Here is a 284,584-nt window from a genome sequence, read left to right on the forward strand (position 1 = left end):
GACCACATTATATTTAATTATTAGTGGTGTACATTTAAGTGTGTAGAAAGAAATAACATGTGTAGACTCTAAGCTGAATTATTGATGTTTTATATTTTTTTAATTAAATAACATAGTAAACATAACATTTTAATCGACATATTGTACATACATGCATTTTTTTTTACGTTTGAGCACCCATGTAATGGACAATAAAATTAGGTTAGATACAGTGTTATTAAAAGTACATACTACACAATGTAAGTTTATCACATGGTAAGTGGTTGTTCATTTAGTAAATAGTAAATACATAAATAATTTAAAAAAAAAAAAACAATATTTGGCACGTATTTATATATGAATAAATAAAAAGGAAAAGTATATAAAAAAATACTTTTAAACGTAATGAGAAAAACATCAATACAAATAAAAATAAGACTAAATAGTCTAAATGATTAGGATATTTAGTGATCATTAGACCATATATATACATATATATGTATTGTACTATTGATATACAGTATACTACTTAGAGCTAATAGAACAAAATATGATATAGAAAAAATACCTCTTCAATTAATTGAGTAACAATAATAATAATATAACAAAGAGGTGTATACATGTAATTATTATATACTAACATGATTGATATACATATTTTTCTATCAATAAAAAAAAAATTGTAACCAGTTAACGATAGAAAAATAAATACCAATAAAAAAAAAATAACAATTTAAAAGTTTATTTTACTTTTTTACGTTTTGTGTCTTTGTTTGGTAATAAAAAAAATTGCATACCCTCAAAACACATGGCTTAAGTATTTATTTTATAATTCTGTTATAGTAGTGTAAGAAATAACTTATACTTTCGTTTACAACAATTTATTACTTTCAATAACTTCAATACACATACATAATAATTCAGTAAGTTAGGAACGACGTGCGTCCCACAAAGAGAATCTTTTCGTCACGATGGCAGTTCGCAATACGTTTTCGACTGTGTACATCTATAGCGAAGGCGCAAGTAGACTCGGGAGGGTTTCTGTTGTGAAGTTGGTAAATGATAAAATTGATGAGATTTTGTTTGATTTGAAAGAACGCGTTGAGTCTCGTGATGACATTGACCTTATCTATAAAAGTTTCCCCTCTGTTACGGTGTTGATGCAAGGCAAAGATTTTGTCTTACGAGTGGCTGATGATACGATACGGGTAGTGAGTGTAAAAAGATTGCAAGGTATGTCCTTCGAGATTGTAAGACCCAAAATGGTGAGGCTCGAAATATTCGACGGAGTTGATGCAAACATGTACATGGCGACACAATGTATAGGAAAAAGACATGATAACCCTGATATTAAGGTAGATCTGCCTGCGATCGCACAGTTATTGACGCCTGACCAAGTTGATGCGAAATTTAATGCGAGAAGACAAAGGAAAGAGGAACGGGAGAGGAATCTTAAAACTCCAGCTCGAACGTCTGCCACTGGCGAGCGTCGAGTGTTGCCTATAGCTCACTCATCGCAGACGCTTCGTGAGAGCAAGGGATCGGATGAGATACGTTTGAAAGTCATTAGCATGAATTTAAGTCCAGATCATAAAGTAAATACTCCCGATAATAGTATCAAGAAAGAGAAAGATGAGGATTGGTAGGGTTGCCATACGTCCCGGAAAACCGGGACTGTCACCGGTTTTTGACTTTGTGTCCCGGTGTCCCGAAAACATTTTTCGGGACGTCTATATGTCCCGGTTTTAGGAAAAAATTAAAATTGTTTAATTTCTACAATTTTATTTTTAAAAATAATAATTGAAATCGAGAGTCAACATGTTAATGTTAAAGATAACGAATAATTGATAAATCCATAGGCTAAATATAAAATAATAATACCGTAATATTCGAGAACAACAAACAAGTCATGTGCGCTGTGCACTATGCTGCAGTTTACATGTTTTATTTTTATATTTTATCGTCTTATCGATAATCGATATAGCCATACGGGTGATACAGAGACAGACTAATGACTTTTACATCAGTAGAACGTAGGTCGTAGTCACTAGTCACTCGTAGACCGTAGCCTAGATTGTTCGTATTTATTATTTTATTCGTTATTATGGCACCAAAAAGAAAATGTCACTTTCGTGATGAGTTTTCCGTTACTTGGAGTTTTATAAAAAAAGGTAGAAATGAATTTGAAGCATATTGCACTTTTTGCAAAAGCTATCTTCAAGTTGACCACGGTGGAAAATCTGACATAGTCGATCATATTAAATGTAACAAACATAAAAAAAATTCTCAAAGTGTAAATATTAGTGAAAAAGTGACCAAGTTTTTTGTAACTCCTGATACAAAAGAAGAAAAATTGGTAGCTGCTGCAGAGTTGGTTAATGTTTATAAGGTAATTTTTCACCATAATTCATTTAATTCACTGGACTGTACTACACCACTTTATTCAAAATTATTTCCCGACTCAAAAATTGCTTGTAAAATGTCAACCGCACGAACTAAAGGCACTGCAATAGTAAAATACATTTTAGCTCCACATACAGTTGATATATTTAAATCAGATTTAGAAAATACAATTTTCTTTAGTTTGGCGACGGACGCTAGTAATCATAAATCAGAAAAAATATTTCCAATTATAATTCAATATTTTACAAAGTCAGATGGTACAAAAAGTCAATTAATAAAAATGAGTTCTCTTAAAAACGAAACTTCAGAAACAATTTCGCAATATTGTATTGATACATTAAATAATTTGAAAATACCTTTAAAAAAATGCATTGCATTTTGTGCAGATAATGCAAACACAAACTTCGGAGGAATTCATAGAAAAGGACAAAATAATATTTTTTTTAAACTAAAAGAAGCCATTCAAAATGAACTGGAAGGTGTTGGCTGCTCTGCTCACATATTGCACAATACTATTTCTACAGCTGCAAATACGTTTAGTTTTGATGCTGAAATGATCATATTTAAAATATTTGGGTACTTTTCTATTTACACTGTAAGAACAGAAAAATTAAAAGATTTCTGTGAATTTGTGGATATCAACTACAGAACTATTTTAAATCATTCCAAAACTCGGTGGGTATCATTGCTACCAGCAGTAGAAAGAACGCTATCTATGTGGCCTGCACTAAAATCATTTTTTCAGTCCGAAGAGAAACCTCCAAAAATACTATTAGACACATTTAATAGTCCGATGAGTGAAACATATATGTGGTTTTTACATGCACAACTCGTTATTTTTAACAGGAACATTTTATTGATTGAAAAATCTAAAACGAGTATAATTGAACTAAGAAAAATATTAAGCACCATTTCAGATAACTTAAAAAATAGACAAATTAATAAATTTGTTGGTTTAAAAGTTCTAGAAATGTTGAGAAAAGAAGAAATATCTGATCAAGTAAAACATACATTTTATGAAGAAGTTGATGAGTTTTACAATACAGCAATTACGTATTTAACCAAATGGTCGGTCTCAACAAATCACTTTCATGTTTTTGACTGGATGTCTTTATTGGAGCCGATAGCATGGCGTGACGTAGAAGAAACAATAATTTATTTATCTGATAAAAACATACAGTTAGATGATTCTTTATTGTTTGATCAGCTAACATACTTAAAAAAAAAAATCGAAGAATTCAAAAACAGTATATTAGATTGGGATAATAAAATTGCTAGTGAAAAATGGCAATGTTTTTTTAGTGTGTCAATACACGATGAACAACACTCAGAACTTTTAAAAATTGCTCAGTATGTTTTTGCAATACCAGCCCACAATGCTAACGTCGAACGTGTATTTTCTTTAATGGAAATACAATGGACTGACGAACGAAATCGTCTTCAGCTTGATACCGTGGAAAGTATTATAATGTGCAAGTACAATTATAAAAAGACTTGTTCCGAATTTTACGAGTATGTTAAAACACAGCCATCTTTACTTACATCGGTTAAATCATCTAAGAAATATGAATGGTACAAAGAAAATGAGACAGAAGAGCCCAGCCACCCCGGCCCAAGTACAAGTAAATAAATAAAAAATGTTGTTATTTTATAATTATAGTATATTAATTTCATATTGTTAAATATTATAAAACAATAAATTTTAAAAAAAATTTTACATTGTCAATTTGTTATAGTAATAAAGTGTATAAGTTATAACACTATAACCTATTGTAGTATTGTGTCGTTATTTAATACATATCCAATGGCGAATATAGTTCAATAATATTTCTAAATTTATTTACTATTTTTCTGTCTGTCCCGGTTTTACTTGATGAAATTATGGCAACCCTAAGGATTGGTGTCATGAGGATGAGAGTTTAGATGTTGCTGAGAAGGACGATTCATTAACGAAAACAAATACTATAAATACTGGATGCATTAGACCGTCTTTCTGTTTCTGTAATAGGATCACTCCATAACCCAATGCACTAGCATCACAATGCACCTCGGTTTCAGCTGACGGAGAATATAATGCCAAAATCGGCATTTGCACCAACTTATTCTTTAACAACTCAAAGGCCTGTGACTCCTTCTCCCCAAACTTAAATTGAGCTCCCTTCCTTAACAGAGCATACAGTGGTGCTGCCAAAATGGAAAAGTTTTCAATAAATCTCCTAAAATAACTGACTAGTCCTACAAAGCTGTGTACATTGGCTATTGATTTAGGTATTGGGAATTGTGTCACTGCTGCTACATTAGCCGGATCAGGTCTCACTCCATCCTTATCCACCACATAACCCAAATATGTTATCCTCGACTGCAGAAAAAAACATTTATCTTCCCTCAATTCAAGTAAGTTATTATTACATGCTATTAATACCGATTCTATTATTTCCAAATTTTCTGCTATAGTTTCTGTGGCTATCAACAAATCATCTAAATAAACTAATAACTTTCCAGACCTTATTAATTCCCTAAATACTGTTTCAATATATCTCATGAATGCTGAGGGACTATTGCAGTACCCAAAAGGCAATCGGACATACTCATATTGCCCCAAAAATGTTGAAAAAGAGAGATATCTGGACGACTGTTCCGATACTTTCACATGGAAATAGGCATTCTTTAAATCTAACTTTGTAAAGAAGATCTTCCCTCTTAAATTATCTAATAGATCATCTATATGTGGAATCGGGTAATGTTCTTTCACAACTCTTTTATTTAATTCTCTCAAATCCGCACACATTCGATATGTATTATCTTTCTTTTTGACTAATACTATGGGCGAACAAAATTCAGATTTACTTTCCTTTATAATACCTTTATCTAATAACTCACAAATTATATCCTTCACTGCGTTCCTCTCTACATATGATAATCTTCGAGGTTGGTAATGAAAAGGAGTGTGGTCTTTCAAACTTATATTAACTTCGTAGTTTATCTCAGGAGTCTCTGGCTTTAACACCCTTGAGTAACAGTTATCATATATTTTTTTTAACTTACATCTATCACTAAATGATACCTCACCTATGTTCAACTCCACCTCATCTCCCAACTCATACTCTATTAACCCTAAGTCAACCAAGAAGTCATTACCATTACACTGTTCTTGCTTCGAATTCACCATAATCCTACCATCTTCACCAAACCAAATATTCATCCCCTTAATAAAATCTCTACCCAATAAACATTCGGATAACATAGTCTGATCATCTACCACATAAAATATTTGTTTCTTATTTAAATCATAATCAACTAATAAAACCGTAGCATCAGTAACAGCTTCAATACTCAATTGAGACCCGTTGATACCCGAAATAAAAATATCATTATTAAACGGTTTTCGTTCACTAGTCCGGATAAGATGAGACTTAATCAAAGAAATTGGGCTACCACTATCTACCAACGCATTAACAGTAACAGTCTCCTTACATAATATTATACTTACCCTTACATTATATGCTGGCTCTAACAGTCTGATCTCTCCTGCTGATCCACTATGTTGCCGCTCGTTCTGTCGCCGAGATTCTTCATTTGTGTCATTCCTATTTTTCTGATCACGTTCCGGACACGCTGATCGCTGATGTGCTGTTGAACCGCAACCGTAGCATGCTCCTTTTGGTCTTACTGGACTGGGACAACTTGGTGCAATGTGTGTTCTGGATCCACAGTTGTAACATATCCGGCTTGTTGCTGACTCAACACCCTTCTGACTCCTACTCGAACTTTCCGCTTTGGGCTTAGGACTTTCTCCTCTGGGCCACTGCTTCTCATTTGAATTGGACAAAACTATTTTATTTTGAAATCGAACATTTCTGTGCTCCACTAACCGCATGTAGTCCATAATGTCAAATAGTAACTCATTTTCGTCATTATGAGTACGGCTTAACAAATATTGAAATAATTCTTTCGACTGGATACCGTCTAATAACTGTTCCTTGGTATCAAACAAATCTAATTCCAAATCTCGACAAAGTCGAACCTTTTCGTGGAAGTAGTCTAGAATACTTTCGTTTTTACCTTGCACCCGCGCTGCCAATGCCTTCCATCGACTGCCCGTGTTAACCTTTCTGAAGAACGTTGCTTTAAACTGCTGTTCAAATTCTGCCCATGAATTGAATCTTCGCCCAATATACCATTGGCGGGCTGGACCATCCACGTTTACTCTCGCCGCCTCCAACTTGAGTGCATCCGACCAACGATGTAATGACGCCACTCCACATAGCGTGCTCAACCAATCCGCCGCTTCGTGGGGCTTACACTTACCATCAAACGTTGGTAGTATTTTTGACAAGTCCGGTGGCGCGTATACCTCCTCTGGCGGTTTCTCCTTTATCGCTAACATTCTCATTAGTAACTCATTCTGTTTGAGTAATGTCTGCATCAAAATCGCGTTCCCGTCTTCCTTTACATGGCTCTGAGTGTTCTGAGTACTCTGGCCGAAGATCACACGATTCACTTCATCAGTAGAGTACTGCGTCTCGCCGTCGACATTTTTATCCGCATTCATCTGACCATCCATAATTAACATTCGTTCTTTATCCCACTTCTGATGTAAGAAATAACTTATACTTTCGTTTACAACAATTTATTACTTTCAATAACTTCAATACACATACATAATAATTCAGTAAGTTAGGAACGACGTGCGTCCCACGTTCGCACACGACAACAACAACTACGAATATTAAACATAACCTCTAACATGAGTGGAAAAGTAATAATAATAATAATAATGATAAAAGTAATAGTAATAATAATAGTGATAATGTCACAGTAGGATATATTTAAATAAATATCCATAAAAATAAAATATTTTACGTAATATATATATTATATGTTTAAGCATAATGCCAAACAAAATTTAACACTAACCTTTCGGTGAAATATTTCAACAAAATTGATTATTCTAAAATTGTACTCAAAATAAACTATGCACATTTACTTAATCCTAATAATAACTTAAGCAAAATTAGTAATAAAAAACTTGACATATTGAAAACATTTTAATACTCCCGTGTGACATTGTAATATACTAGTACCACACATTATTATTACTATTAATTATATTTTTATTCAGTTACGTGCATGTATAATATATATAAATATAAATACATTCATATTTATTATTTTTACATATTAACTATGCGATAAATGTAATATAAATTAAAACATCTAGTGAACACATAAAAAATCAAAAGTGAGATCCATTAATACATCACTTTATCCCTTAAGCTAATAGACTTTGTAAATATAAATATAAAGGTTTTTCTCCAGGAAAAATGTTTTGTTTAAAAATCAAACGAATAAAAATACTTTTTAGTTATTTAGGAGTGAGAGTCAGTCCTGATATAAAAAAAAAATATAAACCTAGAAACATTTCATTTTACTTTTCTTTTTCTATATATATATATTGACGTCTTTCGTTTTAAAAAACTATTGAAACCCGTCTTGGATGATTTAAATTTTCTAAAGAAAACGATCATTCATTTGATGAACTAAACGCTGATTTTGATCTCCTGAAACCAAAAATAAATGGTGAATGTAAATTTGTTTACTATATAACCAAATATTTCTTATGGAATTACCTTGATCGTTAGTATTTGGTAAATCATTGTTGCCCATCATTGGGCAGCAAAACTGATTGTCATTGTAATGATTGTTATTGTTGATTGTAGTAATGGGTTTGTACTTGTCACCGAATGGCGGACACAATTCAGTAGGCATTGGCACTTGTGATGGATGAGGAGCTTGTGGTGAAGTACAGTTAATCAATGACATAGGACTCATATTGAATATGTTTGGATGTAACTTCAGATCAGGAAGTTTGACCACCACAGGTGTCTGAAAAACTTGAATGTTAGTACAACACAAAATATACACAAACATTTTTATTTGTTATTTCAATGACACACTAATTTATAAGTTCAGATACAATTAAATCGCTCCCGAGAGTTGATCACATGAATTGATTTTTGTCTACCAAGCAAGCTGCACTAAGAAGTCTGGAAGTTCAATAAGAACCTCGACAGACTTCTCGACATACTATGCAGAGTAATATCAAACATCAGCTCGGCCTATTGAAATATCATCATGTTCTATATAAATTATTACATTTAAGTATATTAACTTCTTCAGTCATAATTTAAAGTTGATCATATAAAAACAAGTTTAGTGAACAAAAAAAAAACCAAATTTTTCAAGTAAACATGTCACAACCAATTTCTATCACACAAGACAAAAAGCTCATCATAATATAATACTTTGTTTAGACAGTTAAATTAATACATTTTTTTAAATAAAATAGCTATAATATACTAATTAAGAATAAAACATGTAATTGATTTATTTGTACTTAATGTCTAACACAGATTTTATGAAAGCTAAGATCAAATATTAACTACTTTTTTTATTAAAATTATTATTCTTATTAAAACCTATCGGACATTTTTATTGTAACAAACTTTCAAATTTAAGTTGAATATCAGAAACTCATTGAGATTTTAAAGTTTTTATCGATCATTAAATAATCTATAACTTTAAAATCAAAAATATACACAAGCAATTATGTACGAGTACTATAAATAATAACTTTCGCAATTTTGATTTGTTTTCTACATTTAAATGTTGTCAACACACTAGAAGTTAACTGATATCGTAAAACCAACAAATATCAACCAACCGATAATTAATATAAATTTTAGTTCAGATATTATAAAATCGCTCCCGAGAGTTGATCACATGAATTGATATTTGCCTACCAAGCAAGCTGCACATGAACTCTGAAAGTTGATTCTGATTCTCGGCATACTATACACAGTAAGCAAATATCTATCATCAGCTCGGCCTATTGAAATATCATCATGTCTTTATTTTGATCAATAATATAAAAATATTCCCTAACAAATCACTTAAGTCATCAAATTGTTATTGTATATTTATTAGGATAAATAAAAATATAAAATGCATATTTAAAAAAAAATTAGTTTCCATAATGTAGGTTTCTCATTTAATAATATAAATAATTACTCATTAACATTTTGTACGTAAATAGTAGATAAATTGGTAAATAAATATATAAAAATCAGAATTTGGGATTAAGCATATAATAATAAGTTTGTTAAACAATGGAAAACTGGACAAAACAAGTCAACAGATCTACCATGTCACAACCCATTTTTATCATATGGCCCCCAGGCTCATCATATTTTCTACATTAGTTAGTTACATCTAACCATATAATTTCAACTGGTATGACATATTCTAATACTTGAATTGTTTAAGTAAATGTACAAATAATAAAGAACAAAAAGGTTAACTATTAAAACTTAAAAATTATTTTGTAGTGTTGGTCAGTTTACTAAATCGCTTCCGAGAATGATCACGCAAATAATGTTTTTAACAGATTAAATATAGCTCAATGTTGGGAAAATAATCTCAACCAACAGATTTACATAAAACCTTGTTTAATACATCAAGTCAGACTCGGCCTGGTATCATCATTTTCAACATTTATATACATTTATATTTGAATATTATGTTAAATAATAATAAAACTAATATGAATAACTATATATGCTTCACGCTTTATGTACTTAGTACAGTAAAATCTTGTTATGTCAAAAATCAAGGGAAACAGAAAAAAAAGTTTTGACATCAAAATGTTTGAAGTATTGGGGTTTATTGTGATGGTAATTATTTCAAGGGCATTTCAATTGAGTTTGGCATTACAAAAAATTGGAGATATTGATGTTCAACATAACAAGAATCTATACTCTGTCCAACAAGAGAATGAGCCGGTACAGTGTGCATCCCCCCACGTCACTTTGCTATTGAAACTGATTCCTCTATGGCAGGATGTTGCGTGGAGGAAACAGTTTTGGTCGGTGTGCGGTTCTCTTGCTGGACAGACCATTCTGTAGTTTCTTTTTAATATTGTAAACTGTGTATTCAAGAAGGACACGTTTACACATTACTATTTCTTTAAGATTAACTTAGAACAGTGCAAGTTATATTAATATTTCAATATCAACAAATAAAATATTTTATTTTAAACAACATTTTAAAATCTATTTTGTCTTTATACTTATTAAATTATATTTTACTGCATAATGAGAATAATATCAAAGCATTAATTAAGAATAATTTTAACTGCTACAACTTCCAAGATCTGACTATTATTAGGAAACAACATTTAATTATTAAGCTTATGGTAGTCAAGTTATACGAGTTAATAAGTTGTGCTACAGTTGTAATATTATTTTAAACTTTAGAAAAATAATGTACTTTATTTAGAATGCATTGATTCAACGAAGCATTACACATTTCGGGATTATGGCCTCATATGGCTTATGGTCCACAAATAGAAAAATAGTAAACCAAAACTAAAACTCAACTTTTCCACACATGTGATTATAAGATTATATAAGTTATTTTTAAAAACACTAACACTGTATTATTTTAATTCTGTTTTCTCTGTGTAGACCCAGCTTCAGAACACATAATTAAGGGATGCTATTTTTTCAACCAGACAAATTCAAATAATTTATGAATATACACAGTCGTTTTTGGTGTATAAGGTACATCAGAGTAAAACTATAGTATGATCATTACCTTATTCTCGTCTGGTAGCAAAACATTGTTTTCTCTTAAATTCTCATTGTGGTTCATTAAGCTCATATCAGGCTTACTATAATTATTCTTTGTCATTTGATCTGGCATGGGCGATTTAATTATACTGTTAGGCAAATGAATACCTACACCTGTTTGATAAGTGTTAAGTCAGGTTTTTAATCATTATCATAAAAATATATTTATTAAACAAATATAATATACATAAAATGTTCTTACTGGCAAGTTCTCTGTTGAGTATGATGTAACGTTTGGGCGGCTTGTTTTCAATGAGGACTGTGTGCGGAATACTGGTTATCAGTGCCATTACGGACTGATATCCGTAAACAGCTGGCTGAATGGCGGTGCCAAACAGACGCAAGTAAGCAGCTTCAAGGGATGTCAACAACAATCGACCATCTGAGATCATTAACAAACGATACATATCTTGGGCGAACAATTGCAAAGGAGTCAATTGTACATATTCTTCTCCAAATTTAGTCTTGACGATCTAAACACAAGTTTTGCTGTTGTAAAATATGTCTGAAAATATCACTGATCCCTCTCTGCTGTTACCTTTATAGTTTCACCAAGTTTCTCCTGCATAGTTTCAATGTTTATAGATTCGCCAAACATTGTTTGGTACACAGACTGAAACTGCAAAACAGACATCTTGTCATTGGACGAGTGTTCCATCAGTACACGGCGAACTTTTAGAGACAACCTTTGGGCTTCTTTACGGTCCACAGCTATCAAAAACAGCTCACCGTGATTGTCCACCACCTTTAGTAATGCAACAAATGTTTAACATGATTAGAAAAAAAATCATACCGTCTATACTCTGTACACGAGCCTGTACTAATTTGCACCAAAATAAATACAGATTGAACTACAAATTTTATGAACTAACTTACTATGTTTTATATTTTGTGCTAATCAACAGTTTAAAATTTTGCTTTTAAAAATAAAATAGTTAAAATAATTTTATTTAAAAAAAAAATGTTAAGAATATTGATTAGAACATAATATTATACTACATAGTAAGTTAGTTAATTACATTAGTCAGTTTTAATGTTGCAGTAAACCTAACCTGTGTATCATGCAATTGAAATCACCGTTGGTAATCCAAAAAGTAGTATTTAATTTGCAACAAAATGTAAACTGATTAGTCTAGATTGAACTAATGTTATTTCTAATTTGTTTAACTAATGTATTCACAAAAATCAACAATGTTCACAAATATTTATACCTGTCTACCCAAGAACAGCTGTAAGGAAGTGTTCTTAATACAACTATTATGGCATTGCCTATGCATTCATCAACATACAAGTTCAAATCTTCAGTATGAAGAGTATGACATTCATTGCGAGTTAATTCTCTAAATCAATCATCCGAAAGTATCTAACACCAAACAATTTATTGCTTTCCTACAATGATAGTTCTTTGTTTTTTAGTCTATTATTGATTAAAATATCATATTATATATCTTAACAATCGAAATTTAGATTAGTATTTTTGTGTTAGTAATTATCTTCTCATTATATGCAACATGGATATTTGGACATTATTAACTAATAAGTATATAATTAAATAGTATAATACCCAGTACCCACTAAATTGTAAGTACATGAATTTGTAGGCGGTGTTCAGCCGGAAATGTATTGCAAAAATATGACTAGCGTCAGCTTCGATATCATATCGTTATCCGTAAATTATTTTGAATAGTAAACATAATTTTCATATTGTGCAAATATATTTTAATTTTGTCATTTATGGAGCATACTACAAATCTTTTTTTCTTATTATTAAAATTACACACATGTAACAATCTGTAACACATGTCTTCAATCTCCTATGTTTTGATATTATATTTTATCTTACCTTGACAGCATCATCAAGCTTTTGTAACAGTTCGATGAGTGTCTCACATTCATATACGGAAGGTTTAAGAGCATAGCCATACTGCCACAAGAAGGCGTTTTGTAATTGACTAATTTGCAGTGGATAAACAGCCAATGCGGCCAACTGATCACCAAGCACATTTTGTTTCACATCAGTCGTCAATGACACGCGGCGCTCTCCTTCCAAATCGTCTTCGATCTATAATAAACATCATTGTTTAACAAATGCAAAATTAACATTGAACATATTATACTAATTTTCAACAAATATAGTATACAAATAGATAATCAAATTTTTTAAATAAAAACATAAAACAATTGTTCACAATATATTATGCAACTATAAATTTTTTTTGGGGGGGAGGGTACTGTAGGTTTTGAATACGTATGTTTGTTTTGGCAGAATGTTTAAGTGGGTACCCGTAAGTATCTGCCATGCCCGGGTGGGAGATGGCGGCCTCTCCCTCCGTACACCGAGACTGCCCGAAGAAAAATGCTGCCCGTGGCCGAGTTTGAACCGGTGATTAAGGCATCGCAACCTTAGTCCACTCAGCCACTTCGTCCCCCACTATAAAAATTATATTGATTATTGACTCCCTAATAAAAGAAAAATATTTAAATAGTTTTAGTTATCCTCTCAAATTATACGATTTGAATAATTATAAAAAAAAAAATTTTTTTAATAGATAAGTTAACTCATATTGGGTTTTAAAATTCAAACATTTTTTTCTGGAGTTAAAAGTTTTAAGTTGAACAAATAAACAAAATAATCCATGTAATATTTTAATAATAAACCTAAAGCATAACGATAGTTGGGAATTATAATAAATTAATGAGTTTATAGGAGGATCCTGTGTAATACACAGTATTTCTGAGGAACACGAAACACACATACATAACACAGAACGAAAAATGAACGCCACCCTCCGTTCAAAAGCCATAACATAAAAAAAAATTTAACACTCAACAGTTTGGAAATCCAAATGTTTCTTAGTATTTGCAACGTTGAACATTTTCTGTAAATCATTATGTGGTAACTTGAACAATTACAAGTATCACACAAACCAACACCGGAATACACAAAAAAAAAACCATCTGAAAATACCTTTACAATGTGCGGTATTGATTCGAACAGTTCGATCAATTTTGTGAATCCAAAATCAGCTACTTTACACTGATGACCAAAATGGTGATGGTAAGAAGGTATGAACTTATTAAATAACAGACAACACTGCGGGGCATGACTTAACAACTCTATTACCTAGATAAATGTTTATTATTATTGTTTCAAAATTTGATTGGGCCAAGTCTTGAGTCAAGAAATTCGTTGTCAAATCAAATCTCCCTGAAATTGTTACTGAAAACTCACTTCTTTAGCAAAGGCTTTGGTGCGTTCAATTTCTTCTGGAGTCTGTTCTCGTTTAGGGATTGCCACTGATTTTTGACCATCCAGATGACCGATGACGACGGTATTTTCTGATACTTGCGTTAATAGATCATCAAGAGAACACAAGCCATAATCGACTGGATCAAAAGCACGTCCCACTATGACAATTGGGTTGTTGAACAAGAACTTTTTTGGAACTTCGCTTTTATAAAATCGGTACTTCGCTTTTGTCCAAGTTTTCGGGAACTCAACTCTTTTGGAACTCAACTTTTTTAGGAACTTACCTTTTATAAAATCGGAACTTAACTTTTTAGGAACTTAACTTTTTTGGAACTCAACTTTTTTGGAACTTGCCTTTTATAAAATCGGAACTTAACTTTTTAGGAACTTAACTTTTTTGGAACTCAACTTTTTTGGAACTTACCTTTTATAAAATCGGAACTTAACTTTTTAGGAACTTAACTTTTCTGGAACAGCTTTTTTGGAACTCAACTTTTTTGGAACTCAACTTTTTTGAACTTAACTTTTATAAAATCGGTACTTAACTTTTTCGGAACTCCATTTTTCTAGAACAGCTTTTTGGAACTTAACTTTTTTGAAACTCAACTTTTCTGGAACAGCTTTTTTGGAACTCAACTTTTATAAAATCGGTACTTAACTTTTTCGGAACTCCATTTTTCTGGAACAGCTTTTTGGAACTCAACTTTTTTGGAACTTACCTTTTATAAAATCGGAACTTTGGAACTCAACTTTTTTGGAACTTAACTTTTATAAAATCGGAACTTAACTTTTTTGGAACTCAACTTTTTTGAACTTAACTTTTATAAAATCGGAACGAACTTTTTTTGGAACTCAACTTTTTTGAACTTAACTTTTCTAAAATCGGAACTTTTTTGGAACTCAACTTTTTTGAACTTAACTTTTATAAAATCGGAACTAACTATTTTGGAACTCAACTTTTTTTGAACTGAACTTTTCTAAAATCGGAACTAACTTTTTTGGAACTCAACTTTTTTGGAAATCAACTTTTTTTGGAACTTACCTTTTGTCCAAGTTTTTTGAAACTGACCTTTTTTGGAACTTAACTTTTATAAAATCGGAACTTAATATTTTTGATCCAACAAAGTTGTTAAAAATCTCCCTACCAAAATAATTGTTCATCATCTATCACATTTTTATAATGCTGCCCTTCGCCTATCTTACTTCCCAACTACTTGGAAATCATCATTCATTGTCACTGTACTCACACCTGGTAAGCCCCCAGAACAACCCTTCTCGTTCCGGCCTATTAGCCTTCTACCGGTTCTTGGAAAAATATTAGAAAAAGTCATCCTCAAGCGCATCACTACCATTGCGTAATTGAACAACAGTATTCCAAACTTCCAGTTTGGTTTCCACAACCCATCAACTTCACCGTGTAGTGGACACCATCTCAACAGCACTCGAAACCAAAAAATACTGCGCTGGAGTCTTTTTAGACGTTGCGAAAGCATTTGATACCGTCTGGCACGAAGGTCTTCTTTTTAAACTAAAAAAAATATTCCCTGCCTCTTTATACCTAATGCTTAAATCATATCTAGAAAATCGTTCATTTAATGTCCGCCACAACTTACAACACTAATCAATTTCCTATCTCTGCTGGTGTCCCTCAAGGATATAACATATACACGTCAGACCTGCCTACATCTGAAGATACTATATTTGGAACATATGCTGATGATACCGTTTTATTATCAGTTTCTTCCGACTATACCATTGCATCTCAACAAACTCACCTAAATAATCTTTCACAATGGTTCTACAATTGGAAGATAAAAATCAACGAATTTAAGTCTTCCTTTGTCACTTTTACACTTAGACCTCATAGCTGTCCAGTTGTATCAATAAACAACATTGACATCCCTCACTCGACCGAAGTTAATTACCTTGGGCTCATACTTGACAGACGCTTAACTTGGTCTCCTCATCTTAAGAATAAGCGAAAAAAGCTTAATTCCAGACTCCACCTTTTAAGACTCCTTCGTTCGAACTTAACTATACCTATCAAAATAATCCTATATAAAACTCTTCTTAAACCAATTTGGACGTATGGCATTGTAATCTGGGGCTTTGCAAAGAATTAAAATAAAAGAACTATTCAAGCCTTCCAAAACATACTTCAACGTGTAATCACTGGCACACCCCTGGTTTGTCTCAAATGAGTCATTAAATTACGACCTAAAATTACCATCCATCAATGAAACTGCCTCTATCTTCTACAAGCGCTTCCACTCCACAAACTACGAGAAAATCCTTATCAACTAATAAACGAATTAGCCTCACTTACACTCCCCGGCAATCCAGCTAGACGCCTCAAAAGAAACTGGTGCCGTGACCTGATAACTTAAGATTAAGTACTTAAAATATTCTGGGGTGTCACAAATGTGTGATTTCCCCTTCATGTATATAAATTAAACCTGTGAACTATCTGTAAAACATTTATATTACTTATTGTACTCGATGTATAGATTGTAATTTTTCATAATAAAGTCAAATATATTTATAAAAAAAAAAAAAAAGTACTTACATATAAGTCGATCAGAAACTATTTACATTGAATGTTAATAGTAAAAAGCTATTAAAATATTTATTATTTGTATATATTGTTAATAATAATCAAGACTTAAATATTAGCAGTAATCTTGTTCCTTTCACAAAATGTTGTTTACATTCATTATTGGAATTACAATAAACTACAGTTTCCAGCTTCTATATACTAAACAACATTACTTTTTTTTTTTAATTTTCAAAATGCAATCTGCACCTTGTGCCGGTGATTTATTTATACGTAATATAATAAAATTGATACTAGTGATGGGTACCCGATTGTTTAATTAAATTATCTACACGATTTCAATAAAAAAATATCTATGAAGTATAAACATCCGCATTTCTATTAACTACAAATTCTTAATTGTATGAGCATACATATTGCATATTATATTTTTCGAAAAATTATTTAAAAAAAACAAGAATAATTCCTATTATATGTCACACGGGTTGATCTAGCAAATTACTGCTACGACAAATGTGCAATTTTTTTAAGCATAATCTGTTTCGAAAACGTATAGAAAATAGTTTGTTTTAAGAATGTGTGTCTTGATAACAACTAATTTAATTTAAAGTGTATTGTTATATTATATTATAATGAAAAATAATAATTATAGTAAAATATATAATTGCAAAACATATAATACCTATATCTAGCCATCTGGGGTATCAACCACACAAAAAAAGGTGTAAGTATGCAGTATGCTAATAAAATACATGAGGTGTATAATGTATTTCTCGTGTATTTATGTATATAAAATATAAAGATTGATAACATTATATTGATTTAAAAACTTCGCGCAAACCTGGCGTATAGTTTATGCAAAAAGGTACATATTAAACTTGGCGAGGTGAAACGAAGACGGCCTTTGGACAGTTCGGTCTCGCGTATTGTATACATTGCGCTTTTAGGATTAAACTTATAAACGCTTCCACGTCAACCAGTTAACAGATTGTCCGTGACAATAAATATTTAATCTAAGTCTTAAAGTAAATGTAAATAGTAATAACACGAAAACAAACTTACGCGTAAACATCGACTCTTCCTAGCTAGAGTGCCGCCGTCGTCGCCGAAGAAACAGCTATCTTCATCAATCTTCATCTCGCTCCGAACTGAAACTTGAAAGTATCGAAATATTTTATGAAAATAACCTGATCATAATGAAATGTGCGAGTTTGTGTTAAAACTTATACATTATAATAATATATACAACTTAACGAACTGTCCGTTTATATTGATGGCATATTATTGTTTTGTTCACTGAAATTATTAGAATTATTATTAATCGTCGCCGACGAATGTCAACTATTGACGATTTCCATGGATATTATTATAAAATATATTAGTCACTATGATAAATCCATAGAACTTATATATTATACTCACTACCTATACGGTCTGTTGATAAATCGTATGCACCAATGTGTATTTGTATAAATACATGTATTAAATACGCCTTGGTATGCACTTTTACAGAAATCTTTGTGAACAGCAATGTATTTACTTTGGTTTTCTATTTCAGTTTTAGTTCGCATGCCAAATTTAACCATGCAAAACTGGTCCGCAATTTTATAGACATTCTATTATTCGAGAATGCATTATCCCGTCAGTTCCTCTAGACACAGTGTTTGAGAAATTATATTTTTTCGGTAACTATAATTAAATTACAATATGAATTTTTATAAGTTACCGCTATGTAGGTACTTGTGACCATGGGTGTAACTAGGATTGAATAGTTACAGGGGCTAGAGTCCTAGAAAACCAAAGTGTAAAATACACACCCCCACACCCCCTCTAATCAGCGTCAATTCAATAGTCACAAAAACTTTGCTAAAATCAAGTATCTATACTTCAAACACTCACAACAATTTAATTTGACTTTTTTGTAGACATTTTTTTTTTTTTAAAAGGAAGACAAACTTATGAGGAATCTTGTATTAAATTTTCAAATCTTAGATTTAAAAAGAACAATTTTTACGAATTTATAACTTAAAATAATTTTCACATTTTCGTCATTTTTACGTATTGTGTCAAAATACGAACTTTAAATGCTTATAAAAAAGAAAATTGTGACATATATTTTTAATATTTTTCAACTGCTATTGTAACAATATAATAGAAGCCTTGTATTATGTTTTTAACCAAAAGCATTTTATTGATATTTATAGAAAAAATTGAAAACTAAAAATGTCCGTCAACAGCTCAAAACAAGTTAAACATTTTGAAAATTGTATCGTGTAAGGAAAATGCTAATACAATGCTAAGGTATAAACATCCAGTGAAAATGCCATGTACTTCATTCTACAGCCATTATCGATTTTGCGTAGAAATGACCGCTTTTCCTAAATTTATTTTAGTTTTTCCCAGTGCTTTTGAAAACCACTGAGAATTTTTAACATTGATCACACAGTACGATGCAACTATAATATAACTATATTATAAGAATAGGTAGGTACGCCAATAAGTGTACCTATTTAAATATAATAAAACAACATATAATATTATGATGGGCCATAGCTTGAAGCTAATATGCAATAAGCAGATAAGCTATACACAACACGCACATTTCTCCCGCGAAAACTATGACCAATATTACGATAAATTCGTACTTGGTACATCCCCACGTATATTATATTTTATTTTAGATTCTGAGCGAAGCGATGAATGTATTGATTCTACAATGATGTGTGTTTTTTTTTTATTATTTTTTAAATTTTTTTATTTTTTTTTTTATTTTTGTGTCTGTCATCACCATTTAAGGACAGTAAAAGTGCTTGGATTTTCTTCAATAGTAACTTTTCTGATAGGAAAGTGAATCTAGTTGGTACTTTGGGGGGTCAAAAGTAAAAAACAAGCGACGTGAAAAACAAAAGAAAAATTAAGGAAAAACGGGAATTTTTACGCAAAATCTGTTTTCGAGAAAATCGATTTTGGTTTTTGGTGTAACTCTAAAACAAATGACCGTAGGGACATGAAATTTTGACTGAATGTTTATATTAGCATTTTCTATACACCATAAAATTTACAAAATATTTTGACTCTTTTTGAGCTGTTTACGGCCATTGTCAGTTTTCAATTTTTTTAGTTTTTTTTTCTATAAATATCAATAAAATTTTATCTGTTGAGTAAAAAAGCTTGAAAATTTAATAGAAGGCTCCTAGGTTATTGTTTCAAAGGCAGATGAAAAAAATTAAAAATCCTTAGTCACAGTTTTTAATTATAAGCATTTAAAGTTCAAATTTTGACAAAATACGGAAAAATCACGAAAAATTGCAAATTATTTTGATGAGAATTCATAAAAATTTTCTTTTTAAATCTAAGATTTGAAAATGTAATATAAGATTACTCATAAATTTGTCTACCTTTATCAAAAAAAAAATGTCTAGAAGAAACTTAAATTAAATTTTTATGAGCGTCTGAAATTTATATTTTTACAACATTTGATATTTACTCGATTTCTCATGTAACAATTTTCTTATTTTATTGTAATTAAAAAACGAATGACTGTAGATACTTGAAAATTTCACTGAATGTTTATATTAGCATTTTCTATACACCATAAAATGTTGAAAATATTTTGACTCTTTTTGAGCTGTTTACGGCCATTGTCAGTTTTCAATTTTTTAGTTTTTTTTTCTATAAATATCAATAAATTTTTATTTGTTGGGTAAAAAAGCGTGAAAATTTAATATAAGGCTCCTGATATATCGTTCTAATAGCAGTTGAAAAATATTAAAAATACATAGGCACAATTTTTTTTTATAAGCATTTAAAGTTCAAATTTCGACAACATTTATCAAATTTATAATTTATTAATTATTTTGTAGTTAAAAATTTATAAATTTTTAACTTTTATGGCTAAGGATTGAAAATTTAAAACAAGGCTCCACGTAAATAGGTTATATATAAATTACTTTATTCACAATAATATCATCAAATATACTTGGTAAAATCATAGGCTGACTGACCGTTTTCGCTCAGAATCGTTTTTCTTATACAATGATATTATATCATTGAATTCAAATTTAACACCATCCATTACAGTGACCCACTTGTAACCTACCGTACAGCAGAGCGACATCCACTTATCCACCTTTTTTATTATTATAATATAATAATCATTACCTATTAATTATTTTTTTTTCTTCGTAAGGATTTGGGTTTTAACTACGAGCCTATAAGGAGGGGCTGAAAAGTAAAACCTTTTGGCGGGGCTAAATGCTAATACGGGAGGGCTAAGCCCCCGTAGCTACGCCGATGCTTGTGACTTGCCCAAAACTCGACTACCGGGTTTTAAATAAAAAAATGTAATTTAGGTAACCTATTGGCTATAATTGATCTATTATAAAAAAAAAACTTAACCAACCAATAGCATCACTATATAAAATAATTAAATGTGATAATTTAAAGACAATTTCTTAAAACCCCTACAATATTTTTTAAATTTAGTGTTAAAATCTAGTTTAGCGCTCACGCAAATGTTTCAATTTTTTTTTTTCGGAAACCTATGTGTTTCAACCAGTTAAGAACTATATGATGCAAAAATTAATAGCCGGAAATCATTACCTAGTTTTTATAGTATAAAAACTATTTTTGTAATATAATATGTTGCAATCTATTTTTCCATATGTACCGTAATGCTTATCATCCATCAATTATAGGAATATGTAATCATTTATAACAAATTAACATAATAAACAAAATAGTTTTGATTTTTTTTGGTAAATATTTCATATTTAAAAAACATAAAATTAATCGTATAACATTATAATAATGATAGTTAGACCTAAAAATACGAGGGGTGCTAATAAAAACTTGGGAGTGCTTAAGATCCTCTTGCACCGCCCTAGTTGTGCCAATGTCCACATGACCACATTATATTTAATTATTAGTGGTGTACATTTAAGTGTGTAGAAAGAAATAACATGTGTAGACTCTAAGCTGAATTATTGATGTTTTATATTTTTTTAATTAAATAACATAGTAAACATAACATTTTAATCGACATATTGTACATACATGCATTTTTTTTTACGTTTGAGCACCCATGTAATGGACAATAAAATTAGGTTAGATACAGTGTTATTAAAAGTACATACTACACAATGTAAGTTTATCACATGGTAAGTGGTTGTTCATTTAGTAAATAGTAAATACATAAATAATTTAAAAAAAAAAAAAACAATATTTGGCACGTATTTATATATGAATAAATAAAAAGGAAAAGTATATAAAAAAATACTTTTAAACGTAATGAGAAAAACATCAATACAAATAAAAATAAGACTAAATAGTCTAAATGATTAGGATATTTAGTGATCATTAGACCATATATATACATATATATGTATTGTACTATTGATATACAGTATACTACTTAGAACTAATAGAACAAAATATGATATAGAAAAAATACCTCTTCAATTAATTGAGTAACAATAATAATAATATAACAAAGAGGTGTATACATGTAATTATTATATACTAACATGATTGATATACATATTTTTCTATCAATAAAAAAAAAATTGTAACCAGTTAACGATAGAAAAATAAATACCAATAAAAAAAAAATAACAATTTAAAAGTTTATTTTACTTTTTTACGTTTTGTGTCTTTGTTTGGTAATAAAAAAAATTGCATACCCTCAAAACACATGGCTTAAGTATTTATTTTATAATTCTGTTATAGTAGGATATATTTAAATAAATATCCATAAAAATAAAATATTTTACGTAATATATATATTATATGTTTAAGCATAATGCCAAACAAAATTTAACACTAACCTTTCGGTGAAATATTTCAACAAAATTGATTATTCTAAAATTGTACTCAAAATAAACTATGCACATTTACTTAATCCTAATAATAACTTAAGCAAAATTAGTAATAAAAAACTTGACATATTGAAAACATTTTAATACTCCCGTGTGACATTGTAATATACTAGTACCACACATTATTATTACTATTAATTATATTTTTATTCAGTTACGTGCATGTATAATATATATAAATATAAATACATTCATATTTATTATTTTTACATATTAACTATGCGATAAATGTAATATAAATTAAAACATCTAGTGAACACATAAAAAATCAAAAGTGAGATCCATTAATACATCACTTTATCCCTTAAGCTAATAGACTTTGTAAATATAAATATAAAGGTTTTTCTCCAGGAAAAATGTTTTGTTTAAAAATCAAACGAATAAAAATACTTTTTAGTTATTTAGGAGTGAGAGTCAGTCCTGATATAAAAAAAAAATATAAACCTAGAAACATTTCATTTTACTTTTCTTTTTCTATATATATATATTGACGTCTTTCGTTTTAAAAAACTATTGAAACCCGTCTTGGATGATTTAAATTTTCTAAAGAAAACGATCATTCATTTGATGAACTAAACGCTGATTTTGATCTCCTGAAACCAAAAATAAATGGTGAATGTAAATTTGTTTACTATATAACCAAATATTTCTTATGGAATTACCTTGATCGTTAGTATTTGGTAAATCATTGTTGCCCATCATTGGGCAGCAAAACTGATTGTCATTGTAATGATTGTTATTGTTGATTGTAGTAATGGGTTTGTACTTGTCACCGAATGGCGGACACAATTCAGTAGGCATTGGCACTTGTGATGGATGAGGAGCTTGTGGTGAAGTACAGTTAATCAATGACATAGGACTCATATTGAATATGTTTGGATGTAACTTCAGATCAGGAAGTTTGACCACCACAGGTGTCTGAAAAACTTGAATGTTAGTACAACACAAAATATACACAAACATTTTTATTTGTTATTTCAATGACACACTAATTTATAAGTTCAGATACAATTAAATCGCTCCCGAGAGTTGATCACATGAATTGATTTTTGTCTACCAAGCAAGCTGCACTAAGAAGTCTGGAAGTTCAATAAGAACCTCGACAGACTTCTCGACATACTATGCAGAGTAATATCAAACATCAGCTCGGCCTATTGAAATATCATCATGTTCTATATAAATTATTACATTTAAGTATATTAACTTCTTCAGTCATAATTTAAAGTTGATCATATAAAAACAAGTTTAGTGAACAAAAAAAAAACCAAATTTTTCAAGTAAACATGTCACAACCAATTTCTATCACACAAGACAAAAAGCTCATCATAATATAATACTTTGTTTAGACAGTTAAATTAATACATTTTTTTAAATAAAATAGCTATAATATACTAATTAAGAATAAAACATGTAATTGATTTATTTGTACTTAATGTCTAACACAGATTTTATGAAAGCTAAGATCAAATATTAACTACTTTTTTTATTAAAATTATTATTCTTATTAAAACCTATCGGACATTTTTATTGTAACAAACTTTCAAATTTAAGTTGAATATCAGAAACTCATTGAGATTTTAAAGTTTTTATCGATCATTAAATAATCTATAACTTTAAAATCAAAAATATACACAAGCAATTATGTACGAGTACTATAAATAATAACTTTCGCAATTTTGATTTGTTTTCTACATTTAAATGTTGTCAACACACTAGAAGTTAACTGATATCGTAAAACCAACAAATATCAACCAACCGATAATTAATATAAATTTTAGTTCAGATATTATAAAATCGCTCCCGAGAGTTGATCACATGAATTGATATTTGCCTACCAAGCAAGCTGCACATGAACTCTGAAAGTTGATTCTGATTCTCGGCATACTATACACAGTAAGCAAATATCTATCATCAGCTCGGCCTATTGAAATATCATCATGTCTTTATTTTGATCAATAATATAAAAATATTCCCTAACAAATCACTTAAGTCATCAAATTGTTATTGTATATTTATTAGGATAAATAAAAATATAAAATGCATATTTAAAAAAAAATTAGTTTCCATAATGTAGGTTTCTCATTTAATAATATAAATAATTACTCATTAACATTTTGTACGTAAATAGTAGATAAATTGGTAAATAAATATATAAAAATCAGAATTTGGGATTAAGCATATAATAATAAGTTTGTTAAACAATGGAAAACTGGACAAAACAAGTCAACAGATCTACCATGTCACAACCCATTTTTATCATATGGCCCCCAGGCTCATCATATTTTCTACATTAGTTAGTTACATCTAACCATATAATTTCAACTGGTATGACATATTCTAATACTTGAATTGTTTAAGTAAATGTACAAATAATAAAGAACAAAAAGGTTAACTATTAAAACTTAAAAATTATTTTGTAGTGTTGGTCAGTTTACTAAATCGCTTCCGAGAATGATCACGCAAATAATGTTTTTAACAGATTAAATATAGCTCAATGTTGGGAAAATAATCTCAACCAACAGATTTACATAAAACCTTGTTTAATACATCAAGTCAGACTCGGCCTGGTATCATCATTTTCAACATTTATATACATTTATATTTGAATATTATGTTAAATAATAATAAAACTAATATGAATAACTATATATGCTTCACGCTTTATGTACTTAGTACAGTAAAATCTTGTTATGTCAAAAATCAAGGGAAACAGAAAAAAAAGTTTTGACATCAAAATGTTTGAAGTATTGGGGTTTATTGTGATGGTAATTATTTCAAGGGCATTTCAATTGAGTTTGGCATTACAAAAAATTGGAGATATTGATGTTCAACATAACAAGAATCTATACTCTGTCCAACAAGAGAATGAGCCGGTACAGTGTGCATCCCCCCACGTCACTTTGCTATTGAAACTGATTCCTCTATGGCAGGATGTTGCGTGGAGGAAACAGTTTTGGTCGGTGTGCGGTTCTCTTGCTGGACAGACCATTCTGTAGTTTCTTTTTAATATTGTAAACTGTGTATTCAAGAAGGACACGTTTACACATTACTATTTCTTTAAGATTAACTTAGAACAGTGCAAGTTATATTAATATTTCAATATCAACAAATAAAATATTTTATTTTAAACAACATTTTAAAATCTATTTTGTCTTTATACTTATTAAATTATATTTTACTGCATAATGAGAATAATATCAAAGCATTAATTAAGAATAATTTTAACTGCTACAACTTCCAAGATCTGACTATTATTAGGAAACAACATTTAATTATTAAGCTTATGGTAGTCAAGTTATACGAGTTAATAAGTTGTGCTACAGTTGTAATATTATTTTAAACTTTAGAAAAATAATGTACTTTATTTAGAATGCATTGATTCAACGAAGCATTACACATTTCGGGATTATGGCCTCATATGGCTTATGGTCCACAAATAGAAAAATAGTAAACCAAAACTAAAACTCAACTTTTCCACACATGTGATTATAAGATTATATAAGTTATTTTTAAAAACACTAACACTGTATTATTTTAATTCTGTTTTCTCTGTGTAGACCCAGCTTCAGAACACATAATTAAGGGATGCTATTTTTTCAACCAGACAAATTCAAATAATTTATGAATATACACAGTCGTTTTTGGTGTATAAGGTACATCAGAGTAAAACTATAGTATGATCATTACCTTATTCTCGTCTGGTAGCAAAACATTGTTTTCTCTTAAATTCTCATTGTGGTTCATTAAGCTCATATCAGGCTTACTATAATTATTCTTTGTCATTTGATCTGGCATGGGCGATTTAATTATACTGTTAGGCAAATGAATACCTACACCTGTTTGATAAGTGTTAAGTCAGGTTTTTAATCATTATCATAAAAATATATTTATTAAACAAATATAATATACATAAAATGTTCTTACTGGCAAGTTCTCTGTTGAGTATGATGTAACGTTTGGGCGGCTTGTTTTCAATGAGGACTGTGTGCGGAATACTGGTTATCAGTGCCATTACGGACTGATATCCGTAAACAGCTGGCTGAATGGCGGTGCCAAACAGACGCAAGTAAGCAGCTTCAAGGGATGTCAACAACAATCGACCATCTGAGATCATTAACAAACGATACATATCTTGGGCGAACAATTGCAAAGGAGTCAATTGTACATATTCTTCTCCAAATTTAGTCTTGACGATCTAAACACAAGTTTTGCTGTTGTAAAATATGTCTGAAAATATCACTGATCCCTCTCTGCTGTTACCTTTATAGTTTCACCAAGTTTCTCCTGCATAGTTTCAATGTTTATAGATTCGCCAAACATTGTTTGGTACACAGACTGAAACTGCAAAACAGACATCTTGTCATTGGACGAGTGTTCCATCAGTACACGGCGAACTTTTAGAGACAACCTTTGGGCTTCTTTACGGTCCACAGCTATCAAAAACAGCTCACCGTGATTGTCCACCACCTTTAGTAATGCAACAAATGTTTAACATGATTAGAAAAAAAATCATACCGTCTATACTCTGTACACGAGCCTGTACTAATTTGCACCAAAATAAATACAGATTGAACTACAAATTTTATGAACTAACTTACTATGTTTTATATTTTGTGCTAATCAACAGTTTAAAATTTTGCTTTTAAAAATAAAATAGTTAAAATAATTTTATTTAAAAAAAAAATGTTAAGAATATTGATTAGAACATAATATTATACTACATAGTAAGTTAGTTAATTACATTAGTCAGTTTTAATGTTGCAGTAAACCTAACCTGTGTATCATGCAATTGAAATCACCGTTGGTAATCCAAAAAGTAGTATTTAATTTGCAACAAAATGTAAACTGATTAGTCTAGATTGAACTAATGTTATTTCTAATTTGTTTAACTAATGTATTCACAAAAATCAACAATGTTCACAAATATTTATACCTGTCTACCCAAGAACAGCTGTAAGGAAGTGTTCTTAATACAACTATTATGGCATTGCCTATGCATTCATCAACATACAAGTTCAAATCTTCAGTATGAAGAGTATGACATTCATTGCGAGTTAATTCTCTAAATCAATCATCCGAAAGTATCTAACACCAAACAATTTATTGCTTTCCTACAATGATAGTTCTTTGTTTTTTAGTCTATTATTGATTAAAATATCATATTATATATCTTAACAATCGAAATTTAGATTAGTATTTTTGTGTTAGTAATTATCTTCTCATTATATGCAACATGGATATTTGGACATTATTAACTAATAAGTATATAATTAAATAGTATAATACCCAGTACCCACTAAATTGTAAGTACATGAATTTGTAGGCGGTGTTCAGCCGGAAATGTATTGCAAAAATATGACTAGCGTCAGCTTCGATATCATATCGTTATCCGTAAATTATTTTGAATAGTAAACATAATTTTCATATTGTGCAAATATATTTTAATTTTGTCATTTATGGAGCATACTACAAATCTTTTTTTCTTATTATTAAAATTACACACATGTAACAATCTGTAACACATGTCTTCAATCTCCTATGTTTTGATATTATATTTTATCTTACCTTGACAGCATCATCAAGCTTTTGTAACAGTTCGATGAGTGTCTCACATTCATATACGGAAGGTTTAAGAGCATAGCCATACTGCCACAAGAAGGCGTTTTGTAATTGACTAATTTGCAGTGGATAAACAGCCAATGCGGCCAACTGATCACCAAGCACATTTTGTTTCACATCAGTCGTCAATGACACGCGGCGCTCTCCTTCCAAATCGTCTTCGATCTATAATAAACATCATTGTTTAACAAATGCAAAATTAACATTGAACATATTATACTAATTTTCAACAAATATAGTATACAAATAGATAATCAAATTTTTTAAATAAAAACATAAAACAATTGTTCACAATATATTATGCAACTATAAATTTTTTTTGGGGGGGAGGGTACTGTAGGTTTTGAATACGTATGTTTGTTTTGGCAGAATGTTTAAGTGGGTACCCGTAAGTATCTGCCATGCCCGGGTGGGAGATGGCGGCCTCTCCCTCCGTACACCGAGACTGCCCGAAGAAAAATGCTGCCCGTGGCCGAGTTTGAACCGGTGATTAAGGCATCGCAACCTTAGTCCACTCAGCCACTTCGTCCCCCACTATAAAAATTATATTGATTATTGACTCCCTAATAAAAGAAAAATATTTAAATAGTTTTAGTTATCCTCTCAAATTATACGATTTGAATAATTATAAAAAAAAAAATTTTTTTAATAGATAAGTTAACTCATATTGGGTTTTAAAATTCAAACATTTTTTTCTGGAGTTAAAAGTTTTAAGTTGAACAAATAAACAAAATAATCCATGTAATATTTTAATAATAAACCTAAAGCATAACGATAGTTGGGAATTATAATAAATTAATGAGTTTATAGGAGGATCCTGTGTAATACACAGTATTTCTGAGGAACACGAAACACACATACATAACACAGAACGAAAAATGAACGCCACCCTCCGTTCAAAAGCCATAACATAAAAAAAAATTTAACACTCAACAGTTTGGAAATCCAAATGTTTCTTAGTATTTGCAACGTTGAACATTTTCTGTAAATCATTATGTGGTAACTTGAACAATTACAAGTATCACACAAACCAACACCGGAATACACAAAAAAAAAAACCATCTGAAAATACCTTTACAATGTGCGGTATTGATTCGAACAGTTCGATCAATTTTGTGAATCCAAAATCAGCTACTTTACACTGATGACCAAAATGGTGATGGTAAGAAGGTATGAACTTATTAAATAACAGACAACACTGCGGGGCATGACTTAACAACTCTATTACCTAGATAAATGTTTATTATTATTGTTTCAAAATTTGATTGGGCCAAGTCTTGAGTCAAGAAATTCGTTGTCAAATCAAATCTCCCTGAAATTGTTACTGAAAACTCACTTCTTTAGCAAAGGCTTTGGTGCGTTCAATTTCTTCTGGAGTCTGTTCTCGTTTAGGGATTGCCACTGATTTTTGACCATCCAGATGACCGATGACGACGGTATTTTCTGATACTTGCGTTAATAGATCATCAAGAGAACACAAGCCATAATCGACTGGATCAAAAGCACGTCCCACTATGACAATTGGGTTGTTGAACAAGAACTTTTTTGGAACTTCGCTTTTATAAAATCGGTACTTCGCTTTTGTCCAAGTTTTCGGGAACTCAACTCTTTTGGAACTCAACTTTTTTAGGAACTTACCTTTTATAAAATCGGAACTTAACTTTTTAGGAACTTAACTTTTTTGGAACTCAACTTTTTTGGAACTTGCCTTTTATAAAATCGGAACTTAACTTTTTAGGAACTTAACTTTTTTGGAACTCAACTTTTTTGGAACTTACCTTTTATAAAATCGGAACTTAACTTTTTAGGAACTTAACTTTTCTGGAACAGCTTTTTTGGAACTCAACTTTTTTGGAACTCAACTTTTTTGAACTTAACTTTTATAAAATCGGTACTTAACTTTTTCGGAACTCCATTTTTCTAGAACAGCTTTTTGGAACTTAACTTTTTTGAAACTCAACTTTTCTGGAACAGCTTTTTTGGAACTCAACTTTTATAAAATCGGTACTTAACTTTTTCGGAACTCCATTTTTCTGGAACAGCTTTTTGGAACTCAACTTTTTTGGAACTTACCTTTTATAAAATCGGAACTTTGGAACTCAACTTTTTTGGAACTTAACTTTTATAAAATCGGAACTTAACTTTTTTGGAACTCAACTTTTTTGAACTTAACTTTTATAAAATCGGAACGAACTTTTTTTGGAACTCAACTTTTTTGAACTTAACTTTTCTAAAATCGGAACTTTTTTGGAACTCAACTTTTTTGAACTTAACTTTTATAAAATCGGAACTAACTATTTTGGAACTCAACTTTTTTTGAACTGAACTTTTCTAAAATCGGAACTAACTTTTTTGGAACTCAACTTTTTTGGAAATCAACTTTTTTTGGAACTTACCTTTTGTCCAAGTTTTTTGAAACTGACCTTATTTGGAACTTAACTTTTATAAAATCGGAACTTAATATTTTTGATCCAACAAAGTTGTTAAAAATCTCCCTACCAAAATAATTGTTCATCATCTATCACATTTTTATAATGCTGCCCTTCGCCTATCTTACTTCCCAACTACTTGGAAATCATCATTCATTGTCACTGTACTCACACCTGGTAAGCCCCCAGAACAACCCTTCTCGTTCCGGCCTATTAGCCTTCTACCGGTTCTTGGAAAAATATTAGAAAAAGTCATCCTCAAGCGCATCACTACCATTGCGTAATTGAACAACAGTATTCCAAACTTCCAGTTTGGTTTCCACAACCCATCAACTTCACCGTGTAGTGGACACCATCTCAACAGCACTCGAAACCAAAAAATACTGCGCTGGAGTCTTTTTAGACGTTGCGAAAGCATTTGATACCGTCTGGCACGAAGGTCTTCTTTTTAAACTAAAAAAAATATTCCCTGCCTCTTTATACCTAATGCTTAAATCATATCTAGAAAATCGTTCATTTAATGTCCGCCACAACTTACAACACTAATCAATTTCCTATCTCTGCTGGTGTCCCTCAAGGATATAACATATACACGTCAGACCTGCCTACATCTGAAGATACTATATTTGGAACATATGCTGATGATACCGTTTTATTATCAGTTTCTTCCGACTATACCATTGCATCTCAACAAACTCACCTAAATAATCTTTCACAATGGTTCTACAATTGGAAGATAAAAATCAACGAATTTAAGTCTTCCTTTGTCACTTTTACACTTAGACCTCATAGCTGTCCAGTTGTATCAATAAACAACATTGACATCCCTCACTCGACCGAAGTTAATTACCTTGGGCTCATACTTGACAGACGCTTAACTTGGTCTCCTCATCTTAAGAATAAGCGAAAAAAGCTTAATTCCAGACTCCACCTTTTAAGACTCCTTCGTTCGAACTTAACTATACCTATCAAAATAATCCTATATAAAACTCTTCTTAAACCAATTTGGACGTATGGCATTGTAATCTGGGGCTTTGCAAAGAATTAAAATAAAAGAACTATTCAAGCCTTCCAAAACATACTTCAACGTGTAATCACTGGCACACCCCTGGTTTGTCTCAAATGAGTCATTAAATTACGACCTAAAATTACCATCCATCAATGAAACTGCCTCTATCTTCTACAAGCGCTTCCACTCCACAAACTACGAGAAAATCCTTATCAACTAATAAACGAATTAGCCTCACTTACACTCCCCGGCAATCCAGCTAGACGCCTCAAAAGAAACTGGTGCCGTGACCTGATAACTTAAGATTAAGTACTTAAAATATTCTGGGGTGTCACAAATGTGTGATTTCCCCTTCATGTATATAAATTAAACCTGTGAACTATCTGTAAAACATTTATATTACTTATTGTACTCGATGTATAGATTGTAATTTTTCATAATAAAGTCAAATATATTTATAAAAAAAAAAAAAAAGTACTTACATATAAGTCGATCAGAAACTATTTACATTGAATGTTAATAGTAAAAAGCTATTAAAATATTTATTATTTGTATATATTGTTAATAATAATCAAGACTTAAATATTAGCAGTAATCTTGTTCCTTTCACAAAATGTTGTTTACATTCATTATTGGAATTACAATAAACTACAGTTTCCAGCTTCTATATACTAAACAACATTACTTTTTTTTTTTAATTTTCAAAATGCAATCTGCACCTTGTGCCGGTGATTTATTTATACGTAATATAATAAAATTGATACTAGTGATGGGTACCCGATTGTTTAATTAAATTATCTACACGATTTCAATAAAAAAATATCTATGAAGTATAAACATCCGCATTTCTATTAACTACAAATTCTTAATTGTATGAGCATACATATTGCATATTATATTTTTCGAAAAATTATTTAAAAAAAACAAGAATAATTCCTATTATATGTCACACGGGTTGATCTAGCAAATTACTGCTACGACAAATGTGCAATTTTTTTAAGCATAATCTGTTTCGAAAACGTATAGAAAATAGTTTGTTTTAAGAATGTGTGTCTTGATAACAACTAATTTAATTTAAAGTGTATTGTTATATTATATTATAATGAAAAATAATAATTATAGTAAAATATATAATTGCAAAACATATAATACCTATATCTAGCCATCTGGGGTATCAACCACACAAAAAAAGGTGTAAGTATGCAGTATGCTAATAAAATACATGAGGTGTATAATGTATTTCTCGTGTATTTATGTATATAAAATATAAAGATTGATAACATTATATTGATTTAAAAACTTCGCGCAAACCTGGCGTATAGTTTATGCAAAAAGGTACATATTAAACTTGGCGAGGTGAAACGAAGACGGCCTTTGGACAGTTCGGTCTCGCGTATTGTATACATTGCGCTTTTAGGATTAAACTTATAAACGCTTCCACGTCAACCAGTTAACAGATTGTCCGTGACAATAAATATTTAATCTAAGTCTTAAAGTAAATGTAAATAGTAATAACACGAAAACAAACTTACGCGTAAACATCGACTCTTCCTAGCTAGAGTGCCGCCGTCGTCGCCGAAGAAACAGCTATCTTCATCAATCTTCATCTCGCTCCGAACTGAAACTTGAAAGTATCGAAATATTTTATGAAAATAACCTGATCATAATGAAATGTGCGAGTTTGTGTTAAAACTTATACATTATAATAATATATACAACTTAACGAACTGTCCGTTTATATTGATGGCATATTATTGTTTTGTTCACTGAAATTATTAGAATTATTATTAATCGTCGCCGACGAATGTCAACTATTGACGATTTCCATGGATATTATTATAAAATATATTAGTCACTATGATAAATCCATAGAACTTATATATTATACTCACTACCTATACGGTCTGTTGATAAATCGTATGCACCAATGTGTATTTGTATAAATACATGTATTAAATACGCCTTGGTATGCACTTTTACAGAAATCTTTGTGAACAGCAATGTATTTACTTTGGTTTTCTATTTCAGTTTTAGTTCGCATGCCAAATTTAACCATGCAAAACTGGTCCGCAATTTTATAGACATTCTATTATTCGAGAATGCATTATCCCGTCAGTTCCTCTAGACACAGTGTTTGAGAAATTATATTTTTTCGGTAACTATAATTAAATTACAATATGAATTTTTATAAGTTACCGCTATGTAGGTACTTGTGACCATGGGTGTAACTAGGATTGAATAGTTACAGGGGCTAGAGTCCTAGAAAACCAAAGTGTAAAATACACACCCCCACACCCCCTCTAATCAGCGTCAATTCAATAGTCACAAAAACTTTGCTAAAATCAAGTATCTATACTTCAAACACTCACAACAATTTAATTTGACTTTTTTGTAGACATTTTTTTTTTTTTAAAAGGAAGACAAACTTATGAGGAATCTTGTATTAAATTTTCAAATCTTAGATTTAAAAAGAACAATTTTTACGAATTTATAACTTAAAATAATTTTCACATTTTCGTCATTTTTACGTATTGTGTCAAAATACGAACTTTAAATGCTTATAAAAAAGAAAATTGTGACATATATTTTTAATATTTTTCAACTGCTATTGTAACAATATAATAGAAGCCTTGTATTATGTTTTTAACCAAAAGCATTTTATTGATATTTATAGAAAAAATTGAAAACTAAAAATGTCCGTCAACAGCTCAAAACAAGTTAAACATTTTGAAAATTGTATCGTGTAAGGAAAATGCTAATACAATGCTAAGGTATAAACATCCAGTGAAAATGCCATGTACTTCATTCTACAGCCATTATCGATTTTGCGTAGAAATGACCGCTTTTCCTAAATTTATTTTAGTTTTTCCCAGTGCTTTTGAAAACCACTGAGAATTTTTAACATTGATCACACAGTACGATGCAACTATAATATAACTATATTATAAGAATAGGTAGGTACGCCAATAAGTGTACCTATTTAAATATAATAAAACAACATATAATATTATGATGGGCCATAGCTTGAAGCTAATATGCAATAAGCAGATAAGCTATACACAACACGCACATTTCTCCCGCGAAAACTATGACCAATATTACGATAAATTCGTACTTGGTACATCCCCACGTATATTATATTTTATTTTAGATTCTGAGCGAAGCGATGAATGTATTGATTCTACAATGATGTGTGTTTTTTTTTTATTATTTTTTAAATTTTTTTATTTTTTTTTTTATTTTTGTGTCTGTCATCACCATTTAAGGACAGTAAAAGTGCTTGGATTTTCTTCAATAGTAACTTTTCTGATAGGAAAGTGAATCTAGTTGGTACTTTGGGGGGTCAAAAGTAAAAAACAAGCGACGTGAAAAACAAAAGAAAAATTAAGGAAAAACGGGAATTTTTACGCAAAATCTGTTTTCGAGAAAATCGATTTTGGTTTTTGGTGTAACTCTAAAACAAATGACCGTAGGGACATGAAATTTTGACTGAATGTTTATATTAGCATTTTCTATACACCATAAAATTTACAAAATATTTTGACTCTTTTTGAGCTGTTTACGGCCATTGTCAGTTTTCAATTTTTTTAGTTTTTTTTTCTATAAATATCAATAAAATTTTATCTGTTGAGTAAAAAAGCTTGAAAATTTAATAGAAGGCTCCTAGGTTATTGTTTCAAAGGCAGATGAAAAAAATTAAAAATCCTTAGTCACAGTTTTTAATTATAAGCATTTAAAGTTCAAATTTTGACAAAATACGGAAAAATCACGAAAAATTGCAAATTATTTTGATGAGAATTCATAAAAATTTTCTTTTTAAATCTAAGATTTGAAAATGTAATATAAGATTACTCATAAATTTGTCTACCTTTATCAAAAAAAAAATGTCTAGAAGAAACTTAAATTAAATTTTTATGAGCGTCTGAAATTTATATTTTTACAACATTTGATATTTACTCGATTTCTCATGTAACAATTTTCTTATTTTATTGTAATTAAAAAACGAATGACTGTAGATACTTGAAAATTTCACTGAATGTTTATATTAGCATTTTCTATACACCATAAAATGTTGAAAATATTTTGACTCTTTTTGAGCTGTTTACGGCCATTGTCAGTTTTCAATTTTTTAGTTTTTTTTTCTATAAATATCAATAAATTTTTATTTGTTGGGTAAAAAAGCGTGAAAATTTAATATAAGGCTCCTGATATATCGTTCTAATAGCAGTTGAAAAATATTAAAAATACATAGGCACAATTTTTTTTTATAAGCATTTAAAGTTCAAATTTCGACAACATTTATCAAATTTATAATTTATTAATTATTTTGTAGTTAAAAATTTATAAATTTTTAACTTTTATGGCTAAGGATTGAAAATTTAAAACAAGGCTCCACGTAAATAGGTTATATATAAATTACTTTATTCACAATAATATCATCAAATATACTTGGTAAAATCATAGGCTGACTGACCGTTTTCGCTCAGAATCGTTTTTCTTATACAATGATATTATATCATTGAATTCAAATTTAACACCATCCATTACAGTGACCCACTTGTAACCTACCGTACAGCAGAGCGACATCCACTTATCCACCTTTTTTATTATTATAATATAATAATCATTACCTATTAATTATTTTTTTTTCTTCGTAAGGATTTGGGTTTTAACTACGAGCCTATAAGGAGGGGCTGAAAAGTAAAACCTTTTGGCGGGGCTAAATGCTAATACGGGAGGGCTAAGCCCCCGTAGCTACGCCGATGCTTGTGACTTGCCCAAAACTCGACTACCGGGTTTTAAATAAAAAAATGTAATTTAGGTAACCTATTGGCTATAATTGATCTATTATAAAAAAAAAACTTAACCAACCAATAGCATCACTATATAAAATAATTAAATGTGATAATTTAAAGACAATTTCTTAAAACCCCTACAATATTTTTTAAATTTAGTGTTAAAATCTAGTTTAGCGCTCACGCAAATGTTTCAATTTTTTTTTTTCGGAAACCTATGTGTTTCAACCAGTTAAGAACTATATGATGCAAAAATTAATAGCCGGAAATCATTACCTAGTTTTTATAGTATAAAAACTATTTTTGTAATATAATATGTTGCAATCTATTTTTCCATATGTACCGTAATGCTTATCATCCATCAATTATAGGAATATGTAATCATTTATAACAAATTAACATAATAAACAAAATAGTTTTGATTTTTTTTGGTAAATATTTCATATTTAAAAAACATAAAATTAATCGTATAACATTATAATAATGATAGTTAGACCTAAAAATACGAGGGGTGCTAATAAAAACTTGGGAGTGCTTAAGATCCTCTTGCACCGCCCTAGTTGTGCCAATGTCCACATGACCACATTATATTTAATTATTAGTGGTGTACATTTAAGTGTGTAGAAAGAAATAACATGTGTAGACTCTAAGCTGAATTATTGATGTTTTATATTTTTTTAATTAAATAACATAGTAAACATAACATTTTAATCGACATATTGTACATACATGCATTTTTTTTTACGTTTGAGCACCCATGTAATGGACAATAAAATTAGGTTAGATACAGTGTTATTAAAAGTACATACTACACAATGTAAGTTTATCACATGGTAAGTGGTTGTTCATTTAGTAAATAGTAAATACATAAATAATTTAAAAAAAAAAAAACAATATTTGGCACGTATTTATATATGAATAAATAAAAAGGAAAAGTATATAAAAAAATACTTTTAAACGTAATGAGAAAAACATCAATACAAATAAAAATAAGACTAAATAGTCTAAATGATTAGGATATTTAGTGATCATTAGACCATATATATACATATATATGTATTGTACTATTGATATACAGTATACTACTTAGAACTAATAGAACAAAATATGATATAGAAAAAATACCTCTTCAATTAATTGAGTAACAATAATAATAATATAACAAAGAGGTGTATACATGTAATTATTATATACTAACATGATTGATATACATATTTTTCTATCAATAAAAAAAAAATTGTAACCAGTTAACGATAGAAAAATAAATACCAATAAAAAAAAAATAACAATTTAAAAGTTTATTTTACTTTTTTACGTTTTGTGTCTTTGTTTGGTAATAAAAAAAATTGCATACCCTCAAAACACATGGCTTAAGTATTTATTTTATAATTCTGTTATAGTAGGATATATTTAAATAAATATCCATAAAAATAAAATATTTTACGTAATATATATATTATATGTTTAAGCATAATGCCAAACAAAATTTAACACTAACCTTTCGGTGAAATATTTCAACAAAATTGATTATTCTAAAATTGTACTCAAAATAAACTATGCACATTTACTTAATCCTAATAATAACTTAAGCAAAATTAGTAATAAAAAACTTGACATATTGAAAACATTTTAATACTCCCGTGTGACATTGTAATATACTAGTACCACACATTATTATTACTATTAATTATATTTTTATTCAGTTACGTGCATGTATAATATATATAAATATAAATACATTCATATTTATTATTTTTACATATTAACTATGCGATAAATGTAATATAAATTAAAACATCTAGTGAACACATAAAAAATCAAAAGTGAGATCCATTAATACATCACTTTATCCCTTAAGCTAATAGACTTTGTAAATATAAATATAAAGGTTTTTCTCCAGGAAAAATGTTTTGTTTAAAAATCAAACGAATAAAAATACTTTTTAGTTATTTAGGAGTGAGAGTCAGTCCTGATATAAAAAAAAAATATAAACCTAGAAACATTTCATTTTACTTTTCTTTTTCTATATATATATATTGACGTCTTTCGTTTTAAAAAACTATTGAAACCCGTCTTGGATGATTTAAATTTTCTAAAGAAAACGATCATTCATTTGATGAACTAAACGCTGATTTTGATCTCCTGAAACCAAAAATAAATGGTGAATGTAAATTTGTTTACTATATAACCAAATATTTCTTATGGAATTACCTTGATCGTTAGTATTTGGTAAATCATTGTTGCCCATCATTGGGCAGCAAAACTGATTGTCATTGTAATGATTGTTATTGTTGATTGTAGTAATGGGTTTGTACTTGTCACCGAATGGCGGACACAATTCAGTAGGCATTGGCACTTGTGATGGATGAGGAGCTTGTGGTGAAGTACAGTTAATCAATGACATAGGACTCATATTGAATATGTTTGGATGTAACTTCAGATCAGGAAGTTTGACCACCACAGGTGTCTGAAAAACTTGAATGTTAGTACAACACAAAATATACACAAACATTTTTATTTGTTATTTCAATGACACACTAATTTATAAGTTCAGATACAATTAAATCGCTCCCGAGAGTTGATCACATGAATTGATTTTTGTCTACCAAGCAAGCTGCACTAAGAAGTCTGGAAGTTCAATAAGAACCTCGACAGACTTCTCGACATACTATGCAGAGTAATATCAAACATCAGCTCGGCCTATTGAAATATCATCATGTTCTATATAAATTATTACATTTAAGTATATTAACTTCTTCAGTCATAATTTAAAGTTGATCATATAAAAACAAGTTTAGTGAACAAAAAAAAAACCAAATTTTTCAAGTAAACATGTCACAACCAATTTCTATCACACAAGACAAAAAGCTCATCATAATATAATACTTTGTTTAGACAGTTAAATTAATACATTTTTTTAAATAAAATAGCTATAATATACTAATTAAGAATAAAACATGTAATTGATTTATTTGTACTTAATGTCTAACACAGATTTTATGAAAGCTAAGATCAAATATTAACTACTTTTTTTATTAAAATTATTATTCTTATTAAAACCTATCGGACATTTTTATTGTAACAAACTTTCAAATTTAAGTTGAATATCAGAAACTCATTGAGATTTTAAAGTTTTTATCGATCATTAAATAATCTATAACTTTAAAATCAAAAATATACACAAGCAATTATGTACGAGTACTATAAATAATAACTTTCGCAATTTTGATTTGTTTTCTACATTTAAATGTTGTCAACACACTAGAAGTTAACTGATATCGTAAAACCAACAAATATCAACCAACCGATAATTAATATAAATTTTAGTTCAGATATTATAAAATCGCTCCCGAGAGTTGATCACATGAATTGATATTTGCCTACCAAGCAAGCTGCACATGAACTCTGAAAGTTGATTCTGATTCTCGGCATACTATACACAGTAAGCAAATATCTATCATCAGCTCGGCCTATTGAAATATCATCATGTCTTTATTTTGATCAATAATATAAAAATATTCCCTAACAAATCACTTAAGTCATCAAATTGTTATTGTATATTTATTAGGATAAATAAAAATATAAAATGCATATTTAAAAAAAAATTAGTTTCCATAATGTAGGTTTCTCATTTAATAATATAAATAATTACTCATTAACATTTTGTACGTAAATAGTAGATAAATTGGTAAATAAATATATAAAAATCAGAATTTGGGATTAAGCATATAATAATAAGTTTGTTAAACAATGGAAAACTGGACAAAACAAGTCAACAGATCTACCATGTCACAACCCATTTTTATCATATGGCCCCCAGGCTCATCATATTTTCTACATTAGTTAGTTACATCTAAACATATAATTTCAACTGGTATGACATATTCTAATACTTGAATTGTTTAAGTAAATGTACAAATAATAAAGAACAAAAAGGTTAACTATTAAAACTTAAAAATTATTTTGTAGTGTTGGTCAGTTTACTAAATCGCTTCCGAGAATGATCACGCAAATAATGTTTTTAACAGATTAAATATAGCTCAATGTTGGGAAAATAATCTCAACCAACAGATTTACATAAAACCTTGTTTAATACATCAAGTCAGACTCGGCCTGGTATCATCATTTTCAACATTTATATACATTTATATTTGAATATTATGTTAAATAATAATAAAACTAATATGAATAACTATATATGCTTCACGCTTTATGTACTTAGTACAGTAAAATCTTGTTATGTCAAAAATCAAGGGAAACAGAAAAAAAAGTTTTGACATCAAAATGTTTGAAGTATTGGGGTTTATTGTGATGGTAATTATTTCAAGGGCATTTCAATTGAGTTTGGCATTACAAAAAATTGGAGATATTGATGTTCAACATAACAAGAATCTATACTCTGTCCAACAAGAGAATGAGCCGGTACAGTGTGCATCCCCCCACGTCACTTTGCTATTGAAACTGATTCCTCTATGGCAGGATGTTGCGTGGAGGAAACAGTTTTGGTCGGTGTGCGGTTCTCTTGCTGGACAGACCATTCTGTAGTTTCTTTTTAATATTGTAAACTGTGTATTCAAGAAGGACACGTTTACACATTACTATTTCTTTAAGATTAACTTAGAACAGTGCAAGTTATATTAATATTTCAATATCAACAAATAAAATATTTTATTTTAAACAACATTTTAAAATCTATTTTGTCTTTATACTTATTAAATTATATTTTACTGCATAATGAGAATAATATCAAAGCATTAATTAAGAATAATTTTAACTGCTACAACTTCCAAGATCTGACTATTATTAGGAAACAACATTTAATTATTAAGCTTATGGTAGTTAAGTTATACGAGTTAATAAGTTGTGCTACAGTTGTAATATTATTTTAAACTTTAGAAAAATAATGTACTTTATTTAGAATGCATTGATTCAACGAAGCATTACACATTTCGGGATTATGGCCTCATATGGCTTATGGTCCACAAATAGAAAAATAGTAAACCAAAACTAAAACTCAACTTTTCCACACATGTGATTATAAGATTATATAAGTTATTTTTAAAAACACTAACACTGTATTATTTTAATTCTGTTTTCTCTGTGTAGACCCAGCTTCAGAACACATAATTAAGGGATGCTATTTTTTCAACCAGACAAATTCAAATAATTTATGAATATACACAGTCGTTTTTGGTGTATAAGGTACATCAGAGTAAAACTATAGTATGATCATTACCTTATTCTCGTCTGGTAGCAAAACATTGTTTTCTCTTAAATTCTCATTGTGGTTCATTAAGCTCATATCAGGCTTACTATAATTATTCTTTGTCATTTGATCTGGCATGGGCGATTTAATTATACTGTTAGGCAAATGAATACCTACACCTGTTTGATAAGTGTTAAGTCAGGTTTTTAATCATTATCATAAAAATATATTTATTAAACAAATATAATATACATAAAATGTTCTTACTGGCAAGTTCTCTGTTGAGTATGATGTAACGTTTGGGCGGCTTGTTTTCAATGAGGACTGTGTGCGGAATACTGGTTATCAGTGCCATTACGGACTGATATCCGTAAACAGCTGGCTGAATGGCGGTGCCAAACAGACGCAAGTAAGCAGCTTCAAGGGATGTCAACAACAATCGACCATCTGAGATCATTAACAAACGATACATATCTTGGGCGAACAATTGCAAAGGAGTCAATTGTACATATTCTTCTCCAAATTTAGTCTTGACGATCTAAACACAAGTTTTGCTGTTGTAAAATATGTCTGAAAATATCACTGATCCCTCTCTGCTGTTACCTTTATAGTTTCACCAAGTTTCTCCTGCATAGTTTCAATGTTTATAGATTCGCCAAACATTGTTTGGTACACAGACTGAAACTGCAAAACAGACATCTTGTCATTGGACGAGTGTTCCATCAGTACACGGCGAACTTTTAGAGACAACCTTTGGGCTTCTTTACGGTCCACAGCTATCAAAAACAGCTCACCGTGATTGTCCACCACCTTTAGTAATGCAACAAATGTTTAACATGATTAGAAAAAAAATCATACCGTCTATACTCTGTACACGAGCCTGTACTAATTTGCACCAAAATAAATACAGATTGAACTACAAATTTTATGAACTAACTTACTATGTTTTATATTTTGTGCTAATCAACAGTTTAAAATTTTGCTTTTAAAAATAAAATAGTTAAAATAATTTTATTTAAAAAAAAAATGTTTAGAATATTGATTAGAACATAATATTATACTACATAGTAAGTTAGTTAATTACATTAGTCAGTTTTAATGTTGCAGTAAACCTAACCTGTGTATCATGCAATTGAAATCACCGTTGGTAATCCAAAAAGTAGTATTTAATTTGCAACAAAATGTAAACTGATTAGTCTAGATTGAACTAATGTTATTTCTAATTTGTTTAACTAATGTATTCACAAAAATCAACAATGTTCACAAATATTTATACCTGTCTACCCAAGAACAGCTGTAAGGAAGTGTTCTTAATACAACTATTATGGCATTGCCTATGCATTCATCAACATACAAGTTCAAATCTTCAGTATGAAGAGTATGACATTCATTGCGAGTTAATTCTCTAAATCAATCATCCGAAAGTATCTAACACCAAACAATTTATTGCTTTCCTACAATGATAGTTCTTTGTTTTTTAGTCTATTATTGATTAAAATATCATATTATATATCTTAACAATCGAAATTTAGATTAGTATTTTTGTGTTAGTAATTATCTTCTCATTATATGCAACATGGATATTTGGACATTATTAACTAATAAGTATATAATTAAATAGTATAATACCCAGTACCCACTAAATTGTAAGTACATGAATTTGTAGGCGGTGTTCAGCCGGAAATGTATTGCAAAAATATGACTAGCGTCAGCTTCGATATCATATCGTTATCCGTAAATTATTTTGAATAGTAAACATAATTTTCATATTGTGCAAATATATTTTAATTTTGTCATTTATGGAGCATACTACAAATCTTTTTTTCTTATTATTAAAATTACACACATGTAACAATCTGTAACACATGTCTTCAATCTCCTATGTTTTGATATTATATTTTATCTTACCTTGACAGCATCATCAAGCTTTTGTAACAGTTCGATGAGTGTCTCACATTCATATACGGAAGGTTTAAGAGCATAGCCATACTGCCACAAGAAGGCGTTTTGTAATTGACTAATTTGCAGTGGATAAACAGCCAATGCGGCCAACTGATCACCAAGCACATTTTGTTTCACATCAGTCGTCAATGACACGCGGCGCTCTCCTTCCAAATCGTCTTCGATCTATAATAAACATCATTGTTTAACAAATGCAAAATTAACATTGAACATATTATACTAATTTTCAACAAATATAGTATACAAATAGATAATCAAATTTTTTAAATAAAAACATAAAACAATTGTTCACAATATATTATGCAACTATAAATTTTTTTTGGGGGGGAGGGTACTGTAGGTTTTGAATACGTATGTTTGTTTTGGCAGAATGTTTAAGTGGGTACCCGTAAGTATCTGCCATGCCCGGGTGGGAGATGGCGGCCTCTCCCTCCGTACACCGAGACTGCCCGAAGAAAAATGCTGCCCGTGGCCGAGTTTGAACCGGCGATTAAGGCATCGCAACCTTAGTCCACTCAGCCACTTCGTCCCCCACTATAAAAATTATATTGATTATTGACTCCCTAATAAAAGAAAAATATTTAAATAGTTTTAGTTATCCTCTCAAATTATACGATTTGAATAATTATAAAAAAAAAAATTTTTTTAATAGATAAGTTAACTCATATTGGGTTTTAAAATTCAAACATTTTTTTCTGGAGTTAAAAGTTTTAAGTTGAACAAATAAACAAAATAATCCATGTAATATTTTAATAATAAACCTAAAGCATAACGATAGTTGGGAATTATAATAAATTAATGAGTTTATAGGAGGATCCTGTGTAATACACAGTATTTCTGAGGAACACGAAACACACATACATAACACAGAACGAAAAATGAACGCCACCCTCCGTTCAAAAGCCATAACATAAAAAAAAATTTAACACTCAACAGTTTGGAAATCCAAATGTTTCTTAGTATTTGCAACGTTGAACATTTTCTGTAAATCATTATGTGGTAACTTGAACAATTACAAGTATCACACAAACCAACACCGGAATACACAAAAAAAAAACCATCTGAAAATACCTTTACAATGTGCGGTATTGATTCGAACAGTTCGATCAATTTTGTGAATCCAAAATCAGCTACTTTACACTGATGACCAAAATGGTGATGGTAAGAAGGTATGAACTTATTAAATAACAGACAACACTGCGGGGCATGACTTAACAACTCTATTACCTAGATAAATGTTTATTATTATTGTTTCAAAATTTGATTGGGCCAAGTCTTGAGTCAAGAAATTTGTTGTCAAATCAAATCTCCCTGAAATTGTTACTGAAAACTCACTTCTTTAGCAAAGGCTTTGGTGCGTTCAATTTCTTCTGGAGTCTGTTCTCGTTTAGGGATTGCCACTGATTTTTGACCATCCAGATGACCGATGACGACGGTATTTTCTGATACTTGCGTTAATAGATCATCAAGAGAACACAAGCCATAATCGACTGGATCAAAAGCACGTCCCAGGGTCTTCTCGAAAAGCGTACTGAAGTCAACAATGGGCACTTGTTTGCTGGCTACGGATTTAAGCACACGCAACAAATCAGAAGTAAATCTTCGTACCTGTGCTTTGTGCGACAACGTCATGAAACGTTTGTTACCCTCTCCAAATACCTGAAAAAATGTATAGCCAACATCAGTAGTGTTTCCTAGAACACACGAGGGGGAACTGATAATATAAGATGTAAATGTCTACATTTATTTTATAGTTATTGAAAAATAATTTTATCTAATCTCTGACCAATGATCAACATGGAAATTCTTTTGGGCAGACCAACCTCGTGCTGTTTGATTTTGTACTAGAAAGAATAATTTACTTAAGAGGACGCTACACCCGCATGCGTTGTCTCTGTCTTACAAACGTACAACATAACAAAAACTGTTTTGCGCGGGAAAGAACCGAGAATGCTATAGTTATAACTAAGAAACGAAATTTTCACACTGTAAAGATGAAAACATTTACTGTGCAACATCGTTTTTATTTTTCCGATATCACATACACCAAAAAAGTTATTATTGTTTAAAAATGCATTATTTCAACCTTGAATAACTTTTTTTGTATTTGTGATATCGGAAAAATAAAAACGATGTTGCACGGTAAATGTTCTCATCTTTACAGTGTGAAAATTTCGTTTCTTAGTTATAACTATAGCCTTCTCGGTTCTTTCCCGCGCAAAACAGTTTTTGTTATGTTGTACGTTTGTAAGACGGAGACAACACATGCGGGTGTAGCGTTCTCCTAATACAAAACTTAGAAGAGCATTAACTGTGTTCTTGCGTTGGATTTTTTTTTACAATATTTAAATTTTAAAACATATGAGCATTTTTAAATTGAAATATTGTCGAAAGGTCAACATAAGAATACAAATTATGTTCTAAACTTAAGGTTGATGATAGGTCAGGTCAATTGACAGTAATACTAAAGCTAACAACTCATTTGGGTCTGCTGACATCAAATATCCTTATAGGGCATGCGTAAGAGAGCAAAACTAAATAGTATGCCAACATTCCATCATCTCAAGAAGAAATATTCTGTCTTTTTTTTAAACAATTTTTCCATTTTAATCTAGGTAATAAATACAATACACACCTATAGGTTAAAATTATCATGAGCTTTAAAAAAAATATATTTATTTGAGAGTAAAAAGACTTCAAGCACTAATAATATTTGACAAGTTTTATTAATTATATTCAATTGCTACATACATTTTAGATAAGATAATTTTCATAAGATCCTTGATATTGGCTTAAATTCTTTGTTATAGTTGGGCTACTGAGTTATAAACAAGAATTTAAAAAACAAAACAATAACCATAAAGTCTAATGGGTATAGTAATAATGTACTAGTATTTATAAAGGCTTTATAAAATAATGTATCTTTTTAATATTATAAGAATGTCTTAGGGAATGTGGGGGGAAATAGGAACCAACATCATCCTAAAACTAAAATTTTTTCTGAAAAATATCAATAACTGCATAATAAGTAAATCACCTGTACAATGTTTGGCAGCGCTTCTAAGAGATCAATAAGTTTGGTAAAACCGTAGTCGGCAACGCGACACTGACGGCCGAAATGGTGATGGTATGCTGGTATGAAACGGTTAAACGACATAGTGCAATGAGTACAGGTCTTTAACAGATCAACCAGTTCACGACTCAACAAGGCCAAATTGTTTGCCAATGGTGGACTAATGCTCTTCAATCCACTCACACTGGCTGCGAAACATTTAAAATGTTGGATAGTATCAATAAAAATAATATAATAACAAATGACTGTCGTATGACTTTTACACGGAAATATTTTATAGATATTACAGACATAACATTACCTTCTGATTTAGTGTCGGACTCTTGAGTCGAAGATCTTACAGACATATTTCCAATGTCCGAAGCCGAAGACGTTGTTAGGTATTTGATGCCAATACTACAGCTCTGTAAGAGTTCGACACCACTGACAGCAGTAACAACATGTTCCAAAGGCACCCCGTCTTCATCTGTCTGTAACGGCTCATTGAACAAAGCTTCGTAGCAATCGCAAATACTAAAAATAAATTTTTTATTTAATTTGTTACACATGGTTTGTAGTAACAAGACGGCATCGTCTACTGAGTAGTAAAAAATTTATTATTTATGATTTACGTGGCGAGAATTAGATAATTGTTGTGAGATGATATCAGAGAATGTAAACGTTTAGAGAACTCGTTTAATGACACTTTAACATTAGGCAATGCAGGCATTTCCAATTCAGCCCAGCCCTTATCGTCGGTGGGTTTTGTAATTTTTGCATGAGTCGGACAGTACGAAACCGCATCGCTTTTGTCCTATACATATGATACAAATAAATTATAAACAATAACAAATAAAATACATGTTTTATTAAGAAGTATTCTGAACACAGCCAGATAAATGTGGTGACGTATAACTTACTAAATTAGACATGGGCATAGAAGATGAAGAAGAAGGTAAATGGTGAAGGGGCGATGGAGTGTTACGGTATTCTGGGTTTAAGCTAATGATTCTATGATTTGGTTCTTCGGTTATTAAGCACACGTCTTTCATTTTATACAAATCCGATACGGACACGGAACTCATGAAGCGGTTTTCAAACATTTCGCGGAACTTGAACAGAGGCAGACGCTGTCCGGGAACTTCCATTAGTATATATGCTATCTGAGACCTATAATAAAAAGCACACACATTACAACCCAGAAATTAGAATATAATAACTGTAAAACAAAGTTATAATTCACTGTCAGAACCATACATACCTCAGCAGCGTGGGATTTTGAGGGTAACCAGAATGAGCATAAGCAATCATAATTCTTTTGAACCCGATTTTGCGTCTGTGGAGCTTAGAAATGGCATACTGCGCATCCTGTGGGCTAGACACCCGAACGGCTGCTGCAAAGTTACCGTCTGACTGATAAAACACCGACACGTGTAACACCTGTATTTTACCAACATAATAAAAATATGAGTTCACATTTCAAAATCACAACATTTAATAAACATACCATAACATGTTCCCTGAACGTGTTAAATAATATATTTTTCATCTCAACAGAGTCGATGTTCTGGTCTAAATTTGTAACGTGCAAGTCTACTGGATTACTCTGTTGGGCTACAAGTACTGGTGGTGCTTGATTCGTTGCCAAATTGTTATAAGATGGAGATATGGGGTGAAAGTATCGCTGAAGAAATAATTTTAAAAATAAAATATGTACACGCTTTATAATTAAACAGTCTAAATATAGATAGAAAAAACCTTACATCTGGATTGGTATTCTCCATTAGATTTGGTGGACTAACTCTCCTAGGAACGTTGACTATTGGAGGAGGTGGAACTGAAGTATTGACACCAAACATCATGTATGGCGGTGGGCCATTCGAACTGATCATACTGGGGGTTGAACCGACCTAAATTTCAAACAATAAGTTAATATATAAAATTCAAAATCGCACTTGGGGTATGTAAAAAATGATTTCTTACTTGAGAATCTATTTGTGATGTTCCAGCCAATCCTCTTTTTAAAATCGTTATTGGTGTACCGTGACCCATTGCTGTAGAATAACCATGTCGCATCCAGGTTTCATTTTGATTTACTGCTGGAAAATTTTTTTTACAATACATTTAATACCAATAAAATTTTTAACATAATAATAAAATGCAATATTATATTACAAGTTATTTGTGGAGTTGATGGTTGAGAGTGACTGGTATCAGGCTGTTCCTGATTGTCCTTGGTCATCTGTTTTCCTTTGTAGTTAATTGGACCTTTTGCCCCGCTCTAGTCAAAAGTTGGTTTATAGTTAAAAAAAAATAATAACAACTATTAAATATATAATAATATAATTTGCTGTCTTTGGGTGGCTCTTATTTACACAATTTCAAATATACTCCTCCCTCTTTTGTTTCTAATACCAAAACAAAAATGTTGACAATTTGTACTTACTAACTTAATCCTAATTCCTAACCATATTCTGTGATGAGGAGATGACCATAATGTAATGACCATTATATGGTTGACCATACAAAAATAATGTATATGTTTAAGTAAACAGCACATTTCTGACCAAAAATTTAGAATTTTTAATTAATAAACAAGAATCAATTATGATTAAAAATTATTTTTGGCGGGAAAAAAATGTATGCGCTCATTTCTACAATGTTAAGTTGAGTTTTATTTTAATATTATAAGTTCACATTTTAAGTAAAAATGTTATTTTTTCATATCAATTCTACAGTAATTTTATAAGAATGAAATTCATATTTTTTTATTTTAATAATTCCTTTTATGAGACAAGTTCATCAATTGATATCAAATTATATCTATATATTCACAATAAAACAGAACAGTTAACAGTTTCTGCCAAAAACAGCTTATTTAGTATAAATATTAAAAAATAAATTTATTAATAAAAGAAACAAATCTTTGACACGAGCAACACCGAGCGGGACAACTAGTATTATATATTATTCACGATTGAAAGATGATGTTATGATAGAGCTGGAAGTTTACTATAAACACATGATAGTGGTGATATAAAATATTGTTTTATATGTTAAAAATAAACTAAAACACATGTTGTTTATTTTATATCATACACATAGGATATTCTATTTCTTTTCAATCGTAACTGATAAGTAACTACTAGTACTGTATACAATGTTTCAACATTCACGTTCTGTAGCTGATTAATATATTATATTTCTTGTACATTTGTTAATTTTGCACTTAAAAAACTTATTATATTTTTCTACAAACAATATTTTTAAATTCTCAAATATGAATGTATTTTTCTGTATTCATGATCAAATTATTCAGTTTTATATTTAAAAAAAAATTGCTGGATAACAATTTAGATTAAATAAAAAGGGGAAAGGAGATAACCACTCTGCTGTACAGTAGGCGTCGAGTGTACCTCGACTTATCACGAAGGAAGTCAATGTAATGTGTGTGTTAAATTAAGTTTAATGATAAATCATTTTATACAAAAAATGTCAGCCTATATACCTAAGTATATTTTATGATATATTTTTATTGCAATTATAGTATTAATAATACGACAAGTTAAATTTTTGTTTTTAGGGCATATTTTATGTTTTTATACTTTTTGAGACCTATTTAACTTAAATCAACCTTTTCCACAACAACATTTCTATTTCAAACAAATACAGTCATCATTTTTGGATGAAAATGTATTCGTTTTTAATTTTTGTCGTATAATATGGTTTTTGACATATTTCCTAGAAGCACTTGCGAATTGCAGATAAGCCAATAATATTAATTTGTTGTAATTAATTTTTTTAATAGATAGAAATAAATAAATAGAAAATTTAGAAAAATGTATTTTGTTTATTTGACAATGGTATAAAATATAATATTTAAATCACATTATAATTGTTTTGATTTATTTCATTAGCACTTATAATAAAATTGGTCAAAAAATTTTTGAAGTGCTTATTATAGGGTTTTGAAGTGCATAAGTACTTGCATATTTAGTGCTTTTTTAGAGCTACAAGTCCTCTACCCTACTTTTAACTCATTTGAAAGACAGAGACAACAAATGCAGATTAGGCTTCCTCTTAACTTAAGAAAAGGCACTATGGGAAAACTAGTTGAAAAAGTTTAGAAACCATTGACAGAGTATATCTGCCCTAGCAATCGTGACATCAACATCTAAGTATGATGATTTAAATAGCTAGTATTATAATAATGTAATATCAAAAGAAAATAATAAATTAATAAAAACTTTTATAGTAGATACCTCTTTACACTTAATATAAAAAAATATATTATATTTTTAATTAATGATCAATTTATTGGATTAATTTAAACCATTGAGATTTTTTTTTAAATTTTAACGAATGTTTTTAAAATAAGTGTTCCTTGCACTGGGAATAATAAAAATCCTGTAGATTTATTTAATGAAATAACACTTACTACAGGTATTTGAGGTCCATTTAACCAGGTTTGTATGCCAACAGAATTTGATGTCAACCAAGGATTATGGTTTCTCATTGAGTTATCGATGCTAGGATTCATTTGAGACATTCCAAAACCACCTTTGATTTGTTGACCGTACAAGCTAGACAAAACAGAATTTAAAATATAGCTACAGTACAAAATCTGAGCTAAATTAGAGTTAGAAATAGGTTTTTTTCAAAACTTACGCAAATTTTCGATTTTCAAAAGTGGCAGGAGGAGTAACAGGGGTTATATTGAACCGGGAATGCATATTGTTTGTTGAAGAATACTGAATGGTAGTTGCGATGTGCTGTATATTTTCTTCTCTAGTCTGCACTGGAGCAGGTTTACCTAAACAACGTTAAGTGTTCAATATAAGAACAAAATAAAAATTTGAATTTAATTATTGTACAAACTTATGAAACTAGTGGACGATGATTCTTCTTTTACAGCAAATGGTAAACTAACAACAATTTGACTATTAAACACGCGTTCCTTATTCATTCGTTTTTGAGCTCTAAACAAGAGTTATGTAAAGTAGAATTATTAAAACAAATTTAATTAAATTACAAAAAGATCATGTGTTAAATAAATACAATAATAATAATAAATAAATAAAATACCATGCTTTTAAAAATTTGTATGCAAAAAGGACTAGATAACATTAAAACAATGATAAATATAAATCACAAATTTAAATAAACTACAAAAATTAAATTAAGACACAAAATACGAAATTATTGAACAAATAATTAAAGCTCAATGTAGTAATTGAGTGCATGACTGCAAAGGAAGACTGCTCCAAAAATACTATTGAAAGTTCAATGCTAACAGAAACCAAATATGTACAGGGAATACCACAGGGAAAAATTGTATAAAAATAATCAAACAAGATTGTGAAAGCAATAAAAAGATATTTTATGAGATAAAACTGATAAACATGATAGCTATTAGCTATACAAAATTGCTTATCATTATTATTATTTACCTTGCAGCCATTTCTTTGGTAGGAAATCTAATTGTTGTTGAACAATTATTTATTACACCAACACGTCCACCACAATTTTCAGACAACCTCTTTAAACGATTTCTGATTTTTGCTGGATCAATGCCAACTGGTAGATTGGATACAATAACTTCAACGGGTGTGTTCCCACATTGCTAATAAAACAAATATCAAATAAAAGTTTTGTTCCAGTACATATTTATTAATGTTCAAATAATGTAACAATAAAAATCCAAATCCTAAGCACTATGATCTAAAAATAAGAAGAAACATTACTAGTAAATATTGTTTTAGTAATATATTATACCAGTTATTGGTAATGAAAAAAATCAAATATTTTAAATTTAATAAAATCACAAAGGTAATTAATAGTTAATAGTTATTATCATGCTAATATTTTTAATTTGTTATTAAACTTAATTTAAAAATAATTAATACATTTAATTACAAACATAAGTTATAACTGATAAATATGTATATTTTTGAGGAAAATTATAAACGACTTTTAATAAAAATAATTCTATACATTAAGTGGGAGTGAAAATAATCCAATAGTAATTTTACTTGTAAATTATAATTAATTATTAATAACAAATGAGTTAAGAATCACTAGTTAACAGATTTGTGTAAATAAATACAATCAATTTGTATACAATAGACAATATTATATGGTCCACTAAAATTGTCATTTTAATGTGTTTTGCGTATAGGAAAGTCTAGTTTTGATTAGCATAGCATAAGCCAAGAAAATCTACTAGCCTGAACAAATGCGGGTATATCGAGGTGTACATCTTATAAACTACATTTCTTTTAGAAATGGTTTTCTTCTAGGTTTTAATTAAGGCTCAAAGTTAGTGCACTTTTTAGAATGCTAGTAGGAAACTTTTAAGTTTGAAAATTAGCTTTTCAAAGGTGATAAAATTCAAAAATAGCAATTTTAAAGTTAACAATTTTGAACAGTTATAAATGTAGTTTTAAGCACTATCAATTATCTTAACAAAATACAGATTTAAAAAAAAAAAGGAATTGCTTGTTAGCGCTCCATCACTAAGCCATATAAAATTTATAACCCCCACCGGGTTACTGTACATTAAATTATGATATTAATTTTTATATACCATTACAAAACTTTTAAATAATGGTAAATACCAAAAAGTATAACAAATTTTTTACAATTATTTATTGCAGGCAGTAGTGTAGTCAATAATTACATATAGAAAAATACGACAGTATTCGATACATCCTTTTAGGAACCATAATGCCGATTATTTAAATATTCCGCAATTCCATAAAATATTAATATTATATTTTATATTTTAGTTTCCACCTTAGTTATAACTTATAACTTATAATACTTTTTGACTACTCGGCATCTACTGATTTAGAGGGAGTGGGAGTTGATATAATATATTATAACAAAAATTACTTCATAAGAAACTTTTAAGCTTTGTAGAATTGTCGGATTTCGATAACTATTTTTTTATCTGAACGAAGAAAACTTCTTACAGACTGCATCGTACTCCAATTTTTATTTTATTTCAAATAATGTTATAGAATACCTGATTTGTAAAAAAAAAAACTTAAGATTATCTTGTTTTATAAAGACATATTATGGTTTGAAATTTAAATATTGAAAAATAGAGGTATGCCGCCTGTAGAATAATACCCTCTATAAGTTGAAAATTAAAAATAATCAAATTTGGTTGATTCTACAGGACAGCATTATGGTCACCATAATTTTTTTTTTTTTGGAAACAAAATGACCTTGGCATTAGGCGCTTTAAATGCCACACATTTAAAAACTGAATGCCAGTACTAAATACTGCAGGAAATAACTCATTAAAATTAATTATTAACAATATTTTAAAATAAGCTTATAATGTTTATAAGATTGGTATATGCACTTTAAACTACACATACAATATAGCCACAAGCCAATAACATACCAACATGATTAAAATGTGATAAAATACAATTTCAAATATTATAAGAATAGTTATAATATTAGTTTTCCTTTTTCCATAAACAGATTACATACTATACTAACCTACATGTAAGATATATGGAGATAATCAGAGAAATATCAACCATGAATCAGAATATCAATATTTAATATTTATTTTTAAAACATAAAGCTAACTTAAGGTTGCCTAGGGCGTGATGAGATAAATTTTATACAGGTTAGTGGCAGAACAATAAAAAATCGGTACAGAAAATAAATCAACATTACCATTAAAAAACTCTTACTGGTTACATTAGGACCATAAATTAATTATAGAACCTAATAAATCTTTAAGAAAACTATTTTAATTTAACAGTAGAGCAAATAAAATTATGGGCATATTATTTGGTATTTTTAGTATGAATTCAAGTCAGATATTTATATGCACTTGCATCTTTTTATTGATGGGTCAACATGAAGTTAATGTATACCAAAATGTGATTCATGACTTAATGATTCTGAATATAAAATTTTATTTTGAGTTTTTTTTAAAATTATTTTAGTTCATATTTTAGGATTTTTCTAATTATTTAAGACATAGTTAAACTTTTTTTAAATATATAGTACTAAAATGCCATTTTTTATAAGTACACTAATCATGAAATGCAAAACGTTTATTAACCCATTAGCGCCGGAGTTTTTTTATTTACAATTTTAACCAAAATTTTGTTGAAAATGTATGTTATACCTCAAAAATGATTGTAAAAAAACTATGTTGCCATATGACAACGCACGGCGTTAATGGGTCAATAATTGTACACAATTCTATAAATATGAGCAGAGGCGCAATGGGCAGACTTTTAGTAAGCCCATCAGTTAAACAGTAAAAATTCAAAATTAATTAACTGGTTTCAAAAATACTCATTATCTCAATAAGACTGAGCACAGTATGTCTGACTCCTCCAATATTACTATGCTAATACTATAAAATAAATTATACTTACTCGAAGAGCATTTCTTAATGGTAACATTTCAACTAAATGAGTATAATTATAATGTTCATTGGCACACAAAATAAGACTTTCAGAACAAAGTTCATTATGCAATAATATTACATGCATTTTTTTCCTGGAAAATTAAAATTTGAATGAATTATATGTCTCAAAGCAAACAAAATTAATAGATATACCTATGTCTAATATCACAGAGATCGGATGCAAAATTCACATCACCAGAAACTAAAACTACAGCTGCAGGGGAACCATGTAAATCAGCAAATCTTCTCATTGAAAGGCGAAGTTTCTCGTCGGCTGCATTTTTACATACAGATGTAACATGAACTAAATTGACCTGATAGAAATTACATGAATCAAATTAGTAATTACAAGCACTTTAACAATTTATCACACAATATTAGAAATGACTTACTTGAGCATCATTTAGTTCTTGAACAACTTGTGCATTTTCTTTTTTAACATCACAGACGACGAGAAACTCAGCTTCTCTATAACCGATAAAAAATCTGTCTCTTATTGCTTGAGCCACGGCTACTGCAGATCTACCTTTGGGAACCTAAAGTAATTGTATTCATTGTACTATTTACTTTGATAATATTCACTGTTATATTGATGTCATGACTTACCTGACAGTTTTCAATATCCCAAAAAACACCAATTGGTGGCAAATAGTGAGCAAATGAATGCTTATGACTATAAGGTATTGAATTATTTGTATACCCACGCGAAGTATATGAAGAACGAAGTCTATTTACAGACTTCTTGTTTTTTTTGTAAGGTAACAACTGGTTATCATACCTAAGGCATTCTTGTTCATACACATCAGAATTTGAACACAATGAATCAGAGTCTGATGCAGAATCTGAATCAGTGTGAGAATATGAAGATGATGTAGTATTATTTTGAAGTACAGGTTCCTTTGGTGAAATATAATATCCATTTGTAAGATGTGGTGGTGATGGAAATTTAAAATTTGTTTCAATTTGACCATCACATGGATATGGTTCTATGTTTCCAAAGCAGCCAATATTCTCTTGACGGTTGAAAGACACTTAAAAATTAAATTATTATTTAATAATATTTAAATTTGTTAACTAAAACGTTTGTATAGTTAACTTAGGCATCAACCGAAGGTTTAAATTTTAATTTTTTATCAGATAGTTAAAGACTCAATGCATATTAGGTACCTAAACTAATATTTTTTTTGAACAGTCAAAAATTGTTTTTGATTTATAAATTTTGTAATTGTGCCAATAAAAACCAAGATAACATTATGTTATTAATTCAGTCAAACAAATATATTGAAACTTACATTTTCTTGTACAGACAATAAGATGATCCATAATAGGTCCAACAACTTATATATATTATACCTCGAGAAAAATATGAGGTATAAAGCTGCATTTACTAATGAAAAAATATGTTTTTAAATACTTGAAGTCTAAATTAAAATTTTGGTATCATTTATATACCAACTGAATAGACCTGAAAATAAAAAAAAATATTCAATTTTAATAATTAAGTTAGATCCAACTAACTTCTAACCTAACCATAAATAATGTTATTTTTATTACATACAACTTATCTTATTTTATCTTTTTTAAATAAATACAATAAACTTTAATCTTTGTTTATATTGTAAGAACAAATATTATTAATAATCAATAAATACTTAAATTATAAATATTAAATGTCAATACAAACAATTTATATTGTATTACATTTATCTAATATAGGTAGGTACGCTAAATATAATTAGGAATTAAGACTTTAAATTTGATTATAAATTACAGCCAATAGCAATATTTAAATTTAATCATTCAAATGAATCATTCAATACTAAATACATTAATAACTTTGAATAATCTGCTTGGTTTAACCACAACATAATTGTTCTCAAAATATATTAAAGTAATAAAATTATAAGTTTTAAACTGCCAAAAACAATTTGATAACATAAAAATGGTTTGAACATATTCTTGTATAGTTTATTTTTTCTTAAACTTGAACTATGGGTATAAAGAAAAAAACTAATTTTATACATTTTAATTGATAAAATTGTTGATCTCCAATTTTATGAAAATTTTACATGAGATTTGATATAACATATTAAATATTGAAGCAATAATGAAGCATATACTTTTTTTATAAAAATAATTATAAATTATTGACAATTTAACTGATCAATAAATTATATATTAAATATATAACATTATTTTGAATATGCTATCTATCTAATTTAGACTACACAATTAGTTAATATTTTTGTTCTGAATTAAAATAATTGAATTTACATTAGTACATTACCTTTTGTTTGCTAATTTATAATGGGCAATAAATGTACAAATGTTAATTTAGTTTAGTTGTTTTTAAAAATGATAGGTCGTACATGTGATAGGTAATACAAATGTTCAGTGGAAAAAACTGAATTAAGTTTTTAATTTATATTTTTATTAGGTATATAATTATTTACGAACAATAGAACTTTTTATAGTATATCGGTTACCTTTAATTTTGAAACTTTTAATTTTGTGTAGTTTTCCATACCAAGAATGATGATAGAAATTAAATTTGGCGTTGATTATAAGTTAGAAAGTTATAGCCATTTGTTCTATTAATTGCAATTTGTAAATAATATTTATCAATTTATAACTTATAACTAGGTAATTGCTAAATAAAAAGGCCCCCAAAGGGATGGTGAACATCTTTTAATTTACAGAAATTACAATAAATTATTATTTATTATGTTCTAAGCGCAATAAAAAACTAAGGTAGGTAACCCCCGAGGTTTAGAAAAAAAAAACAAAAATGACATACCTACGTAAAATGGCTATAACTTCATCAAATTTCTGTGCACCATCTTTCTGTTGAAAAGAACACAAGATCAAAAAAAATAAATCCAAAATTTAAGGTGTTTGGTAAACTAAACATATTATACAATGATTTACGAAATATAGCAAGATAGATATTTCTTTCTACACACACACTGTCAAAATATAAAGAAAACAATTTTTTTACCAATACAATTTATAAACGTAAACAAACACGATGACAGTCAAAGTTTGATCGCGATTACATGAGCCATTCGAGCAGCTTATTATTCAACAATCCCCTTCACTTAATCATTGACATTAAATAAAATATTATTAATTTAATTATGAGTTTAACAGACAAACGTTTCGATTGCAAACGCGGAGTCGCGGCAGTAGATCAATATAATATTATAAGAAGATAACAAGTCTACTTAGTATATTATTATACTTTACCTTTTCGGATGAAAAAAATAATATTCGTATATGTGTTATAGTTATCGAGTAAATCGAAAACAATATTGAAACGGAATTTTTCTTTTTAAAAATAAATTTGTTAACCCGACGAAAACAAAAACACGAATAGAGACTTTATAGTTTATGGAGCACAGATGCACGGTACTCAGGGGAAGCTAGTCTGAAGTAAATTGTAAATAGTAAATAGTTTCTTTTTGTTATGGTTTTATCTGCAACCGTGGTTTTTCAGTTTTTGTACATGACCGATAAGCGATAAGCCAGGTTCACACGAAACGCGTGACAGATAATAGATAGGTACCAATAATAAAATAACATTATTATTTATTTTTATTATTTATGGTATTTTACCGTGTGAGTATAGCGTTTCTATGACTTACTGGATATAAGTGAGTACCCTAGTTCGAGGAAACGTCTAGGCTTCTCGTGAAAAGAGTCATTGTTTAGTAATACTAAATTGGTATTTTGAATAGTCAAATGATTGTTTTCAACGTTTTCATGCCAGCTTACCCTTAATAAACAGGCATATCAGCTCTATAACACTGCGCATAAAATTGTGATAAAATGTTCCCCAGACTTGGAATAAACGCTAAAATATTGTACGCTATAATAATAATCTACACATTTAATATTATTCTTGACTGGCCGTCTGGGAAACATGCGCGACGAAAATGAAATTTTAGCTGACATGCCTGTTTATTTAGTCATGATTTTTTGTAACGATTTACTTATGAGGTACATTATTTGGTATATATTAGCATATATATTTATATATTATTTATTGTTCTATGATATTAGTCCGTGGTCGATACCCATGTCCATGATGTTGGTACCACTGATTTGTGGCGGTCTGATTTTGAAAGCAGAAAAGTTTTTGTTTTCGATTGTTTTGACTTTTGAGAGTGCGTAGAAAAAGAATTGAAAAAGAAACATGTTGGAATGTTTACTGTCTACACTAACTGTCTAGTTCTTATCCTATCTATATAGTCTTGAACTCGTGACTCGTCAGCAAGGAAAACATATACCGGAAATACTGCAGCGGTGGCCAAACGGTCGATCTCGGACGATTTCTAAGTCGATATCTCCCCATTTGTTAAACAATTCAGAGTTGGTGTATTTTTTGTTTTAAACAAAATAAACTGTTTGAGTTTCAAGCAGTATATTTAAAATAACTTCATTTAAATTTGATATGTCCATGAGCGCAACTACAGGGGGGTTTGGGAGTGCTCAGCACTCCCAATATCAAAATTAGCACTCCCAAAGTCCCAAATTGTCTGTGACGGTTTCTTACAATATTGGTAATAGTAAAACTTCTGATTTTATAAATAATAATTTATGATAAATTATCAAAATATATTGTTCTTCTAAGTTAATTTGTAATGGTCAATGGAAACATCAAATGCGTTTATTAAATTTGGTTTATCGCATTATATTAATCGTACTGTATACACAAATAAGTAGAATCAGTAAGTTTAATATTACCTATAGATTCCCGACCAATGTTCAATAATCGTCGTTAAGAGAACGCGAAACATTTCAAGTTTAGTGACCTATCGATTTTAAAAATTTTTTTTTTCCAAAATATGTATTTTAGGGTGCTTTATAACAATGTAATAAAAAAGCCCGGACAAACTTCGTTTTGAAGCTATTGATGAAAACTTCAAAAACCACATTTTTTTGGTAACGTGAATTTTTTTGAAAAAAAATACTTAGAATTGAATATTTAAATTTTTTTTTTCCAAAACGTGTATATTATCTATGCTAATATGACAGTCACAGTAAAGCAAATACTATAGATTAGAGTAAAGTTATTCCACAGATTATATGAAAATTATTATTATTTTCATATAATCTGTGGCTATTCGGTGCTAATATCACGGGCCAGAATCACAATCACAGAATAACTCCGCGTTACAATCATCAATATTACAATGAGCTGATAAAGTAAATGTGAGTGAGTGAGTGAGTGATAAATATTAAATATTAAACATTAATTATTCTGTGACAATAAGGTAATGGTTATTTTTTTTTGTCGTGGAATTTTGAATTTTTATTTTTGAAGGTTTCGGTACACAGAATATTGATTAGGTACCCATAATATATACGATATACCTACATTAATTGCTGTTGTAATTTTGACAATCAGATATTCAAATCAGATTTGGTAAATGTTATTTTTATTACCGTTCGTCTCATCATTGATTATAAATACTAGTACTATAGTCTATAGTCTATAGTAGTATTTATAATCAATGGTCTCGTACCCCCGTGTTTGGTCTCACCACGGAATAAAATTGATTAATAAATTTGATCTAATTTTGATCTAATGGAACTGGTTTTCGTTTAGGTACCTATTATAGTTCTTATTGGGGATGGCGGCGGCGTTTGAAGAGATGGGCGTTTTGCCCGAAATAGGTAAAGCCATCGAGGAAATGGACTGGCTGTTGCCTACGGACGTCCAAGCGGAAGCGATACCTCTAATTCTTGGCGGTGGTGATGTGTTGATGGCTGCGGAGACTGGTAGCGGTAAAACGGGAGCGTTTTGTTTACCGGTTATTCAAATAGTGTGGGAAACACTCAAACAATCTGGTAAACACCGGGATAGTTTACCGGGGAAGGTGTCTGGTGTCACAGAACCCTGGGCCATGAGTGTGTGGGATCGTTCGTCTGCTGTGGCCGTGACGCCAGACGGCAACAAATGTCAATCAAGAGAGCAAAAGGATTGGCACGGTTGTAGAGCTACCAAAGGCGTTAAAAATTCGGGAAAATATTATTTCGAAACAACTGTCACCGATGAAGGTCTGTGTCGAGTCGGCTGGTCTACGCCGGGAGCCGTGTTAGATTTGGGTACAGATAAATTTGGTTTTGGATTTGGTGGAACTGGCAAAAAGTCAAATAACAAACAGTTTGATTCTTACGGACAGAGTTTTGGTTTACAAGATACGATCGGCTGTTGGTTGGATCTAGACAATTGGACTATTGGATTCAGTAAAAACGGTACATATCTTGGTGATGCATTTAAAATACCTGCAAATTTAAAAACATCTGCATTTTATCCAGCTGTTGTTTTAAAAAACGCTGAAATAGCATTTAATTTTGGTGAATCATCATTTAAATATGATATTCCCAAAGACTTCTCTGCTGTAAGTAAAGCACCCAGCAAATGCATTGAATTATCTCAGTGTAATGCTCCAAAAATAGATTCAAATACAAAAAAGCCAAGTAACGCACCATATGCAATAATTATTGAACCTTCTAGAGAATTGGCTGAACAAACTTTTAATCAAATTAAAAAGTTTAAAAAATACCTTGAAGAACCACAAGTTAAAGATCTTCTAGTAGTTGGTGGTTTTAGTATTAAAGATCAAATTGCTGCCTTATCATCTGGTGTTGATATTATTGTTGCTACACCGGGCCGCTTGGAAGATCTTATATCCGGTGGCCATTTATCTTTATCTCAGTGTAGATTTTATATACTGGACGAAGCCGATGGATTATTAAAACAACGCTATACAAAGCTTATAGACAATCTTCATGAGAAGATGCCAAAAGTTTCAAATGATGGTAAGAGACTTCAAATGATTGTTTGCTCAGCTACACTTCACGATTTTGAAGTAAAAAAATTGGCGTCGCGTCTCATGCACTTTCCAACTTGGGTAGATCTTAAAGGTGAAGACGCTGTTCCTGAGACTGTACACCATGTCGTGGTTAATGTTGATTCCCAAAAGGATTCATCATGGACTTCATTGAAAAATCATATTCCAACTGATGGTGTACATGATAGAGATAATGTAAGAGCACTAAATACATCTGAAGCTTTATCTCATGGAGTCAAGCTTTTAAAGGGTGAATACTGTGTCAAAGCTATAAACAAACACAAAATGGACAAAGCTCTCATATTTTGCCGCACTAAACTTGACTGTGATAATTTAGAAAAATACTTCAAACAACTTGGTTCTTTTTATACTTGTTGTACTCTTCATGGATCACGTAATGTTAATGATCGTAGAATGAATTTAGAAAAGTTTAAAAATGGTGAAATTAAGTTCTTAATTTGTACTGATGTAGCAGCTCGTGGAATTGATGTTAATGGGTTACCTTTCATGATCAATATGACTTTACCCGATGATAAAACTAATTATGTACACAGAATTGGCCGTGTGGGTAGAGCAGAACGTATGGGGTTGGCCGTTTCATTTGTATCAACTATCCCAGAAAAAGTGTGGTATCACGGTGAATGGTGTCCATCCAGAGGACAGAGGTGTTCAAATACTAATTTAACTACCAGCAAAGGCTGTTGCATATGGTACAATGAACCCCAATATTTGGCTGAAATTGAAGATCATTTGAACATCACTATACCACAGGTTGATTCGAAACTGGATATTCCAATGAACGAATTTGATGGAAAAGTCATGTATGGCCAAAAAAAAACAAATAAAGGACCCACGTATAAAAATCATTACGACCAACTATTATCTACTATCAATGAACTCACACAATTAGAAACTAAGGCTCAATATTTGTATTTGCACATGCTTAATAATTAACTGTAACATTTTGTACAAAGTACTTATATTAAAAAAAAAACATACATTTTTTTATTGAACATTTGAAAATATAATTTTCTTCTCTAAATTCCTGACTGAGTTTTGTTTTCTAATTTTATACACTTCTGTATAATTATATACTGTGTGTTAAAAATCATTGATTACAAGCTATCTTTCTTCATTCCAGTTCCAACGGGTCCATGGCGTCTCTCCCATAACATGCGATTCAGTTGTTTTGCATAGCATCTCTCAGCAGTGACAGCAACGCCCAAATCGCCATCTACAAAACAAATTAATTTCAATTTTAATATTTCCATTTTAGTGTATTAAAAATTATGTTCTATACTGACATTTAATTGAGTAATTTTCTTCAGCTTCCTGGTAAATGTCAGCCAATGGTTTGCATTTCCTCATGCCATCTGGTGATTCATAAATCCGACAATCTTCATACCTCTGTCTTAAAATAGATAGAATATTGCTATCTACCAGCCTGTAAAATTTAAATTTTAAAAATGTTAAGCTCTCAACATATTTTAACATTTTTTGTTGTAAATAAGAAAAATGCCAATAATAATCTTCGTATCAGAAAACATTACTAATATTTTCCTATTTTAGATTCTGAGCAGAGATGTATTGGTATTGAATTTATATTTTATTTTTGACGTCATCTTTGGGAGCAGTACATTTTTTTTGATTTTCAACTTTGAGGGTGGTTTCATGTAGGAATTGGATCTAGTCGATACTTTTAGGTTTTTACTATACACAATGAAATTTGATAAATATTTAGATTAATTTTAAGCTATTTATATTATAAACCTATTCACTCTGTCTATAGTATTGACTTATAAAAAATTAGTTCAACCTGCCATATTAATAATACTAAAATAAATATACTATAAAATATCTTAAATATAGGCTAATACTGCCTAATAGACCGTCTCCTCAAATTTTTTTTATGGAAATTATGAAAGAATCAACATTTGACGACAAAAAAGGAAATCGTTTATAATCTATTTAAAATCTATTTTTTTTAACTGTGACATAAAAAAATAAAATATAACTAAAAATAAATGGATAATTCATTTTATACCAAAAATTGTTTATGATTTTCTTAAATAAGCATTTTTCAAGTGCATAATTTTAGATATTTAGTGCATATAAATGCATATGTTTTAACTTTTTAAGGCATATTTCAATGCATATTTTGCCAATTTTGAGTGCATAAATGCATGTTTATTTAGGCATTTTTTAAAGCATGAACTTACGAGCCCTGAATCTCACATGCCGGTGCATTATCCTCTTAATGAAGTTTAAATACCAATATATTTATTATTTTGACAAATTCAATTTGTTTTGGCTGTCTTATAGATGTACCAAGTATCCATGTATTTAATATTAAATTTTATAAATACTTATATTTTAATATGTTTTTATAAAAGCATCCCCATAGTTTAGATGATGTCTTACTCAATATTTTAAAACTTCAAGATGTATAAATTAAGTTTTAAATTTAAAAAAAAAACAATACCTATTTGTTAATAATCGCTCTATCTACTATAGAATATTTTTCGATTTGTCACACATACTTATCCCGAATCAACTGTTGATTGGCTTCCCATTTGCAAAGTCTATCATCGTCATAACATTGATCAACTGTGGGCACTCTTCGCAATTGTTCATGATAGTAGTTGTAGTCTTGCTGATTGGGCTTTACAATGGTTTCTACAAACAAATGGCAAGTAAACGAAAACAAAACTCAATATAGCTATTACTAACAAATACAGTACAGGAAACAACGAGTAAACAGTAACTGTGTTACCTCTAACCCATATTGCGGGTCCAAGGAATACGCCTTTTAGGACCTCTAAAAAGTCTTCGATCGAGTTCCGACCGGTATGCACTTGTTTTTCGTAACCAAAAATCCTCCCCGGCATGGTGTCTGAATCCGAAGACATTGTCGCGACGTTCCGATAGTATTTTAGTAACCGAAAGAAAACGAGAAAATCGTAGGAGTGAAAATTTTACGAACGTCGTCGTGCTATCAGCGGATTCTTATTTAGATAATCAGTCGGGACTCGGGAAGAACGACCTTTAGAAATAATTTGCCGGATAATGCGATAGCGAGACACACGGTATTTACGCGTACCACTGCTGGTGGCACTGTGTCTGTACTTATCAAGAAGTTAATATTTTGCTAAAAAAAATTGGGCGGATAGACTCATGAATCAAGATTACAATAATTATAAACCACTTTCAAGGTACACTCGATTGTGTCTCGAATTATTGTCGACATTATTTTATTTTATAGCATCAGATTTAAATTTGATTAAAAACTACAAAATCTCGCTCTTAAATCGAACGCAATGAAATTCTGCGGACCTAAATTGTCCCTGTGCGGGATCATTATCAGCATTTGGGGAATAATCCAATTGGTGAGTGAACAGTTTTTTGTCGGTCGGCTATATCCGATGTTAACATTATTTTTAAGTCTGTAACAATTGTATTTGCCCAGGTCATGATGGGATTCTTCTATTACATCCGGAGTGTAGCGCTCATTGAAGACTTGAACATCTCCGAGGAACACAAATTTACTAATGCACAAGATTTCTACAGCACCGCCGACAAAATGTATTCTCTGGTAAGGAGTAACAAGTCACTTATATAATAATGCTGTCATTAAAATATTTGATACTATGTAAAATCTGAAATTATTTTTATAGTTTGCATGTTGCACGCTGTTACCTACTGGGGCAGTGACTCTTATAGTGTCATAAACTAGACCACACCTGGTTTTAAAAATGGGTGGGTATTTGTCTACAATAGGTTTACACCTGCACCATAAATTTAAATAAATCTTTTTAATTAGCATACACTATAACAGATACATAATTACCTAAATAGTCTTAGGTAGAATTAAAAATTATTTAAATGTTTAAATAAAAGTTTTTGGTGTTTGGTTCTAGGTTGCTCCTCATGTAGGTTATTAGAACCCCGAAATTCCTCCAGTTATAAATGTTATATTTTTTTTGCTAAACATTTTTAGGTAAAAATGTAAAATAAATATAAAATTTTAATTTGAAGTACCTGTTTTATTAAATCATAATATATATTAAGTTTTTTGTGCCTTCATTAAAATATGTTTTAATATATTTTAACTCTGAATTAGAAAAAAATAATAAACACATAGAACTTTGGAATATTTGTACAGAAATAAATCTTACAAAATAAAATCACTTATAAAATACATGTGTATTTAAAAAAACGATATATTTAATCATAGTTTGGTTAGGTTATTAATTTATAATTGGGGATAGGATGATAGATTTATCAAAAAATGCATGCAAATATACTCTTAAGAGGACGATTTTTAAGTCAAATAAAGGCGGTAAACACATAAGTTAAAATACTTGTATAAGGGAAAAAATATTTTTCTTGGATATGTATGTTTATAAAATCTATTAATTGTAATTAAATACTATTGTATACCTACTAAATCTAATCTAAAAGAAATATTTTAATATATTTTTTTTTTTATTTTTTTTTCTGGGCTTCCTCAGTAAGCATGCACGAGAGTGGCTAAACTTAACTTGAATAGAATTGCTATTATAATATATTTAAATTTATAATGACCTTATTCACCATATTTTAACAAACTATTGAATTGTCTAAGTTTTTGTAATTGTTTTGTGATCAACGTACAATGTAAGCAGTTGATAACCTTTTCATTTTTTTTCAGAACGCATATAACTGTTGGATTGCTGCCTGCCTCTACATATTTACGCTTGTTGTATCAGGACATCAATTCTATATGAACAACCGCAACACAATGAGTTTGTAAAATATTATTTATAATTTATGTTACATTTTTATTATTTTTAAGAGGTTTTATTTTTTTGTTTTCTTCATTTTTTTTTTCTATTGCCTCCACGATCACATTTGAGTTATTCCACATTGTTAACAGATTGTAAGATTATTGGGTTTTCGCATTGTCATATTGTCAAAAAATGTCATAGGTTATAAGAAGTAAATATGGAATATATATAAAATAATTAAATATACATTTGGTATTTTATACTGTTATACCAAATATTGTAAATTATTTATCATCTGTAGATTTTACTTTAACAATATTTATAAATAGAAGGTAGTTCAAAATTGTGTTAAATAATGTAATAATAAAATATGATTATATATTAAAATTATATTCTCAACAATATATTTTTTACTATTGAGCAAATAGTTAAAATTAATTAAATTGCACTTAAATCCGTGGTTTTAACTGTAGGCGAATAAAAATATACAAGCAATATTGATTTAAGTAATACGTGCAATTTTGCAAGTACAATATACATTTAATGCTCATATTAATTTCTGATTGTATGCAGTGCGTATGAAAATTATATTATTCAAGTTGCACTTGTCAATAGCAGAGTGAAATTTGCTTCCGCCAATTAATGTCCTATAACGTCTTATCTACATGGTTATTCAACAGTTTATCGACTAAACTTACCAAGATTTGTTATTCCTAGTGTGTAAAAGACAATAATAAATATAAAACACATCAACATTCCTTGATAAGTTAATTTTTTTTTATCTTTGAATTTTCAACTAATACAAAAAAAGGTGTTGCATGTGCAAGTACCGCAGTCATAATTTTGTATTAACAAATAACTAAAATATTTGGGATACATTTATTAAGGTCTTATAAAATTCTATATTTGATATGTTCAACATTTAACAGTTATTCTTATTTATTAGTTCCAAAAATAATATAATGGTATTAAAGCTATAAACGATTGTATACTAAAGTAAAAAAAATAAAATAAATTAATAGCTGTACAATAATAGATCATTCAAGTATAAAATAACTTTAACATCATATTAAAACATTTCAAAATGTGAGAAGACATTTTTATAACATAACAATGTTTTTATAACTATGACTTGAACAGTACATTATTGGTTTTTCAAAAATATATTATTTCAATTTTTTAAAGTTTTAATAATAATGACAAAAATATCTTTGGGACAATAAATTATCAATTTAAAAAATAATAATAAGTTACACAAAATTACCCTTAAGTTTAACATGAAAATATATAATAACAATTTGTTTACTGATAAGCTAAAACTAATAAATAATAATAATTATATTATTTTATATACGTAAATGCCCATTTATGCATTTTGGTAAAAATTAAAAATTATTAGAGTGTTCTCTTGTAAATCTTTTCCAAGAATTTAAAAAACATGTCTTGTGACAAACCACGTGACAACTGTTGAATATGAGTACATATTAATTTATAACTTTCTTCTTCGTAGAGTTGAAATGTGTCTGGTAATTTCAACTGTGCATACAAATCTTTGATGACTGCAACATTGGCTGGATCGTCAATACCATAATTATCCTAATACAATACTCAATACGTTAAACATTCAAAGCATACAATAATTGAGTAATGTAATATTATGTTACCTCCATAATTTTCTTTTGTTCAGAATTAACTTTTTGCAAAGCCACTACAGCTAACCATGAACATTTACCATCTTCAATGTCTGTGCCAATTTTTCCCATGACATCTGGATCTCCATAACAGTCTAAAAAGTCATCCTAAAAAAATGTTATTTACTTAAATAATTTGTATTGATTAATATGATAATTTAATTATTAATATACTTGAACTTGGAAGAAGTGTCCCATTTCAAGCAATATGGTCTTTGCTTGTCGAAAGATTTCTGGGTCACTGATGTTTGTCTGCAATATTATTTTACTAAGTAAAATCCAATAGATCATAAATAATCATAAATATGTTGTGCTTACCATGCGCATCGCGAGACACACTGGAAGGAAAAATGAATAATAAGCAGTCTTATATTTCACAATAGCTGTGTAATTTTCCATGGTATATTTTTCAAGTTTTTTTGACTTGAAGCTATTTGCAGTTAACATATCAAGACACTGACCCATCGCAGTTTTCATAGTAACCTAATTATTGAATCGTATCAGAGCAATAGTCGAGGCAAGCTCTTGCCCTGAGATCTATGTTGGTTAAATTACATTTAAGGCCGCAATATAAATAGTAAAAAAAAAATTAAATATTTATATTGATTTAGTAACATAAATAAGACGTGTACACATTTTTCCCAGGACCCTTAAATTTCCTAAAAACGGCCTTAAATTGTGTAATTTAAGCAACATTGAAATTAATATAAATCATTGTTTTAATTATTTCATACGTCATAGAACAGCTCCAGAATATGTGTATAGTAAGGCTTATCCTTGAAGTACTTTTTAATCAACTGGTAAATGGCCTGCTCGAGGAGAACACCATCGTTCACTGCCATAAGACCAATATCGTTGTGCCGATACCAACACGGACGTCCTCGTCTGGTTATAGCATTATCCATTATGTCATCTAACACTAATTGATAGGCTTGCAGCTAAAAAAAAAATGAACATATTATTATACCTATGTAAGTGATTATTTATTGGTTTCTCATCTATACTGTATTGCACAAAAGTTCCTAATTAAGGTAATAATATACAATAAGGTAGTCCTAAGTACTTCAATAAATACAATTATATCCATAATACCACTAACAAACAATGAATAATTAAAATTAAGTTCACAAGTGATTAAAGTACTTTAAATTCCAAAAAAAAAAAAAATAGTGCAATGAAATATTTTTTAATTGACACAAATATCAATAGAAATTTTAACATCATAATATAGTTAATAATATACACCTATATTATAACTGTTGCATTTCATTGATAATGATCAAATAAATGGACTAACTATATTTTATAATATGAAATATTTACTCAGTCGTATGTCAACTAATGACACACGCAATTAAAAAAAACATTCATAGTATTATTTTAAATAAGTTATAGGATATTTAAAAATAAAATTATTACCAACGTATTATATTATGTTATATTATATTAATAAAAGTTAGTTCTATATAATATTATTAATTTTTAATTTTACTTTGCATGACCTTTATGGATAATAACAAATAATAGGTGTATTATTATAAAAAAAAAAATAACTAGCAATGTACCTAATTCAAATGTAATTTGTACACGGGTAAATCATCTGAATGTGGGGAATAAAAATGCATCAATCTTAATAAATAATCTACAGTTATAATTTAAAATATAATAGCTTACGATATAGGTAAACTGTTATTAATAATAATTATATTATTTATAAATTATAATGAACTTATATTATACAAAACTTTATTAAACCATTCATGAATTATGATTGTTACTATCATTAATTGCCAATTAATCAAATCAATTCATTTAAAAATTATAAAATTCAAGAAATTCCTACTTAATAAAAATAATTAGTAACAAGATTAAAAAATATTTATTAGGAGAAATGCCAAGACAAATCTTATATAATATAATAAAACATTGTTATCGTCTACCAGTCTACCAATTATTTTGTAAAATTTATCATTTTTATTTGGGATGAAGTTACATTATAATATTGAAACTTGAATTTAAGAAAACAGCATATTGAATTTTACTTTTTATAAATTTAAACAATATTATGTATCTTTAAAATAAGACTTATTATTGAAAAGTTATTTTTGAGATGACAGTATTTCAAATTTAATTTTCATAATTTCATAGCCATATAATTTACTTATTAATGAACTTTAAGTCTTAAATCAATTTGCAATTTTCAATCAACATTTATAAATTATATTTAATTTAAGAGTCTAAAAAAAAAAATATGAACCTATTTATTGGTTGGTCAGTAGTAGTGTTTCCCTCTAGTTACAACTCTAATTGACTTACAATTTCCACACACCATCCCAGTATATAAGACAATTTAAGATTTTCATCGGTCTGATCAGCAGGCGAGGATAGCATTTTGAATGACAACACCAACGCCAATCCTCGATTTTTCTTACCTCCGGGCACATTGTATTGCAACAGCTATAATAATACAGAAAGTTGAATACATAGCTGCTATACATAAAATCATAGTCACACACCTTGGCAAGCCACTTGGTAACATCGGGCACGTCCAAGTTACGGCCGGTGTCCGTCAGATCCCTGACAACGTCTGGGAACACTGCCATGAAATCCCTGGTCTCGTCCTTGCTGACGGCCGTACCAGTTATGACCGAAGGGACTGGCGGCGCGCGAACTGTACTCATAGACCTAAGACATGATTAAATTTTTTTTTAAATTTATTTAAATATATGGATTTTACGATCATTATATTATACAGATACCACAGGGCACGGACTTACCGAAAGCTATTTTCGCGAACGGCGGCCGAGTCTGAGAGCAAAAACGCGGTCCGGCGGCTTAGGGCCCTCGTAAAAGTCAGCATTTTGTTCATCTCTTACGATGTAAGTAGGTGCCTAAGTTGTGTGGATCGTTGGTCGATCGGTGCGAATATTGCTACGATTTATGTCGACGTGAGAAGAGTTCTGTATCGGAACCGGACGAACAACGAGCAATGTTCCGCGTACGACTACAGAAAGATTTCTATTCTAAAGAACGCAGTCGGCCGTAGCGGAACTAGAACTGCGGACGTGCGGACGTGCAGTCATCGTCGTCGGCGCGTCGCGGCACAGGTGAAATCTCGTAAAAATCGCGTTTTCGAATTCCAGAAAAAAATGTGCGTGCGGCCGCGGCGCTCTCTACACGGCAGATGGGCAACTATCACACTCGTCTTCACCGGTTGCGTCACGTCGAGTCACGGCCGGGCTTGAACTTTTCGATTTATGTTCCGCCGCCGAGCACAACCGGGCGCAGCCATAATGCCGTGACCTATAGTGACGACTACCTATTGTTGGCCATTATAATATTATTATATTATATACCTACTTTGACGGGTTATCCACTTGCACGTGCTGTTATATCGTCGAGTGAAAGTGGTCAAATGCGTCGCGATTTAAAACAATATTGAATTTTGGAATTGCTATATGATTAACCATTGTTTAATATTTATTAAAAAGTATTACATAATATTATTCCTATTGGCTATTACATTGCTGACTGCAGGTTAACGTCTTAGAGAAGTTAAGTTTATTTTATTAGTTAATAGGTACTGGGAAAAATCCAAATCCAAATTCATCTCAAAAAATATTTTCAAAATACTAGCCGAACAACATTTATCACGCTCCTAGAGAAATTACATTGTTAGAAGATAATATTATTATGTACATCTTACATTCTTATCGAACTAAGGACGATGATAGAATATGAAACTATTGCACATACTTCGTTTTGAAGCTACTGCAGATATATATTTGAAATTTACCGTTTCTACGGTACCTATACCTATTACTTACATATGATCCTATGTAGGTACAGGCGTACAGCTTGAATAGGCTATACTAAATATTGTATATAGGGAACTGTATAAGTTCGAACTATAATACACGTCATATATCAAATATGGCATTGCAGGCGCATTGCAGTTTATACTTCTTCGATTTTTGAAATTTTTTGATACGTAGATAAATAGAAATTTTTAAAGTGGACAAGTATAGCTCACTATTTAAAACCACTCTTCTGTAGATACAGCAGGGGTGCTTCATCAATTAGTATTAATGAGGATGTGTTAAATTTGAATTCAATGATAAATCATTGCATACGAAAAACGATTCTGTCAGCCAGCAGCCTATATATTATATTACTAAGTATAATTGATTATGCATTTATTTTACATTGCTATAATAGTACATTATTTTACTATTAATAATATCGTAGCCTTCGTAAGTTGAATTCATTTTTCTAAAAACGTATAGCATTTATTATAGCCATACATATAGGTATTATAAATTATAGGTATATCGTATATAAGTAGGTATATAATAATAATATATAATATGTATAATTATAAGTCATATATTATTGTTATTAACTTAGAGTCAATTAAGACTTACCGTATAATGGTGTAAAGAGGTCCATAGTATAATAATAGGCGAACTACCATAAAAATAATCTAAATATTGTAAAAATGGCAATGTGTAAATTTGTATATAGTAAAAATAGTAATATATTATGTAAATGTTTCAGATACCCACGAATAATATTTTTTAGTAAAATAAATAAAATCGTTAGTTAGGTAGGTACTCTGTATTTAAAATATCTAATTTCGTCAAAATTTGTACTTCAAATACCTATTAAAAAAATTGTGCTTATATATTTTTAAAATTGTTGGGAATCAGTAAGTACTACTTAGGAAAAACTTGTATTCAATTAAAGCCCTATTAAATAATTTGTACATTTTCATAATTTTGACGAATTTTGCCAACGTTAGAACTTCAACGCTAATAAAACAAATCGTATTAATACATGTGTTTCCAATATTTTTTAATTTCTATAAAATCAACTTATTTGAATAAGTTATAAATTTTTTAAAATATTATAAAATAATACCTACAATTACTTAACCTATACATGGCTAAATAACGTATCATCCCGCTAGGCCAAATGTCCTTTCTTAATAATAGTCATAAACTCATAACTGACTGCAGGGACGGAACGTCTGTTTTCCTATACTTTTCCTCCAGGCACAGAAATCTTTCACCAAATCTGTGCTTCAGCTATACGTGTACCAGTCAATGTCTGTATGGCTAATTATTTTCAATGTACCTTCGTCCTTCAATGTTTTTTATCTGTTAATTTTATCTTCTATGTACAATTAATATCATAACAATATATTATCAATAACTATTATAAGTTATGATATTATTAGTTATTGATCCAAAAAATGTGTATGAATAAACGAATAAAGTATTTTCAGTATTTCCTAACTGTTTATTATTTGTGTATTATATACACTCCATTTCTCCATATCTGTAGTATATTGTACAGTGTCTTCTAGTTTCTATAATACTAAAATACTTAATATAGTAAGTAGTTACCTTACCTAGGTACTTCATCTATAGTAGGTATAGTGTATACCTACATAATATGTTATTTTGATAATGATAATGTTTAATAGCGATAATAGGTACCACCTACCTTAGAATATTTTAACATACATAGTACATTACTTTAATTAATATTTAAAATAATATCAATGTTAATTTTTTTTCAACCACAGGTTTTGTATAGTCATCATAAATAAAGTACCTATATAATATTCTAATTATAATAATATAATTTATACAGTATTTTAATCAATGTTATAAAGGTACTAAATAGGTACCTACCTATAATTGGTAATTTGAACCAATAGACCAATAGACAAATATATATTATAGACTATAGGTGTATAGCTAAAGAATAAACAGTTTATTACTATTATATCATTATATTTATAAATCTATTCAAATATTTACATATATTAGATTTCATAATATATAGTTTCAAGTTTATGACTTGTGTATAGATAGGTAACCTGCTGTGTTCTATTTAGTATTTATAATACTTTTTTTATTTATTTATGTTGAAATGATTTATGTTTATAGGTCCAAATCTAAAAGGTTGAAAATAATGTAGGTACCTTATATATAAGGTTCCTCAGAAATTGGTTTTATAGCAATTTAAAAATAGTTTGGCAACTGTATATTGGCTATGTATTTTTAATATTTTTCAACTGCTATTGTAACAATATATCAGGACTTCAGGAGCCTTGCATTAAATTTTCACTTTTTTTACCCAACAAGTATCTACAGTTATACATTTTTTAATTACAACAAAAATAAGAAAATCGTTACATGAGAACTTGAGTGAATATCAAATGTTTTAAAAATATGAATTTCAAACGTTCATAAAAATTTAATTTTACTTTCTTGTAGAAATTTTTTTTTGATAAAAGTAGACCAGGGCCTAATATTAAAATATTTTGCACACCTAATTCCACACCAAAATATTTTTAAATAATGAACATATACCTATAGTACTTAGTAGTGTGCATGCCACATATAACTTCATTGCATAATTATTGTTTTTGCTATTCATAAATAATTGGTTTTAATACAATCTAAGACAATCTTTTATAAAATTCCTTGATACCTATAGGCTATAGGTATGCCTATATGACTCAATATATTAAAATTAAAAACGAAATAGCTTGGGTTAATATACATATTATATTATAAGCCGCCCAGAATATGGTGTAGTCGGTATTATTTTTAGGGTTAAGGATTTTAAACGAATACAATATGCTAATTAGTAATTTTCAATAATCAATATTGAATATTAATCAAATAAAAATTTATAAAAGCCGAAAATAAGTACTGCACACTTTTAAATTTGCTACTGCACATTTAATATTAGCTAACTGCACATAGTGTGTGCTACTGTACACAATTTTAGGCCCTGAGGTAGACAAACTTATGGATAATCTTGTATTACATTTAAAAAACTTAGATTTAAAAAGAAAATTTTTATGAATTCTCAACTAATTTGCTAATTTTCGTGATTTTTCCGTATTTTGTCAAGATTTGAACTTTAAATGCTTATAAATAAAAACTGTGACTAAAGATTTTTAATTTTTTTCATCTTCCTTTAAAATAATATACTAGGAGCCTTCAATTAAATTTTTAAGCTTTTTTAACCAACAAACAAAATTTAATCGATATTTAAAGAAAAAAAGGTGGGTAAGTGGATGTCGCTCTGCTGTACAGTAGGTTACAAGTGGGTCACTGTAATGGATGGTGTTAAATTTGAATTCAATGATATAATATCATTGTATAAGAAAAACGATTCTGAGCGAAAACGTTCAGTCAGCCTCTGATATTACCAAGTATATTTGATGATATTATTGTGAATAAAGTAATTTATATATAACCTATTTACGTGAAGCCTAAGAGCCTTGTTTTCAATTTTCAATCCTTAGCTATAAAAGTTGAACATTTTATAATTTTTTAACTACAAAATAATTATTAAATTATAAATTTAAAGAATTTTGTCAAAATTTGAAATTTAAATGCTTTAAAAAAAAATTGTACCTATGTATTTTTAATAATTTTAAACTGCGCTTATAACATTATATCAGGAGCTTTGCATTAAATTTTCACGCTTTTTTACCCAACAAAAACCATTTTATTTATATTTATAGAAAAAAAAACTAAAAAAATTGAAAACTGACAATGTCCGTAAAACAGCTCAAAATGAGACAAATTATTTTCAAAATTGTATCGTGTATAGAAAATGCTAATACAAACATTCAGTGAAATTTTCAAGTATCTACAGTCATTCGTTTTTTAATTACAATAAAATAAGAAAATTGTTACACAAGAAATCGAGTGAATATAAAATGTTGTAAAAATATGAATTTCAAACGTTAATAAAAATTTAATTTGACTTTCTTGTAGACATTTTATTTTTGATAAAGGTAGACAAACTTATGGATAATTTTGTATTACATTTTCAAATCTTAGATTAAAAAGAAAAATTTTTATGAATTCTCAACTCATAATCATTTGCTAATTTTCGTGATTTTTCCGTATTTTGTCAAAATTTGAACTTTAAATGCTTATAAATAAAAACTGTGACTAAGGATTTTTAATTTTTTTCATCTGCCTTTGAAACAATAACCTAGGAGCCTTCTATTAAATTTTCAAGCTTTTTTACTTAACAGATAAAATTTTATTGATATTTATAGAAAAAAAAAAACTAAAAAAAATGGAAATTGACAATGTCCGTAAACAGTTCAAAATATTTGGAAAATGTTATGGTGTATAGGAAATGCAATTATAAACATTCAGTCAAAATTTCATGTCCCTACGGTCATTTGTTTTAGAGATTTTCTCAAAAACAGATTTTTCGTAAAAATTCCCGTTTTTCCTTAATTTTTCCTTTGTTTTTCTTGGCGCTTTTGAAAACTACTGGAGATACTGTTGAAGAAAATCCAAGCACTTTTACTGTCCTATAAAATGTGATGACAGACACAAAAAATTTTTAAAAAAAACACGCATCATTGTAAAATCGATGCATTCATCGCTTCGCTCAGAATCTAAAAACAGATTTATATGATATATTTATTATCTCAGGAGATACCGCAATGGGAAAATCCTTGCGGAACACCCGTATATTAAAATATTATTCAGTGTTATAATATTATGTTGTATGTTTTACATGGAAACCAAAAAAATAAAAACAAATAACAATTAAAATGTTATGAGTTAGAAATAAAAGAATCATTTTGAATAAAACACAGACGGCGCGGGATTGGCAAGATCAAGGACAGCTTAGCGTTAGCAATAACGAGTCGGGGAGTTAATTATTATAATATTTATTTAAATAATTTTTGTATTATTTAAATTTTAAATTAGTTTGGAGGTATTCATCTCGTCTTCTTGTTATTTCTAGTTGTGAACCAAATATTATGCTTTACATTAAATAAAAGCGTTATTATTGAACATTGATACAATACATAAAAAGATGCAGATATTTTTAAGAATTCTCTCGATTCTCTAGAAGATAAGTTTAATATATACAGCCAAACAGACATTACAAGCATAGGTACCTAACCTTATATGATAAATAGTATATGTCTTGCAAAAATAGGTCACGTAGTGTCTTCTGGAAGACATAGATGTACATATGACAGGGGTATTTTAAACAAATTTATTTTAATTATATTTGTTGGTAGGTCGTAGGTACAAATAAAAATAATGTTTATTGTACAATAATATTCCACAATAATACAATCAAATATTCACACATGCAGTTTATATTATAACGCCTAGGTACGCGTGTGACGTGAGAATGTTAAACATACATACACAATACACAAATATATGTATAATAACCAACAGGTATTGTTGGTACGTCAAAGTAATATTTTAATTAGCATTATAGTATACATACTGCATTAAATTAGTGATTATTATGCCTATATTAAATCATATGTAATTAATAAATACCACCAATTTCAATGGAAAACACAAATTAAAAATATCTTGCTTAATGTAACGTACTGAACTTATGATAAGGAAATTACTTTTCACCTACCCACGGGTTAATCAACAATAAATCTCAATAATTACATAATATTAATGTAATATACGTATATTACAGATATAAAAGATATAAACAATTATAATTAATGACATTAAATATTATTATATTATGTAATATACTAAGTATTTAAAAATAGGTATAATATCTAATAACAAAATAATAAATATGATGGTCCTAGTAAAAATAATAAATACCATATTTTTTATTGAAACAACCATGAGTATACTAATGTATAAATATAAATATAAATTAAGTGCTATAGATTAAACTTAAAACTACACAAATATAGCTATAGCTATTATATTATGTAGGTCAAATAATAATTATTAATTGCACACATATAGTGTACTTATATATATTTAGATACAATTCAAATTTCAATTGATGAGTTAGGTACCTACAATAAGTTATAATGTTTAATATCTATACTCTATTACTCTATATAGGTGCCATCTATTAAATAGTTAATAATATTATTATATCTCAATTCAAAGTATTGTGATTATATAACTAGACTATACGTGTTTTAAATTTATTACTATATAATATATAATATACAATATATATAGGTACGCGTGTATATATGACCTCTAAGGCTCTACATAATATCTGTATGTAATTCGTATGTATACCTACGAATATACAATGCGATAAATGTACTGTACAATATACAATATGACTTTTCTTATTACAGACGTTTAGTGTACTATAATACCTATCCGGAATCTCAATTATAATTGACTGTAGAGTGAAGCTATTCTTAAATAAATAAAACTTATCACGTACGCAATTGTACCGACAGCTGCTGAACAGGAACAGTATTAAACACCGAAGTTAATCTATGAATAGGTATCCATCTTGTGTGGCATAACAATTATTTTGGTCGTTGAGAGTTTGAGACAATCATAAACCGGTGTTAGGCCGGATATCCACCCTCAAAAATAAAAATAGAAAAAGAAATGTCTTTCGTTGATTATCACTTGTCTACAACAATAAAAATTGAATTAAAAGATTAATAAATTTACTGCATTTTAACAATAAATTGAAAACTTTTGTATTTATGATACTGTATCCTATTTTAAGCCCATATTGGATTTTAATATTATATATTTAAATGTTAATGAATAAAACCCAATTGAAGTTAGTTGAGTTAAATCAATGTTAAAAACGTTAAGTTATAAGTGAATGGTAGTTGACACTTGACAAACAATATATTTAATTCTAAAAGTTTAAAGTTAATATGGAGAAAAATATTGACACAACAAACAACTCATATTTAAAAATAAGTGGTTTTTTGTTTTCAATTATCACTTATCAGGTATAGCTGGGTCGCACATAGAGATTGTTGCGCAACTTTAACATTTTTTAAAATTAGGTCTTAGATTTATGAGTAAAATACTAAAATTATTGGCCTTTGGGAGTTACTTGTTTCCTCCTAAACAAACATTTACGTTTCCTCCAAATTCAGCGCTTATATATCCAGTATACTGTATACTCACCTATTATTGTATACACTTTGATTTTCTACTGCCAGACTCAAGTACAGCACTACAGCATTAAGCGCATTGCATATAATAGGCTCAACTGTTCAAAAGTCTTCAAGATCTATAAATAATATAATGAAATATGAATATCTATCCAAGCTCCAACACTCAAATAAAATCGATAGGTAGATACACGAAAAAAATCGAAACGTTGATTTCACACCAAAAATCTATAAGGAACCAGAAATCATTAAACCTGTTTTATTCTCTCTGCCTGCTCGCACATCAACAAAGTGATTCATTGAATAGACCTGAAATGGTAGATTTTAATATACACGCAGTCCAAACAGTAAATATCCAGTTGTATACATACCTACCTATAATTTTAAACCTATGATATTTATATGTTTATGGTTTACTTTGAGGAAATGAACCCACCCCCGAAATTATTAATTTAACACAGATTTTTACATTTAAAATATCGAAATGTTTTCTTTTTAGTAGGTGTTATTAATTATTATACAAGAATACATTTAAATAAAACGAATGGTGGCTTTAATTTTCAGTCGAAAACATTTGCAGTTTAGGCAGTCAAGGCCTACCTTGTTTGAGGTTTAAACTTTCTAATTATTTCTAGCTTATTTTTTTATTTTGTCCTTGTTTTGATCCCTTGTTTTGAAACATTATAAAAAATTAGATTAAATTACCTATCTAACATAATATTTGGGGTGGTACAATAATGTACAATAGCCAATGAACAATATACTGCCCAATATGTGTTATACATTTATTCAAAACTATGTATAGAATATAGCAGAGTACCGTGAATAAATATCCCATACATATGACATTTTTCAATATTTCATAGGTATTATTTTTAATATTAAAAAAATTCTGATATTTTACCAGTGGCGAATAAATAGTTAATATACGAAAAATAAATTATATATAAACTGACTGCTGATATATAACAACTATACAGATATAATAGATGAGAAAGATAATATGTACCTAAAATTATCTTTAGTGTTATTATAATACTATGGATGTAGGAATATAGGTATAGAATTTGTAATGTTATGTGTCCTACAGCGTGTGCAGTACTATTGTGTATGGTGTGCTTTCGTTGTTAATAATTTCTGTTTGAATTTATTAAGTATACCTACCTAATATTTGAGGCTAGAAGGTCAAAGATATACTATTTTTTGAAAGGCATATTATTATCTATTATGAATATTATGTATAACAAATGTGTGTTCACAATTTATGCGACGAAAATACTGGAAAAAATAGTCACAATAGTATATTGTGTGGCAAGGGCGGGAAGTGAGCTATTTCAGTCGATCACGGCAAAAGTAATGCAGGGATCTATGCAACAACTAGACTATAATTATACGACAACAATATTTCATGAAAGAAACGATTTGGTTTTATTTATTTTAAGTGTCACGCATGGAGGTTATAATATTATGATTATAAGATGCAACCAAAAGCTTATGTTTTTTAAAGACCGACGACCGTGGTATAGATTTCAGTGCGGGGTATACGCGCGTGAAATGTGCGCGCAGCACTTTTGGGGATTCCCACTTTACCATCTGGCACTATTAAAAATTCCCACTTTACCGCCCGCTGGACGGAAAAAGGACGCTTTCCAACGCTTCAGCCTTCAACCGCTATCAAAAACCAAACTTTCGGTACAGGCGTGACAAATATATATAATATATACATTTTAAATAAATATTATAAAAATTGATTAAAACAATATTTAGACTAGAACGTATTTCAAATGTTTAGGTCCGCACCTGAGTACGGATTATAGGTATTATTTGCAGTTTGTGAGACTTAATCAATGTCGTTGAACTTAGAATAGTTGCGACTTGTGGAACTTAATATAATATGATGTGTACCTATTAAGATAAGTGCGATAACGAATACTAAACGATCGAATACCGATGGACGGGTGGCTAGTTATTAAAATATTATAGTAGCTAGTAGGTATTTCTACTAGGTATATTATTAGTCTACACAAATAATTTAGGACAAGTAACAATATTTGTAAATAACGATTTATTATCTATGGATATGTTCGGCGTATGAGTTTATTTTAATTGTTTCCCTATTCTACCACCCGTTATCTGAAATAGGGGACATTTTTTTAAAATTCATATTAGATATAATAATGATGAATTTGAGAGTAACAAAAATTGCTAAGAAAAGAGGGGAAAAGCCCCTTAGCCGGTGGGTACACATAAAGTTGCACCCTCTGCGTCAAAAGTCTGGACACACCTATGTCCTTAGAAGGATATAAAGACGTATAATAACCCTGAAACTTAATGAAATTTTTATTTTATTTTCTATAATATAGACATAGTTATAAGTACCTATACATTATCATTAAAAAAATAACTATTGATATAGCCTCAATACAGTTTTTAAACGTCATAAAATACACGTTATTGAAAATATATAGCAGTAAATAGTATTATTATTGAAAATCGTCTTACCAATAACTATAGGCTTTGACTATATATAATATACTTAGAAATTCCAAAAACCAGAATTTTAATAAATCCTAAACTAGCATTCAAATTGGGCGAGCATGCAATAGCCAATAGGTGACACGATAAGTTCTTAAATTATTTATAACAAAACCTATATATAGCTTAATGCTTACAGACTTAAGAGTAAAGAGTGCGTCGAAGACAAGACATTTAGGTAAACGTAGGTATAACATTATACATAGTAATTTCTTTATTCAACAGGTAGTTGTGTGCAAATTTCCACACCACCATTGCTCAAAAACGACAACATTGGAATGATGAAGTCCGTTTAAATGCATGAGGTATTAAACATGGCGCATTTTTTTTTTTATTGTGGTTTCCCAGTTAAGGCTTAATCCACACGTACAAATAAAGTGTCAATTTTATCCACACTTTCACCACAAAGTAACTTACTGTTAATGATCAATGGTGGATACGTTTTCGTTTTTAATGTACCTATATAAGATTCATTTAATAGGTTTGTGTTTTGACGAAGGACCGTCAGGGTTGACAATAATAAGATAAATAATAATGTGATGATGGCAAAAATTACAAGTCTGTCCATGATTGGATTGAACATAATGGAATTCAACGATGCAGCTTGAGTTTTTTTTTATGGCGAATTTGTGGATTTAATTTTAAATTAATAGGAATAATAATACTTTAATTATTTAAATTATTAAACGCACGCACTGTTGAATTTGTATTCAAAATAATTTATTTTAATAGGTAGGTACTGTTAATTTTTTTTGCCAACACTCATAAAGTTATAACTTATAAGTTATAACATGGGTTCATTATTAGGAACTTTACTTTTTTTTAATACTTATATATCCATTGCCCATTGGTGAAAAAAGTAACTGTAACAATAAACCGAGTAAGAATAGTGGCAATAAATATATAAACCATTCAAGTAACTTTAAATCAATTAAATTGACATTTTATTTGCACAATATTGTACTTAAACTATTGTAAAGTACCAACCTGTAAAAATATCAGTATTTGGAAGAAACAAGTTCCAAAAGAACGGATTCCTGGAACGAATTCCTTTTTATAAAAAACGAACGAGAAAATGAGCTAGTTCTTTTTTTCAAGGAAAAATAACAAAATTGTTCGTTTCCTTCTAGCTCAATAATTTACACAGATAGTTATAAAAATAATTGAAATTAAGATATATTTTTTTTAATCTGTATAATGTATATTGCTATAGTGATCGTTATCGAGTATCGACGTTAAGACAATCGACATACGTTGGCCAACAATTTAATTTTGAAAAGAATCTCAAACCTACTCAGTACCTACTTGTAGTTATATATTATAATTAAAAATTAAAGAATTAAAGAAGTATGCATATGAAAAAAAAAACCATAAGTGATTAAATAAGAATTTTTATTTTATTTGGAACTAAAATAGGAACTCGTTCATTTTCTAAAGGAACGGCAAAGGAACGAATTGTTTTTTTTTTTAAGGAACAAGGTAACGAAACGAATTCCTTTTTTTTTTAAAAAAGAACGAGGAACGGAACGAATTCCTTTTTTTAAGGAACTTGCCAAACACTGAAAAATATATACATTTTAAGTTATAAGTTTATAAGTCATAACTATAGTGCTCGGAAGTTATAGGAGTTAAAAAAGGAAAAATATGCATGAAAAAATGTCAAATATGCAAAATAGTTTGATAAATGTTCATATAAATTTAAAACTCCATAAAAGCCATTTTCTGTCGTTATTAAATTGTACTAAAAAAAAAGTAAAATTTGGAAAAATAAATTTATAATATTTAATACATGGTGAAAAGCTGTATGGCATTTTGATATTTTATTGAACTGAAATAAATAGTTAAAAAAATATATTCGACAAGATAGTACATAATATATAAGCGCGATAGAGATTAAATACGCATCGCACCGTTGTAGGTAAATGAATAGTCGATTGCGGTGATAACAATAAATACCTACCTACATTAATATAGAATTATATATTCAATAATATTATTATTATTGAAATACACATCTTAAAAAAGAAAAAGATCAATTTATTTTTTAGAAAACATAAAACATGCAAAATATATGAATATGCGTATGAAGATCAAGAAATATGTACTTTTTTCCCTACAATTGACAAAGTATGCAAAATAATAAGCATTTTAAATTTTCGATTTTTAAACTGACCATTGCACAGCTTGGATTTTTCTAGATTAGTGTGCTATAAATCCAGAGCATATAGAATAATATACAACTCCTACAACTTCCCAGCCCTAATTATTACATTTAAAATACTCTCCTCGTCACCAACTATTTTCATTTAAAATATGTATTATTATGAAATATTTTTAAATCATTAACGCATTATTATTAATTTCATTGAGAACTACTAAAAATGCGTAAAAAATAAAAAAGTTCTCACTCATGCATTTTCTAATCATAACCAACGAGATGGGAGAGAGCAATAAAATATGGATATATTATAATTTATATTCCTTATACGACCTGCAGTGTTGAATGTTGATTATTTGAATTGGAGGAAAAACAATTAAATTCATTTATAATTTAACTTTTAAGTTTAAAAAATACTCAATATTAAATCTAAAATTCAAAATAATCAAAACAATCAAAACTAATTGGATACATTTAAAACAATTCACTGTTGTAATATTACGGTATAAATAAATTCTATTCGATTAAACATTTACGCAGTGTATTTTTAGCCAACACGGTATTACACTTATGTTTATTTATTATAGCCAACTATTATAATATAAATTTTATATAACTATTGGAAGCCGACTATTTTTTTCTAAGTATGCAACTATTCAAGTAGCCAGTAATAACGAAGTATAATAATAAAATCGAATCCCCTTAATAAATAATAACTAAAACAATTTATATTTTTATATTCCCGCGTCAATCGGTGTCACCAACATAAATTTGTTTTGGTTATCAGATTTCTTGTTATCGCTTTGTGCTCTTATTATGCTTCGCTGTAAAATGGCGGTTAAAAAATAAGCTTTCAACTCTCGTGTTTTGGGATTAAAACAATTAAATTTATTTTTGTGTCCGAAATTATGTCAATTATACCTAGACTAAATCAAATTTAATATATCATTACAGTTATTTTATGATATTAACGGTGAATCAGTTTTTGTCTTAGGTGTTATGATTTTGTTTTTGATTGTTACGTCTATCTAACAGTAAGTAATCAGATTATACAATTATTATGATACCTATTGCTCACATTGTTCGTTCTTCGTTGAATTAATTTGTTTTTGACGTCAGAACCGACGTCGATATAATATATATACATCAACGCAGAAATGTATATGATACGTAAATGATGTACTAGACTATGATGACTGTTTATTTAACAAAGTACAAAATTACAATATTATAATCTATGGTGGAGAAGAGAGTGGTGTTACGACTCTAATATAGAATTTAAGACTGTGAGTGGTGTTATGACCTAACTCTAAGTGTCCCTAACCGTCTGATCGTTTGCTCAACCCATCCGGTTGTATACCCCTTTAACGAGCTCTTGTCATGGGCTCCTATATATATGATTGTGTCCTTTGGAGGGGGTGGTTGAAGTAGTGGCCGAATTCAGTCATGAGACAGAGTTCGGGTCTCGTATTTGGTATTCTGGTTGACTCTTATCCTTCCGTATGAGTGTTGACTTTCCCGATGAGATACGTGTGACGACACTTTTATGGCTTGATTATTTTATACTACGCTTTTACAATAGCCATAGCATGTTATAATATACTAATTGCTTTATTAGTTACATTGTCAAATCCTACTAGAATCGTGCGTAACGCTGTACTTAGTTAATAGGTACGTAATAATAAACCATATTGTTGAACTATTAAGTCATTATGATAAGTCTACAAGTAAGTTACATAACTATCGGCTATAAAATAACAGTATATATAATCGAAATTATGAATGACTAAGACAACTGTAGCAGCAATGGTTTCGAGTGCTGAAGTATCACTGATTATATGAACCTGTTTTTTATATAGTCTGTGGCAGTATTTATTGAGGATGCAAATGGCATGTCTGAGTATTCTAGTAGCTATCTGGATCCAAGACTCAAAGAAGGCCATGAAGAATAATAGGATTATATTAGCCCTTTCACTGTTCCAGATGTACCTTACATTCCTGTATTTTATAATATCATTTGCCGGTAACCGCACAACTTTAGTAAACCCTGGTTCGCATTATTTCAAACTTTAATAATTAGATCTATTATAGATCTCAAAATTAAAATTGAAAAACAAAACTAATATTTTAGCAGTGAAAGGGTTAACTGTATGTTGTCATTTTTTGTTCTTAATCACGCGACTTTACAATTTAAATTTAACAGTTGAGTACTAACTTAAAAGAGATTTTTTTTTGTTATTTTCTTTAAGTATTATTGATACTATTGGAAAATTGCAGTATATAATTTGCTTATAAATAACCTCTAATATACTTGTTTTCAACAAAATCAATCTGTCACCTTATTCCATTTAAATGTCTTGGTTAACCCGTTACCATAATTTACTAAATAGTTGAAAATTTTCAACTACTCTACTACACCATGTGGTTATTAATGACTAGTTAAATTTGTTTTACCTACATTTAATAATTTATTATTTAATTTTGTGAATACAAGAAAATTTTGAACATGGACCACATCCACACCAATATCTACACAGAATACAGTGACAGTATAATAGTGCTTTTAGTAATTTAAAGGTAAACTATATTATCTAAGGCACCCCAAAATGTTTTTTTAACATTCATAACTTGTTTTGAAATAATTAAAATATAAAAAATACATTTTGAAATGCCCTAGATAATATGCTTGCCTTTAAATTTAATAACAGGTCAATTCACTCCAATAATAAAAAACAGTAAAATAAATTCTTCTAAATGTTAAATTTAATTTTCCATCTTAGTAAGACAGAGCCAACATATGCAGCTAAAAGTCCTCTTACAATTCATTAATTTGTTAGGTAACAATTATTTTCTTATTATCGGGATTACATACAACTATTTTTATTATTTTCTTTGTGGTTAGTAAATATTTTTAGTACATTTAAAGATTTTTCTAACGCCTAACAAAAAATTATAACTTAGAAGTGATTATTTTAACAAATATTTTTACTAGAGTAGTTACTTTTTTAATTTTAAGTTTTAATATTATGTTAATTAAAATACACATATTTTTATTTATCTGTGTTTAAAAAAAATTAATAACCATATTATGATAGAAATATTAGTTTATTTGTATTAATTATACTTGAAGTGACAAAAGAAAGCTAACAATGGTTCAACTCATAAATTTGTTATGTTGTATGTTTGTTAGGCAAAAACAATACCATACAGGTATAACTTCCTCTTTTTTTTTTAATATTATAGCTTCTAGTATATACTGTGATAGCTCAACAATTATACAATATAAATAGTTAAAATATATACATTTCAAAATAATTGTAAAATAATAATTGAGATAGTTGTGTTATAGTGTTAAAAATAATATGAATCGAAAACCTATAAGGTACAATAGTTACATACACATATTCGGCGATTAGAAATATTTAAATTTAATTATGACATAAGAATATATAACCTCTTCCTCTTAATTGGGCTCTTAATGAAGTTTCATATTCAAAATATCAGTGGTTCATAATTTAATAAAAATTGGATTCAAAGAATTCATTGCAGTAAAAATCTACTTAGGTATTGTTTAGCACTAATACAATACTAAAATAAGTCTTATAGGTGTGTTAGCACATAATGGTATTACTTTTAATACACTGTAAACAGTGTAAGCATTATAAGACCTGAACGTCACAAATTGAGAAAAAAATTAAAACAATTAGAAATTGGCGATAACAACTTTTAGATCATGGCTTATTTAATATGTAAGTTGTTTTAGCATTTTGAGTGTGTTTAAATATTACTTGATTAATTTTAGTTATATGATTATAAGTTTTTCAGCCTTTAATAATAGATAATTAATAAAAAAAAAATTTTCCAGATTTACAATGCATATAAAATCCTTAGTCATTGACGGCTTTAAGTCGTATGGAAAACGCGTGGAGTTGAATAATTTTGATCCAGAATTCAATGCTATAACTGGCCTAAACGGTACAGGAAAATCAAATATTTTAGATGCAATATGTTTTACTTTGGGAATATCAGCTATGAATACTATACGTGCTTCAACCATGCAAGATGTTATTTATAAAAGTGGACAAGCGGGTGTTCATACAGCTACTGTCACCATCACTTTTGATAATAAAGATAAATCAAGATCTTCTCCGTATTATGTACTCAATGATGAAATCGTCATTTCACGAGAAGTCGGAATGGGTTCTAAAAACATTTATAAGATTAATGGTCTTACAGTGCCGGCTAAAAAAATTATGGACTTTTTTAATTCTCTACAAATGAATGTAAATAATCCTCATTTCATTATTATGCAAGGTAGAATTACAAAAGTGTTGAATATGAAACCTATAGAAATATTGTCTATGATTGAAGAGGCTGCTGGCACTAATATGTACGAATCAAAGAAAAGAAGTCTTGAAATGACAGTGGGTAAGAAAGATAACAAATTAAAAGAAATGCGAGATGTTGCCGATGAAGAGATTCTTCCAACTATGGAGACTATTGAGAAAGAAAAACAGATGTTGGAGGAATTAAATATGGTTCATGGTCAGTTAAGAATACTAAACGAGAAGCTTGATTGTTGGAATTATGTAAAACTAAAGAAAATGGTAAATCAATTTTCTGAGGATCTTAAGCAACTAAATATTAGAAAACAGGACAAAGAAGAATTGATTGTAAATTCAGAAATTCAACTGAAATCTATGGCGGAGACAATAAAAAGCGACGAGGAATTGCTCAAAACAAATGGTGGAAATAATTTGAATGAATTAAAAATTAAACTTGAAGAAACAGAAAAAGAAAAAGACGATGTACAGCTTCAATTAAATGGATGTAAAACAAATATAAATATTGAGGTTAAAAAAATTAAAGATCTGGAAAAACAAATAAACAATAGCAAGAAAGGTTATGAAGCTAAGAAAAAAGAGATGGAAGACTTTAATGAGATGAATGCTGGTTTAGAAGAAGAGAACAAAAAAAATACAAATGATTTAGATGAGATTGATAAAAAAATACGATCATTAAATTCAGGAAATATATTTGGTGATGAAGATAATGGTTCAGTGCAGGAAAATATTAATAGATATAATTTGGAATTACAAAACCAGCAGACTGAAAACCAACAATGTGCAATTAAAATTGATGGATTAAAAAAAAAGTTAAATGAACACTTATCTGGTATGAAAGAGGCAAAGAAAACATATGACTCACAAATGGTTCAATTAACAGCTAAAGAAAAAGAATATGAGAAAATAAAAGATGAATATATAAAAGCTAGTGAAGTATTAAATCAACATCATAATTTGAAATCAAGTCGTGATAATTTACTCAGAGAAATACGCAATTTTAGTTCAAAAACTGAATCGTTCGAATCGAATAATCCAGGCTTATTTTTTAGATATAACGATCCAAGGCCTAATTTTGACCGACGTAAAGTACATGGGCTTATTTGCCGTTTATTTACGCCTATTGATTTTAGATTTGAGCTTGCATTAACAACTTTGGCTGGAGGTAAATTGTACTTTATTGTTGTTGAAGATGATACTGTTGGTAAAGATATTTTAGAAACCAATAAGTTTTCAAATCGTATGAACTTTATACCTTTGAGTAAAATTAAATCTGATAGTTTGCCTCCCAATGTTATACGATTAGCTCAACAAATTGGTGGAGCTGATCAAGTATTTCCTGCCATGTCACTTATAAAATATGACAAAAAACACTTAAAAGCCATACAATGGGTATTTGGACAAGCATTTATATGCACTACTAAGGAAATTGCTGAAAAAGTTTGTTTTGATAACAGAGTTAATCGGCATTGTTTTACGTTGGATGGTGATCATTTCAATCCCTCTGGAAGTCTTACTGGCGGAGCAAACACTCAAAGACTTATTTTGCAATCAATAGCAAAACAAGATGAAATTTCATTAGAGCTTCAAGCAAAAAAATCTGAGTATGAAAAGGTTGATAATAGTTGCAAAGCTATGCATAATTTGCCGGAAAAAGTTGCACAACTTAAAGATCGACAAATTACAGTTCAAGAAGAGTTGGACAAAATTCGATCAGACGTACATTTAGGACAACCTCATCAACAAGTTACTGAATTTAATAAAATTAATCAGCAAATAGCAGAACTGGAGTCTAAATTAGTTGAAGGTAAAGCTAATGAAAAAAACTTACAAAAAAAAATTAAAGACTTAGAAAACAAAATGAAAAATGCCGAGAATATTCTAAAAAAACAGTTAAGCGATGCAGAAAAAACTAGAAAAAATATTTTAGAAAAAATAAAAAAAAACAAAACAGAATATGATAGGAAAAAAAATAACTACAACAAATTAGAACTTGAAATAAAAGATTTAACTGGTCAGATGCAAGAAGAAGAAAATCAATTGGTTGAGTTAAATGTTGAAAAGAAGGAACATGAAGAAAAGCTACTCACATTGAAGTCTAAACTAGATAAAGCTGATGAAAAATGTAAGGAAGCATCTACAAAATATGAACGCCAGAAAGAAATTGTAATCCATAATTCTAATATGATGCATGAACATAAATATTTACAGAAGAAGTTGGTTGAAGAAGTTTCAACTAGTAAAGTTAATCTGGCAGAGCTTTCTTCAGAAATTACTAAAATGAATAACGCATCATTAACTGCAAAAGAACAATTTGAGGATATTGATAAGAGATTGCCTGAAGAACAAAAACAAATGGCACTTAAAATGGATTTTATAAATTTTAAATCTGGTAAGATTTGCATATTATACTGTGGCAGTATTTACTACAATAATAAATTTTAGTTTGGACCTTTTGCACCAAACATTTTCTACTATTCCACTAAGTATTATATTTTTCATTTCAATTTTTATGTAATGTTTATAATATTTTTTTCATTTTTATAATCCTTATTTTACAAAACACGTGTAAATTAAAAAAAATCTGAAATAAATACTTACAAAGCAGATTTTCTTACTAAGACGATTATAAATAGATATTTAAAAATTAAAATGAATTCTCAAATTTTTATATGAAAAGTTCAAAGAAACAATTAATTAACCTCTAAAATGAATAGATTAAATTGATAAATATTCAAAATTTGACCCAACTAATAAAATACATCAGACATTGCTTAAAATTTACCGAAGAAACATAATAAATTGTCAAAATAAATCTATCTATAAATCCCATAAGAATAAAAAAATTATTGACTATGTCTCATTTATGAGACACCAGTCTAAGCAAAGATATTATCTTATGTGGCTGTGAGCCTGTTAATTATCAATTATTATTATTTTTTTTTTTAATACAGATTAAGAAAATATGGGCCTAATTATTTATATTTTTGTAATATGATTTCGTTTTTTATTTTTTTATTTTTGCTATTGTTTTACTGTTATATTTATTTTTTTGTTATTTTTTTGTCTGTATTATTGAATATTTTTCATTAAAATTTTTTTCCATCCCTAAATTAAAAACTTTAATTAATTAAAAATGTATTATTATTAATTATATAGTTAAAAAAATTGAAAGTTCTTTGACAATTCAAACAAACTTTTTAACTAGGATATTGAATAAATACAAATAAATAACCAATAATAAATAAGTAAGACTGTTAACTTTAAAATAAAGTTTTGGCTATTTTCTATGTTTCCAAGAAATAGCGTTGTTAATGCGTAAAATTGTATAAATTATAAATTGTAAAACATGCAGTAACATGCTTTTTAAAGATATAATATATTTTTAATTTTTAATATTAAGAGAACGCTACACACATTAGTTGTCTCTGTCTTTCAAGTGTGTAACATAGCAAATTCACGCTCACCTACGTTGGTTAAAAAATTAGAGAAAATCGACCTATTATGAGACTTAGATCATTATCTGTTTTTGTCTGTAGGTTTTGTATGATAATTCAGGTTTTAAGGTATTTTTAATTTGCATTCTATTAAATATGCAAAACTTGCTAAAAAATTGAGCTATTGTAAAAAACCTGCAATCAAACACATAAAGTTCTTACCGTCAAGTTTCAATATGGGTCAATTCAATCTAATATTTAAACTAACAAAGTTAAACTTGATCTGCTGAGCATAAATTTTCCATACTACACACTTGTAAGATAGAGACATCAAATACGTGTGTAGCGTCTTCTTAAGGTCTTATCAAATTTTATGCAAACTTCAGTAATCTAGATATTTTAGTAGAAATATCAAAGTAAATATTCCCAAATCTAATTAATAATTTAAAAATAATTAAAGTACACTATAAGTGTTTGGTGATAGGTATATATTCTGTAGGTTTGTTCAATGAATAAAATGACTTATTGATCAATACATTTTGAAATTTGAATAAAGGTTTTACTAAAGATTTTTGAAAAGTTTGATTAATTATATATTATTTGTTCACAGAGGAATGCAGTCAGTCAGTTAATGAACTGAAAGCTAGGTATGATCAATTAGCAAAAGTTGTAGATCCGGGTAAATTGAATAACTTTCATAAACATATTCAAGAGTATAAGCGTCTCCAAAAGAAACTGGAAACAATTGTAAAGGATAAAATTAAAATTAATGAAATAATTGAAGAACTAGAAGTGAAAAAACGTCTTCATTTACAACATGCTTCAAATCGTGTGAATATAGAGTTTGGAAAAATATTCAGTAGCGTATTACCTGGTGCTCAAGCACGTTTAAAACAAACAAACTTAGACGACATTACAGCCGGCTTAGAGATTTGTGTTGCATTTAACGGACTGTGGAAGGAAAGTTTAGAAGAACTAAGTGGTGGCCAACGCTCTTTGGTTGCATTGTCTTTAGTCTTAGCCATGTTGTTGTTCAATCCAGTTCCTCTTTACATTTTGGATGAAGTAGATGCTGCTTTAGATCTTTCCCACACCCAGAACATAGGGAAAATGTTGAAGCAACATTTTAAACAATCCCAATTTATTGTAGTATCGCTCAAAGACGGTATGTTTAGCAATGCTAATGTATTGTTTAGAACAAAATTTGTGGACGGATCTTCTGCAGTTACTAGAACTACTTGTAATCAAACATAAATTTAATTTTGAATTTGTAATTTTTTTTATAACAACAGTTTTTAAATTAAAAGTTGTATCCGACTTACATAATATAAATGCAGTTTGATTGATCTTTTTGTTTGTTGTCCTCTAAAATTGTATTCATAAATCTAAAGTTTATTTTTTTGTATTTTTTTTAATATTACTATCATTACTTTTCTTGTCAAGGCATTTAAATTTTTTTTATATTTTTTTTTTTTTAGTTAAATTTATTATTTATGTTTTGATATTTAAAAGAACAACTATACAATTTTTAAAAGTTTGATAGATTTTTAATATTATGCTATTTAGTAATAATACTTAAGACAAGAAATTTATACAGTTAATTTATACTTAACACTTTAAAATTTTAAATGCAAATACAAGTTTTTTAATATGTACAATAAAATTATAAATATTTAATAATAATAATAATAATAATAATATCAAACACAAAGTTTTCATTTTTATGTTGTAGACAAAAGAAGAATACAAGTGTCTTACACTAATGTTTTTAGACCATTTTTAATTATCAATTGTTTTTTTTTTATAAAAATGATTGTTACATGACACAGTGGTGGATTTAAGGGAGGGGGTGCTTGAAGCTGAAGTCCCTTTTCCGCATATTGAACTTTTCTTAAATTATAAATAAATAAGATATCAGGGGGACGGAGTTGCCGAGTGGTCTAAGGCGTCGGTTGCGACGCAGCTGACGCCAGCTCGATTCCTTGGCCATGGGACTAGTAATTTTAAAGTAAACACTGACTAAGGTACTATATTTGGTTATTATAGGTACCTATAATCTAGCCTATAGTGGATTGTACAAAAATGATTTTCAATTTAATATAGGTTTTAGGTGATAGGTATGTATCTTTTCACTTTTGTATACAAATTTAGATTAATCATCAAGTCTATGGTATATAATTTTAATTAAATAGATAATAATAGTAAATAAAGTAAAATTTGTAAATTGTAAAATGTCCTAGTCTAGGTATATATATAGAGCTATAGACTAAATGTTACACCTGTTTTATATATTATGTAAAACTATTAGTAAGTATTAAAAACTCAAAAAATACCAGTTCGAAATTTGATTTTGTCGCTTTAATATTTTCAAATAGGTACCTATCTTAATCATCTGAATGGCAATTAAAAATGTACAGTAAAATAAATAAATAATTTACAGTATAAAAGTTTTTTTATATGAAAAAATAAGTTTGTATCGTTATAGGATACTATAGGTATAGGGTGCTATAGCCGCGGAAGTAATGCGAAAGCAGTTCCCGCGGCGTCGTCGGTTATAAACGGGATAAAAAAAAAAAAAAAAAAGGTATAGGGTGCTATAAAAATTTAAAAAATCAGAATTTAATATACATTAGTGACAAATTTACCTATATGATATGGGGTGGGATGCATGCTTGATGAATAGCCTTGTATATATGAATTTAGGCCTGTATAGTGACGTATCTAGAATTCTCAAAAAAGAGGAGGGGGCACGTACGACCATCAAGCCTGGGCAAGTTAATGATAATTTTTAACTGAGTTAAGTTAAGTTGATGGAAAGCATTTTAAAAAGTTTAAAGTTAACAATTAACCAATTTTTTTAACTCAGTTAAGTTGAAAGTTATATGAACATTTTCAATTAAATTATTAAGTTAAGTTAAGTTATTATTATTTTTTTTTTTTTAAATGTATATAAATACCCAGTAATATGGTTTAAAATAATAAAAATTATAAATATTATTGGAAATAGCCAATAACTTTTCTATACGTAGAATTAAATTATTAGGTACCTACTGAATTAATAGAATTGTAGTAGGTACCAAAAGCATATGAAATTGAAAATGCCGAATTAAATATTATCTTTTGAATTATAAATAACTTATTTATGGCGAAAATATTTTATAATACGTTCTTGAGAATTGTACGTTTGTGATTTGTATCTATATCAATTTAATAAGATAATATCATATTACTTATTAGTATTATTATTACAATATTATATAATTATAATATCATAATATTATTATTTATATATTTATATATTATACGATAAACCTATATACTATATACCTAAATAGCTATTGCTATAATATGTATTTATTACTTAATTAAGTTATTTTTCATGAAGAATTCTGGTTAATGGAATATGGAACAAGAAATTGATTTAACTATAGTTCTAATTTCCTATTCTAGTAAATGGTTATGTAATATTATGCAACATCAATAATAATTTTTGTTTTTATTATATTTATTATTTAATTATTTATAAATTAACTTAACTTGAATTTGATTAAAAGTAACTCGTTATTTATTAAGTTTATATCAATTAAAATAAGTTAAGTTAAAAATTAAGTTAATGAAAATTAAATTTTAAAAAGTTAAAATTAACTTAACTTTAACTTTTTAACTCGTTTATGCCCAGGCTTGCGAATAATATACTATTATAGGTACATTAATAATAATAATATAAATTATTATATTAGTAGGTAGGTAGTAGGTAGGTACTAAAGACCTGTAAGGGCCGTGCCGGCCCGGCCCGTAGTGACATTGGACCGGGCCGAGCCTTTGAAATAAAATAAAGGGTTGGACCGGGCTTTTAAAGTCTTGGAATTTTATTCCGGACCGGGCCTGGGCTTTTTTTTTGTAAAATTTTTCGGGCTGGGCCGGGCTGGACTTCGAATAATAAATCACTAAATCAGGGGTTGGACCGGGCTTTTTAATGATTTTTCTTCGACAATAAATAATCACAATTTAAAATAATAAATAATAATGATAAAACCGATGTTGGTACAGATATAGAGTATACTCTATGGATAAATACTAGATAGTAGATACAATCGCAATGAATATAATAATATATTGATTGGTGGGTATAATAATGCTATTTATATACCATAATAATATTATATTTTTTTTCACAATATTTTTTAGATCGGGCTGGTCTTGAGGATAAAATGTATGGACTGGACACTGGACCGGGCTTTTTACGAGCTTAGCATAAAACCGACGTTGGCACAAATAGATACAATCACAATTAATGTAATAATATCTTCATTAGTGTGTATAATAAAGTTATTTAAAGATAAAATAGAAACGGTCATTTGGAATATTTATAAAAAAATGCATTTCGTTTGACTGAAGAATACAAATTGCCAGTTGCTACAGCCTACAACAACAGTCTACGGTACTATTGCTAGTGCACCCACAGTACCTTAAGAAAAAATGTCGGGCCGGGCCTGGGCTCTTTTTACACAAAGTGTTTTGGACCGGGCATTTTTTTGGGCGAACGTTGAACGGAAAATGTTGTTAAATGGAAGTTCGTTATTTGAAGAATTTCAAAGCCTCTGTAGAAAATGGAATTCCTTAGGAAATGTTAAAGAACACGGGAAACCTACTAACGGAGTGTATATATTTGCAGTTGATAAAAGATATTTGGGAAAAATAGGTAATACCTGAAGATGGGAAAACGTCAATTTTATTATGTCTTATTTACGAAAAGGGTGGTTAACAAATGTCCAATAATTACAGAGCCATAGTGGTAATCGTTACTCTTCAATGACACCTGCAAAATATTGTCAAATTGCATGTTAGATAGGTATGGACACAGGCCAAGGGTCAAGGACTACCAGACAGGCTTTCAACGAATAACTAAATTGTCAGATTAAGACTTATTTTACAAAAGATTCGGGAATACATTAAAGAAGTATAAATGTTATTTATTGATTTTAAAAACGCATACGACTGCATCCATCGTGAATCTGTATTGTGTATAGGTACTTGAGCAATTTTATCTCCTTCTAAAATTAATCAACTTCATAACAGCAAGCATTATGCATACGGAAATAAAGGTACCTACCGGTAAGAAATTCCTTGTCAGGGAACAACAGAATAAAGACAAATTGATGCGTTATCGCTGATTTTACATTAGCACTAAAATATGTGGTTTAAAGCTGTAGCTTTGAACAAGGAGGAATACAATTAGACGAGATAAAGTTTGGAATTCTTGCGTACGCAAATTTATTGTTATTAATGGAAAATAAAGAAGTGCTCATTGAACAAATCCAAGGATTAATTAAGGAAGCAAAATAAGTTGAATTGGAAATAAATGTGAAAAAAAGAGTACTTACATTATAGATAGCTCATACGGCGCTTCAATAATAATATTAATAATAATAATATATATTTTTGCAAACTAACATCAACATAATTTCATTAACATAATATAAGTTATAACATTAAACCTAACCTAACCATTTCAGCTGGAAATCAATATGTAGTCCAAGATATTTAATCAATTCTACTCTTTTAATATTTAGACATGTATACAATATTTCTATAATTATTTTTCAGTCAAAGGGTACTATGTAAAGATTTTGTCAGAAGACGTACACACTTATTTGGAAATGGGTGCATAGAAATTTAACAAAGTGCAGGAGTTCAAGTACCTAGCTAAGTACAATTATAACTCAGGGCCTTAATGTGAAACTGTATAGTGTATATGGAACTCTTATTTGGCCTGGGGTGATGTATGTATGGAAAACATGGATGCTTCATAAGGTACAACAGAATAACCTTTAAAAAAAAAAAAAAATCGGAGGACGATTTTTGACGCGTAGGTAGATGAAAATACAGAAGAGTGGGGAGGGTCAGAAATAATGAGGAGAATAAGGAACTTTATCTAAAATCCAATATAGTTGGTGTATGAAATAAGAAAGAGGCATCTCTCTTAGGCTGGATACGCGTGGTGAAAAGAATGTTTGCGTATACACATAACACATGGTACAATGTGGTAGGTACTCCAAAATGAGACTAAATATTAATAGGATGACCTAGGTTAAGGTGAACTGGATACGGATTAGCGAATCTTAGCTATGGATAGGGAAAGACAGTGTGGTGTATTATGTTGGTCATTATGGTCTTAGATCAGAGGTATTTAAACTTTTTCATACCGTGGCTCCTTTGTGCGTTCACAACATTTTTACTGCTCCCAAAATATTATGAAAAAATTGAAACAATACGGATACAATTTGGCTAATTTAATAACAGTGACTTTAGTACTAGAAATAAAACTTCAAATAGCCGCGTAATGTGTTTCATTATAGTTTCCATAATCGCATTATAGTATCCATGATATAGATTGTATTTATATTAATTATTATACATGACCAACATTAATAGTTTTGGTTTCCGGTGCTTTGACGTGGCTCCCTGCGCCAACTCTCGCGACGCCCCTGGGAGTCGCGACTTAAAGTTTGGATACCTCTGGTCTAGACTTTTAAAACGAAAATTACAAAGAAAGAAGAAGAATGTTATTAGTTACTATATCTTATAATTATTGATAGATTACTAAGTATATCTATATTAGTTTATATTATTAAGATCAGTTTATGTTATATAGATTTATAAGTTATAAAATTAAAATAAGCATAATTCAATAATACATATATTATCGTAACTTATAGTTTCTTAAATGTTTGGGGAAAAAGTGTAAGCACTGAGTTGAAAGTTGAAACATGCTTAATTTTGATAATAGATAAAAATGGCATGCCCCTTCCACACAGACACTTGATCAAGTATCCGTCCGAGGGTAGTGGCGTTATGCATAACGGAATGTTCTTGAGTAATCATATCTAATATTATTTAAATTGATAGCGAGTAATACATATTATATAAACCTATACCTACCTAATTTATTATTACAGATAAATAAATGCGCAGACTGTATAGTGTATTATATATAGCCTATAGTCAGAAATTCTGAGGGTCATATTTATAGTCGATGCTTAAGCTATACTTATGACGAGACTTTGGATAAAGAAAAGAAAAAGTATTACTTAAATTAAGGTTGGTCGAGACCTACCGGCTACCTATTAAGCATTGCTTTTAGTTATTATCACAGATTTTTTTTTTAATTATCAAAATTATCTTAAGCAATACTTATTCTCAAGCATTGACTACGAATTCGGCCCGGGTCTTTCTCTTTTTCAGTGTATATATTATAGCGTAAGTATATCGTGCGCACACCAGCGCTTCATTGCGTTTTTAGCGCATAAATAGTAGTCCGGCCAAGCCTCGAAAAAAAAAAAATATTACGACACACACTCACACACACACACACACACACACCCACAAGCGTATAATATTATCATCATTATAATATGAACTCGGTCGAGCCGGCCAGCCGCGTCGCCGCCGCCGCCGTCACGGGACCGATCGATAACGCGCCGCCGCGGCCCGCGAATACAATACAACACGCGCGTATTATGTGAGGCCTATACGCTCACGTATATTACGGACGATCACCGCGATCGGGACGCGATACTTTCGATCGCGAGTGTCACGCCGTGTATAACACGATCTCCGTAAAATACCCTGTGGATCGTTGTTCAAATAATATCGATGAACATTTGTCCGTCGGCCGTCGCGCCCTCAAACCGCGTTTTGGATTATGATTTTTCTATTTTCCAAGCGAGCGACGACGATCTTGTCTCGACAGTAATATCATTATTGTATCGTGCCTATATAGATCCGACGACGAGAAATATCATATCAGTGTAATAATATAATACGACCACCGGCGATAAAGGTGGCGGGTCGGGTAAGGGTTGGCGCGGTCGTACACCGAGAGTTCGCGCCGTGGGCGCAAGCGCGAAAGGTCCGTCGTCGAGTGGCGGTACAGTCGTCGGTAGCGCTTGTATATAGGTTTTACGCGTATAGCGCGCGGGCTGTTGTGCGATCGCGCGATTCACGGCCTACACGGGCACACGGGAACGGTGGAGGAGAAGGAGGACCGCGATTCGGCAAAATAGATCGGCACCGAAAACGGGAACAGGAGCAATAATATTATTGTACCAGAAAAATCATAGTTAATACGGACAGAGCGATTCGATCGCGTCCGCATAGGTATATACGCGATAAAACAACAACAACAACAACAACAATAATAATAATAGTATTTATCATCCCCCAAAGCGCGCATTCCGCGTAGTATATTATTATATGATATCTATATAGTGGCACATAATAATAACTAAAAAGTAATAACAACATCATACGCGTTATGTGTGCGTGACGGTCACATAACGACACGACAACGGATATCGTACAGCGTAGATCGCTGGATCGCTGGATCGCTGGATCGTCATCATCGCCGTCGTCGAGATGCAACCTCCTCCCAGGAAGGTAAGACATAATTTTATAATCTGATAATAATATTACGATAGTTGACGTGTGACCATTACGGAATAAAAAACAAAAAAAGAACAAAAAATCCCTATGAAAAGTTCATCCCGTTTGGCGCGGCCGAAAAAAATGAATCATTCAATTTCTCCATCCGACTTTTCTATACCTACTACATAATAATATTATTGTTTTAAGTAGGTACTGGGTACATAGGTCGTAGGTATCTATGTCGAATAGTAGGTATTCAAGAGTTCGGTTTCGGTTTTTATGGGTTCCTTTCGTCCCAACCGGTTTTGCCGGACGATTTTAAGATATTCGAAAAATTATTTATTTATTTCGATTTACACGGCCTCTTCCGGCGCAACATAATTCGATGGTGGCGACGTCGCGTATTGATGAATTACTGAACCAGTCATACGCAGTGACCGTGGTATAAGTATATAGGTGTTATCCCGTCGTGTTGGGGTTATCATAACTCAAATTCGCTTCCACAGGCGTCGACTGCCTCGGGGGTCGTCCGGCAAATGATAAATATAAATAAAATAGAAGCTACACACTGTGTTAACCCCGACCGTGGTCGATAACACAATCTGTCAATCGCGGCGCGTTCGTCTTCACACGTCGATAAAGTAAAAATGCGTTTAGTCCAATAACGCCAGCTATAATAGTAGCTATACGCCTACAATCGACACAGTTCATCGTGTATAGGTGAATTCCACTGAAGTTCACCACTATTTTTTACTCTTGATAATGAATTTATTCAATCGTGTGAGTTTTGGAAGTTCTATTGTATTTAAAGATCATAATCTGGAGTGTCCCCTCCTTAAAATATTGTTTTTTCCAAGTTTATTATTTTAGTAAATTGTGAAGGAGATGCCTTATTAAATGCTTTATGTATAAAATATATATATTTATTCTATACATCGAACGATTAGTTATTGAATTATAAAGTACTTAAAGGTAGTAGTAAATTATAATAGGTTAGGAAGATTTGGGGATCACAGTGGCGTACTAATAATGGTTGGCCCCAGAAGGGAATAACCCTCCGTCCGCCGAAATGTTGGAAATTTTTTTTGGAAATGTCTTAGTTTTAGTTTGATAGTCATTATGTCATTATATTTATTCCTTGGCATATACAATTTAATAATTCAGAGACCAAACTGTTTATAACAATATTTACAGTTGGCGCTCGTTTGAAATATCAGTTTAGAATCAGCCACAGAATTTCTATTTCTCAACTGGTCTAAAAATCTAAATATTTAATACGACTACCTTTAACTACCTATTCTAAAATTCAGAATTTAAATAAATTCATTATTAATGGGTAAAGGTGGCGTAAATGTTTCGTGAACCCCTCAGTAGTATATAATATCATATAGGCACACGTGCCGACGTATTATTCAATCAATAATTTCCATCTTTGATTGTTTTTTCGCATTGTTTTAAGTTTGTTCAGCGGAATGAGTCTGGAATCGGGATTAAGGTCTTTGTAAAGATAAAAAAAACAGTCGTCATCAATTAACATTTATAATATTGATGAAGCTCTTGTTAAATATTAATGTTCATCAAACTGGATAATAGTCGTGACCTTTAATCATGATAACCATTCAAATTTTAAACTAGTTTCTTATATTATTTTTTGATTTTATCGACGAATGTACAACTCGCTGTGACCATCACGACACATATTTATGCAACAATCGATATCACTGTGTTACTATTATTATAGAAATAATAACTTCACACCTATAATATACACCTACTTTTTTTAGATTCTGAGCGGAACGATGAATGTATTTATTTTACAATGATGTGTGTTTTTTTTTTGTGTCTGTCATCACGGTTTGTGGCAGTAAAACTGCTTCGATTTTCCTTAACAGTGTCTTGTTTTATGGGAAAGTGAATCTAGTTGGTGCATTCAGGAGGTCAAGTTTTAAAATTCTCAATAGTTTTCAAAGACGCCGGAAAAAACAACATAAAAATTAAGGAAAAACGGGAATTTTTACGCAAAATTGATTTTTACAAACTCGACTTTGGTTTTTGGTGTAACTTTAAAACAAATGACCGTAGGTACATGAAATGTTGGCTGAATGTTTATATTAGCATTTTCTATACACCATAACATTTTCCAAATATTTTGACTTATTTAGAGCTGTTTACGGACATTTTCAGTTTCTATTTTTTTTAGTTTTTTTTTCTATAAATATCAATAAAATTTTATCTGTTGGGTAAAAAAGCTTGAAAATTTAATGCAAGACTCCTACAGTATTGTTACAATTACATTTGAAAAATATTAAAAATTCTTGGTCACAGTCTCTTTTTATAAGCATTTAAAGTTCAAATCTTGACAAAATACGGAAAAATCGTGAAAATTATGTAATTATTTTGAGTTGAGAATTCATAAAAATTTTTATTTTTAAATCTAAGATTTGAAAATATAATACAAGATCCTTCATAAATTTGTCTACCTTTATCGAAAAAAAAAATGTGTAAGAGCAAATAAAATAAAATTTTTATGATAATTTGAAGTTCATATTTTTACAATATTGGATATTCACTCAATATCTCATGTAGTGATTTTAATATTTTGTTGTAATTCAAAAACGAATAACTATTGATACATTAAAATTTCACTGAATGTTTATATTTTCATTTTCTATAGACCATACAATTTTTAAAATATTTCTACTCTTTTTGAGCTGTTTACGGACATTGTCAGTTTTTTAATTTTTTTGGTTTTTTTTTTCCATAAATATCAATAAAATGTTATTTGTTGGGTAAAAATGTATGCATGAAAATTTAATATAAGGCTGATATATTGCTTAAATGGCAGTTGAAAAATATTAAAAATACATGGGCACAATTTTTTTTTATAAGTATTTAAGGTAGGAATTTATCAAATTTAAAATGTAATTATTATTTTGTAGTTAAAAATGTATAAAATGTTCAACTTTTATACAGCTAAGGTTTAAAAATTTAAAACAATGTTCCACCTAAATAGGTTATATATAAATTACTTTATTCACAATAATATCGTCAAATATACTTGGTAATATCATAGGCTGACTGACCGTTTTCGCTCGGATTCGTTTTTCTTATACAATGATATTATATCATTGAATTCAAATTTAATATACCATCCATTAAACAGTGACCCACTTGTAACCTACTATACAGCAAAACGACACCCACTTGCCCACCTACTGTACAGCAGAGTGACATCCACTTGCCCACTTTTTTTTTTACTGAAAATAGAATATACATATTTCATTATTTAGAATGTGTATTATTCACATTATTATTTTATAATATTATGCAAGTTTGTTGAAAATAAATCCAAGATAGAAGGATTCCTTCTGCAGAAAGAATGAAGGAAATGTCCACGGACATTATATACTTAAAAGATGATGCATTATTATTATATATTTTGTATGAAATTGAAATGTTTAAAAAAACATAGGTCTCTATGGTGTTGTAATGTATAGTCGTATAGATGAATGTGAAATTGTATAATATTGTATTATTTTCATTTCAGTTAATACGCTTAATAAATACTGATGCTGCGTTACCGTGCATTTTATTGATTTCGCACTTTCAACATACATATACTCGTACATATGAAATTACGCCATTACGGGTGTAAATACTTGACTTGTAATAATTAATAACTAATAATATTATATATACAAAATAACTGTTTCCGACAACTTACCGTTCAACATTTGAATTTGCTATAATTCATAACTTATAGAAAAACAAATTATTGTTTTTATTTTTATATATGATGAGAATTTTGTTCAGTGATAGTTTCTGTTTAATGTTTAGAGTTTCAATACTTAAGTAAAAATTTATGCTGAAAATAATTTACATTATACAGATATAATTAGTTAGATGAGTAGGTAAACTGATAATGAATTATCCGAATAATTGGTTTTGAAAATAGTTCAAATTACATAATGTTATCTGATACTGCTTTATTAGAAAGCGGTGCTCGTAAATAGGTAGGTACAAAACAAATAAAATGGTTCAAATAACATACCTATCAGAACTATAATTTATTTTTGATTACCTATACATTTTTACTATACTTTAATTGGGTGGAAACAAAAATACGAGATCTCTACGAGATTAAAATACCTACTGATTTTACTTGATCTACTTGTGATTACAGAATATTTGAAAAATAATTGTGAATCATGGTTCTTGTTGAAAAATTGTATAGTAAAAAAATTCCACCATTATACAAAATTTTCTAAGAAAATAACGTAGAACAGAAAAAAAAAGCGTGTAAGTGGGCTCTGCCGTACAGTATATAGGTTACAAGTGGGTCACCAACTGTAATGGATGGTGATAACTTTGAATTCAATAATATAATATCATTGTATATGAAAAACGATTCTGAACGGAGACGTTTTGTCAGACTAGGATATTTTATATAATATTTATATTGTTATTATTAATACGGTAGCCGGTAAGTCGAATTAATATTATTTGCATATTATTATACTTCAATATTTGTGTATAATAATAATTTTCAATCCTTAGTTATAAAAGTTGAACATTTCATACATTTTTAACTACAAAATCTTTCTTAAATTTGATACATTCTGTCAAAATTTGAACTTTAAATGCTCACATAAAAAAAAATAGTGACTATGTATTTTTAATATTTTTCAACTGTCATGGTAACAATATATTAAGAGCCTTGTATTAAATTTTCAAGCTTTTTGCCCTAACGAATAAAATTTTATTGATATTCATAGTAAAAAAATAAATGAAAAAAATTGGAAACTGAAAATGTCCGTAAACAGCTCAAAACAAGTTAAAATACTAATTTTATGGTTTATAGAAAATGCTAATATAAACATTCAGTGAACATTTCATGTACCTTCCATCATTTATTTTGGACGGAGTTACACCAAAAACTAAAATTGACTTTATCCAACATTTTGCTTAAATATTTCTGTTTTCCTTAATTTTAGATTCTGATCGAAGCGATGAAGGTATTGATTTTACAATGATATGTGTTTTTAAAATTTTTATATTATTTTTATTATTTTTTTTTGTGTCTGTTTGATTTCCTTCAACATATATCTTTTCTGAGAGGAAAGTGAATCTAGTTAGTACTTTGGGAAGTCAAAAGTCAAATATTCCTAATAGTTTTTGAAATCGCAGGGAAAAGAAAAAAAATTAAGGAAAAATGGCAATTTTTACGCAAAATTGGTTTTCAACAAATTCGATTTTGGTTTTTGGTATAACTCTAAAACAAATGACCGTAGATAGATTAAATTTGCACTGGTTGTTTATATTAGCATTTTCTATACACGATAAAGTTTTTGATTTGTTTTGAACTGTTTACGGACATTTTCAGTTTTCAATTTTTTTAGTTTTTTTTTCTATGAATGTCAATAAAATTTTATTTGTTAGGTAAAAGACTTGAACATTTAATACAATAGGCTCTTAATATATCGCTACACTGACATTTAAAAAATATTAAAAATCCGATCACAATTTTTTTTTATAAGCATTTAAAGATCAAATTTTGACAAAAGGCGTAAAAATCATAAATATGTGCAAATTATTTTGAATTAGTAATTTCTAAAAATTTTTATTTTTAAATCTAAAATTTTAAATTGTAATACAAATTTTCTTATAAAGTTATCTACCTTTATCAAAAAAAAAAAAAAAATGTCTATAAGAAAATCGAATTAAATTTTCATGAGTGTTTGAAGTTCAAATTTGTACAACATTACTGGATATTCACTCGATTTCGCATGTAGCGATTTTCTTATTTTGTTGTAATTCAATTGATGTTTATTATATCAATTTCTATACTTTATAAAATTCTGAAAATATTTTGACTTGTTATGAGCTGTTTACGGACAATTTCAAATTTAAATTTTTTTAGTTTTTTTTTCTATAAAAATCAATACATTTTTATTTGTTAGGCCAAAAAGCGTCAATATTTAATACAAGGCTCGTGATATATTGCTTAAATAGCAGTTGAAAAATATTAAAAATACGTAGGCACAATTTTTTTTATAAGCATTTAAAATTTGATTTTTAACAACATTTATCAAATTTAAAATTTAAATATGATATTGTAATTAAAAATCTATAAAAATTTCAAATTTTATAGCTGAGGATTGAAAATGTACAACAAGGTTCCACGTAGGTATGTTATTCTGTAACCAAAAAATTTCAAAAACATAAAAACAGAGCTTTTTTTATAGTTATCTTATGTTCAAATTTGGAGGAAATTACATATTAATTAACCAATAGAATAACGATTTTAGTTATTTTGTTTGTAATTTTATGATATTAATTCAACTTACCGGCAACCGTATTAATAATAAGTAATAACAATATAAATATAATATAAAATACCTACTTACAAACCGTCGCCGCTCAGAATTGTTTTTGATATACAATGACGTATTATATCATTGAATTCAAATTTAATGCCATCCATTATACAGTGACCCACTTGTAACCTACTGTACAGCAGAGCGACATCTACTTACCCACCTTTTTTTATGTATTTCCCAGCACTTTTGAAAGGTATTGGGAATTTTAATGTTTGATCTCCCGAAGCACCAACAAGATTCACTCTCCCATCGAACAAGATACTGTTGAAGAAAATCAAAGCAGTTTTACTGCCCCAAAAGGTGATGACAGACATAAAAAAAAAATTAATTAATAAATTAAAACACTCATCATTGTAAATTCAACACATTCATCGCTCTGCTCAGAATCTAAAATAATAACAATAGGTAGTATAAAGATTTTATATACGAAACAATATAAATATAAACAAAATTAGTGATTTCAGTTTAAAATACAGTTATAATAAGTGTTTACATAATTTAATTAATAAACCTATAAGAATTCATTATTTTTATTTTACAGATTTTAAATAATAATATTTTATGATTAAAACGCATAAAGATTTTGTGGTTTTTCATAAATAATGTCTGTATTATGTTTTGTATTTAATTGCTGTGTTTTAATTTTGTTTAAGGGAAATTATGTTAAGTTTTTGAAAAATCTTCATTCGGAACAAATAGCAAAATTACTTTTAAAAAACCAAAACGAATGCGATTTGTTGGAGGACATAAGGTAAATAATTTTAGTGTCTTATTAAGTATAGTTTAGTATACAAATTAAAAAAATAATCATTGTTGTAACTTGCAGTGTTTTTGTATAATTAGCATAGAATAAATTATACCCCCCGGGCATGGCAGATACCTACGGGTGCCCAATCAAAAATCTGCCAAACCTAACACACGTGTTCCTCCCCCTACCGACAACACTAAAATACAAAAACCCAACCAGGCTAATAACCTCAGCTGTTGAAGCCTTACTCTTAAAAAAAAAAAAAAAAAATAAATAAATTATAGATTGTGCTTGTTCAATACTTATATTGTTGCTTTGATATAAACTTATTTGTATATTTTATTCATGTACCGCTAGTACGCGATTATGTAAATATGTAAATTGTATACGTTTTCAAAAGTTTAAATTAATTTTATTAAATGAGCAATCTTCACACCATTTTTATTTACTGAATTATTCATCACCGATTTACTATCACCGACCATTTTACATTTTTTTATTTTTATTTTAGGAGTTTTTTGATCAAAAAATCTTCCATAGAGAAATCATATTCCGATGTAAGTATTAACTGATTATGTCAAACAATGACAATCTCAAATAATATAACGTAAGGGCTATAATCACGATTAAGTAAATATTTATGTAATTATTTTTATAGGCATTACTTAAAATATCTGTTGCTTTTTTGAACAAGAAAATTGCTAATATACCGGACATAAAGACTGAAGGCAGTGAAGAAAAATGGTAAGCATATTTTACTGTAGTATATTTACTGTACTGTATAGATACTGAAATAGGTAACACATTTTGAAGCAATAGTTTTTTAATTTTAACTTATAAACATTCGAAGTATAGTTAAGTGATGTGAAGTGACATGGAATTTTAAACACAATTTATACGTAGGTATAGTAGTTACGTATTATAATTTATTATATGCAGACCATTATTTGATGAATATCCACTAAGTTGGACACTCTATTCTCCCTTAAATATAGTAGAAAACCAAAACCTCCCAATACCCAGTCACTAACACCCCACCTCCTCTGTTAGCGAGAGCATTACATACGTAAAATAATCGATGGTAAAATACATCTTAATTGTGCAGGTGTTTTGTAACCGTTGTTAAAAAAATATAGGGTTTTCAGCATAGGCGCAAATTGGGAGGGGGCTTGGGGGGGATAAGCCCTGGACTGCGCTTTCCTCACCCTCCATCTATCTGAATCTGTAATGTAAATTGTGTGAGTGAGATAGAAACTGTTGGGGCAATCATGAAAGAAATAATAATTATATTTCATTCATGCCATGAAATTATTGCAATTTATAGATTATAAAACTGATAAGTAGTGATAACTATCATTGATATTTGATAATGTCATAAATAATATCAAGGAATAATTTGAGTATTCAATTATTTCCCCCATGTTTGCCCCCAACTGTTTTTTCTCTCTCATCAATGTCGGTTTCATGATTTCTCTATCTAAGCGCAGAGTCCATTTATTTATATGTCTATGGTATACGTATACGTTATACATACCGCGTAATAAAAAGAAATGTCCACTCCCTTCCATGAATATATTTTGAATTACAACCAGATTGGTACAGGAATTAACAAAAATAAAATTGGCCCACAATTACCGATTTTTTCTTTTTTATTTTTAGTAAAAAAAATGTTTCGACAATTATGTCATTTATGTATTAACCACTATTCCATTTCACGTTTGGCCTTAAATAGTAAAGTGATAGATTCAGTACCAAGTCATAATTCATAAACCAATTTAATATAATATAATATATAATATTTTATTATTTTCATAGTTAAATACAGCGATGTAATGCATAACCATAACGTCCAACAAATTAATTAATATTATTATTATGTCATAGAGTTCACTTTTTAAACATCTGACTTTTAATGGTAGATATGCTATAAAGGTCACATAACTATGAGAAAAAACCGTTTGTTAGCTGACCAATCCCCCTGGCTCAGCCACTGAATGCGTATTACATAAGTATTAATTAGCAACTTATTTATAATTCAATAAGTTAAATTTGAAATCTTATTATTAAATAATTCAGAGTCTGAAGAAATGCTATATAATATAACTGGTTTTGCGAAAATAGTCCGGTATACTGAGTAGAGGACAAAGACTTTCTCATTTTTATATTTTAAATATAATATTGTGTACCTATTATATGATGTGAGTGCAATCACGTATAGTACACCAAAACAAATAAGTAAACTATACAACTATTAATTAATTATTTTTTTTTTGGAGGGGTTGTGAACCCCCAAAATCTACTCTGTATTATATATTAAACAACAATTTGTTTCATATACACGCGCGCTATAATATATTATAATATTGCAGTTATTAGATTATTTAAATGTGATAAAAATGATAGAAAATAAACATTTTTACTTAATATTATTTTATTATTTTAAAATGTATAGAAATACATATTGAATAATAAACACCACTTTGATATGTAATTAATCTTTTATTAAAAATCTTTTAAATCTAACATTTTTTTAATATAAAAAAATATATTTTTTAAAAACATTATTATTGAAATGTTTTAATATTTATTAAACGTGTAAAAAACATTTCATTGTTACTTGGGATAATAGTTTAAAGTATTAGTAATAGCTGCATGGTATTACCTGAGTTGAAGAAAGCGTAAGAAGATACTTATATATTAAAATGTTAATTGTTGATAAGCATCACTATAAAGCGTATAAGTGGATACTTCATTAAAACGTTTAAGTAGCGAATAGCACAGTTCTTACACACTTAGTTTTCTTTACAAGATTTTTCGTAAATGTTTGTATCAGCAATATCGATAATATCTTTGAGGTTTTCATTGTTATTAAAACTATAATCGTATATACCTATAGGTACATGAATCGGGATATAGTTTTTTTAAATTAATTTTAACTCAAAGCAAAATGTTATAATTCTGAATGAAAAATTATGCAATATCCATAGTAATATCTTTGTTAAATAATTTTGAAATCTATTAAAACTATAAATGAGTAGATGAAAAACATGCTAAATCTAAATATATTTGGTTATCTTTTTTTAAAATCATCCTTACGTGCTACGTGCTTCCAACAACATTATCCATCACAGTATTTTATATTTTGATTAGAATCTATATTTTTTAATTCGATTAATTATTGTATCATCTTTAGTTAATTTGATGAATCAATATTTATTTTAAATGTTTATACAAATTATACGATATGAATTTTATTTCAGTAAATCTTTAGTAGGTAGAAACACCAGAAAAATGAAATGAGAACATTGTTCAAATCAATATTTTAAAGATTTTTTTTTTCAATATAGTTTATAGACGCTTGCATTAAAATTACAGTATAAAATGTTTTATTTTTTAATACTAAAATAAAAAAAGGTGGGTAAGTGGATGTCACTCTGCTGTACAGTAGGTTACAAGTGGGTCACTGTAATGGATGGTGTTAAAATTGAATTCAATGATACAATATCATTGTATAAGAAAAACGATTCTGAGCGAAAACGGTCAGTCAGCCAATGATATTACTAAGTATATTTGATGATATTATTGTGAATAAAGTAATTTATATATTTACTTATTTACGTGGAACCTTGTTTTCAATTTTCAATCCTTAGCGATAAAAGTTGAATATTTTATAAATTTTTAACGACAAAATAATTATAAAATTATAAATTTGATAAATTTTGTCAAAATTCCTACCTTAAATACTTATAAAAAAAAATTGTGCCTATGTATTTTTAATATTTAAACTTTCAACTGCTATTAGAATGATATATCAGGTGCCTTATATTAAATTTTCACGCGTTTTTACCCAACAAATAAAATTTAATTATAAATAATATTATTTAAAGATATTTATAGAAAAAAAAAACTAAAAAACTGACAATGTCCGTAAACAGCTCAAAAAGAGTCAAATTATTTTTAAAATTTTATCGTGTATAGAAAATGAAAATATAAACATTTAGTAAAATTTTCATGTATTTACAGTCATACGTTTATTAATTACAACAAAATAAGAAAATCGTTACATGAGAAATCGAGTGAATATCAAATGTTGTAAAAATATAAATTTCAAACGCTCATAAAAATTTAATTTGACTTTATTGTAGACATTTTTTTTTTTGATAAAGGTAGACAAACTTATGGATAATCTTGTATTACATTTTCAAATCTTAGATTTAAAAAGAAAAATTTTTATGAATTCTCAACTCAAAATAATTTGCTAATTTTCGTGATTTTTCCGTATTTTGTCAAAATTTGAACTTTAAATGCTTATAAATATTAACTGTGACTAAGGATTTTTAATTTTTTTCATCTGCCTTTGAAACAATAACCTAGGAGCCTTCTATTAAATGTTCAAGCTTTTTTTACCCAACAGATAAAATTTTATTGATATTTATAGAAAAAAAAAAACTAAAAAAAATGAAAACTGAAAATATCTGTAAACAGCTCAAAATAAATCAAAATATTTGGAAAATGTTATGGTGTATAGAAAATGCTAATATAAACATTCAGTCAAAATTGCATATACCTATAGTCATTTGTTTTAGAGTTGCACCAAAAACCAAAATCGATTTTCTCAAAAACACATTTTGCGTAAAAATTCCCGTTTTTCCTTAATTTTTCTTTTGTTTTTCACGTCGCGTTTGAAAACTTAAAAAACTTAGAACTTGAGAACTTTTGACTTTTGACTCCCCCAAAGTACCAACTAGATTCATTTTCCTATCACAAAAGTTACTGTTGAAGAAAATCCAAGCACTTTTACTGTCCTAAAAAGTGATGACAGACACAAAAAAAAAAAAAACAAAAAAAAACACACATCATTGTAAAATCAATACATTTATCGCTTCGCTCAGAATCTAAAATATGATATTAAAAAGTCAAGTATTTTATTTTTTACAATTTTGAAAATATCAATATTTTTTTTGAGTAAATTAATTTGAATCTTAATAACTTTTTCCAAATTGTTTTTGGGTATTTTTAAATATAACTTATAATCTTAAATAATTTATTATCCATATAGTTTTTATAATATCAATAGTAATACTTCATAATCAATGGAAATACTTAAATGAATTACATGCGCAACACAAACAAGTGCTATTTAAATAAAAATTATCATACCAACATCACAATTTGCAACACAACCGGAACATAAAGAATATTTGATAAGGTTTGATGTTTTTTTCGATAGCGGTGACAATAATTTATCAGTTATTGTCATTGACTTATGGACTTATGGTATCCGATAGTTTCTAAAAAAATTGTGGATACATATATTCTATAATGATATTTGAATTATTTAAAAATGTAAATACGGCTACGTACAGGTTAAAAAGTAAATGTGATATGTTATTTAATTAACACAATGTAAATACTGTAATAAATTAGTCTTTATAGTCACACTTTATAATAATTTTGTAGTTCGTATTACCCACACCGAATTTTGTATTATACACGATGTGGCATATTACAGACAAAAATATAACCCAACTTTCTGACATAAAAAGTCTAATGATACCTGTGGCTATAATATAGGTACTTAATAAATATTATCATATAGTAAAATAAAAATAATAAGATTAACTAGTTAGTTATATATGAAGACGTGGGTGCAACAACCAGACATCTCCATTTTTATCAAAAATTGGTTTTTCATGGAATATTATTCATGGAAGAAATATCTATATTTTGGTACATAAATCAGAAAAATCTGTTGATTAGTTCCAAAGATATGGCAAAATTATTTTTTTCCCGCCATTGGTGATAAATGAGAAGACAAATTTTCTTTCGCTTGTCCTGAAAAATTGGTAAAAACGGAGAAGTCTGGTTGTTGCACCCACGTCTTCATATAAACTATAGTATCATGTGTTATGCATTTATAACTACTATATAATATAACTTGCGTAGTAGCTAGTCTTGTAAAGTATTCGAATACAAGTATTAAAATAGCATAAAGTTCTATATTGGAATCTTTTAAGAAAACTGAAAATCTAATAATTTTAAAATAGTTCCATAAATAATAGTTAATACCACTTTTTATTTTATTTTTTCCATTAAAATGTAATCAATATTAGTTGAAATATATCTGAATGCAGAATGAAATATGTGAACATGTATTTATCTCTAAATAGTCAAACATGTGATAGTAATTGATAAAATCTATGGCAAGTAGTAACATAAAAGGTACATATTATACTGATGAACAATATACATATTATATATTATATAGCATAAAATTAAAAAAAAAATACTTGTAATTATATTCAAATACTTTGTGAGTATTCGGAAAATACATTTTTATAATAGTATTTTAAAAATATTTTTAATACTTTTTTATTCGAATACTAGTATTAATATCTTAATACTTTTTCAAAAGTATTTTTTACAAGACTGGACTAGTTGCGTACAATATAAATTAATCAGTAACTATAGGTAGGTACCTATATTTTAACATAATATCAAATGAACAGGCAACATTGTTATTTATAAAATTATAAAAATGTATCAAACCTAAAAGAGTCGTTTGAATAAAATGTCTTGTTTGTAATATTAAATACATTATTATTAAATATTAGGTTATACGAACGTTTGTTATGTTAATATTAATATGTAGTTTAGCGATCATAAATAATCAGTACGTACTGAAAGGTAGCGCAACATTGGTTGATTATTATACCTTTTGTTAGACTTTAAACAGCTCGAATCGATCAACGTGACCCGCACGCGCATCGTCTGGTGGTCGTCGCCTTACAATAGTATCCCCATGGCCTTCCAACGGACAATGCGCTCTAAATAACTCAGTTGTAGTTAAAGTGTTTTACTCATTTAACACTAAAACGAAGTAGGAACCATGTGTAGTATTCTAATCGATTAGAAACCAACATGTATATTTGTTAGTAAAAAATACTCTTATTTTTACATTTTCCATGAGTGGAATTTTTCATTTCACTTTTATTTGCCAAAATTGCTTAATCAACTGTCTATTTGATTTAGATTAACTGTGCAATTAATATAATAATATATTGATTCGATAATTGGAAAAGAAATGACGCAAATTTTACAAACAAAATAAATTATCATCATAAGTCATAACTGTGACAAAAATATATTTGTTTTTATTTTTATGATAATAATATTATAATTTATAATACCACGATAAAGTATCAAATGATCTAACAACGCCATAGGAGCGGACAACTATGTAGCGAAGTAGCGCACTGGATAGAAAGAGATAGTAGGAAGTATATTACTATAGTCTATAATTACTATATTAAATTATAATAAAATAAATCTCAAAAGTTTAATAAGGCTATTAAATTCTTAACAATTTAATTTTTTCTTCGTAATATACGATAAAACGTTGCAATTCCTTTTACATTTTAATACGGTATAGAACCCGTTTAAGACGCTTTCCTAGGGACCAGTTAAAAATAGCGTCTTAAACGTGAAATCGTATTATACGGGTTGTATGTTGAACGTTGTCAAAAACACGGGACTCACGGGATTACACGGGGGTAATCGTCTAAAGACAACGCTACACAGATATTTGTAATCACTGATTACTAATCAGCATTCAGCACCATCTTACAAGTGCGTATCATACCTAATTTACGTTCAGCAGATCACGTTTATCGATCATTAGTTTAAATATTACAGTCGATCTATTATGAACATTTTATGGTAAGAAACATTATCTGTGTTTGTATGTGGGTTTTTACGATGATTCAATTTTTAAGTTAGTTATGAACATTTTTAATTTACGCTATATTATATACACATAACTTGCTAAAAAAATTAACCATCATAAAAAAACCCACCTACAAAAACAGTTAATGTTCTTACCAACAAGTTTCATAGTAGGTCGATTCGCTCTAATTTTTAAACTAATGGAGCTAAAGTGATCTGCTGAGCGTACATTTTCTATGTTACACCCTTGTAAGATGGAGACAAGAATTAATGACTGTATAGTGTCCTCTTAAGCGAGAATACCTTTTAAATAGATTGTACTGTACATAGAAGTGATAATTTTACATTTAACTACAATATTAGGTAATAAAATCATTCAGATAACTATTAATATTTTATACTTATATCACAAAAATATTAAATTTAATCTATTCTGTGCCTATATTACTAATTAATTTCAAAATAAAAAAATTATAATGATTTATTTTTCCGTATACCTGGCATAGTTTCTTGTTAAGTATAAACATTTATGCAGTAGTCGGAAGTTTCACTGTTCCTTTTAATACATTATTTCTTCACTGAAAATAATTGTATAAGATAATGATTTTTGTGATTTGACGTGCAGAAATGATTTGCGATTTGCTAACAACATTACAGTTGTACAATAAAACCAATAGAACCGGTTTTTAAATGCTACGATTAATAGTAATTAACTAATAAATACAATGTTGAGTGGAATATTAGACTTAAATATAATTATTGCGTTGATTGAAATTATTGAATTTCATCTAACGTCAGTGGCATCGCTATATAGACTCTTTGTATGCCGGGGGTGATGAATAATAAAATGTTCAAACTCAGTTTATATTATTTATATTATTAACATTAAAAATTATTTTAATTAATTACATTTAAATCTATCTAAATTAATATTTTTTTAACTTAAACTTAATTATATTTCATAGCTGTTTTGTAGTATCATCGTAGTAATATGCTGTACATTATATAGATTGTAAGAAATCGGATTTATTTAATACAATTTTTCAAAATAAAATTATTAGATATAATGCATCTTAAAAAATATTTTGTAAATAGAACATATAAATGAAAACAAAAGTAGGCGTGGGTGCTCTCAAAATATAAATAAAATTGTAATGGAGCTCCGTAGTCCCTTGCATACTTCAAAATTCGAGCAGTAATAATAATAATTTAACACTGGCTATTATTGAGTTGAGCGAAGCTAGACAAGTGTCAAAATAATTGACCTGCACTCGTCATGTACTTAGTAGGTACTTACTTCATATTTTATTTGAATAATATTCAATACATGGGATTTTTGCGGACAGTGGATCATGTTTGGTTAATAGTGTAGGTATATTCCGTCAACGCTTTGACGTATTATGTTTAATCCTCGTGTGGTGTATTTCTTCGGAAAATTTGAGGTAGCCGAGGTAGGTATTTAGAATTTCACATAGTCGTAACACATAGTTGAAATATTAGGCATAATTATCTATCTTAAGATTTTCAAAATAAAATACAGTTCAAATTTTAACAATCTTTCACGAACCCGCATGGTGAAATACATAAAATAAATGCATTTAGTTATCCATTCTATTAAAAAACTTAATAGTTAAATGTTTTATTCAGAAGTTCATGATAATCTACTACCTACCAATCTACCATAACCATGAACTATAATTACATTAGCTTAACATGCTAACTTATGAAACTAAATATTAAAATAACACAGGCAGTAGATATCTGCAAGTAGTAATATGCTGAACAATAACATTAAATTGTAAGGATATACCAGGACATTTAATAGAAAAAAAAGTACAAAAGTTTCATAGTAATTAATTACTGTATTGTTAAGTTTTATTTTCATTGGAGTTTAAAATTCAGTCTTTTTTTTATTTCAATTTTGTTATCAGAGAAAAAAGGTCAATTTTTTAAAAGTACAAATACATTTAACAATTAAATTGAAACTGTATGTTCTTTTCATAAAAGCTTTTCCGTCATACTCTATATAGACAATATCTTTAATTTTGGATAGTACCTAGATATTATATAATTTAATCATTTTTAAGTGAATAATTTTTTATTTAATTTTATACAATTATGTACGGCATAAAAAACAAAAAATACTATTAAACAGGTCTAATAATACAATTTATAATCATAGGTAATGTTGTTTTAACAAAAGTTGAAGTGTGACAGATTTTTAATAACTTTAAATTTAAAGATAAGTTATTCATGATTAATTTAGTAAAAGGACCAACATTTTAAAATGTCATTAACTACCTACTGTAACTATTTTGTGAATATTCTATTGTGTCATATTTTGTCCAAAATAATGAAATATTGTTTAAAATGTCAGAGCACTTCAATTCCATAAAAAGTTTTGATAAACTTAAAAATGTATTTTTTTACAACAAATTTATCAAAAACCTGAATTTTTTTTCGCAGTTTTACTTTTGTATTTATTAAAAGTATAATAGTATTATTAAAATGGATCTGTATCAAACTTTTTACTGGGCCCAAAATGTGTTGCAAATTAATAAAATTAATAATTACCTATTATAGAACTTAATTAGTCAATATGTTATAAACTTAGATTAAAAGTCAACAAAAATAGTGTTATTGATTAAATATAGTTTTTTTTTTTATAAAATATAATTAATATCTAAACACGGTTGGTTTCTATTAACTATGTACTTAACTATTTTCTAAAACGGCTAAAACTCATGATATTTCTACCTAGATGTGAATATCCAATGTTGAAGCTGTGAGTTGTTATTTATTTTTATTATTTTGAAATAACTTTTATGACGATATGATAAAAGGTGTGGGATATTCAAAACTGTAAAATACTCAACATAATCTATTTATGAAAAAAAGTTGAGTTTTATTTGTATTAAAATATTAAATTATAATATATTTATCGTAAAAACGGTTTGATTAATTATTCTTAAAGTTATCTAAATTAAGTGTGATTGAAAAAATTATGAATAAATCTTTACTTATTTTTAGGAATATGTGGAATGTGTGGCGAACAGTTCTTGAAGAAAACGAAACGGCTGCAAAAGCACGATTAGAAGCAATCGAAGTTTTACAAAACCAAATAAATGACGAGGCGAAAGCTCTTCGAGCGCATAAACTTCAGATTGCAAAAAAAGTAATTCATCAATATCATTTTTCCAGTTTTAAAAAAATATAGTCCACGATATTTTGTTATGCTTATAATGAATGTTTACTCTCTAAGATGAGTGTGATTCAAGAAACGGTTATTTATTAATTGCATGTCTTATAACTTATAAGTCTGGACTTCTATGCCGTTAAAATGTTTAGAATAATACTAATATTATAATGTGCCTACTAAATAAAATATTCCACCTTACATTTTATTAAAATATGAAAGAAAATATATAATTTAAATTGCAATAAAAGTTATGCAAGTATATAGGTACCTACTCTCAATCGAGAAAATGTATTTGCATGCAATCATTCATTGAAATAATTGTTGATCTTAAGCAAGTTATTATCAAAAGAATATGTGAAAATTAAATTTATAACACATTACGTATAAAACATTTTTTTAAAGTATGTGGACATTCTTATTTATGTATACATCTTAGTCAGACTTGGTACATTGTATATAGATCGTATATAGATGTAATTTTTAGAATAAATAAATTATAGTTTATTTTATGTAGGCGATCATGATATAATATCAATTAAATAACTAAATAAATAGTATGTACCTATGATTTCGATAATGGGTTTATATTAAAATGAATTATTTTTACTATTATTATTTTTATTATTCCAAGCTAAAATATTTATCATATATTATTATATAATTATAGTGTACAGATCATTTAGCATTGGTACAAAAAGAGCTTCATTCTTCCGTCCAAGATGTAGATAAAACGAAAAAGTTTTATTTCGACGAAGAACAAAGTGCTCATGAAGTGAGAGACAAGGCTAAGGATATAGAAGAAAAGTAAACTTTTAATTTATTGTTATATACTTATATACAAGTATAATATATTATTAAACTACTCTTTTATAAAATTAAATTGCTAGGCTCTGCAGGTCAAGATAAAATATGTAGAATTTAACATTGAATTTGACGTGGGTGCAAAATTGTAATTCTGTACTTAAAAATAGTTATTCGAAGGGTAAAAACGCTTAGAAAATGTTTAATTAAAGTGAGCATTCAAATTAATGAAATTCATTCGAAGTCTAAATTTTATTCATAGTATTAACCATAAAAATTCGTTATTTATTGTATTTTTTTAATTATCTTTTAGATTTTGAGCTGAGGAAGAAATGTATTGATCTTATAATGACATTAAAAAAAAAAAAAAAAATAAAGTATGTAATCGTTTTATCGAATAGAAGGAATATTCTGAAAGTTTCACGTAGTCAAACCAAACCTTCTGTAGATCGCCAGATTATAGCTTATACACAAAATACTTACCTAAGTATTATATACTGATTACTGATAGGTGAAATATGTGAAGAATGTTTTGTAATATTGTCGAAATAATTGAAAAAAAAACACACTAATAATGCATCGAATATTCTACAATTATTTTGAATGTAATTGAACTTTTTACGTTATCAATAATGACGAGTTTAATAAGAATAATAATTTAATAAACTGCTAAAGTTTGCTAACTCTAGTCTATGTGCGACACGGAAATACTTTTTAATTTAATTGGCTAATATTTTTCGCAGATTAAAGAAAAAAAAAGGATCGTTCTTCCAATCAATCACTTCTTTACAAAAGAACAGTGTGAAAGTAAATATTATAATAATTTTTAGTTTAATGTATTAAATAGTTATTATAATATTATAATAGTTTATAGTTGGAAGTTTGGAAACGATAGAAATATTATACTGAATATCAACTTTATATGATAATAATTTGTTTGGATTGTCAAATAGTATTAAAATGTTCGATCTTTTTAGGTGTCTTCCAGAAGAGAAGTTTTGGAAGAGAAATCTTCGGGAGCTAGAAACGATTATTTACTGAGTCTGGCAGCTGCAAATGCTCATCAGACACGATACTTTTTGGTTGACCTTCAAAATGTAATGAATGTGAGTATACAAATACATACTAATATATTATACATAACTTGATTAAAATACAATTCATAATAATATTATCTTTTAAAAAAATGTAAAAATATTATTTAATTGCAATTGTTACAATAAAGTTGCTTGATGATAATAGTTTTAAATTTTGAAGCACGCTTAAAACTTAATGCTTTTCTTCATATAATTATATTTAAGTTATGTGGTAATTTGATACTTTATAGTATATTATCACTTACTCATTTAATTTATTCATGTAAGTTTAAAGTAAATTCATTGTTTTGGGTTAGTTTGTAACTCATTTTCTCAAAACTAATTTGAATAAGTACCTAATAAATTATAATTGTATTCCAATAAATTTTTTTCTACGCAAAGAACTTTATGTAAAGTATTACAGTTTGCTTATAATCTAGTATCAACTATTACCTACCGAACCTATTGATTTTTTCGATATTTATTTAACTTGACTACTATTTGATTTTATATAAGCTTTTGTTATTAAAATTTTTTGAATTTACTGAATTTAGACTATGGAACACAATGTTTATGAAAAAGTACAAGAATATTTGGCATTACTTAGTAAAATCGAGCTCCTTACGTGTACTGTTGTTCATAATTCGTTTAAGAAAGTCAGAGATCAAGCGCAACAAGTTAGTACCTATATAGTATAATAATATATTTATATATATTATATTCTGTTCACAAAAATGTCATAAAAATGTTTAGTTGAGTCGAGAGTACAACATGCAATGTGTATACCTCTTCTATCCTGTGTTGAAGCAACATGTTCAATACCAATTCGAACCTTGTGACGGAGACGGTATAGATCACATTACAGCGGATCACGGTGGAGTGGTCACTATACTTAGCCAAGAAGCGAAAAGGTGGGCCACACGAATAATTAGAGAGACGAATAACATCAAAGAAAACACTAGAAAACTACAGGTCTTCCAAGCTCTCAAGGATTCTGGACAAAAGGTAAAATTAATTATGACGTTACGTCTATTGATTTATTATGTAATTACGTTTGTGGTTTGTTATATAATAAGACTGTTTTATTGATCGAAACACTCATTAGGTTTATAGCGTTGCGTTACATCTCAAACGCAAACAGTTTCCATCAAAATGTATGTGTTGGAAAAAATACCCATTTCGTGAACTCTCGGGACGATGAATAATTCATTGATCGACTACATGATTTATTAGTATACTGCGTACGATCTAAAAAATACACCAACTATTTCGTGTAGTTTATCATCAAATGGCTTTTAAAACAGTACACGCTTTATAAGCGATTAATTATTATTAAATATTAAAAAAATAGTTTATTTAGGGGGAAACATTGAGAGATAAAAATTTGCAAAAATTTTAAGCCCATTTTAATAATAGGTACTAATATAATAATATATACAGACCTATTGGGTAAAACGATTTTAATTTCTAGGTTCCTGAAAAATGTTATAGATTAATTTGCACAAGTTGACTGGTTATAATGACATCGAACATATAAAGACAATATTGGCTAAAAATTTAACGACAAAATGTATATTATTAAGATCGTATTAATATCGCATATTATATTGGTCTAATATTATCGGTATAATTACCTACTTTTATGCGTCTTTAAAATAGTCACTATCTACTATTTTACATCATATTATACATATCTGTATTGATTGTATTAATATTTTAGTACTGTTGGTGCCGTATATGATGTTTGATGAGGTTACGTGTAGGTAACGTGTTTCATTAAAATTATTAAATTAAAATTAATGAATGTTGGTTATAACGACGTATTTGTAGAGGTCACCGTCGTTATAGATGATACTAAATGTAATATCATATTTTATATTAATTAATATATTTTATATATTTTTTGATTCATTGTAGAACGACCCGAATGATCCAAATGGAGCTGATTTGGAAACTAAAATAGAATCTTTGAAAAACAGTATTCGGAGATCTGAAGTAAGCTTAACGACATTTAGTTAAAAAGTATTTTTTATTAACATGTAAATATAAAGTTTGAATATAAAAAGCGTAATAACTAATATTGCAGGCTGCAGGGCAGAGCAAACAAATTAAAAAATGTCTTCTGTTATAATCTATAACAATGTAACTTCGAGTTATGTTTGTGTGTGATTGTTGACGTTATCTTAATATAGATAGTGTCATTTTCATTTCTCATATCTAGGTATATTATATTAAACTTAGGGCAACAATAATTGTTGACATAGTTGTTTCAAGCATTGATGAAATTATGATTGTTTACTGCACAATAAAAACACCAACCAATAGTATAATATATTGGAGTGTTATATTAATATTAAATTAACTAATTTAGACATCGATAATTATAGTAAGTACATAAATAATCGATTTTAGTTATTTTGATGTTTTAATGTTTTGATGATTAAAATAATATTTATCTTGGAGATTTTAAATTTTTAATATTACGTATATTAATATTTTTTATATTCAATATAATTTTCAAAAAATTTAATCTAATTATAGCTTTTTATACCACTAACAAATATTCTCACCATTCCGTGGTATACGCCGGTATTGACTATTGAATTATAAGTTATAATTTTATAAGTAAAGTTTTTCGTGAAAATTAGTTCCACCTAGGTACCTAATTAAGATAGTAATAATTTATGTTTAATATATAAGATAAGCTATCCTTAAGAACAGTTGCTGCCTCGTCATCGTCATCTCCTTCACTCAGAATCGTTTTTTAGTTTAAGTGGTTTTGAATTCATATTCATTTATTTTACACATAATTTATATCTCATTTATGAGGTATAGGTCAAAACCTACTTTACAGCAAAAATGATTTCCTCTGTTTTTTTTGTTAATTTCTGATACGACGAGTTAATTACATTTTTTATTGTTTATTTTCTTCTTTTTCAGATAGCCAAAGCTAAAGCTGAATCTCGTATTGAGTGTTTGAGAAATGGAGATGGAAATGGTACTTATATTATGTTTTATTGTTTGGAAGGTTTTAACCGAGGGATTATTGATTTTTACATTTTGCTTATTAAAATGAATCTACGTCTTAATATTAAAGCTTGCTAAAAGTTCAAATGTTTGATTACGTATTATAATATACAAAAAATGTAAATATAATATTTGTGTTAACATTAAACTGATTGTATTGTACCATAGTTAATGTCGAAGAATGGCTAGCTGACATGGGCGATATAAATGCCGAACTTCAACGATCAAATAGTACATCTTCGTTACCAATTGATGGGGGTACAACTAGTGCAATGACATCTGACTATGATAGTGAGGATTACGGAGACGGACCTTCAGACAGTCCAGTACCATCCGATCAGCCACAGTCGTCGTCTCAAGATGAAGAAGATCGACCAGATTCGGCGGAAATTGATAAAGATTGGGGTATTTATCGATATCATAAATTATTATTATACAACTTATTGTATGCCCCTTATTATTATAATATATCACATTTAAATACTAGAATTATCAATATAATATCGTATTTGTAAAAATGAGAGTTTCAGTTTTATTTGTGCTGATACCCACCCCTTAATACTGATGTGTATAATTTAGCACTTGTGGAAAAAGAACGTCAACGTATTGAACAATTAACAGCTGGTTGGGACGATCCGACTCAGGTAAATTGGGAAGAAAATCGTGACACTGAAGAAAAAACTATGTATCCCCAAACTGCTCCAGAAGAATCCGAAGGCCCCGTATACAAATGTACTGCGTTGTACAGCTATACAGTAAGTAAAATACAATTAGGAATTTATCTATAACTTTATTTTTTTTTTAACAATATATTGACTTATTAAGTAGGTACAATAAATAGATTATAATTATAAAAGGTTTTCATCAAACAATTGTTTTCGATATTTAAATTCTTCGATAACGTCTTGTACTGTTAAAATATTAAAGCATACAGTTCATTGTCGTCTATTGTTGACGATTTGTTGTTACTCATTGTTACCTATCAGTAAAGGTATAATACCTCATTTTCGTGCATTGAAGTGAACCTACTTAGTTTTTGGATTACAATGTTGAAATATTTTACATTTTTATTATTATAATATAATAAAATAAATGACTACAAATTTTTGAAGGTTTTGAAGTATCAAAATATCAATTTTGTTTTCTATCATTTGATATTTCATGTTAAAATCGCTATTATAGAGTCGACAATTTTTAATGATTTATCATATCACTAACCTAACTCTAACGGTTCTTCATAAATAATAATTAATGCTGATCCTGTTATTTCCCCATCATAATATAAATCACATTATACATACTTGTATCAGTGCTATTTTATTCATCATTATCATCATAAATTAATTTCGAAAATATTAAATTATTATTACTTTCTTACGGACATGTTTTAGGGTCAACATCCTGATGAATTAAGCATCGTTGAAAATGAGCAGCTTGAAGTGTTTAGCGTAGACAGTGATAATTACGGTTGGTCAAAAGCCAGAAATTACAAAGGTGAAGTGGGGTATGTACCATCTAATTATCTGGATATCGAACAAGAAACGTGTGATCCAGAAACACACGATACTCCTACCACATACCAACTTAGATCGCAGATTAGCTTCTCCTCGGTCGACTATATGGTCAACGACGAAGCGGCAAATCAATCACAGCACTGTCAGTCTGATGAAGACGTTGAAGCTGAAGAACAATCATCAGAAAAAAGCATCACTACAGTGTGGGAAAAGAAAGACGGAGGTACCGTTATTATGATATCCATACTAAAATGTGTTTTTGATGTTTACAAATTTAAAATGTGATGACGCCCGAATCGATCGATCATATTGCACGTGTTTATCTGAACATTTTTTTACTCTTTCAGGCATCATTGAGGTACCGTCATATTGTATAGCACTGTTCGATTATGACGGAAATGATCCCGAAGAACTGGGTATGAAAGAAGGCCAAATTATTAAAGTGGTCGACAAGACTACACACGTAGACGATGGGTGGTGGGTAGGCGAGTTGGGTAGCATGATGGGACATTTTCCGTCGTGCCTAGTAAAAGAATGTTACGAGAACGGTGACCTAGTACCCACACCAACATCTGAAAATGGAGACAGTGATTTTTCGAACGAAGATCATCCTGAGTTTGTAACAAGTGGTCCACCACCGCCACCACCACCAGTATTTACACCACCCGAATTACCACCAACACATTTGTTCGCGACTCAAGTGATTGTCACCCAACCTACGCCCATCGGTGATCATGGACCCCCTGGAAGTTTTGCTCCAGAAGGTGAGTGTGAAAGATTAACAATACGTCAATACAAGATAATTTAAAAAGAGAATAATTTAAAAATACATTTAAACTAAAGGAGAGTTTTTGGTTAAAAAATAGGTAGGTAGTTGGATAATATAAAATATGCAAATAGAATGACTTCAAGGTGCATTGTATATTTGTATAATGAAAATAATGAATGAATATACCAAGACGATAATACTAAAAAGGAGGGAAAAAGTAATTTAAAAACGATGGAAATTGAATTTAAAATATAATAAATATTTACATATTATTATTTTGTGGTAGTTTTGTGGTTGTGGCAATGATATTGTTAAAATAGTTTTGAATGGTTAAAAGAACTGTTCGAATAACAGGAAACTAGAAGTATAATTAAATCATATTTTTAAAAATAAAAAAAGTACAAATATATAATAAACGTTGTACCTAAATTAATTAAATATAAACATATTACTGAATTAATAAAAATATACATATATTTTAATATTTATACATATTTAGGTAGGTACTTTTATAGTACTATTATATAATAATATTATATATTAGGTATTTATTGTAATATACATTATAAAACCAAATAGTTTAAGTCATTTATCTGAGTTCACAATTACTTTTAAATTATAAGCTTACTTGCAAATGCATTCTTAAATGTAATATGCATATTAGAAATAAATAATATTAGAATATAATATTAAAAGTGCTAATGAAAATTATGATAATATTAATTGTTGTTATCATTCGAGAATGATCTTCATTTCAACTTTTAAGCAATATTAGACGTGATTATACAGTGATTATAACTGTAACATGCCATGATATAAATAATTTCCTAATAGTATACCAGGTTTTCATATGCATTTTACTAAAATTAAAAAAATCAAAATTACGGCATAATAGTTATTGTTAAAAATAATTTTGCTGTAGACTCACATGAATATGAATTTGTAGAGGTAATTTTTAAAAAAATATCTTAAACAAGATCTTGTGCAGAACTCCTTTTAGTTTAGTGTTTACTATGTACTTACAGAACACCTTTTCCAATAAAATTGCATTTTTGGTTCAATTTATTAATATTATTATCTCAGATAATTCATTTAACTATCATACATTATATAATATATTAGTTAGTGATATGAATATAAACATCATTGTTATTGACAATATAGATAATGAATATAATACTATGATACCTACTACTTAATATGTAAACATGTAATATTATAATGCTTCAATATGTTAACGACTAATGGATTCTATCCTCACGATTAACTAAATAAAAAATTTATAAAATATTTAAAAACTGATTATATGATTATACCTAAATGCTCAAAACGAACCAAAAATATCAGCTGATGCATTAAATAAATTTTTCACGACTGTAGGATCAAAATTATCAGAATAATTTAGTAGTAAATAGTACGTAATAAACGGATAGAAACTACCAAACCATATATGAAACATAATTTGATGGTTCGTTTTAAAACATCATCTTCTTTCAAATAATCAATTTGGGTTTAGGCCACGCGTAGGTACTGTGAATGTAATACATAGTGTTTAAAAGTATATATATGAAACGTTAGATAATAATATCTAACAAGTTATTTTCCTAGATTTTGCTAAAGCATATATGATACTGTAAACTATAATGTGTTTTTAAACATTTTACCAAGTTTTGGAATAAACAATCTAAAATTTTTGAGTTATTTAAAATACAGAAAGCAAATGTGTTAAATGACGTTCTAGGAAATTAACTTGGTACTAAATGTTGTGTTCCCCAAGGAAGTGTGTTAGGTTCAATTTTATTTATAATGTACCTACATTAACAGCATTTGTGACTCGCAAATATGTGGCTCGTTAATTTCGTATGCAGATGATACTTGCTTATTATTATCCAATATACATCATAGAAATCTTTATATACTAAAGCATCTAATGGGCTAAACCAAATTATTCATAAACTAAATACTGAAAAAAACTTTATATTTTAAGAAAACCTCCTCTATAGCTTTTTCATTTATACTTACCAATTTCCATTTGATGAAACACAAATCACTGATAATTTATTTAACCCTAACGGTTATAAAATAAAAACAGTGTCTGGGTGAGATATTTAGGTCTAATCTTTGACTATGTGCCTAAGGACAATTATTATGCACAGGATACACTGATAATAGCTTGGGGTGATAATGATATCGAGCCATTAAATATCCAGCAAAATAAAATCGTTCGTAATATGTCTTGAAAATACTTCAGACGGATCTAATAAGCTAAATTATAAAGAAAATGGCTTACTACCTTAGTTAGGTTAACTCTACAAAAAATTTGTTATGATATTTATAACGAAAAAGTTTTCGACGTTATAATATATATATCCAAAACGTAATAGAACATGTAATATTTCAGTAAATTACACTAATACAAACACTGGCCAAAGATTCATTGATTATTTATGACATACTTATGCCATTTAATATAAAAACTATATAAGATCTAACCATAAAACTAAAAACAAAATAACTATATTTAATTGCCGTTTGCAGGAACTATAATTTTAGCTGTTAAGAAATATTATATCTTTACATATTTTATTATTAATTTATCATCTTGTATTTTAGTTTTAATTAATTTATAAATGTTTTTATGTTATAATTCCATTTTCTCTAATTCGTAATATGTAACTTTCTACTTCCAACACAAGCTCTGCTTAAAATAAGTATTGAAGTAAATAAAACATAAAACTTGTTTCAGTCAATAAAAAATATATATATATATATATTATATTACTAACTCGAGTTATATATTTTGTTTTTTGATTATAGTGCCACCCAAATCGAATGAATTTTCTATGGTGATAACTCAAAATCAACAAGACCAGTATGAAACTCAATTTACGGAGGAGTCTTCTGATACAGTATCGGTAAACGGTGAGTGTTTATATTTAATTAATATATTAAAATATTGTCTTAATAACTATTTATAAATTCTTTTTTATGTAATTGCAATGTACAGTGCCCGGTGTACCACAACTATTTATAGAAAATGAGGTAATATTATTAATACAAATTCAGTAGCTTGTTAACACAACATAGAGAACAAAATAGGTGTACAAAACCCATTCTTCTTGTTTTATGTTTATGGTGAAAAAATCGCTCTATTACGTTTTAAAATTATCCATAAATGTTTGTTGTGCATACGACTTTCTATACTTGACAGTTAGCACACCGTCAAAGCATATGCAGTACTCAAAGTCATGATTTGAACCCGTCTAATTTCGAAAAGATGAAAGTTAGTGTACACCTACTAAAGTCTAAAAGTGTTGATACTTTTTTGACAACTATTTACAGCCACCCCAGATGCTAGGAAACTTACCACTAGGGACAATGGGTTTCAATATTGTTATAGTGCCTACTTAATTGTTTCTTGTTAATTATTTTATATAGGACGACTGTTCAGGACCTCCCGGCGCTCCCCCTCCACCGGCACCTGCACCCGCGACCGACGGGCTGGGCGTCGCTCAAATCGTCATCACTGCTGCCACGCCAATGATGGAAGAACCGGAAAAGCCGTTCGGCCAAGAATCGGATACGGTTGAGGCTGAAGCTGAACCACCCAGCGCGGAGGTCCAATCGGATTCGAAATCGGAAGAGGAGCACCGTATGAGCGTGGATAGTGATTACTTCCCGGCCACAATACCGGAAGAATCTGAAGATGATCTGAAGTTGCTTGAGACCGATCATCATGCCGACACGGGTTTGCCGTCGGAGCTCGAACCCAGACAGCTGGCCAAACTTCACGATCTTAAAGAGTCAAACGCTTAGATACATTTTTTCATCGTCTTATTATTTATTTTGCAAGGTCGACTATATATATTATTTTTAAGGCTCTACCTATTATATATTAAGACTAAGTATTCTTGTTTATGTCGTTATCGATCGGTAGGTATTCAAACCTATAACACTATTGCTATATAATATTATAAACTAAATGCTTACGTTATGATATATGCAACACATAAAACGAAACCTATGTGATTGTATGTTATAGTGTTATGTACGTTTCTATTTTAGTAGTAAAATGTTAACTGTCTATAATATTACATTTCCTTAACACACGTATCTTATTAAAAGTTTTTATATTAATTCTGAAGCACGTTTAGAGACAAAATTAAAGGTTAATTTGTTCTTCGTATTATTATTCTTGTTAATAGTATTATTTTCGATAGGGTAGAAAATAATTATTATGAATCTTATAGTTTTTATAAGTGGCAAACGTACCTATTATATTATTATGTGACATCTAAATATTAATAAAAATGTATTTTCTATTCTCAGTTTACGTGTAACTATCAACATTGATTCACCCCAAAGAATAAAGATATTTTGATGAGTTGGTATTTCAACAATATATTATTGTGAATCCACTTTGGTCTTAAGTATACACCTACTATTGTCATTATAAAATTACTGTGAACTTTAAATTTTTTATTTACAGGGTGATTCACCAAGCATGCTCACTCCCATTTTTTCTTCTAATAATGAATTTATTCAAATTTTTAGAATTTTTAGAATTTTCAAATATACTTAAAGACCATATTTTCAAATTCTTGAATTTTTTTAAACTACTTAAAGAGTGTCCTGTGGTGATACAAACTTATGTTTTTTAAATGAGAACCACTTTTTTTACTGTAAATTAATTAGTGGATAATTTTTTTGAAAATGTTGTATACCATATTCAAAATACGAATGAGTAGTTTCTTAATTATTAAAATGTCTGTATTAAGGATGATAGTCGTAAATAGACGTAAAATTGGATCTAGTATTTACTATACTTGAACCATTTTTACAAATTATTAATATTAATGACTACAATTTTCAAATCACCATAGTCCCCGTGGCCCACATCTTATCAACCCATTATTATGGACCTTTTATCCTTATAACACAAAGTTAAAATAACTGAAAAACTACTCGTACGAATTTTGATTTTCTGAAAAATTTCAGAAAAATCATCTACTGTATAATTTATAGTTGTATAGGGGTGATCTCATTTGAAAAACAGAAGTATGCATCTCCACAGGACACTCGTTAATTACCTAGTACAAAAAATCTCAAGAATTTGAAAATATGGTCTTAAAGTACAATTAAAAATTAAAAAAATCTGATTTTGAAAAACTGCATTATTCAAGAAAAAAAAGAGGTGAACATGCTTGATGAATCACCCTGTATACAGTTGTCTACAGTTACTAATTAGATAAATAATGATTAATGGCTATTTAAGACGACTACTATATAGGTATTAAAAGGTATTACACCAATAACACTGATCCAACTGACGGGGAATACATTTAAATGTATAAGTAGGTAATGATTTATATGCTAGTCGCCTAAATTATTTTAACAAAAGTATTTAATTAATATTGTGAAATCTATGACCCTACAATATTATTTTATAAGGGTTAAAACGAAAATTGAATAAGCGTGCAGTTTTGATTTTGAAAATCAATTGTATATTATATACGAATTGAAAGTTCTAGTTATGTTTAGAACCATTTCGCAGATCTGGTAAAGAGTAATTTTTTGAAATATTTCCTCACAATTAAAAGTAAAAAAATTGTTTTTTATAAGTTAATTTAAATTCGCCGGTCTGGCCATTACCAGAGTGGCCTATAAACACGTAAACACGTCTTTGACGTCCCGATTATTTGAAATCTTATATATTATTATGTATAAAGACTGTCGTTTTACATTTTCTACAGTAGGTACCTACGCGTTCTACCTATACCTGTTTTTTCTGTATAATATATTATATAACTTGCCTGTTATTGTTACGCATTTGAAATTAATTTCAAAATCAAACCAACAACTAAAGCACAGGATTTATTGATATATGATAATAATGTGTTAACGAGTATCCATTATTATGCAATGTGAGTATAATAAATGTGTTTTAATTACTTATACCACTAAAACACCGAATTATTGTTTATTCATTTAAAAAATGCCAATTTTTAAACGACGTTACAACATAATTTAGTATATTATTATGTTTTGAATATTTTACAATTGTATTTACTCGATTACCATATTACTTTAATGATTGTTAAACATTGAACTCGATCAATTAATTTGATTTATATTAATGCCATTTTACAAATCATGTTAATATCGAAATAGCAGAGATTCAGATTCAGGTTCTCACAGTTTAAAAACAAAACATCTCCGTGACATTCGCTAAACACTATCTAATCGTTGATATTATATTGTATCACCAGCAAACACGTTCGGTGGTAGGTATGCAATATGAATCACGTTTACCTAATTACTGATGAATATTTACTATACTATTATTGTTCCGAAAGAATATATTTTAGACGAGTGGAATGTTTGGGCTTATGTTTTTTATCAAATCTATTGCTCAAAACGGATAGCGAAATAGCTGGGCATATAGAGCGCCAAGAATCGTATTTATAATATAATATATTCGAATAAATAATAATACTATTAGTTATTGTTGTTAAATAATGTTATGTTTGTAATATGTTATTATTATTTGTTTTTCTTCTAAGTCAAAATTATTGTTTTACCGACGACGACGACGACGATATATATTTTGTCCTATATAATTTCGGTGAAAGCGAAAATGATCTGTTTGTGTGACTAAAATAGCTACCATAGACAATTTTATTATTAATTGTCAAAGGAGTGCCTTTTTTGTGTACGTTTATGACATATTATAATAATATTAGAATCGAAGAGTCCAGTGCAACAACCTGGTATGTCCACTTTTGGAAATTTTTCAGGAGAAGAAATTAACGTTTAAATTCTTTAATATTTGTCATACATTTTATGTTTATATAGAAAACATGTAACAGTCTATTTTCTTTATTGATATTATGTATTCAAATTACAATTATAATAACACAAAAAAATGTTATGATCTATAAATAGGATAAATTGATGGACTTACCAGGTTTCTTGCTCATAAATTTGATTTTTATAATTTTTAGTCAAATTAGTTTCGGTGCAAAAACCTCGTATGTCCGGACAATAAGGACATACCAGGTTCTTGCATTGAATGCAATAACCTGGTAAGTTCATTTTTGCTTACATCTCCGTATTTAATAATCGGACATACCAATTTGTTACACCGAAATGTGTAGCTTTATTTCCTCATTAGAAAACCACAATATAAAAATGTGTTGCACTGGACCCTAATTATTATCGTTAAAATGTTAAATGGATACAAACAAAACTTAAATCTAGGTTTTAAAACTAAAATAATTGGCATAAATAAACATATAGATCGTAATAATATTTGGCATCCTAATTATTACCATAGATCAAAAAACAATGTGTTATTTAATCTATGTAACTATCTACTATATCAATAATGAACAAATAAATATTTCGTAGCAATATTTATACATTATAACGACGGCTCCTTTTGTATAGATCGTTTAAACACTTTTAAATCTCTCCAAAATTAACTCATATTAAACGAACTGCTATGTGTTAATTAATGTAAGCCGTTTAATGTTTTTTTTCGTACCTGTATTGTATTGTATTTGTTTAGTATTATGTATTATTAAAAAACCAAAACCAAAACGGTGTTGTTCATTTTTACATAGGTAATAACTTCCTATAATATATCATTAATATGCTAATGTAAAAAATCGTTATACCACGGAAAAGAAAGTACCTATATAATTGGTTTAACCAAATATTTTATAGGTTTATAATTAGTAGTTTATATAGTTAGTAGGTACCTTGCATAAAATGAAACAGATATACGCATATTGCCCCAATACATTATAATTATTGCTAATTTAACTATTCCACGAGACAATACTCAGTCCACCGACCAATGTTCGCCCGAGAAATCGAAAAAAAAGGGAATCGGTTCGTCATAAGTCGGAAATGTTTGGCCGTGTGTGACGTCTATATCGTTAAGGACGATTGGAGAGAAAATTGGAGTCCGCCGTCGCCCAATCAACCAGTGATGCGAGAAAACTGATTATTCTCTCGTAGACAGTATGGTGTACCTTGAGCTCAACCAAGGGGGGGGGGGGGGTGCTATTTAAATACTTTACTATTCTATTACCTATATATGTTATAACCGTAATTAAAACATCACCAAAACAAAATTTCAAGGAGGAGGGGGGGAATCCACCCATAGCCGCGCCAAAGCTACAATAGTAGGCAGTGGGCATAATTATACCTACGATTGTGATAACTTATTACATATTGGTATAATTATTACGGTATAATAAACTCAAATTTCAGCTATTCCTGTCTATTAAGATAAACACTAAACCAACCAATTCCAAGTACATTTTGCTAAATTTATTTGTAATGATTATACGCTACAGTGCTTATACCTATAAGATATATTCCTTTAGTAAGGTCTGCTATTAATTATGGTCTAATTAACTTGAACTTCAGCTATAGCAATTAAGAGTTTTTACCAAATAAGTCAAATTATTTGACTTTAGGTTCTAATATTGTTAGTAAAAAATTACCTGTTATAGTATAACTTCATTATATTTGTTGTTAGTTCGGCTATTAATTATGATCAAATTAACTCAAATTTTAGCTACACCCCTATTTTTACTTGTAACTTAAGAAATAAAATTCCAAATAAATCTTGTTAACTTTGCAAGTATATAGTAACTCAGAGTGACTATATGCAATTTTTATTTGAAAATTCCATGGCATAGTACCTAGATATTTGTTTTAACTAAAAGTAATTAAATTAGGTGCAGTTAATTCTTCTGCAGTTATATAAATAAAACCACTTATATTAATACTTTATTACCTAATGCTTAAGTGATATGTATTTGTATTTTATTTTTTAATACATTCACGTTAAGATGAAACCTATTGGTGGTGACAAAAATAAAAAAGGATATGGTTTTTTTGGTCAATATATTTCTTTAATATCTTTGATGTCTAGAAATCAGGATAGACACGATTTAAAAGAAATAGAAATATATCAATTTTTTGTAATGGATCAATTGATAGTTCAATAGCATTCGTTGTTCAATATTAACTATATAATTCCTACATTTTGTTATAAAGTACAATTGAAGCCCGAAAGGATACTTAAAATCTAAAACTTATATTTTAATGTGTTATATTGAACTATAACAAAAGTAACAAAGTACTGCGACAAAATTATTTCGCACGAATGTACTATTTGTCTATTTACATTAAAATAATTTTTAATCATAATAATATGAATTACCGTTATACCAATATATATTATATATATATATTTATATTGCTATATTTGAAATATCAAGCAAACAATCTTACTAGACATTAAACTATATTATTAGAAATATCATCACAAAGTAGGTAAATAACATATGTACAAAGTCCTATGATAGATAGCATAGTTCACATCAATATAATATTTAGTTATAAAATTGTTTTCAATAAAAATATAACACAGTAAGGAAGATTCGGCATCTACAAGATAACATAAAACGCCATTCTAAACGCATCATCGGGCGCAGTGTTCCGGTGTCCACTCGTTTATACATTGGTCTTTTGCCTACACAGGCCGACTATATTCCATTATATAGGCCATACTTGGCAGTTGGCCTATAAGCTCAAATCACCATTAACTTTTATCAAATAAAAAGAAGTGTTCATTTATGACAAGTATATGATTTCTATATCCTCGACGTTTCTGGAGCTCTGAGGATCTTCTTCTTTCGTGCACTGCCCAACGATTAAAGAGTTTCAGAATTCGCGACAGGTAAGAAATTATATCATTAAATCATTTATCTCTATCGGCAAATTAATTTCCAATCATAATTTTCATACACAGTTAGCAAGGTTTACTTTTCAGCAGTGTTGGGAAGGAACGCGTTCCTTTTATAGGAACGAAGCTCGGAACGCGTTCCATTTAAAATATAGGAACGAGGAACGGGAACGAGTTCCTATTTTGAAGGAACTTGAACGAAAATTTCCGTTCCTCAAATAATGAAAAAATTTTAACACGTTGAGTGCCACAGTATATTTTATGAAGCGCATATAGTGTGTTTCCGCGCCAAAACTGAGCCGCGACGCCGTCGGTCGACTACGTGTCGTGTTCCGGGTCGTTTCCCGCTTCCGCGCGCCAAATTAGTTCTTCTCAAACAAAACAAAATGTCAGTATAAAAATATTTTTTCAAATAAATTGAATTAAAAAAAAAAACAGATTGTTGTATTATACTATGTCCTATACTCCTATGGGCTATAAGCCTATAACCTATAGCATGTCTCTATGTGTGGTGTATCGTGTATAGTACACACTATACACTATATACTATACTACTATAGTAATATACATGTATAATATTATGCAATTATGCAATATGAATGTATATATATAAAGTTTCAAGTCTACGCTATACAACTTTTGAATTATAACAAAAAAAAATCTAAGACAAATCATTTTTGTTAAAAATCGGTGCTCCTAGAAAGGAGTGAGTTAACCGATTTCAGTGGTGGTCAATGGTGTTTTTTGCGAAAAATTTTTAAGTCAGAAATAATCGGTTAACTCTCTCGGTTCGATTATTTCTGACTTAAAAATTGTTCGCAAAATACACCATTGACCACCACTCAAATTGCAAAAAAAGGAACATGAAGGAACGGGAACGCGTTCCTTTTTAAAAAGGAACGGGAACGCGTTCTTTTTTCGGGACAGGAAAGAGGAACGGGAACGTGTTCCTTTCTTACAGTAGGAACGAGGAACGGGAACGAGTTCCTTTTTAAAAGGAACTTTCCCAACACTGCTTTTCAGAGTAGGTAAATTGTGTTTCTCATAAACAAATATTATCTATAGGAATTAATCACAGATTCTGTCAAGTAGTTTTTGAGTTTTACTTACCTTATACACGTAGTTAATCTACAAACATACATTAAATCATCATACCTGTTTTAAAATATAGTTTCTTTATTCAAGGCTATAAGATTTGATGCATGCTTTTATCTCATCTGCTCGAGTAACCAATGACAACTATTTATTTACAAAAAAAAAAAAAATACTAACTATTTCTATTACTATTAATCTGTAAGATGTAACCAATGGTAAACATTTATAAACAACAATTTTCAATTCTCAACGTAAATATCTAAATTCTTGGCTTTAGACTACTATGAACATTAAAAAAAATGCGTGTAAGTGGATGTCGCCTTGCTGTAAAGTTACAAGTGGGTCAATGTAGAATGGATTGTATTAAACTTGAATCCAATGATATAATATAATTGTATAAGAAAAACGATTCTGAGTGGAGACAGCTTGTCCGTCTGGATATTTTATATTGTTATTATTTATGATAGCCGGTTGAATATTGATATTATAATATTATAATTTTGTATTCGTTTCTATGGTGATAAACAAAGCGTTCGAAATTAAAATCTCATTTGTAGCGGTTTTTTGTAATTTGTTGGTGGTTTTCCCGTGACATTAAATAACTATTAAGAAAATGCCTCTTTAAAGTACCATCTCGATCCAATTTGTTGAAAGATAAGATACTATATGTTGAAATCAAAGCACTCATTATGGTAGAAATTTTGTATACAAGATTAATAAAAAAAATAAATAACACCATTGTAAAATCACTAGCTTCCTAGCTCCGCTCAGAATCTAAAAAAAAATGAGCTCAATTAATCCAGCTGTTTTAAAGTTCTCAAGCGATGCGGATACCAACTGACAACATTTCGTTTTTATTACATAGAAGATCTGCGATAGATTCTCTATCACGAACTTGAAATGCGTACCATCTAAGACTTGAAAAACGGTTTACGTTCTCATTGGAAGATCCTTCATTACGACGCATTAATTTGGCCTCAATCGCCTCGGATGTCTGTTGAGAAAGTTGTGAATTTTTTCTAAGCATCTTTTATTTTTAAATGGAAAAAAAATATATTAGATTCAAAGAATTTTTTTTTTTTATAAATATTGTATTTGTGACCAATGTTTTGAGATTTGTTTTTTAGATTCTGAGCGGCACGGGGGAATTTTTACAATGGTGTTTATTTTTTTTTTATCCTGTATACAAAATGTCTACCAGAAGGAGTGCTTCCATTTCAAGATATATAGTATCTTATCTTTTAGAAAATTGGATCAAGATGGTACTTTAGGGATGTACTTTAGGGAGGTAGTTTCTAGATATTCTCAATAGTTATTTAATGCACTGGAAAAAACCACCAACAAATTACAAAAAACCACTAAAAATGGAATTTTAATTTTTAACGCTTTGCTTATCACCATAGAAACAATTTAAAATAAAAAATGTATAATATTAATTCAACTTACAGGCTATAATAAAATATAAAATATCCAGACTGACAAACCGTCTCCGCTCAGAATCGTTTATCGTATATTAGGATATGATATAATTGAATTCAAATTTAATAAAATCCATTAAACAGTGACCCACATGTAACCTATTGTACAGTAAAGCGACATCCACTTACTTGCTTTTTTTATAAATATATATAATATATAAATATAATATAATATATAATATATAAATTTGTAACCAATGTAACCAATGGCAACCATTTGAATAAACTAAACAAATATTCTTTGCACGTAAAAAAATGAACAGATTTAAAAGACAGCGTTATATCTTAGTTTTAGCGTATATCTCAGTTCACGGGAAAATTGGCGTCGGTGTACCTTGCTATGACAAATAATTCGACCTAGATAGGCAGCTGCAAGTCACGTATTAGATTTAGCACTTAGTATATTTTTGTACGTGCTTCAAACTACTCTCTAAATTTGTCTGATATTTCATCCAAATCATTCGAGTAGTTCTGGAGTTTATAAGCTGCAGACATACTTTAGGTTTTGTGATACAGTTTTTTTTTTAATAGAGGCTAGGTATATAAACACGGCGATTTGATGTATGTTTTTACCTCATCTGCCAGAGTAAACAACGGCAACCATTTATGTACAAAAAACAAATTCTGTTCCTCCTAGAAATCTGTTCATGTTTTGTTTTATCGACATTCACATAGGTACGTGCTGTAAATATCACGGTAGATAGATCACTGTGTGTCCAGGGCTATATAGTTTTCAAATAAGTTTTTAAAAATAATTGTGATTCGATATCAATGTTATCTGCTAACATATGATAATATATTCTATAAAAAATGTATTATGATGTGTTGTTTAGTGCTCGTACACGGCTACATAATTTTCTCATAACTTTTAAATAAACATGATACCTACTTTTCCAGTTTACCTAAATTTAAACAGTTTTTATTTTATTTAAATTGACGTACCTGTAAGTAACGAACGAGTTGTACGAGTTAACAAATTTTAATTTTACTTGTCCGTAAATAGCTCAAAATAGGTCAAAATATTTTGAAAATTTTATCAAGTATAGGAATTGATAAAATAAACATTTAGTGAAATTTTCATGTATCTACAAATATTTTTTTTTTAATTAAAAAAAATCTTAGATTTAAAAAGACAATTTTTTATGAATTTCTTACTCAAATTAATTCAAACATTTTCGTAATTTTTATGTATTTTGTCAATATCTGAACTTTAAATGCTTATTGAGAAAAAATTGTGACTATGGGTTTTTAATTTTTTTCATCTGTTTTTGAAACAATATATTAGGAGCCTTTTATTAAATTTTCAAGCTTTTTTAACCAACAAATAAAATTTTATTGATATTTATATAAAAAAAAAGCTAAAACAAATAGAAACTGAAAATGTCCGTAAACAGCTCAAAATATTAGGGAAATCTTACGGTGTATAGAAAATGCTAATATAAACATTCCGTCAACATTTCATGTACCTGTGTCATTTGTTTTGGAGTTGCACGATTTTGCGTAAAAATTCCGTTTTTCCTTAATTTACTTTTGTTTTTCACATCGCTTTTGAAAATTACTGGGAAATATTTACTTTTGAACCCCCCAAAGTACCAACTAGATTCACTTTCCTATCATAAAAGTTACTGTTGAAGAAAATCCAAGCACTTTTACTGTTCTAAAAGGTGATTACAGACGCACACAAAAAAAAAAAAAAATAAAAAAAAAACACAAATCATTGTAAAATCAATACATTCATCGCTCTACTCAGAATCTAAAATACCAACTGAGATGAAAACACATTTTATTTACATTTGGATGGAGGCCTGTGCTGCATAAATTATTTGATCTATTTTTTTTAAGTAAAATTAATTCAAATAAAGTGATAACAATATTGTTTTGCTTTTTAGAATTGTACTTGGTATGCACTATGTATAGACGTTATTTTGAGTGCCAAAATAAAAACGTTTAGCCTCCTGAGATAGGAGACCATGTGTCTTTATTGTTTTCTGGGTTTTTTGTTACCAGGGAGTTGTAAGCCCACCCTTAATTGCGCTTTTGGTGCTATGCAATTTTGTAAGACAAAAATTTTAAATAGGGGGCCCCAAAATCTGACTCGCACCTGGGCCCTTCTATCTCTAGTATCTTCTATCTTCTATCTCGGCACTGGTTGTGACCCCGGCGGCCTACGTTGACCGATGCTGCGTCGTGGCGTAATCTGCATATTTTATAATTATTACCTACACCACAATTAAATAAAATATAAAAACGATATAAATGTTAAGATCGTGTGCGTGTGTGCGTCGGTCGATGTGTGACTGTAGCGGCGCGAACACTCAATGTATCTAACTAAACGACGGTGCCTTTCTTCGAAGTATAATGCGAAAGCAATTACTGAAAGTAATTTTTATTGAACATAAGAAATATACACAGAAAGTTTAAATTCGGCTTTCTATATTATACAGAACTATAGTATAACAATTTCAAAAATAGTTGGAGAAGAGGGCTTATAGTATAGTCCTATCTAAACCAGTGTATTCCAACTTATTGGTCACGACCAAACATTCGGTCACAGAATATTGTTGAGAGGTAGCTGTTCAATGTTCATAAAATATAATAACAAACAAAATATCTTAATTATAAAAATTAAAAATTATAAATATATAAAAATAATTTTTACCGTAAATTAATTAAGAATTCTTAAGTTATCTTTTAGTTGATACCTCTAAGTAAAACGTATAATAATAATGTGAAGTATAACTATAAGTATAGGACATAAGATAGTGGGAAATTTGTTATCTTATCGATAAACGCACTAATGATTGTTGATGGTATCATTATTTGTGTCTATGGGCTCTATTTAATCATCTATACTCTATACTCTTATGTTGATTGTGCATAAACAGTTAAGCTTTATCAGTACATCAAGAATACTAGAGTACAAACTAAATTCATTTTTTAATTATATTATATATATTTACATTTTAAAATTAAATACACTTTATATTTAACAGAATTAAGTATTCATTGTTCGGTGTTCAGCTATTAATAGTGAATTTTTTTAAATAAACTAACCGATTTCATGTACATTTTACTAATTTTATTAGTAAAGAAAGATTAGGCGAATGCTATATAAGATATTTTCATTTAAGTAAGTTCTGCTATTTTTATTGTGTAATTAACTTGAACTCCAGCTATAAAAATTAAGAGTTTTTTACTAAACAAGTAAAATTTGACATTACTCATATTGTTAGTAAAAAGTTACTTCTTATATCATAAAATAATTTCACTATAGGTATTTGTAGTAAAATCTGTTATTATGGTCAAATTAACTCAAATTTTAAATATCACCCTGATTTTCAGTTGTAACTTAAGATATACTATTCCAAATAAATATTGTTAACTTTTTAAGTAGCAACTAAGGGTTACTGCACTTTTTTGATTTGAAAATCACACATTAGTAGATATTTATTTTAAATAAAAATATAATAATTAAGGAAGAGAAATAAACACCAATAAAACTAACCTAATAACTACAATTTTTTTTCGTGTTACTAACTAAAAGTTATTAAAAAGCTATAAAAATCAAACCATATATTTTGGTACCTATATAATTGCATGAGTAGATGATTATAATCAAATTTTTCGAAATAAAAGCAAATAAATTTATTGTAGTTAAAAAATGCTCTGTTTTTATAGCTAAGGAATGACAATTTAAAAAAAAAAGGTGGGTAAGTGAATATCGCTCTGCTGTACAGTAGGTTACAAGTGAATCACTGTAATGGATGGTGTTAAATTTGAATTCAATGATATAATAATTATTATCATTGTATAAGAAAAACTATTCTGAGCGAAAACGGTCAGTAAGCCTATGATATTACCAAGTATATTTGATGATATTATTGTGAATAAAGTCATTTATGTAAAACCTATTTACGTGGAGCCTTGTTTTAAATTTTAAATCCTTAGCCATAAAAATTAAACATTTTATACATTTTTAACTACAAAATAATTAATAAATTATAAATTTGATAAATGTTGTCAAAATTTGAACATTAAATGATTATAACAAAAAAATTGTGCCTATGTATTTTTAATATTTTTCAACTGCTATTAGAAAGATATATCAGGAGCCTTGAAAAGTTACTGTTGAAGAAAATCCAAGCACTTTTACTGTCCTAAAATGTGATTACAAACACAAAAATAAAAAAAAATAATAAAAAAAAATTAAAAAAATTAAAAATAAAAAAAATTAAAAAACACACATCATTGTAAAATCAATACATTCATCGCTTCGCTCAGAATCTAAAAATTGAAAACTGACAATGTCCGTAAACAGCTCAAAAAGAGTCAAATTATTTTTAAAATTTTATCGTGTATAGAAAATGCTAATATACAAATTCAGTGAAATTTCGAAGTATCTACAGTCATTCGTTTTTTAATTACAACAAAATAAGAAAACCGTTACATGAGAAATTGAGTGAATATCAAATGTTGTAAAAATATGAACTTCAAACGCTCATAAAAATTTAATTTGACTTTCTTGTAGACATTTTTTTTAAATCGTAGATTTAAAAAGAAAAATTTTTATGAACTCTCAACTTAAAACAATTTGCTAATTTTCGTGATTTTTCCGTATTTTGTCAAGATTTGAACTTTAAATGTTTATAAAAAAAAACTGTGACTAAGGATTTTTAATATTTTTCAAATTTAAATGTAACAATATAGTAGGAGCCTTGTATTAAATTTTCAAGTAGTTTTACTCAACAAATAAAGTTTTATTGACATTCATGGAAAAATAAAACTAATAAAATTGGAAACTGAAAATGTTCCTAAACAGTTCAAAACAAATCAAAATATTTTGAAAATTTTATCGTGTGTAGAAAACGCAAATATACACATTTAGTGAAAATGTCATGTACCTACGGTTATTTGTTTTAAAGTCACACCAAAAACCAAAAAAGTAGATTTTGTTAAAAAATTAACCGTTTTTCATTGATTTTTCTTTTGTTTTTACTGGAACTTTTGAAAATTACTGGGAATTTTAAATTTTGACCTCTCCAATGCACCAACAATATTCACTTTTCGTGTACACAGACACACAAAAAAAAAATAATAATAATAAAAAAAATAAATCGTTCATTGTTAAATCAATTAAATTGTTCATACTGTAACCAAAAAATCGAAAAAATATACAAACACATTATTTTTTACAGAAATTATAATTGAAAATTTGGACGAAATTTCGTGTTAAGACCAAGAATAACTATAATAGTTATTTTGTTGTAATTTAAAAATATTATTTGTGAAACTTTTAGAGTATATATTCGCTTAGTCTTCGCTTAGAATCGTTTTTCTTATACAACGATTTTATATCATTGAATTAAAATTTAGCTCCATCCTTTACAGTGAGCAGCACAGCAGAACGATACCCATAATTTGTCTTTTTTTATTATTAATATTTTAAGCGGGATATATTTTTGTTAGTTCAGTTGTTTGATAAATAAATACATTTATTTAATATTTTAAATATTAACTATGGAATGTCAACTTTTAATTATTTGTTAATAATGGTAGTATTATAATTTTATGTATAAAAAAAAAATGTTCTGTACTTGAGTAGTATTTAATGTGAGTATAATATTATCAATTGTGATATTAGTTTTTATTATATAATATTTTTTAAAAGTGAGCAATAATTAATAAGTTATGTGTATACTAATGTGGCCAATATTATAATGTTCAAACAGGTATTAAAACAAGATTGTACCTATTGAAATTTCACGTTCAAATTTTTATAAAATTGGATAATTAATCAAAAATAACAATTTTCGTTATTATGTTGTAATTTAAACAGTATTATTTGTCGGTGCTTGAAACTTTTCACCATTACGTAAGTATACCTGGGTTATTATGTTCTGTACATGATAAAAAAAGTTCAAATTCTTAACTTTGATTTTTAGCGATTATCTAAATAAACATTACAAACCTATTGAAGAAATATATCTTCGGTATTGACTTAAAATAACAGTTTGGTAGTAATATTATACTATTATGTTTATGTATACTATTTGTTTTTGGAAAAAATAAGTAGTCCAACCTACTTAATATTACTTATCTAAAGAAAAATAAATTACTAATAGCAATATAAAATAAATATTATGTAAAATATTAAAATATCCTTAGAATCGGCAGGCAGACGATCGTTTCCGCTCAGAATCGTTTTTCGTGTGCAATGATTTATCATTGAATTCAAATTTAACATATCCATTACGGTGACCTATCAATGATAACAAGATGACGCGAAACCTACTATACAGCACGACGGCCTTCTAGATTATTTTTCCATGTATCAGTCCTGGTCTCTTAAGGTATTAATTTAAAGTTGATTTTAATATTGTGGTGCATCTCAATAACATGCCAAAAAAATGAACATACATTGGAATGTCCAAATTTCATACCACCTCTTAGAAGAGTCTGTCCGATGCATGTCACCTCTTGTATCTTCGTGTATAATTTTCCTCTAAAATAATTACTTTACTAAAATTTAATTTATTTTTCCACTGAAGGAACGGGCTTTTGTTACATTACAATAAAATATATAAACATTGAAAAAGGTGATTTAAAAAGGTATTAATATTAAATAAAAAGATTTTAGTTTAGGCGAATCAGATGAATGTATTTTTACACTGTATTTAAAATGTATAATATTTTATAATATAATACAATTTGGTGGAGTTTTTTTTTGACATTTTGGGCATAGAATATCACAATTTCAATATAGGTATTAGGTACAATATATTATATATATAATAATAAAATGTAAAGATTATATGTAGTTCATAATATATCGAGTTTATAAAATGTTATTATTTAATAAAGGCGTTCCTAGCTAGGAACTCCCTAGCCCTAGGGCTCCTTATCTAAGCCCACTACTAATATGTACATTTTTTTCTTATCTTTTTTTACATAATTGTGATATAATAATTAAATATTAACATGATAGGTTTAAATTATTATAACATTAAAACATGCCAATATGGCAAACATAAAATAATAATAATACTAATACCGAGCACATCATCTTTTTTTGAATACTAAAATAGTAAAAAGGTTAATATTAAAGAGGGAAGAATTTCAAATTTTTTTTTTTTTATTAATCAACCTGCGGCAACTTAGGCCATTGGGTGGTTTTAAACTGTTGGGGAGGGTACTGTAGGTTAAACACGTGTGTTTGTTAGTTTGGCAGATTTTTTAGTGGCCACCCGTATGTATCTGTCATGCCCGGGTGGGGGATGGCGGCACTTCTCTCCAGACACCGTGACTTGCCCGAAGAAAAATGCCGCCCACAGCCGAGGTTTTGAACCGGCGTCGGTGCGCGTTGTAACCGACGTATTAGTCCGCTTGGCCACTCCGTTCTCCGAGTTCAAAATTATTTAGGCCTCTGCAGGCATTAGGGAACTAATTCCACGGTTACAATAAACTAATAATAGTAACAATAATAATAATAATAATAATAATAATAATAATAATAAAATAAGTATAAATCATAAATGTACGTATAAATGCATAGTAATTAGTAATATTATATAATCTATATTGACGTACTTATTGTTGATATTATTAGGTACCAATTGCTTTATTTATTTTGTTGTCGGCAACGCCATATGTGTTAACTTTTGTACATGCCTACAACATTTTATTAATTTAACTACAATAGCGTACGGTTAAACATAATATTATGATATATTTTCATTATTTAAAAAACTAGAAAATTCAAACAAAGACTTATCGTGTTCACATTAGTCCATAAATAAACTTGTGGGAATGGAATGGTTAGCAGCAAGAAAAAAACTAAAAAAAACCTTTTTTATATTTATCTATAATGCAATTTTAACAATATAATTTTGAGCGAAGCGAGATGTGTAGCCCTGTGGGTTCATTGTTGTAAAATGATTTGCCACGCCACTGTTTATATTTATTATTACATATTATACATTACAATCATTGCCGTGTTGACGATCTGCGAGCTAAGTGATATAATATTATGTTTACTGTACTCGCTTGTTTCAGGTGTTCCGATGAGTTGGATGTTTCAACAGCCTAGGTCCTGTTTTTCGTTATTCATCATTATAACATTCGTGTCATGCTTCACCACCGTGTTTATCTACATTTCAGGTGAATTATTCAATCGTTATATTATGATAAAATTATCCTATATCGGTACATGAGCATTGGGCAAACCGATAATTTTTATTAAAACAGTAAATTATGCATTTTTATATTTTGTGTAAACTGTTAATTTTGCGTGACGTGAGTTGAGTATAATAATATAATGATGAATATTGATTAAAGTTTATATTGCGATTTATGTGATGAATATATTAAACAATATCGTACTTATTTCAGTGGCTTAACGCAATTTAATTGAGTACTTACATGCCAATTATTTGATGCTTAATTCATAATTGTACTACTATTACAAAGTATACAAACATAACTAGAGTTTGGAATTTGTAGCTCTATAAAACAAGCACTTAAAATGAAGCAAAAAAGCACCAAAAACCCTATAAAGTATCTAATTGATATCTGAGTTGCATTGAACAATTAATATTTTTGTAATATTTTCAAGTAATAAATATCACCAGCGGCGGCGATATGATAAAATATTTTTATAAATTATGATCCTTTCAATTGTACATATAATTGCTTATCCTAGTTATGTCGATTTTATCAAACAATTCTTTTAACACATTATTTGATATAAAAGTAAATATTAATCTTTCAAATAGGTACTTTGATTTAGAAAAGATAGTTATCAAACACAAAACGAAAAACTTAAGGAAAAAAGCAAGTACCTACACAAAAACCAAAAAAAGCATTAAAAAAATATAGCTAAAAATCAAAAAAAAGCAAAATACAATTTCAAGCATTTTATTCTATGTGGTGTATATTTCTAATTTAGAGCTGACATAGCTTCGTTTTAGACCAAACAAGCGAATCTTAAAATGTTTGTTGGATACGTTCAAGTTGATCAGAGTCAGAAACAGTGTAAGGATTATAGATCCGTATTATAAAATAGGATGAACTTGTAATTTCGCTAATTTGAAGTCTTTAGATAGACGCATCATGAACCCTAAAACATTAAATGCTTTACTAGAAATCATCGCAATGTAAAGACTTGGACTAAAGATTCTAGATAATGTAAAACCAATATCAACTAGATCATCAACAATGCGTACAATTTTCATACCTGAGATATAATAATTATAAAGACATAAAGTGTTGGAGTACGAGAACTAATAAACATCATGACTTGAGTACTTGACCTTTAGAAGCATTGACTTTAAAATAAGACCTATTTAAAAACACCAATTAGCAAAGCAATCAAAGCTATTTTGAAGATTTGCCCAATCATCAGTTGAGATTATTTCCATAAATAGCTTCATGTCATCTGCGAAACATAATAATTTATAAAGTAATAAAGCAATACGTACACTACTGACAAATAATGAAATTACAATCGGTGATAAATGTCCACCTTGGGGTACCCCAGGCGGTGCCGAATACTTTTGACTTGACGCCAAATAATTTTATCAACTGTTGTCTATTGTTTAAAAAAATAACCAAACAATGAGAGGAGAGGTATTAAAGCCAGACGCTTCTTGGACTTTCAGTAAAACTTGATGGTTGACAGTGTCGAATGACTTTGCTAAATCAGTATAAACAACATCAATTTGAGACCGTTTTTAAAAAGATTCAAACACAAAATCTACCCCCCAGTCGTAAGCTGTGTTGTTCTTCAAAGAATATTACCCACTGATGGTTTAATATTGTTTAAAGCCAAAGATTAAAACAGTTCAGATAAGTGAGATTGAATGGAGATAAGTCTATAATTAGTAATATCGGTTTTATTACCAGATTTATGGATGGGTGAAACTAAAAAGAATTTTAAAACTGAATGAAAATTAACCGCATTTAGTGACCACCTGAAAAGCAAAAAAAGTGGATAAGTTATAATAGAGCACAACCGATAAAGGAAAACGTCGGAAAGACCACCAGGACCTATAGTTTTAACACCACTTAAAGTAGAAATACCTTGAAAAACGTTATCAATGGACAACGGTTAAGTATATATTATTAGGTCAAAAAATATAATCTCCAAATTACTTACATCATCATTAATGACTTCACATGAATAGACAGACTTGAAGTATGAAGCGAACATGTCAGCTGCATTCTGTTCGTTAGAATAGTAAGCACCATTCAACGATAATGTTTTTGGAATATCAGAATTAGAGCGTTGTTTCTTTATACATTTCCAAAAATAAGTAGGATTAGTATTAATTGACAGCTCAGTTCGATAAACATACACACAATAGCATTTTTTGGACTCGTGCTTATAAAGTGCCTCAATTTCTTTCTTTAAAAATACAATTTTTTTTAATTCTTTTCTTTTGAGGATAGGTTAATTCTCTAAAGTAGTGCTTGGTACAAAACGTAAGACAGCCTGGTGAAAAGGATTATACAAAGTATTAAAAGCTGAATCCAGACTAAGAGCTGATAAAGTAGATGACCAATCAAAATTGGAAATAAAAGAATGAATGTTAGAATAGTCAACTTTGTTAAAGTCGAAGAAGATTTGTGAGCTAATGAAACAGAGAACTTGCATATTATTGGGAAAATTGATAAATAGAGGAAGGTAGTAGGGTTCAGGTGGCTCAGGGATGCATGGATTACGATAATTGGAGGATGAGAAGGTTAAACCAAAGTTATTTTTATCCCATAAAACTTCATATAAGTGGTAATCGCCACAAAATATTTATGTGTAATAATAAAAGTGGGCAAGTGGATGTCACTCTGCTGTATACTATGTTACAAGTGGGTCACTGTAATGGATGGTGTTAAATTTGAATTCAATGATATAATATCATTGAATAAGAAAAACGATTCTGAGCGAAAACGGTCCGTTAGCCTATGATATTACAAGTATATTTGATGATATTATTGTGAATAAAGTAATTTATATATAACCTATTTACGTGGAACCTTGTTTTAATTGCTATTGTAACAATATTTCAGGAGCCTTGCATTAATTTTTCACGCTTTTCTACCCAACAAATAACATTTTAATGATATTTATAGAAAAAAAAACTAAAAAAATTGAAAACAGACAATGGCCGTAAAAAGCTCAAAAAGTGTCAAATTTTTTTCAAAATGTTATCGTGTATAGAAAATGCTAATATAAACATTCAGTGAAATTCTCAAGTAGTCATACGTTTTTTAATTACAACAAAATAAGAAAATCGTTACACGAGAAATCGAGTGAATATCAAATGTTGTAAAAATATGAATTTCAAACGCTCATAAAAATTTAATTTGACTTTATTGTAGACATTTTTTTTTTTGATAATCTTAGATTTAAAAAGAAAAATTTTTATGAATTCTCAACTCAAAATAATTTGCTATTTTTCGTGATTTTTCCGTATTTTGTCAAAATTTGAACTTTAAATGCTTATAAATAAAAACTGTGACTAAGGATTTTTAATTTTTTTCATCTGCCTTTGAAACAAGAACTTAGGAGCCTTCTATTCAACCTTTTTTACTCAACAGGTAAAATTTTATTGATATTTATAGAAAAAAAAACTAAAAAAAATGGAAATTGATAATGTCAGTAAACAGCTCAAAATAAGTCGAAATATTTGGAAAATGTTATGGTGTATAGGAAATGAATTATAACTATTCAGTCAAAATTTCATGTCACTACGGTCATTTGTTTTAGAGTTACACCAAAAACCAAAATCGATTTTCTCGAAAACAGATTTTGCGTAAAAATTCTCGTTTTTCCTTAATTTTTCTTTTGTTTTTCACGTCGCTTTTGAAAACCTTGAAAAACTACTGGGAAATTTTTACTTTTGACCCCCCAAAGTACCAACTAGATTCAATTTCCTGTCAGAAAAGTTACTGTTGAAGAAAATCCAAGCACTTTTACTGTCCTAAAAAGTGATGACAAACACAAAAATAAAAATAAATTTAAAAAAAAACACACATCATTGTAAAATCAATACATTCATCGTTCCACCCAGAATCTAAAATGTGGTCAAACGCAGCGGCATTATATCTAAAATTGGCTAATTATTAGACCTGAGACCTCGGACATTTTGATAAAATCCAACTGCTTTGGTTAGCGAGGACGAGTAGAGGATGTATCCTTAGTGTTTTGATTTGGAAATCTGTACTTAGTTGAGGCACATCATTGAAATATTTAGGTACGTATTCTTGTAGTGAAAAGTTTACGTTGTAAAAAGAAAAATCTTAATATATCCCTGCAAAAGTGCATGTTATGCCAGGGATAACGACCTCGGTCCACGAATATAATTTGAATATTTACATATTATTTTATTGTATATATCAATAGTTTATGATTTTTGTATTTTTATTCGAATGCGTTATTACCGTAATTATTTCAATTGTACAGACACTAGATATTCATATGATCACAGTTCGGTGACAAAGTATACGATGGCGGATATGGAAATACTCGTGGAACATTTAACCAAATTGAATGAACTGAATGACAAAAACATCAAGAAACGAATTAAGCATTTTGGCCCGGTTCTCGATGCGATCGTGAAGTCGTTGAACATTTCCGTTTCTAAAGAATTAGAATCCTTAATGGTTACTAATAAGTCTGTGGAAATAGCCAGGTCACCGATGATACATCTCGATGGGTTTACATTCTTACCTCAACTGTGGTCCCACGAAGATAATTTGAGGCCATTTATATTACATTCCGGAGGTAGAAAAACAGGTAATTTATTTGTTCAATTACACATAGTGGACGGTTGTAAATGGTGTACTGGCAAAAAGATGATACCAATAATCCAAATAGAAATAAAAACTATTTTATAGGTTTAAAATGTATTTTAATATTTTAGTGTCTATGGTGTATGGAATTCCTACTGTTCGTCGCCAAAATAAAAATTACTTAATACAAACATTAATTAATATCGTAAAGAACATGAATCAAAATGAAAAGGAAGATTCATTAATAGTAGTGATGATTGGTGAAGTAATTTAAACTTGTGATTATTCAGTTTAAAATAATAAGTTACCGATAGGTTAATATTTGTGTCGGATTTTGTTAGATCGATCGAGAATATACGCAACAAGTGACTACGGAAATCAAAAATCAGTGATTATTTCTGTTACATACGATATTGATTACAAATTAAGCTTTTTTTGTTGAATATTTTTCTTCAGGCTACCGGAAGCAGTTAACTCGGGTCTTGTGGACATAATTGCTCCAACCCCGGAATATTATCCAGATTTCGGCAAACTTCGCTTGACGCTCGGTGATTCTAAAATCCGGGTCAGCTGGAGGAGCAAACAAAATTTGGATTATGCTTTCTTAATGATGTACTGCCAACCAAAAGGGTCATTTTATGTTCAAATTGAAGACGATGTAATCACAAAACCACAGTTCCACACTATTATGAAAAATACAGCTTTGCAGAGGATAGCTAACGGACAAGAGTGGTTTATATTAGATTTTGGAGAACTTGGTTTTATCGGTAAAACCCATTTCAGTAACAAAGTACTAAGTCACTATAGTGGTACAATGAACATTTTTATTTAGGCAAAATGTTTAGATGTTCGGATTTATCGTGGCTAATTCAGTACCTTATTATGTTTTATAACGATCAACCTGTGGATTGGTTGCTGGACGGATTCGTGGAGACAAAAGCTTGTGGTTATTATAAAGTGAGTAAATTATTTATAGTAGGCATTAATGTATTATAATTTATAAGCAATTTATATTAATTATATACTAACCAAGATTTCTTCAGGAGGTTACAAAAAAAAAATTTACAAGATAAATACATCCAAAAAAATACAAAATAAAACCAAACACACATTAGTTTTAAATATACTATATAAAAAAGATAAAAAAAAAAAATGTTAAAAGTTCGTTCTCAATCATGATATAACTGATATGTCAAGTATTAAATTCCGTTTGGAAATAATTGTTCAATCGTACCTAGGTATTTGTTTCATATATTAATTATTATTGATTAACTGATTCCGTGCTACTTCATTGCCAGTTAAAAATTTCAACTTTTTATGATTCAAACTTTGTTGAATTTGTTATTTAATATTCAGTGTAATCCAAGGGCGGAGTTTAGGGGGGGGGTGGCATAGTTGTCATCCCATAGACATCATAAACTACCTAATTTCTTGTTGTACTTGTAGTTGTACTATCACATTAAGGGGTCAGTGGTCACACTGACTGACTGACGTCTGGCCATGTTGTTGATAATACAGTATAGGCCTAAGTGTAATAGTTAAAAATAGAATTTTTGGACCGAAAGGATATTGGTTCCCCCTAGAAGACGAGTCAAATCCGCTACGATTGTAATGGTGTTCAAAACTTAAACATTTTCGTCGACCTTGTATGCATTTTGTCAGCATTTTAACTTTAAATTCATATAAAAATAATCATGTTTGTGCATCTTTAATATTTTTGAACTGTTATCAAAACAACTTAGGACCTTGTGTTAAATTTTCAAGCTTTCTACCCAGAAAAATTCGTTACCGACAATAATCAAATTTTTTTGAAAACGTTCTTAGTTCAAAAAAATACAAAATAATTTAAAAAGCTAATAATGTATGGAAATTGGTCATATTATAATTTGGTGAAAATTTAAAGAATCTGCAGTTATAAGTTTTTGAGTTAGTAGTTATGCCAAAAAAAAATTGATTTTTCAAAAATTAGTTTTGTGTAAAATATTCCATTTTTCCTGATTTTTTTTGTTTTTTCCAAAAATTTTCAATTTTGACTTCACTAATGATAAACCAACTAGATTCACTTTCCTGTCAAAAAATATGCGGCAGAAGAAAATCTGAGCAGTTTTACCCCAAAAGTTGATGTTAGACAGACAAAAAAACACATCATTGTAAAATCAATACAAAAAAGGTAGACAAGTGGTACCGCTCTGCTGTACAGTAGTTGTAATGGATGTGTTATATTCAATTTGAATACAATGATAAACCATTGTATACGCAAAACGATTCTGAGCGGTTAGCGTCCTTATAATATTATTAATTTTATTCGTCGTTACGGTGATAAACATTTGTTAGAAATTAAAATCCCATTTTTAACGATTATTCGTAATTTATCGGTAGTTTTTCTCGACGCTTTCTAAAACTACTTGGATATTTTCAATTTTGACCTTCCAAAAGTACCAACTAAGTTCACTATTCTATCAGAAAAAATGCTTATCTCAAAAATCATAAGCATGCTTACTATCCGAAATGTTGCTGACAGATAGAAAAAAAACACACATCATCGTAAATCCAATACATTCTTTCGCTCCGCTCAGAATCTAATATACAATATAATATTGACTGCCTTTCTTCATCACAATAGGTATGCAAATACCAAGTTAGGAATAGGTCTATAAGAGATATAGTTGTATTGAACTTATTCATATTTATATTTTCATTTAAAATGTGTACAATTTATCTTTAATAAATATCAAATAATAAAAAAAATATTTTCTTTTGCCACGCTCATAATCTAAAAAATTCAATTCAAAACAATACAATTTAAAATTCGTAAATTTGAACCATACACTAAATACTAATTATTGTAAAGCTAATTATTGTAACAGTATTTCAGCTATTAGGTATATTAATTATAATTGACTACCTATTTTGATTCTAGATAAATTGTCGACAACTAAAAGACAATTTATGGGTGAAATACAATCAAACTGTTTTTCAACATATTGGAATCTGGTCATCTTTGCCTGGCAAAATTCAACTTTCGAAGGTAAAGTTATAACTTTTACCTATATCCTATATAGGAATATACCACAATTTCAATATATTGGTAACAAATTTATATTTTTTGTCTTACAGGCTAGTCATTTTAAGTAAAGGATATGTATATTTAAAAAAAGATAATTAGTGTTCCACAAACATAATTATAAGATAATGATGAAATACAGGTTACCTGTATCGAAAATCAAAAAGGACTCACACAAAGATGATGAAATTAAAATAACAATGAATCATCTGTGATTGCTAGAGTGAAATAATTTATTAATAACATGTAAGAACATTGATTATTTTGTATTAAAGTTAAAATTTATAAACGTTGTCGATATAATTATAAAGTTATAATAAAGTTAATATGAAAATAATATAATTACCAGCTAGTTGTTTAAATATCATTGAAAATAATTTTTCAGTTTGTTATTTATGCAAAATATACATTTGCAGTTTGCATACTTATTTTCATTTATTTTCAATCAATTTACGTTAAAAATGACACCTGAGATAAAAACATAATACCACAAATAACAATATAATATCTAATACGTACTTACGTGATATGTATATAGGAAAATAAATTATAACGAAAATAAAAAATATATTCTGGTTTAATTTAACGATTACATTTTCGTGTATTTTTGTTTAGGTACTTATTATTTTTATTTAAATACGTACACTATATAGCTGGTATATATTACGTATATAGAAATAATTAAATATTTATATCACATTTTATAATGTTATTTTAATTTATTAAAATATGTGCCCAAATGATTTAGGTAGGTATTTAATTATTTTAGATTCTGAGCGAAGCGATGAATGTATTGATTTTACAATGATGTACAATGTGTTTTTTTTTTTTATTTATTTTTATTTTTGTGTCTGTCATCACCTATTAGGACAGTAAAAGTGCTTGGATTTTCTTCAATAATAACTTTTCTGATAGGAAAGTGAATCTAGTTGGTACTTTGGGGGGTCAAAAGTAAAAATTTCCCAGTAGTTTTCACAAGCGACGTGAAAAACAAAAGAAAAATTAAGGAAAAACGGGAATTTTTACGCAAAATCTGTTTTCGAGAAAATCGATTTTGGTTTTTGGTGTAACTCTAAAACAAATGACCGTAGGGACATGAAATCTTGACTGAATGTTTATATTAGCATTTTCTATACACCATAAAATTTACAAAATATTTTGACTCTTTTTGAGCTGTTTACGGCCATTGTCAGTTTTAAATTTTTTTAGTTTTTTTTTCTATAAATATCAATTAAATTTTATCTGTTGAGTAAAAAAGCTTGACAATTGAATAGAAGGCTCCTAGGTTATTGTTTCAAAGGAAGATGAAAAAAATTAAAAATCCTTAGTCACAGTTTTTATTTATAAGCATTTAAAGTTCAAATTTTGACAAAATGTGGAAAAATCACGAAAATTAGCAAATTATTTTGAGTTGAGAATTCATAAAAATTTTGATTTTTAAATCTAAGATTTGAAAATGTAATATAAGATTACTCATAAGTTTGTCTACCTTTATCAAAAAAAAAATGTGTAAAAGAAACTTAAATTAAATTTTTATGAGCGTCTGAAATTTATATTTTTACAACATTTGATATTCACTCGATTTCTTATGTAACAATTTTCTTATTTTATTGTAATTAAAAAACGAATGACTGTAGATACTTGAAAATTTCACTGAATGTTTATATTACCATTTTCTAAACACCATAACATTTTGAAAATATTTTGACTCTTTTTGAGCGGTTTACGGACATTGTCAGTTTTCAATTTTTTTAGTTTTTTTTTCTATAAATATCAATAAAAAATAAATTGTTGGGTAAAAAAGCGTGAAAATTGAATATAAGGCTCCTCACATATTGTTCTAATAGCAGTTGAAAAATATTAAAAATACATAGGCACAATTTTTTTTTATAAGCATTTAAAGTTCAAATTTTGACAACATTTATCAAATTTATAATTTATTAATTATTTTGTAGTTAATGTATAAAATGTATAAAATGTTTAATTTTTATGGCTAAGGATTGAAAATTTAAAACAAGGCTCCACGTAAATAGGTTATATATAAATTACTTTATTCACAATAATATCATCAAATATACTTAGTAATATCATAGGCTTACTGACCGTTTTCGCTCAGAATCGTTTTTCTTATACAATGATATTTTATCATAGAATTCAAATTTAACACCATCCATTACAGTGACCCACTTGTAACCTACTGCACAGCAGAGCGACATCCACTTATCCATATTTTTTAAATTGTAAACTGAATTTAATTTAAAAAAAGAATTAAAGTAACCTAAAGCATAACATTTATATTGTATATATTTTATTATTTCACATTTACCTATTGAAATTCTATACATACAGTAAAAACAAAAGTGTATCATATTATATTTGGTTAAGTATACCAATTGAAATTCTTAAAATGCATTATATAATTAATTTGTTATAAACACTTTTATAATTTATAAATACCTAACAAAAAAATCATTATTATCTTTAAATGCAATATTATATATTATTAATAATACATTTACATTTTAGCTATAGTATAGTCTAATATAATAAATTAGTAAAATTTTATGTAACGTGTATTCATTCTTCAATGAAAATCATAACAATTATAAGTACACAGGTACACTAGAATATAATATTATTTCAAATTTTTTTTAATTAAATACCTGAAACGTTTCAAATAAATACTAATTGACTGTAATATCATTGATGTTTGTATTTTATATAATTATATGAGTATATTGCACAACATTCAATACGTACCTACCTAAGTGGGTATTCATAATTTAATATTACCTACTAAATATATATTATTATTTTGTAAAATGTTGTTGACTTCATAATAAATATAAATAAACACAAATAAACACCAAACAAAACATAATATTTTCAGAAATATATTTAACTATTTAAGTATACCTTTCTCGCATGACACACATTTTAAGAAAAATATAAAATAAAATATGTTATTAAATTATAGAGTTGTGTGCGCACAATTTATTTTTGTTCGGTTCTAAGTTTTAACTTCGATATAGGTATAAAAGTAAAAATATCTACAAATATTTCGTCATTTGTGATCGAGTTACACACAAAAATGGTAAAGTACTTTCAAGAATTATTTGACCACTAATCAAAATATGTTTACTTAACCATTTGAGTGCTATAAGCGCATGTATATATTTCTTTGCTTTTAAAAATTCAAAAGCAGCTGTAATCAATACTACATTGATTTTATGATTTCCATGGCAAGGTGGATCCACTTTGGTCAGTGAATTATAAAATACATGACGAATCCAAATACATACCGAAAACAAATTGGACAAATATCAAAGAAGGAATAAATTAATGAAGTTTACTGTGCTTTCAGTGATAACTAAAATCTAACTATTGCATTTGAAATAAATTGTGTAGTCTAAATTCGAAGTGAACAGTAACTTTAGAATTATCTATATTAAATACAGGAAATGGACATCATATTTTTAATACGTGTATCTAGGTATAAATGTCAAATACAATGGAAAAGAAAATTTATTTGATACAATATTGATAACATGAAATGAAAAGTTAATTAAAACGATGAAAAGTACTAACGTCATTTAAATTATATTTTGTTCTTATTAATACATTTCAATTTATTTCACAGTACTCATTTAAGTATATAATAATATATTCTACAAAAGCTATTAATGCATCATTAATAACTATTATGATTATAAATCTGGCAAATCGGAATTTAATTTACTTTAATGTGTATTGAAAATGAGTGGACTATTCGTAACTATGCGTTATATTTTTGTGATAAAGTGTTTAAATAATATTATAGGTATGACTAATCATATCTTATATACATGCACATATATTTTTTTATTGAAAAGGTATTACAATTTATGATTTAAGGGCCAAGACGCAATAAGCAAATAATATTATTATGATAAATATTATACAAAATACAACAAATATCACAATGATGTCAAATGAGGAGAGAGATCATCAAATGATAAAACCCAACGTGTTTTTTTCTTTTTTTTGCTCTTTTATGGTTATAATGCTTAAATTATATTATAATAAATATTTAATGTATTCTAGTTAGATATGTCTAATATGTATATTATAATGGTACCTATATATTATTTGTATTGTAAATATTATGTATGCAGTTTGATACGTCATAAGTCATAACATACTTCAAAAGTGTTGGTACCTGTTGACAAATTGTTTTATGATTTGAGATTTAGCACTCCAAGTCGAGATATTTGACTTCAAAATGGTCGGTATCTATAGATGTATGGTCACATATTAATTTTTTTACACAGACAGAGGTCGGTAGGTACATATACGTATTTTCCCTAGTTTGTTTTAATTCACCTCTCGACCACCTACTGGCAATTAAAACTCAATTAATTTTTAGTAGGCTACAAGTGAAATCAGAAGGAATTTGTTTAATTTACAGCATAGCGTATTGCGGCAGAGTGTTCTGCAGAGAAAGTGACCATTTATAATATTATATGATATATTAATAATTGGTATGTCTTATTTATATCAAAATTAAAGATCATAGCTCCCAGGTGCATATATATAGACATATAGTGATCGGATTGCTGAAACGTTAGTCGCTAATTATTTATAATATTATGACCCTTCACCACCATTTGGATTTTGGCATTTCACAATAAAGCTGACACAATATTTAAGGTTCTAAATAAAGGTGTAAGCCGCCGTTGTGTCTCCGCCCGTCAATATTTCAGTGTACCAAGGATTGACCGATAACGCATCGGATGTCTGCTTTTTCCAGATTTTTTACGTGGAGGTATCAAGTAAAGATCCAGCGAAGCTTAGAAAACGACGGTGGAAACGTTTGATTTGAACTCACCAATTGTAAGAGGACTCTAGATGATACTACTATAAAGGTTAGGTTCAAAATATGATGATTATATTAGGTATATACACAGTACACACCTAGGTATAATATTACATCTTATTTAATCTATAATATAAAATTCTAGTGTCACAGTGTTAGTGGTAGCACTCCTCCGTAACGGCTGGACCGATTCTTATGACATTTTGTGCGTATATTCAGTGGGTCTGAGAATAAATTTTCACGATCCTACCACCCATCCGGGGAGGTGCTCAAACGGGGATTTTGAGATTTACGGTGGAAATCGTTGTTTATAAACGGTTGCTATTGGTTATATAGGATAACAAATTAATAGAAATCAGTATTTATTTATTATTGTGGTTGCCATTGGTTATTCTGGCAGATCAGGGGAAAAACCACGGTGGTAACTTGGACGACAGCGTTACGAAAATAATAATGTTAAAACTTAAAATAACGTATTTATCCGAAACGGCTTTACCGATTTTAATAATGTTAGTTGAAATTAGTATATATTTATTATTGGTTGCCATTGGTTAATCGGCAGATCTGCAGGTACAATAAAATCATATTTTCGCACATTACCCACATGATATGCTGTTGCTCATTGTCCATTATCCGACGTAGTCGGATTGCCTACCAGGAGTTGGACAATCACAATTTTTTTTAAAGTTGTAATTATTTACTGGCAACGAAGTGCGCGGGATCAGCTATAGTTTTATAATATATAATCAGTTTTTACTTTTTCAACCATTGTTTTGTACTATTTTTTTCGTATCAATATAATATCGTACATAATATTTTGTAAGTACTTGTTTATTATTGATAGTATTATTAAAACTCAAATCATAAAACGTTGTCGTACATTTTTACATTTTTACATAATTCTTTCCTATATCTATAATGATAAGTATAGTATAGTATAATTATAATATGTTGATGTTTTAACAAATCATTTCTGGGTTCATAGAGCAGTATGATTTATGAAGAACCTAGAATATGGTTTTCCCCAGAACATTTATTATTATAATCATTCATCATTATTGATCAATAATTTTCTGATCGTTCAATTCATTACTACAACTATCCTCAACTTCGTTTAGTTTTTCTAATTCGTCCGTGTTATCATTGTCATTCGATGATTGTTTTTTCTGAAACCAAAACAAGGAACGAACTGCATTATAACGCATGAACACGATTATTTATATGAAATTGCTTATCTACGAAATTGTTAAATGTTATTGCTATATGTTACTAAGTCAATTTGTAAAAGAGTGGTTTAGAAAAAAGCCATTGGTGGGAACCTACGCATGATGGTGTAATGTTATAAGTACAGAATAGTATTCATGAAATTTATTTTTTCTCTTATATACGTAATTTAAATATGATTTATCTCTATACAATAGATAATAATTGTATAATAACAATACGAGTAGATTATTGTAACACAGACAACAACTCACAACCATGTCGATGAGCTCCATAAATTCTTTTTCTGCTTCTTGGACCATTCGGATTTCAGTTTCGGCCAACTGGGCTTGTTTATCCTTTGTCGTAGTGGTGTCGGCTTTTGCCGACGTTTTTGTCTTTAGCTTTAATTCCCGTTGTTTTGCCTCGATGATTTTTTCACGCCTCGTTTCCCGATCAAACATCTGTCAAAATATATATAAGAATAACTTGTTACTGTGATTATAAATTATAATTGAGTACAAACAAACATGCCTCTGCGTGAGCACACGTGTGTGTGGGTGTGAGTGTTTGTTTGTGTGTGGGGGTTGTTAAGAATAATGCTCACCGCCGTCAACAGCGCTTTGTCATTTTTTCCGGCAGTGACGAACCAATCGTTCATTTTGATCACGTAAGTCTTGCCGCAGTCATCACCGACGGCCAATAGAGCACCACCTTCGTGACACCGAATGCAATTTAACCCTTTGTCAGCCACCTAGAAACATGATATTATACAATAACTGAAAAAAGTAAAAAAAAAATACAGAGATATCAGCGAATTGAATTTCATTATCATGACGTCATATTTCCCTCGGTTGCCCGAAATAGGTTATTTTCGATTTGCCTAAAAATTAGTTCAAATGAGATTTTCTAGAACAAAAACATATATACTTCAGGTCTTATAGGATGCATCCTTTATGTATATTAGATAGAATATATCCCTAATAAAATTGTAATGCACAACTGCACAAGACCAATAAGTAAAAAAGGTGGATAAGTGGATGTCGCTCTGCTGTACAGTAGGTTACAAGTGGGTCACTGTAATGGATGGTGTTAAATTTGAATTCAATGATATAATATCATTGTATAAGAAAAACGATTCTGAGCGAAAACGGTCAGTCAGCCTATGATTTTACCAAGTATATTTGATGATATTATTGTGAATAAAGTAATTTATATATAACCTATTTACTCGGAGCCTTGTTTTAAATTTTCAATCTTTAGCCATAAAAGTTAAACATTTTATACATTTTTAACCAGAAAATAATTAATAAATTATAAATTTGATAAATGTTGTCAAAATTTGAACTTTAAATGCTTATAAAAAAAAATTGTGCATATGTATTTTTAATATTTTTCAACTGCTATTAGAACGATATATCAGGAGCCTTATATTAAATTTTCACGCTTTTTTACCCAACAAATAAAAATTTATTGATATTTATAGAAAAAAAAACTAAAAAAATTGAAAACTGACAATGTCCGTAGACAGCTCAAAAAGAGTCAAAATATTTTCAACATTTTATGGTGTATAGAAAATGCTAATATAAACATTCAGTGAAATTTTCAAGTATATACAGTCATTCGTTTTTTAATTACAATAAAATAAGAAAATTGTTACATGAGAAATCGAGTAAATATCAAATGTTGTAAAAATATAAATTTCAGACGCTCATAAAAATTTAAATTAAGTTTCTTCTAGACATTTTTTTTTTGATAAAGGTAGACAAACTTATGAGTAATCTTATATTACATTTTCAAATCTTAGATTTAAAAAGAAAAATTTTTATGAATTCTCATCAAAATAATTTGCTATTTTTCGTGATTTTTCCGTATTTTGTCAAAATTTGAACTTTAAATGCTTATAATTAAAAACTGTGATTAAGGATTTTGAATTTTTTTCATCGGCCTTTGAAACAATAAACTAGGAGCCTTCTATTAAATTTTCAAGCTTTTTTACTCAACAGATAAAATTTTATTGATATTTATAGAAAAAAAAACTAAAAAAATTGAAAACTGACAATGGCCGTAAACAGCTCAAAAAGAGTCAAAATATTTTGTAAATTTTATAGTGTATAGAAAATGCTTATATAAACATTCAGTCAAAATTTCATGTCCCTACGGTCATTTGTTTTAGAGTTACACCAAAAACCAAAATCGATTTTCTCAAAAACAGATTTTGCGTAAAAATTCCCGTTTTTCCTTAATTTTTCTTTTGTTTTTCACGTCGCTTATGAAAACTACTGGGAAATTTTTACTTTTGACCCCCCAAAGTACCAACTAGATTCAATTTCCTGTCAGAAAAGTTACTGTTGAAGAAAATCCAAGCACTTTTACTGTCCTAATAGGTGATGACAGACACAAAAATAAAAATAAATAAAAAAAAAAAAACACATTGTACATCATTGTAAAATCAATACATTCATCGCTTCGCTCAGAATCTAAAATAATAATCTGTTATATACAACTGTCAATAAATAAAAAATAAGTTTTAGAATTAAGCAGACAAATATAACTCGTTTGAACATTAACATTTTTACGTAATTAAATAAAGTGATAAATTGTTTACCAATTTATTGTATTGTTTTTAAAACAATTTTAAATAATAGGCAGGTGCAGGAACCAATTTATGGATATCACCTACGAAATAATCCCTGAACTAGTTAAAATATTTAAAAACCATTTCGGAAGTTCTGATTGGAAATACCTTAACGGTGAGTATTGGATCCTTTTGTTTCTGCAAGATGTCCCAACCATCCAGGCAACCGTCAGCTCTAGTAGTATAGAAGACCGATGGCTTCGATTCGCTCCACGCACCGTCAGTCAGTTTCACGTCATGATGTCTACAAAATAAAGATCATTAAATACTTTAACTCATAATATTTTTTAAAATTATTTTCTTATATTTTGTCTATAAATACTTTGTTTTTTTTGCCACACTTGGCGTATCTTTTGACTTCAGATTCTGAACTGAGTGATTAATGTATAATGTTTACAATAACTACCTATGTATGTGTTTTTTTTTAAATTATTAATTTTGTACCTGTTATCACCTTTTGGATAAGTATAAATGCTTAAATATTCAAATTTTAGGCGGGTGTCTAGTAACAAATTGGACCCTATATAGTTGGAACTTTCGGCACAGTGTTAGTGGTTAAAAGCTAAAACGTAAAATGTAACTTTAGATATCTATAATCTACATTATACAATATATACATGTATTTTTACTAAAACTTATATTAATCAAAAAACGGGTAAGTGGATGTCGCTCTGCTATACAGTTGGTTACAAGAGTGTCAATGTATAATGGATTGTGTTAAACTTGAATTCAATGATATAATATCATTGTATAAGAATAACGATTCTGAGCGGAGACGGATTGTCAGTCTGGATTTTTTATATTGTTATTATTTATTATAGCTTGTAAGTTGAATTAATATTATTATTTTTTATTCGTTGCTATTAAGCAACAAGCCCCAGCCTATCGATAAGAGTATCTGAATGCGATGTCCATCCACAATCTTCTCGAAAATGCTTACAGCCCACTCTCAAATACGAGTGTGTGTTTTGTACAAATGTATCTGTGATTGTGGCGTATATGTTCTTATAAGTATTTATTAAATATAATATTTTATTATGTTCGATCGTTCTAGAAGTATTGATAGTATATTGTATATTGATCTTATGTCAGGTCTAAATGTTATGCGGTCGCTACCCATTTTTACTTGTCATAATCCTTTCTTAGAAATGGATCTTCCCGAAGATTGACTACTCTCAGCCGCTGTTTACTTTGCATTTCGCCTATCTCCGAGATAGAATTGGTTTTCCCGTGGTTGGTACTTTCATAACTTGTTTATTCGGTATTTCAGATTATATGTACAATTTAGATACAATTTGATGTGTTCTGAGAATGTATATTAACAAATCACCCTACGCCTAGGTAGTGGTTATCTAGTCGTTTAAGAGGACGCTATGCGTTGTCTCCGTCGTATTTCACAACATAGCAAAAACTGTTTTGCGCGGGACAACTATGCTCCTACTGTAGGTATTTATAGTAAAATTACCAAAACTCCACAACGCATAGGGAAGAACTTTATCTGTGTTATAGCGTTATTATTATTTGGATAACATAAATACAATTAAAGTTATCAGTGACAACATACCTAAGGTTTTTTTAGTTTTTTTCGTTGAATTATTAAAAACTATTGATGAGTGCTATTAAAAAAACAAAAACGCTACGACACAGATAAGGTTCTTCCTTAAGTGTTGTAGAATTTAGGAAATTCTACTATAAATACAGAGGTAGCATAGTTGTCCCGCGTAAAACAGTTTTTGCTATGTTGTGCATTTGTAAGACGAAGACAACGCATGCGGGTGTAGCGTCCTCTTAAAGGTGACTTATATTATTATTATAATTATCTATCACGTTGGACGCTAGGGGACCCAGAAGTATATTCGTAGTTAGTAATATAATACGACTAATACGTACTTGGTCCACATTATGGGCGATTCCTTCACGTCCTCCGACCATATTCTCACCTGCCAATCTCCAACGGTCATGAAGTTTTTTAAAAAAGCTGGATTCCGCTGCACTGAATATACTGGACCATAGTGACAGTTGTACGTGGACGATATTTTCTCAAAAACCGTTTTGCCTTTACGGTTGCCGTTGAACACCAATCCAGTCTCTGTGCCTATCTATTATACACGTGAATACATTATAAATCTGCATGCACATTGCACATAAATACATGGTGATTTTTAATCAAGAACAATAAAATAATAACAAAATTAAATGATAAAATAGTAAACTCGAATTCGTGAAAACTCTATTTGTAAAAATAGTGTGTTTATGTAGCCAATTATTGGACAAGCAGTAAACTAATGATTATAGATTCATTGAGTATACAATGAGTATAGCTCTTCAATATTTCCTATTGGAATTATATTATTACATTATGACTGGTATTTTTGTAACCACTAGATATCTGCAGTAATTAATATATATTTTATTGAAAGGTTAAGATCCCTGAATTCCGTCAATGTGTAGCAACACAATTTAAATTCTAAATATACTAAAGGTTGAAGTTATTGACTTAACCATAACGTAACCTAACCTTAGTATTATTTTGTACAAAATAGAAAGGTATCCATTTTTTATTTGATTCATCTAAAGAAACTTTTTTTTTTACTTGACTAAACTTACCATTCGTTGTCTACATATATATCGTTAATTAATTAACTTATTAATTTCAAAACTTATTCAACAACAACTTTAGAAAGTCTTAACCTTATCCTAAAATCATGATATCCTATTTAATCGTACACGATTAATTTATTATTTCTTGTACTATGTAAGGTCTTCGCCAATAATTAATAAATTCTAATATTTCATCATCGTCTCTATCATACAAGTATACAACAGATTTGACTGAATATTCTACTGATTATTTATTTTTAAAAATGCTTTAAAAATTTAAGATGTAGGGGTTGTAGCTTTGTAGATTCTTATACTTTATCCAATGTTATAAGCATATTATAATGATCAGATAAAATCATTTTTAATCTTTCAGTAACAAAAAAATAAATGTTTTAATATTTAAATGTTTAATTGGTATAAAAAGCAATAGATAACTTATAACCATCGTCCATCACTTGCAACACTTTATCATACGGTTTTGTTTAACCAATAACTGATAAACTAAAAATTTACAATTAACTCTCAGTTAAAAGTCTTTATCTTGCAGTTAAATACATACCGAAAACCCGTTCCTAGTGAAAATAAAACTCAATTTAACTGGCTTGTGACAACTAGTCCATATTCATAGTAATATATTATTATATAGTAGTTTACCGCATCGTAATTGCTGAGTAAAATAATAAACCAATGGTTTAATAATATATTATTTCGTTTGGTGCGTTTGGGGGAGTTTGATGTTTACGTGGCAATGCTGGGAATGGCGTGGGCGTCATGGTCATAAAATTACTATAATTAGTATTTTTATCGTAGATCACATTATACACGTAATATTGTTGGTGATTCAATTTCAATGCATACCATAAATCGTATTGGGATCGAAGGATCATAATCCATGCAAAACACCCCATGTGACCGAGCCCATTTAGTCCATTCTGGTTCATCGACGTTTTCACCTTTCGATAGATCTAATATCAACACTTCCGTGGGTTCTGAGAGTTTTCGGGCGTCCCACCACATGACCTAGAAAAGCACATAATATTAATATAATATTATACATGAAAAACGAGAAGTCATTGATTATTATTCATATTATATTATTATTAGTTGGTCCGCCAGTTGGTGTCTGATTGAAGAGGAAGAAATACGGGCGATTGTGAACATATTGATAATTTAAAAATAATCTAAGTTAAATTAATGTTACAACTGTCTTTGACTAAACAAAAAATTATATTTATTTTCATCTTCACTTGTTAAGTTCTTATTTAATTGTACTGTCACTGTCTAAGTATATTATAATATTATCATTCCATCAGTTATATTTAATCATTTTATATATTGACTGTTTTATAATAAAAAGTACTTAACGGAGATTATGATAAATAAACTAAATTACATGAACGTAGACAAATTTCTGACAAAATATAAAACAATTAGAAATATTATGAAAAATTGTATCACAAACATTCAAATTTAATTAAAATTTTATATACGTGTTATTAATTTTATTACATTATCAGTACTGTCTGTGTTAAACATGACATCATAATTTTACAACCTATTAGCATTATAATACACAAATCAAATTATATTTAAAAAAGGGACGAAAGGCTCCTATAATAGGTCTCATAGGTTTAATTTTAATCCAGCTCTATCGTCAGTCAACCACAGAAGTACCTATGTAGTACGACCGATTAATCCAGACAAATTACATAGTATACGTATAATAGATGTATTTTATATTTGTGTATTTTTACTAGGCTTTAGTTGTTACAAATATCAAAGTTGTATATTATATATTTATATGGCTGCATTCGAATCACGTGCCAAAAAAAAGAGCGACAGTGGTCGGACAATCGAATTACGTGAGCGGTTATTTTTTTGCGACGGATCCGAGTTGCGTGCGTATATTTTTCGTGACCAGCTAGAACTATGTGCGTAAAAGTTTTACGACCGGTTTTCACCGGCTTACACGTACGTTGTACACTACTTATATGTATAGTAAATTCGAATTAACTACTAACTGTAATTTGGGGTTTCTCCGCGGAATAGGACTAGATTAGTGAATGGTGATTAGATATTTAGATATGATTATAACATCTATATAAAACTAAATTATTTATACACTTCTATATACGAATCTGATCAGATTCGCCGAATATTAAATACATCACTCGTATTTACGCAAATCAGCTTTGTCGCCGAGAAAACCACGCACGCAACTTGCCTTAAATAAAATATATTATATTATATTAAAATATATAAACATTTAAGATTTCGAAATGGCCATATTTACTACAGTATCGTCAAAAAATACTACGAATTACCTGACCGTCGCTGGAACCAGTGTAGAACTCAGTGCTGGTCTTGGAATGGATCCAGTGGAGACTTCTGACTGGATCCCGGTGACCGTCCCTTATATTGCTGATGGCCACGTTGGTTGAGCTCTTTCGGATGTCCCAGAACGCGACCTGGCCGCTCATCAGACCACCAGCTAAGCACTGCGCGTCCCTGTGGTTGAACTCGAGTGTTACGATCGGATGTTGCGACTCAATCGTAAAATAAGGAGCGGTGGAGTCCTCTGAAACAGCGAGGCACGAAATATTCAAACCATTTGAATAAAACCACTCGACTTGTTAAATAAGAGTAGTGATTATAACGGTTTTTCTGCGCACTCACCCAAGTCGAATATGAACGAGTCGAAACTGGTGTCTGGGTCGGCCATCTGGAACCTCATGTCAGCGTAACTTACCGCAACCAATGTGCCCTTGTCGGGTGACCAAGATATATTTTGCACTGGTCTGGTCGGTTCACGAGGGTCCGACATGACCGCCACCGTCCGGAAAGACGGTGCTAACGTTTGCATCTTCTGACAGCTCGGGTCAGTAAAGTATGGTTGGTAAATGTCAATCGAATTGTTTTGATTTATATAGTGTTCGGCGAGCTGAAAAGCACAACTATAATATATATTGTAGTATCAAATACAATTATTATAGTAAACGCTCGGACCGAATCATAGGAAATTATATCATGACATTTAGATCCTTTGTAATGGAAGTGTATATATATATGTCATATATCATTCATAACAAATAACAAATAAAGTTAATAATAACAATAACATTTAATAATGGTACTATCATTGCATCATTATTAACTACATTATAAGCTGTTTCATGAGGGGGGGAGGGGATAAAAACATTATTGTATAGTTGAAAATAGTCAAAACTGCAAACCAACCATTGTACTATTTACAAAAATGGGTTTCACTAAATGTAGCCATTTAAAAATGAAAGTCTTACTTCCATAGTTCTATAACCGTGTGAACTTTTAAGCATTTAATCTCAAACCTGGGTGCACAACTTCTTATGGTGTTGTGTTTTTAGTTTTCACCATTTTGAATTTTTATATTAATTGTATATTGCGTATTATTATAATACATATTATAAAACAATTGTTAGTTACCACAAATGAAGACGAAAAAAAGTAGGCCAAATTTATACGGCCGCCCACTCGAAAATATGTCCCGTATAATGAGTCGCGTGATTAAACGGTCACAGACTGTGTTGCGGTTACAAAATATGTTTTTACTTTTTAAAGATATACAATTTAAATGGGCCCTGGTTCAAAGTAACACATATTATAATTTCCAAAAAAAAAACGTAAAAAACATTCATAATCCCTATACTCTACGGGTTGAAGTAGCAACCTTTGCAACCGCAGCGCAGCCCGTTACCATTTAATCGCGTGACTCATTACGGGACGTTTTCAGAAGCCGAGTTTGGTCTTATTGTTCTAGTATTCATAGTCGCCACTCACCACTTACCAAACGACGAAAAATTAAAAATATTTCAACACAACGATCACGTTTGATTATATAAGAATAGTGTGATGTTACCATTTGGTATAAAAAGTATGGTCAAAAAATAAAAGCGGCTATGTAAAAACGCACCATGACATTTGAAAGTGTGCACTAGTTTTAATGATGCCTGTATAGTTTATCGAACATGGTCACCGGGTAAATTTCGTCGTGGTCGTCTTCCCATCTACACAAGTTAAGAAGACGTCATATTATTATAGAGGACCTATTATCAAACCTAAATGTACAAACATTATTTGTGTTTGTAAATAGAGATATTTTATAATATTTAAATTTTCAATCGAGTTTCAAATTTGTAAAATATTACAACATAACTTGTTTAATAATTAAATATTGTAGAAAACCAACGTATAAACAAAGGAATAATGTTCTTAAATAAAAATTTGATTATAGAATCATTCAATATATTATTAAAGTTAATAACACAAAACTGGTTTTGCAATACGTACCTAAATATTATGTATGTTTTATGTTCACGTGAGATTCAGACAATACGTCAATAGCAAGTTTCGCGTTTGCAAAGGTGTGAGATATGACCCACAACAGAGCTGTACCCGAATTGCCTATCCATAACGCCGTGTAACTATAATTTTATTATTGAAATTTGAAAGTAATATTTTAAGTAGATTTATAGTATGCCGTATGTGAGTTTTCATCTTATAACGAATTTGAAAGTTATTGTTATTAGGTAGGTACTATTGTCGGAATATCGTATTTTATTGTGAGCTGTGACCTACGATATAATACGGAATACCTATATGTAATTTTATTATAGATTAATATTATTTATAGAAAATCTAAACTCACGCTGGACATTTGCATAACCGCTTGTAAATACGTTTCGTCCTTTTCCGCCTTCTTCCGGAATCTGACCACTTGTTCCGGATCGTCCAGATTTATGTCTTTGGGCCAACCACCTTCGGTGTGGAAAATCCCACGTTCGGCATACTCCACGCGCACAGTATTCGCCTACATAACAATGCACCGTAAAAAATTAAGCACGGCGGTGGCGGTCCTTATATCATTGTTCCGGATGGTATAGTATAGTGTCGTAGGTATAGATGTTTGTTATATAAATATGCTATATACAGTAGACAGTGTTGTATGCGGTCTACCTATGTAATTTGATATACTACAACGACACCTAATGTAACTTTATACTGTTAGGTGCACATTGTACCCCTTGTGTTAAAAACTTTGTCTCTTTTGTGTCGTTGTTGAATGCGTCAAGCCCGTCTATTGTCCATAAGTGAATCATAGCGAGATATGCACCACTCTTCTCTATGCAAATTATAATTTCCACTCCGGTAATAACTGTTGGATGAACTAAAATATTTGGTTTTAATGCTATAAACAGTGTTTGGACTTATCTAGATGAATAGTTACAAGGTATCTAAACGTTCATTTTAGATAATTTTTTTACTAATCTAAATAAATTCATCTAGATACATTTTTTATTGATAAAAATCGCGAAATTGTACAAACGCATTTTTAAATATTTATACAGATTCTCAAACAATGTTTATGGTTTATAAATAATGTAATTTTTTTATTTACATCATTATTATTATTATGTTCCTAGTGTCCAACTAAAATATACCTAAATTTAAAACCATTTAAAACCATTTAAAAAATAATTGTATCTTTTTTTTTATCTAGATAAAAAGTATTTATCTTTATTTTTATCTAGATAAATATGAGTTAAGTTATCTTTTATATCTATCTAGATACATTTGAATTGCATTATCCTTATCTTTATCTAGATAAAAAAGTACTTATCTAATCCGAACACTGGCTATAAACCTAACCTAACCATGTACAGTTTTATTTTTATGGAGTTACTTTTTATCAAAAGTATTTTGTTAATACTTTAAATGTTATAAAGAAAAAGAAATATATTAACCGTATTTATGGTGGCGTTGTTTATAACGATAAATTATACCATTATTTATAACCGTATTCTGCCGTATTCTTCTGCGTTACGGTCTCGAACAGTTTCCTTTAAACATATAGTCATTAAACTGTCTCATAATGTGGTTATAGCAATATATATATTCTTCTGTTAACCACGTTATATACTTATACATGTTTATTACTTATTAGTCTAACGTTGTTACGCAGGTCATATAAATTATGCAGCAACGGTTTATACTCATTGGAAAGTATAATATACATCGTCCGCAGACTGAACCTTGTACAAAATGATTTATAATAGTATAATAAAACACTTAAAATAAGATGATTTTGAACTCTTTTTAAATCATGTATGCTTTCCAAATTTATGATCTCGGGCTCGCCATTATAATGTATGTATATACATTGTGTATTTACAACTATTTAATAGTACATAATATTTACGAAATGTTTCAGCGTGGCACAATTAAAACGCATTGTACAACTATATTTGGAAATAATAATCAACGTTCAATCAAATTCAGACTTCCTTTAATATGAGCTGTATTGAAACATAATTAAAGAACTAATATAATTTATAAATTAAGTTAGGAGAATGCGTTCTACCTCTATTTTTGTTTTTTATTCTATAAAAGTATAACAAAGTGTAAGATCCGTACGTATACACAAATTTCACTAATAGGTACCTTATATAAATTTATATTTACGTTTATAATATAGTAATAATTGTATATTATTGCGTGTGGTATATTATTATTTATATTATACATTTTTTTAGTTTCACGTGCTCATTTTATTTACTTCCAACATAATATTATACTTAAAAATTATGCCTATCACTTTCGTACGCCCCATACCGATTATAGCAGACTTTGACTATTGAATTAGTGACTTATGATAATTTAAAATATTTTTTCAACGGTAGCAAAACATTTTTATTAAATTATTAGGTACCAATTATTTTTTTAGATTCTAAACGACCAATGTAATTTAGAAAATGATCGGTGATTTTTTTTTCATTTAAAATTTTAAAATGTTAATAGTTTATAAATTGATGTAATTGAATTTAATGTATATAATGGTGTGATTGATGATAATGATGCTATATTCCGAGCAGAGCTATGAAACTATTGATTTCACAATAATGTGTGCGTGTTTTTTTTTTAAATTTGTGTTTGTGTATACGAAAAGAACTCGAAATAATGCTCCGACTTAAACTTCGGTATCTTTTCTGCTGGGAAAGTGAATCTAGTTGGTGAATTTGGAAGGTCAAAATTGTCAACTCCAGTAGTTTTCAAAACCGTCGGTAAAAACGAAAACAAAAATAAAGGTGGACAAGTAAGTACCGCTCTACTGCACAGCTGTAGTTATCGAGTATGTCATTATACGTAATAGATGTGTTAGATATGAATTCAATGATACATTTTTGCATACAAAAAATGATTCTGAGCAGTGACGGTGGGTCAGTCATACTTAAGTATAATTGTATATAAGTACGATTTATTGTACAAATAATCAAACTTAATAATTACAAACAACATTAATACAAATCAAAAATATCTCATAGCTATAAATAGCGGACTTTCCTGTAAACTGTTTTTAAAGGTAGAAAAACGTATGAGGAATATTATGTTATATTTTCAAATGTTATCTATGAAAAAAGGTTTCTTTGAATGTCTACCTAAAAAATAATTTGAAAATTTTTAGAATTTTGATTAATTTTCTCATTTTAATCAAATTATTATAATTTAAAAATATTATTCCTGGGTAGGTACTATTACAACTTTTAAAGTATATGTATTATAACTATATGAGTAAAACATTATATTTTATACGCACATTGGTATTTTCAAATACAGTGTTTTCATCAAAAATCAATTCAACTTACTGTACTAACTTACTAACTTAATTTCTTTACATTTTAAAATTAATAATAATATCATAATATATACTTAGTAATATAGTCTGCCAGACTGTCTTCGCTCAGAACCGTTTTTCGTATACAACGATTTTTGATCATTGAATTCATATTTAACACATCCGTAATATCCCACAAGACACCTAATGTACAGCAGAGCAGTTCCCATCTGCCCACCTTTTTTAAATTTAATTTATAATATTTAGAAAATATTATAGTAAGTATAAATACAGTTATGAAAAATAATGGTGAACTACAATTTTAGGTAGACCACGTACTGATATACTTTGAAAACACGTATTTAAATGTGTAATAATAGCAATGACGATTTTTAATTTCAAGTTTTGGATGGTTCGATTGGTCTAAACTTAATTTTGACTTTTCGAGTTATGACGACATTGTAATAACATCATGCCAAAAAAACAAAATGATAACATATCATTAAAATTACTTCGTGCTCCGACCAATCGTTGCCTTTATTGGTGCTTTTGTCCACTGGGTTCTCTGGTGACCACAGTTGTTCTTCCGTTCCTGGTTCTGGCGTCACGTTGGCCAACACCGTTGGGCCGGATTTAACGAACGAGCACTGTCGGCCGTACTCGCGCCTAAGCTTACTGTACGTGTAGTTTGCGTTCATCTCCCGAAAGTTTTATCACAGGAGACGAATTATTTTATACTTAATAGGTATAACCACGGTCTGTGAATATTGATTAGATTAAATTTAAGAACAGGCAGGTCTATATCGAATAATTATAAAAAAAAATAAAATAAACTCTAATAAATCATAAAAAGTACACAAACGTTATAAGAAAACAGCACGGTAAATAATTGTTGCCAATGGTTGTTCACTTCACACACTACCAATAAAAATTAACTACGGGACATTTATTATGCTCAGATCAGAGCATATGAAGGATATATTATATGCAGGTATATATAATATAAAATATGCAAAAATATGCAAAATAGAATTGCGTACATACATACCACGCGTGGTGCACTATAGCTGTAGTATAATGATAATTATGGTTAACTAACATTTCTCGAACTTAAATCCTTGTACGAAAGACATGCAAATATTGCAAATGCATTAAGTCCCCAGTTCTGCTAGTGATTAAAACTAAAACGAACGACATAAAAACAAAAACGATCTATCGAAATAGATGTGATGACTTTGTGACGATTTACATAGCTCTAAGACGGATGAGCTGTGCACATAAATGTACACGTGTGTGTGTGTGTGTGTGTGTGTGTGTGTGTGTGTGTGTGTGTGTGTAAACGGTCGCCCTTAGTTACAATAGTTAATCGTTATAACTATATGTTAAGGTACGTTATAGATTTAACAGTCTCCGATGCTAATGTAAAACCTGAACACGACATTTTCGTCGTCGTTGTTCCAGACCTCGCAGTTTTCAGTTTTGACGATTAATGGTAATAATACAAATAAAATATTATGTTGTAATGTAGCCGTTTCGGCGATGAAGGTTTTTGCCAAAATGTAAATGATCCGTTAACGTAAATAGGAGTAAAGGACTTATTATGAATTTATCGCGACTATAATATATCTTACACGCACATTGGCGTCGGGCATTTTCCGGTAGTCGGTAATCCTCGGAAATGACCGGGAATATCGAATAATTTACGGTGATCAATTACTATTTATTAATCATTGTTATGTTATCTCATGCATGGTTTATTTAGATTATATATTCTAATGGTCGATCAAAATATAAGTTCATACTTAGGTAACCTATGGGTGAAAAATAAAATAACTAGTAATTTGCTTTAAATAGTTTTATATCTAATAAAAATAAAAATAATAAAAAAATGAATCAAATAATGAAATATGTACAATGATGTAAGTAAGCTAGTTGACTTAAGATGTTAATATTTAAAATAAATTAAAACGAGAGATGAGACGAAAATGCTTAATTACATATTTATAACTGGTAAATTATAACATCCACGTGGTGCTTATCGCAGTGGTTTTTAATTAAAATTTATAAACTGTAGTCACTAACTTCTTTCTAGAAAACCTCTTGCCTAAGTTTTAAAACTTACATAACTATTGAAACACTTAATATGGGTTCTGAAATTTTTTTTTTAAATATTTCACGAAACTTTCATGAAATATTTCATATTAATAAAAGATAAAAAAAAAAACAAGTTTTAATTTGAAACTATATAGTAGAAAGTACAGTAAACGCCTCTACTTAGTATAGTGTATACATCATTTTTATAATTAAATATTGATAACCACTAATCAGGTATGAAATCAGTATGACCATCTATAGTGATAATTTATGAAACATACCGAAACACGCAGTTAAAAAATATATTATTCAATATTTCAAGAAGGGTGAAAGTTTCAACTTTGAAATATTTCAAAGTGAAAATATCATGTGAAATATTTCAGATTCACGACCCTAACTTAATGCAAATTAGCAATTTAACTTTTAAAATATTTACATAAATTATCTCTATAAATTTCAGAGTCTAAATGAACAACAATAGTTGTAGCTTATTCATTTTGAGTTTAGGTACCTACACTAACAAATATAATTTATTGTAATATAATATAATGTAGTATTATTTAAAATTCAAATTTATATAGTTAGATTGAATAAAATAAAAAATTTTTGATTGTGATAAAATAAGGGCAAAAAATTATTTTCATTAAATGTTTTTTACGGTTTTTAGTTTCTATCACCTTTGCCATTATAAGCAATTCAACAACTCTCAAAGTTCAAAGTAGGTACATAATATTATAGTAATATAATAAGGATCAAATTTTTCAATTATTTTTTAAACAAGTCATTGATATTAATAATAATAGTTAATATTGTTAGCAGTATATTAAAAATTAAACCATTTAAACAGTCTACAAGTAAATCTGTATACTTAAGGAAAAAAAGCACTGCACGTACCTATGTTTTTTTGTATGTCTAACTAGTCTCTCTTAGGAGCAGAAAAAATGTTTTAACTTCAATTTAATGGGTGGTTTCTAGTACTAGAGTAGATCTTATTGGAATTAGATGGATCAAAAGAAAATAATATAATTATAATCAGAAAAAAACAAAAAAAAAAAAAAAATTACTAACAATCTGTAATATTTATGCAAAACAAGTTATTGACTGTATCGAGTTTGTTAATTTTTTGTTACAATTCAAAAATTAATAACCGTTGTAGACACTTGATATTTTCCAAAAATTTAAATAAGCATTTTCTAGACATAATATAATTTTCAAAATTAGTTTGCTCTTTTTGTACAATTTGTAATTAGTTAAAATGTTCAATATTTTTTTGGTCTTAGGTTTTTAAACATAAGTTTAGAACACCTTATATCCCTGTTGTGTCTGTCCGTTAGTTATCAGAACACAGTTACGATTGATGATATTAATAGTTATTTATTAATAGTCGATAGAATAGTTACTATACAAAGTTGCGATTTTTTGTATTCTTATTGTATTATCTATAAAAAATAAATTTATACAAGCCAGTATTAAAAAATATCAACATTTGAGTAATTAGATTTTAGGAAGGTAATATATAGATTCATACTAGCCAATATTCTTATATTAAAAACATCGGTACTAAAATATGAAGGTCGCCAAATTCTTTTTAATTTATAGGTATATGGAATTATAGTTTATTGCGTTGTTTTACAAATTACAATACTTTTAGAACACTCAAATCTTTCCTAACTTGTTTTTTCCATGTTGTTGACATTTATATTAATTGACAGTTTTTACATATGTCAATAGACAGATAGACTATAGGTAGTAATATGGTAATGTAGTTCAATATAGTTATTGTAACAAAGATAATAACAATCGTACAACGTAGCAAAGTAATGTAGAACAATATAGTAGGCATATATTACATACATAATATAAAAATATAATATAATAAAGAAATAAATAAATTTAATATAGTGTATTAGTGTAACAACATAATATAATAAATTAGGTAACATTTCGTACGAGAGTGGCTTAAAGTATTTTAGGTTCGGCTATTTGTCAGTGAAAAACTAAAAAATCTTGGAAACTTTTTATTGCAATAAAATATTATCAAAAATATTCAGTCACAATTTTTTTATAAGTGTTTGAAGATCAAATGAGGACGAAATTAGATATTTAAACGAAAAAATAACGATTTATCCCTAAACGATTTTTGTAGTTTGACAAATTTTAATCCTAGAAACTTAGAACGTTACACTTTAACTTAAACTATAATTTTACTTTATATGCGTCCTTGTGCCCTGTGTACGTTGCTCTTGTTAATATAAATAATAATATATATAATAAATAATAACCTATGATATAATAGAGTAATAATACATTTTTATATCATATAATATTATGTATTTATGTGCGATGTTTTTGGATAAAAGTAGTTCAGCTTGCCATATTATATAATTTTTTTTTTGTGTGGCGTCGACGACGCTACTGGAACTACCTACTTAAGCATTACATCGACAACGAATTACATCGACATATATTATATTATCTATATCCAATGGTAATAAAACAAAAATAAATTACTCACAATAAGTAAATAATATAAATTATAAATATACCTATTTATTATTAAATGTCCCTAAGGACGTACTAATACTGACTTACCATTACCGCCTATAGAATCGTTTTTAAAGCAATGGTTTATCATTGATTTCAAATTTAACACATTTATAAAATAATTAGGTACTGGTTATATCCATTTTCCATCATCTCAATAATTAGGTAGGTACAACACACTCGAAACTACTCTATACTCACAGCAGAGAGTTGTTTCTCAGTTTTTGAAATTATATATTTACGTTGTATTATTTAGTATTTTAGTAGGTATACCTAAAACATTTTATTTGCATATTTTATTACTAGCCAATTATAGTTACCATTTTTTTATTTTTAAAACAACGTAAAAATATGATGACTGTATTATTAATATTTAAAACATGATGAAAGTCTTTCAGTTTATATGTGAATACTCGAGCGTGTTGTCGAGCAGATCCGTCTGAGGCTCTTCAGGAATGCGTCTCTCAAGCTATGGACATTGTCCGTGCCGTACTAAAGGGCCGGGCAAGTGGTTTCTTCTTCATTATGTTTTCACTTGTTTGAAGGTCGTTGATCCATTTAAGTATATAATGTTTTGACTTGGGATAGTTCCATAACGTCCAATATTAAAGTGGCGTCGGAACTCTCAAACTTTTAATAAATGCGTCGTACGCAAACACGTAATATTCAACACCCCACTGAGCCACGGTGCATACTATGATATTATTATGTAGCACATCCTGAAGCTTAAGTTAGATTAAGTCCCACGTCCCCACTGAATCTACCTGCCTAGTGGCTATCATTTCCAAACACGTCAGGGTTTCACTATGTATAGGTATAGAGGCGTATACATAAGTTAATGGGCAATGTTATAGATCAATGTTTATTAGTTATAACTTATAAATAATATAAAAATAAACATATATATTATACATTTATAATATTAAAAATAAATATTCATATAAAGATCAGCACACATATTTATTATTTCAACTATAATAATAATTATAATATGTGTTCAAAAAAAACCACGAGTGTAATGCGGACCCAAGCAAACGCCGCGACCTAACTCATTAACCGTCAACTCGAGGTGTGTAAAAAACTGAATAAATACGACGATCTCCATATATTATGCTCTTATCAAAAATGACCGGGTCAGAATAAAACAGCAATACCAAGGCGATTACAGCGTATGTAAATACCAAACCGATAAGGGTATCTTGGGGGACCTAAGACTAAGCCTAAATGGGTTTAAAAAAAAAAAAAAAACAATAAAAATAAATGGAAATGCGACTTTCCAGAAACGCGAAACTTATACTAGATCAAATTACACATCCTTTGGTTGGGCGGGGTTGGGGAATTAAGTAATATATCTTGGAGTCCCAGAATCGGTTACCATCACCCTAAGATAGCCTTTTCGGTTAGGTGTAAATGTATAGGTAACTGACTTCGTCCGGCGATCGCATCGGACGTTATAGTAGCACACACACGCGATGCTCAGGTCTGGGCACGTGGCCAAATGTGTGCAATTCGCTAAATGTTCAACAATAGTCGTTGAGCCAGTGTAATCGCAATTTGAGTTAATGAGTGACACATTTACTGTTATGTCGATATTCATAGATTCCTGATAACCATCACATACGGATTTGCACATTTTGACGCCAAAGGGCATAAAGATCACATCAGAAATCACATCGGCGTACATATACACATCCGCCTTGCATAAATGTATGATTCTGGTTTCTGTGAATTTATCGCCTGTAATGGATAATATTTAAAAACTTTACATGACTTATATATATACTAAGCAAGGGCGTCCGCAGGGAGGGAGTAGAGGCAGTTTCCCCCCTTGGCTTTTTCTGGGTTAATTGATGATTTTAATGTCCTAAAAAAACTTAAAAATGGCATAACAATTCTAAATAGTGCAATAATTATTTTTATTTTTAATATTAGGTAAACATATAATTTCTAATATAAATTTGGTATAAATTATAAAATAAAATTTAAAATTTAAATTTAGAAAAAAACTACAAAATGCCCCAAAAATCTTGAAATGCAAAAAATGCCAGTAGATATGTTATAAAACGAGTATCATGTAGCTAGATTTGTAAAACAATGCTAAGTGTATCGAAATCCCAACTTTAATCATTACCATTTTAATATAAAATATCGCAAAATAAACTTTTTTTTAATTAAAAATAAAAACTTTTTTTTTTTTACAGAGTGATTTTTAATTACACTCGATTATTAACGTCAGAGTTAAGAACGTTTCTTTTATAGATTATGAGATGTAGAGATGAGGCCAAGCCAAGTGCAATATTACAATAGTTTAAATTTTTTAATTTTATGGTATCAATGACTGAATAAGCTAGAAACATTTAATTTTAGAAATTACCTAAAATTACAAAACTAACATAAACATTTTATTTATTAAAAAGAAATGTATTTGCTAATTTAAAACTACATAACAATTAATTAAAATGAATGCTGTAAGATTAAGTTTTAACTAACTATCTACGTATAATGCATAAATATTTTTACATTTCCTGCCTATATGAAAGAAAACATGTCACAAAAATACTTTATCGCACTATAATAGGATAGTGAAACAAAAAATGTAAAAAGGAAAATATTGTGCTTTCCCCTTGACAAATTCTCGCGGACGCTTTTAATAACACGACATCATAGGCATGTGCAATATTTCAGATCTCAGGTTCATCGAATACGTGCCAAGTCCTCACAGGCCATTTCGAGTTTAACCGGGCTGGTTAAGAAGGCAGATAAGATAATACAGTAGAACTTCGATTGTCCATCTACCGATTAACCGTATTTTTCGGTTAACGGTCAGGGGTCGCACTAGCGTATAACACCTCGCGCGTTGCGGTAACATCTTATCGCCTTTTGTGCGAGCCTGTGTTGTCTTTCCGGCAATATCTGCTAGATTTAGGTGATACATTATATATAAGTTTTATGGGCGAGATAAGTGTGCCAATAAGTAGGTACTTAATAGAAATTATATAAATATGTCATAATTCTTAAAGAAGATAATAAATAATGTGTATACTGTATATTATCCATGTTTAAAATTTAAAATTTCTCACTAAACCGTCTTTTCGATTATCCGTCTTGGCTCGAGTCCCGAGACTGACGGATAATCGATGTTCTACTGTACTGAAAAGAAATACAAGTCCGATCAAAAAATATACATCCACCGCTGTGTCCCATCATACTTCAAGCGTAGAAACCCTCCGAAAACAGAGCACCTAGTACTATATTTAACATGTACCTATAAGGCCATATTTCAGTGTATATATGTTTATGCAATTATACGGTCTGTGCGCGGACAGGGTCTTGTGAAATTTAAAGTGAAAAGTAGTGAATGCGTAGGTATATAACGAACCCAAAATCTCGAGTGGGTCCCGAAACAATCCTTCACCGCATGGCTTGACATAAGGATGATCGTCTTTATTGTTTGGAGTTGGCTCCTGAATATATTCGTCTGAAACGATATCAGAGCGTATACCCTATGCCTGTATATTGTAAGATAGGTGGTACTGTTCGTGTGATATTTTAATACAAAAAATTTAAAATTTCTATTATTTAAAAAATGTACGTTTAAGTGCGTATTTACTGTGTAAAGGACTTGGATAGATCACGACCAACTGGAACAGCAATAGCAATATCGAAATTACTTGAACCATAGCTGTACATTTTGAACTCATATCCGTGTAATTTTTGTAAGATTAGAAAAATTTAATGGATTTTGATTAACTTGATTTAAGTATACAGACTCGGTTATATGGACGATTCGACAGTTTATAATTATTATTGTTAGAATATCGTATATTGTATTATTGTTATATTAACACAAGACGTTACTATAGTACCAATACTTTTAAAGAAACTGAATATATCAATTATTACAGTTTATGTTTGATTACTACAAGCTACAACAATAAGATCAAAGATGACAATTATCACGATTTATGATTTTTTATGCTCGACGTGTTGGTGAAATCAGAATTACTTATTACTCATTTTATAGCTCAGACTTACAGTATACACTATACGTCTATACACAACTAATAACTATAGTACTACACACAAGTTGAAACAGATAAACTAATTTTAACATTTTATTCGTTCACATAATGTATTCTGATTCTCCCACAAAATTTAAAGGCGTCTTACATTGCACTAGTCGCCTTTATTATAAAAGCAATACTTTCATTGTAATTTAGATTTAGTGAATTGCATTTTCCCCAAACTTATAAAAATGTTTTGTTGTTGAGTTCAATATTTAATAATTCAGAAATAATTGCTCTATTTTTTTTACCTCACATTGACCCATTGGAGCTAGAAGGTTATTTTTGTGAGAAAATTGTCCTACAGCTATAATGGGGAGGGGAGTTCCTAGTGAGTAGATACTGAGAAAGTATTGGAGGTATTTTCTAGGTATTTGTTAGATATATTTTAACTTGAAATAGCTGTCTCATCAAGTCAACATTGGATTTAGAATACAAACTGATATAGGTACATAAAAATTTAAGTCAAAGAAAATAATGAGCCAGTAACCCCTAACATAGTGTCCGGAAGGCAATACTTGACCGTAACATCACGTCATTACTGTTTGAATATCTTATGGAAATCGATAGTTCAACTTTTAAAATATTTACTTTACGTATTTTTCTATACAATTTTTATTTTTTATTTTCAGAAACACGAAAGTAAAAATTATTGATTTAAAATAAAAGTTATTAACGACGGGAAATAGGTAACACTGCGTCTCACGCTTGTCACCAGGATAAGAGAAGAAATTGGATAACGCTGTCGCGATTCTCTGGTCTTAAACTATTCTGTACTCGATCGTACACTTTTCACTTATGTGGTCGTCTACACACTCAAAACTATTCTGCACTTGAACGGTCTTGTTACTTATTACGTGGTCATCTAAACTATTCCGTACACGATCGCACTTGTTACTTACTACGCGGTCATCTAAACTATTCTGTACACGATCGCACTTGTTACTTACGTGTTACGTAGTTACATCATATTACTTGATAGTATACGTATAGTGTCTGAGAATTAAACTTAATTGTGCTTGTGTGTACCTATGTGTAATGTCATGTGCATCAAATCGAATTATGGACGTATATGACACCGTTTAGTGTTTACACGTAATGCACTTAAATAGAAACATATACATCGTAGCCGGTTTAATCTCATATATTATTATGTGTCGTCGTGTCGAATAATTGTAATTAAAAAAGTTTTTATTTACGATGATTCATATGTTATATTAAAATCGCACGTCTTACATTCGGTACATCAATATATAGTAAATTCAATTTTTTTTTTATATTTTTATTTTACATAAACAATCTATACTATTTTTAGCACAATAAGTTTAAATGATAAGAGAAAAAATAGATACATGAATTTTTTTGAATGAGCAGCCACCCATTAGTGGCTCTTGGCTAATGATCAAATTCAATTTAAAACTTTTAATTTTTTTTGCGGAAGAGTGACAAAAATTGTGTCATTTCGTTTCTAAAATAAAATGTATTTTCAACATTTTAAATTCAATTTTAGTTAGAGTACTTCTTATAATATGATAAAATTGCATAATAATAAATTATTAATACATCTTAAAAATATACGCGATATCAATAGAAACATACGATACAAAATATGTATACATTAATTAATTAATTAATATTTTAATATTCTATATTTATTATTTACACCTATAAAATGAATTTAACTTCGTACATAATAATTATATTCGTAAATTGAAGCTTTGTAGGCCGATCAAGTTTCTTTTGATAATAAATATTTAAAGCATTATTAATAATTTTTTTTAAACAATTATCTTAGTTAGAATTACGTTATCCAAATTCAAAACACCATATTAAACACATTTTTTCAAAAATATCATTATTTATATTTCTGATTTCTGGGTAATACCTATATTATATTAGGTATATAGTTTCATAATTAATCATCATGTTTAATAATATTATGTCTCAAATTTTAATCCAATTTTATTAATGTATTGTCATTAATCATTAAAACATTTACCCGGGGTTGAATTGGATCTATAAAGATAACTATTTATACCATTTTTTTTTATAATTTACCACGGACATGAATGTATTTACTTACTAATTATATATTAATAAATATTTTAATTGACAAATCAAAATAAAATATGTTTTTTTTAGCGAACGAACTTTTTTTGAGACGATTAGTTAGTATTATAGCGATCATCGTTTAAATTTAAATATAAATATTTAAGGAAAAGAAAATTGTTTAAATTAAGGCTTTTGGAACGTATCCAATAAATTTGCCATTAGCTGAAATGAGTAAGACACATTCTACAAAATACGAGGGTTCGCAAACCCGTTCTTACACTGATCTCAAACTTTCAGAAACTAATAACGCGAAAGAAAAACAATCTTATAACAATCCTACTCAAACCAATGTAATTTCCCATTCTAAAATGTATGTGAATATCAAATTTAAATTACAAAAACTCATGCGATGCCGTCAAATAACTGGAAATAACTGAAACTGAACAATTCAGCTGTAAAAATAGTACAAGTTGAAATAAAATTTGATCCTAAATATTATACTATACCATGTCCTATGTTTATGAATATAAAATAAATACTCATTATATTATATTATTATAGGTTGGACGTCCGGTGTATGTATAATAAAAAATAATAAATTATGATTGGATTTCTTTGAACAAATCAATAAGCGAACTCGTTTAACGTGTAGGTCAGATAATAATTTCAATTTATCTGTCACAATTTTCTGAGTAGGTACAGATAAAAAAAAATTTAAACAAATATATGAATATTTCGCGTAGTCATAATAATATATGATAAACTGATTTGTGCGCTGCTCAAATTCAGTAATTTTGTGTTCATCTAAAAATAAAATCATAAATATGAATTATTATTTGATTCGTGTCAAGATGGCATTTTTTAGATTATTTCGAGGGTTATTCTTCTAAAATATTGTCCAAGAATGGATGAATTTTCACTTTTTCTCTTGAAGTTGTTTTTTTCAGGATGATACTTAATTTTACTATGTATAAAAATATAATACTTAAACGCTTTTTCTTTTTATATTATTCGACCAGAGCCATTCAAGCCTTTGAGTGTGAATTCAAGTTTTGCGTAGATCAATAATTTCACTATCGTTTGACATTCACTGTTGTATGTAAGAACTAATTTTAATAATAAAAAAATTAGCTTGTCATTAAAAAATGTAAAAACTCTACTCATAAACAAAAAAATAGTATAGAATTAGATTTTTGTTAAATAGTAATGAAAATGCTTCAAGCTCTTTTAAAAATACAAAAATGAGTATGTATAGATTTGTATCAGCCCATCCGGTATAAAGGTATTATACAATAATATACTGTTTTTATAACCTTTATAGTAATTTTAACAATATTTATTTGTTTAAATAATAATATGTTCCCCAAAAAAACATTATTGAAACAGAATATCGTCATACTTAGATCAAATATTAATTGCATGACAACCAAATATAATGTTACAATACCTTACCTAGTTTACAAAAAAAATTTATAAATATAACAGGAAGTGCACGCACGCTGATCAAAACACTCATTGACACATATTATCATATTTTAATATTTATTGTTATCAAACACTGATAATGGACTTACGTTTTGTGTTCATGGTACTCATAATTTTTTTGTTTTTATTTCATCTGTTTGTCTTCTGTGTAACTGTGTTTGTATTTCGTTTGCCGTTTATTTATTTAAGATGCATTTTTTTTATATGCATTTAATTGATTATTAAAATTTAATCTGTATTTACTATTTTGTTTGTTCATCAATATTTTTATTTCAACGAAACGGAGTACGGGTAGGTAGAGGTAATCAATATTGTATTAATTTGTTGCATATCGAAAACTTGATACATCTATATTCTATACGAATATTCGTTATAACTTTAAAACGTTTAACCTTTTTTTAAGCTGTAAATAATTTAATTTCCTTTTATAAATTATAATACAACATTAATTTCATTATAAACTACTATTAGAAAAAAAAAAAATTTAATACCTCCCTAGATGATTTAATTTTGTTAATAAATTTAAACCGCCAATTCAACTTAGGCAAAGCTGCTGAAGGTAAACTTTACATATTATATATTATTAACTATGTATTATTGTACACGTTTATACATTTATTACTGTTTACAGTATAGTATAGTATATACATTACAATCCATTAAAAACCTTTTATGGCCTTTTCGAGTATAAAAGAGATATATACGATTTTATAATTTGATTACGTTTGTAAATGTCTATCATAAAGTATGAAATTAATTACTTTATGGAAATTGTAAAGAAAACTGCAGTACCTAGTGCTGGGATAAAAGCATAATTAAATTACGGTATATTCAAAATGTCAAACGACATATTTGCTTAAAAAGTTACGATATTTACAGAACTCTGTAGTGTTTAGTGAATCACCAATACATTTTTTTTTAATTCACTATTTTTTATCATAGGTAGTATAAGAAGCAGAATACTTTTTAAAACGTTGAAGCATAAAGATTGAATAAACAGTTTTTATTAATACCTATAGATAGTTTAGCATGTATTACAGACGTATAGTTATATTAGTTAATAATGTTAACATATTATATTGAAGTTTAAGTTATTTTTCTATTATGTACGAAATCAGAAATATAGGCATAACTGGCTTGTTTTAAATTAAAAATAATAAAAAAAAAAACTTTGATAAAAATGTGCACAAATAATTTTTTTAAATACTTCTGTTCTACTTTAAAAATGTATTCAATTGGAACTCTTACACCAAATGTACAATATTATAATAAGTACCTATCTATATCTATTGTAGGTATAAAATAATCATTCGATATCAGACTATAATATTTATCAAGATAATGCATCACAATATTATTTACTCTGCTTCTGCCCTGCTGCTAACCGATATAACATGGCGTGTTTTCCGAGCAGACCGCAAAACAATTTTGATTGCAATACCGCGACCATAGAGACTATAGATAAAGGTATTTACCTAGGTAACAAAAACGTCTAAATCCTATAATTGTGAGGAAGGGGGCGTGGAAGGGATGCGGGAAAACTACACGACCGCCACGGCTGCCGCCACAAGACAATATTCCGGCGCGGCATTTCGGCGGTGGTGATTAATCACCAGCGAAATTAATTATTCCATTTGCTTTAATGGCGTCATTTTTTATTAAGCGTCGTGGGCACGCCAAAATAGCTTCCACGTGCCACCACCGTGTTGGTAGCACACGTAATTCGTTATTCATAAATAATCGGCACGCAATTAAATGTATACCATCTACACTGTATACAATGTACATAGAGTACGCGCGCGTATAATATATATATATATATATAGAGTGACCCATATAACTGCAGGCTAAACATAATAATATGTCCATATTACATGCACGTCTTGTAATGACAATATATGACAACTTTTATTTTTAATTTTAGAACTACAATATAACATTAGTTTAATAAATGTACTATAATGCCTATTGTAATGGGGGTATAAAAAAAATGGAAAACAATTGTAATATAGCATTAAGAAGTTATTGCGATTTAAACTACTGTCTAGGTATCAAGAAAATTAAAAAAAATTATATTAAAGCCATATATTAGACCAATAGGTCATCACCGCAGTTACTATGTGAAATCTAGTCCACGAGAAAAGAAGATAATACATCAACTTGCTGTATTAAAAAGTGACATTTTACGAAATATATTTTAACCGGTATGTTGGGTAGTAGACGAAACCGAAGAATACTCGAAAACAGACATGGCGGGTAGTAGGTACCAGCTTGTATCGCCTGTAAGGAACCAAATATAACCTAACCAAATATCATCACATATAGGTGAGATAATAATCGGAATGGTGGGGATATATGTGGAGATCGAAATGAATATATTGTACCGAAGACAGCCATTAGGTAAATAAATACAAGAGACGACCACTCAAACTCGGCAGACCAATAGGATCAGATGGATAGACTCTGCGAAAAAAAGGTACTTAATATGAGTCTGAATGTCTGATAGACGGGAATGCAATAATATACTGAGAATTGAGTAGAGAAAAATGGTAACTATAAAACTAAGTAACTAAATTATAAATACTTCAAACCATAATACAATGAAAATCGTTTTGTTTTTTTTTTCAAATCATAAACACAAATCTAGTTAGAAAATATGCGTAGGCCATTTAAATGAATCGCTCCGTATATATATTGTAGATAGGAATACACTGGCATTCGCAGCAGACCATATATATATAGCAGATGTAACCTCTCGCGGATCGATTCGAATACATAAATTCGCTGTATTATATGTGTGTTTGGTGTACGGCAAATGTCGTATAAATATAATATATAGCTCATATAATAGATTTTATTGTTCAGCGCGACAAAACAACGTTTATTATATTATTATACGGACCAGGCCATGCGCCACGCAGTTTTTGTTTCCACCAGTGAAATCGATAATCGTACTCGACTGCTGTGTGTCTCTATGTGTAAATGTACGGCGTATGTGTAATAATAATGTGTATATGGTTCTGTTCTATTGTCCATATGACTAGCAGTTATCGAATTCTCAAACTACGAGCACGGGATTTCGGTTTTTCCACGTATTTATGTGAAATATTCGACGAATTGAAATACAGAAATTTAAAAAAAAAGCGACGCGTCTAAGCAATGGATGGTTTCTATATAAAGTGATTTGTAATCGGAGCGAGGAATATTACTTATATTCGTTTTTACATAGCTGTTTTTTATGTCTGTAAACATTTCACATTTGTTCGCAGGTACAAAGAGCAATTCGATGCATATTCTATGGTCCTGGTAGCGAGTCAGTAGTATATTGCATTATACGGGAATGGGACACTTCATCCTGCGTTTTAAAATTTATATTCTTAGGAGTTTTCATATGAAAAAGAGCAATAAAAAAAGGACATTTTGAATACATTCTGACCCATGGGACTTTTAAGTTCTAAAAACTGACCCTTTGGTATGTTTGAATTGTCCATCCATGACATAATAAGCATGCTTTTTAAAAGCCATGTTTTTGATTTTCTCACGACTTCATACAATGGGCAAGGAAAATCATCCGCTCCAATTTACAGCAACCTCGATTTTTTTTCTATAATAAATTATTCTATTAAAATTTAATTTTAAACCGTAATATTATATAGCTTTGTATAATATTTATTGTATACTTAAGTTATTTTTTATTTCCTTAATTCCAAATAAAACGAATTGGTAGGAACTTATGTGTTATTTATAAATGTATGTGCCTTATATAAAATATTTGAAAGTATTTAAGTAGGATAAATGTTCGTCAATTAATCGTAAATTATTCACCACAGAACAATAAATTGCAATTCGCAATCATTTTACAGTACAACAATTGGCACTTATTTTTCTTAAATTTGTTATATCGTAAATCACTCATCACGTTTTTAATTAATTAGTCACTAAATTATAATCTTTCGTATATTAGATTAATAACTCACCATATAAACTATAATATGTGATATTATGTGGATATATCCAAGGCTGGGCAAGTTAATAATTTTTTTTAACTCAGTTAAGATAAGTTAATATGCACCAATAACAAAAAGTTAAAAGTTAAAAGATAATTTAACTATAAGTTAACTCAGTTCAGTTAAAAGTTAATACACAATTTTTGTTAACTCTTTATTAAGTTAAAAAAAAATTAATTTGTTTATACAACGCTAGCTTACTTAATTTTTTCCAACCTAAAACTAAATCATAGACTATAGTGTTTATACTTAACACAGTATTTCCATATAAGTTAGATTTGAATGATATTCATTTTTAACTTTACAAAATTCACGGTAATTATTTTTTGACATGAAAACGAAATAGACTGAAATAGTGAAATATAATTAAATTAAAAATAAAATATATTAACTCAACTTACTTCTTAAAATGAAAAATTAACTCGTTAATTTTAAGTTAATTAAAAAAGAAATTTAGTGAGTTAATGAAAAGCCAAAAGTAACTAGTTACGTCAAAAAGTTTAAATAAAATTAACTTTTTAACTCGTTAATGCTCAGTCTTGTATAATATCTATACATAAAACCCATTTTTGTAATGATGAAGGTAGACATTTTGTAGATACAAAACAGGGATCTCTTCCGTTATACGTATACCATTTCTTATTTTACGGGACACCACTTTTTTGGGGGGACGTCAGTGATGCCCGCGTTGCCACTTTCTCGCTTCGCTGCGCTCGGAAAAAAGAGTCGAAAATATCCCTTGACTTGTTAGTTGTTATGCAACACCACTTCAAGTTGGTCACAGGGTAACCGCCGTATATCCACTCTTTATACAATTATACGTATTATACGTGTTATAGGTACGTATACCACTATTTAAATTGAATAGTCGTCATAAAATTAAGGTCGTTATTCGCAGCGGAGTGAGCTAGTGGCAACGCGAGCATCACTGACGTGGTATACGTATAACGGGAAAAATCCCAAACCAGAATTATAATAATTAATAATACAAATATAGAAGATAATTTCAAAAAATTTAATTAAATATAAATTTCAAAATTTAAGTTTCAGTTCAAAATAGTATCCTCAGTCTCTCTTACAGGTAATGTACGTAGAATACTCAAAAAACAGTGGCCTATAGAAACCTACTAAGATAAAAAAAAAAGAAAAAGCATACAATAATATCTAAAAAGTATCAGGTCAGATGGCTCACTGCGAATCCCTATCCATAAATGATAACCTCTTGTCACTGACCATTATAAACTATTAAATTTATTTGTAAATAAAATAAGTTTATAATTTAGATAAGTATTTATTTAGTCTATTGTGAGTTGGTTGGTTGGTTGTTATTATTATTATTATTATTTTAAATGTAATTATTCATGCTTAATTTTTATTATTATTATTTTTTTCATAAATTAAAAATGTTGATTTAAATATTAAAATATGACGTACTATACTGTATATTATAGTTACCTAACGCAAGTTGCAATAAATATTCTTTCTGGAAAATTTTTATTACGATGAACTATCTTGCGATCAATTATTTGCAAGGAATTGTCTTGAGGTAATTGCCGGTAGTAAATTATTTACAACGAATTGGCAAGACACCGTTCACCGTTTGATTTACATTTTTTTTGCATAATATTTAATGCTTTTTTTAGACTATATTATCTTATTTTGAAGATACAATTTTTGTGTATCGTAGTCTCATCTAGCCGTAATATTATATAGTCGTGGTAACGAGATAGAAATCAAAATCTCCGACAATTACTTGAAATCCCTTAAAGTCTTAAACGATCGCGCATAATAATAATATGCGCTCATTAGCGACGCATCGTTAACTACCAGCGTGTGAGTCGACGAGTTTGTTGGCACATCATATAATGTTGTTTTCGACTGCGACGAATGGAAAATATATTATAATGTGCACCGTGCCCTCGAGACCCGAGTAAGTGGCCACTCGTCCGCGGGATTTGTTGACGGTGCTAGACGATGATCTCGTTGAGAGTTTTTGTGAGGGCGCGGGAAAGAGGTATAATAATTATTAAGGGACTTAGATGCTTGTTGTGGGGGGGGGGGAGGGGGTGAGGTTGTGTGGATGAGGAAGAGTGCACTCGAAACACAGCTCGCTAAGGGTATATTATAATATAATACTTACGATTGTAATATTTACGTATACCTATTATTAATACCATGTGGTAATGTATATAATATAGATATGTGCACTGGTGATGTTTACGCCAGCGACCGCGATTTTATCGTTTTTTTTTTTTTCGTTTTATCGATCGTAGGTTTCTCGTGTCGGAAAAGCGAAATCGGAAAATTTTGTCAGCACGTGGTTGTATGATTCCGCCGCGATGGCACATTTTAGGAGTACCGTGATAATGAATATATATCGATTGCCCCGCTCCAGTGGACCTTTTTTGTTCGTACCATTGTTGTTCCACTGTATAGTATAACGACGGGGTCGAAGAAACGATTCTGAAGAGCTGTATAGCTTTTACAACAGCTGTGTGTGTGTTTATGTTTTATGCGTTTTTTCGGTCAACACTTTTTGGGCCACTATAAAATCGCTCGAAACGTTTCATCTGAAATTCTGAAATACTTTCGCTAAATTGGAAATTGGATATGCATCTGGCTTTAAAACGTTTCTATAGAATTTCGAGGAAATCACGTAAAACGAATAAAATATTAAACAAAGACATCATTCGCGTAGCAAGTGAAATATCACTGAATAGGAAATACGCGTTTATATTATAATTGGACTATCAATAAAACATTGTTGAAACATTATATTATATTAGGTACTATCATTATACAGTTTTACCTACGAACAAATTAAAATCAACTAAAATACAATGTAAGTACAATGATTTAGGCACATAATATTATGTACAATAAACGTTTTGAGTGTATCCATTAAAAAAATCGTGTTCTGAAGACAATCATTAGCCGGTGCCTCTAGTTCTTAGATGGGTGACCAACCGGGTTCTAGTGACAAATCTTTGTCTGCACAGTGCACATATACACACGTGTTCTTACCAACCGTACCTTCCCCCACAGTTGAAAATCTGCAAAAAAATAACTACCCAGTGCCTTCTTAATTAATAAAAAAAAATAATAATAAATATTTATATATTAAGTAGCTACATTGAATTGAAATGTGCTAAAAAAGTTTTAAAAATATTGAATGATTTGAATATATTTTTAGGCCGGGGTGCAATGTTGCATAAACGTTCTGTAACGACTAACATGTAAGTGCGTTAATGGCTCTGTAAATAAAATTAGGTGTTGCTTGAACGTTCGATAAAGTTACCGGCTCTGTAAATTATCGACTACCGGACCTGTAAAGTGCAGATAGGATTTTGCATCTGTAACTACTGATCGGTTAAAATAATATAATATTATTATAATAAAAGAAAAACATATTTAATTTTTGGTGTTATCAAAAACGATGGTTTAATTTATTTGGTAACCACGGTTATAAATAATTTAATATTTCTTTATGCACCACTAGTATAGTTTACTAAATCATTAAAATTTAACAGAGCCGGTAAATTACAGAGCCAGTAACAAATGTACAGACCCGGCCTTAAATAAATAAAAATGTTTAAATTAGTATTAGGTTTGTCAATATATAATAAAATGTCTATAACAGTTTTATGTAATTAAAAAAAAAATTAAAATAAAATAAACAATAAAAAAAATAATATTACCTAAAAATAAAGTGAACATTTTTTATCCTATTAAAATACTGAATATAACTAATATTATAGTAATATGTATATATTATTGATATTATTATTCATCATTGAATATTATTGATTTCTTATTTGTATGAAATGTTGACTTTCAAATAATGTTAATGGCAATATTATTATTAATGTTTTTCAGTTTTCTAATAATAATCTTAAAAATCTATGTTTTTAATTTATAATTTATGTTTTGTTTTGTCGACACCCCCATAGTGTTGTAAATATTACAGTACATCATGGTATATCCAGAGCTATATCACACTCAGATAAGTTTTTGAAAAAAAATTATGATTTGATAACCATGTAAAAGTTATCATTTATCAGATATCAATATTTTATGTTACTTAAAAAATGTATTATGAGTTATAACGTGTTGTGTATTTTAATGTTCCTATACAACTTCCTCGTTACTTTTAATACCTAGTTTTAAACACACATGGTACTTTTATAGTTTACCTGAATTTAAACTCTTATATTATTTATTTTAAACTCATGTATAAACAACGAACGATTTAAAATTTATATTTTAACTATACATAATGTAAACTACGACATAACAACATTTTATTGGCATTTTACTGTAATTTACAGTAATTTAGAATCAAATCCGTTGGTGGTTACTCTCAATAATAAATTATACTTATGTACATACATCTAAACGACGGCGCAGACCTCGTTCGAAGTAATTTAAAAGCAATTACTAAAAGTACAAGTCCACCAATTGATTGTCAACAACAATGTTCGATAAACAAAAAAATGCACAGAAAGTTTGAATTGTTTTCTAAATGCAGAACTATAATAACACTTCAAAAATAGTTGGAGAAGAGGGCTTATATAGTTTTTATAGTCTAAACTATAGGTACCACTTGACTATTATACGTAGATTAAATATGCATGTATGTAAAAGATTTTTAACTTAACGAATATAGAAGAGATTTAATAAATATTTTAATACTTAGGTTAAACAAAAAGAAATTTCAACCATTATTCTTTAAACGTTGATATAAATAATCCGTTCAAACAACAGACGATATATTGTCTTGTATAAAAGTATTGTTACGGTGTATGACGGTTTTTTTTTACTAACGTTCAACATTAAAATTCCTTAATTTAAATCATTAATCATCAAAAATATCACATTATTATAATATAATAAGTATAGGATTTTATAAATAGTACGAAATTAATATATATTTATGACCTACATTTTGAACTCGGTGCACGTATACTAAATCAAATGTTTTTTTTTTTCATGGCTCTAGAGCCCGGCGACTATGGCCATTAGCTATTGTAGGGGTTCCGGTTGTTACGGTTGGTAGGGTTGGAACGATTGGTATGGTTGGTACGATTGGTAGGTAACACGTGTATGTGTGGCAAGGTTTTAATCACTATAGCCCCGGGTGGTCACCCATCCGGGAACTAGGAGCAGCGGCCGTTGTTTACTCGCAATCACGTTGCGTGATTGATTTTAGCCAAAAATCAAATTTTTATTACAATTTATTATAGGTAATTGATTTATTTTAGATTCTAACGTAACGTCGTATGTATCGAAAATAATGTGTTTTTTTTGTTTGTGTTTGGAAAAACTTTTACCAGGTATATATAGTAGATGAAAATGCTCTGGTCATCAACATAGATGGATGTTTCCGGTAGAAAATTAGATCTAGTTGGTACTTTTGAGATGGTAAAAGTTGTAAATTCCCAGTAGGTATGAACATTTGTTAAAATTTGAATATTATTATTAAAAATAATATTACCAACAATTTAGATCGTCTTTGCATAGATCATCTTCGATTTATTTTAATTTTAAAAATTATTCGTTCGGTCAACAAATGCAATACAAGGCCCTTCATAAGTTATTATAGCTATTTAAAAATATCAAAGATACATAGGCGTGGTTTTCAAGTACTTTAAGTTCAAATATTGACAAAATTCGTAAAAATCACGTAAACGTGCAATTTATTTTGAAGTTAAAAATCAAAATATATACAATTTTTAATTTTTAAAGGTAAAGATTGATAATTTAATACACGATTTATCATAAGTACTATATCAAAAAAATCACGATTAATTTAATTATAATAGGTTCATTGGTATTTCCCTAGGTACTAAAATATATTAATAAAATCAATGTTATCATAATATAAAATATCATATACATAGATACGCTGACCACAGTCTCTGCTCAGAGTCATTTTTCGCATATCTTGATATTATGTAATTTGTGATTACTTAGCGGTATCATCATTGATTTGAAATTTTTTCACAGTTGTACCCACTTCCCCAGATTTTAGAATCTGAGTGAAGCGATAAATGTATTGATTTTACAATGATGTGTGTTTTTTTTTTTATTTTATTTTATATTTTTTTTTTGTGTCTGTCCTCGCCTTTTAGGACAGTAAAAGTGCTTGGATTTTCTTCAACAGTAACTTTTCTGATAGGAAAGTGAATCTAGTTGGTACTTTGGGGGGGTCAAAAGTAAACATTTCCCAGTAATTTTCAAAGCGACATGAAAAATAAAATAAAAATTAAGGAAAAACGGGAATTTTTACGCAAAATCTGTTTTCGAGAAAATCGATTTTGGTTTTTGGTGCAACTCTGAAACAAATTACCGTACATGAAATTTTGACAGAATGTTTATATTAGCATTTTATATACACGATAACATTTTCCAAATATTTTGACTCATTTTGAGCTGTTAACGGACATTTTCAGTTTCCATTTTTTTAGTTTTTTTTCTATAAATATCAATAAAATTTTATTTGTTGATTAAAAAAGCTTGAATAGAAGGCTCCTAGGTTATTGTTACGATAACATTTGAAAGATATTAAAAATTCTTAGTCACAGTTTTTGTTTATAAGCATTTAAAGTTCAAATATTGACAAAATACGAAAAAATCACGAAAATTAGCAAATTATTTTGAGTTGAGAATTCTTAAAAATTTTTCTTTTTTAATCTAAGATTTGAAAATGTAATACAAGATTATCCATAAGTTTATCTACCTTTATCAAAAAAAAAAATGTCTATAAGAAAGTCAAATTAAATTTTTATGAGCGTTTGAAATTCATATTTTTATTATTTATCATATTTTTTTCTTATTTTCGAGTTCTCGTGTAACGATTTTCTTATTTTGTTGTAATTGAAAAACGTATGACTGTAGATCCTTGAAAATTCCACTGAATGTTTATATTAGCATTTTCTATACATGATAAAATTTTGAAAATAATTTGACTCTTTTTGAGCCGTTTACGGACATGGTCAGTTTACAATTTTTTAGTTTTTTTTTTTCTATAAATACCAATAACATTTTATAGCTATAGGGTAGATAAGCGTGAAAATTGTATGCAAGGCTCCTGATATATTGTTACAATAGCAGTTGAAAAATATTGAAAATACATAAGCACAATTTTTTTTTATAAGCATCAAAAGTTCAAATTTATCAAATTTAAAATGTAATAATTATTTTGTAGTTAAAAATTTATAAAATGTTCAACTTTTGTAGCTAAGGATTGAAAATTTAAAACAAGGTTCCACGTAAATGAGTAAATATATAAATTACTTTATTCACAATAATATCATCAAATATACTTAGTAATATCATATGCTGACTGACCGTTTTTTATTTTAATATTTTTAATTAGATACTTGTGCAGCTATTATTTACGTTTGTACCAATACGATAGACGCCAACCTTTGAACCAACTATTATTTATAAACGAAAATGATCATACAATTATTATTATTATTATTTTATACCTAATAAATTGTTCATTAACTATTTTTCATACATGTTATCGTTGTTATCAAATATTATATTTACGCGGCGTTTAAGTATAATAACTAATAAGACATAACCGATTTTTTGTATTGTATTACAAATTAAAATTAATGTAAGAAAAAGCCATTTGTATATTTTGATCCATGCTACTCTATTAAATCATATTAATAAATATATTAAATGGAACACTTTTCGTTGTCAGAATATTAAAACATCTTACATTTGGGGCACGTTAGTCATTACTCATTTGTCCCCGTAGAAATCGCACTCTGCTTTTGCACACAATAATATTATAATAAGCTAATAACGGTGCATATATATAGTAATATAGTATACAAATACGTGCTCGATATAATACAGTATACTGGCATACATAATGGTCTATAATATTTGAGTACATTATACGACTAATATACATTTACGAAGAATGCACAAATTATACATGATATTTAATATTCATAATGATAATAATATGGCCTGTGATGATATGAATTTGACACCAACAAATTTAATAAACGTATATCATATGACAAAATAATATACTTTAGAAGTTATAGTATATAACTTTATAAGTTAATATTTGTTATATATCGGGCTAACGAATATATTGTCTTGTTTACACTGTTGTCCAAAGGCCAAAGACTGACTGACCTCTATTTTGGTGCGTTAGCACTACGCGCCGAGTCACAACCAAAGTCCCAGTGTCGTCAGCGGATTCTCACGGTTTCGACTGCAACGCCGTCCAACACCCTATTTCCGGAGCTTTGTTTAAGCTTACAAAATACTATGTACAAAAATAATATTTCGAATGCCCAGGGGTTTAAAACAGTAATTATTTTACCGAAGTTTTACTTGGATTTTTCAACCATATACAATTTACGTAAATACAGTAAAATATTTTAAACAAGCGTCGTATACTTATACACTATTAGGTATCGCTATTCTTGCAAATAATCCGTCGAAGTAATGAAAATAACAGTATAATCTATTTTTCCAGGACTAATATCTAGAACATATTATAAATATCAACAGTTCACCTTGCATTACATTTGCTTAATATATTAACGATTGTCTTAATGATTTTAACACGGACAGAGAATGGTCACTACACGTCGACACTCTTTTAACTCGCGAATGGCGAACCACATCCAACTGGTAAATTGCCTATTTGTGTGGGACTTTTTATGAGCTGGAGTTTCGTTGTTACTTCTAGTCATTGTTAATATAATAATGTTGTTGATATTACATCTTAATCATATTATATTCATGTTATTATTTTGATAAAAATAACTACATTTTGATTACATTAGTCTGATATTAATATGTACATATATAATATGCATTGATAAATAGTGTTGAAGTTATTGTCAAATAATATATGACATATCATTATACTGTGAATAATATGATATTATAATGCGACAGTTTTACATCCTACCAACCAATCAGTGTGTTATTCCCGAATGCCGAGATAAGAGTGGTGGTTAGGCAGGGTGTGATTTGGAGGCACGTAAAGATTCGTTTCGCCGGAGTTTCGTTGCACTTGCAATTCATATCCCTATATTATATAGGTACCTATAAGGCTATACTTTTATGGACTCGTGGACGTCATCGTGAAAACTATTGGTTATAACTTTTAAGTTTAAATTTGAGCCCGAAATTTTGTTGCACTGCACAAAAGTAGACACACTCGACGACGACGACGAAACGTCCGAAAATCGTCGCAAATAGGGCGGTGACGACCATTGTCGTAAGAATGATGAATGATGACCAACAGGAAGTATCGTGGTTACCTGCACGCCACAAATATACCGAGTACAATTATAGTATGGATGGAAAACGTATATGCAGAGCTTATCGTGGTCGTAGACGTACAAAGAACGTTACCGTAATGTGAAATTCGTAGAGGGACGCGTTCAAAAAGTTATTGCCGAAACATAATATATCATATTGAAATCAGTCGTGTAAGCTGTCAAGGTATAGGGAGGTAGTGAACGCTGTGCCACATGTATAGTTATATTAAACTATTCATTCAATTCTATAATATGCTGTAGGAACTATCCAGGTGCCCGTTAAAGGAGAGGAGGAGCAGGAGGGGGGCACCAAGGCGAAAATAAGAATATAAACATTCAGAGAAATTTTCATGTATTTACAGTTATTCGTTTTTGAATTACAACAAAATAACAAAATCGCTACACGAAAAATCGAGTGAATATACAATCTTGTAAAAATATTTAAACGCTCATAAAAATTAAATTTGACTTTCTTGTAGACATTTTTTTTTGATAAATCTTATGACAAACTTGTATTACATTTTCAAATCTAAGATTTAAAAACAAACATTTTTGTAAATTTCTAACCCAAAATAATTTGCACATTATCACAACTTAAAATACTTATAAAAAAATGATGACTGGAATTTTAATATTTTTCAAATGTCATTGTAACAATATTTTAAGAGCCTTATATTACATATTCAAGCTTTTTTGCCCAACAAATAAAATTTTATTGACATTTATAGAAAAAAAAAACTAAAAAAATTGGAAACTGAAAATGTCCGTTAACGGCGTTAACAGTTCAAAACAGATCAAAATATTTTTTAAATCTTATTGTGTATATAGGATATGCTAATATAAACAACCACCAAAAATGTCATGTATTTACGGTCATTTGTTTTAAAGTTACACCAAAAACCAAAATTGATATGTTGAAAAATTGTTTTTAGTTTTTTCAGCGCATTTTAAAATTACTGAGAATTTCAAATTTTGATCTCCCCAATGCACCAACTACATTCACTTTCCCGTCAAACAAGATATTGAAGTTGAAAATCGAAGTATTATTTCGAATACTTATCGTGTACAGATACATAAAAAAAATTAATAAATAAAACACACATCATTGTAAAATCAATATATTCATCGCTCCGCTCAGAATCTAAAATTAAGTATATTTATCATTGTAATTGTAAGTGCCAAGTGGTGTGAAATTACACACATGTATGCATATTACCATTATTAAGAGGATTATGTTAGATTAACCTATTTTTGAATATGCATGAAGATGTAGTTTTCCTAAAGTACCAAAATATGATCCGAACAAATTGTGAATTCTAATAGGTATTTTAAAACTTTTGGCACATAATATATGAAAACCATTATTTTCTTTTAAAAAACATGCTTACAAAAACATTTGTCGAGTTTTTACTTTATGTGAGATACAAGAATTTATGTTTTTATAATTAATTGGATTTGTTTAACAATAAATAGTGAGCTGGTAACCTAGGGTTACCATAAGTCACAATTTAGCCAGGACTGTACTGGTTTTTAATATAGTGTATAGGGATGCCAAATTGTCTCAGAATAATTAACCTTCAATTATTATTCATGACTATGTTAAAAATTGGTTTTTTGAAAAAACAATTCTAGTAAAAAAACAATGTTGTTTTGATAACTAAACGTTAAATAAAAAGTTCGAATTCTTCATTTAGGTACTAACGAAATATATTTTTAATTATTTTTCCGCCTTTGTAACAACTATTATAATTTACGAATACGTTCATTGTTTTACTGCTCCTGCAATATTCTATACAAAGACCATTTTTGTCATCACTTATCGCTATTTCATAATTTTGTTGGTTACTTAGGCCGATTTGTTTGACGCTGAGTTAACTATTATTTATTACTTCATGAATGTAAATTGCAGAGACGTTGAATGCTGACAATTGTATATTTATTTGTGGTATTTCAGATACGGAAAATAGCTGGTTTCTATTTATTTTCTACGTTTATTGATAAAACCTAAAAAAAATCAAGAAAACTTATTGTTCAATTTGATTCGATTTGGATTTTGGTTCTGGTTTTGATTTCAAAATATGGGTTCCAACATAGCTTTTGGTTCTTAAATCTGCTTCAGAAACAGCTGATTCTTTTGGTTTCGGTTGCTTTCAGTCCTTAACCTGTGCGTGAATACAACTGATCAAATTTTGATTAGATGATATTCCAAAATATGCACACATGGTTGTTATAGTTACCCAAGTTGTATGCATGATTGCAGTCTGCTACAATAGTTGCACCCCTGCACGTTTCAAATTGTGTAGGTACTGTTTTGTAGCAAGCATATTATATAGGTAAATGTCGTCGTCGTCGAATGCCAACGAAAAATATATCCGAAATCAGAAACTCCATATTTGCTCTTTTTACGATATTTCGTTCGTACCACCAATAATTAATGTGATTCGATTATGTGCGAAAAAAGAATTCGATGTTTCATAACGCGCGGCAGTACAGTAATAACGAGTGAAATCGATTCGGCGGCGGCCGCGGTGGTGGCGGTGTCGGTGGCGGTACTCGCGGCGGCGCGTTTACAATATAATATAATTCCTTTTCACGTCGCCATTTTGTAACCACTTGACATTTGCATATAGGAGAAACAAAACAACAGAGAAAAAAAAATCGGACCCGTAACAATACTCACACGTATATAATATACACGGTCGGTGGGGTGGGTGGGCGGGCGGGCGGACGGCCGTGGGTTGTTATAAATCCTTTGCGTGACGACCGTTTAAGCCGTTTCGTGTGTATACGCCGTCGTCGTGGGTTCGAGCGAGAAAATCGTATGTATATTATACAGGGCGCTTTTCACGCGAGCCAGTCGCAGTCAGTCGATCGGTCTACCTCGGACTTACAATAACAAGATAAGCGGTGGCAGCGGTGGTACCTATATATATATCGCGTGTTCGTTAAATGCATACACTTTTGTACATATATTTAAATATACAGGATGTTTCACCGTGTGTCTCCGCATCGAGTACTTTTCCCTATTCCGTAGTTTAGAAATATACTTTACTATTGTATAGGTCAACGCAATATGTATTAATAATACATTATTTTTGGTTTATTATCTTATCTCAGGATTAAAATATTAATATTTATATTTATTTCGCCAATCATATTATAATAACTATGTATAAGGATTAATAATAAATTATTTTTGGTTTACCTTAACTCAGAATAATTAAAATATTAATGTTAATATTTATTTCACTTATCATAATAATATATGCAGTATATTATTATGTAGTTATTTGCGTGCGTTTTAAGGCAATAATATTATAGGCAGGATGCGCGCAGTGGCGTCGGATACCGGCACGGTTATCTTATTCTATACCGCGATACCGGGAGATGTCATGATTTAAAGCGAGGGTGTACGAGGACAAATACGAGGTGAGACACCCGATATATATTTATAAATATATATATATAAGCGGTAAGGTTGTGACGCTTGTGCGTGTACGAATGCGTGAGTGACCGTGTGCGAGCCCGGCTATACACGGAGGTGACGGAGCGCTGACGACAAAGCAAGCAAAGGTGCGCCTTTCCAAACCTTTGGTTATTGAGCTTTTTTTGACGTCTTTATGAAATGCTATATAATATTGTGAGAAAATAAATACCGCAAACAGGATATCGCGAAGTCGCCATGCGATCTTTTACGCCGTCTTTGGCAATAATTACGATATAATATCCGTACGCGTTAAGTTTGGCCAGATGACGTCGCGTCAAGTACACACACACTGCACTGGGCTGTTGTACATATATAACATTGGAGTACATATAATAATATCATAAACACCGCAGGTTCGGGGACGGAAGTCATGTAGCGCGGCGGCGCGGTGGCGGCATCGGCGTTGGCGGCGGGTGCACGCCAAGAGGCTATACACTACACCTCAGTTTCGGTCGGCTTTGCATCGCCAACGGTCGTCGGTCGCGCGGACTTTGGCCCCGAAACGCGCTCGTCGAGAGTCGCACATTATGGTACGTGCTGCCGGTGTACGCGCGACGTGATACACCAGTTTTTTTTGGCCGGGGGGGTTGATATATTTTGGATATCAGAAACACGCACGCACGCCGAGCCCTGCCACTTTCGGCAGAGACGTCCGGAGTCATCCCCGGACCGGTAAACAGCATCAATCGAAACGAAACGATAGTTTAATGACATTACTACCACTTACCTGGTCGCCGATTTTGTACCCGTCCAAGTCGTTGTACGTATAAGGCCAGCGACGACGACGACGACGACTTACCGATCGACGGAGGGCGGTCGTGTGCGTGCGTGTGCAATCAGATCACAATCCACGCCACACATATCGCTGCAGATTAAAAATAATATCATGATCATTCTGTCTTCCGATAAGCCGGCGAATTTGAAAGTTTAACGAGGCAGTACCTGCACACAGACACGAAGACGGTGATACACGTGCGTTTCACTATCTCGGCACGTGCTGCTATTACTACTATCGGTAGGTGAATCTAATACGATTATTTTCCACGTATTTAATACACATATACGTAGTATATTATTAATATTATATATTAAATATAAAACGTTTGGATCTAGTATTCGATTGGACCGCCGAAAACGAATCAAAATAAACATATACTATGTATATAATGTATATAACGTATATTATATTATATATTAATATGTAATTACCCATCGCATACGTGTGCGTGTGTTACAGGTGTTCCGATGGGGTGGACGTTACAACAGCCCAGGTCCCGTCATTTGTTATTGCTATTCATAACGTTCGCGTGTTCATGCAATCACGGTCGTGTTCATCTCCAAGTCGGGTGAATAATTATTCAATCGTAAAATAATTGTGATAATTACCCATCTATATATTATTACTAGGGTTCGGATTTAAAGGCAATATAATCAATAAAAAAAGCATTTAAAATGTAAAAAAAAGGCAAATAAAGGCATTTAATTTATATAAAAAGGCAATTCATAAATATACTACAAAATAAAAAAAGTGAACATTTTTTAAAAACACTTTCAATTGCACACATTTTGAGAAAAATACAAATTAAAAATTAAAACTGCATGCAAAAATAAACTAGTTGGTATTAAAAAAAAAATTGACTACCATGTACTTTGATAGGCTGTCTTCAGTAAATACCAAATACTCGATAAGACGATATCGATAAATATTGCGAATAATAAAACCCATTTGTAGCGATATACGCAAGCTGTGTATAAAATTATAAATCAACTGAAAAATTAAACACAAAATAGGCATTTATAAGTACAAAAGGTAAAAAAAAGGCAAAAAGGCATTTATAAGTAAAAAGGCAAAAAAAGGCAAAAAAAAAAGGTTCCATCGTCTAATAAATTAAATGAAACACATTTTTGTATAAAAATTATTTTTCTATTATGATTAATAAAAGAAAGGCATTTGCCTTCAAATCCGAACCCTAATTATTACCAATCTCATGCGTATCTTACACCTTAAACCGAGGGTCGTATCGTTACTATAGTACATCATAATATGTTATCATACTTGTAATGCACGGAGTGATTATTCTATTGCAGAACGCTCGTCGCTATACCTTCCCCTGACTGTCTAACCCAGTGGTGGATTTACGGGGGGAGGGTCCAGGGGGTTTGGACCACCCCAGACACTGATATATACTTATTATATAATCAATTAATTAATTTTATAAAAATAAAAATAATACAGTTGAAATAAATATTATTTTTTTGGACCCCCCCCCCCCCCCCCCCCTAAGAAAAATGTTGAAAATCCGCCACTGGTAACAACATTCCCTCAATATGAGTATAAAGTTTGGAACAATAATCATCCTGTTTATAGATAGGTACTACCGATTATACGATAAAACTGTATATTATATAATTTCATATGATTCCCACGTATTGCAACATTTACAACATTGACACGATGTTACGATTTTATTCGTAAATAACTTGTCACAAACTAAATATTATACTGTCTTCAAAAAAAAAAAACACTACTGCCCTATAGGTTGTTACCTATTTATTACTAGGTTTGGCTACCCCCACTCTCCATTTCAACAAATATTGGTGGTAAAGTGGAATTTTAAATTCTATATCATTGTAATTTATGTTTATCGCTAAACCGACGTGTTTATACATATAATAATTACTGTCGTTTTATCAGCATTTAAAAAATCAATTTGTGGTTCTAAAAAAAGAGATGATATCATTAAGGTAATATTTTCTGAAAACTTGCGATTTCCTTTTGACAAATAATACATTATAATATATGATGATTTATCATTTATGGCTAATGCTATACGCGCTTTGCGTGTCTAAAAATGAATTCACGTTTTCGTATACAACATATTATTATAATTGATAATATATTTATGTTTAATGATTTCTTCGTGTTACAAAACGATAAGTATTATTATAATTATTCTATCCACGGTGTAAGGTCCCCATTACACATATGTTCTGTACCGTACGAGACGGTTGAGTTAATAAGGTACCGGCACCTGGTTTATACCGTATACCTACGTGATCGAGGTAGGTACATACTATAACACGTATACCGTTTATGTTGGTACCTTATACCAATGCGCACGTGCGTCTGCGAAATATTGATGAATTAAATGTTTGAAATACTTTGACAGAAATTTCCGTACAAGTTATTGCGTGTATTTTCAGAGCACTGCAATAGTGTATTGTAAAACAAATATCTATCATTACTATAGAGAACGGCCATTGTGTTTTCTTTTTTTCTCTAACCAGCCTTATCGTATATGCCCACACAAATACTTCCAAACAAGTTCAATTTGTTGGAATTTATTTTTTAGATATTATTGTAGGTATATCATTGTGACAATATTATTACCTCTCAAAAATTACCTATTTATTTATCTATGTTCTTACAGACCAATTTTATTAGAATGGTTATTAAGTGTAGTATATCTCATAATATTGGTTATTTATCGTTTTGTACCATATTATACTATGACATGGTTGTAGTCACGTAAGTACACACAAATAATAGCTAAGTAAATTCGTACTCGAATGTAATGTATACAAAAAATTACTAAAAAAAAACCAGTGGTTTAGAGAACAAAAAAAAATCAATATTTTAAATAAATTGGTATCCCAATCTGTGAGAAATGAGTTGATGGAAATGCATTTTTAATAGAAATAAAATATAATGGTATAAACATTTTTGATAACACAATAAAATATGGTTTTGACATTGATGGGGTCGACGTCTACTACGCATTACTGTAGTATTTTTTTTCACGATACTTTTTTACCATTGTTTCATAAAAAAAATATACGTATATATACGGGATGATCAATTTAATCGGTTGCACTAATTTTCCAAATACATATTTTTGGGTTTGAAAAAAATGTTTTTAATAAATTATAATTTAAATTAATATTTGTAACTACAACTTTAAATCTATAAAAATTAAATCTGATTTATTAAAACTTTTTTTTTATTAAAGTGTTGTTTTAGGTTTTTCGTATTTATGATAAATAAATTTCGTAATCAGAAGCCAAATAGTTTTTCTAAAAATGTCGATGTAATCTAAGGTCTAACAAATAGTGATTTTCGATACGAATAGCAGGAGGAGAGCAAAGCCACCGGCACCCCCGAAAATTGTACGTTTCATTTTCATATGTCACAGTGAGGGGACTCGTGTCTGTGACTGACACGCCGTCTTAATTTGTAAATCGACTTTGATCCAATCCCATATAACATATAATAATGTAAGTGTGTAAGTATATGCTGGCGGGGATTTATAAATCTGAAATGGGGGGCCCCATTATTTTCAGAAAATATACAACTATAATTTTAGAAAAAAATTTAGATAAAATGCAATGTTTATTTTATATTTCTATTCTATAATTTATAGATACGGTTTTATAACAATATTAAATTTGTTTTTTTTTTTAAACTAAATGTATTGATTTTAAGTCGTATGATCTATTTATTATATAAATAAATGCATAATATATAACATATCCAAACGGGTGAGGGGTCCAAATCCCTTTAGCCCCATTGATTTGCGCCTCGTAGTGTGCAGCAGTGTTTGTGCGCGAGCGGCGAGCCTATTACATCGGAGAAACAGATAAACGTGACCGCGTCATAATAATGTGTAGGTACCTACCTGGGACCTACTCACTATACGGAGCAGTGAGTATAAAATAATCGATACACACGAATAATGTGCACATCTATTGCCCAGTATTGAATTAAAATTAAACCGCGTGTTCGTGGATTAATTCAAAGCATGCTATTATAAAACGTATGGATATATTCTATGGTGACATGGTATATTATATTATTATAATTATATAGGTAGGTCGTAGGTAACCTAACCTACCTACATATGTTTTTATCCGTTTAAATTTCTGTTTATCCAGATATTTTTATTTCGTCTGACAATATATAAAATTATTCTCAGAGTATACATATTTTAGTTCAGCAGCGGTATCGTGGATTTGCTACTTTATCGGTAGGTATAAGCCTTATACCTAAATAATTGATTGTTTTATTTTATACCTTAAACACGATATTATATAAAACGTATTTTGTATCGCAATATAGCTACTGTTGCTGAGGCTAATGTTAAAAAAAAACTAATTTTATCTTGCTGTTCATTATTACTTAATACTTATTATATATTTATACATAGGTATCTACTACGAATATAATTAGGATAATTTTATTATATATACTATAATATACCGTATTGTATTACATATTACTATACTAGTCAATAGTCATCCATAAAAGCAAAAACAATTATTCAAGAATGTAATGTTTTTTACAATGATGTGTTTTTTTTTATTTTTGTGTTTGCACTATTTTAGGCAGTAAAAATGCTACGGTTTTCTACGACAGTATCTTGTTCGATGGGTAAAGTAAATCTAATTGGTGAATTTAGGAGATCAAAAGTTGTCCAACGACCAACAGTGTCCATTAAATTGAGATGAACCCGTGGAGCACAAAAAAACATATCCCAACAAACAGTTGCGCTACTGGCGTGAACTTGGTAGCGCAAAAATTGGAAATTGGCCCCACGATGGAAATAATATCCAAGTTGTCGAACAATATCCAACAATCTACCAACAAATTTGTTGGATTGATTGGATCGATGTCTGCTAATGTTGCGCTGCCAAGTTCACAGGGGTTATTTTTTTGTAATTTTATAATATTTTTTCAACTTACCGGCTGTCCGGCTATCGTATAAATAATAAGTAATAACAATTTAAATATAATATACAATACCCTAGATAAACCGTCTTCACTCAGAATTGTTTTTCGTATACAATGATATTATCTCATTTAATTCAAATTTAATACCATCCATTACAGTGACTGTACAGCAGAACGACATCCACTTACCTTTGTTTTTATTTTTTTTTAAGTTATAATTAATTATATTTTGTGATAATCGCATCAACGGTTAAAATGTAACGTTAAAAAAATATAAACTTAATTTACAATGGACATATTAAAGAGTATATTATCCAGTATGCGAGCATGGGTTAGATTGATACCTACAATAACCTCTTGTATAAGAGTATTTTTGAATATAATTATAAAGCATGATTATTGATAGTAAGTATTTATGTTTTTAATTTCAAACACATGAGTAAAATAATCCTGTATAATATCTTCGATTCAAAGTTATAATTTAGTTTTCTGAAAGCTCATATATACCTAGCATACCTTTATTTTGCATTGATAACTTTTCGTGAACACCGTTATTTGTGTCACGTGAAATTCAAAAGAACCTATTATAATATAAAAAAAGACTATAACAAAAAAAAAAAAAAAACGTTAACAATACTTTTATTATCATATTTTAAAAAAAGTACTGTTTCTTGCTTTTGTTCGCGATGAATTTAATCACGATTGGACCACCGTCGTCATTTACCGTAATTATATTATATAACATATATTATAGTGTGTCTATTGATTAAACCTTTTTTACATTTTTGATTTGACAATTATTGAAAAGCATGGTTTTACCACCTTGCAAATTCAATACTTAAATATTTAATAATATAATAATTAATGTAATTATGTTCAATTATTTCACTTATTTTAATTTAGTATCAAATTAATAAAAATTATACAAAGAGTAAAGCAATCTATTTTTTAAATTATTTATTTTAATTTTTATATTTTCTGATTATTTATTTATGAAATAATTATTTTAGAACTGTTCAAGCAAAGATTCAAAACATTTTACAATTAGGTACATAAATTCTAGTGTATTCTACAACTATTTTGTGTGTGTTTGAAAATCTCAGCACATATTTTTCAAGTAGATGGAGTTTTCTAAAAGTTTGATTAAACATTTGATGTTAATTATGTTCAACCAAGATAATAATTGCATCACATCCTTAGAAATTTTCAATAATAAGGACAAACCCAATTAAAATATTAGTAAAACTTTTTTTGAAACATTTTTATGTTACAAAACAAAATTAATAATATTATGCGTCCAATATAACGTTATATAAATTTGTAAAACCGATAGAATTATCACCTGCCTTAATAATATAAATCATTTTGAACTAATACATGTTTAAATCACATGGACATTTGCTTATATTTGAATGCATTATTTTGATTAAATGCAAATATGGAATCTGTAATTTCATGTGAAGATATTGTATTGAATTAAATTTATCCAATTTTGTCCAAATTTAACACGTATCCTCTTTGTGCTCCACTCGTAACTGTAATCTTCATAACGTGCGATAAATAACAACTGATTTCAATAAATTTTTATAAGCACAGTGAATATTATTATATTTATTACACATTTGTATGGAATTAAAATTCAGTACCTAACTTTATGGTCACATAAATAAAACGTGTGCCCAATTGATTGAACACATTTTGGACTTGGTTTAAAATAAATTAATTTTAGTTGAATGGGATTCAATATATCTTGAGTCGACTTAACGGATTGCTAGTTTGGTGATGGTTTTCGTCCAATTTGAATTTAATTTAGTTGCTCAATGGATAGGAAAACTAATTTTCCGTTCTAGAAATGTACCCACGCGTCTTCCTGACAAGTTGGCTTAGTAAATTTGCCTTGGAACGGGATATAAAAGCATACCTACGTAATCAATTAAAGACTGTTAATATTTAATCTAAATAACAGCCGATGAAATTAAGTATACAATTGCATGTGTGAAAAGAGGAGATGATTTTCGAACTATTTTTATTTAAAAAAAACAAACTATTTGGTAATAATTAATTCAGTTAATTGTTGATTCAAGTAAAATGTAATCATAATAATATTATGTAGGTATAAATGTATAATAATAATATTATATTATGTATCATACTTTTAAACAAAAATGTTGTTATTTCTCTTTTAATTTCCAATTTATTTTATGTCAATTATGGATTAAAGTTTATGGACGACTACATATATATATATACATATTTTCTTAAATTTATTTTACTAATTATTATACTTTTTACGTTTCTCTCATTTCCAAAATGGAAATTATATAGTATAATATATATAATATCAAATTAATTAATTTTTTTTTTTTGGTGTTTAATTGGAAAAATCATAAAACGACTGTATGACACCAATAATGAGAATATACATTTATTAATTAAATATTAATATATACATACAATATGTGACCAGTATTATATATGTGTATAAATAGGCGTCTTAAAATTTAATTTTGATTTAAATTTAAATTTAGATTACCATATAAATACCTAAATATATTCAACAAAATTGACTTATGATGACAAAACATAGGACCTACGGTCGATGATGATTATTATTATTATAGCTTAATTATTATTACGCATGTCCCCGGTAAAAAAATAACAATCCTCTACAGTAAAGCATATGTAAACACCAAGGGAGGACCTACTTATAAGAATAATGTTTTTCAAAGTATACTACTGATATATAATTTATATAACTTGACAATTTCAAGCACCTAAGGTCCGATTTCACCAAATATGCTTTAATCGTGGTCAACTATATTATATTATGTTCGTGATCGTGGTTACAGTCATGACAAAATAAATAGTTATGCTATCAACTTTGTGATACGCAACTGTGTGGTCTCCCACCACAAAAATTATGTCATCCGTTCTCCGATATTATATATATTATTATTATTATTATTTCTGCTGGTGAGAACGGCTTACGTCACAGTTCTTGGCGAAGTGCGGGAGGGGTGCCCGTTATCGACCAATATTAGTTACGTTGATAGCATACCTATTTATTTTGTCATGGTTACAGTAATCTTGGTAAAAAGTTAATCGTGATTTACCAAAATTTGGATTTCACCACGTTAATCGCGGTTCCACTAAACGCGATTACGGTAACCCCGATTAACCTTATTAATCAACTTCATCGTTGATACCACGGTCTTCGAAGATCTTCTAAGACCATGGTTGATACTAGTATCTATTATAAGGTGATAACAATGGTAATATGATATAGTTCGTTAATCGTTTGGCGCAAAATTTCAAATTTTGATCTGCAACAACTACCGTGCCATGCGTTGCTGTAATAAAGTTTTGTCTTTTGATTTTTCTATTGTTAATATTTCAATTATGAACAATTTAAAAACGAAGCGTGAACGTAGTTTCGAATACCTGGAGAAGTCTGTTCTTATTATCATTGTTGCTGAGCACTTCGGTTAAGTTAGTGTTCATTTTCGTTAGTACTGTGAATTTAATAATTTAAATTTGGTCAGGTCTTACATATTATTTTGTAGGTAGGTTTTTTCTTTTTATCATATCCAAAGATAAAGATCAACATAATAACGTTATTCATTAGTTTGATGAATTTGGTGCAAAAACGTTTTTATTTTATTCATATAACACAATTCATATTATGCATTTTTTTTTTGTAAACTGCGAAGTCAAAGTAAACTATAAAAAAAATGCGATGTAACACAAAATCGAAAGGCATATTAAACAAAAGCAATTATTTAACTTCAACAAAATTATGCCAAGGATATATTGCAGTAATAGGTATACATTGAAACAATGTGAATAAAATATAATATCAGAAATTATTAACAGAAACTATATATAGAAACCAATACAAACATCGATAAGTGTTTCGTTGCGAACGTTTTAGCAAGCATTTTCCATTAAGTGGATCAACTGTCCAGGTTTCAATAAATTCGGTAAAAGTGGAGAAAACAAACTAATCAATGATAAGCCAATTGTTTGATTTTAATAATTCCATACAATTGACTATCGAGCATCATCAAGTGTTACTACTTGCCGTACGTGATAACATCAGCTAAAGCACTTAGGGGCCTTATACTCTCAAATAGTTCATAATACTTCATAACGTGTGCTGAAAATAATTATTCCTGATAATAACCATAACAATAATAAAAAAAGGTGGATAAGTGGATGTCGCTCTGCTGTACAGTAGGTTACAAGTGGGTCACTGTAATGGATGGTGTTAAATTTAACTTCAATGATTTAATATCATTGTATAAGAAAAACGATTCTGAGCGAAAACGGTCAGTCAGCCTATAGGCCATATATGATATTACCAAGTATATTTGATGATATTATTGTGAATAAAGTAATTTATATATAACCTATTTACGTGGAGCCTTGTTTTAAATTTTCAATCCTTAGCCATAAAAGTTAAACATTTTATACATTTTTAACTACAAAATAATTAATAAATTATAAATTTGATAAATATTGTCAACATTTGAACTTTAAATGCTTATAAAAAAAAATTGTGCCTATGTATTTTTAATATTTTTCAACTGCTATTAGAACGATATATCAGGAGCCTTATATTAAATTTTCACGCTTTTTTACCCAACAAACATTTTTTTATTGATATTTATAGAAAAAAAACTAAAAAAATTGAAAACTGACAATGTCCGTAAACAGCTCAAAAAGAGTCAAATTATTTTATGGTGTATAGAAAATGCTAGTATAAACATTCAGTCAAAATTTCATGTCCCTACGGTCATTTGTTTTCGAGTTACACCAAAAACCAAAATCGATTTTCTCGAAAACAGATTTTCCATAAAAATTCCCGTTTTTTCCTTAATTTTTCTTTTGTTTTTCACGTCGCTTTTGAAAACTACTGGGAAATTCTTACTTTTGACCCCCCAAAGTACCAACTAGATTCACTTTCCTATCAGAAAAGTTACGGTTGAAGAAAATCCAAGCACTTTTACTGTCCTAAAAGGTGATGACAGACACAAAAATAAAAAAATTAAAAAAATTAAAAAAAAAACACACATCATTGTAAAATCAATACATTCATCGCTTCGCTCAGAATCTAAAAATTATAATACAGTAAGTCAGTAAGATGTCTACAATTACGCGATTTAAAAATGTACTATGTATTCGGTATTTCGGTCATCATTAATATTTATTTATATCTAACAGAACTATTTTGTGTATACATAAATAAACGATCATATTATTATCCTGTATTCAAATTAATAATCAAATAATAATTTCCTTATTAGTAAAATCATTACATTATATTTTTATCATTATTTCAAGTTGTTTCAAGATGCTATCAATATAATATACAAGACTTACATAAATGGAAATATGATGTGAGTATTCCAATACTGCATAATAACAAAAAAGATTGTACAATTAAAAAAGTACTTTAACAAATTGTTGAAGTATTAAATTTGATGTAAAACAATTGTATTTTATGTGTGTGAATACAATATAATAATATAGATTAAGTGTTTTAAGTACCCTCAGGCCACAAATAAATCAAATAATATTTTCAAAGTACAAAAAAACAACTAATATTATCGTTACCTATTCTTCATTTAAATATCTAAATTTGTCCAAATTTGAACTTAAAATGTCTATTAGAAAAAACTGTGTTTACCCATACATTTTTTTAGATTTTTTTTGCAGTATAAACTATTTATGTGAAACTTTGTTATAAATTTAATCCTTAGCTATAAAAATTGAGCATTTTGTACATATTTCACTACAAAAATATTTACAAATGTTCGTAATTTTGATAAATTTGTCAAAATTTGAATTTTGAACATTAAATATTTTAAAAAAACTGTGCCTTTGTATTTTTAATATTCTTAAATTTCTATAAAAAAAGATTATAAGGATCCTTGCATTACATTATCAAGCTTTTTAACCCAGCATTTTTTTTAATTTGTTCTGGTGTATTTGTGTTAATGCGTAAGAATAAATACTGTCAATAAATCGTGTCTGATTTTATTTATATGTCCTCCATCGTTTCATCCCAGGGCCGATCGTTCTTGCCACCCCTATAAGTAGATCAAATCAAGGGAGACTTTTAAAACTGTATGATTACAATATTATATTTTGTTAGTTTTTCTTAATAATTAAAACAAAGTATGCCAATACTGGCAATACTTTTCATTAAATTTTCTAATTTTGAACTCCTAAAGTAGGTACAAAATTAATAACATTTTCTACCAAAAACCATAGTCAATGTTTAAGATTGAAGCATTTTTTTGCTTCAAAAACCGAACCAATAGAATAATGCAGTTACCCATAATGTCCTTTATAGAATAAAAGCGGTTTATACAGTATTTTATTTCGCTTGGTATAACTTGAAAAAAATAAAAGCTTATGATTACACCACATTTAATGTCCTTTGTAAAGTTTAAGATTCAATCTAATATGTGGAATTAGAACATTAGGTTCTTCAAAATTAGATTGATTTTACTGGTTCTAGTAGCATTACCCAATTAGGAAGGTATATAATCTTGCTGGGTATCGATAAACTACAAGAATGTACCTATTTATATGTTATCCCTTTTATAGATCAGAACAATCATACTGACATAACTGTACTTAGTAGGTTTTTCTAGTATTTTGACAGTTTTATTTAAATATTATAAAAAAAACGCAAACCCATTGTACCTATATTTATCATATTTTCATTAAAACGTATACTGCATTTTGAAACCAGAGTATAATATAGATGTAATAATAATAATACAGTCACAGTAGTATTCCGTATTTCTGTGTCGTCTATACGAAATGAGACACGAAAATGAATACGCCCCGGACAACGATAACATTTAGACGTTTGAGATAGTTACAACTTAAAATGTCTATGGTCTAACTAATAAACTTAATGAAAATGTTTAGGAAACAAATTACAAACGACATGTTTACCACTCTATTATAATAAGTCCCGTAGCATGAGATAAATGTATGCTATATTATAGTGTATGCTATAGAAAAGGATAGTAATACACTTGAAACATTGAATGCTATTAGTCTCTGAGGACTTTTTCGGCAGAATATAACAAATATTTTATCGACCGGAGCACACGAGTGTTGGAAAAAATCAAGTCGCGGACCTGAGCCATGAGAATTATTGCACTATTATGTGAGAAATAAACACGGGAGACAAATGTTTCAGAAACACGATTTCTAATGGATTAGCTACAGGAATCGAATGGAAATATTTGGACCAAATTAAGGCGGTGTTTATCATATTATCTTGGACCACAAAATGAATACCATTTTGATTTAATAATAAATATAATAATATAAAGAAGGTAACCACAAAAATAATATAAGTAGGTGCAGTTGCCTTTATTGTCGAGAGCAAATAATTAATAATTATTATTCGACCGACTTTAAATATAGTAGTTAAAACTTTTACGAATAGTTGAAATAAAAGTAAATAATATCCATATCTTACGTTGTATAAATTATTAAAAAGGAAGAAAATAAATAAGGCCTAAAAATGTAAAATATTTCTAGACAAATTATATGTGATGATATTTTATTCGATAATACCTTCAATTACGACAAAACCACCACTTCAATTAAACATTTCATCAACCTTAATAATATTGATTAATTTTGTCGGTATTGCTAATCAGAAATAACACATAATATTGAGAAAATACAAATAAAAAATACCTTAAGTATACATTCTACAAGGGGATCCGAGTATCCGCCTATATCCGAGTAATACGAAAAGTTGTATTTTTGCTAAGCTCTCGATTTATTAAGGATTTGGCTAAAATTGATTATTTTTGCTACTTATTTGAAGCTGATTAATGTCACTAAAAAACTTTATAATTGTATAAAAAAGAAAACTATGTTGAACTTAACCATCCATAAATTAAAGTACAAAAAATGTTCCCATGATTTTGTATAGTGCGCGTTTTAAAAATTAGGTGTAATTATAATTTTCAACTTTCTTTATTTTTGTTTTTGGACTCAACCAATGAGAGCTTTTTAATAATTTGTTCATTTTATTTACAGTAAAAATACGTTCATTATATTATTTATGACTTGACTACCATAATTTCCTCATAGTTCTATAACATCATAAACATAATAAACTTCCAAGTATGTTATTGTTTAGTAAGTAGGTTATATTAAATTAATTATGTTAAATTAATAACAAAAATATAAATTATTATAATTTACTTGTCTGGGGTATTTTTAATAATTCGTTTTTATTTTAATTCATTTTTATAATTTTTATTTTCATAGTATTTTATATTTTTGTGCCTTTTGTAGTCCATTATTAGAACTGAAATAATAATCATAGGATCATCATCATCGACCACAAATGGTATACTATGATATGGTTTATTTAAAATATTATGATTTTTGAAATTGTTCAGTATACTTGTAAATCTATTATAATCAAATACTAAAATACTTGGATACTTTATATCTTGTGACGATACAAACTTGTTTTTTTACATAAGAACCATCACCCCTTTTTACTGTGAATTATTAATTAGTTTGATAATGTTGATGTTTCTAAATTGAAATACAACCAAATAGTTTATGAATTATTAAACGTGATCCGTAATATTATGTTTACAACAAATATAAAACATAATATATTATATTTTAGTCTATTACTTATTATAATTAGACAATCGTTACAAATGATTAAATTGCAAATATGTAATACTAATTTGGTACTTATTTATTTTAAAATCACTATGGCTCCAATAACTTCTAAATTTATTGTAATTGAAAATTGTCTATTATCCTTGGTAAAGTGGTACTTAAAAGTTAATATCTTGAAAATTACTTGTTTGAATTTCAATTTACGTTGGTAATCGACATTTAAAAAAAATCATCATCTCAACGTTTTTTAATAAAATAAAGGCTTTACTTAAATAAATATTGAATTCGTTTCGCCAAACGACATTTCTTAAATTGCATTAAAAATTAAAATATTTGAAAAATATTATCCTTAAGTGTATATACTTAAAAATTTGAATAAATTCATTGTTGACGGAAAAGAAGGGATACTTGTTGAATCACCCTGTAAAATCCTGGATTATTCCCAGTGTCCACTGTTCGGCCGTTAAATATAGTATTTGATACCTTTTTATTATTTTAGTCAACGCTACGAATACAATATTACACGGTTCCGCCTCAGAATATTAATATTTAGTTATTATAGTGATTGCTTCTTAATGTTATATACTACGTATTATTATAGCCATATCGACTTTAAAATACCTCTAAACTTTTATATATTACAGGCGCGTAGAACAAATTAAATTACAAATAAAATTTGTACAGTCCAATGTAAATAACTGTATTTGAAAAATAATATTGCAAGAGCCAAGCCCACCCCCCCCCCCCCTTCCCATAAATACATAAAATTGTGCAAATACTAGACCCTGTGATATTTATACTTTGTTAGTAGGCATAATATTATGACGAACTTTCTACATAAGTACTTACAATCATTTAATATATATTACGGTTTTGTTGGTATTGTCTTTGCCAAAAAAAAACCATAAAAGTTTTAATCTAGATTAATTAAAATGGACGTAATTGTATTTTATTTTAGTCAAGGACAACAATATAATGTACAGAAACATCAGTGGGCTTATAATATAATAATATTATAAAGGTACGTCTACGGTCTACCACCGTTTTATATACCTAATATATAATAATATATAATATACATGATGACAAAATGTAAATTAAATATCTATGAACGTTATTTTATACATCGTAATAATATAATCCCCATTTATTGATACTTTTTTGTGAATTTTGGGTTTAATTTATTTTTTAAATACATAGGCACACAGCATAATATTATTGAAAATATTATAACTTATCAGTATTCGAATACCTATCTGAGAAATAGGGATAAATACTGAATAATGAGTATTTTTAAATTGACTTGATGAATATTTTATTTGAAAAACAATACCAAATAGAGCTTGATTTACCCGAAAGCACGTAGATGTAGTATAGGTAGGTATATATAGTTTGACTAAAAAACGATACTCGCTTAAATGTCTTCAACGTTTTTCTCGAAAACTACCGAGGAAAAACATGACCTTTCGGTAGTACAACGTACGATAAATTTCCAATATTTATAGTAGTTGATAGTCGTAGCTAGTGCTACATAACATATTTAGCCTTTTTGATGTTCCAAATAACTTGTAAAAAAATACATTTTACAAAATTCAATATATAGTTCCATCGCTTTACATCGATGTACAAAATTAAAACGTTATATGATTTTTGTTACAAATAGTTACTTGATATATTATATATCTACTTCAAAGTATAGATTAAATCTATTTTAATAAGAATAATTACTAATGATTACTAATAATAACTATGATGAAATTAGTCTGGTTTTAGACAAGACGGTGAAAATTAATGTTTTTTTAAGAGTACCGTTTTCCATATTACGGAGCGGAAACGTACAATTTTTTTTAACATTTTAACCACTAATACATTTTTCACTTTTCATTATTCCTTGTATTTTGCTGATAGTATTTTTGTTTTATTATTATTTTATTAGCTTAGGAATATTCTACGTTCAGTGTGTACCAGTTACCTACGACTGTACGAGTTCCGAAACTCCCTCATGACTCATGAGATTGCATTATTATTTTAAAAATTAAAGTTTGTGTCACGAAATACGACTTAATACCTTCGTCGCCATATAAATATATTGTTTTTATTTTTATTTTGCTGCTAGAGTCCTTCGACCGTAGGCTATCGCGGCACTCACTATAAATTATAATTATATTAAGGTATTGAATTCTAGTCCATTAGCCTTGCACATAGATAAATAAATCCACGGAACTCCGTAATTTTATGAGAACCCGGCACATAGTTGGGACTTGGAAGTGGTTCCCCAAAGAAGTAATGGCGTGGCTTTGTGATCTAGGTTTCCCAAGAAAGTCGTAATCTATACTACTATATAAAATTGTAAGGGGTTTTCTACGACCGCGCTAACTAAGAAAACTACTGAACCGATTTGTCTGAAATTTTTACGGTTATACATGACAGTCTGCTGAAGGTTTTACAACCACTTTTGTTAATAAAAAATAAGTATAAAGTTCTTGAAAAATAAAAAACAAAGCTAATCTAATCCTTATATATATAAAAGAGCAGGCATTTTTTATGATCCAATTTTGTGACTACACTATTCAATATTTTTCCAATATTTTTTCACAGAATTGTTCCAAATACCTTCCTGAGTGTCACCACGTCACCCGATTTTTAATTTTTTTTGTCTGAGGGGAGGGAGTAGGGAATCTATATATTATATACCTAAAATCCATATATCACTGACTCACTGATCGCTGTATCTCAAAAACTATACAACGTACGAACTTGAAGTTTGGAATAGTGGTTCTTCTAATACTTTCATCGTGCAATAAGAAAGGATTTACCGAAATTCGAATTTAAATTAGGTGCTCAAACAGGGATATTGAAGTTCATATAGGAAATTTAATTTTTATTTATTAATAGTTCCCATTGGTTACAGTCAACAGTAGACATTTGTGTTTATTTATTATCGGTTGCCATTGGTTATTTGGGCAGATCAAGTACAAGCTGGCATCAAATCGAATTATTGAACATTGCCTACCAAGGTGATTGGTGAAAGAGTTGCCCTTTGTCCGCGATCCGACGTAGTCGGATTACCTTCCAGGGTGGGGCTGAGTTGCACTTACTGCAGGCTGCGGCAAGTTACACCCAAAAGTAGTTGAGCAATCATAATTTTTTTAAGATTTGCGATTTTTTACGGGTAATGAAGTACATGGGTTCCGCTATAAAAATATATTTACCATTTATACAGCTAGACACATTTCAATATGTTTTCATTAACCGTTTCTTATATTTACTTGCCGATCACATTAAACGATAAAATTTAAATACAAAATTATACGTATCATCGTCCGAAAACAAAATAAACAACCAATCACGGGTGAAGCTGTGACGGGTCGGCTAGTATACTAATATAATAACTAATAAAACTTAAAAGTACCAATATGATAATCTACGTAAAAAGTTTTTTCGTTATTTCAAACAAAGCAAAAATAAATTAAGTTAGTGAGTAAACCCTCCCTTAAGTGATTTTTAATTCTTCTATATAATCCATGCGTCATACACAGGTCTGATTAAGACTTTCAACCGTGTTTTCCACTGCAAAAAAGTTTTCTTGTAATTAATAATTTATGGCTTTTAAGTTTATAACTTGGTACCTATTATATTTGTACACCTACACTTGAGGTAAGATAATAAATAATCAAAAAGGTAAAAAATAAAAACTTCAAGTCGATTCATATAATGTATAGGGCATCCGTTTTAAATAATATACACTATTCAATATTAAATTATTTTAATCGAACGATTAAAAAAGGTGGGAAAGTGGACGTCGCTCTGATGTACAGTAGGTTATAAGTGGGTCACTGTAATATATGGTGTTATATTTGAATTCAATGATAAAATATCATTGTATAAGAAAAACGATTCTCCGTATTGTAATATTATTTTTTTAACACGCGAAACAAAAATAACAAACTCCCGGAACTTTGACATTAAATGTCACATGTTTAAATGATATAATATCTATCTATCATGCAAATCTAAATATTTAGTTTTTTATCCTACAAAATACGTTGTATAAAACATATCAACTTTAGAATAAAGTATAAACATTACTCGTTTTCTCTTGGAATTTAATAATGTTGTATGGATACTCACAAATTTAATATATAAATACAAATGTTCAAAAATTTAAAATACCAAAAGGCTAAAGCTATAGCCTATATAGGCACGCCGAAAGAGTAAATCTTGACATAGTTATCTGAAAACCTCGACACCTATCTTATTACACCCGATAACGGATAAACAACCAACTTATTGAACAAAATATAATACTATATAAAAATAAATTACCAAGTTACCGAGGTTCTCCACACGAGTTTTATCAGTGAGGTCCAGTATAAGAAAATTGAAAATGTACATGTAAAATGGAGCTCCAGTAATCTTTTAAATAGTAATTTTAAAAATAATATATACATTATATTAGTTAATTTATAGTTTTTCAAAATGTTATATTCATCCCTCCACAACCACATGCAATTTAATATTGTAATTATTTAATTACACTGTCGCGAAATCAAATTGTAACTAACGGCCTTTCCGATACTGATATTAATTGTTCAGGGATTAAAAAAAAAGGTATATACCTATATTATATTACGGCAAGTAAATTACATTAGTTAAAAACAATCGTTTAATGTATCATCGTATTATATATTAAAAACTACTACAGTACTACGTCATATATACCAATACTTCTTCGGTTAAGCAATAATACGAATCACACGACATTTTCTTTTATAATAATAATCTTTCGTTCCAAATACACGGTTGGCTAAATAAACGTTCCAATTGTTTTAAACGATATATACAATATACCACATTATTGCTAGAGACATTTAATTAGCCTTTGAGTAGAAAACTTCTAGCGTTTCGGAACAATCGTGCGTTATTCTTAAATAGTTAAGTCTTGAAAGGAGTTGGACGAGCAACTATAATAATATTATAATACTAGCTGAAAATTAATTATTATACATTGCAGTAAAGTTCAGAGACCTTAGATTCGGGTGATAAAACTGTAAAATATGCACTCAGATATACACATATCGCATTTTTGTCTGTTCTCTGTACCTACTAAACGACTTAGAGTTTATCGTCGTAATTGTTGTTGTTGTCTTAGTAAAATTTGTAAACAATGATGGGACATATTTTATGAAAAGCAATTTTATTCTTAGTGCGGAGACATCTTTTATTACTGTCGTATATTATAAGAACAAACTAGGTATATAATTTATCACGGCAAACATTATTTTATGTGTGCACTCTTTTTTATAAACTCATAAAGACGTTTGTCTCCAACTATATTTCAAGAAGTGAGCTTAGTATAGCTTAATAGCGCTGGTTTTTTGAATTTATAAACTAAATTATAATTCAGAATTTAGAATAGAATAAATGTTTTCTTATTTAAGAACATAATATCATAGAATTTTGAAAAATGCCGAATTATACAATAAGTATATAACTGTATAAGAATTAGTCTTATAAATTGTAAACGATAATTAAATTAATTTAAATTTAAAGCCCTATATTAAAATATTAATATACAATTATATTATTATATTTTGAAGTTTGAATAATTGAGAATGACATATCGGATCAAATAAATATTATGAGGCTTTCTGTATATCCGACAGCTATAGTTTTTTTTAGAGTTACACCAAAAAATCAAAATTGATTTTGCGTAAAGATAAAAGTACCAAATAGATTCCCTTTTGTACCGGAAAAGATGCTGTTAAGTAAAGAGTCAAAACATTTTTACTGCCTCAAAGAGTGATGTATTAGGACAAACACTAAAAAAATAAAAACACACATCATTGTAATATCAATATTGCTGCTGTCAGAACTTAAAATTCAAATAAATTCATTATTAAATGAAAAATTAAAATAACGAGCAGCTTGGTAAATCACCTTTTATAGTTTTATATAAAATTAGCCATTTGTATAGGTTATATATGTAACTATGCAATGCTTTGCACTCCGATGGTTTACTTGGTTTACATGATGCTGCGGTGCTGGATGTTTAAATTCGAGTTTTCAGACACTGCAATAAGAAATTCAAACCAACGTCTGGGGTCTCATACATGTTATTACTCGGATCAATATGGGTTAATACAGATGCTAAGTATAGTTCGGGAAAAACGTATTTTTAAAACTAAAATATGCATGTACCTATATACCCATATACCTACCAAATGTTTTAGACCAAAGGATATTCCCCAGAATGTTATTTAATTTCATAAAATATTACTGATAGTCGGCATGCGATACTACTGAATGATGAAACGATGCATAATTCATACATTTTAAAATGTGTTGATACCTAATGATAAATATTTAATAACTAATATTAATTACCAATAACAGATAACTAATAACAGTATAATTATATACCAACTCAAAAATTACAATTAAAATTACATGATGTTATCAAATTAAATTTGTAAAATAATAAATTATTTAGGTTTTGGGTTAACCAGTATGATTTATTCGGGTTTCGGTCAATTCGGGTGTTTTGAAAAAAAAATCATTCAGGTTATATGGGTTTCAGGTGTGGGTTAAGAGTTTTTAAGGGTGTAATGGTTTCCGGTTAGTTTGGGTTGCAAGATCCTGGTTATATGTGTATATTTTTATGGAAATAAATCAATTTTAAATTAATTATACACGTAAATCAATGTATGTTGATAAAAATATGAATTATATGAAATTGCTATAAAGGAGAAAAATAATAAAATATTTGTTCTCTGACGAAATTTACTTAAAACAAATATGTATTTTACATTTTTACCTATATAATATAGAAACTGCACGCAATGAACCAAAATATTTCAAAGTATCTCACGTTTGACGTCATAACTCATAATACAAATTAAGTACAAAATCAGATCAAGTATAGATTTTAATATAGTATGTAGAACATAAGTAGTAAGTATATAATATTAATTCCGACTTGATCGACGCTTTTAGAAGAGACTCTCGAGTAAAATAACATCATCATTAATATTCTACCTTTGTAGAAAGTCTTATAACAAGTTGAAACACAAAATAATCACATTTTTTTTTATCAACTCACCGGAAAAGCTCAAAATAAATTTGAAGTGTGTTTTGGCTTAAAATGTATGTATACAATACTATGTAGTATGTACAATGTACATTGTACATAATAATATACATATTATGCACAAAGAGTCTAACCCGCTAACCTTGATTGTCACTGTCAATATCTTTTTTCTAATTTATATTTAAAAATATATATATTTGATAACTATCACCAATTATACCGTTATAATTCATAGTATTTTTTGCTATACCTAAAATTAAAATCAAAAAAGCGTTAGTTTTTGTATTTCATAAAAATGTTTTTAAATTCAATTTAGGAAAATATTTTAAAAGTAAAAATTTTTTTTTTTTTTTTTTATTGATCTCAAAAAAAAATTAACATCGACAGCAAAGGCCATTAGTTTACAAATAAACATTAATTAAATACAAAATAATAACATTTTTTTTTTTTATATAAGATTGAACAATTTGGTTTGTTTTATAAACTTTATTAAATCAATGTTTTTTTCATGATTGGGTCCGAGTGGAAGAGTCTAGGTTGTTGGATATCTGATGTGTGGTCCGCTCTTGGTTGAACATTAAACAGTCTGATATTATATGTTTGACGGTTAACAAGGTTCCGCAGGTTTGACATATGGGAGCTTCCTCTCTTGCCATCAGGAAGCCGTGAGTCATTCTGGTGTGACCAGAACGGAGTCTATTGAGAACCGTATCTTCTTTACGGTTGATGTTAGGGTTTGTCCAACGATGTATGTCTCTTTTTATTTCGTTTAATTTGGTGTTTTGTAAGTTCCAAATTTTTTGCCATTTATATTTTGTGCGCTCATTTATGATTTTTTTTGCGTCATCATATGACATTTTATTAATTAAGACGGTATCTTTGTTGTTGATGGCTGTTGAGGCGTGTTCGTCGGCTACTTCATTACCTATTATTCCCGAGTGACCAGGTATCCACATGATGACTATGTTTTTACCTAGACCGGACGCTAAGGTGAGGTTGTTCAGAAAAGTAAAATTATTGTTTATTTTGGTTAACTTTTAAAAATTGTATGTTTAAACTTAACATTTTTAAAGCTAGGTGAAAAAGCAGATTGCTATTGTGTGAATATTTTATAAAGTAGTATTTTATTGAACTTTTACATATGTAACATATATAAAATAATAATATACCTTCTGTTTTTAAATAATTTCATCGAGGATTAATAATTGTTTAATATTTTATTGGAAAAAATGGCATTTAATTGCAATGTGCGTAAAATTTATTTTAGGCTCTGAGCGAAATGAACAAATGGTGTTGATTTTACAATGAAGTGTTTTTTTTTTGTGTGAATGTACACGATTTACAGTTATTTTTTAACTTCAATAACGTTCCTGAAGGAGAATTAATTGACTTATTATTGATACTTACTTTTAGAAGGACAAACTTAAAAATTCCCAGTACTTACTCAAAATAATCGAGGAAAAAAGTGGAAAATCTGTTATTTGTACGAAAAATTAATATTCTGCAAAATCTTCTTATTAGTAATTAACTGTAACTCAAAAATCTGACTTACTCTAGATACTATTGACATTTTTACAAAATACTTATTTTATTAAATCTTATTGTTTTTTTTTTCTATAATTACCAATAAAAAAAATTATAATCTGTCAAAAATTTGCTTGAAAATTCAATGCATAGTTTCTCATAAGTTGATTATACTGGAACTACAAAATTTTAAATATATATAGAGTAGGTACAGCATTTTTTTTTCATAAACATTTTAAGTTCAAATTTTTGACGAAATTATATATTTTAACAAAGTTGTTTCATATAGTTTGTTATTATTATTGTTAATGATGACAGATTATTTAGTTTTTTTTCTTCGGAGGATTTGAAACTTTTACGTATAAATTATATTTATTTACACAGTGACATTTTCAAAATATATAGATTAATTTTTTCAGGAAAAAACAAATTTAACCTACCTTATTACAAAAAATGTAAAATATATATTACTATAATGGCAATATAAATATATCATCACATACACTGTTATATTGGTACTATAATATTATTAGCTTGACAGACTGTCTTCGCTCAGAATCGTATTTTGTATGCAATGATTTATCACTGAAATAAAATGTATTCATTATAGTGGCTTACTTAATGACGATGAGATACACTCGACATTTAGGTACTGTAAAGTAGAGTGGATACCTCTCTAGTATATACTTTCTATTTTTTTTTATATAAAACATGTAATATTATTAATCATGTACCTACAACGTACCTATACGAAATTACTCTTTCGATGGTATTGCAAATAAAATCAAAGTAAAAAAAATGTAACTAAATAAATTGTTTTCATTAAATCAAATTATGACATTTATTTAGCTTAAGACAAGTACAAGTAGGTACCTAAATTATATAGTTTGTGTTAGTTGTATTATATCTTAGTACTAAAATTTAAAAACATAATATTTTTCTCACATTTTTTATAAATTCATATCATTATACCTAGAAACAATAGTTTATAGTTTATAAAGTTTACAATTAGTGTTTTATTATAAAATATAATAACTAATAAAAAAGTACCTACCTAGGTACTTAAAATTTAAGAAAATTAAAATTGAAATAAAACTTCAATAAAAAAGAGGAGGATACTCTGCTGGGTGTACCTAGTACGATGAAAATGCAACTATTAGCCTTCATTATACCTATTATATAATATAGTATATTATTATTATACACGTACCTACAAAATACAAAAATCTAAACAATAATAAATTTGAATTTCACTTCTCGTTTGTATTCGATACATAAAAATTAAAATCTCAAAATGTACCCAAGTCTTTTTTTAAAGTGCGCGTCACTGAGATAATGATTTGGAATATAATTTGAACACTTACACATTATAATATTATATCAAATAAAATGTACGTCCTTTGGTTTTTTTATTCGACTGTGCGTCATTGATGTAATCGCTTTAATGTTACAGATACCAGAGATTTATACGATCACAGTTCGGTGACGTATAAGCTGGCGGAAATGGAAATGCGCGTGGATCACTTGACCAGATTGTATGAACTGAAAGACAAAGACGTCCAGGAACTAATCAAGCATTTCAGCTCGGTTCTCAAAACGATCGTGAAGTCGCTGAATGTTTCCGTTTCTGAAGACATAGAATCGTTAATGGTTGCTTTCAACAAGTCCGTGGAAATGGTCAGGTCACCGATGGCACACTTCGACGTGTACACATTCCTACCCCATCTGCGGTCCCACGAGAATTATTTGAGGCCTTTGATATTACATTCCGGAGGCAGAAATGCAGGTTATTTACTCGTTTAATTTCACACAAGGGACCAATAAGAACGGTGTACAGATAAACAATATTAGTTACAAGCAATATACCTATATACTGTATTATATAGTAGCAGAAATAAATAATATATAGGTCAACAATAATATGCGGGTAGGTATGGCAAAGGCATAGTAAAAAATAAGGTATTTTGTAAAACGCCTGGGCAATGTTGAAGTTGTATATTTAATATTTTGTACTGCCGTTGTAATACATAATATAGGTACATGTACCTAAATTTGTTTTTATTATTAATTGGTAGGTACATATAATAAGTAATTAATTTTACCATCTAAATATTATGTTAGTACAGTCGTTAATAATATTTGTAAAAAAGAATTGAAAAAAGGTTACTTTAATATTATTAATTCCAACGTACAAGATGTATAAATTGTCCCTTAATAAAATTCTTAAGACCGAAATCAACTAGAATATACTAAGTTTTACTGTTTAACCTTGCACTTACAATAATTATCTGGTGGTTAAATGATAAAACACAGTGTTCTTACCTTAAACGAATTTCGTTAACAATACGCATTGTAGATTTTTATATTTTTATTGTTCAAATTAAATTACAAACCTAGTGTATAACTACAACTTTTACACTATAAGGTACCTGCTATAGTTAAAAACCAATTTTTCGTAAAACCGACGTATTATATAAATTTTAATCTCAGATAATTGTTTACAGGGGCACCTAATGGTTCGTAAAAAAACATGTCACGATAGTATTGATATTTTATTCAATGAACTGTATGAATTTATATAAATATATTTGACGAGCGTAATATTACAAAGTATCCTATACTAATAAAACGAATGGTACATAAATTGTTTGTAAAGAATTAAACTTCAGTTTAACGCTTATACCAATACCAGAAAATATCCCCCCCCTCACCGCAATCTCTATGAATTGAAATTAATTATATCATCTCCATCCAGCCAACCTGGAAATAAAATAACATTTATTTATACACATTTTACTCTCGTCTATACCTTAAATCACTTATAATCTAATTTGTTTTATTCGTCAGTTAGGTATTTGATTAAACATCGATTTCTGTTACAAAATAATGAATGATAATGCCAATAATTCAAATCGGCATAAAACCTATTTAAGAGTTTATAATAATTTTAAAATGTATGTTTTTTTTTTTGGTTTAGTGTCAATGGTGTTTGGAGTTCCTACTGTTCGTCGCCAACAACAGACCTACTTGATACAGACATTGATTAACATCGTAAGCAACATGAATCAAACTGAACAGAAAGATTCGTTAATAGTAGTGATGATTGGCGAAGTAATGTATACTTGTGATTACTCAATATAAAATATGTTACCGATAGATTAATATTTGCATCGGGCGTGTTGTAATTGTTTCAGATCGATCAGGAATACACGCAACAAGTTACTGCGGAAATCAAAAATCGGTAATTTATTTTCATTGTTATTACGATGCCGATTATACAAATTAAGAATTAATTTTAATATTGTTGAATATTTAACTTCAGGCTACCGGAAGCAGTGAACTCGGGTCTCGTGGACATAATTGCTCCGTCCCCGGAATATTATCCAGATTTCAACAAGCTTCGCATTACGCTCGGTGACTCCGAAGACCGGGTCCGCTGGAGGAGCAAACAAAATTTAGATTATGTTTTCTTAATGATGTACTGCCAGCCGAAAGGATCGTTTTACGTTCAGCTTGAAGATGACGTAGTCGCGAAGCCGCAATTCCACACTATTATGAAAAAAACGGCTTTGCAAAGGATAGCCGACGGACGAGAGTGGTTCATATTAGACTTCTGTCGACTTGGTTTTATCGGTAAAATCTATTTCAGTTGCAAAGTATAATATCACTAGTGGTACGAATGTACAATGGTATATTTCAATTTAGGCAAAATGATGAGATGTTCAGATTTACCGTGGCTGATACAATTCATCGTGATGTTTTATAACGATAAGCCGGGAGATTGGCTTTTAGACGGAATGATGGAGACCAAAGCTTGTAATCTTGAAAAAGATTTTGTGAGTAAATTGTTTATGGTAGGCATATGTTATAAGAATTAAGGTTCACGAAAACAAACGTCACATATATAATCATCATTTCAAATTTAAATCTGCTTGAAATTGGTTTACTTAGGTATCCTATAATATAAGTGATATATAAAAAAAATGCTTTAAAAGACTTTCCCGTTAAAATTTAAAAACTCTGAAATTTTGAACCATACAAAACGAAATTCAAACGAATTATTATTAACATTGCAATTTTGTTAATATTATTAATAAATTTTGTTCTTAGAGAGATTGTCGAAAACGAAAAGACGAAATATGGGTGACATTCAGACCGTCTCTTTTTCAACATATTGGAACCAGGTCTTCTTTAAACGGCAAAATTCAACTGTTAAAGGTATAGTAATTTTATATAGAAAAATAGTAAAATGTTAAGTAAATAAATATTTTTTGTCTCACAGGATAGTCTTTTCAAGAAAAGCGTCAACGTAAAACGCATAAATAAAATCAGAGGAAAATGACCTATGGTAAGGTACAGGTTACCTGTAGCGAAAATCAAAAAAGATTTCATCAAACGATGATGATATTAAAATAACAATGAATCGTCTGTGATTGCTCGAGTGAATTAATTTATTAATTATATGTAAGCACAGCTATTATATTATTGTATGAAAGTTCAAATTCAAACGTTGTCTGTATAATAATATAGGCATAAATAAGTCAATATGGAAACAATACCTACAATTACTGGTTATTTTCATATCATTTAATTGTATTATTATTGATCTATGTTTGTTATTCATGCGAAATACACATCTGCGTATTGCATTTACTTCCACTCCATTTACGCCAAAAAAAAAAAAAAACAATGACATATTGACATCTGAGATAAAAACATTTTGTAACAATATATATAGGAAAACAAATTATAAAAAAAAATTACAAAATTATTCAGGGTTAATTTAAGGGACCTAATCATTCTAGTCTTTAATTTTTAATTAAATGCGTACACTATTATATAATAGCTGATGTATTATGTACCTATATAGAAATAATTAAATAAATCACATTTAAAATATTATTGTATTTAATTAAAATATGTGCCCAAGTGATATCATTATTTTTTAGAATATTAACTATTTATAGATACTTATAAAAGAAAAATTATTACTACCTAGGCATACGTTAAACTATTAAATATTTACCTATTGAAATTATACAGGTACTTACGTACCTAGTAAACATATTATAAGTTTATTATATTACTTTTAGTTTAAGTTATTGAAATTCTTAAATCATCATAATGTAAATAATTTGTACCTAATAATATTATTACAATGTATATAGTATAATATAATAAATAGTATAAAGTAATGGTCTTAGATGTGTTAACGTGTCATCAATGAAAATCAAATTCATAACAAATGTAAAAAACAAAAAAAAATTTAAAAATCAGAAATGCCGATGATATTCGGTAGAAAAGAGATATACATAGTTCATATATGTCACACTGACAAAAGTTTGATTCGCTTGTAAAAGTACTAATTGATGGTAGTACTTGTAACATTAGTAAATTTCCATTGATAATTATATTTTATATGAGTATGTATATTATGATTTATGAGTATTGTAATACAACATATGATACGTAGGTACCTAAGTATTTATAAGCTAATGTTACTAAATATATATTACTGTTTTATAAAAAAAAGTTGTTGATTTGATGATAACTATATAAATAAACAAATGTACACCAACACTTATTTTCAAAAATATATTATAATTACCTCAAATGACCTATCCTATATAGTGTATAATATACTATAATATTAGTTATTACTATAGTACTTACCTACTTAGCTTAAGGCTCTTAAATGTCATTAATTTATAGAGTTGGATGCGCTTTGTGCGCACAATGTTTCGTGATTGGTTTTAACTTAGACGTATTATTTATACGTTATACCTAATAAACCTAGAAATAATTCGTCGTTTGTATTCTGAGTTTCACGTGAAAATTCCAAAAGCCCTTTCAAGAATTATTTGAATTACATAATAATACGCTAATCAAGCGTTTATTTTATTTTATAGTTTATAGACATATTATATTATGATATATTATGTGTATAAGTAATAAGTTTAGTATATAGGCAATAGGCATATAGGGACTACGAAAGACTGAAAGAGCGCATTTATTCGAAACAAAATTGCGTTACGCGAAACGAGTTATTAAAAGCGATTGAAAAGAATTTACATTTTAGATTCTGAGCGGAGCGTTGAATGTATTGATTTTACAATAGTTTTTGATTTTTTTTTTTCGTGTCTGCAGACACTTTTTATAGTAGAAAAAATGTTCCAATCTTCAACTTCGAGGAGGTTTTTGTAGCAAATTGGATCTAGTTTTTACTTTGGAGGGCAATTTTCCAGTACTATACGAGATAAACGGAATAAACAAAAAAAATAAAATTACGAAAAAACAGGAATATTTACGCAATAATGCAATACCAGTGATTTTTACATATAGAGTTTTGTACAGAATGAGAGCTTTGATTTTATATATGGGTGTATAGTAATTGTAACCAGCTGTTTACATCATTCTTTTTTGATTGAAGATGGGTTAGGAAGATGGAAGACTATAGTTGTTACTATGTTTCTATAATTTTTTACACACGTCGTCCGCGTGAGTGACCATGATGATATTTATTTATACATAACGGAAAGAGCCCACATGAAAGAAAGTGTACATTTTAGTAAAGTATATAATATAATATAAAGAAATTGTAACTAAACAGTTCAATCAAGGTCAGTAATATTATATGTCAACTTATTAAAAACTAATAAAAGGTATACTATTTAGTTATAACTTATAATGCATTATTTAGATTATAGTATACAGCCATATAGGTTATAGAAACGTTGAAACTCTAAACTGTTGTTGTCGTTGAATCGCGTTGCATTATATATTGAAATTGGTTCATTTTTCGCTGATGACGTACCGGCCGTATTCCATGATTGTATTTACTATTTTGTTTTTCCAGTTTGATAGGTGTAAACACGTGTGTGTAGTTTTGGCAGATTTTCAAGTGGGCACCCGTATATGTATAGGTATAGGTATCTGCCATGCCCGGGTGGGGGATGGCGGCACTTGTTCTCAGGACACCATGACTTGCCCGAAGAAAAATGCCACCCGTGAACCGAGGTTTGAACCAGCGCCGGTGTGCGTCACAACCGACGACTTAGTCCACTCGGCCACTCCATCCCCCTAAAATAATATTATAATGGCATATAATATCTAAATATTTAAAATCTCTCTAGCAATAATATTGCTTAATTGGTAAAAACTAAAATTAGATTAATTTGTATCAATCAGCAACCTCGGATTTGAAACTGTTTGTTCTAAACAAAAAAAAAATTTTATAATGAAACGTTTGAAATATACAAAACTACCCCCTATAATAAGGTTTTATAAAGATAATAAATTTATATATATTATGCTTATAGAAACATAATATAATTCATCATAATAATTTAATTTTAATAAGATCAGAATGGAAAAATAAAACTTAATGTTGAATTATATAATATTTATATATATTACCCTTCCATTCCTATATATTATATTAAACTTAAGTGATTATAGCTGTTAAACTTATAAGTAATAAAATTATAAAAACTCTTAACTTTGAACATAAAAATTTCTGGAAAAATGTGGACAAAAACTTTAAATAAATAACGAGAAAAAGTTTCTTAATAGATTTTAAATAAAAAAAAAAAATTAGAGTACTTAAAAGCGATTTATAAAAACAGCTTATAAAATAATATTTTTTGTAGGTATTTCAAATACACTGACATAAAGAAAATAAATAAAATAAAGTAAAGAATGGTTAAAAAATTGTCGTTTGGTGCCTGATTAAATTGATTTTATACAATATATAAAATGTTAGGTTAAAACATTAAATGTTATAGAAATATAATAAAACTTAAACCGGCTATACTAATTAAAGAGTGTATGATATGTAATTGAAACGAATTATATATGACTAAAAGTATTTTTATTCGAATATCTATATTATCTCATTAATTTTTATTTTCTATAGTCAGAATATAACTTAACTACTCGAGAATATAATTATATAATTTTAAAGCTGCAGTCAACTATAAGTGAAGACAACTAATCTTACAGTGGTAAAATCATTAAAAAAAAAAAAAGTGAAAACTTCAGACAACTATAATAATTTATAGTTAAGTATATCGTATACATTAGCAAAAACGTACTTGCGTAGGATATAGCCAAGTCTTTATCCAGTCCACCCGGGGTGGAAAACGATGGCGTGCACGAACATGTCAAAATACGGTATACACAATCAATTAACAAGTAGACTGCTGAAAATTACGTATTTCGGTGGCGTGCGCAAAGTTTAATTATCTGCAGTATGTGTGTATCTCGTACATCAAACCACAACTACGCCTGCCATATATAATATACGCCTACAAAATATGGCATACAGTGGTATGGGAAAATGAAGCCCCGTAGAGATATTTGGAAGCAAGGGCTCTATATTAATATTCAAAAACATTTTAATTAGTTTCAAGGTATTCGAACCTATTCACATAGTTCTACGATAAGTCGGAATTAATCACATAGGTAATAGGTACCTATATTATACTATTATCTATGTCCTATAATAATGGAATATTAATTGTAAAGTAAATGCGATATTTTTGACAAAAATTAATTCAATCTACTGTAAAACTAACATAAATGTTAACATTACTAATGCAATGTTTACTTATACTTGATTAAGGACCAAGTTTCTATCACTTTTCAAATGCCAAGGATCAATGTAAAAAGTAAGATATTATTATGTTACTAACGAATTCAATTTATCATTATTATTTTTATTTCATTGCGTTTTACTGGTAAATGTACACAGGAATGTCCATAATACAGGTACTATAAGAAGTATATGGGGTGGACGGGGGTGCAAGATAAGGAGAAAATTATGAATTTCTTTCTCGAATCAGAGAGGAAATCGTTTTCGCACAGATCTGCACGAGCTCGATCCAGTTATATCCAAGACGATTGGATAAGACGATTGATATATAATGTTATTATAATAGAATATACCTTAATAATCGATATCGTTTACCTTGAGTACATTTTCTCTTCTGGCGAGCGCCACGATGACGTGCACACTGCTCTCCACCCACTCGACAATTATGGCCGCCCCGATTCCAGCACTGGCTCCAGTAGAGTATTAATACTCCGTTGAAATCATGTGCGTTGTTAGGTACGTTATACGCTATTAAACCTACCAATATTATTGTGCAGCGTATACATCATGACAACGACGACCGCCGACGAAAAGTCTCTGCGTTTGGTACCTATACAACCTTAGCTAGTCGTGATATTTCACATTTTCACTGTCGTTAAGATATAATATGCACGCAGTACATTGGGCACACGTATTTACCTACAACATTATTGTTGTATATCAATCACTTATTAATAGGCATGTTATTATTATATGTAAAATGACTGCGGTATGATTGTATGTAGGTAATATAAACAATGTGGTCAGTGCAAAACCAGCGGTTGAACAGTGGAAAAAAAACTGAGGGGGACTATAATATTATGGATGGTCACTGAAACGTGAGAAGCGTTATGTTGTCCAATTTTCAACGTTTTATTATTTTCTCAACTTGTGTAGCTGGTTGCGAAAATCATCTTTTCCATTCGCAAACGATGATTATATTTCATTCTGTTATCTTCAAAGTCTTTAAGTCCCTACTGGATACCAAGTGAATAAATGTAGGTATTGAATTATGTGTTGGGTATATAATTTAAATATTTTGAATTAAGAATAGTCTTTATTCGAAAAATACTTTTCAACACTAAAAAAATATTAAGATTTGAAATGCATACAATATAGATATAGTTTAAGTTTAATTAAAATATTAGAAAGTTCCATTGAGTATAGAAAATTATAATTTAAGTAGGAGTGAAATATTTCAAATGTCAATGATTAATACAAAAAAATTAATAAAAAAAAAACAAGATATTACATCGTACATTAGGGGTCGAGTGTACCTCGTCAATGAGTAGGTCACTGTAATGGATATATTAGATTTGAATTCAATGGTAAATATTTGAAGGTATTTGATAGAAACGATTCTGAGTGGAGACGGTCCAACTTTTTGGTTCAACCTAACCATGGTTATTAAACAATTATTTCAATAATTTTAACTAATGCTCATATTTTATTTCCTGATCAATTTCCAAAGTACAATACTAGATCAGAGTTAATGATTGAAGGATTTTTTCTGTTGGGAAACGTGTTTAGACGTTCAGACACAAAAATAAAATAAAAAAAACACATCAGTGTAAAACCAATAGACATTAGGCAATAGGCCACAGGTAGCCGATAATTATATCTGTTTAATTAAATTAATTATATAATTTTAATTTATTTCACATAAACATTACTACATTTGTATAAGACTTCATAAAACATGACCAGAAGGCTACATACAATTTTTTTTTATATTATTATTAAATGGTGAAATTATTCATAAACGTGTTAGAAAAAAAAAATATATAAACATGTAATTACAGTTAAACGTGCTTTTACAGTTATACATTAAAAATAATTATTATTATTATTTAAGACCAATAACGATATTAATTTCTACTGAATATTATGTTCATACCAATTTTTCTTTTTTACAATTTAGCATCACGTTTACAATTGTGTAACAAACACGCATAGTCTGTAATAAAATAAAAAAATATAATTTGTATTAAATTTACATTAAATAATACTCTGGTATTATTAATTGTGTAAAAAAAAGTCTTATAAACATAATAATGTAATTCTGCTTTACCATGGGGTAGAGCAGTATAACTCCAAAATCCAAATTATTAGGAAAATACTTTGTAAGGTTTTTTAATTTTATTTATAAATTATTAATAGACATTCAATGGTTGATGTTTTGACTTTTTAAACTTTTTCTAAGTATTTAGTTAATGTTTTACCAATATTACCATTTTTGAGGAGTTATTACTATGAGAAAGGATACAAGAGCAAAGCTATAACAGGAGCGGCTTTTATCAACGTCAGCGCTGCATTATACTTTGTTAATTTTTACTTTTGTTAATCCATAAAAGCCGGTTTTTTGTATCTATAACCATGCCTATGTCGGATGACCTATATATGGCTATATAACATTAAACACCCCGAGTTAATCCAGGTAAACTACTTAGTAATTAATGTGTTTATATATATATAATATATGGAGTTCACCTACCCTTAAAAAAGGGTCTAGTGACGCCACTGCCTCAAGGAAGTATACTAGTAGCTACTAAATCTTATTCAATATATATTATATTATACTAATGATCAGCCGATTGGGAATCGAAAGAAATACTTTATCTACTCCGATGATCTCACTGTTACAACTCAGAACGAATCATTCGAGGAGGTTGAAGAGACGTCACACTTAATAATACTATGAAGGAATACTACAATAACAACTATCTTAAACCGAAATTAGTAGAAACACACATTACTGCTTTTCATTTGACATTTACGAAATAGAGATGCTATGCGCAAACTGAGAACTCATTGGCAAAAATACAGAAATGTGATGATCCTAAATACCTTGGCATCAAACTTGATTTAACCTTGACAAATAAAAATCCATTGTGATAACACAAAAAATAAAAAAACTATTCCAAAACTAATATCTTGAGACCTTATTCAGAATAAATTATCAGAGAAAGCACTATCCCTACTCGAATTGTGAAAATAATGTACGTGGAAGTTAGTTAACTCAAATAAATATTGACAAACCGTAAAACTAATAAACTCGAAAAGATTTATAAAACAAATAACAATATATAAAATGTAAATATGTGTTTTTCTGTACAGTAGATATATTAAAGGTGGGTATTAACTTGTTAAAAAGTTAAAGTCTTTAAGAAGTTAATTTCTTTTTAACTTAACTAGTTAATTATTTTTGTTTTTACTTTTAACTATTAACTTATTCAGTTTAAATGTTTATTGTTGTAACTTAACTTTTTATAGTTAATTATCATTATCGTACAGTTAAGCTAATTTTCCTACCGGTTTCTACATCGAAACATATTATTTTTAATGACAGTGGGAAAATTATCCGTTTCTAACACATCGTGGGCTGGTGCCAGACGTATAGATAAAAACGGAATAAAAACCTCTGGCCCGCAGACGACAATCCGGTAAGACGCATCCGTTTTCAAATACACATTTTGAACGGATATATAGTGTGAACCTGCCCTGGTGTAGTTTTTTTTGTTAAAACCTATCGTTAAAAGGTGATACTGACAACTCTAATGGAATGTGCTCACAGATAATAAGAATTATAAATAGAATTTATAGTAAATTTAAATTTGCAATCTTTTAAAAAAAAATTAGCGACTTTTTATAAATAAATAAATAATGCAACTAGTTATATTATTTTTATTTAAAAGTAACCCTCATCATACATAGAGAAATACGTTTTTAATTATCTAAATTATCAAAAAATATCGTACTCTACTTTACCGAAACTTTGATTTTTGATCCAGTTAATTGTAATTCGTGTCGAAGTCCGTCACACAGTACCGTGACAGCATGCTTTGAAGCGTTATACATTTTGAACGCGAAATTCGGAGTTAACTTGTGACCGGAGATACTAAAAACAGACAACAGTGACTTATAATAATAATTACCGTGTTTTAATTACATTTATGAACAACGTATAACATAATAAAGTGTAGTACAAATTACCTATTTATTTGAATGATGTGACCATCGATTTTATGTTTCGTCATCGATTTGTAAGCTTCTCTTTCACGCTCAATGCCAAGACATTGAGATTAAATGTTTCTTGCCAATCCTCCAATTTTCCATCTTTATCACAAAAGCGATATTTAAAGGCTTAAGAGAATTTCTAAATTTATTCCAAAGATAGGTGTACTCACTTAAAAGGTTTGACAGTTTTGAAACTCCAGCATTGTTAGTTAAAATGCAGGGACCTCCTAGAGTTGAATCTACCCACGAAAAAACATCTATTACAGCTTGTTCGTTAGTGACATCGCATACTTTTGTCTAAATAGTCCCGTAGTCTTTATCAGTCAAAGATTCTGCTAATTCCTTAAGGACAAATAAAATATTAAAATACGTTCATAATAATCATAATTGTTATATTTAAATGTAACCAATGGCAACCCTATGAATAAACAAAAAAAAATTTAATTTGCATAAGCCAAAATTAATTTATGTTTAAGCTACCCTTCAGCTAGGTACTTATAGGGATTGAAAACATTCGATATACACACAAGATTCAAAGGAATTTATTGGTATAACTTTTATCTCAATCGGTCAATTCGTTCAAAAGTTACACGATTCATAACAGTATACACTCAAGAATTATATATATATATACCTAAAGATATATTTACCCTTAAATAAATATCCACACTATTATTACTGAGCATACGTCTCATTCCTTTTACTATGGATAAATAGCGTGAGCATAGGCAAAATAAAATTATCAGTATAATTTATATAATCAATTTTTACAATTGCATACTTGTGTTTTCACTGCACAGCAGAGTGCAGGAGCAGAATTTATAAAGCACTTTCCACCCCCCCCCCCCCCTCTCCATTAAAAACAATATATATAATAATTTTGTGGTATGTTTATGTAAGTATATATAGTGGATCCTAGTATAGCGGGTATAAGTTACAATAGTTATATTGTAAATATAATATTGTATGATAAACTCATATAAAACTCATAATGATTAATGACTGTGGGTGGGTGCCGGCTGGTAAATATCTAGGTTTGCCCGGTGCCCCACGAAAAAGTAAAATGATTTGTGCCACCGTACCTGTACGCGTGCAGGCGTGAATCGGCTATTTGTCTTATCTCTACTATATATTATAATTTTAGACTGTTGTTATAATAAATAAATATATGTCTGTGTCGTCGATTATCGAAATAGTTTACCTTGAGTAAGTTTTCTCGCCGCTTTCCGCCAACTTGACCACAATCGCCGCTCTGATTCCAGCACTGGCGCCAGTAACTATTGCCACCTTGCCCCTCCACCGGTCCATAGTGTTACTCGTTGCAATATTATTGTTAGTTCAACAATTATTATACGTCAAGGCGTGTGCACTCATACAGTAATATGTCCTGAAATAACAATATTAACAGGATAGAGCGTACCTATATTCTAGCGGCGAGTTCCGTGCGGTTGATACTGCCGCGTGAACCTCACTGCAGTTTATATTTCAATAATCTCTATAATAAACATTTATTAACTAACATTTATTAATTAACATTTATAAACTTTATAACAAACCTCTTATGGATACGATGATTACGCGTTACACGTTGCAGTTATCTACACCGATATTCATCATCCTATTACTACATCTACTCATTTCGACCGCCTACGAAAAATCTCCACGTGACAGGTTTGCCCTGCACAGTCACGTGCTTGCCTCTGTAGTCATGAATCTCTGGGATAAACAAAAAGGGTGGGCAAGTGGGTATACCACTTTGCTGCATATTATATAATATGTATATATAGAATCACTTATATTCGTGTACTTGTGTGGGTCACTGTAATTGTAAATGTTAAATTTTAATTCAATGACATAAAAATAAAATACAAGGTTCCTTATAAGTTATAGTATTATTCATGCATATACTAATTAAAAAGTATCCATAATAAAAAGTCACAATATTTATATATAAGTGTTTGAAGTACGAATTTTTACGAAATTCACGGTATTTATTAATTACCAATAAATATTTAAACTATTTTAGATTCTGAGCGAAGCGATGAATGTATTGATTTTACAATGATGTGTTTTTTTTTTTTGTGTCTGTCATCACCTTTTAGGACAGTAAAAGTGCATGGACAGTAACTTTTCTGATAGGAAAGTGAATCTAGTTGGTACTTGGGGGGTCATAAGTAAACATTTCTCAGTAGTTTTCAAACGCGACGTGAAAAACAAAAGAAAAATTAAGGAAAAACGGGAATATTTACGCAAAATCTGTTTTCGAGAAAATCAATTTAGGTTTTTGGTGTAACTCTAAAACAAATGACCGTAGGGACATGAAATGTTGACTGAATATTTATTTTATAATTGCAATTCCTATACACCGTAACATTTTCCAAATATTTTGACTTATTTTGAGCGGGTTACGGGCATTGTCAATTTCCATTTTTTAGATTCTGAGTGAAACGATGAATGTATTGATTTTACAATGATGTGTGTTTTTTTATTTATTTTTTTTTTTATTTTTGTGTCTGTGTACACGATAAGTAGTCGAAATAATGCTTCGATTTTCGACTTCAGTATCTTGTTCGATGGGAAAGTGAATATCGTTGGTGCATTGGGGAGGTCAAAATTTTAATTTCCCAGTAGTTTTCAAAAGCGATGTGAAAAACAAAAGAAAAATTAAGGAAAAACGGGAATATTTACGCAAAATCTGTTTTTGAGAAAATCAATTTTGGTTTTTGGTGCAACTCTAAAACAAATGACCATAGCTACATTAAATTTTGACTGAATGTTTATATTAACATTTTCTTTACACGATAACATTTTCCAAATATTTTGACTTATTTTGAGCTGTTTACGGACATTTTCAGTTTCCATTTTTTTATTTTTTTTTTCTATAAATATCAATAAAATTTTATCTGCTGGGTAAAAAAGCTAGGAAATTTAATGGAAGGCTCTAGGTTATTGTTTCAAAGGCAGATAAAAAAACAAGAAAGTCAAATAAAATTTTCATGAGGGTTTGAAATTCATATTTTTACAACATTTGATATTCACTCGATATTTCATGTAACGATTTTCTTATTTTGTTGTAATTAAAAAACGTATGACTGAAGATACTTGAAAATTTCACTGAATGTTTGTATAAGCATTTTCTATATACGATAAAATTTTTAAAATAATTTGACTCTTTTTGAGCTGTTTACAGACATTGTCAGTTTTCAATTTTTTTAGTTTGTTTTTCTATAAATATCAAAAAAATATTATTTGTTGGGTAAAAATCATGCAAATTTAATATAAGGCTCCTGATATATCATTTTAATAGCAGTTTAAAAATATTAAAAATACATAGGCACAATTTTTTTTTATAAGCATTTAAAGTTCAAATTTTGGCAAAATTTACCAAATTTATAATTTAATAATTATTTTGTAGTTAAAAATTAATAAAATGTTCAATTTTTATAGCTAAGGATTGAAAATTGAAAATAAGGCTCCACGTAAATAGGTTATATATAAATTACTTTATTCACTATAATATCATCAAATATACTTGGTAATAACATAGGCTGACTGACTGCTTTCGCTCAGAATCGTTTTTTTTATACAATGATATTATATCATTGAATTCAAATTTAACACCATCCATTACAGTGACCCACTTGTAACCTACTGTACAGCAGAGCGACATCCACTTACCTACCTTTTTTATTATAAAATTCATACAAAAGATTAGAAAATTTAATGATGTAATAACGTTTCTCGTAATTTGTTATTACAAGAACTTTTGAAAAAAAGCGTCTAGGGACAGAAAACGCCGAATGGCTGCAAGATGGCGGCCTTATGCTCTTATCAATCGTACCTCTTATCTTCACAAATATTTATCAGTATTATCACAGTATACTTTTATTATGTGATAAATTATATTATTTTATTATTATGAAATATTAAGTAATAAGTATACAATATTGTTATTTGCTAATCCTCATTCCTAATTAGAATATTTCTCTTTTATTAATAAAATATATGATATAAGCAAAAGACATGTAGAGTTTTTAGTGATTTTAGAAACTTCTAGAATTTTAGAAACATCTCACACCTACCTAATTAAGAACCCTATTTAATTGCCTGTTTTAAGTTTAGAAGAACTTGATGTATTGAAGAAATGTTTGTCATCTGCACAACCTACATTATTAGCATTAAGAAATAATATGAATAAAAAGCCTTTTAAAAAAATGTCATTAAATATTTCACTAAAAAAGAAAAAAATTATACATCAGCGTCGATTTTTTTCTACTAAAAAGACAAAAACACACAAAAAAACTTCAACTTTTTCAGTACCGAACAAAGTCGAAAAGAATAATATAAGTGCATCCTTATTATTGATGAACATTGAATATTTGAATATTGAATGTTGACATTTTCTTATAACTATTTAGCTGTAACTATACAAGACATTGTTGTGTATTATGACGTGTATTGTGTATACCTATTATTTTGTAATTATTATTGGAGTAAAACTTCTTTCTTGAGGTATGCTTGGAAAAAAAATTGTAACGAAAAATGAAACGACACGTTTGTTTATTTATTTATTTTGCAAGTCATGCATGGTGGCGGCAGCATGAACGTTTATTTTTATTGTATTGATTTTTCTCACTTTCTCCCTAATTCACTTATAATTTCAAGGGTCCCAATATTTATGAAAGAAGTTTTACTTCCCCAGAGTGTAATGGTGGGCTCACACACTCATATTTTTATTTATTATTATTATGACAGTTAATGTGAACCTAACTATATTATTATACTTAAAAATTTGAATATTGACATTTAATTATAATTTATAACTATTTACCTGATTTGATATTGTAATTGAACATTTGAAATATAGTTAGGAATTAATAGATAATATAAATTATAATTATTTTTATGAACTATGAATGTAATAATTATAATTCATCACTTATTGTTATTGTTGCCAAATCATTATCTACATTATAAGAATCGTCATTTTCTATCATAACCACGGTTATCTACTATTATAATTATTCCAGTCGTTCGATTAGGACTATAGTCACTTTGTAATTTATATGCAACAGCAAATAAACAAATAAGTACAAATTTCAATAAATACAGTACCTATTAAAATGACCGGCGTATAGTATATGCAAAAAGGTATACGTATTAAACTTGACGTGGTGAAACGAAGACAGCCTTTGGACGAAAATATATATAAACACAGTTTTTATATTATGTAAAGACTTTTTAAGTTCAAATTTGAACAAAATTAGATATTTAAACGTAAAATAACGATTTTAGTTTTGTGTAGTAATTTTAAAATATTATTCGTGGGTACTTGAAACTCTTAAAATGTATTATTATATTTTATTGTTGTATACACACAATTTTCAAATGCAATTTTTTCGGCAAAAATGAATTTAACCTACTGTAGTACTGTACTGCCTAATAGTAAAATGAATTACTATAATCACAATAACATCCTAAAATACGCTTGGTAATATTTTTAATTTCGTAAAAAACGCGTAATTCTTCAAACCGTTTAAACCAAGTGACAACCTACTACTCTCCTTTGGCTCAAGAGTGTACCCGTCTCACAAGTTTAAAAAAAAATTTTAAATGTTATTATAGGTACCTATATTATTATTCATATTATATCCTATTCTATGTATCTATATAGGTAAATGTTTGTAAATAATTGTATATATTATCAATTGTTAACTTGCAAAAAAAAAATACCGTAATCAATAAGTTAGATGACTGTCAGAAAAACTTTATAATAATAAAAAATAATAACTTTGTCTTCGCTCAGAATCGTTTTTTGTATACAGTGATTTTATATCATTGAAATAAAATTTTGTGTCGTGTTCTTACAACACAGCTTGTGTATTATTAATATATGACAGTCGACAGAACGTTTTCACTCAGAATTGTTTTTCGTATCAATGACACGCGTACTGTACAACAGAACGATTACTTTCTGCCCCATTTTTTTTTCTTTAATGAAAAAATATACAATATACACGAAAAAATATTTAAACTATGCATGTACCTATAATAAGGTTATGAAAAAAAAAAAATTAAAAACAAATTGTCATTGCTTCTATTGTGAGGAAATTACTGATATATGTTTGGTCAGACCCCCCTCCCCCCAAGGTAGTAAAATTCATGTAAATTTCATTCGTGACATAATTTTTTTTATGCATCTTACATTGGGGGGAGAGGCTAGCTCAACATACATTCTTCGTAGATATCTACTAGATTACCGTCCATAAACAGAATTCAACCAGCGCAGTGATTAAACCTCAGGGGAGCACTAACGCACCAAAACGTGAGAAGAGTCCTGTTTTCCAAATGCATACGTTTTTTTTTTTTGTTTTAAATACCATTGCTCTTTGAATACATTTTATTCTTGTTTTTCACAATCTCAAACTCTGAAACTAGGTATAACTAGGTATAGATACTTTTATTATACTATATTTAGTGTATTTCAATTGCCTATTTTTTTTTAAATTATAAAACTTTTCAACTGTGAAAAGTCTTTTATTCAAAAAATCCTAATATTATACCTATCTTATGAACTATTTACTAATGTATTAAAATTTATATTGCAGTAAGTGATTTTTTTTTTTTTTATTGAGCTTGAGCCCGGCAACTTAGGTCATTAGCTGTTTTGTTTGTTTGTAGGTTGTTAGGGGAGGAACGGTTGAAAACACATTTTGTATGTGTGGCAAGGAGACGTTGCTAAAATTCCCGGGTGGTCACCCATCCGGGAACTAGCAACGCCGGCCGTTACGTACGCCGAGTTTCCGCAGTTGAGTGCACGCACTGCGCCACATCAAGCCATGTAAAATGATTTTGTATAATCATTTTAAATAAAATAATATTTAAAAAAATGTTTTACGGTTTTCAAACGTTTTCATTAAAATTAGTATTGTTACGTAAATATGTCATAACAAAGTATACATATCTTTCTCCCGATAAAATAATAATTAATAAAATATGTTGGTATATTTTCAAATAACCATTTGATCAAATATGGTTGTCAACTCAGAATAATTTAAAGAATATACAACCTCTAGTTTTATTCTTAGTATTAAGTATTGACATGAATCAAATAAAACAAATATTAGCATAATAAATGTATTATAAGTTCATTGAATTTTCGACGACTTGAGCACTCGGTTGTAAATGAGTCTGTATTAATGATCCAGTTGGTATGATAGTCATTTCAGCTATCTGAAAATAAACATTTGAGGAATAAATTAAGCATAGCATTATAATAATATTGTCATTCATGTGGATAAATATTTTTTTAGAAAATTGAGGACATATTTTAGTTATAAATTTATGGAGTAAATTTAACTATTGACATTTATTACATAAATATTACTAATGACCATTTTTATTTTATGTAATCAATGTCTGTTAATATTTTATTTTTATTTTTATCTTAAGAATTTTTAATATAAAATGTCATATTTAATAATTATTACTTGCTGTATACATATAGTAGACTTCACCCCCCAAAAAAATGAATAATTATAAATAATTGTAATACTGTATTTTGTGTTTAGTTTACCTCAGATCACGGGCATTTTGGTGATAGTGTATATTATGTACCCCGCTCTGTGCTCAAATCCGACCAAGTTGGCAGAACGTGGTGGATTGGATACAACGCTTGATGTATTTCAGTATAAGAATACTTAATAACTTCATGAGTTATAATTATTGGTTTAGGTGTACCTATACGCCCCCGAAAATTAACAATTTTAAAATACAGCACTTATTGTTATTATTTGTATTATAGCAATACCTATCTTAGACATGGTTCAAACCTTCCTAATATCTCTAAGAACAATATCTTAATCATGACTAAATGTCTAAATAAACAGGTATGCGCAAGCAACTTTTTGATACGCTTGGGCGGTAAGTCTCTTCTATCACATAGTTCTTCGCTTCTGTATAACGACAATGGCGGACAACGTGGAGAACTATGAGTATAGAGATAGTATCAAAAGTAGGGTGGATGCGCTGACCGGACGAAAACTGGATTTTTGCTGACATGCATATATTCTATTTTGTCGTGCTCTTAAATTTTAGTCAAAATTGGTAGACTTTTGATCCTATAAACCACAATTATAATTATACAAACATAAACATGTTACATGTACATTTTGCATTGCCTTTAGTAGGTATAATATAACTTTTTTAATAAATGTTGTAAAATACGTCTGTTTGCAGGCCTACAGTGTTCCACATAATATTATGTAATATTTGATGGAATATCTGGATTATTTACACACGCCAAAATTATATGCGTTCATAAGACGTAAACGGCTGAATTTTGGACTAGTCAACATTTTTATCGTGATAGAGTGAATAAATATCTATTTATATATTATGTATAGGACTAGAATTTTTAATCATATATTTTTTTGTGCGTATTATTAATTTTTTTTACATTTCATGGGGTTCATTTATGTAAATTTTTACTTACAAGAACATTTGGTGGCGTTGCCAAAGATGTGATTACGGCATTCGCAACATCTTCCACATGGAGAAGTTTAAAATCCACCGTAGGTCGGTCTGTGATGATTTTGTGGACATCTGCTAACATGTCTGTAGCTACTGGTCCCGGGCTAACACTCTAAATATTAAATTAAATAAATATTATTATTATATGTTTATATAACGACTGTATATAAGTGATCGCCAAATGCCGATCGATATGGAGTCGTATTAATCAGCCTGTCAGGACGACAACAGTATAAATAATATAATACGATGTATCCAAAATCCAAATAGTTATCACTATTCCAAAATAAATGTTCTGAGATATTAAGAACAAATTATTATTAAGCAAGCACTGTTCTAATACGCAAAAACATGAATCGACTTGCATTGAAAAATCTATAAAATAATATACTAAGACTTTTTCAAAAATAAAAAATAAATTTATATGTTGAGGAGGCATAGAAATTTTTATAAACCGAAAATAATATAAACAATAGAATGTATCATATTGTCTCGTACTGTCCTATAACATGTTAGGCCCACCACTAGCCGGCTGGGGAGCCAAAATAGTGGGAGGTCGTAGACCGGGTTGACCAACCGACGTCAACTAAAAACCTAGTCGGTACCACGGGAGAGGGGAGCCCTATTGCGCGCTGGTACGGCTAGCCGAACCGGCTGCGATACCCCTCAAGGTTGAGGAGCCTACCTCGGCTGAAACGTGGTGGCTGTGGGACAGGCGCCAGATAGTAGTAACAAAACCACACGACCTAGTGGGAAGACGGTACCCAGGTGGCACTTAATTGAGTGTTCAGTCTTCGAAAAAGGTACGGGCACAAGCCCGGTGCTGGTATTCCATAGAGTGACGTGCGCAAAACTCAGAGAATACCCTAGTCCGGAGGGAGCTCGCTCCCGACTTTCTAGTCCCTCTCTCGCCCGTAAGTAGCGCCCCGCGCTAAGGCACGGACGAGTAGCGGTAAGGCGCAAGCCAAAAAACCCGGAGACTCCATGTCCTATAACATGTACATCATCAAATCGTACTAATAAGTAAAAAAACGTATGTAACTACAGTAAATCAATAAACTCTATATAGATACCAAGTTGGACTGGTCAATAATTATACATTTTATTTTATGAACACTTTAAATGTTCATGTTTTTAGTTTCTAACTTTTCTTCCTAATTTTTCTAATGCTTCTAACCTTTTTTAACTGTTCGTCGTGTCACTATTACTTATATAGGTGCATCATCATGTAACAGACTATTAAAAAGTTTATAATAATCTATAATTATTAATTACCTAAATGCATTACAAATATAGATAAGGTATCAGAAAACCGTTCGATATGAAAATACAATATATAAATAAAATCTTAAAAATAATAATTTATAACAAGATTATTAAAATAACTAATTAAACATACATTTTTGGCACAAATCCGAGTACCCTGACCGTTTTCCGATTATATTTCAATAAATTATTAAATACATGATTCTCGTGCGACCGCAACTTTTTATTAGTGTTCTACATCCGATAGAATCAAGTCATAGAGTCGAATAAAGTGAAGTAGATTAATAAATACATAGTTCACAAAGTCGCACGTTTTAGTGTGTTTGTATTAATATGCTTGTCATAGTTAATATTGTACTTAGATATTTCACAAAAATACACGTTTTTGTATTATTGTAGATATTCTAGATATTAGAATATATATTAATTTCATAAAAAACCCAATCAAAATCTGACTAATTGTGAGTTTTTCATTTGACCAAAATACAAAATATATAAAACCTAACTTACAAGACAAACGTTAAATAACGAAGGCCGCGATTGAAAAATATATTCCCGATATTACTGTAAATGGTATAGAACGAAAAGTTGCCTTTAGGAAATAACAACATTTTATTTCTAAAAATAAAAGATAAACGTTCAAATTATTATGATTTTCGGTTATAACGTATAAACTTATTAAGTTCTAATCAACTGTTGTGAATTGTGATCTAATGATACATATTTATACAATTATACGTTTATACCTTAGACTGTTTACAATATATAGTATTTTTTTGGCTTATCGATTAAAATATATATATTTTTTTTTTATTATTATTATTTTAAAGCCTCGGCATCTAGGGCCATTGGCTACAACAAATTTATCAAATTTATGGGGTTACATTGGAAGGTAATTGCTTAGTATAAATACATATTCTTTTACAGACGGTTGATTAAATTAGAATTGATTATAAATGAAATCGTGTTTTGAATGTTGGCTGGCTGAAGGGCTAAAATATATTATATAGCTATGTAGACAAACAGTTGCAAAGAAAACCTCTTGATGTTATTATTATTGCTAGAAAAATATATATAATATAAAATATTTCTAAATAGAGATCAAATTCCCACAAATTGTCGTTGGTTTTTATTGTCCCTTAAATTATTATTATGCCCCTATTATTTTTATGTTTTTTTCGAGTACCTAATGAAAAAATAAAACTATTTCGTTTATTATGTATGTATTCAACTGGATGAAAATATAAATATCGAAACGTGGTAGTTAAATTTATATTTGTACATAAATATGCACAACCTTAAAAAAAATTAAATGGCGACCATGATGTTGAACTCCCGAATGAACCAACTAGATTCACTTTTCCTTCGAACAAGATACTGCTGAAGAAAATTAAAGCAATTTTACTGCCCCAAACGGTGATGACGGACACAATAAAAAAATTTAAATAAACACATACACATCATTGTAAAATCAATACATTTATTGCTCCGCTCAGAATCTAAAATATTATACAAAATATTTACATATAAAATATTAAAATTTAAGTATTTAACCCACCTCTTATTTATCTGAAAAAAATGTTCAGTAAAATGTTCATAGTATATGTATATATCATACCTCTAATAATAATCATAGGCGCAAATAGGGGGGGTTAGGTAGATTGGGGATTTAGGGGCTAAGCCCACCCCAAATGTCCATAGCCCCCCAAACATTTCCTACATTTTGTTTTAAGCTTATTCAATATTATCAAAGTAAGGCTTAGTCCCTCTCTCAAATCCTAAACGCTATTTGTAACCACAAAGGCCATTTCCGTAATATTATTATTGCTGTACCTATAGATGTTGATTTTTACGACCAAAATACAATATAATTTATTATACTTTGAAGAGTATCCAAAACACCACTGCATGTCTGTATATGGCATTAATTTGCTTAAATATATTATTACAATTTTGTTTTAAATATCCATTCAAATCGTTACTTTTTATAAATAAATAAATAATAATACACAATACAACTAACTAGGTAGTTATATAAAAGTAACAACTAAAAAGTAGGTCAGCGCATTTCGTCCTTCGGGCCTCGGACAGGATAGTATAATTTTACTGTATTCGATTTGAATGCAATGATTGTATTCGATAAAAAACGATTTTGAGCGGACGAGGGAATCTTTTTTATTTAATTTTATTCGTTTCTATGGTGATATACAAAGCGTTTTAAGAACAGCTTAAAAACGATTAATATAAATAGGTAATTTATATAATTATAATTATAATTTATAATTAGGAAATATCATAAAAATGAAAAAATATATAAAAGAAAAGATAAAGCTCATAAGTCGCTCAAATGTTTTGAAAATTTTACCATGTCTAGGTAAGGCTAATATAAGTAAACAACCCAAATTTCAAGTTTTTACGAATGTTATTACCGAATTCAACAAAAAACTCCCAAAGTTAAAATGTCTATGAATAGCACAAAAAATATCTCTTGTCATTTTTCATTTGAAGCAATATTTCTGGTAGAAAACGACGTCCGTAATTATTTAATATTATAAAATCGTGAAATCGTACGTTTTTTCTCCTTTAACCGCTTTTATTTCGAGTATCGTTACGAAAATCGAAAAATGACCTCTTTAAAGTACCAGCTCAAGAACATTACATTTCAGAAAAAATGCTATACTTGATACTTTTGAGCAAGTTTAGAGGGAGAAAAAGTGATTGTCTAATATAATAAATATTGAGTGTCTATTGGCGTGGCTCATTGGCTATTAACAGTCACGCTAACGTCCGCTGCTACTAGTTCCCGGAGTTACCACCCGGCTTCGTAGTAGCAAAAACCTTGCGACACATACACGTGTTATACTTACCTACCGTATAACAACCGTAATAATCTTACCGTCCCAACCCTACCAACCATAGTTGCATACTTAGGTAAAAAAAAAATATATATATATATATAAATAAATAATTAATTGTACTCTACCGAAACTTTGATTTTGGATCCCACTAATTGTAGTTCATGTCGAAGTCCATCGCACAGTACCGTGACTGCATTCTTTGAAGCATTATACATTTTGAACCCAAAATACGGAGTTAAGCTATGACCAGTGATACTAAAATCAAATAAATACGTATGTTGTAGGTAAGTACCTAATAAGCTTTTTTATTATTTATTAATTATTTTAATAAATAAACGACAATAAACTTCTTGTTCATAAAGCTGTATGTCGAATATAAACATAGTTTAAAAAATATAATACGCATTCAATTACAACGACGTATATACAATGTGGCGGTGAGTTGTAGGACTATTTGAAGCAATTGCTTCATATCTGTATTATCGTATTATAATTCATGACAAATATTATAATTACTATAATATTGTTTTACCGAGTTTAGAGTTAGCACTCGCCACTCGGCGAGACTGCGACTCACTTTAGTACAGAAAAAATATAAAAATATTTTAAAGATACAATTTGGTTCAAATAAGACTAAAAAATTTCACGCCACCGCACATTTGTACCTATATTATTAACGAGTAGCTCTTAATATTGAATTTAATTAAAGTAAAACACTTTAAACAATAATAATAAATTACCTATTTATTTGAATGATGTGACCGTCGATCTTATTTTTCGTCATCGATTTGTAAGCTTCTCTTGAACACACGCTCAATGCCAGAATATTGAGATTCAATGTTTCTTGCCAATCCTCCAGTTTTCCGTCTTTATCACAAAAACAATATTTAAATCCTTTCGAGAATTCCTAGTTTTATTCCATATGTAAGTGTACTCACTTAAAAGGCTTGATATTTTCGCAATTCCGGCATTGTTAATTAAAATACTGGGACCTCCTAGTGTTGAATCTACCCACGAAAAAACATCTTTAACAGCTTGTTCGTTAGTGACATCGCATACCTTTGTATAAATAGTCCCGTAGTCTTTATCAGTTAAAGATTCGGCTAGTTCCTTAAGGACAAATCAAATATCGAAGTATATTTATATACTGTAATTGTACTACAAATTCAATACAAATTGAATAATGCAGGTATCTATATTCTGTTAAAATTGGTAAGATACGATTGAGAACGCTCGATACTTTATTTTTTTAACGTTGCCAAATTGAATTGAACGATAATATATAATATATTTTAATATGGCTGTGCCTTATGGTAATAGGTTAAGTAGATTTTGGGGCTTATAGATGATTTTAAAATGTTAGTAATGACTATTGATCTATCAATATCAATAATTTGTAAAAATGATTTAAGTATAATGAATAGGTACCATTATAAAATGTAGTCATCTTATATTGCATATAGTTCATATTTTTTTAAAACCCTGTTTAAAGATTATTATCCTTATAATATGAACATTTTAATAACTCAGAAACTACTTATTAGAATTTTGATTTAGATACATCAACATTTTCATGAGAATCACCCACTAAATAATTTACAGTAAAAATGGGGCGTTTTCATATGAAAAATTGAAGTTTGTATCGCCACAGAACAATTCTTGAGTAGGTAGTACAAAATTATCAGTAATTTGAAAATATATGGTCTTCAGGTAAGTCGTTGGTATACTTAAAAATTCTAAACATCAGAATTTGAATAAAAATGTTATAAAAGGGATAAATAAATATTTAAAAAATCATTCTGTATATTACATATTTTTGTAAGTTGTAATATTATTTTATATGTTTTATTCATATATTACATATTATTAGGTACCCATATATTATTGACTTTTTTCATTAATATTAATTTTATGTTTATGTATATTACTGAATCTTTCAATAGCCAAATAAATTATATGGCAACGTTGCACGTAAATTCGTTCTCAATCGTATTGTTTTTTTTGGGATTTTTTTAGGCCAGCGGTAAGTTCTTTGTTAATTTTAAATGTTCTCAATCGTTCGGCCAAAATGGTATAACGATAAATAATCAGTATTCGGTATTAACCAAATTAAAATTGCTTTGCCTTTTTCACTAATAACGTTCATTTTTATAAAACTATGTACCTATAAACATGTTAATTATGGTAATGGTTGCGCTAACGAAACTTACTTTGTTGAACTGGTGTTGATAAACTAATCTTTGACCGATACTAGAAATTCGCTAGGTTAAACCGGTGTGAAAATAATGCACGGGGTGTTTGGACCATACCATTTACATGGTTCATTATCCAGGTGCGGGATAATGTGGGGTAATTTTAAACCGGTCTACTTTAGCAAATTTGTAAATATGTTATTTATCAGGGATTATTGCATTTAACAAATTAATCCGTCTGGAAAATACTGTATGCATGTAAGTCTTAAAAAATTATTTTTGTACATTACGGTAATCGATGTAATAATCCATAGGAGTAATCCCGGGTAAATTCATGGGTGTAGGGAGGGGGGGGGGGGGTAAACTGTGGTAAAACTAAAAATCTAATCGGTAAAATTACACTATTGCCCACTCAGTTAAATATCTGAGGGGGCAGTTGCCCCCCCACCCTCAGATAGTACATCGATAGTACACGTAAGTACAACTTTCAAAATATTAATTAATAATCAAGGTATGTTATGGAAGGAAATTCGAGTGAAAAAAGGTCACCTACCTAAATTTGGTAGGCAATTCGAGTGTCACCGCGTGGTGCTATAACATATAACGCCATGAAGTTTTATGTAGACCTCTATAGATTATTAAAGTATTAGACATGATTATTGTACTTTGTTATGACGCCGGCACAAAGCGAGGTACCTACCACAGAATAGATATGGTGGTACCGCTAAAATGAGGCCCGATTAAGGTAAACAATAATCATTACTATCTTATCAAATAATAAATATACTATATTAATATATAGTTTAGACTTTAGTCACTGCGAACTATAGTCTACAAGACTATATAAGTCTATATAAATAATTCGCAGTGGTTAAACCTTCAAGTACAAATAATTGTCAATAACGACCAACAATCTGTTTTTGAGATCATTATTTGCACGGTACATACGTACCAGCATACAGTTCGTTTAGGGGTGGACCCAGGTTCGGAAGGTCAGCTGATCCACAGTTTTTTCCCAGTTAAATGTGGCCCCTTTTATTTGAAAAAATTATGTTCAGGATTCAGGGGAGGGGCACATGCCCCCTGTCAATTTTCTATCGACAATTTTTTTTATGTAACTACGATACTATCATATAAATGAAAAATTCAGTTAATAAGAATAATACTACCAACTGTTAATTATTATTTATTAAAATCTCATCAACTTATAATGTACCTAAATTCGAAAAACACGAGTATAAAAATATTTTAGAAATATTATATAAGACTTTATGAAGTTGACATAGATGAAATTGATATAGAATTAGAATACCGTTCATTATGTCTAGTTTACCAACAAGTGTATGACAAAACTATTGAAACTGGAATAACTGGACCTTTAAAATTAAATGAAGTATTGAAGTTCATGATATCACGATACATGGCTTCTTCGTATCCAAATTTATATACTTTGTATAAAATATTTTATACACTTCAAGTCAGCAGTGCAACTGCAGAAAAAAGTTTTAGCCGTCTAAAACTTCTCAAAACATGCCTTCGCTCAACTATGGTCTATGACTGAAGATCAGCTATCAAGTTTGGCAATATTGAGCATAAAAAGCAACATAGCTCAAACCATTGATTTTGATAACGTAATAAGTACATTTGCACTAATGAAAAAGCGCAGATAATTATTGTAATGTTCTAGTTCTTTACTATTATTTTTGACTTTCGTATTGTATAAGAATTTAGAACCACCTTCTATATCTCTTGTGAAAATAAAATCAGTCATTGAAAACTAAAATAAAATAAATAGGTATACTGCAAATATACGTATAAAAATAAAATGATGAATATGTATAATCCCTTCTTAAAATGATTTAAATATTTCAGGTTAATTTATTAATTGAATATACATTTTAATGCAACAAATAAAAATAACAATTAATTAAATATAGCTTTAATACTAAAGCTTATAAGTAAATTTTACATTTTACTTAAAAATTTGTTATGGCTCATGTAATATAGTTATATTAAATGTTTGTATCAAAATGTGACGTAAATAACTAATAAGGTAAATCGCGAGCGCATTAGTCGACTTTGTAATACCTAGTTGGTTGAAGTTTCTACACAGCCTCTCGTAAGTAAGGCAGACCAACAGTTCTAAAATCCTGGGTACGCCACTGAGTTCGTTGATCATTATCCCAACAAATATCTAACATACTACACACATCTATCTATAACGCAAGTGCGTTATATTATAAGACTTACACCCGTTACCGTTTTTAGTACACGTCGTATTTTGAAGACCACCCGTTACTAAAAAGGTTTTTATCAACAATTAAAGCCCATGTCCGAAACGTGTTTTTATTATTATTAACTTCTTAAAATCCTAAGGAATCAGAATAATAATAAGTATATTGCTTCATCAAAAAAATATTAGATTAGGTACATAAGTTTTTATTACTTTAAAATTTAAATCACAATATTGATCGAACAAGTCCTAGTTCGAATATTCAACTATTGTTCTAACCACCTAAAATATCATCTACAACAAATACCTTTCTGTAGTTATCCATTTGAAACTAATACCTATTCTTTCCACTCAGCAATCATTGAGAAAATTTGCATTCCATAATCATCACTTTATCCCATCAGTCCACTTAACTCAACTATACATACGCATTTTTATCGTAACAATGAGCTTTATATTTTATTGCATTTTTATGCTATACTAATTATTGTATGTAACCATCAATAAAAATAAATAAATACAGTTAGAAAATGTCTTATTTGAATTCACCGAACAGCTAGGTAACAGTGGTATTACAATTTAACATAATGGTTGTCGACAAAATAGTGCAAGTCAGCTTGAAGAATTAAATTTGTTATTCTAATACAATGCCATTCACCATTCAATAGCAACTAAAAAAAAAGAAAAAAGAAATGTGGCACTTGCCATTATAGTTGACTTTTCTCTGAGCTAAAAATTGAACTATCGAATTCGATATATTACAGACTTAATACTCGATAATATGCATATACATTTAACAGAACTCAACAAACAGGTACATATGTATATTATACTTATCGATCTGGCTTAGAGTCATTGGCTTATTTCTAAACGGTTGCTGAACAATATAGCTTTTGTATACATAAATTAATTGATGGTTAATTATTTTTCCATAGTTCCTAAAGAAGCAAACTTTAAAGTCCCAGTTTTTAAAGCAAGAAAAAAATCATCCTTTTTTAGTAGATACTATTATCACGATGTTCACAGTTCACCAAATATAATTAAATTTAGTTCGGAGTACCTATAGGTATTATAATACCACCTTTTAGATGCCTGTAATAATGTACCTACACATTTTTATGTTCATAAAAAAATATTGGCTTGATCAAAAACCTTGAACATTTAATACAAGGCTCCTCATAAGTAGTAGTTATTATATAGCTATTTAAAAATATTAAAGATTTAAGATACCTACATAGGTTCAACTTTTTTTTAGACATTTAAGTTCAAATTTGGATGAAATAAAATTAAACGAAGAAAGTATTGAATTGCATTTCATAACACTTGAAAGTTTTACGTAGGTATAATATAATATATATTTCATACCTACACAATACATTTTCAAACAATTTTAATTAGTTTTAAGCTATTTGAACCTATTCACACCGTTTTACGGCAAGTCAAATTGACAGAAAAGAATAACAATAATACCTAGGTATGTTATTACTATTATCTATGGCCTATCATAATATTCATAATTAAATATTAATATTTAAGTAAATGCAATATATTTGACAAAAATTAATTAAATCTTCTGACTTCTAATACTAATAGTAAAATAAATTACAAATAATAACATTATTAATGCAATGTTTACTTACGAAATTCTCAATAACGGACCAAGTTTCTATCGCTTATTGTTTATACGAATACTCAATACTATAAGAACTAATGTAAAAAGTAAGATAATATTATGTTACTAACAAATTCATTTTATCATTATTATTTTTATTTCGTTGCATTTCACTGGTAAATGTACATAGGTAAGTCAATATTATACTATAAGGAGGACGGAGGGGGTGCAAGATAAGGAGAAAATTATGATTTTTTTTCTCGAACCAGAGATTACATCGTTTTCCCACAGATCTGCGCACGAGCACAGTTATATATAGCACAGAGATTCCAGTTATATCCATGCCAATTGGATTAGACGATTTATATAATATTAAAATAGATACTTATAAGTAAAGACCGGATTTATATGCATTTAAAATGTTAAAATATGCATGCAAATATGCACTTAAAAAGTTCTGAATATGCACTTAAAAATCATAAAACATGCAAAATAATTTTTGATTATTACAGCTTTTTATTTATGGTAAAATTATAAAATCAAAACATTTATGACGAAAATATGCACTTAAATATCACAAAACATGCAAAATAAATTTTTATTACCTATTACAGCTTTTTATTTATGGAAAATTTATAAAATCAAAACATTTATGATGAAAAAAAAATAATAAACTACAATATTATATACAATATATTTTATGAATTTATGATTGTGATAAAAAATATATAATTTATTTGTTATTGGAAAAACAATAAGTAACAATAATATGTTCCATATTGATCTCAGTTAAATTATGACGGCGATTTGTGACAATATGTTTGTATGCAGAAAAACTTCGTTCCACATCAACACTTGTTATGGGTGCATATTTAAAACTTGACAACATTTCCGGGGAAAAGTGTTTGATAGAAGAACTTAAGTCAACATTCTCACCTTGGTGTATTTTAGAAATTGCTTTTAAAATTAGCAGGCCTTTGTTTTTTTTAATAATGTCGGAACATTTTTTTTTAATTAATACGCTATTTTCATTTTCTGAAAGATTATTGATAGCATTTGTAACTTGTTCAAATATTTCTAAAGCATTTATGAGTAGCAAACCTGAAGTCTCAAGCTTTTTAATACTTTCAACAATAACCGAAAAATTTGTTTTAATATAAGTTAAATCGTTAATTATATTTGATTTAGTTAGAATTTGCTTACAGTTTTTAATGCTTTTTACATCGTCTTCTGGTAGGCTTTGTATAACATTTTTAAAATTTTCGAAATTATCTGCATAAAATATTGCTGATTCTAACCAAGCACCCCATCGTGTTATTATAGGTTGGGGCGGTAATGGTTTATTAGGTAGCATTTCATGATATAATTGAATTCTATAAGGAGCTTTCAAAAAAATCTTTTTTCCGTTGTTAATTAAATCGTTTATTTCATGAAAAATATCCATAATATTTTCTGCAATCCGATGAATCCCGTGAGCAGCACAAGTCACATGAATAAGATTGGAATAAAATGGTTTTAAATTTTTGGCAGCCTTAACCATATATGGGGCTGCATCGGATAACATTAACAAAACTTTTTCGTCATTACCTCCCTCTGGCCATAATATTCTAAGACAATCATTTACAAATTTTGCTATAGTATTATTGTTTGTTTTTTCAATAACTTTAGATGCTAAAAGATAAGATTTTGATGGTGAATCAACATTTAACTTTCCAACAATAAAATTCGCAACATATTTGCCTCGTGGGTCAGTAGTTTCTTTGATACAAAAATATATGAATGAACTTCCTATGTTTTCTCGTATTTTTGTTAAAATATCTGTGTAACATTTGATTACATAATTCTTTCTTAGGGTACTTTCATCAGGTATATGTAGATGAGTATATTTCTCCAAAAAAGACCTAAAATTGGTATTTTGTAATTTATGCAGTGGTATGTTAGAAGAAATCATTGCTGAACAAAGTTCTTGGAAAAATACTGATTGATTTTCACTTGAAGTTGACTGTTGGTTAACGAATGTTTGTTTAGAAGTTGGAGTTTTTGAATATTTTTCGTGTGAAAATGACTTAACATGCTGATCAATTTGAAACTTTTTTTCTACTACGACTACTTTATTACAATACTGACAAAAAACTGAATTATTATTTAAGGTTTTGAAAACCTCACCTGATTTATTATACGGTTCAATCCATTTTCTAAGTGATGGTAATTTTGAACTTGGAAACTTTGGCATTGTAATTTAAAAACACAAACAATGTTATATAAAATTAATATGTGTTTATTTAGAACTACGTTGACGTCGTTGACTATTGCCGAATGTACACTTCGAACTACAGTCGTTAGTCTGTCAGTCTGTGTTCTGTAGTATAAATAAACGATAGTCGATAACTTGATAATGTTAGATAAGATAAAACTATACGACGGGAAAATCAGTATACAATCTGCCTATTATATTTTTAAAAATATTTTCAATTTTTGTGTTTTGAACAAATTTGTGTATAATAATGGTACATACAGTTATAAAATTAAATAAAAATATTTAAATATATACGTAATATGCAAAAACATGCATTTTTATGGAAAATATGCACTTGTACCCGAAATATGCAAAAATATGCAAAATAAAAATTTGTAACATTATTTATTTAACTATGATTGATGAAAATCCATTTACTGCATGTAATAGCTTATAAAAATATGAATATGCATAATATGCTAAATCCGGTCTTTACTTATAAGCAATAGCTCACCTTGAGTACGTTTTCTCTTCTGGCGAGCGCCACGACGTGCACGCCGCTCTCCGCCAACTTGACTACGATCGCCGCCCCGATTCCAGCACTGGCGCCAGTAACTATCGCCACCTTGCCTCTCCACTGTTCCATCGCGTGTTACTTATTGTGATGTTATTATTATTGGTAGTTCAAGTATAATGGGTCTTGGCGTACCTACATGCATCTATATGATGTGTTCAAAAAAAAAAAAAAATTACAAACAATATTATATTAACGCGTACAGCGGCGAGTTACGCGCGGTTGACACTGCCGATATTTACTGTTTGCTAGGCTGTACAGAGTAACGAAATGTCGAAACTCCGTTGAAATCGTGTGCGTTACATTACACGTTATTATACCAACCAATATTATTGTGCATCATACCCATCATGACGACGACGAAACGTCTCCGCGTGGCGCGCTGCGCGTGTGTAGTCACGTGCGTGCATACTAAAATGTAGCGTGCAGGTACCTACTCAACAACCTATCTAGTCATGATCCTTCACATTTTCACCGTCGGTAAAATATAATATGTACGCAATACGTTAGGCACACGTGTTTAACTATAACATTATGTTTGTATAGTGATCACTGATTAATAATCATATTATAATAATATGTAAAATGACTGCGGTATGATTATAGTATAAACAACGTGGTCAGTGCCTGACCAGCTGCGGTTGAGCAGTGGGAAAAAAAACTGTGGGGGACTATATTATGGCTGGTTACTGAAACGTAAGAAGCGTTCGGTTGTCTAATTTTCAGAGTATTTTTTTTAAAAATCTCACCATTGTTAGAATGATATTGTATAGCTGATTGCGAGAAATTATCGTCTCCCTTCCCGATCGACGATTAGATATATTTCATTCTATTGTCTTACTTACTACTATAACCTAGTTGATAAATGTAGGTATTAAACTATGTGTTCAGTCTATTTATGAACAATTTAAATATTTTTAACTAAGAAAATTCTTTATTCGAAAAATCCTAACCTATAACCATCCAAATATCCAATGAACAGTTTAGTTTATTAATATATCCATAAGGTATAGATAGTGAAGTAACTAACACATTATTTTAGATCTTTTGAATAAAATATTATTTTTAAAGAACCCTACGATTTTCAGACACTTTAATTTAGAAGATCATATTATTTCAAACTTCAAATACAAAACGTATTTCAAGTGGTTAAGAATTAAGAATTAGCTGAGCTATTAATTGTTCGAAATATTTTCATAGCTTTACTATATGGCTATATTATAATAATTAGTCTTTCCTCTTTAGTAGGTACCTATACTACCTACTCATTACCTATATTGCCTATGGTTTTGCCTATTGTCCTATGGTGTTCTGAATGAAAAATGACCATATTTTTATATTAATAATGTCTAAATAATTCCTGAATAACTTAACTATATGTTAATTGTACTTAAGTTTTTGAAAATATTTTTTTTTACATAACTTTAGGTCATTAAAAATCAACATTTTTAAGAGAAAATTATATTTTTCAAAATAAATTTATAATTATAATTTTTCAGTTTTTATTCTTTTTTTGAATAACAGGCAACAGCTTACATTTTTAATTCCATTTCCTTAACCAAAATTACATTTAAAAGGGTACCTTTTAATAAAGTATTTGATAGAAACGATTCTGAGCGGAGACGGTCCAACTTTTTGGTCCAACCTAACCATAGTTTTAGACAACTATTTCAATAATTTTAACTAATGTTCATATTTTATTTCCTGATCAATTTCCAAAGTACAATCTAGATCAGAGTTGATGATTGAAGGATTTTTTCTGTTGGGAAACGTGTTCAGACGTTCAGACACAAAAATAAAATGAAAAACATACATCAATGTAAAACCAATAGGCATTAAGCAATACGCCATAGGTAGCCAATAAGTACTTACATCTGTTTAATCAAATTAATTAATTATTTTCATTTATTTTTCATAAAAATTACTACAGTAGTATAAGACTTCATAAAACATGACCAGAAGGCCACACACAATTTTTTATTTAAATACTATTATTAAATGGTGAAATACTTCATAAACGTGATAGATAAAAAAATATATAAACGTGTAATGTAAATTATGCTTTAACAGTTTCACATTATGGATAATTATAAATTATAATTATTAATTAAGACCAATAACGATATTAATTGTTAAGGCAACATACCGAACATTAATATTATTGTTGTACCAATTTTTCTTTTTTACAATTCATCAACACATTTACAATTGTGTAACAAACACGCATAGTCTGTAATAAAATAAATTATATAATATTTATTAAATCTACATAAAATAATATTCTGGTATTATTTATTGTGTAAAAAAAAGTCTAACTGCTCTTGTAACATTATACCAGAAGCCTTGCATTAAATTTTCACGCTTTTTTACCAAACAAATAAAATTTTATTGATATTTATGGAAAAAAAAACTAAAAAAAATTGAAAACTGACAATGTCCGTAAACAGCTCAAAAAGAGTCAAAATATTTTCAAAAATGTATCGTGTAAAGAAAATGCTAATATAAACATTCAGTGAAATTTTCAAGTATCTACAGTCATTCGTTTTTTAATTACAATAAAATAAGAAAATTGTTACACGAGAAATCGAGTGAATATCAAATGTTGTAAAAATATAAATTTCAGACGCTCATAAAAATTTAATTTAAGTTTCTTGTAGACATTTTTTTTTTTGATAAAGGTAGAAAAACTTATGAGTAATCTTATATTACATTTTCAAATCTTAGATTTAAAAATAAAAATTTTTATGAATTCTCAACTCAAAATAATTTTCTAATTTTCGTGATTTTTCCGTATTTTATTAATTTGAACTTTAAATGGTTATAAATAAAAACTGTGACTAAGGATTTTTAATTTTTTTCATCTGCCTTTGAAACAATAACCTAGGAGCCTTCTATTAAATTTTCAAGCTTTTTTACTCAACAGATAAAATTGTATTGATATTTATAGAAAAAAAAACTAAAAAAAATGGAAATTGACAATGCCCGTAACCAGCTCAAATTAAGTCAAAATATTTGGAAAATGTTACGGTGTATAGGAATTGCAATTATAAATATTCAGTCAAAATTTCATGTCCCTACGGTCATTTGTTTTAGAGTTACAACAAAAACCAAAATTGATTTTCTCGAAAACAGATTTTGCGTAAATATTCCCGTTTTTCCTTAATTTTTCTTTTGTTTTTCACGTCGCATTTGAAAACTACTGAGAAATGTTTACTTATGACCCCCAAGTACCAACTAGATTCACTTTCCTATCAGAAAAGTTACTGTCCATGCACTTTTACTGTCCTAAAAGGTGATGACAGACACAAAAAAAAAAAAAAAAACACATCATTGTAAAATCAATACATTCATCGCTTCGCTCAGAATCTAAAATAGTTTAAATATTTATTGGTGACTAATAAATACCGTGAATTTCGTAAAAATTCGTACTTCAAACACTTATATATAAATATTGTGACTTTTTATTATGGATACTTTTTAATAAATTAGTATATGCATGAATAATACTATAACTTATAAGGAACCTTGTATTTTATTTTTATGTCATTGAATTAAAATTTAACATTTACAATTACAGTGACCCACACAAGTACACGAATATAAGTGATTCTATATATATTATATAATATGCAACAAAGTGGTATACCCACTTGCCCACCCTTTTTGTTTATCCCAGAGATTTTCACTCCCCCATAATTTCAACTAGATCCAATTTGCTATCTGAAATCACCCTCAAAGTTGAAAATCCAAGCATTTCTACTAACTTATCCAAAGTCTGAAGGTGGACACAAAAAAAAATCACTCATCATTGTAAAATCAGAAACATTCATAAAAAATATACCGGGATCACTCATACATATCAGTCATTCATACATGACTATTGATTACTGTAATACAGGAATTCCCAACGTTTTTTACACCATGGCGCACTTGATCTTTTTATACATTTTCACGACACACAAAGAAATAAAAACAATAGGTACGAATTATGAACATGGTACATACACCATAGTAAATATAAAGTGTAATCTAATATCAGTGATCGCTATAAAAACGTTATAATATTGTGTTATACACGTATATTATGTACCTATAATGGCTAATGCGCATGAATACCGTACCTACGCGTTTTTATCGCACATCTTAATATAATATTATTATCATGACTACAGGGGCAAGCACGTGACTGTGCAGGGCAAACCTGTCACGTGGAGATTTTTCGTAGGCGGTCGAAATGAGTAGAGGTAGTAATAGGACGATGAATAATAATATCGGTGTAGATAACTGCAACGTGTAACGCGTAATCATCGTATCCATAAGAGGTTTGTTATAAAGTTTAATAAATGTGTATTATAGAGATTATTGAAATATAAACTGCAGTGAGGTTCACGCGGCAGTATCAACCGCACGGAACTCGCCGCTATAATATAGGTACGCTTTATCGCACTGTTAATATTGTTATTCCTGGACATATGACTGTATGTGTGCACACGCCTTTGAAGAAAATCCAAGCACTTTTACTGTCCTAAAAGGTGATGACAAACACACAAAAAAAAAAAAAAACACACATCATTGTAAAATCAATACATTCATCGCTTCGCTCAGAATCTAAAAAAGATTAAGAATTGTTCAATTATTAACAATATTGTACGGGAGCGTAATGTTTAGAAATACCAAAATTCCTTATACTTTTCAAAATGTTAGAATACAGCACTGCAGTGCATTTTTTTGGGCAGGACAATATTATCATTTTACTATAGAAATATAACAATTTAACATATTAGAGACAACAATATTTCTACTAACAACTTAAAACCTTAATATAATATGCCTTTGATTATGATCATTATACTTTTATAGGTAGGTAATATGAAACATACTTGATAAAATATTTCCATGTTAATAATTCTTGTCCTTGCAAATTGTAATTTTTTCTTGTAGGGTATTAGCCATTCTCGTTGTTAACAAAATCAAATTTTCTAATTTGATATCCATTTCTGTCCAATTAGAAGAACTATACAATGCGAATGTTATAGAATCTTTCTAAAAAAACAAAACATATAAAAAGAAATTAATAAATAAAGTAATTTACAAACTTTTTAATGTAACCTAAATATATAAAAAAAAAGCGAGTAAGTATTTCTTATTAATAATAGATCAGGCAATTTGGTATTTTATTGGTAAGTTGTTTTTTTTGCTAAATGCAATAAAACTTATGGGGAATCTTGTATTAAATTTTTAAATAGATAAACATGGAACAATTTTATAAATTTCTAGATCTAAATATTTTGTCATAATACTAACTTTAAACGCTAATAATAAATTATTGTGGATGTACACTCAACTATTTTTTTAATTTCCACTAATAACAGTTTATGAGGAACCTTGTATTAAATATCAAGTTTTTTTACATTTACATTTACATTATACATAAATACTGAGAATTGACTACTATATACATTTTAATAAATTTTTATATCATTATTTATAGGAAAAAAAATTTAAAATTTCTAGAATTAACTCAAAAAGAGTAAAATATTTTTAAAATTAAACTTATTCAATGGGAACCTTTTACAGAAAGTACCAACTAGATAGACGTTGTTACCATAAAATAGGCTTATTAAAGTTGAAGGTTGAAGCATTTTTACTGCTCCAAATAATAAAAATAAAAATACCTAATATAAACATTTTTGATACTACCTACTTTTAAATTTTGTTTTATATTTCATGGAAATTCAATAATACCTATAGGTACTATTTAAAATTGTGTTTTATTATATAAACTCCTCTGTAATTTATGTACCTACTTATGAAATAAATATTTTAATTAGGTATATAAATTCGAAATTACTTTAGTGTATAAAGTATCAAATACATGACATGACATATACATTTGAATAATATAAAAAGGAATTGAAATAATAGCTTTCATCGATGTCACTACCATAGATTCCGTAAAATCTTCTTCAGTAAAACTCTGAAAACATTAAGTACATTAAATTTATGAAATCGATTGTCGTGAGATATATATATATATATATATATATATTCAAACATAAATAGCATGTGAAAACTACCAAGCTACCTTACATACAAACAAAATGTTTGAAAAAAAACATAATTATAATTATCTAAATAAATAAATATTAGTGTTCTATCTACCGTTAGAAAAATGAACCAAAGTATAATAATCGAATACGACAAAACAAATACTTGCAGTAACATTGTTGGTCGAAATATTGATAAAAATTCATCATATTTCCTATGTAAAAAGAGACAAGTTATTATAAAAAACTTATATTATACAACAATACAGAATTGCTTGATATTTGTAGTAACTAATTAATTTTTTTGATGATAATATAACTTTTTCATGTACCTTCCTACCTTTAATATGTTTATATTATTTATATCATTAAATATTCAAAAACTTACATTAAATATTAATATTGTAGAATAAAGATCAAAATTAATAACAATTTTTATATTTAGAAAACAAAATTAATAGTTAATAAAATAAAACTTCAGAATGCTTTGATGATATATTATAATATGCTATTATAACTGTTTTTAAGTCATTGTAAAAACAGCCATATATTTTATATTTTCATTAGGTAACTTAATCTTGTTATCATTATTATCTACTAAAAACAACATAGTATTATAATTATGGTTATACATTGTGCTTTGTATACCTTTTCGACTAAAATATTTGTAAGGCCTGGCAAATTTTTGGTGGCTGGATTTTGTTTTAATGGATTATTATTAAGGGGAAAGGACTGGTGATTTTCTATCTCAGGCTAACACACGCTGACCAAAGAAATATATATGTGTTAATATTCTAACATACTAATTGATCTACTGAAGCTATACGAGTTCTAAAAACAGATTTGAATACTTGGGATCAAATTTCCAATATTTTTGATTTTATCCCCCTAAATTCTAATATAGTCATACTAAAAATGAAAAAATGAGTAGGTAATTGGAAAAATGTATTATTTTCATTTTTAGAGAATAAGGTAATTAAAAAAATGAAAAAAGGAGAGAAATCGATCTTTAGTAGTCTTGACGAAAATTTTTAATCTTTCAGAATCCTTATAGCCTAAGTAGATCAATTGATACGTTGGAATAAAGACAATATGGTTAAATTGCTATATTTTACGTGTATTAGACGAAGACAGAAAATCACCTTTCCATTCCGCAGAATGTTTTATTCTTTATCATATTTAATAATATCATCATTTAACATTTTAACTTTACTCATCAATGTATATATATATTTAGTATTGCATTGTTGTGGGGTAGACTTAAGTAGAACTATAAAAATTAATCAGAGATGAAAAAATATTTCTTCCCTTGATGAGATAATTAAAAGGCATTTACCTACTCTAAATTTCTCTAATACATGCATGTACTGTAGGTACTTACTATTTGGGGAGAGAAGAGATTTATGTCCGACCGATTCGAACGCAGTGGAAATCATTTGCAACTGACCGGATAATGCGATAGCCAAAGTATTCACAATAGTATCAAAAATAAATACAAATAACACAAAAACGATAATGCCAAACGCATTCGATGATGTAAAATACATAAAAATATGTGCTGTACGCTTCTTCCGAGACGAATAAATATAAATTGAGAAGGTCCAGGCAATAGGTACTGAACGATCCATCGTGATTTTTCATCGTTATAAACGTGTCACTAAATACCAACGGAGGCAACACATAAGATAATGACAATGTTAAAAATAACACCATGTATCTGTTCGTATATTTAATGGAAAGATTTCGCGTCATAAGCTTAAAAAACCAATTTCCATACATTTCTTGAAAAGGCAATCAAGTAGGTTAGGTATATATTATGCATTTTGAGTGTTTCACTAGTTCCCCTTAGTCTTCACTTCAGTCATAAGCGTGCTCACGAGGTATAGTCATGGTAGGCATGGTAGACATGGACTACTCTACGAACTTCCCCTCTTCAATGTTATTCAAAGTTATCATGATATTCGATAATTTTTTTTTTATTTATAAAATATTTACTACGGCGAATGTAGTTAAATGAGGTAACCCCATCCCAATTAGTTTTTATAATTTAGGCGTATGTTATACCCTGCCAGAAATATCTGCGCACGCTTATGACTGAAGTGAAGACTAAGGGGAACTAGTGAAACACTCAAAATGCATAATATATACCTAACCTACTTGATTGCCTTTTCAAGAAATGTATGGAAATTGGTTTTTTAATTATAGGTAAGACACCTCCCAAGTATTATATTATTTTATTTCTTGTCAATATTGATTTAGTGATAAGTTTGAAGTTACATGACAATCGTGTTTAATGCAGCGCCATACCTGCAGGTTTCAAGTTTCAACTATAGTTACCTATAGTTACTATAGTAATTAAAAGTTATTTACCCACCTACCTATTTGTTCGAAAATATTAAAGTTCTTTTTAAGGGTTTATAGGAAAATATGTTAATTATCATTATATTCATAATTCATTAGAGAATGCGTGACATCGCACTCATTAGATACACCTATGGAGTTTGGACTATAATATTTATTAACAATCGATTAATTTTTTTCTAATGACCCGCTCTCGAATGTGTCATGGTCATGTCTATACGTCATTGTAATTAGTAATAACATGGTAGGTTTGAATTGTTTTCTATACAAATTAACACATTTTCCTAACAAAAATAGTTCACTGATAGTTCAACAATATCATCAAAAATTCGTAAATACCTACAATCTGAGTTTCGAAATTTTGAAAATGTAGTGTCATATTTCAATACTACGAGGTAGAAGTGTAAGGACGGTCGACTTATTTGCAGATTAAAACAAAATAGATACTACTAGAGAATTAAATTGCGTACCTAAATCAAATTTAATGTTTGGAGGTGTTAACGGACAATTTCAAATTTCAATTTTTTTAGTTTTTTTTCTAAAATATTATTTTTTAGGCCAAAAAGCGTCAAAATTTAATACAATGCTCCTGATATATTGCTTAAATAACAGTTGAAAAATAATTAAAATTCATACGCACAATTTGTTTTTATAAGCATTTTACAAATTCAATTTTTGACAACATTTATCAAATTTAAAAATGATTTTACAGTTAAAAATTTTTAAAATGTTCAACTTTTATAGCTAAGGATTGAAGACTTACAACAAGGATTCATATAAGTAGGTTATTATGTAACTAAAATATCTCAAAAATATAAAAACACAGTTTTTTTTATAGTTATTTTATGTTCAAATTTGGAGGAAATTACATATTAAATAATCAGGAATAACTATTTATGTTATTTTGTTGTAATTTTATAATATTAATTCAACTTACCGGCTACCGTCTTAATAATAAGTAATAACAATATAAATATAATTCAAAATATCCAAACTGACAAACCGTCACGCTTCAGTATCGTTTTTCGAATACAATGATTTTATTATATCATTGAATTCAACTTTAATACCATCCATTATACAGTGACCCACTTGTAAAACGACATCCACTTTTTTATTGTAAACAGTTTTTGCATTTTATGAATTAGACTATTTATGATGCATTTTAATTAAAGTTTATAATTTAATTTTACCTACCTACACAGATTATACGTATATAAATATATAATATTAATTATACGTTATTAATTTACCAATGTGTGTTTATATGCAATCGGGATACTTATATTTGGGACAAAATACGACCACCTGAATTCGGGCCGCAACCGGGCATCCCCGGTAGTATTATACCCAGGGATCTAAGACCGATTTTACGGACCTATTTATAATTTTTTGACATACTAAAATGTCACAGTTTAACATCACAGACAAAAAAAACTAACCGTGTTATGATAATACACGCATGAAGGTATAGTTGCAGTGAATAACTTTTGATGCTTAGTTTAGGTTTCAATGCTTTTATTAGTTATTAGTTACTAACCTGATTATTATATCCCATGATAAATATCGAATAAGTAAAGTGCAACGCGTCTACAACGCATAAAAACTAAAAAAAGGCTACTTCGGACAGTGTTAACATTTGTATATCATTATAGATTAATATTATCTATATGGACCATAATATTATAGGTAAGTACTAAGTACCTAGTAAGTACATAGTAGTCATAATGTACTTTCTGATGTATGCGTTTGAAAAAGTTAGAAAATATACCTATCCACCTATCATAATTACGGTAGTGTGGCCCTGCATATTATAATTATTATTTTAACGCATAATACATACATAATTTATTTTATATGAAGGTATTGAGATTTTGAATAGGCACCTAATATCTATACAAGTATTTAAACAAAAAAAAAACCTATCGTAGTGTACATGATTTTCGCGTGATAGTCGTTTCTTAGATATATTTTTAACCAATAACAGGGTAAGCACATTTGATAACCAATATTATTATTAATATTAGGTACATGGATTTAAGTGAAGTACCTACTATAGTACCTTTACTTTATTATTATCAATTATATTTCACCATGGGTTCAATGACCGTAATATGAGCTTAAAAATGATAAAGCTATAGTACCAATAATACAGTATACACTACAGCACTACATGCGATATGATAGAGACATACGGTACTAATTATAGAATTAAATTCTGATGATGATATCATATAGTATAATATCTGATATATCTATAGTAGATAATAGTCTGTAATTATGATTTTAAATTTAAACATTTTTCAACGGTAAAATCAGCGAAATTTATAGAAAACCAATTGGAGTCAAAATGTATTTCAATTTAGTTTTAGTTCATATGTAGAGCTATTGGAACTTAATACTCTTAAACATTAATTCAGATTTATGCGATTAAAAAAGTAAAAATATGCAGTTATTTTAGATTCTGAGTGAAGCGATGAATGTATTGATTTTACAATGATATGTGTTTTTTTTTTATTTTAATTATTTTTTTATTTTTGTGTCTGTCATCGCCTTTTAGGACAGTAAAAGGTTTTTCTGATAGGAAAGTGAATCTAGTTGGTACTTTGGGGGGTCAAAAGTAAAAAGGTAGATAAGTGGATGTCGCTCTGCTGTACAGTAGGTTACAAGTGGGTCACTGTAATGGATAGTGTTAAATTTGAATTCAATGATATAATATCATTGTATAAGAAAAACGATTCTGAGCGAGTAACGATAACGCTCAGTCAGCCTATGATATTACCAATTATATTTGATGATATTGTTGTGAAAAAAGTAGTTTATATATAACCTATTTACGTGAAGCCTAAGAGCCTTGTTTTAAATTTCCAATCCTTAGCTATAAAAGTTGAACATTTTATAAATTTTAACTACAAAATAATTATTAAATTATAAATTTTATAAATTTTGTCAAAATTTGAACTTTAAATGATTATAAAAAAAAAATTGTGCATATGTATTTTAAATATTTTTCAAGGAGCCTTATATTACATATTCACGCTTTTTTACCCAACAAATAAAATTTTATTGATATTTATAGAAAAAAAACTAAAAAAATTGAAAACTCACAATGTCCGTAAACAGCTCAAAAAGAGTCAAATTATTTTAAAAAATTTATCGTGTATAGAAAATGCTAACACAAACATTCAGTGAAATTTTCAAGTGTCTACGGTCATACATTTTTTAATTACAACATAATAAGAAATTTTCCAAATAATTTGACTCTTTTTGAGCTGTTTGCGGACATTGTCAGTTTTCAATTTTTTTAGTTTTTTTTTCTATAAATATCAATAAAATGGCTCCTAATATAATGTTACAAGAGCAGTTGAAAAATATTGAAAATACATAGTTACAATTTTTTTTTATAAGCATTTAAAGTTCAAATTTTGACAAAAATTAATAATTTAATCTTAATTTATTCTTAATTTATTAATTTTAGATTCTAAGCGGAGCGAGGAAGCTAGTGGTTTTACAGTGGTGTTTATATATTTTTTTTTTTATATCTTGTATACAAAATGTCTACAAGAAGGAGTGCTTCGATTTCATCAAATAGTACATTATCTTTGAGAAAATTGAATTAAAATGGTACTTTAGAGAGGTAATTTTCGATTTTCTCAATATTTGTTTAATGCTACGGGAAAAACTACTGACAAATTATGAAAAACCGCTTAAAATGAGATTCTAATTTCTAACGCTTTGTTTATCATTGTAGCAACGAATAAAAATTATAATATTATAATATTAATTAAACTTAGTAGTACTTCTGTAAGAACGTAGTTCGAAACTATACTAAAGATAAAAAATGTATTATTTTTACTGTACCTAGTTATAATATATCTTTAGGCCCTGTTAATATTATATAACAATAAAGCATACCAATATAGTACACTGTAAATTATAATATTTACGTAAAGTACTGACTTATATATAACACTCATAATATAAGTAGGTATATAATTAATGTGGCTGACTGAATTTTACTTTTTATTATTGTATTAAAGATTGGTATTTTTAACTTCTATTCAATTTATAAAAATAAATTTCAAATTATTAATATGAAGATATTTGTTTTTGTTAGACAGTTGTCTATTCATTAATATTTTTGAAAATTAAAAATTAAAAAAATTTCTTAAACCAAAAATAATTTTGTAAGTAGAAGGATTTATTATTTTTTTTTAAATTCGAAAGATTGTAATATAATATTATGTCATAACGAAGTGGCCTATAACATATGTATGTGATTGATTAGTGTGTCTATCAGCATGCAATCTCTACAGACAACTCATACCAAAATAGTCATTTAACAAAAACTGTATAAAAAAAATTGTGTTTTTTAAAATAAAACTTCAAATTTGAATACCTACACTATGAATGTACTATGTATTATTATTATTTAACTGTGTTAGAATGTAATCCAACGTTTTCAGCGATTCAGCCTGTTCTAAATATATTTCAAACATTTCGAAAGACGAAAATCATTAGTTTCCGTTCCTTTTGATAACCACTCTAACTATCTATAAAGACAACAACAAGTATCACTCTTTATCACTTAAAATATTTGAATTGAATGCAGTCTGAGACGCACGAAAAACAAAACAAACACTATATCAAAACACTTATATCTACCGCGTTATTTTCTACGATCTGTTATCCATGTTAAAGAGTTCAATGACCTCAATTTTAGCATAAAAAGATAAGCCTATATTATAATACCAGCAATTCATAAATTCGTAACATATAAGTGTAAAAAAAACTCGAACTTTGAGTGTTCGAAAATTGCAACAATATTTCATACTCTTATCTCCGCCTGAAGTGTTATAAAAGTGCGTATACACTATACATATTTCAGCTACAACATATGATTCATATAGATTAACAGCGCCGCTCCGATGATGGCAATTTATAATATTAAATAAACGCTCGACCGGTTTAAAAACGGCGCCCTCGTACGATTCGCACACCACAAAACCGATCGCACTGTGCCGCTAACCATATACGCATTATCGATCGCAACAGGAAAATACAATTGTACTTACCTCGCCGACTATTGTGATTTTCTTTTTAATTTCTCGCCGGAAATCGCCATCGTGAGCCCACGTAATATATATGGGACGTACTACTGCAGCTATGATGCGCACCGGAATGCCTTTGGTATCGAGCGCTGCTGCGGTGATGATGTTCGCATTGGCTGTGTGGCCGGGGCCCGTCCCCGCGGGATGCGCGAGGATATTGGCCGTGGAGACTGTGGGCGGCAGGAGCCACTGGAACTTCATGAGTGGCATTATCAGAGCACTGGTGGACAACGGGCACACGGTCACCGCGTTCACGCCGTTCTTGGACGGTGACCGGGACAATTACACGGAGGTGGACATATCCAGAGGGTTTCCGGTGGGCCTGAACCTGGACCTGGTCGGGCTCTTGAACCACTTCCGCAACCCTTTCTGGACGTATGGCGCTTTCGTGGAAATGGGTCGGTCGCAGTGCGACGTGATATACGGCAGCGACGAGATGAGAAAACTGCTGCAGGACCGACCACAGTCGTCGGCCGCGGGCTTCGACGCCGTGCTCATCGAATCGTTTTGGTCCGAGTGCATGTCTTACGCGGCCGCTCGGCTCGGTTTGCCGCTCATATACGTCACGCCGCAGCCGATGATCGCGTTCATGGAGCACGCCATCACCGGTCACGTGTCCAACCCCCGCCGCCGTATCCAACCTGATGACCGTTCACGCCGTCCCCGAGACGTTCATGGAAAGGCTGAGCAACGTAGCGTTACTCGTCTGCGGTTCGGCCTTGCAACGGTACAAGGAGCTCGTGCTCAAGTACACCGAACCGCCCAAAGAGTACGATCTACTCGATCCAGTGCCACCGTCTTTGGTGTTCGTCAACAGGCATTTCATAAGCGATGCCCCGAGTCCGGTGCCCAGGAACGTCGTTGACGTGGGCGGTATACATCTGAAAGAGGCCAAGAGTTTGCAAAAAGTGAGTAAAGACTTATTATAAAAATATGTGATCAACGATAATGTTATTATATTTATTATCAGTAGAGTACGTGACTTGTACATTAATATGTTTTAAGAGCAATATATTTTAAACGATTTACTTAACCCCATATTTTAGCATACCTATTATAATATTATATCCTGATCAATAATATTAAAATAACTTTCAAATTCGTAAGTATTTTTTTTTTAACTTTTGGATCCACTAAACTGCGTTTCTGCAACTTAATAAATAAAATACGTCAACAACAATGTCGCTATGTCTTAAAGTGTGGTATTCTTATTTCTTTCGTCTAAAAATCGTTACATGTACCTAATTAAATACTACCATCAAATCCTGGTTGCATAATCGTTTACAGCATAAACAAAATATACAAAGTAAAAAATAGTGTTTTGTGATTACAATCCGGTATAGATACTACATTATTATATCATAATCATGATGTAGAGTTGATATAAATATTAAATATAATTTGTTTATTTATTTTATTCTGAAGATTATTTTTTCTATAAAATATAAACACTACACTATTATAACGTCTAAAGTAAAAAATAGTGTTTTGTGATTACAATCCGGTATAGATACTACATTATTATATCATCATGATGATGTAGAGTTGATATAAATATTAAATATAATTTGTTTATTTATTTTATTCTGAAGATTATTTTTTCTATAAAATATAACAATAGACTATAAACACTACACTATTATAACGTCTATACTGATTATAATTTAAACTTTTTAATTATCTATATAAAAGTTAACCAATTTATATTGTAACCTCAAATTTTTTAATATCCAACTTTATTTACAATATGTATATTGTAAGATTAAAAATTAAAATAATTTGGAGAACATAGAGAGGAACTCCAGTTTTCAAATATCGGTGTTATTTATACGTACTTTTACCATAGAATATAATAATTGCTTCTTCATATATACAAACATAGGTACAATAGTTTAATATTACATTTTTATAGATTGAAATAACTAAACGAATTGTTATAGCTATTAGTTATATGCACATTATAGCTATAGTTGTTAATTGTATAATAATGTAAGTACATTTTATTTAAAATATTATTTAAACAAGATATTAACAGAGGGGTAACATCGTCTTCACGTCACCCCACGCCTCCTACAATTATGTGATATCATCATAATTCATAATTATCCTAGACAGCAATATGTTGATTGACAGTTTGTTTTATTTTACATTTTTAATAAATAAATATAATTTTTTGATTTCAGGATGTATTAGAATTCATCGAACAATCGCCTCATGGAGTAATTTATTTCAGTTTTGGTTCAACAGTAAAAATGTCTACAATACCGGAAAGCGTAAAAAAAGCGTTGACAAAGGCGCTCGCACGCGTCCCACAAAGAGTGTTGCTAAAATACGAAGATAAAATGGAAGACAAACCAAAAAATATGATGACGAAACAATGGCTTCCCCAACGCGATATACTTTGTAAATATTAAAATATATAATATAATTTTCATAATATCATTATCACATAAACTCAAATAACCAAGATCACAAATAATAAAACCTTTTACACTTTAAACACTATTTTCATAATCGCCGTTGCAGTGCACCCCAATGTGAAACTGTTCATCAGTCACGGAGGTATTTCTGGGCTATACGAAGCCGTGGACGCCGGTGTCCCAGTCCTAGGATTTCCTTTGGTCGGCGACCAACCGAGAAATATTGACAACCTGGTGAACGCCGGCATGGCTATTTCAATGGACCTACTGTCCGTCACCGAAGACTCGTTCTTAAACAACGTAATAGAACTCCTCAACAACAAAAAGTAATTATAGAAATGTACCAGGTAGTGGAAAAAATATTGAAAAAACGTCCACGATAAATTAAACTTATGAACCACTGCATGTTTCTGTAATAAAAATAAGGTATGAATTTAAAAGCTAAAAAGGCGAGAAGTAGCCTCGGCACTGCTTTGCTGAGTAAGTCCTATGATAGGATTTAATTGTTGTTCGTAGAAACTTGATATAAACACAGGGGAGGCGGAGATTTATTTGGAAAAACCTTGCTTTTTTCAAAGTAAATTATGTTGCCTATTCTATGATAGGCTCACCTAAAAATGTGTACGTACATTTAGTAAAATGTTAGTAAACAACATGACAAAAATATCGTTTACCTGTCGCCAAAGCGTAAAAAAATTTCTACCGGAAATCCAAAATAAATTTTTATGAACGTTTTAAGTTTGAGTTTTTACAACATTGGACAATGCACACTATATGTCTACTTTATCATTTACTATACTTGATAAAATTACCTAAATATTTTGCTTGAACATTTAATACAAGGCTTTTCACACATTTTTACAATATCAGTTAATAAATATTTTTAAAAAATAGGCAATTTTTTTTTATAAGCATTTCAAGTTAAAAATTTGACAACATTTATTAAATTGAATATTAACAAATTATTTTGCAGTTAAAATTTTATAAAATGTTTGATTTTTAAATTTTAAGTATAGCTAAGGTTTAAAAATTTGAAACAAGTTTTAATTAGTTCATACTGTAACTAAAAAATCTAAAAAATATATATAAACACAGTTCTTTAATAGTTTTAGATTCTGAGTGAAACGATGAATGTATTGATTTTACAATGATGTGTGTTTTTTTTTTTATTTTTTTTTTTTTTTATTTTTTTTTTTATTTTTTTATTTTTGTGTCTGTGTACACGATAAGTAGTCGAAATAATGCTTCGATTTTCGACTTCAGTATCTTGTTCGATGGGAAAGTGAATATCGTTGGTGCATTGGGGAGGTCAAAATTTTAATTTCCCAGTAGTTTTCAAAAGTGATGTGAAAAACAAAAGAAAAATTAAGGAAAAACGGGAATTTTTACGCAAAATCGATTTTTAACAAAATCGATTTTGGTTATTGGTGTAACTCTAAAACAAATGACCGTAGATGCATGAAATTTTCACTGGTTGTTTATATTTGCATTTTCTATACACAATACAATTTTGAAAATAATTTGACTTTTTTTGAACTGTTTACGGACATTGTCAGTTTTCAGTTTTTTTAAATTTTTTTTCTATAAATATCAATAAAATTTTATTTGTTGGGTAAAAAAGCTTGAAAATTTAATAGAAGGCTCCTAGGTTATTGTTTCAAAGGCAGATGAAAAAAATTAAAAATCCTTAGTCACAGTTTTTTTTTATACACGTTTAAAGTTCAAATCTTGAAAAAATACGGAAAAATCGCGAAAATTTGCAAATTATTTTGAGTTAGAAATTCATAAAAAATTTTCTTTTTAAATCTAAGATTTTAAAATCTAATACAAGATTCCTCATAAGTTTGTCTAACTTTATCAAAAAAAAAATTTCTACAAAAAAGTCAAATTAAATTTTTATGAGCGTTTTAAATTCATATTTTTACAACATTAGATATTCACTCGATTTCTCATGTACCGATTTCCTTATTTTCTTGTAATTCAAAAACGAATAACTGTAGATACATGAAAATTTCACTGAATGTTTATATTAGCATTTCCTATACACCATACAATTTTGAAAATATTTTGACACTTTTTGAGCTGTTTACGGGCATTTTCAGTTTTCAATTTTTTTAGTTTTTTTTTCTATAAATATCAATAAAGTTTTATCTGTTGGGCCAAAAAGTGTAAAAATTTAATACAAGACTCCTGATATATTTTTACAATAGCAGTTGAAAAATATTGAAAATACATAGGCACAGTTTTTTTTTATAAGCATTTAAAGATCAAATTTGGACAGAATTTATCAAAATCTCGAAAATTATCAACCATTGTAATTAATAAATTATAAAATGTTCAGTTTTTATAGCTAAGGATTGAAAATTTAAAACAAGATTGCATGTAAATAGATAATTCGGTTACCAAAAAATCTAAAAAATACACAAGCACAGTTTATTTGTATAGTCATTTTAAGTTCAAATTTGGACGAAATTACATAAAAACCTAGAATAACTATTTTAGTTATTTTGTTGTGATTGTATAATATTATTCGTGGGCACTTGAAACTTCTAATTTGTAATATTTTCATCGATATATTATGATGATAGTATCACGGTTTATTGTTGATGTATAACGCGTTATATGTACCTAATGGATATTGTGATATGATTAATTTGGAATTTATTATAGGTCAATTTTTTTTTTAATACCATAGATAAGTGTATAATATGTCTTATACCTAGACTGACATATCGTCTCCACTCAGAATCGTTTTTCTTATACAATGATATATCATTGAATTCAAATTTAATACCATCCATTATACAGTGACCCACTTGTAACCTACAGTACAGCAGAGCGACATCCACTTGCCCACCTTTTTTGAAGTTCAAGTTTAGATGAAATCAGATATTTAAACTAAGATGATCGATTTTCTGTCGAAATTTCAATATATTATTCGTAGGTGCTTGAAACTTCGGAAGTATATGATAATATACAAATAATATTAATTCAACTAACTAGCTACCAATAGTAATAATAGTTAATTTAAAAAATATATAAAATATCCTAGGCTTAATATTAATTCAACTTTCCGGCTACCGTACTAATAATAAGTAATAACAATATAAATATAATTCAAAATATCCAAACTGACAAACCGTCTTCGCTCAGATTCATTTTTCGTATACAACGATATTATATCATTGAATTCAAATTTAACACCATGCATTACAGTGACCCATCTTTAATCAGACACTTTATACACAATATTAATAAAATGTTGGTTTATTTATTTAAAGTTTTAAAACATCATTGGCTTTTAGGAATCTAATGGTGTGCTTGTGATGTGTTATTTGTATTTTTAAAAACTATTTACCAAACAGTTTTCTCAAATGATAATGATTATAGTACATGCGACTTTCCATGTTATTTGCAGAAATATGCAATTAATGTTCTTCCCAGTCAGATAAATGCAAAATTATTGTATGAATAATTTTAGCATTTTTGAATATTTTACAAATTATCAAACGTATTAATTCTTATTCAGAATCGGTAGAAGTCAAATATAATATAATAATATGCAGTTGCATGAATCATAATTATTGTAATTTGTATAATTATAATATTATGTACCTGTAGATACTCAGAGAGCGCTAAAAACGCTATGAAAATATTCAAAGATCGACCCATGTCGCCGGAATCGTTGGTTGTTTACTGGACAGAGTACGTCCTACGCCACCGTGGAGCTCCGCACTTGCAGTCTCGCGCCTTAAATCTGCCGTGGTATCAATATTACCTGTTGGACGTGATAGGTTTCGCGATTTCTTTCATATCCCTCATCGTTTTCGTAATCTACAATATTTTTAAATATTATGCTGTATATACAAAACTTTTAGATCGCTCGCGAAACGTCAAAGCACATAGTGAATAATTTTAATAATTTTAATCCATATAATAATGTTATCATTGTTTCAATTACCCCGATCTCTCTTAGGTATTGTAGTTCCCTTATTCTTACAATGTATATATTTAATTAATAATTATTATTGATTCCCAGTAAAACTATTCTTCGGAGTTCAGACTACGTGGTGTACTCCTGCAAGCTTTCGAACGTTATTATGTAGGTTAGCGTATTGACTTATTTTTTAAAAAACAGTTTCTAGCCCGGTGCAAAGCTAGGGATTTTACAATTTATATTGTATTGCACTATTTCTATTGCATTATTAATCCTAAGTAATGATATGTTTAACTTGAACTCTGTATATCTGTTAGTTTATTGTGTAGTGTAAGTACTAAGTCGGCATTGAGTTAAACACATTTTAATTATTATATTATGTATAAAGATTAATCAAATATTTTGTTTATACATTTCTAAAAATAAATTGAATATTATATTTATAGCTATAAATCACGCATATAATATATATTTATTGTGTACAATATTTATGTATAAGTGTTTCCTAAGTATTTTAACATGTCACTAATATAGTATTCACTTTGAACCTTACATTAAAGTTATTATAATATTGTATGTACCTATTGAAATATATTTTAACTTATTAAATTAATCATATTATTTGGTTCACTAATCTTATCACCATATAATATTTCAATTTAAAACCTATTATATAATAAAATAAAATTGATACTTACTTAATTGTTTTTCAACTTATGCACCTTTTTGTTTTTAAAAATATTACTATTGCAGGAATTAAAAGTTTGAGATAAATTATATTAATATATATTTTTTTGACGGTTGCTTCACGGAGTGATGCCAGGTATAAAATTATAAAACAAAAATCGATACAGACTAGCAATCATCCATGCATTTCTATGGATTATTTTTAAATAATAATATTTAAATGTATTATTATTTATTTGTTATTGAAATTTACAACAAAAGGCCATGTCTATACGTTTTAAGATTATGGACTCAAAAACTACTTGACCATTTTTGATGAATGTTTCAGAAATTGTTTTTCGAAATATCAGAAAAGTTATCATAAAATTAAGTTTTGAGAATAGTTTTGACCACGCTAAAGAATATACCAAGTGGTATATCCAAACCACCCCAGGAGGATCACCCAATGCTCATTCACATAGAATTAGTTCACAAAGCGAAATACCTACACCGCGGATACCGATTTACCTTCGAACTGATGTGAATACACAAAAACTTAGGTGTATCTCGGTAAAGTGCAAACAAAATGAAAAAAATATACAATGTGCAAGAGTAGGACGTTATTCGAATGAAATTTTATTTAGATGATTATTCAAGGAATACAAATCCCAATATCCTCAGAGGCTCAGAAGTAAAATACCTCGGCGTCCTAATTGACAAAAGACTGGCCTGGGGTCCTCATATCAAGTCAAAAAGAAAAATTCTCAATTGTCGACTCCACTTACTTCGCCCAATTCTGAAATCAAAATTACCCTTCCACACAAAAATAATCATCTACAAATCTTTATTATGACCTATCTGGGCTTGTGCTATCCAAATCTGGGGATGCGCTAAGCCATCTCAAATACGTACCCTCCAAGCCTTCCAATGTATCACTCTCTGAATTATCTCTTCCGCACCTTGGTACGTATCAAATTCCACACATAAAATTTTATTGATATTTATAGAAAAAAAAACTAAAAAATCTATTTTTGTAGTAATATCTTATTTTGTTGTAATTAAAAAACAAATGACTGTAGATACTTGAAAATTTCACTGAATATTTATATTTTCTATACACGATAAAATTTTGAAAATAATTTGACTCTTTTTGAGCTGTTTTTGGAAACAGGACATTGTCAGTTTTCAATTTTTTTAGTTTATTTTTCTATAAATATCAATAAAATGGTTTTTGTTGGGTAAAAAATCGTGAAAATTTAATGCAAGGCTCCTGATATAATGTTACAAGAGCAGTTAAAAAATATTAAAAATACATATCTACAATTTTATTTTTAAAGCATTTAAAGTTCAAATTTTGACAAAATTTATCAAATTTAAAATATCATTACATACTAAAATGTCAGTTTAACATCACAGACAAAAAAAAAACCGGGTTATGATGATACACGCATGAAGCTATAGTTGCAGTGAATAACTTTTGATGCTTAGCTTAGGTTTCAATGCTTTTATTAGTTATTAGTTATTAACCTGATTATTATGTCCCATGATAAATATCGAATAAGTAAAGTGCAACGCGTCTACAACGCATAAAATCCAAAAAAAGGCTACTTCGGACAGTGTTAACATTTGTATACCATTATTTATTATTATTATCTATATGGACCATAATATTATAGGCAAGTACTAAGTACCTAGTCAGTACATAGTAGTCATAATGTACTTTCTGATGTATGCGTTTGAAAAAGTTAGAAAATATACATATCCACCTATCATCATTACAGTAAAGTGGCCCTGCATATAATTATTATTTTAACGCATAATACATACATAAATTATTTTATATGAAGGTTTTTGAGATTTTGAATAGGCACCTAATATCTATACAAGTATTTAAACAAAAAAAAAACCTATCGTAGTGTACGTGATTTTCGCGTGATGGTCGTTTCTTAGATATATTTTTAACCAATAACAGGGTAAGCACTTTTGATAACCAATAATATTATTAATATTACTTGGATTTAAGTGAAGTACCTACTATAGTACATATACTTTATTATTATCAATTATATTTCACCATGGGTTCAATGACCGTAATATGAGCTTAAAAATGATAAAGCTATAGTACCTATAATACAGTATACACTACAGCACTACATGCGATATGATAGAGACATACGGTACTAATTATAGAATTAAGTTCTGATGATGATATCATTTAGTATAATATCTGATATATCTATAGTAGATTATAGTCTGTAATTATGATTTTAAAATTTAAACATTTTTCAACGGTAAAATCAGCGAAATTTATAGAAATTGTATTGTTATTTATAGAAAAAAAAACTAAAAAAATTGAGAACTGACAATGTCCGTAAACAGCTCAAAAAGAGTCAAATTATTTTCAAAATTTTATCGTGTATAAAAAATGATAATACAAACATTCAGTGAAATTTTCAAGTATCTACAGTCATACGTTTTTTAATTACAACTAAAATAAGAAAATCGTTTCATGAGATATCAAATTATTTTGAGTTAGAAATTCATAAAGAATTTTTTTTTTTAAATCTAAGATTTGAAAATGTAATACAAGATTCCTCATAAGTTTGTCTACCTTTATCAAAAAAAAAAATGTCTACAAGAAAGTCAAATCAAATGTTTATGAGCGTTTGAAATTCATATTTTTACAACATTTGATATACACTTTTGATTTTCTTATTTTGTTGTAATTAAAAAACAAATGACTGTAGATACTTGAAAATTTCACTGAATATTTATATTAGCATTTTCTATACACGATAAAATTTTGAAAATAATTTGACTCTTTTTGAGCTGTTTACAGACATTGTCAGTTTTCAATTTTTTTTAGTTTTTTTTTCTATAAATATCAATAATATGGTTTTTGTTGGGTAAAAAAACGTGAAAATTTAATGCAAGGCTCCTGATATAATGTTACAAGAGCAGTTAAAAAATATTAAAAATACATACCTATGTACAATTTTATTTTTAAAGCATTTAAAGTTCAAATTTTGACAAAATTTATCAAATTTAAAATATAATAATTATTTTGTTGTTAAAAATTTATAAAATGTTCAACTTTTATAGCTAAGGATTGAAAATTGAAAACAAGGCTCCACGTAAATAGGTTATTTATAAATTACTTTATTCACAATAATATCATCAAATATACTTGGTAATATCATAGGATGACTGACCGTTTTCGCTCAGAATCGTTTTTTTTTAAATGATATTATAATTGAATTCAAATTTAATACCATCCATTACAGTAACCCACTTGTAACCTACTGTACAGTAGAGCAACATCCACTTTCCCACCTTTTTTTTTACATTAATATTTTATAAAATTATAAAGAGCTAATCCCAGAGTAATATTATATTCTCAGGAAAGTTAAATTGATTTGATGTGCCTGTATAGTTATAGTCAGACAGTATAAAAATTAAGATGTCTCAAAACTAATGCATAATGTATAATGTATAATGTATATATTTTATAATTCATGAATTTTTAAAAATTGTAAATATTTCAAATCTACGGTTATTCGTTTTTGAGTAACTACAAAACAACAAAATGTCAAAAACTTGATTTTCGAAAAAATTCCCGTTTATTCTTAATTAATTAATTTTAGATTCTGAGCGGAGCGAGGAAGCTAGACAGTGGTGTTAATATATATTATTTTTATATCGTGTATACAAAATGTCTACCAGAAGGAGTGCTTCGATTTCATCAAATAGTACATTATCTTGGAGAAAATTGAATCAAAATGGTACTTTAGAGAAGTAATTTTCGATTTTCTCAATATTTGTTTAATGCTACGGGAAAAACTACTGACAAATTATGAAAAACTATTATTATTATAATTTCTAACGCTTTGTTTATCATTGTAGCAACGAATAAAAAATTATAACATTATAATATTAATTAAACTTAAAGGCTATATAATAAATAACACAAATTTAAAAAATCCAGACTGATAAACCGTCTCCGCTCAGAATCGTTTTTCTTATACAATGATATTATATCATTGAATTCAAGTTTAATACAATCTATTAAACATTGACTCACTTGTAAACTACTGTACAACAGAGCGACATCCACTTACCCGATATTTTTGTTTTTCCTTTCGCTTTTGAAAACTACTGAACATTTTTTACTTTTGATCCATCCCCTCCAAATATGTACCAACTAGATACATTTTCCTACTATGAAAGATGCTGACAATAATCTCAAAGCATTTTATAAGCTTTTTAAACTTTATAAAATTGTATTAACTGTATAACTCAAAGCATTTTTGCTACCCCAAAAGGTGATGCAGACAGAAAAAAAACACATCATTGTAAAATCAATACATTCATCGGAACTTAAGAATAAGCTCATTATTATAAGCTTTTAATTTTTTATTCGTATTGTTTTTCAACTATTTTCTAACTCGATTACAATAAATCTAATATCCTACAAAAAATATGCAAAATATGCCACAACTTCCGAGCCCAATTCACAAGATTATAATTCTATAATATGGTATATGTATTATTGTCTATTACGATTTAAAATTTAAACGGAGTAGTTCGAAACTATACTAAAGATAAAAAATGTATTATTTTTACTGTACCTAGTTATAATATATCTTTAGGCCCTGTTAATATTATATAACAATAAAGCATACCAATATAGTACACTGTAAATTATAATATTTACGTAAAGTACTGACTTATATATAACACTCATAATATAAGTAGGTATATAATTAATGTGGCTGACTGAATTTTACTTTTTATTATTGTATTAAAGATTGGTATTTTTAACTTCTATTCAATTTATAAAAATAAATTTCAAATTATTAATATGAAGATATTTGTTTTTGTTAGACAGTTGTCTATTCATTAATATTTTTGAAAATTAAAAATTAAAAAAATTTCTTAAACCAAAAATAATTTTGTAAGTAGAAGGATTTATTATTTTTTTTTAAATTCGAAAGATTGTAATATAATATTATGTCA

At 28.9% G+C, this 284,584-nt stretch overlaps 15 protein-coding genes and 2 pseudogenes across 25 annotated transcripts; 7 read left to right on the top strand and 10 right to left on the bottom strand.

Moving 5' to 3' along the window:
- Positions 1-4,285: 4,285 nt before the first annotated feature.
- LOC132948389 (uncharacterized) lies at positions 4,286-6,946 on the bottom strand. The gene has a single exon (XM_061018828.1). It carries the CDS (start codon positions 6,944-6,946, stop codon positions 4,286-4,288), a length of 2,661 nt encoding a protein of 886 aa, XP_060874811.1.
- Positions 6,947-7,229: 283 nt separating this feature from the next.
- LOC132948390 (meiosis regulator and mRNA stability factor 1-like) lies at positions 7,230-15,815 on the bottom strand. The gene is made up of 9 exons (XM_061018829.1): positions 15,526-15,815; positions 14,305-14,575; positions 14,041-14,196; positions 12,916-13,134; positions 11,611-11,817; positions 11,275-11,545; positions 11,038-11,186; positions 8,013-8,268; positions 7,230-7,943 (listed from the first exon to the last, which is right to left on the bottom strand). The coding sequence occupies exons 1-9, from the start codon at positions 15,813-15,815 to the stop codon at positions 7,894-7,896; spliced, it is 1,869 nt and encodes a 622-aa protein (XP_060874812.1). The 3' UTR covers positions 7,230-7,893.
- A 6,027-nt stretch (positions 15,816-21,842) lies between these two features.
- On the bottom strand, positions 21,843-31,218 carry LOC132948392 (meiosis regulator and mRNA stability factor 1-like). The gene is made up of 10 exons (XM_061018831.1): positions 30,929-31,218; positions 30,768-30,866; positions 29,708-29,978; positions 29,444-29,599; positions 28,318-28,536; positions 27,013-27,219; positions 26,677-26,947; positions 26,440-26,588; positions 23,415-23,670; positions 21,843-23,345 (listed from the first exon to the last, which is right to left on the bottom strand). Exons 1-10 carry the CDS (start codon positions 31,216-31,218, stop codon positions 23,296-23,298), a joined length of 1,968 nt encoding a protein of 655 aa, XP_060874814.1. The 3' UTR covers positions 21,843-23,295.
- Positions 31,219-37,245: 6,027 nt separating this feature from the next.
- Positions 37,246-58,753, bottom strand: LOC132948651 (meiosis regulator and mRNA stability factor 1-like). 5 transcript variants are annotated; one of them, XM_061019218.1, is made up of 28 exons: positions 58,518-58,753; positions 58,069-58,115; positions 56,564-56,736; positions 55,878-56,302; positions 55,664-55,807; positions 55,425-55,585; positions 55,240-55,363; positions 52,276-52,448; positions 51,704-51,804; positions 51,494-51,638; positions 51,264-51,408; positions 49,001-49,106; positions 48,809-48,924; positions 48,589-48,735; positions 48,333-48,509; positions 48,087-48,265; positions 47,746-47,995; positions 47,458-47,639; positions 47,148-47,359; positions 46,811-47,034; positions 45,109-45,432; positions 44,845-45,000; positions 43,720-43,938; positions 42,415-42,621; positions 42,079-42,349; positions 41,842-41,990; positions 38,817-39,072; positions 37,246-38,747 (listed from the first exon to the last, which is right to left on the bottom strand). In XM_061019218.1, exons 3-28 carry the CDS (start codon positions 56,592-56,594, stop codon positions 38,698-38,700), a joined length of 4,674 nt encoding a protein of 1,557 aa, XP_060875201.1. In that variant the 5' UTR covers positions 56,595-56,736; positions 58,069-58,115; positions 58,518-58,753; the 3' UTR covers positions 37,246-38,697. The 5 variants fall into 5 exon arrangements, with proteins under 5 accessions (XP_060875201.1, XP_060875202.1, XP_060875200.1 ...); XM_061019219.1 differs by lacking the exon at positions 58,069-58,115 and having other exon boundaries at positions 48,809-48,921; XM_061019217.1 differs by lacking the exon at positions 58,069-58,115.
- Positions 58,754-60,369: 1,616 nt separating this feature from the next.
- Positions 60,370-63,137, top strand: LOC132948184 (ATP-dependent RNA helicase Ddx1). Of its 3 annotated transcripts, none has more exons than XM_061018548.1 (2): positions 60,370-60,485; positions 60,883-63,137. In XM_061018548.1, exon 2 carries the CDS (start codon positions 60,908-60,910, stop codon positions 63,083-63,085), a length of 2,178 nt encoding a protein of 725 aa, XP_060874531.1. In that variant the 5' UTR covers positions 60,370-60,485; positions 60,883-60,907; the 3' UTR covers positions 63,086-63,137. The 3 variants fall into 3 exon arrangements, with proteins under 3 accessions (XP_060874531.1, XP_060874530.1, XP_060874529.1); XM_061018547.1 differs by having other exon boundaries at positions 60,418-60,547; XM_061018546.1 differs by lacking the exon at positions 60,370-60,485 and adding an exon at positions 60,493-60,699.
- On the bottom strand, positions 63,038-65,142 carry LOC132948186 (NADH dehydrogenase [ubiquinone] 1 beta subcomplex subunit 10). Its single transcript, XM_061018550.1, has 4 exons — positions 64,905-65,142; positions 64,672-64,807; positions 63,436-63,575; positions 63,038-63,365 (listed from the first exon to the last, which is right to left on the bottom strand). The coding sequence occupies exons 1-4, from the start codon at positions 65,038-65,040 to the stop codon at positions 63,247-63,249; spliced, it is 531 nt and encodes a 176-aa protein (XP_060874533.1). The 5' UTR covers positions 65,041-65,142; the 3' UTR covers positions 63,038-63,246.
- A 151-nt stretch (positions 65,143-65,293) lies between these two features.
- LOC132948187 (ribonuclease kappa-B) lies at positions 65,294-67,124 on the top strand. The gene is made up of 3 exons (XM_061018551.1): positions 65,294-65,517; positions 65,598-65,723; positions 66,822-67,124. The coding sequence occupies exons 1-3, from the start codon at positions 65,449-65,451 to the stop codon at positions 66,921-66,923; spliced, it is 297 nt and encodes a 98-aa protein (XP_060874534.1). The 5' UTR covers positions 65,294-65,448; the 3' UTR covers positions 66,924-67,124.
- Positions 67,125-67,765: 641 nt separating this feature from the next.
- LOC132948185 (uncharacterized) lies at positions 67,766-71,704 on the bottom strand. Its single transcript, XM_061018549.1, has 8 exons — positions 71,366-71,704; positions 71,105-71,273; positions 70,905-71,045; positions 69,323-69,526; positions 68,907-69,071; positions 68,763-68,840; positions 68,562-68,696; positions 67,766-68,493 (listed from the first exon to the last, which is right to left on the bottom strand). The coding sequence occupies exons 1-8, from the start codon at positions 71,455-71,457 to the stop codon at positions 68,293-68,295; spliced, it is 1,185 nt and encodes a 394-aa protein (XP_060874532.1). The 5' UTR covers positions 71,458-71,704; the 3' UTR covers positions 67,766-68,292.
- A 13,349-nt stretch (positions 71,705-85,053) lies between these two features.
- Positions 85,054-93,686, top strand: LOC132948689 (structural maintenance of chromosomes protein 2). The gene is made up of 3 exons (XM_061019285.1): positions 85,054-85,260; positions 88,092-90,961; positions 92,617-93,686. The coding sequence occupies exons 2-3, from the start codon at positions 88,099-88,101 to the stop codon at positions 93,258-93,260; spliced, it is 3,507 nt and encodes a 1,168-aa protein (XP_060875268.1). The 5' UTR covers positions 85,054-85,260; positions 88,092-88,098; the 3' UTR covers positions 93,261-93,686.
- A 5,729-nt stretch (positions 93,687-99,415) lies between these two features.
- On the top strand, positions 99,416-131,051 carry LOC132948242 (protein nervous wreck). The gene is made up of 19 exons (XM_061018636.1): positions 99,416-100,445; positions 107,467-107,564; positions 108,073-108,118; positions 108,220-108,305; positions 118,317-118,461; positions 119,153-119,289; positions 120,030-120,093; positions 120,264-120,392; positions 120,917-121,039; positions 121,116-121,367; positions 122,280-122,357; positions 123,303-123,360; positions 123,558-123,794; positions 123,969-124,144; positions 124,781-125,126; positions 125,251-125,667; positions 128,490-128,594; positions 128,680-128,714; positions 129,111-131,051. Exons 1-19 carry the CDS (start codon positions 100,425-100,427, stop codon positions 129,486-129,488), a joined length of 2,931 nt encoding a protein of 976 aa, XP_060874619.1. The 5' UTR covers positions 99,416-100,424; the 3' UTR covers positions 129,489-131,051.
- A 12,574-nt stretch (positions 131,052-143,625) lies between these two features.
- LOC132948983 (alpha-1,3-mannosyl-glycoprotein 4-beta-N-acetylglucosaminyltransferase B-like) lies at positions 143,626-154,205 on the top strand. 2 transcript variants are annotated; one of them, XM_061019717.1, is made up of 9 exons: positions 143,626-143,883; positions 146,064-146,168; positions 150,469-150,801; positions 150,929-151,062; positions 151,139-151,185; positions 151,254-151,564; positions 151,630-151,754; positions 153,718-153,825; positions 153,915-154,205. In XM_061019717.1, exons 2-9 carry the CDS (start codon positions 146,072-146,074, stop codon positions 153,930-153,932), a joined length of 1,173 nt encoding a protein of 390 aa, XP_060875700.1. In that variant the 5' UTR covers positions 143,626-143,883; positions 146,064-146,071; the 3' UTR covers positions 153,933-154,205. The 2 variants fall into 2 exon arrangements, with proteins under 2 accessions (XP_060875700.1, XP_060875701.1); XM_061019718.1 differs by lacking the exons at positions 143,626-143,883; positions 146,064-146,168 and adding an exon at positions 149,766-150,259.
- A 5,389-nt stretch (positions 154,206-159,594) lies between these two features.
- Positions 159,595-174,034, bottom strand: LOC132949250 (dynein intermediate chain 3, ciliary). The gene is made up of 11 exons (XM_061020034.1): positions 173,855-174,034; positions 173,319-173,564; positions 169,843-170,004; positions 167,835-168,099; positions 167,483-167,736; positions 166,017-166,178; positions 164,448-164,656; positions 162,666-162,801; positions 160,527-160,673; positions 160,195-160,383; positions 159,595-159,882 (listed from the first exon to the last, which is right to left on the bottom strand). Exons 2-11 carry the CDS (start codon positions 173,502-173,504, stop codon positions 159,772-159,774), a joined length of 1,821 nt encoding a protein of 606 aa, XP_060876017.1. The 5' UTR covers positions 173,505-173,564; positions 173,855-174,034; the 3' UTR covers positions 159,595-159,771.
- A 28,236-nt stretch (positions 174,035-202,270) lies between these two features.
- On the top strand, positions 202,271-230,454 carry LOC132949425 (alpha-1,3-mannosyl-glycoprotein 4-beta-N-acetylglucosaminyltransferase B-like). Its single transcript, XM_061020306.1, is given in 10 exon segments — positions 202,271-202,862; positions 203,085-203,152; positions 203,154-203,193; positions 226,328-226,660; positions 227,852-227,985; positions 228,069-228,115; positions 228,197-228,507; positions 228,580-228,710; positions 228,985-229,092; positions 229,157-230,454. Coding segments are annotated over 9 exon segments (1,224 nt in total). The 5' UTR covers positions 202,271-202,862; positions 203,085-203,092; the 3' UTR covers positions 229,217-230,454.
- Positions 230,455-235,077: 4,623 nt separating this feature from the next.
- On the bottom strand, positions 235,078-239,622 carry LOC132949467 (farnesol dehydrogenase-like; annotated as a pseudogene).
- A 4,951-nt stretch (positions 239,623-244,573) lies between these two features.
- On the bottom strand, positions 244,574-259,434 carry LOC132949216 (farnesol dehydrogenase-like). 4 transcript variants are annotated; one of them, XM_061019986.1, is made up of 7 exons: positions 259,372-259,434; positions 258,967-259,171; positions 251,118-251,289; positions 250,920-251,046; positions 250,305-250,434; positions 246,018-246,167; positions 244,574-244,756 (listed from the first exon to the last, which is right to left on the bottom strand). In XM_061019986.1, exons 2-7 carry the CDS (start codon positions 259,096-259,098, stop codon positions 244,664-244,666), a joined length of 804 nt encoding a protein of 267 aa, XP_060875969.1. In that variant the 5' UTR covers positions 259,099-259,171; positions 259,372-259,434; the 3' UTR covers positions 244,574-244,663. The 4 variants fall into 4 exon arrangements, with proteins under 4 accessions (XP_060875969.1, XP_060875967.1, XP_060875968.1 ...); XM_061019984.1 differs by having other exon boundaries at positions 259,269-259,423; XM_061019985.1 differs by having other exon boundaries at positions 258,967-259,161; positions 259,269-259,391.
- Positions 259,435-261,184: 1,750 nt separating this feature from the next.
- Positions 261,185-266,852, bottom strand: LOC132948393 (uncharacterized; annotated as a pseudogene).
- Positions 266,853-272,351: 5,499 nt separating this feature from the next.
- On the top strand, positions 272,352-278,878 carry LOC132949466 (UDP-glucosyltransferase 2-like). Its single transcript, XM_061020376.1, is given in 5 exon segments — positions 272,352-273,167; positions 273,169-273,453; positions 274,729-274,948; positions 275,072-275,291; positions 278,587-278,878. Coding segments are annotated over 5 exon segments (1,605 nt in total). The 5' UTR covers positions 272,352-272,579.
- The last annotated feature ends 5,706 nt before the right edge of the window (positions 278,879-284,584 follow it).

This window comes from Metopolophium dirhodum, chromosome 7 (genome assembly GCF_019925205.1).
Source record: "Metopolophium dirhodum isolate CAU chromosome 7, ASM1992520v1, whole genome shotgun sequence".
Lineage (NCBI taxonomy): Eukaryota > Metazoa > Arthropoda > Insecta > Hemiptera > Aphididae > Metopolophium > Metopolophium dirhodum.

Coding starts and splice junctions, on each gene's coding strand:
- LOC132949250 (XM_061020034.1), bottom strand. CDS start 173,504: ATGAACGCAAACTACACGTACAGTAAGCTTAGGCGCGAGTACGGCCGA. Junction 167,737..167,834: donor CTCGTTCATATTCGACTTGG/GTGAGTGCGCAG, acceptor TCGCTGTTTCAG/AGGACTCCACCGCTCCTTAT. Junction 166,179..167,482: donor CTGGTTCCAGCGACGGTCAG/GTAATTCGTAGT, acceptor GTGCTTTTCTAG/GTCATGTGGTGGGACGCCCG.
- LOC132948242 (XM_061018636.1), top strand. CDS start 100,425: ATGCAACCTCCTCCCAGGAAG. Junction 107,565..108,072: donor GATTTGTTGGAGGACATAAG/GTAAATAATTTT, acceptor TTTTTATTTTAG/GAGTTTTTTGATCAAAAAAT. Junction 122,358..123,302: donor ACAGTATTCGGAGATCTGAA/GTAAGCTTAACG, acceptor CTTCTTTTTCAG/ATAGCCAAAGCTAAAGCTGA.
- LOC132948983 (XM_061019717.1), top strand. CDS start 146,072: ATGAGTTGGATGTTTCAACAGCCTAGGTCCTGTTTTTCGTTATTCATC. Junction 151,063..151,138: donor TAGTAGTGATGATTGGTGAA/GTAATTTAAACT, acceptor GGATTTTGTTAG/ATCGATCGAGAATATACGCA. Junction 151,565..151,629: donor TGGAGAACTTGGTTTTATCG/GTAAAACCCATT, acceptor ATTTTTATTTAG/GCAAAATGTTTAGATGTTCG.
- LOC132948392 (XM_061018831.1), bottom strand. CDS start 31,218: ATGCTTTCGCAACGTCTAAAAAGACTCCAGCGCAGTATTTTTTGGTTT. Junction 26,948..27,012: donor AACTTGGTGAAACTATAAAG/GTAACAGCAGAG, acceptor ACTTGTGTTTAG/ATCGTCAAGACTAAATTTGG. Junction 23,671..26,439: donor TGCTACCAGACGAGAATAAG/GTAATGATCATA, acceptor CAAGTTTTTCAG/ACACCTGTGGTGGTCAAACT.
- LOC132948689 (XM_061019285.1), top strand. CDS start 88,099: ATGCATATAAAATCCTTAGTCATTGACGGCTTTAAGTCGTATGGAAAA. Junction 90,962..92,616: donor TTTTATAAATTTTAAATCTG/GTAAGATTTGCA, acceptor ATTTGTTCACAG/AGGAATGCAGTCAGTCAGTT.
- LOC132948184 (XM_061018548.1), top strand. CDS start 60,908: ATGGCGGCGGCGTTTGAAGAGATGGGCGTTTTGCCCGAAATAGGTAAA.
- LOC132948651 (XM_061019217.1), bottom strand. CDS start 56,594: ATGGATCATCTTATTGTCTGTACAAGAAAAT. Junction 48,266..48,332: donor CGTTCAGGGAACATGTTATG/GTATGTTTATTA, acceptor GGTAAAATACAG/GTGTTACACGTGTCGGTGTT. Junction 42,350..42,414: donor AACTTGGTGAAACTATAAAG/GTAACAGCAGAG, acceptor ACTTGTGTTTAG/ATCGTCAAGACTAAATTTGG.
- LOC132948389 (XM_061018828.1), bottom strand. CDS start 6,946: ATGGATGGTCAGATGAATGCGGATAAAAATGTCGACGGCGAGACGCAG.
- LOC132948187 (XM_061018551.1), top strand. CDS start 65,449: ATGAAATTCTGCGGACCTAAATTGTCCCTGTGCGGGATCATTATCAGC. Junction 65,518..65,597: donor TTTGGGGAATAATCCAATTG/GTGAGTGAACAG, acceptor GTATTTGCCCAG/GTCATGATGGGATTCTTCTA. Junction 65,724..66,821: donor CCGACAAAATGTATTCTCTG/GTAAGGAGTAAC, acceptor ATTTTTTTTCAG/AACGCATATAACTGTTGGAT.
- LOC132949216 (XM_061019986.1), bottom strand. CDS start 259,098: ATGGAACAGTGGAGAGGCAAGGTGGCGATAGTTACTGGCGCCAGTGCT. Junction 246,168..250,304: donor GATCCAAAATCAAAGTTTCG/GTAGAGTACAAT, acceptor TTTAATATTTAG/AGTGTTAGCCCGGGACCAGT. Junction 244,757..246,017: donor CAACGCCACCAAATGTTCTT/GTAAGTAAAAAT, acceptor GTTTATTTTCAG/ATAGCTGAAATGACTATCAT.
- LOC132948185 (XM_061018549.1), bottom strand. CDS start 71,457: ATGAACAAAATGCTGACTTTTACGAGGGCCCTAAGCCGCCGGACCGCG. Junction 69,072..69,322: donor TTCTGGAGCTGTTCTATGAC/GTATGAAATAAT, acceptor TTCAATAATTAG/GTTACTATGAAAACTGCGAT. Junction 68,841..68,906: donor TGTGTCTCGCGATGCGCATG/GTAAGCACAACA, acceptor ATAATATTGCAG/ACAAACATCAGTGACCCAGA.
- LOC132948186 (XM_061018550.1), bottom strand. CDS start 65,040: ATGTCTTCGGATTCAGACACCATGCCGGGGAGGATTTTTGGTTACGAA. Junction 64,808..64,904: donor ACCCGCAATATGGGTTAGAG/GTAACACAGTTA, acceptor ATTTGTTTGTAG/AAACCATTGTAAAGCCCAAT. Junction 63,576..64,671: donor CAACAGTTGATTCGGGATAA/GTATGTGTGACA, acceptor TAAATTTTACAG/GCTGGTAGATAGCAATATTC.
- LOC132948390 (XM_061018829.1), bottom strand. CDS start 15,815: ATGCTTTCGCAACGTCTAAAAAGACTCCAGCGCAGTATTTTTTGGTTT. Junction 14,576..15,525: donor GATTTCCAAGTAGTTGGGAA/GTAAGATAGGCG, acceptor GAGTTCCAAAAG/AGTTGAGTTCCCGAAAACTT. Junction 11,546..11,610: donor AACTTGGTGAAACTATAAAG/GTAACAGCAGAG, acceptor ACTTGTGTTTAG/ATCGTCAAGACTAAATTTGG.